The sequence below is a fragment of the Alnus glutinosa genome, chromosome 3, assembly GCF_958979055.1.
Source record: "Alnus glutinosa chromosome 3, dhAlnGlut1.1, whole genome shotgun sequence".
In the NCBI taxonomy this organism is placed as follows: Eukaryota; Viridiplantae; Streptophyta; class Magnoliopsida; order Fagales; family Betulaceae; genus Alnus; species Alnus glutinosa.
In genome coordinates this window covers 11,534,053-11,803,328 of record NC_084888.1, presented here as the reverse complement: position 1 = coordinate 11,803,328, position 269,276 = coordinate 11,534,053, and the positions used below count along the sequence as shown (strand labels likewise).

General features: G+C 36.2%; 15 protein-coding genes, 9 non-coding genes and 4 pseudogenes across 31 annotated transcripts; 17 read left to right on the top strand and 11 right to left on the bottom strand.

The window, feature by feature from the left end:
* Positions 1–1,777: 1,777 nt before the first annotated feature.
* On the bottom strand, positions 1,778–14,889 carry LOC133865033 (uncharacterized). Of its 3 annotated transcripts, none has more exons than XM_062301502.1 (11): positions 14,731–14,889; positions 14,469–14,534; positions 14,300–14,367; positions 9,570–9,600; positions 9,338–9,419; positions 7,664–7,721; positions 7,000–7,128; positions 4,222–4,313; positions 2,570–2,654; positions 2,271–2,349; positions 1,778–2,134 (listed from the first exon to the last, which is right to left on the bottom strand). In XM_062301502.1, the coding sequence occupies exons 1-11, from the start codon at positions 14,735–14,737 to the stop codon at positions 2,058–2,060; spliced, it is 774 nt and encodes a 257-aa protein (XP_062157486.1). In that variant the 5' UTR covers positions 14,738–14,889; the 3' UTR covers positions 1,778–2,057. The 3 variants fall into 3 exon arrangements, with proteins under 3 accessions (XP_062157486.1, XP_062157487.1, XP_062157488.1); XM_062301503.1 differs by having other exon boundaries at positions 9,338–9,407; XM_062301504.1 differs by having other exon boundaries at positions 14,469–14,523.
* A 15,938-nt stretch (positions 14,890–30,827) lies between these two features.
* On the top strand, positions 30,828–39,198 carry LOC133863464 (uncharacterized protein At1g51745-like). 3 transcript variants are annotated; one of them, XM_062299397.1, is made up of 5 exons: positions 30,959–31,276; positions 31,426–31,773; positions 35,099–36,153; positions 37,690–37,866; positions 37,984–39,198. In XM_062299397.1, the coding sequence occupies exons 2-5, from the start codon at positions 31,580–31,582 to the stop codon at positions 38,793–38,795; spliced, it is 2,238 nt and encodes a 745-aa protein (XP_062155381.1). In that variant the 5' UTR covers positions 30,959–31,276; positions 31,426–31,579; the 3' UTR covers positions 38,796–39,198. The 3 variants fall into 3 exon arrangements, with proteins under 3 accessions (XP_062155380.1, XP_062155381.1, XP_062155379.1); XM_062299396.1 differs by lacking the exon at positions 30,959–31,276 and adding an exon at positions 30,828–30,921 and having other exon boundaries at positions 37,690–39,198; XM_062299395.1 differs by having other exon boundaries at positions 30,960–31,276; positions 37,690–39,198.
* A 2,218-nt stretch (positions 39,199–41,416) lies between these two features.
* Positions 41,417–42,049, bottom strand: LOC133863175 (uncharacterized). The gene has a single exon (XM_062299150.1). The coding sequence runs from the start codon at positions 42,047–42,049 to the stop codon at positions 41,417–41,419; it is 633 nt and encodes a 210-aa protein (XP_062155134.1).
* Positions 42,050–77,661: 35,612 nt separating this feature from the next.
* Positions 77,662–83,201, top strand: LOC133864599 (large ribosomal subunit protein eL28y-like). 3 transcript variants are annotated; one of them, XM_062300980.1, is made up of 4 exons: positions 77,662–77,799; positions 77,910–78,068; positions 79,447–79,610; positions 82,886–83,201. In XM_062300980.1, the coding sequence occupies exons 2-4, from the start codon at positions 77,921–77,923 to the stop codon at positions 83,024–83,026; spliced, it is 453 nt and encodes a 150-aa protein (XP_062156964.1). In that variant the 5' UTR covers positions 77,662–77,799; positions 77,910–77,920; the 3' UTR covers positions 83,027–83,201. The 3 variants fall into 3 exon arrangements, with proteins under 3 accessions (XP_062156964.1, XP_062156965.1, XP_062156966.1); XM_062300981.1 differs by having other exon boundaries at positions 77,743–77,803; XM_062300982.1 differs by having other exon boundaries at positions 77,750–77,799; positions 77,904–78,068.
* LOC133865101 (small nucleolar RNA R24) lies at positions 79,773–79,863 on the top strand. The gene has a single exon (XR_009899633.1). It is a non-coding gene; the product is annotated as a small nucleolar RNA R24 (small nucleolar RNA).
* Positions 80,121–80,210, top strand: LOC133865096 (small nucleolar RNA R24). Its single transcript, XR_009899628.1, has one exon. It is a non-coding gene; the product is annotated as a small nucleolar RNA R24 (small nucleolar RNA).
* On the top strand, positions 80,468–80,558 carry LOC133865100 (small nucleolar RNA R24). Its single transcript, XR_009899632.1, has one exon. It is a non-coding gene; the product is annotated as a small nucleolar RNA R24 (small nucleolar RNA).
* Positions 80,817–80,907, top strand: LOC133865102 (small nucleolar RNA R24). The gene has a single exon (XR_009899634.1). It is a non-coding gene; the product is annotated as a small nucleolar RNA R24 (small nucleolar RNA).
* LOC133865095 (small nucleolar RNA R24) lies at positions 81,165–81,254 on the top strand. Its single transcript, XR_009899627.1, has one exon. It is a non-coding gene; the product is annotated as a small nucleolar RNA R24 (small nucleolar RNA).
* LOC133865099 (small nucleolar RNA R24) lies at positions 81,512–81,602 on the top strand. The gene has a single exon (XR_009899631.1). It is a non-coding gene; the product is annotated as a small nucleolar RNA R24 (small nucleolar RNA).
* On the top strand, positions 81,861–81,951 carry LOC133865097 (small nucleolar RNA R24). Its single transcript, XR_009899629.1, has one exon. It is a non-coding gene; the product is annotated as a small nucleolar RNA R24 (small nucleolar RNA).
* LOC133865098 (small nucleolar RNA R24) lies at positions 82,209–82,299 on the top strand. Its single transcript, XR_009899630.1, has one exon. It is a non-coding gene; the product is annotated as a small nucleolar RNA R24 (small nucleolar RNA).
* LOC133865094 (small nucleolar RNA R24) lies at positions 82,558–82,648 on the top strand. The gene has a single exon (XR_009899626.1). It is a non-coding gene; the product is annotated as a small nucleolar RNA R24 (small nucleolar RNA).
* A 4,660-nt stretch (positions 83,202–87,861) lies between the features above and the next one.
* Positions 87,862–90,963, top strand: LOC133862728 (eukaryotic peptide chain release factor subunit 1-3). Its single transcript, XM_062298580.1, has 2 exons — positions 87,862–87,980; positions 89,206–90,963. Exon 2 carries the CDS (start codon positions 89,243–89,245, stop codon positions 90,554–90,556), a length of 1,314 nt encoding a protein of 437 aa, XP_062154564.1. The 5' UTR covers positions 87,862–87,980; positions 89,206–89,242; the 3' UTR covers positions 90,557–90,963.
* Positions 90,964–91,202: 239 nt separating this feature from the next.
* On the bottom strand, positions 91,203–97,840 carry LOC133862727 (anoctamin-like protein At1g73020). Its single transcript, XM_062298579.1, has 16 exons — positions 97,034–97,840; positions 96,287–96,356; positions 96,041–96,156; positions 95,274–95,400; positions 95,097–95,197; positions 94,918–95,009; positions 94,700–94,804; positions 94,318–94,587; positions 93,541–93,673; positions 93,344–93,457; positions 93,186–93,253; positions 92,951–93,081; positions 92,457–92,539; positions 92,250–92,357; positions 91,865–92,023; positions 91,203–91,741 (listed from the first exon to the last, which is right to left on the bottom strand). Exons 1-16 carry the CDS (start codon positions 97,205–97,207, stop codon positions 91,616–91,618), a joined length of 1,977 nt encoding a protein of 658 aa, XP_062154563.1. The 5' UTR covers positions 97,208–97,840; the 3' UTR covers positions 91,203–91,615.
* A 2,173-nt stretch (positions 97,841–100,013) lies between these two features.
* LOC133863173 (jacalin-related lectin 19-like) lies at positions 100,014–106,248 on the bottom strand (annotated as a pseudogene).
* An 11,068-nt stretch (positions 106,249–117,316) lies between these two features.
* On the bottom strand, positions 117,317–119,557 carry LOC133863172 (protein LEAD-SENSITIVE 1-like). Its single transcript, XM_062299149.1, has 4 exons — positions 119,246–119,557; positions 118,041–118,421; positions 117,470–117,766; positions 117,317–117,327 (listed from the first exon to the last, which is right to left on the bottom strand). The coding sequence occupies exons 1-4, from the start codon at positions 119,337–119,339 to the stop codon at positions 117,317–117,319; spliced, it is 783 nt and encodes a 260-aa protein (XP_062155133.1). The 5' UTR covers positions 119,340–119,557.
* Positions 119,558–126,708: 7,151 nt separating this feature from the next.
* On the bottom strand, positions 126,709–128,638 carry LOC133863171 (protein LEAD-SENSITIVE 1-like; annotated as a pseudogene).
* Positions 128,639–155,360: 26,722 nt separating this feature from the next.
* LOC133864362 (jacalin-related lectin 19) lies at positions 155,361–157,322 on the bottom strand. 2 transcript variants are annotated; one of them, XM_062300666.1, is made up of 2 exons: positions 157,193–157,322; positions 155,361–156,127 (listed from the first exon to the last, which is right to left on the bottom strand). In XM_062300666.1, the coding sequence occupies exons 1-2, from the start codon at positions 157,193–157,195 to the stop codon at positions 155,561–155,563; spliced, it is 570 nt and encodes a 189-aa protein (XP_062156650.1). In that variant the 5' UTR covers positions 157,196–157,322; the 3' UTR covers positions 155,361–155,560. The 2 variants fall into 2 exon arrangements, with proteins under 2 accessions (XP_062156650.1, XP_062156649.1); XM_062300665.1 differs by lacking the exon at positions 157,193–157,322 and adding an exon at positions 156,843–156,928.
* LOC133864360 (putative F-box/FBD/LRR-repeat protein At1g78840) lies at positions 157,066–162,068 on the bottom strand. Its single transcript, XM_062300664.1, has 4 exons — positions 161,975–162,068; positions 157,920–159,360; positions 157,653–157,826; positions 157,066–157,487 (listed from the first exon to the last, which is right to left on the bottom strand). The coding sequence occupies exons 2-4, from the start codon at positions 159,330–159,332 to the stop codon at positions 157,260–157,262; spliced, it is 1,815 nt and encodes a 604-aa protein (XP_062156648.1). The 5' UTR covers positions 159,333–159,360; positions 161,975–162,068; the 3' UTR covers positions 157,066–157,259.
* A 9,185-nt stretch (positions 162,069–171,253) lies between these two features.
* On the bottom strand, positions 171,254–178,631 carry LOC133864066 (uncharacterized). Its single transcript, XM_062300262.1, has 10 exons — positions 178,218–178,631; positions 176,193–176,435; positions 175,382–175,543; positions 173,845–173,954; positions 173,010–173,118; positions 172,490–172,645; positions 172,245–172,360; positions 171,995–172,161; positions 171,560–171,690; positions 171,254–171,488 (listed from the first exon to the last, which is right to left on the bottom strand). The coding sequence occupies exons 1-10, from the start codon at positions 178,548–178,550 to the stop codon at positions 171,381–171,383; spliced, it is 1,635 nt and encodes a 544-aa protein (XP_062156246.1). The 5' UTR covers positions 178,551–178,631; the 3' UTR covers positions 171,254–171,380.
* Positions 178,632–183,596: 4,965 nt separating this feature from the next.
* Positions 183,597–186,842, top strand: LOC133864084 (small ribosomal subunit protein eS30z/eS30y/eS30x). Its single transcript, XM_062300291.1, has 3 exons — positions 183,597–183,747; positions 183,868–184,005; positions 186,623–186,842. The coding sequence occupies exons 1-3, from the start codon at positions 183,744–183,746 to the stop codon at positions 186,667–186,669; spliced, it is 189 nt and encodes a 62-aa protein (XP_062156275.1). The 5' UTR covers positions 183,597–183,743; the 3' UTR covers positions 186,670–186,842.
* Positions 186,843–193,934: 7,092 nt separating this feature from the next.
* Positions 193,935–198,011, top strand: LOC133864854 (glycosyltransferase BC10). The gene is made up of 2 exons (XM_062301284.1): positions 193,935–195,223; positions 197,087–198,011. Exons 1-2 carry the CDS (start codon positions 194,705–194,707, stop codon positions 197,723–197,725), a joined length of 1,158 nt encoding a protein of 385 aa, XP_062157268.1. The 5' UTR covers positions 193,935–194,704; the 3' UTR covers positions 197,726–198,011.
* Positions 198,012–201,204: 3,193 nt separating this feature from the next.
* Positions 201,205–204,901, bottom strand: LOC133863972 (IAA-amino acid hydrolase ILR1-like 4). The gene is made up of 5 exons (XM_062300147.1): positions 204,392–204,901; positions 204,115–204,240; positions 203,173–203,487; positions 201,925–202,053; positions 201,205–201,786 (listed from the first exon to the last, which is right to left on the bottom strand). The coding sequence occupies exons 1-5, from the start codon at positions 204,749–204,751 to the stop codon at positions 201,379–201,381; spliced, it is 1,338 nt and encodes a 445-aa protein (XP_062156131.1). The 5' UTR covers positions 204,752–204,901; the 3' UTR covers positions 201,205–201,378.
* A 15,483-nt stretch (positions 204,902–220,384) lies between these two features.
* On the bottom strand, positions 220,385–229,186 carry LOC133863170 (uncharacterized). The gene is made up of 7 exons (XM_062299147.1): positions 228,968–229,186; positions 227,510–227,704; positions 225,781–225,921; positions 222,580–223,298; positions 221,909–222,482; positions 220,946–221,824; positions 220,385–220,849 (listed from the first exon to the last, which is right to left on the bottom strand). The coding sequence occupies exons 1-7, from the start codon at positions 229,184–229,186 to the stop codon at positions 220,385–220,387; spliced, it is 3,192 nt and encodes a 1,063-aa protein (XP_062155131.1).
* A 931-nt stretch (positions 229,187–230,117) lies between these two features.
* On the top strand, positions 230,118–230,960 carry LOC133863169 (DNA-directed RNA polymerase V subunit 7-like; annotated as a pseudogene).
* A 7,388-nt stretch (positions 230,961–238,348) lies between these two features.
* Positions 238,349–241,097, top strand: LOC133863168 (protein neprosin-like; annotated as a pseudogene).
* A 5,931-nt stretch (positions 241,098–247,028) lies between these two features.
* LOC133863167 (protein neprosin-like) lies at positions 247,029–250,248 on the top strand. The gene is made up of 6 exons (XM_062299146.1): positions 247,029–247,079; positions 247,219–247,305; positions 248,686–248,895; positions 249,009–249,167; positions 249,618–249,764; positions 249,868–250,248. The coding sequence occupies exons 1-6, from the start codon at positions 247,029–247,031 to the stop codon at positions 250,246–250,248; spliced, it is 1,035 nt and encodes a 344-aa protein (XP_062155130.1).
* The last annotated feature ends 19,028 nt before the right edge of the window (positions 250,249–269,276 follow it).

The following is a 269,276-nucleotide window of genomic DNA, read 5'->3' as shown; positions in this document are numbered from 1 at the left end:
GAGAGGGCCGACTTAGATGGCGGTTTGAAAGGGTAGTAAAGTGGCAGAACTATATGATATGAGATAACACCTACTGTAGCCAAAAGGAACCTTGAAAATCACAACAGGAAAAAGACAAGAGAGGGGCCGACTTATATGATGGTTTGAAAGGATAGTCAAGCGGCGGAACTACAAAAAAAGCGAGAGAAAGAGAGAAAGAAAGCGATTGTCGTTTGCCGGAGAGGGAGGCCAGCCCCCCTCCCCTCCCTCCTGTTTTGTCCCTTAGTCTAAGTGGACTAAAGTTTTTGTTTCCTCTATAAATTTTTTTCAGTGGAGGCCAGATTTCTCTCAGCCTTTAGGGCTGTGAAGCTTTTGTTCCCTTAACTTTGTTAGGCTATGGAGGTTTGTATTTGTGTTTTTTTCTTTCTCTTTCTTTTGTTTTTGGCAGGAAAGCTCAAAACTAGGTGCTCCAGCTTGGGTTGTTCGTGTCGTTTTAACGATGGTTGTTTGGCCGGTTTTTTCAAAATTTCTTCTTCAACTTTGGAGCCAGATCTACACAACTCCGTTGTTTATTCCATGACACGCGCCCCTCAGTCGCGTTCCCCATCGTCGTCCGCTCCAGCCACCGGAAGCTCAAGCCATGTTGATTGTCGGTGTCCGGCGCGTGCCAGCCATGTTCCGCCTTATCTAGCCATGCACGGTGTTGGATGGGGGTCTACGGTGGTCGATCTACGGCTGGGTGGTACCGGTGACAGTGCGTGTCCTTCACGCACCGCCGTCTTCGGGGGAACCTGCTGCCCTCCTTTCTGCCGACAGTTATTTTTTGGGTTTTTTCTGCTTTGTATTGTGTATTCCTATTGTTTCTCCAGAATAGTCTATCTCTGTATTACTCAAATTTTATTGGAATTTCTGTTGGCTAAATGCTAGACCGACCCTCTTTTATTTGAAAGTGAGCGTTAATGTAATAGAAGCTCAAATGTAATTCTGATCAAATTTGGTATTTCTACTCCGACAGCTGTTTTTTAAGTCAGATCTTTCTGGCTTAGAGTACCGAGATCTTGTACCTCTGGCTCATAATGTAAGCCTTCGGGCCTTTTTTTAGCAATATATAGTAGCACATGCTACGTGTTCTAAAAAAAAAAAAAAAAAGCATTGACTATGGTTGAACTGAAATTCCAGAATAAAAGCATCATGGTGGCATTCATTGAGGGAGGTACCCGACAAAATAGGGTTGGTGGACACCACAACTGGACCTAGAGCACTCTATAGCCAATAGAATGGTACCATCTATGGAGATCCAGAGAGAAGAGAAGAAACCTAGGATCCGCTGTGTGAGCCAAAAAAGGGCAGTGATGGAGGCAGCACGTGCATCACACACATGCTGGAGTGGTGGATGATGATTATGCGCGGGAACATGGATGGTCACCGGAAGCGGAGGAGGCCGGTGAATCTTTAGGGGTTGCACGTGTGTGGTGGAATGGAGGGAGACGTAAATTTGGCTTCCAAGTTGCAGGGCAAAAAACAAAGAAAAAAAGGGGTGGGGGCGAGCGGAAATAATTAGCACAAGGTGATAAATATACCAAAGTAATTGAAAACGAAACATATAAATGCCTTAAAGTTGTTCATTAGAGGGCACAAACATGGGCAATTAGTTAAAGCTAATGAAATCGGGCCAAAAAAAAAAATAATAAAATTAAAGCTAATAAAGAACTAATCTTATTTTCAGAGAGTAAAGGAGTCGGTTTTTTGACCTGACCCGACCCATCCCTCCCTATTCTCTCCTCAAAGCACAACGTAGTTCAGAAAGAAGGAAGTGCATGGTAGCATATAGATATTTCCATGGATATATCACCCGCCCATTTGGGGCTTCATTTAAGGAGTACAAAGTTTTAAAATTACAAAACCTATTTCTTTGAATTCACTCCTTCTCACAATCTCACCACTTTACTAAAGATAATCATAATCGCTAAAACTATGTTTTCCTACTTCTCCCCCTCAAGACATAAACAAGGCAAAAATTCAAATGACAAAAATAATAACAGAAATTGATCCATGCCAAATACTGCCCCATATGCTCTTTAAGCTCTCCTTTCAGAATGAGTGGATGAGTCAGATTTCTCCGCCAGGTAGTGCTCCAGCATATCTTCTTCGTCATCTGCCACAACAAAGATATAAACCTTTGTCAGACTTGGCATACAGAGCTTACCAACATCATTCATATTCTCAAAGAAAAAGGACGTGGTCTTCAAATCATCAAATAGGAAATTATGGGAAGGGAGAGAGAGAATCACCTTCAAAATCATCATCATCAACATCAATATCTTCCTCAATTTCCTCATCAGATCCTTCAGTAACTGGAGCTGCACCTTTCTGCAGAAGAGAAAAAGGTCACTATAATTATTCATTCATCATAAATCAAGCCAAGTTTGTAAGGAGAGTCTCCATAGCTTTTTTTACAGCAATGCTACTGACTCCAGATTGTGAAGAATATAAATTCCATCCACAATGTGAGAGAAGGGGGCGGGGTACAATACGAATTTAAGGCATCCACAATGTGAGAGGGAGATAAGGTGAGATAAGAGTGACATACTGCAGAAGCTCTTCCACTTTCAAACCACTGTCTTCCTGAGACCCTCTTTTCCTTTGGTGCTGTAAGTGCCGACTCGGGCATTAGCCTGAAAATTGTTGTGCATTTGTTTGCATAGAGAAAAAGTAGTAAGCTAACATATATCCATATTGCTCATGATATATATATATATTGATAAGTAAGAGAATTTCATTAAAAAAGCGTAAGGCGCCCCTAAGTACACAGGATGTATACACATAAGCAACTCAGCTAGCCCACATAAAAAACCCAATAAAACCACAAGGAACCCACAAGAAAACCCCTAACAAGCATAATAAAAACCTTCACAAAACAAAAGAAACCCCCAATAGTAACCCCTCAATACAAAAAAAAAACCCTAAAAGCACCCAAACCAACCCCAAACCCCCCCCCCCCCCCCCCCCCCAACAAGACCCCCTAAACCCAAAAGAAAAAAGAAAAAAGAAAAAAAAAAAAAACCCTAGAACCTGAGAAAAACCCAAGAGAAACACCCCTCAAAATAATCCAAGCAAAAACCGAACCCGAGGAATGGCCCACAAACCCACCCAAGCACATAAAGGCACACAACTCTACAACATAAGGCCCTTTCCTTTCCTACGCCTAGCGGAAGATTTAGCGTCGCCATAGTTGATAGAGCTATGCAGGTTTAGAAGCTCCTTCTTGCCTTTGGACTTTTAGCGCGATATCATCTTGTCACGCTGAAATTCTTCTTCCATGGCACATCCCGAATGGCCAACGACTCGTCCCCAAAAGCGCCCTCTAACGCCCAATCCAAAGGCGAAACATTCCAAAGATCAACGTCCTCCTCCCAAACCACAATCTCCCTGTTATGATCAAAACCGATCGGCCAATTCCGAGATTGGGAGAAACTATTACCCTAAACAGGTGAAGAAATGGAACAACCTCTAGGAGGGGAGGAAGGCCCAACCATCCCAACATCGAAGACCTTCCGAGGCGAAGCGGGAGTAGCTGACATCTTTGGGCGAGGGTTAAGAAACCCCTTTCTAAGAATGCCCGTCTTCATTGGAGACTCTGCAACCTTCTTCGTTGGAGGCTCTGCAACCGCAACCTTATTAACAGCTAAGTTGGCAACCAACTTCGAGGCTTTCAGGGAATCTGATAGAAGCACATCGTTCCACTTCAACGAAACCCCTTCCCTAAGTATCCTCGCCTTCTTGATATAACTTTGAAATGGCTTCGAGACCACGGGGAAAGAAGAGCGCAACTTCTTTCCCAACTCAGTGGCTCCAATGGAAGGAGGGGTCGTGAGTTGAGAGACCGTCCGAGAAGCACCATCAGGATTGCACCGCAGAGGAGGGGACATATAATAACCTGGGAACCAATCTACTTGAACTTGAATGGCATCAATTGCTATAACAAAAGGCACGGGACATCAAATGCAAGGTTGGAATGTCCAAGAATATAGGTTCTTGTCATCTTGAGTTCCTACACATTTGTCCTTTTCCACATCCCTAAATGTCATTTGTCTATCATGCACAACCTCAAGGGAAATTTATCTAGGAAACACATGAAATGAAATCATTCTGTTCTATTCCTCTCATAATGAAAATGCCTGAGGCTGGAAAATGAACCCATATCCCAAAAAATTAAAATCAAAATCTACTAAGAGAACTTACTTGGCTCGTTCTAGTGCCAACTCTGCTTCAAACCTCTCTCTCCACACCAAAAAAGTATCAATAGTAACAGGTTCTCCATGTGGAATGACTATCTGAAAAAGCAAGGGGGGAACAAAAGTGAAGCAGCTCCGAGAAAAAATATGAAGGCAAACATATCTTAAACAAACACCCAATGCAAAAGTATGAAAATAAAATAAAAGCCCCGTCATGCAGCATTGACACAATCGACAACCATGATCTATTCTAATCCCAAAAGAAAAAATGTAACATGCAGAAAGGAAAGACATAACTTCTTTTATTGATTATGCAGTTGTCTACAAGCTTCATCTTAACAGATAGTGCAAGTATCACTCAACTGGAATAAGCTTTATCTTAATGGATAGTGCGAGACAGAAAAGGAATTCTTTTGTTCTTGGACATAGAGAAGTCCTAGTAATCCCATTGTAAATCAATATAAATTGTTAACATAACTTATTCAAGCTATTTCTAAACTGTTCATCTCGTGTCAATAAATTGGTCAAGTCCTCTTTGAAGCCTTACAAGTAAAGGGCTCGAACATGGAAAAAGAGAATCAGCCTGCTGATTGGTAAGCGCAGCCTTGCCAATAACTACTGACCACTCATATGATGATTGCTATAAGACAGATTTAATCTCAATGGCAGACAATTCAACACAATTAAAAATACAATTATTCCTCTCTCCAAATTGTATGCAAAGGCAAAAAGGAGCTGCACTTCAAATGAAGCTTCCACTCATGCCTTCCAAGTAACCATTCGCAATAAAGTACACATTGTTCACCTTCTTAGGCATCACTCATTGAAGTCCAACTGCAGTAAAAACAAAGTACCACAACTCTCGGACTAGAGCAACAGATGATCAACAGGTCTACCACTACATTTAAACATGCATACCATTCATTTTATAAGATTATCTGGCAGTTCAAGTTTTACCTAACACAACAGTCCAAGCGAAAAAAGCAACTTTTTTATGGTTTTTACTACCCAGATAATACTCTTCCAAGGAAAATGGGCCCCGCTGGATCCCCTTAATGCCTAAATTGTATCAGGTGATTCTGTAGACAACATACCCAAAGTCGTGTCCTCGACTTATTCCCAACCAGAAGAAAGGCCCTATTCTTGGGGCAGATCAAGTGATCTGATCATACCTAAGCTGATATTCCCTAATAGCAAGGATTCATGGAATTCTACAACCTTCTTTACAATAATATCATAGAATTATTTGCATATCCAAACACACAAGCATCCGTACATCATACTAAATATGAGAAAAATGTGCAAGCATAAAGCAATATAAGGAGATCAACAGGCAAGATATGCGAATCAATGCAACAAAGTCTTATCAAATTGAATAGGGGCAGCTTCATTAACTCTTTTTCACCAGCACATTAACCTTCTTCACAAAAGTTCTGCTTAAGACCAAGCATATGTTGTCGTTTTCCTTCTTTTTCTATTTTTTGATTGCCCTTGATAAGTAATATTTATTACATTATAAGGCATTATCATGTTTTACAACCTACATCAAATTCTTTTTGGCCTTCCCATCAACTTTGCGGCGCCTTCAACTTGAACCATAGAAAGTCTATTTAGTTGCCTTGTCGAAAGTTCTTGTAGCAAACAACTAAGCCATCTAGCCTAGATCTCTCCTCTTGTTTCCAGGAAATGAAAAAGAAAAGAAAATGATACCTCCAAGGCTCAAATTTCACACAGATGCACAATTTATTCTTTGTTGCCACCTGGCGTCTCAACATTCTCATTAAAATTACACCAATCTTATTGTCATCTTTGTTATGTAGTATTTCAATTCTATTATTAAGCATGAATCAATTCTATTATTAAGCATGAAGAAACCATTTTGCCAAATTTTCTAAAATATCCTTTTAGGATATTATACACAAACACACATGCATAGATGTGTATACATATATACACATCAATATATGTAAATACATATACATACACATACATACATACATACATACATACATTTATTTTTTTTGATAAGTAATCGAAAAATATCATTAAAAGCGTAAAGATGCCCTTAAGTACACAAGAAGTATACAAGAAGAAACACCTAACTAGAAGGAGCAAAAAGAACAAGGAAATCACTATAACTAATCAACAAAGAGAAACATAAGCAGAAGTCTAAAGATACAAAGTTTTGGAAAACAATGACGTAATCTCCTCCAGAGTTCTGCATATAGAAGCACTATTGTAGTGGTACCTATGCATATAGCGATATAGGTATCATTCCCTCTTTTTTATGCATTGGTAGTTTATAATAACTTCTCTGACTACAGTACTCTTTGTTTCTGGTATTGCCCAAATTATTTATGGTAACACCTCATCTTCAGCATAAGCCGTTTCCTTCCTTACTCTTACAAATATTTTTCAAACTCTGTCACTACAATTCCTTGCTTGGGCTTCACTAAACACTTTTTTTTCCACCTGTGATAACCTATCTTAATACAGAACAAAATAGTCGGTGCGCTAGCTGAAAGTCTAGCTTAAAAGGCATAATATGACTAAGAAGAATGACCAGTCAAACATTCTTTGTTTATGTACAGATAACAATATACGAACTACAAGTACAACTAAAATTTTGCAGTCAATGAGTTCATAAGCTTTTGAGATCTTGCCACATATATTTGGCTAAGGAATGTTCTGAAACAGAAACTACATATACGCATAATATATAGGAAACAAATGAAAAATAAAACAGTGGTGATAAGAAGGAGAAGAAATTAGAGAACGCCCATACATCATCTTTTGCTGCCACTTCTGCTTCGTCATTCTCAATATTAGCATCTTGACCAAATCGTTCAGAAAGCCACTCTTGAGCTGATGTAACTAGTGTGTAAATCATAGCCATACCAAGAATTTCAGACGCCTGTGGAATGCAAGTAACAGATCAAGATATGCTAAGCACAACTGTACAACTTTACAACACTTTTTGAGAATTTCAGCCATATTTTTTAGAATAAACATAAATGTTGACCTACTAAGCTAACATTTTAGATTATTAGATTGCTATAAATTGCAGTTACTACAAAGCACCTTTAGTCCTGGTGAGAAGATGAAATCATGCCATTTCCTATTTTGCAGCTCTCAGGATATCATCAGCACACCTAACATGCAATCTCAATTTTATAGGTTCCAACGAGATTGACAGCCCATAAAAATATACGTGGAATTTTCTAAAACAAAACTGATTTTTTTCCATTTCAAATGACTCTTTTATGGTATTTTTTTTTTCCCTTTTACCCATGTGTGGAGTGGATGGAAGGGGTGGGGTTGAATGGACTATTCAACTGTACTGCATTGCCAGGAAGCTACATCGCGAATGTAAACACACCCACTTGCACCTAAAAATGTGCTGAAAAAGTAAATTGCATACACAAGTACAAAATATATAAAAAAATTACCTCTTGATGAAGCTTTTCTTTCAGAATTCTAAGATCTTCTATGTGTATTCCTCGTAAACTGACAAAATGAAAATACCATCACTAGGGAACAGAAAACACGGGTTCACCTCATACAGAACCATATTCGTACAGTTATCACTCGACCTTAATCTAGCTGAACAAGGCAATATTGATAACAGACAGCTATTCATCTAAAAAACTTTGTATCATCTCAAATTTGCAATATGAATCCAAGTTAAATAATCTAAAAGAGAGCCCCTACCATTTCAATGAGCTCCCAAAAGCCCCCAGTTATAATTTGCACCATTAGCAGATGGGATAATAAACAAGGACATGCACACCAAACATTTGAATCCATAATAAATAAGTACAGCTAGCATTCAAACACAACCATCCAGAAAATAAATGATTGGTGATACTTGTCAAAATAAGTTAAATGAAATATCACTACATCAATTTATAACTTTTGAGAGCGGCATTCTTTGCTTGGTCGGCCACCCTAGGACAGATCATCAACATGGATAAGCTAAGGAAGCGTCATGTCGTTGTGGTTGGTGTTGTATATATCAGAAGAGTGGGGAGTTAGTGGATTATCTTCTTCCCCACTATGAAGTTGCTAGTGCCCTATGGAGCTATTTTCAGTCGTGCTAGGCTAACTTGGGTTATGCTTAGACGAGTAGTAGACCTTTTCACTTGTTGTAGAGGGTTGAGTAGCAGTCCTCAGAGAGTAGCAGTGTGGAAGATGGTACCGTCCTGCCTTGTGTAGTGTCTTTAGAGGAAAAAAAAATGATAGAAATTTTGAAGACTACGAGAGGACAGTGGTAGAACTGAAGTCTTTCTTCTTCAATACTCTACCACTAGACAGTTGCTTTAGACTATCCTAATTTGCTTGGTTTTCATGATTTTCTTGAAGAAAATTTCTCTTTCTTGCTAGGTGTATCTCTTATATACTTCATGTGTACCTGAGTTGCGTCTTTTGCACTTTTTAATGATATTTTGATTACTTATTAAACAAAAAAATTTACTTTTGAAAGCATTAGAAAATTCAAAAAATTCCTTCTCAATTTTACATTTTTTCTTTTTGAATTTCAGATATTCTAACCTTATAGTGCACGGGGTGCAGTTTAACTCTAGTTCGTATACACAATAGAGTGAATTCATATGATCTTTTTGTTTATGCAATCAACTGAAAGACTATTAAAAAAATTGGCCAAGGGAACCAAGCAGGGGAATGTCAGGTAAACAGAGAAGCAACACAGTAGCATACAAATTATAGGTAAGGTATATGGTGCAGATTACCAAGGTTAATATGATGGACAATTCACAACTTGTCTACACAACACAGGCATGGCAGTCGGGAAGTCAGCAAAGAGGAATATAGCAGAGAGGTGCAACCATATGATGCCACTTCAATTATGCATTCAAAACATGAAGGTAGTTACTTCAGAAAGTTTTTCGCTAATGTATACTGGTAAGTAGTAGAAGTGTGTTCAACAAGTTCAGGGCATAGCAAGTAAAAGTCACAGTTGGAGTAGAAAAGAGAAACTAAAAATGAACTAAAAAAAGAAAAAAGAAAGGGGAAATATAAGTTTGTGGATAAGTGGCAGAGTATAAGCGTGGGGAATGACAGAGAACTCTTTAGCACGGTACTGTCCACCAGAAGAATGTACTAACCTTTTCACATTTAAAAGTGGAGGTTCATCTGGATACTTTTCTGTGTGCGAGAAAATCAAAGCCAGCTGAACTGCAACAGAAGCTTCAGAAAAAGTTTATGTTCATAGGAAATCAAAAAAATCTTGAACTAGGAAACCCAGTAAACAAAGCTCCCAAAAGTGTGTTTTGTGTGTGTATTAGGAAAGAACCAAGAAGAAACTTATCAATATAAAAAGAAATGAACAAGAATAACCTGGAGTGGACAATTCATCTGTTTCATCGTCCTGTTGAACATAAAGCAAAATAACACATAAAGAAAATTCAAGCCTATATCACATAAACAAATTGATTGATATCTGTGCAGTTGAAAATATGCATTGACATAAAATAGCCATTGATTTTCAAGCCAGCTGACATAAAAGCACCACTGCACCATGCATTATTGGTTAGGTCGGGTAGGTCATAAAACGCATAATTGTTGGCTAATGGACACACGCACTAGCAAATGCACAACACCACATGGTAGTGATGATTAAAGCTCTTTTAGACATGCAAAATACGAGAATATCACTTATTTTTTATAAATAATCGAGATATCATTAAAAGCATAAGGTGCTCACAAGCACACAGTAAGTATACGAGAGAAGCCACCTAGCTAGTAGGAGCAAAAAAAAAAAAAAATCATGATTACTAATCACCAAAGGAAAAATAAAAGCAGTTGTTCAAAGATATATGGTGTTAAAAAATAAAGACTTAATCTCCTCCAAAGTCCTCTCATAGTCCTCAAAACTTCTATCATAAACTTCAATCTTTCTTTTCTCTCCATAGACACCACAAAAAAAAAAAGGCACCATCTTTCACACAGTAGCACTCCAAATGCTGCCTGCAGTCCACCAACAAGCATACAAGTCAATTACTTGTCCAGGCATAACCCAAGACAGCCCAAAACGACTAAAGAAAATATTTCATATGGCACAAGCAACCTCACAACGAAAAAAATGATTCACGGACTCCTCATTTCTTTTACGCATATAACACCTATAAACCACAATGACGCGCTGCTTCCAGAGGTTGTCCATGGTAAGGATCTTTCCTAGGGCTTCCGACCAAATAAAAAAAAAAAGGGGAAACAAAAAAATCATCATTATAACCCATGGCACTATAGAAGGATTTAACACCAAACAACCCTCTTTTGGATTGGACCCACCACTGCTTGTCCTCCCATTCCCGTCTCATTCTCACTAAATACAATGCCCTAAAGAACAAGGTAAAGGCATCTACCTCCCAATCATGAGCCGCTCTAGCAAAGCTCATATTCTGCTGAATAGCACATCCAAAAAATTCCACATAAGCCATAACAGAAGCATCATTTCCGCAAGCAATACCAAATAAAACTGGAAATGATTCCTTAAGGGCCATATCCCCACACCAAAGATCATGCCAAAATCTAACCTTAAGAGTCATCTCTCACCTCAAATCTGGTATGACTACTTCTCCCAACCTCTCCTAATATTCTTCCATACACCCACCCCAACAGGCTCACTAGAACACAACCCTCCCCATGAACTTCCAAATGTAGAGTCCACCACCAATTTCCATCAAGCCTCTCTCTCAAGCTCATAGCACTAGTCATTTACCTAAAAGAGCATGATTGAACCTCAGCAAGTTTCTAAACCTCAAACATCGGCGTACAAACATTCGACCAACTCACCAGGTGATATTTGAATTCTTCGTCTAGCCCATCCCATAAGAAATTACATTGAAGCTTCTAAATACGGTTTGCAACACTCGTAGGGAGAGAAAAGAGGGACATGAAGTACATAAGTAAGTCGGATAGGGTGCTCTTGATAAGGGTAATCCTACCACCCTTAGACAAATGCAACATTTTCCAACTAGCCAACCGACATTCTATCTTCTCAATAACACCGTCTCGTATATGCTTGGCCTAAGAGGCTCCTAACGGAAAACCAAGATACTTCATGGGCAGAGACATAACCCACAACCCAAAATCCCAGCCAACCCAGCCACATTATCAACATTTCCCACAAGAACCAATTCCGACTTTGCTAAGTTCATCTTCAAACCCGACACAGCTTCAAAACATAAGAAAAAACCCCGTAAATTGCGTAGATGATTTGGGTCAACCCCATAGAAAAGCAAAGTATCATCAACAAATAGAAGATGGGAAATATCAATCCCTGTCCCCACAAACAAGCCAGACAGCATACCTGCACCCACTTCAACTGAAATCATCCTACCCAACACCTTCATCACTATGACAAACAACAAATGAGTCAGAGGGTCTCCTTGCTCAAGCCACGAGAGCTGTTAAAGAAGCCTGTGGGAGAGTCCAAAACTAAGAAACGCACCGAGGAAATACAATGAGTTATCCATGAGCACTATTTCCCCCCAAACCCCACCTTAGCATGTACAACAAAAAATCCCAATTAACATGATCATGACCTTTTTCTAAGTCCATTTTACAAATAAACCCCGGCTCTCCAAATCTCATTCTACTATCAAGGCATTCATTGGCAATAAGAATAGGATTTAGGATCAGCCTACTACAGATGAACGCATTGTGACTTAGAAATCACCTACTCCAACACCATCTTAAGCTTGTTAGCTAGAATTTTAGCAGTAATCTTGTAAATGCTACCCACTAGACTGATCGGGTGAAAATCCTTGGGGTTGACAGCCCCTAGAATCTTCGAAATAAAGCTGAGGAACGTAGCATTAAGGCTTCTCTCAAACTTACCACTAGCATGCAAATCATGAAAGACCTTTATGATATCCTCATTCAGAACAACCCAACAAGCTTGGAAGAATGCCATGGAGTAACCGCCAAGGCCCGGCACCTTTTTTTCTTTTTTGACAAGTAAAATATATTCAAGAAACGCAAAGAGGCGCAACCCATAGTACATAGGACGTATACAAGAAACCCCTAATTCAAAGAAAAAAGAGAGCACCTATCTATAAATTCAAAATAAGAACACTCATGCATAAACTGAAATTTCTCTCTCTACATAAACAATGTTTGAAGCATCATTTTCTTCAAGTTTATCAAGTCAGTCTCACAATCTTCAAAACAGCGTGCATTTCGTTCCCTCCAAACACACCGCATCAAACACAATGGAACCATGCACCAAATCGGTATCAACGTCCGATTGCCCTTTTGCCCCCTCCAACTTTCCAACATATCTTTCACCGACCGCGGCATTACCCACTCCACCCCAAACATTTGCAATATCGTCCTCCACAATTCTGTAGCAACCATACAGTGCAGAAACAAATGGTCCATGGACTCTCCAGAAATCCTACACATGTAGCACCACTCTATCACAATAATGCTTCTCTTTCGTAAATTATCCAAAGTTAAGATTTTTCCCAAAGCCGCCATCCACACAAAGAAAGCCACTCTCGGGGGACCTTAACTTTCCAAATACTTCTCCACAGAAATGACGACGGCATAGGACTAGATAAAACCTTATTGTAAGACTTTACCTCAAATGATTTCTTACGCGTTGGAATCTAACACATTTTATCCTCTCCCTCACTTCTAACTTTAAGAGTGTACAACATCCCCAAAAATCTACTAACCGCTTCCACCTCCCAATCATAAACTGGGCGAGAAAACAAATATTCCACAAAATTGTCCCATTTTGTCTCTGTATATTGTCCTCCATCCATGCATCCTTGCCACTAGCAATGAGAAACAACTCTGCAAAAAGAGTCTTCAAAGAAATCTCCCCACACCACACATCATGCCAAAATAGAACTTTCGAACCGTTTCCGATCTCATATCTCACATGAGCAGCAAAATCATCCCATCCCCTCCTAATACACTTCCAAACTCCAACCCCAAAAGAACCCCCAACCTCCTTAGAGCACCAACTACCCCTCATACTTCCATATTTGAAATCCACCACCTTTCTCCAAAGAGCATCCATTTCCAAAGCATATCTCCATAACCATATACCCATCACCAAGGCCCGGCACCTTGTCACCATTCATAGCTTTCACAACTTCTCAAACCTTCATTTCCTCAAAATCTCTCTCCAAACAACTAGCCTTAGCCTCATCAATAGAATCAAAGAAAAGACCGTCTACAACAGGCCTCCAACTGAACTGCTCGGTGAACAACTTTTTATAAAACTGGAAAATGTGCTCCCCGATCTCCAACTGGCTGGTAGAAACTGTGCCATCAATCAACAAGGAGTCAATTCCATCTTCTGTTGGAGTTAGCCATTGTGCGAAAAAAAATTATGCGATTGTCACCCTCCCATAACAACACCACCCTAGATTTCTACCTCCAACTCACCTCTTCCATGAGAGTAGATCTTTCTAACTTGCTAACAATTTATACCTTCTTCATGTTCTCCTCAACGACAACGCCCAAGGCCCTTTCTTCTTCAAGGACTTCAAAAATATGTAACTCTTCTAAAAGAATCTTCTTCTTTTGTTCTACATTGCCAAACACCTCCTCGTTCCATCTCTTTATATCAAATTGCGAGGCTTGGAAATGATAAGAGTCCCACCACTATTTTACCTTGTCCACAAAACCTTCAGACTTAAGCCACATGTTTTCAAATTTGAAGGACCTATTGCCCCTTAGAAAGTCGCCAAAGTCATGGAGGAAGGGAAATGATCCAAACAAAGTCTAGGAAGCCTCCTTTGGGAAACAGGAAACTGGTGTTTCCCATGCTGGAGAGAAAAGGAATCTATCAATTCTAGACCAAGCGGGAGAATCCCGATTGTTCAACCAAGTAAAATTTCCGCCATGTAGTTCTTATGCTCTCTGATTTTAAGATTGTTGTAAGTTAAATAACTTAGATAAAAACTAATTCTACTATGACTTACCCAATGGTTTTTTAAGAGTCACCAGACAAAAAAAAAAAGAAGCTTAACATCAAGTCTGCAAATAACATGTGAAAGAAAAAAAAAAAAAATGGCAAACCACGCTAAGGGAATGAGAATATGAACCTGTGGGGATAGTTTTATTTGGAAGCACCGATTGGAAGTACCCAAACCACTCTCACCAGAGTGAATTTCTGCAACAAAACGATGCCGCATTACATGTCAAAATGGCAACACGAAAATATAAGAGAAAAAATTGCAATTCAGATTCATAGACAAAAAGGGCACCACAAACCTTTGAAATCATCCATAAGTATTGCTTCCAATGCCTCGATTTCCATCTCCTGCTCCTGAGCATAGTCTGTTCACATTATTGTTTAAGAAAAACAAAAATAACAACCGTAAATTAATCTTAACGCAGTTGGGTCATCTCTGAGCTAAAATTCAATGGAATCTAATAGATTTAATACGTTATCAGAAAACCCAGATCATGGTTGTCTATAAGGGTAATATAGTTATCAAGCAATAGACTGAGAGAGTGAAGGAAAATTAAATACCAGTCATGGTTGTGAAAATAGCTCTCGATAGTTCTTTCTGGCTTTCTGGCTTCTGATTCTCGAACTGAGAGTGCTTTCTCTTCTTCCAACGACGGCCACCGCCAACTATCGTCTATCACTACGCTCTAGTTTAATGTGGGTTTATTTCTGTATGCCAAAAAGAAAAATCGATTTTTGAGAAGTAGTTTATTTGTAAATTGATTATAATTTTGCAATTTTAAAAAGTATAATTTAAAAATAGCAATTTTAAAATGTGTGATTTGAAAATTAATTTTTAAAAATATAGTTAAGCATTTAACAAAATTTCAATTTAGCCTTTAAAATTACAGATTAACTTTTAAAATTCTGCGTTTTCAAAAACAATACCATATTGCCATTTGGAAAATTAGTTTTTTGCGTTTTCAAATTGTAATTTTTTCAAATCGCAATTCTCAAACAATTCATTTTTTGCAATTTGATTTAAAATCTCACTTCTTGTCTACGAAATCGAAATCACAAACGTACTCCTAGTCTTAAATCTAAAATTCAAAAGTATTTGGTATATCTAAAAGAGTAACGCTATAAACTATAATTTTATTTAACAATATTAATGTGGTAGTCCCAACCAACTCATATATCAGTTTTTATCACCAAAAAAAAGAAAAAAAAGAATTTGTTAAAATTGTCGCGTTAGTATTGTGTGATAAAAATATAATATATAACATTATTCGTTTTGAAATTTGTTCCTATATAAAAATAACTTTAAAAAAAGACTTCACGTAAAATGAAGGGTTGAAAATACAGTTTTAGTTCAAATTAAAATAGATTCTTAAATAATTTTAGGGACAAAAAATGGTCTTGGACTTGTACCGAATTGGTCCATGCAGTTTCAAAAGTATCTCGAAGGTCTCTAATTTTCAAACTATCCAAACTTGTCCCTACTCCTAATGGCTTGATGAAAACCATAAGACATTGATATGGCTCCGGGTCGTAGCCAATCAAATAATGACACGTGACATAATACCACATCAAGAGGTCCAAATATTTAAATACGACATGTCGTTGTCACATTAGCATTTTTTGGCCACATCAACTGTACGACCCCAAACTATTAAATAAGAATTAAGTAGGCCTTATTTGGATATTAAGACTTGTGGAACTTTTGACTTTCTGTTCTGGCTGTACATTCACAGTATAGCCAAACGATCGTTTACGAACGTTCGAGTAGCCATCCCTGAACATTCAAAGGATGTCGTGTACCGTGTCAGAAGGTACATCTCACACTTTTAGTGCGTACGTCATATCGTACGCAGAACAATCAAGTCATGCGCCGTACATTTGCTAAACCCTAATAGTACACAAACATTCAACAGGTGGCAGTATTGTAAAAATCAGATCATCCTTATCGTTAGCGTTTTCCTCCCCTATTAATACCCCACCCCCTTCATCCTTAATTCATTTCCACCCATTTCAACCAGAATTACCCTAAATTGAGTGTTTTGGTGGAGGAAATGTGTTATTGACTCTTTTGCTTCTAAGAAGATAGCATTCCTAACTTAACTTGTTTCATTTGTTGATGTTATGTTGTTAGTTTGTTTTTATATCATAAGCTTGTAGGCTTAATCCTCTAGAAGTTTTATTGGTTTTAATACTAGTTTAACGTTGGTTTAGCATTTTGATGATATTGGACGTAGTTTTTTTTTGCATGAATCTGTTGTTATGGCTTAGAACATGTTATGAGTCTTGTCTATACCTTAGAACCTGTTTATAAAGGGTTGGTTGGGTTTCTAGTTTGAAATTAAGTTTCTGCCCAAACTCTCCCTGATCGAACGATCGAAGTTGTGATTGAACGTTCGATCATCGTGGCCCGAACGTTCATTGGTTAGACAGGAGACATATTTTGAACCTATTAGAACATATAACCAGTTTTAGCTCAATATTAGGACTAATAATAGGTCTTTTCTCAAATTTTGAGGTTGTAAAGCTTCAATAAGACTTTACGTAAAAGCCTTACGATACAAGTGAGTAAATACTCACATGGATACTTGTTATTATTTTTCCCGCACAGCATGATTATTTTATGTATCAAACATGTACGTTTACAACTCATATGAAATATACTTTTGATTACTGTAAACCCTATTTTGTGAAAATGAGTGATAACAAGATAATGAAAATGATGTGTTTATAAAATCATGCATGTAAAAGATGGTGAATATTAAATTGCATCGTATGACATGGTACATAGGCACGTGCGGGATAGCGGCCATGTGCTTACTATTATATAGGTTAATCATATGGTCAATGAGATTTATGATTATGTTGTAATGGGCATTGAATCCACTGGTTGTTGTGCGACCAGTGCACCATTTACAAATGAGAGTCACAGTTATGGCTTTGATAGTAGCGTGGGCCACCAGAGGTCGAACTCAGTCAAACTGCCAATATATGACAGTATGCGTATAATATCCAAGGCACCGATATTGTATTATAGGTCCATCGGGACAACGTCAACTCTGCTGAATTGGTTAATATATGGGTAGACCATATGAAGTTGAACTATGACTTGATTCTCTTATTACGGCATATATTATATTAGATATTGCATTCATGACCATTTGTGAAATAAATAATTATAATTGTATATTGTTGCATGTAATTTATATCTTAAACATTTGAGCTCACCATACGATAACATGTACATCATGCGTATTATTACTCACTAAATCGTAAACTTACACTGTATCTTTTCTACCTATGAAATATATGTTGTTTAATAGATAACGGTTGTCGAGAGACGTTTGGTACTTTTGAAGAGTGTGCTCAGGATCATCTTTGATGAGCTAGATCTAGGGTTGACCGAGATGTGGAGCAGCAGTGGTGATACCCGTCGTGACATGATCAAAATTATATTTATGCTTTATTTTCTTAAGTGTAGGCTTTGAGATCGATGTTATGTTATGACTCTTATATTTGAGTTTGAAATCTTATATTATACTTTGATGACTGGTCAATTGACCATACTTTTGGACGTTGTGGCTATTTATGTTATAATACTTTAGTCTTGCTCTGATTGTTCATATTGTGATTGGAGATTTTAATTGCTATCTTTATATTATAAGTGAAAGTCTTATTGTGACATCCCACATCGCCTGGAAATGAGGATGTGCTTATATGTATAAATGTACCCTTTATGACACAACGCGTTTTAAAGCCGTGATGGCAATGAACCTATCAGAACTCCGCAGTTAAGCGTACTTCTGCGAGAGCAATCTTAGGATGGGTGACCTCCTGGAAAGTCTGATATGGGGAGCCAAACCTCCTGGGAAGTCTGGTATGGGGAGCCAAAAGCAGACAATATTGTGTCATTGGGGGTGGGTTGTTACAAATAGTATCAGAGCCATTGCCCAGCCTGAGATGGTGGGAGCGTGCACAAGCCCAATGAGGGACGTCAGCGGGGACGCTGGGTCCAAAGAGGGGGTGATTGTGACGTCTCACATTGCCTGGGAATGAGGATGTGCTTATATGTATAAATGTACCCTTTATGATACAACGCGTTTTAAAACCGTGATGGTTATGAACCTATCAGAACTCCGCAGTTAAGCGTACTTCTGCGAGAGCAATCTCAGGATGGGTGATTGATAATAGCTTAAAAGTGCTTATTTTTCCTATTAAAATAAGTATTATCATACTTTATTATAATTTAATTCTTGCATTTTATATTTAATTGTGGAATATTGATCAAATATTAATATTAACATTAAATAATATATTAATGCAATAAATTATGTTATGTAGGAATTACAAAAGAAATCAAAGAGTAAAAGCTAAGATATGGGTCAAAAGAAGAAGTCTATCCTATGCCCAAGATAGAGTCCAATGTGTAAAACAAGAAGAGGTGAAACCAAACTGCTGGACCCACGAATTGGATAAACATTCTAATACTACTACATGACAAAACCAAGAAGAAAAAGGTGTCTTTGGCTCTTATAAAAAGAAGAGGAGTTTTATTTCAAGTGTAAGAGAGAGACATGGAACAAAGAGAAGACTGAGATGCTTATAGTAGTACGAATCCCAAAAGAAGAATGATAACTTAAATGTGTAAACCCAAGTGCAGGTTGTCGCGAAGTAATAAATTTTAGATAAGTACGAGGTCGATCCACAGGGAATGGTAGATATTTAGTAAAATTCCTATTATTGTACAGAAAAGTAAATTGAGTCGTTTTCCCACTAAAAAGTGGAGCAAAGACGAGATTATAAACTAAAATTAAATCAACTAAACTAAATTAATAAAAAGTAAATAGGAGAAAATTAATGAAAACACTAAGGTTCAGAGATCCACCTAGTATTATATTACGTATTTCTGAGACATATATTTTTAATTCAACTTGATAAAAAATCAACTCTCCTAATCGAAAAATAAAATAATTAAGCACAAAGTAAATATAAAATAAATTAAACATGGATTTATTGAGAATTTGATTTCAAAAACATGTTACAATAAATTAAGCATTCAATATATTTTCGAATCATAACAAATCAAACAAAGTAAGTATTTGACATAAACAAAAATCATAATGAATCAAAATAAACTTGTCTCATTAAATTACTTTCAAATAAAAATCATCCCTAACATTTAATCATTAATCTATGAAGAACAAATAAAATAGTCTCAAAAACACATAATAAAAATACTAAGTTTCACCCATAACCTTAGCTAGAGATTTAAGTACTAAAAATCATAAATAGAAAATAAATAGAAAGAAAGGCTGCCGAAAATTCTTCTCTTGTGTCGTACGTCGTTTTTTTCTATAATTTTTGGCTTTCTTGTTTGTTGTCGTGTTGCTTCTCTTATAGAGATATGAGTCATTCTTCTTTTGGGATTCGTACTACTATAAGCATCTCAGTATTCTCTTTGTTCCATGTCTCTCTCTTACACTTGAAATAAAACTCATCTTCTTTTTATAAGAGCCAAAGACACATTTTTCTTCTTGGTTTTGTCATGTAGTAGTATTAGAATGTTTATCCAATTCGTGGGTCCAGCAGTTTGGTTTCACCTCTTCTTGTTTTACACATTGGACTCTATCTTGGGCATAGGATAGACTTCTTCTTTTGACCCACATCTTGGCTTTTACTCTTTGATTTCAAAAACTTGTTGACAACTTAAATGTGTAAACCCAAGTGCAGGTTGTCGCGAAGTAATAAATTTTAGATAAGTACGAGGTCGATCCACAGGGAATGGTAGATATTTAGTAAAATTCCTATTATTGTACAGAAAAGTAAATTGAGTCGTTTTTCCACTAAAAAGTGGAGCAAAGACGAGATTATAAACTAAAATTAAATCAACTAAACTAAATTAATAAAAAGTAAATAGGAGAAAATTAATGAAAACACTAAGGTTCAGAGATCCACCTAGTATTATATTACGTATTCCTGAGACATATATTTTTAATTCAACTTGATAAAAAATCAACTCTCCTAATTGAAAAATAAAATAATTAAGCACAAAGTAAATATAAAATAAATTAAACATGGATTGATTGAGAATTTGATTTCAAAAACATGTTACAATAAATTAAGCATTCAATATATTTTCGAATCATAACAAATCAAACAAAGTAAGTATTTGATTTAAACAAAAATCATAATGAATCAAAATAAACTTGTCTCATTAAATTACTTTCAAATAAAAATCATCCCCAACATTTAATCATTAATCTATAAAGAACAAATAAAATAGTCTCAAAAACACATAATAAAAATACTAAGTTTCAACCCTAACCTTAGCTAGAGATTTAAGTACTAAAAATCATAAATAGAAAATAAATAGAAAGAAAGGCTGCCGAAAATTCTTCTCTTGTGTCGTGCGTCGTTTTTTTCTATAATTTTTGGCTTTCTTGTTTGTTGTCGTGTTGCTTCTCTTATAGAGATATGAGTCATTCTTCTTTTGGGATTCGTACTACTATAAGCATCTCAGTCTTCTCTTTGTTCCATGTCTCTCTCTTACACTTGAAATAAAACTCCTCTTCTTTTTATAAGAGCCAAAGACACCTTTTTCTTCTTGGTTTTGTCATGTAGTAGTATTAGAATGTTTATCCAATTCGTGGATCCAGCAGTTTGGTTTCACCTCTTCTTGTTTTACACATTGGACTCTATCTTGGGCATAGGATAGACTTCTTCTTTTGACCCACATCTTGGCTTTTACTCTTTGATTTCTTTTGTAATTCCTATATAACATAATTTATTGCATTAATATATTATTTAATGTTAATATTAATATTTGATCAATATTCCACAATTAAATATAAAATGCAAGAATTAAATTATAATAAAGTATGATAATACTTATTTTAATAGGAAAAATAAGCACTTTTAAGCTATTATCAGTGACCTTCTGGGAAGTCTGATTTGGGGAGCCAAAAGCGGACAATATTGTGTCATTGAGGGTGGGTCGTTACACTTATGATGTAGACTCTCTTCGAAAATGATGAGATTCTTGTGGTCTATTTCTTATGGAACGAGACTGAAGGCGAACCATAAAATTAACTACCAGTTAATTAATTTAATTGCGGCGTTACATCGCCTTGTCAGCTTTAGAATCACAATGTTACATGACAAGACGATTTAATTATACAGGAATGACTATATGTTAGTTTTTACTCTTCACAAGGTGTAGAGTTATTTTCTAAATTGTTGAACATTTGAGTGAGTAAAACTCAATCAGTCCAAACTCAATTGTTTTGTCTGTTTAACTATCTCTTTCTCACACATGCATTTCACCGGCCCCACATCATGCTTTAAGCCACTATATTAATTCAAAAAATCCACACACTTTTGTCATCGCCCATGAGCTTCATGCCATGATTGTCACCCACGGAGTTCCCAGGCCACGAAGACTATTAGAGTGAGGATGCCATGCACATATTAGTCAAGTTGAGAGCCAATTGTCACATGGAGCTCAACTGCATCAATCTTCATTAAAGTCACTGGCAGGAGGTCGCCAGTTGTGTGATTATCAAGGATGACACTCCCCCTATACGGACTTTCAGCTCAATGCATCTGCCACCACATTCTCCTTGCCAGGGTGATAGTTGATGGTGCAATCATAATCTTTGATTCTTTCCAACCATCTCTTCTGCCTCATATTCATTTCCTTTTGTTTGAATAATAATAACATTCAAGACTCTTGGGGTTCATGGAAATCTCACATATTTCCCCATGCAAATAATGTCTCCAAATCTTGAAGGTCAAGACATCTGCTGCTAATTCCAAGTCATGTATGGGTTAACTATGTTCATAGTTCTTCAATGGTTGAGAGCCATACACCACTATCTTTCCATTTTGCATGAAAACACACCCCAATCTCTTATTTGATGTGTAACTATACACAACAAAGCCTTCTGACTCAGTGGGAAGAGTTAGAACTATAACGGTTACTAATCTTTGTTTTAACCCTTGGAAGATCTCCCCACACGTGTCGAACCATACAAAGTGGGCTTTTTTCCTAGTGAGGGCCGTCAAAGGCCAAATATCTTTGAAAATCCTTCTATTAAGCGCCTAGAATAACTGGCCAGGCCTAGAAAACCTATGACCTCTCGTACATTAGTCGGTCTCTCCCACTCACCTATCGCCTTAATCTTGCTCGGATCCACCGATATCCTTCCTTAGACACCGCGTGTCTGAGGAATGAAATCCTTTCCAACCAAATTTCTCATTTCTTGAGCTTGCCATATAGCATCTTCTCCCTAACTACGTGTAACACCGTATGTAGATGCCTCTCATGCTCTTGGCGACTTTTGGAGTATACCAAAATGTCATAAATGAATACTACAACAAATTTACCAAGAACTCCCAAAACACGCTATTCATCAAGTCCATAAATACTATAGAGCATTAGTTAACCCGAAAGGCATGACCAATAATTCATATGGCTATAGTGGATTCTAAACGCCGTCTTTAGTACATCTTCACTCTTTATCTTCAATTGATGATACCCCGACCAAAGATCTATTTTGGAGAAGACTTTAGCACCCTGTAGTTAGTTAAACAAGTCATCAATCCAAAGTAAAGGATACTTGTTATTCACCGACACCTAGTTAAACTATTGGTTATCAATACAAATTTGCATCATCCCATCCTTCTATTTCATGAATAAGATTAGTGCTCCCTACGAGGATACGATACACTGGGATGGATAAAGCCCATTATCCATTAGCTCTTGTAGTTGGACCTTATGTAACACTAAGGACAATTAAAGAATTAAAATAAGTTATAAATTCGAGGATAATAAAGTGAAGTAGTAAATTAAGGTGTGTCTTGACAATATTAGATCAAGCATGGTAAGGCTTATAAACGTTGAGTCAACTATGAATGTAAAAATCCGCATTTAGAACTTAGAAAATTTAAGAACTAGAACTTTTCGTTCGAACATTAATTAGTCTCGCTTGAACGAGATAGGGGCCATGTGTTTGTTGAGAGTGCATGAGGGAAAACAAACGGCAAGATCAAATATTGAATGATCGTGTTCGAATAGTGTAATGAGACATTCAAACGAAATGGCACCTCCACTTGTCGACAATTGTGCGGGTTAGATGAGACAATATGTAGACACAATGCATATTAAATGTGTCTGACGGGTTTCCGTTTGAAAGGAAATTAAGCATATTATATTCGAACGAGTGTACAATATGCGATTCTAAGTCTATTTAAACAACAAGAGCCGGATTTTGTCCTCTATTCGTTCGAGAGACAACATTATCCGTGTTCGGAATCAGTTTTAGTACTTGTCTTTTTTTTGAAAAAAAATAAATAAATCATCGTCTTCATTTGTAGACCTAAGCACACACAACTACACATGTCCCAAATAAATAAGACACAAGTTTTAGATATCGAATGAGCCAATATAAAATATAACAAACTTCCCATTTAGCTATTCGGTGACAAAACTTACATACAAGTATGAGTTACAATGTTTCCCCTGAGGATACAAATCATAATCTATCAAACCACGAGTAGACTAGTCTTTGTCTTAAATAAAACCTAAAACGCTTAACAAACTCATTACATGCATGGGGGTACAAGAAATATTGAAAAAGTTCAAGAATTTAAATTCATAACATCAAACATAAATTTCAATATCATCAAAAAATTGGCAGATAACATATATCATGCATAGATACACCAAAACATAAAATACATATATCCATCTTACCATCCAAAATAGATACATCAAATCAAATGCGTAACACAATATTAAAACATTCAACCACGATAGATATAACATACATAATAAAATATTCTAACATTAAATAATACAAAAAATAAATAAAAAAAAACCCCAAAATTCTCCCCATTTTTGACACCAAATGACAAAGGGAGAGAACACCCACAAAAACATCCAACTTTGTTAAATACAATAAGCACTCAGTAACTGAAGCATATCTTCACCCACTCTCTCCATTCTTTGATGGATCATAGCCATGCTCAATTACACACCCCCAATATAATCAACGATTTTCTGAAAATTATTCTTGATGAAATCATTGTAGAAGTTGATCTGATGACTGATTAGACCATACTCATTGAAGAATGACATTGCTACCTCCTTACAAAAACTTTTAATTCATCCAAATCACGTATGCTACTTGAGTCAAGGAATTTGTCATCATCTAAATCCATATTAACCTCATTAGAGATATCCATATTAAGCCTTACTACTCATTCATAAGAGATATCAACCATACCCACAATCATTTAAATAACATAGTTAAGTATAATGTTATATTTTGCCTACTAAAGACAATTTGATGAAATGAGGTTTTGTCAAGGAACCCTCTTGCCCTATATGTTGTATGGATAGAGAAACTATGGTGCATATCTTATGGAGCTGTCCATTAGCAATGAATGTTTGGAGTGTTTGTGGGAGAACATTTCAGAAAAAGCTCTAGCAGTGGATTTGATTTCGTACAGATTGTAGAGGAACTATCTACTAAGTGTACTTTAGAATAATTTGAGCTTTTTGTGGTAATTGCTAGAAGAATATGGTTCCGTTGAAAGACGGTCATTCATGGTGGAGATTTTATATATCCTAATCTATTGGCAAGAGGGATGATGGAATCATATGAAGAATATACAAAGATCATGGCACAGAGGGGGTTGCAAGGCAAATGAGTGTAGAGGTAGGACACATCAAATGGAAAGCCCCACCAAGGAATAAATATAAAGTTAATTGAGATATGTCAATTGATAAATCAAATGGGCTTTTGGGTCTGGGAGCTATAGTGAGGGACTAGAAGGACGATGTAGTAGCGGCTAAAATCCTGTCAAAATATGGAACCCTAGAACCAGTTGCTGCAGAAGCCTTGAGTGCCCTCCATCTAGTAGAATTTTGTAGAGATCTCAACCTTCAACACATCATAATGGAAGGGGACGCGCTTCAAGTAATGAATGTTATCAATTCTAATAGACATAATTTGGGTAGGTTGGCCTAAATTACAAATCACTCTCTCTGGTATCAACATTGTTAGTATTTTATATTGTCGACATTCTGGTTGGCAAAAACAATTTATGTAAAGGTTGCTTTTTAACATGAATATTGGTTCAATTCAGAGTCTCCAAGTAATATGGACAGTGCCTCAATTCATGCCATGTGTTTGTTCACAAGCTTTTAGAAGATGTCCATGAAGATTCCATGCTATTTCCAAGTTAGAAACAACTGGTTCCTATGCAACCTTCCAGACGGGCCTTTGAAGGCGTCTGGACGCCCTTCAGTGTCTAGAAGCTTCAGCCGTTGCAACTGTCCGGACAACAGAGCTACATCGTCCAGACGCTAGGTCAAGCTACTCCGAGATGAAAATGTCTCCGAGACAAAAAAAATTTCAAGACTAAAAAATGTCTCCGAGACGAAAAATTTTCCGAGACTAAAAAAGTCTCCAAGATGAAAAAATTTCCAAGTCTGAAAATGTCTCCAAGACAAAATTTCCGAGACTAAAAAAGTCTCCGAGATGAAAAATTTTCCAAGTCTGAAAATGTCTCCGAGACAAAAAATTTCCGAGACTAAAAAAGTCTCCGCGATGAAAAATTTTCCGAGACTAAAAAAGTCTCCGAGATAAAAAATTTTCCGAGACTAAAGAAGTCTCTGAGATGAAAAATTTTCCAAGTCTGAAAATGTCTCCGAGACAAAAAAAATAAATAAAACAAAAAAAAAAAAATTTCTGAGATTAAAAATGTCTCCGAGATGAAAAATTTTCCAAGTCTGAAAATGTCTCCGAGACAAAAAAAAAAAAAAAAATTCCGAGACTAAAAAAGTCTCCGAGATAAAAAATTTTCCGAGACTAAATAAGTCTTTGAGATGAAAAATTTTCCAAGACAAAAAGTCTTTAAGACGAAAAATTTTCTGAGACTGAAAAAGTCTCCGAGACAAAATTTTCCGAGACTAAAAAGGTTTCCGAGACAAATTTTTTTTCCAAATCTAAGCAAAACTCTGAGACAAAACAGGAAATTTCCCGAGATGGAAATAAAATTCCGAGACAAAAATATCCCGAGGCCGAGATAGCCTGTGTATCTCGAATAGAACATTGTCAAATGAAAAAGATTGCCATATTGACGCAGCTAGGAAATCTTCCGATTTGTCAACGGCGAGTGAAAGGCTTCAATTGCATACAGCTTCGAGCATTCAAAATTACTACCACATGCAAAAAGTCACAAGCACAAGGGGGTAAAAGTTATGCCGCTTACTAGACACTCCGACAACCATGGTCTCCACAAGCGTCTGACCATCAACATTGAATCCTCATTATCAACGGACAAAAATAGCCCCATCTGCAAGTACAAAAGAAGATTCCCAATGCCCGACCAGTTGGACGAATCAGTCAATGGGAATCGGGGGATATCTGTTAGGGAAATTATCATCCCCTAGGCAAATGAGCCTATACTCGAACTAGGGCCCAGTTGATATTGCTGGCTCAACTTGACCCGCTCAGTCACTAAAGCTTAACAGAGTCTTATAACACCTTGAAGGCTATATTTGGAACACATGGAATAAATACATTATCCCAGGAGGAGTAAGTGTCTCACTTTCCCACTCTCCTACTCAACCTCTATCTCATTCCACTAAGGGTTCCACTCAGCCATGACATGAAGGTGGAACAATGCGGTTGAAAATTATGTGCTTATAAATAGGCTGCTATCCCAGGTACAAAATACACTCTGAATATATACTAAACTCTCGATTCTCAATACTCTCCAAAATGGCCCACTGACTTAGGCATCGGAGAGGGGACGTCGGGAGACCCCCCTCTGACGCATATTTTGTTATTCCTTGTAGATTACGAAGAACACGGCGAATCAGAGATCTACACGTTACCAGACTGAAAACTGTTCTAACACGCTAGCTTTCTAGCCGTTGCCAGTGTGTGCTCAACTGTTTGTGTAAAGTCTATCTTAGGGAGGAACCCTAAAGTAAAGGATTTCATTAAAGACCCCTTCAAGTAGGAGATTTGATTGGAAAGCGTTCATGATGGGTTTTCTGTCAGAATAATAGGAACAATCGCTGCATCGGAGCATGTGAGCGTTACTTTCTATGTACTAGCTTTGTCTTCTGAATAGTGGAAATCCTGGGTTTGACTGCCCTGAAGTGATTTTTTTCTTAACTGAGTTTCCACTTCGTCAACAAAATATTTGTCTCTTTTAAATTCCGCAATTGAAATATTTTGTTGCACACTATCATACACTTGGTAAATTATAAGTCAATTTTATTTTTCAAATATGAATTCAGAGATCCATGTGGTTGGCTTAATTTATAAATCGATCCCTGGAGTCAAATTTTGTTAAATTTTTTGATAGATTCCATTAAACGCCGCTTAAGCGCCAATAAGATAGTAATATGTGTTCACCTTAATAAAAAATATAAATAAATAAGACTTTTTTTTTTAAAAAAAAAATCAAAATTAAAAAAAAAAAGTTTTGTTTATTTATTTTGTTTGTAAAAAAAATGAAAATTAAAAAACTCTTCTATGGCTGCTCATCGCTGTGTTGAGCTCTTGAAAGAAGGAAAGGAGTAATCTAATTAGAGCCGTCAATTAATTAGAGAAGATAATCTTTGTAACTGTACGGTGGACGTGGGACCCGTAGCATGCATATAGGACAAGCGTAGACAATTAATATATATACCTGTCCGTTCCAAATGAAAACACCTTTATCATGGATTTTACGTGCAGATTCCGTCCAAAACCGGGCTTACTTGGGTTCTCAAATATCATCCCGGCCACCTCATCACACCAAATCTTGTGAAAAATCAATAAATAAATAAATAACAAAAATCCAATTCGTCTTCTTCATGTCCAGAAAAAAGAAGAAGGAGGTTTATCTTCTACTTATATTATAATTTTTATTATTATCTTATTAAATAACATGTGTCCCATACAAACTAAATTCTTGTTTATATTTTATAAATTCAACTTGAAATGCATTGGATTTTACTTTTTGTTTTTTAATTTTTAGGATAAAGTCCACATAATTCCCTCAAACTCCCATTAATTGAAAGTGTCATCCCAAACTACCAAAAATTAACAATCTACATATAAGATTGACAAGTGTCTTTTGGCTTACATGCTTTTTTTAATAGCATTAATAAAAGGGATAATTGCACCGTTGGTCCCTGTGGTATGCCATAATTATTTTTCACTCCCTATGATTTAAAAAAAAAACAAAAACGGGAAGTAAGGGGTGGCTGGGCCACCCCTTGTTGCTTTTATTTTTTTATTTTTTAAAAAATAAGTATATTTATTTATTTATTAATAAATTTATATTTTTTATTAAGATGGACACGTGTCGCCATCTTATTGGCGACACGTGGCACTGACGTGCATTTGACGGAATCTGTTAAAAAATTTAACAGAATTTGACGCTAGGGATCGATTTGTAATTATTGCTTAGCACAGGGACCTCCCATTAAATTTTTAAACTATAGGGAGTAAAAAATAATTATGGCATACCACAGGGACTAACGGTGCAATTATTCCTTAATAAAAATACATGTACTTCTCTCATGTTTAAATGATACGTGTCCTTTTTTTATGTGAGTTGTAGAAACTTTTTTACAAACCAGTTTGTAGGAAATTTCTATCCCAAAAATTATTAAGGTTCCCCAAATGATGAAAAATACCCTTAATAAAATAAAATAAAATAAAATACTATAGTTTTGTTTTTTCAAAGAATTTTTTTTTTCTTTTTTTATAAAAAAATAATTTTTCTTTTTTAAAAAATAAATATTTTTTCCTTTTATTTTATTTTATTTTTATTATAGAAGTATTTTTGTCTCATTGAAAAAATTGTAAAGTAATTTTTGTCTTTTTGTTGGCCGTGAGAAGGACATCAACAACTTTTTGGTAATTGGATGAATATTTTCAATTGGGTGGTAGTTTGAGTTGAATACGTGAATTTTCCCCTAATTTTTATGATGATAAGAAATTCTATTGAGACACTTAATTACAAAATTCTATATACTAATAAATCCAGAGAAATGTTAGATATTATCTCTATTTTATTTGGTTGATGTAACAATGCCCATAAATCTTTATTTTTTATTTTTATTTTTAGGGTTAAATGCTCTACAGGTACCTGTGGTTTGGACCGGAATTAAATAGCCGCCTTGGTTTCAAAAAGTGTTATAGATGGTACCTATTTTTAATAATAAAAAAAAAACCTAGTTGATACATCCGTTTGGATTCCGTTCATTTTTTTAGCAACAATCTACGTCACCCCGCTTAAAATGCTAACACTTGTCTCGAATTTTACGTGGCGGTGTATCACAGGTGATAGTCATGCTTTTATTGCCACGTAGACAACAAAATTATTAAAAAATTACATTTTTTTTTATTAAAAAATAAATAAAAATAAAATTAAGAGGAAAATATTGGAGGTGGCCGAAACCAACCCCAAGTGCCTTGAGCCACCCCCATTTGGCTTGGGGGTGGGTTCGACAACCTGTAAGTTTTTAATAATTTTTTTGTCTGTGTGGTAGGTTTCGAAATAGGTGTCAGTATTTTAAACGGGGTGACGTGGACTGTCGTTAAAAAAAATGGATTGAATCTAGACAAAAGTATTAACTGGGTTTTTTCATTAAAAACAAGTACAATCCGTGACATTTTTTGAAACCGATGCAACTATTTGATTTCGAGCATAACCACATGCACTTGTGAAGCATTTAACCCTTATTTTTAAGAAACACGCTACATTTACATCTTTTGTACATTTCTCGTACATCTTTTTTTCTAAATCAACCATTGAATCTATAGAATTTTACAAGTGGATTCTTATGAGTCCTACAGATTTAATGGTTGATTTAGAAAAGAGATATAAAAAGATCATTTGTCTATTTTTAAATTAAAGTTTGATCCAAAAGCTTATGTGGCAGTGTCGCGTTAGCCTAATGAGATAAGAACGAAACATTCCTATAAACCCCAAAAACATAGTCAACAATGAAATTCAAATCTGGACCAACAATATTGGGTTTATGCTTTTACACCAATTGTATCAAATGTGCTCTCTTTTACTCCTTTTTATTTAAATTATTATTATTATTATTATTATTATTATTATTATTATTATTATTATTATTATTTTTTTTTTTTATCAAAAGCAGCTATTTGAGATTGACCAAAAATTTAATAATATCGTATTTATCATGAATTATAAAGATGATCATGCATTTTTTTTATTAGACATTTTAGTAAATAGATGCATTTAGATTGGATGGACAATTTCTTTTTAAACGACGATGCATGATAGAACGACGTCCTATCAATAGGATGTTCAAACCATATTGATTGACTTTTTTACTATTAATGGACATTAATAGGTTACGTGTTTTATAGAAAAATAATACATTTACACCTCATATATATATATATTTTTTTTATATATCGTTATATAATTAAATTCATAATTTAATTTGTAGGACTCATTGAATCTCAAAAAATTTAATTGATGATTTAAACAAAATGTAAAGGATATCCACTTTATAGTTAACAAGTTTATGCTTAGAAAAAGAAAAAAAAAACAAGTTTTTAATAAAATCGTAATTTTTATCTTCTTCTAAATTTAGGAAATTGGCAAACTGTAAACATAAAACTGTGTATAACCTAACTCTCTTGAGTTCTCTCTCTATCACTCTCTCTCTCTCTCTCTCCCCGGGCAAAAAGATACCAAAAGGTACGTTTGATCCAAACACTCAAGTCTCTCTCTCTTTGTTTGGCACTCTTCTCTCTCTCTCTCTCTCTCTCTCTCTCCGCACACTGTGTAAGCCGCTGAGGAGGGCTTCAAAAATCTCGAAAGCAAAACCTAACTGAAGAAGATCAGAGAAAATAGCAAAAATAAACGCAAAATATTAAATGGGTTTTCAAAAGAATTGAAAAATAAAAATAAAAATAAAAATACAAAGAACATAAATTTTAGATCCTCTCCTTCCAGCGCCACTCTCCTACGCGTTTTTGGTTCTTCCACTTCTGCCAGATCTCTGTCCTCCATAAACCGTCCAATCCAAGCTCTTCTTTATCTTTCTTCCTCTGTGGGTTTTTTTTCTTCTCTTTTTCTCTCTGTTTGTGTGTGTGTGTGTGTATATAGTTTTTGGATTATTTTCTGGGTTTAATGTTGCATGCAAGATTATGAGTTTTCTGATATTTATTTCTTATGGGTTTTGTTCCTTTTGGTTTTTAGGTTTAAAAAGGACAAGCATTTGTTCATGAAACCGAGGCTTTGGACAATTTTTTGCAACTTGAGAATGGACGGCCGAGATTGATTTTTTTGAGATCAGAGTGTTTTTGGTTTTTTTTTTTCTTTGGGTTCTTGTTTGTTGGTTGTTATTTCTGAGATGGGGAGTAGTTCTGGTGAGGCCAAATCCAACGGCATCGATGCATCGGTGGGCGGGTTGGTTTGGGTCCGCCGCCGAAACGGGTCGTGGTGGCCGGGCCGCATAATGGGCCTCGACGAGTTGTCGGAGGGATCCTTGGTTTCGCCGAGATCGGGGACTCCCGTTAAGCTTCTGGGCCGCGAGGACGCAAGCGTGTGAGTGCTCTTTCTTGTTTTATCACTTACTCTCCCTACATGTTACCTTGATTGTGCATTGGGTTTTATGATAATTTTGCGTTTATCTGGGTGGTTTCTTGGTTGGTTTGGTTTTAGATTTGAGCTTTTGGTAATGTTTCTGTTGAAGACTACATAGGAAAAAGCTTCTGTTTTTCTGTTATCTTTTTAAGTGTTTCAACAATTATTTTGAACTTCATTTTTCACTGGGATTCTTTTTTTTTTTTTTTTTTGGTTTTTTTGTATGATTGTGAGTCAGATTGTTAGAAAGGGGTGATGGACATTGTTGTTAACTTGCTTTACATGTGCTTGATGTCAATATGGGTATTTTTTTTTTTAATAGTATTTTCCTTACTATATGGTGGTAAAGAATAAAAAATATTGAAACTCTTTGCTCGAATCAATAGAGAGAACCTCCTCCTTCTATCACTCAAGATTGGAGGATTTTGTCACTCATCTTGAACACAATTGGCTCCATCTCAGCCACTTCCTCTTGGAAAACTCACAAAATCACTAGAAGTACAAACTTCTGTGCCCACCATGTGGAACATTGGGCCGCAACCAGATCTTTTTCTGGTAGCATTCCCAGTTATCCCCATCCATTACCTTCAGTTCTTATTGTAAGTGGTAAAGACCCCCCCTCCACCCTTGGTGATGGTAGGGGTTTTTCCACCTAGTTTCTAGTTTTTTCCCTGTTTGTTTGTTTCAGAGTATATATGTATATAAGTTTATGGTGGGTATGCATTATAAAAAAGTCATTCTAGTTGGCAATGGAAACCTTTGTTATGCTAGTAGGGTTGAGGATGCAGTCTTCTTAGATTTTTATTATTCCTAAGTTTCGTAGATTGTGATAATTTGCAGAAGTATGGGTTTTTTCCTTGGGGTAAATAGAAAGACTATGAAACTCATTTTTTATACATATAGACACTATCACCACTACGGCCATCTCCTACCCACCAGTTGGGTTTGGTAAACATTTTCCTGGTTCTCATCAATTATGACCCCCCTTTGTGAGGAAGCACCCCCTCTCCCCAAGTTATTTCATTGCTTTTATTAGATCTCCTTTTGTATCCCCTAGTTATCTTGTCTTCTGGGTAAAAAGGACTGATGAGGGGCTAGAACTATATGCTTTTTGAAATAAAATAGGCTAATTTTAGGAAAAGATCGAAGGAAGATATCAATTAATTATGATGGGGTTTATTCCATTCTACCTTGTTGTGGTAGCTAAACATGATCTGCTCTTTCTCAGCTTCTTTTTGACTATTTCTTGTACCAACACATACCTGATCCTTGAGTTGCCCGCTATTAGTAATTTGAGATCTGGAAATGCCACCTTTGTCTGGAAATTTTTATGGTTGCATGCTTCTTCATTTCACTCGTTTAAGGAAGCTAAAAACACGAACATTGGTGCAGTAACCTTTTCTTAGTCAGGAGATTTGACACCCCCATCTTTTTCATGGGCGATTGGGTCTAAGGCTTTGTGTGGTTAGATTGCTTGCCCAGAGACAGGCCCGTATGAATTTTTCTTTTCTACTGACTTTTTCAGTTAAGATTTGACAGGCTCTGTGTAGAACTGTTTTTGTGATAGTAGCTTTGTGTAGAACTGTTGCAATATAGTTAGATGTTTCCTTTTGTATACTTTTAGTATACTTAGGGGAGCCTTACGCTTTCAATAAGACTAAATTTACTGATAAAAAAATATATAGATATAGTTCACCAAAGTGGGTGAACTTTGTCTTCCTTCTCATTTGTCAAGTCCTTTATTTCTATACTGTCGATTGGATTTGGCTTTTGAGTTTTTTATGCTGTCATGAATCCATTTTCAAAGCTATGATATATGCTAAGCTTTTATTTTTGATGCTTATTTATTTGATTGTTATGTATTCTTTGATAAACTCGAAGAGATCCTGCCTTTTTATTTCTTTTTTTCTTTTGTCTGTAGTTCATCTACTTTGTTGCTTGGAAACTTTCGTGCCTCATCTACTTTATCTCTTGTTAGTCATGCAAGTAGTTGCTGATAGTATAGTGTTGGAGCAGATGAGAATTGGTAATGTCAACTAGAAGTGGAAGGATTGATGCCCTCCGTCCCAGAACACACACACAGGCACAATTACAAATGTTGAATATAGTCTTGGACACACACATACACATTGTATAATCCAGGGTGGGATATAAGCAGATATAAGAATAATGTCATGATCTCATTGTATAATCCAGGGTGGGATATAAGCAGATATAAGAATATTGTCATGATCTCATTGTATAATCCAGGGTGGGATATAAGTAAAATGTCAAAGGTATAAGATCTCATGTTTTAAGAGTCACTTTGAACCTGTCAGGGAATAAAGTATTTTTGTCATGGCTGTTGAAGAGATTCAGTCCACTGAAGTTATTGTGGGATTAAAATGTTCGAGAATGAAGATCATTTGTTTTTCAGGAACATTATCGGCACACTAATAGTAGAAGAGACCAATATTTTCAATTGAAGTTATTTATAACACCATTAAGTTGGTGCATCATGGTTTGCTGCTTTAATATTCAACCGGGTTACATGTCTTGAAGCGTCCTAAACATTTCTTTTCAATTGATTGTCATTCTTCTGAAATTTTTTGTTGTAAAAAACTTGAACTTAGACTGATGGATCAGGGATCTAATTTGGTCGAGCAGGAGAACATAGCCCATAAATTAGTCTGTGTCTTAGCAGGAAAAGAGGTACAAAAAGATGTACAGTATTCTTAGTTTTTGATGAGGACGTTCCATTTTCAATATCTTCTATGGAACAACACTGTAAATCAATTATGATTTTGTTTCATTGTATATCTCATTTTATTTATTATGCATTATAGCATTCTTATAGGGTAATGTATACCGGAATAGGGCACTGATGGCTCATTGATATATTGCATATGAGTTAGTGCAGCCAATATGCGGAGGTGAGACTCTGACTCAAATCTTAGATTGAGATATTCGTTAGGCATATGCTTAAGCTTGAGGCTTGCTTTTGTATGACTTGCGCTTCATTTGTCTGCGTATAATTTGCTTGAGAACGGTTTTTGTTGGTCGCCTAGGAGGCTTACTATACATAGGGTGCTGATGATATTCTAAGTTTGGTTGGTTTTTTTTTTTTTTTTTTTTTTTTTTTTTTTTTTTTTTTTTGGTTTAGAAGTTTAATTTACTCCCTAGAATTTGATACTTCATTTATACTCGGTCTTTGGATTCTCATATGTACAGTGCGGTGTTTATAGCTTTCTCTCGTTGTAAACATATGGTGACTTAATTGACAAAGTCTCTTTGTTTACTGGTACAGGGATTGGTATAATCTTGAAAAATCTAAGAGAGTGAAGTCATTTCGTTGTGGGGAGTATGATGAATGCATTGAAAAAGCGAAGGCTTCTGCAGCTAATTCCAATAAAAAAGCAGTTAAATATGCTCGAAGGGAAGATGCCATTCTCCACGCTCTTGAGATTGAGAGTGTTCGGCTTGGCAAGGATCGCGTGGACTTCTTCCAAAGGGATAATTCAGGTGTTGACCTTGGTAGTTCCGCCAGAGAGTCACCTAGCATGTCTCATTCTGGGGAAGAAAATGAGGATATGGCTGACGATGTGAGTGATTCTGAAGACAATTCAAATTCGGCACCAGAGTTATCTCAATCTGGTATATCTTTTGAAGATCCAAATCATAATAATTCTTCTAAGGTCCAACCTGTCCTAGGAAGAAGAAGAAGAACCCCAAATGATTCAGAGGATGATGGAACAGAAGGGGTTAAGCGTATGAGAGGACTTGAGGACCTGGGCATGGGTGTAGTGTCGAAAAGGAAGGCTGGAGGGGTGCTTGATCTGGTTCAACAAGATGGTGCTTCACTTTGTGATTCAAGTGCTGGGAATTGCACTTCTAATGGAAGTCCTGTCAATGGTAGCAAAGGTTATTCATCTTCACTCAGAAGAAAGAGATCTCAAGTGCCAAATGTTCACGAATTCTTGAAAAGAAAAAATCGTCGCCGACCATTGACGAAGGTTTTGGAGAGTACAGCCATGGTGTCTGTTCCAGTTATTTGTGATCAACTTCCCAGTTCAAGTGGCTCACCTCTTCAGGGTGTATCTGATAGCAGGGTTTCTGGATTAGAATCTAATGAGTCGAAGAAATCTGTGATTATTAGCAATAATTCAGACAGCACTGGAGTTTCATGTGAGAATGGAGTCCCTTTAAATGCTTCTGAACATGCTTGTGACGCTTCCCATATCGTTTACAAGACGAAGGAGAATGAAATTTCCAGCATAACCGGGTTAGCTGATCATGATTCTTCTGACAGGTTATTTGATGTGCCATTTGTTGGGGTCCTTGGGGAGGAAAAACACACAGCAGGTATGCTTGAGTTAAAATGAGAAAATTTATTGACATTAAGCGTACAAAGCCTTTTCTTTTTTGTCTTTATCTTTCTTACACAAATGCCATCCAAAATGGTGATAAATTTGCTTATCTGTAGTAGAATACAACTTGGTATGTTAGAAAGGTGTGCTGCGTATATACATCCAAATTCTTTAGGACTGCACAAGTTTTTCTACCATTTGTTATTAATACTTTTTTTTTTTTTTTGATAAGTTCCATTTGTTATTATTACTATTTTTGTCTTTGTTCTTACTTTTAGATTATTGCTGCTTAAATTGCTCACATTAGGGATGCTAACTGAAAGAAACTGCTCTCCAAGAGCTATGATTCGGCTAGCATTTCTTTTCTTTTCTCTCTTTTTTCATTTTTTTTGTTGGGGGGGGGGGGGTGGAGACAACTGATGTATCAAAAAGGGCTTTGGTGAACCTTTAGCATGTGGGTGTATGCTAGAAAAAAAAGTCTAAAAATGAGGGAAAGAAGGAAAACAAAAGCACTTTCTTGAAATTTAAGATATTCAACAAATCCTCTAAAGACAAAGATAGGAATGGTTCATTATGATGCTTGTTTGCATCTGTTTACCTACCAAATAGCTGGGCTTAAGCCTGGATTTTGGGGTTATTTTCTTTAATGGCCAAAATTGAAAATTTTAAGTCCTCTTCCTTTAGGCTGAGTAGCATCCATGCATACATATGATTTTTAGGTGTCTTTCATCCAATTATTTTACTTTTAGGCTGATAAGCAAACACAATTTCCATGAAGAGGTTAAGCTTGTCAGCGTGTTTGCTATGCCTTTGGCTTAAGTTTTGAGCATGCTTGCTGACTTGACCAAAGTTTGAGCTGCATAGCTACCTTTTTTGAAAAATGATGTGTTTGGGTTCACATGTAAATGTGTATGCGTGTTATGCACTTTTTTCCCTGGAAAAAAGTGGGGGGGGGGGGGGGGGGGGGGGGGGGTGGGTTCTTGTGGAGGAAGTACTGGGTGACGGGTAACGTACTTGGTAGAGATTACGGAATTAATATGCCAAACAGGGAAGTCACAGGGACAACGGGATTTATCTATCTAGTTATTAAGCTCCTGATACATCTGATTGGCTCCCTGGATTTTTTTGGACATCATTCTTGCATTTTTGCAGACACATTTGAATTTAGACCTTTCTCTTATGAATTTGAAATAGAAAGGTCTTAAAAATATACCCCTCATTTTTTTGAGAATAAATAATAGTTAACATGTGTACATTAATTTTCTTCTGGGATATATGTTTATCCAGTGATGAGTTTAAATGTGATAAGATTGAGATAATAGAGTTGACAAGAAATAAGCCATTCAACCATGAGTCAGCAAGTGTTTCAAGTTTTACTTTCATGGTAATTTCCTATAATTTCTTACATGTCATTTTCCTGCAAACTAGCTATTAATGTAATGTAATATTCTGTTTGTTCATTCAGCCGATTGTGAACTAATGAGGACGGTGGAAATATTTCCTTGTGCTGATATATAATATGTTCTGCCAGGTTTTTCGCCTATACCTGTGTCTTTGTCATCTGGAAGGCATCATGGTGGTGCATTGGGAAGACAATCTAGTCAAAGTTGTCAAGCTGAAGCTGTATCTTTGAGAAATGAGGGACTTAATGAATCTGTGTCTACCAGTTCAGCTGCTGTTAATAATATTAGCCCGAGGATAGAGAAAGGTACTTCAAAGTGGCAGTTAAAAGGAAAGAGGAATTCAAGACATTTAAGTAAAAATAGAAAACAGGACTCCAGAAAATATGTGGACATGGATGATGAATCCAATGCTTATTTGGCAGGTATAGAACACTCGGAGGGTTCAGATCAGAAAGTTGATTGCACCGGGATTGGTGGACACCCCACTTCATATAATTGTACCTTACGATCAAAGTGCAAACCAGATGCTGAGGGCCCAGTAGATGGGTTAAGGGATTGGAGCAAGCGTCTGTCTCAGAGGGATTCTCATATGAGAGTGCCAACAGCTGAGGCAAAGCTATCACCTGATGGCTCTTTGAGACCTCAAAGGTCACTTCCATATCGTCAGTCCCGCTTTACAGTTCACTCTAGATATCAGATACCAAATTTCCCTGTCAGAAATATTAGTGCTGATGCTTCATTATATGATGTTAAGCTTGAGGTGAAAGCCAGCTATCGGCCCCAGCATGTTCCGTTGGTTTCCCTAATGAGTAAGTTGAATGGAAAAGCCATTGTCGGTCACCCTCTCACAGTCGAGGTTTTGGATGACGGCCATGGTGATGATCTGTTGAGCGGCATGGAGTGCAATCTGGAAGTCGGTGAAATGCATAATGCTGCTAAGCCGAATTCAGTATCCGGTAGAGGTCCTACCAAGAACTTGGCATTGCAACCGCGTTTTTCACCAACCAAATCACAAAAAATGAAGAAATCTGGGTCATTGTCCAAAAAGATACGGAAACTGTCTTCATTGACTGGTCACAAGCACTCTGAAGAAGAGCGGAAACCAGTGGTAGATAAGCCTAAAGGTCCTGTTATAGCTTGTATCCCACTAAAACTAGTCTTCAGTAGAATAAATGAAGCAGTGAACGGATTGGCACGGCCAACACACCGTGTATTAGCATCAAGCAATCCATGAGTTTGGTTCCAAGGGAGAAGTTGCAGTTGCTGGATTCTACCTCTAAATTTGGTTCTTTGGTATTTATTAGGTATTTTGATTCGGTTCAGCAGCCAAGCGGCTGCCTTTATTTAACCGTGCTGGGTTTGCAGCACCATATATTCTGCCTTTCAAGGTGGAATCCTCCTCTACAATTTCATGACATTTCGTTAATGTACAACTGGTAGGAGTACGGCCAAAGGAGGCTGCTCTTGGCTCTGTATATATTGTAACATTATGTAAAGATGGTGATCTGGTATTAGGTATTGGTGACCTGATATTAGGTATTTAATTCAGGTTGATTCGGAGGCAATAACTTCAATCCCCATGCACTTGGGTGTTGGCCATGATTAGTAATTTACTCCAATCCACCTTTTCTTTATCACTTTTTGTTCCTTTGAATCCGATTACCTTCTTTCTTTCTTTTTTGTTTTTTAGTTTTGATGTGATGTAAAAGTGAATAGTGTTTTAAGTTTTGAGTTCTTTTGTTAATTCAAAAAACTATTCTAAAAAGTGTTTATCAAAATCTAGTCCTCATTTCACATGCTATATTCTTGAATTAGTGATGAGGGTGGCCTATATATATATATATATATATAAAAGTAATAAACCAATCTTATTAAAAGCGTAAGGCGTCTCTAAGTATATCGGTAGTATAAAAGAGGAGACACTTAACTAGAAAGAGAAAAGTGAACAAAAAAATCATCATAACTAATCGTTAGAGGGGGCACAAAGGGCACAATTCAAAGGTACAAAGTATAGAAGAAAGGAAGTAATATTTTCAAAGGTATAGAAGAAAGGAAGTAATATTTTCAAAGGATCTCTTCAAATTTTCAAAGTTCATATTATCCATCTCCCTTCAAATAGTCCAAAAAAAGCAAGTGGACACCATTTTCCACACTGCGGCACTCCTAGGCCTTCCAGCGGACCACCAACACGCAAACAAGTCGATAAACCGTCTAGACATAACTCAAGACATCCCAAAATGGATAAAGAGAAAACTCTACAAAGTAGAAGTCATATCACAATGAAGAAGAAGATGGTTCACAGACTCCCCGTCTCTCTTACACATGCAACATCTATCTATGACAATAACACGTCATTTCCTGAGATCATCAAAAGTAAGAATTTTGCCTAAAGTTGCCAACTATGCGAAAAAGGCTAGCTTCAAAGGAGCCTAGGTCTGCCACACGTGTGTGTGTATATATCCAGTACTTATTTGTTTTTTGTTTAGAATTTCGATAAATGTCGATCCTGACTATAGAAAACTGAATAGAGTTTACCTATCACAGATTTCTAACCGTAATGGGGTTACATGTCCACGTATTGTTACCTATCACAGACTTCAGACTTCTAACCTTAATGGGGTTACATGTTCACGTACTGTTTACTACATCCAGCTAGAACCCAATTCTTACACAACTAAGTTATACAAAGCCCAGTAACTTAATGATCACCCAATAACATTTGAGCTTATCATTATAGAGTACTGCAATTCCTTTATTCAAGGGGACTAAATAAATTGGGTTAAATACAATTCACTCCCCCAAATTGTCACCTATTTTCAATTTGGCTACCAAAGTTTAAAAAGTAATGCACCATTCCAAAGTTTCCAAAACTGCTAATGTAAGCATTCTGTCACCCTCACCCGTTAAACCAGAAGAAAATGTGAACACGTGCATGTCACGTGCACTGTTCAAGGCTAATGTCCCCTTTATACCCTTATTTTAGCTTGTTAAATTACCGGAATGCCATTTAAAACAACACATGCCTTTAGACAAAAAAAAAAAAAAAATACTAACTCTTGTGTTCTTCGACCAGTTCAAACCACTCTACTCCCTTGTTCTTCAACTAGTTCAAAAGTACTAACTTTGAACCAGAGCATCTCGTCTGTTGTCGACAACTACAAAACGTGACATTGCGACCATGTGTTATGGAAATTAGGGATTTCTCTCACGAAGCCACTGATTTCCATTTTCTGGTTGGAGGTTAGTTAAAAAATGAACATTCTAAAATTAGGGTTGTGTTGAAATTGAGGATTTTCGGGTTTATATTGTTCGGATATGAAATTCTTTTTAAATTCTTTCAATGAATGTTGGGATGTTGCGATGTTACGAAATTTATTATGTTGTGATGTTGCTTTCACACGTGAATTTTAGGTTTATCGGTTTGGTAAATTTTTATCAGCCTTTTGTTTTGGGTCGACTTTAGTTGGTGAGTTGTGATCATATGTTGCTTTCAAGTGTGCATAGATGTTGTCGATTGCTGCATTATCATTTTGTGAGGTTGGGTCCATAAATATAATGATAGTGGCAGGGGCGGAGCCAGGAATTAGTTGGTGGGGGGGCCGAACCTAAATAAATAAATATATATATATAGTCCTTCAATATGTGCACCCGCTTGTAAAATAAAAGAAAACAAGTCTTAAACAGTTAAACTTAACTTCATAATAAATCATAAGTTATAACTGTATACAAAAGTTACATGTCTATAAAATCATATTTAAAAATAACTTTTCTTCCGAATACAAAAGCGTTCTAGTTTGCTATAGACATGTACAAAAAAAATCCAAAAAAGAACTTCATATTTCCTTCGAATTGTGCTCAACGTCGACTATCTTTCATAGAATAAAACTCATCCATTATTATCTCTGTCGTGAAATCCTTAGCAATTTCTTTCTCAATATAAACTACCAAATTATTTGCTAGAAACTCATCTTCCATTCTACTACGCAATCTAGTTTTTACAAGTTTCATGGCAGAAAATGCTCGTTCAGTGGTAGCGGTAGAAACAGGGAGAGTCAGTACTAGACGAATCAACCTGTCAATCAAATTATAAATCTTCGATTTTCCTGAAATTGCTAATCCTCTGCATAACTCAGATAAAGTGGACATATTCTGAAAATCTGAATGTTTTGGCACATCAAGACTATAATGATCCAATTGAAATCTCAAAATGATTTTCTCTTGCTCAGTAAAATCTTGAGGATAAAACTTCTCAACTAAGCTGCATATATCATCGATCTTAAATGATTTGTATGCATCTTGAGGGCTTAAAGCGGCACTAAGACGAAGAAGTTCCACTGCATGCTCACTAAATTTATTATCCAATACTTGCAATTGAAAGTCTATTGCAGCAACAAATATATCAATTCTAAAATGATGCTCCATTGTCATGGAAGATTCTTCATTTTGGCGACATGATTTATCTCGAGCTCTAGTGTAACGAGCATTCATATCAGGAACATCAATTTCATTTTTTTTTCACAAAATGATTTAACAGTATCAAGGAAAGGCTCCCACTTTTCATTTCTCAAATTCTAAAGAAGTGATTTTGTAGTTGAAACCACTTTCATGGCATTTAAAATGTCTTGAGAATTTTGTTGCAAAGCTTGACAAAGACAATGAGTAAATCCCATAATCTCTTTCATCAAATGCAAGATCAAAACAAATTCAAAGGATGTTTATACCGTATAAGCCGCTTCAGCATCACCGGGTTGAGAATAGTTGGTTCCCTCCTTTGAGATTGTGTCGAAAACTGAACAACTTGCACGAAACATTTTTATCAAGCTACAAACAGAATTAAAATGAGAAGACCATCGAGTATCTCCAGGTCGTTGCAAAGTACCAATTTGGTTTGCCCCCCTTCCAGTCTCAATTTCATTAGAAGCAATCATACTTTCAATCTCAGCAACTTGAGCAGATTGCAATTCATCATTGCGTTTTGAAGAACCAACAATAATGTTGATAATAAAATTCAAATTCTCAAAGAACTGATGAACAAATTTTGCTTCTCTAGATGCTGCAACCAAAGCTAATTGTAGCTTATGAGCAAAGCAATGCACATAATATGCATATGGACATTCTCTAAGAAATAAAGCTTGCCATTTGCTCCCTTTTTGACTCATCCCGAGCTTCATCAACAAGAATGCAAAATTTAGCATCCCCAATTTTTTTGCGAATCACATCTCGCACTTTAGTTGCAAAGATATGCAAATTTTTTTTTTTGAATTTGAGGTGATGTATATTTGGCATTCCGAGGAGCATTTGTCAACACAACTCCATCAACTTTATCATTAAAAGTTGCTAAAAACTTTATCAATTAAATGAAGTTACCTTGATTTTTTGAGTCGGAGCTTTCATCATGACCTCTGAATGCACATGCTTGGAATGCTAGCTATCGAACACTATCTATTGAGGTTTTGAGCCGCAATCGATTATTCTCTATTTCTTGTGATGCCTGTTTTTCAATCAACGTGCCAATATGCCGTGAATAATTCTTCAAATCTTCACAACATTTCACAACAATTTTATATGGTGAATTTGGATTTGTCTCCACATGCCCCTGTAAAGGACAATTCATTCCATCGTTCACCTTTTTCCAATTCTTAAAACCTTTCACTGTAAATGCATCTGATCTCGGACGGCTTGTTGATTTCTTAGCAAAAATATAATATGGATGACAAAAGATAGCATCCTTTGATTCTGAATACTCCAACCAAGTTGAGTATGTCTGAAACCAAGAAGCTTGAAATCGACGACGACGATTCTCCGGTCCTGAAACTGGGTATTCTGTAGGTTTAAGAATAGGTTGACATGGGTCAGCTCTAAGATAAGCACGTCGCATTTCATCTTGTAAGTTTACAGGAAATTCCCATATTTGCGGACGTTTTCCTGGATCACGTTGCAAAGAGGTGGCATCAATTTCTTCAGGAAGGATTCTTGGACATTTGGAAGGCCGCTCATAAGTCACTGAAGCATTAAGATCCGTTGCTAACGGTCTATTTAAAGGTGTATCACTATTAACCTCTGAATGACTCGCATATTTTTTTTTAAAGAATAAATCGATTGTTTTTTGTCTGCTCATATTTTTCTAAGCTGTAAGAAAAATTTATAGATTAATTAATTAACCAAAAAGTACCTAGAAATATAAGATTTTTATTAGAATTTTTTTACTTATAATAGTTCTTATTAGCATTAACAATCAAAAAAGCAACACAAAATTAACTAAATCAAAAAACCCATCAAATTAGAAGAAAAAAAAAATTCAATAATCAAAGCAACTATTAAAAATCTTAATCTAGCCAAAATAGTAAACATAAAAAAATATAAACTACTTGACAAATAAACTAAGTACAATTAATAGAGTACGAGAAAAATGAGTACCTTTCAGTGAAGCAATGTTATCTTGAGCTTAAGGAGTTTCTTGAAAACAAATCAAAGATAATAATGTGCTGGTTGAATGCTGCAAACCAATAATAATAATAAAAAAAAATTAGAAAAAAAAATTATGGAACACAATAAAAGAAAAAAATGCATACTTAATTTTCTTTTCTTTTTTTTGTATTTATTTTGTAAGCTTCTTAAGAATTTTATCTAGACTAAATACTGAAAAAAAAAACAAATTTAAAAAATTTTTATCATTCAAAGATAAATATTAACAAAGCATTTTTGATTAATTGATTATTTTCTTACTTTAATCACATAATCATATTTGAAATTTTAATCATTTAATTCCTAAAAAAAAAAAAAAAAAAAAACTCAAATCTAAAATAAAAACGTTCTAGAACTTCTAACAAGTTCATTGGTCTCTTTTGAAAAGAAGTCTATTGGTCTCTTTTGAAAAGAATGAATCTTTTCATCAAAAAATAAAAAAAAAACTTCCACATGTCCACAACAAACAAAATACATTACCATTTGGCATTGACCACATTTCTCAATTCTCTCCCGGTCTCCCCAGTCCCCACGGTCCCACCCATGGTCTGATAGTCCCACATGGTCACACATCAAAACATTGAAGTCAAAGTGGGTTTTTAGCTTTTCTGATTCATACTTTCTAGGACCTTCTAAGTTCTATCCTGCTGGCTTCCACAAATGACAATATTCCTAATTTCATTATCCTCATTTCCTCAATTTCATTTCTCCCCTCACGCCTCCCTCAAAGTCTCAGACTCTCAGCCTCAGTGTCAATAAAAAAAATTCGTCATCTCACGCCTCTCTCAAACGCATGCTACACAACATAGAAAAAAAATGGCATAGAGCAGATAACTCACGTTCAGTGTCTCACGGTGACAGAAGCGAGTGTCTTGAGGCTAGATGGACAGCCTGGGCCCGACGCTGGTGGTGGTGCGACGCAGAATTGGGTGCGTGGAAGACGGTGGATGCATAGCCTCTCAAATCTCAGTTCTCTACCCTCTGACCTCTCGGTATTTTCAGGACTAAACTACAACATTTTTTCTTTTTCTTTTTCTTGGAGTTTGGGTGATACTTGACAGAGAGTTAGTGAGGAAAATTTGAGTGAGTTGAAAACTGAAAAGCAGATGAATTTGCCCCCTTTTTTGATTGACATTTCAGTGATTTCATTTGCCGTGTGGAGAGGATTTGATTGCTGTCTCATGTCTGCGGCGTCTGCTGATATTATTTTTTTTTCCTAGGACCTATCTGCTGCGCACTGCGTAGTTGTGGTTTTTTTTTTCCTTGTTTTTGGTATGGTTTGCTGCTGTTGTTGGGTTTTTTTTTTCTTTAATTATTATTATTATTATTTTTTTTTGTAAGATTTAAGTACCTGAAATACAACACTGAGGTTTGTGGATAATTTTTTTTTTTTTTTAAAGAAAAAAAATTAGGGGGGGTTGAATTATTTTTTGCAGGGGCCATTAGTGTATTAACCCAAAAAAAATAAAATAAAATTTAGAAGTCAATTTTTTTTTTTCCCCCCACCCTCCAACGTGCCTTCGCCTCTGGATAGTGGTATGAAAATCCGATTTATTTAGTTGCCTTCGTAGGGTCTTTGTCATTTTGTCTACTTTGGGGAAACATTTATATGCTTATTTAACAATAGTGGTCCCAAAATGTACCCGATTGCATTGTTTACCTGAGCTACTCGTGAGCTTACTCGAAATCGGCTCGAATAAACTCGACTCGTGCTCAAATTGATTATTAAATGAACTACTTGTGAACACGAAATCAAACTCGATTATTAAACGATGTAAACTTGTATAAACTCGGCTTGGCTCAATTAAGGCCCTATTTGTTTCCCCCCCTTCCCCTCCCCTCACCCCATTTCCCCTCAACAGTAGGTACTGGCCATATGTCATTTGCATTTATTTTGGCAGAAGCTTTAGTTTTTAATATTCTCAAGAAGCTTCACGTTTGATTAATTTTCCATTTTACCCAAACCATGAAAAACACCTTTCTGCAAATATTTTTCCCTGCACTTCACCATTTCCCAGTCGACCTCTCCCCGTGCTCTCCAGTCAACCTCTCCCCGTGCTCTCCAGTCGACCTCTCTTCGTGCTTTCCAGTCGACCTCTCTTCGTGCTTTCCAATTGGCATTCCAGTTGACCTCTCTCCGCTATCGGATCTCTCTCTGTACAGATCTCTCTCTAGTCGATCTGTCACCCAGTTTCAAATCTCTTTGTAGGTTTACAAGGTATGGTCGCTCCCTTCGACTCTCTCTATCTCGTCACACCTTTCTCTCCCTTTTGGCATTTTCCCCCTTTCCCTGCTCACTCTCTCATAGTCTATATGGGTATTTGACGACTTTGAGTTTTTCTAGTGTTGGGTACTCTCTTTTTTGATCTAAGTTATTAGTTTGGGAATATTTTATGTGGATTGCGGAACCTTGATTGTAAATTGAAAAACCCCATGTAAGATGACAGATTTTGTTTCAGAATGGAATGTTGAAGCTGGGTTTGGGTAAATCTCAGAAAGGGAAATAATTTTGTTTCATATTGCCTGAGTGGAGATTTAGTTTGTATGTCTAAGAAATTGGGAGATTTAGAATTAGAACCCGAAACGGGTATTCAATTTGGAAACAATAGACTATAAACAAAGATTTCCCTTTAATTCTTTACTTGCATTTGAAAAGGATCTTGATGTAAATGAATCTTTGAACGACAGTTGAGACCCATATTTACTGGGAAAGCTCTTTTTCTTATTTTTGAAGCCACACATAGTTTTTTCTATTTTCCTTTATTTCAATGTAAAGGGGGCTTTTAAGGCCAACTTTCGCAGATTTATTTTGTATGCCATATCATATTTTCATCCTATTATAAGATTAAAGCCTATATTTCTCTTGGTTTGGTGGTGAAGATCATTGCACTATGATTTGATCATTTTACAACCGTATGATTAGTATATGCAAGTTAGGAATATTGTAACCATTTTGGCATTCCATTATTCTATTGCTTGTTAGGAATATTGTAAGCTCTTTTTCTTATATTTGAAGCCACACATAATTTTTTCTCTTTTCCTTTATTTCCATTTAAAGAGGGTTCTTAAGGCCAGCCTCCGCAGATTTATTTTGTACGCTATATCAGATTATCATCCTATTAATAAGATTAAAGCTTATATTTCTCTTGGTTTGGTGGTGAAGATCATTGCACTATGATTTGATCATTGTACAACCGTATGATTAGTATGTGCAAGTTAGGACTATTGTAACCATTTTGGCATTTCATTATTCTATTGCTTGTTAGGATATCGATCCCTAAATTCAATTTGGGGAATTTATGTTGGCTTAAATTTATGCCTTTGCTTGAAAATTGAATAAGACTTTTCTGAGTAAGAAGTATTCTTTGTATTTTTCCTTTTCGAGTGCCGTTAGGGATACTACAACCTTTACTACAAAGTCATTTACAAACCGATATGTTAGTCCATAATTGGTCAATACTTATGGCTTTAGGCTTATCAAATGTCAAGGAATCTAAGTAGCATGTTCGAGCACACACATACAAAAAACATTGGCTTAGTTGGAAGGTGAAACTCAATGGTGAGCACATGAAAATCTTTGTAGGACTTACCAATCCAATCCAATCCATAAACCTTGTAGCCATTAGCATTCAGCTACTTTGCAAAATAATTGCATTTGCCACTGTAGCCAATAATTAAAAATATCATTGACAAATAAATCAACCTTTATAGTAAACCGAAAATTACTTTTAAATTGTGATGATGCACAAATTACAAACCTGTGTTCATTCAATCCATGCATAATAAGAACTAGTCCGCTGCAAAAAATAGAATTGAATTACCACTTTCATCCCATAAGAAAGTTGAAAACCTAAGTGAAACTGGTGTAGAACTTAAGGACATTTCTTAACAATTGAGGGACACAATAGCTTAGCACGAGCAAATATGTTATAAGATTCTCATGTCATGTGCTTCCCAATGTAGGCACGCGTAAATATGTCTACAACTAGTGATTTATCAAGTGGTCCTCCGTTATGTAAATGTGGAGTTCCTGCACGAGTAAGGTACTCTTGGACCCCGACCAATCCCGGTAAAAAGTGGTACGGATGTATTAACTACAAGGTAATTTATGAAATTAACTTTGTGTTATATTTCGTCGTTAGTAGTTTATGACATTTTTTTTTCATGTAGAAAGCCGGTGATTGTGATTTTTTTTATATGGGCTGATAAGGAAATGTCCCCTTACGAGGAGAGATTAGCGAAATATCTGAGAGAAATGGAGGAGAAAAGGATTGCTGATAATGACAGAGTCGATGCATTGATTGAAAAAAAAAATGCAAGAAATATTACGATAAACTACGACGGGAGTTAGGGTTGGGTCAAAATAATGGGAAGATGTTAAGGGCTGCATTGTTAGTTGTCCTTTTGCTTTTAGTGTTTTATTTTAGTGGTTATAGTGGACCTAGAAGTACTAAGTTGATGTTAAAATGACAATTATGGAAGCAGTTCAATTGAATGTTTTGATTTTGAATGTTATGTGTGTATATGTACCAAATTGAGCATCTCTTTATTTTGAATGTTATGTATATCTCTTTGTCATGGTGTTATTAAAAATAGAGTATTGGCCATATGTATTGACAATAACAGGATTTGTGTATTCAATATTGTGAAAAGTGCTCAATAAACAAAGCTTCATTTCTAAACATATCCATCACTTAAGTCAAATAACATTGGTCAAATAACATATCCATCTCTAATCCATTACAACCCAACATAACCATCACCTAAGTTATCAAAACAATTACAACCAAATTACTTGTTATCAAATTACAACCAAACATATCCATCACCTAATACCCAAACTACATCTTGTTGACATTTATGTGGCATTGACCCACTCCCGCATGCTATTACACATCTAACAGCTGTTTCATATCTGCATTGGTGTTCTAAAACATCTAACAGCTTTCACGTCTAGCTGTTAATGCCTTATAAAACAAGTGAATCCATTGAATTTAGTTGGTTGACAATAGCAACAACATAATGATCAGCCTATTGACTTTGATCCCAAAATATAGCTTAGAATATAAAAAGCTCCTCTATCTTTTTCTCCACACTAAGAGGAAAGGATCAATCACTTTAAGGGAGCTTGTTGACCCTTCTACTTAATCCATTACACTATCTTATAGGATCTTGAAGGCTCTCCCTTCTTAATTTATAAATCTTATTTTACAAGACAAGTCAAAATATTCTTATTAGATTCCTAAGCATCAATACAGTTCCAGAGTACAGCTCCACCTTTGCTCCAGCTATGGAAGAGAAAATGCTGAAAGTTTTCCAAGTTTGGATATGCCTCAGCCTATATAATTATTTCTTACAAATCAAACAACAGTTTACAGTATTAAGGCTTTTCTGCTTTCCCTATTCTAAAATTCAAACTTCCCAGCTAAAAATCTACTTCAAAACCCCAAACCTCATAGAAAGTCTGCTTCCTCTGAATTGCAGAAGAAATGATAGGGCAATGAGATCCATGTACAAAAATAAGTAAAACCAATTTGACCAACTCAATGGATTGAGTTCAGTTAGCAAATTCTAATCTAGTAGGAAGTGGGAGTCTCAGACAAATAATAACTAAACCTTCCTCTAATGTAAAGCCCCTCTCAAACTACTTGGCTATTTCAGCAATTGTTGGTCAGCTATTTACTAACAAATTCAAGACCAAACGATTTATTTACAACAGAAAATTCAATTAGTAGATCTTCGGTGAAAGGGAAGGACGTACAACCCAAACACAGAAATTTACCATTATAATATTTCAAAAAACTGAGATATGTCATTACACAAAGGAGGATACAACAAATACACACGGCTCGTAATCTCTAAAAGAGCCTGGGTGAGGTTAATATAAGAATACAGAAGATAAACACCTGTGAACGTGATCTGGTAGTTGGACTCGTGGTCGCAGAAGTCGTTGACCGTCGAGCCGGGCATGCACCATTGGAGGCAAAACGCCAACTTTCCCATTCAAACAAAAATCCCTTCAACCCACTATGCACCACCGGCCGTTGCTGCCTTATGGAAGAGCATAGATCCATTTATAGGCAGATGAAGCAAGATTGTGAAAATCAAAACATCAGGGTTGATTCGCACTGTTTGATGAGGGAGTAGATTGAAAGGATAGGTGATGAGAAAAATGGCTGGAGCGTATCATACGGTGACTGGTATGGAATCCTAGAGTAGTTGAGGGGTAAATGTAGGAGTCTTTGGGTAGTTGATGGACTTACCTGCATATTGATGGAGGTAGATGGATGCAGTGGCTTGTGAAAGGTAAAGGGGAGAGATGCTTCAGATGGAGGAGATGGATGCGGTCAATAGTTTCACGAGAGATTTCATAAATTTTAGGGGTAAGAGGGTCCAAACATTGTGTAGGGAAACATATTTCCAGGAAGGTGTTTTTCGGTTTGGGGTAAAATGGGAAATTACTCAAACATGAAGAAGAAGCTTCACGTTTGAATATTAAAAACTAAAGCCTCTACCAAAAGGTATGCGCATGACATAGTGATATTATAACTTATTTTTATAATATAATATATTAATAAACAATATACAATATGTAAGCATAAATTAAGTAACAAATAAAAATGGTCAGTAAATATTAATTGACTATAATTGTTTGGTTATATAAATATGTATATAAAATAATAAAAATGAATAATATCAATACTTAATTGTTAATCACTTAATCATATGATATAATGACAATTTAGATAATTAATCATATGATTCATAATATATTATTCATGTAATATAATAAGACTATATGATCATATAATAATATAACACTGTGACATATAACATGTATTCATTTATTTACTATATCCAATATTATAACTTATAAGTATTATTATTAATTACTTTTGAATCATTACATCACAGTCATCACGTGATCTAAGTTTTAAGATCATATGAATCATATGATTATACGATAATACTTAGATCATATGATTCATATGATATTACTATTATTTGTAAATAATTAGGAATTATGATAATTATGACTTATAATGATTATACTTATTAATGTTATCATAAATAATTATAATCATATAAGTCAAGTGATATGATATAATTCATGATTCAGAATCATAAATTTTTATTTTATATATATATATATATATTTATCAATCAAGCTATAAGTATAAATTATAGCACATAATGTTATATAAGTATACAAATACAATGATTATGTATTTAGATACTTAGATACATTGATTAAGTATGATGTAAATTTTTTTTTTAAGTATCTAATAATTATTAATAACAATTAGAGTCTTAGATATAATGATTAGGTATATAAATTACATACATAAATATGAATTCACATTAATCATATGGTATAATGACATTTTCGAAACTCAATCATATTATTCATACATAATGACATTGTAATTCATATAATCCCAACTAAAGTTATTAGGATTGGTTGTTTGGTCCGATTGGAATTACCAATATGTTAATTATAATCACAATTTAGATGTTATCATTAGAATTTAGATCATATGATCTAACATTGTGCATTTGTGCTATATAACCATTAGATATGAATCATATGATCTAAAAATTATCATTAGACTTAAAAAAAGAAAGTATTATTATCATTAGATATATAGAACCATATAAAAATATAATAAGTATCATTATTAATGTTTTAACTTAATATTAATATTGACTATTGCTACATTTTTTTTTTTTAATTAAATACTTATGAATCAATAGAATCGTTATGTTTACTTATGTATAATATACTTATAAGTTATATCACATGATTCACATGATTTAATATCAAAGATCAAATGATAATACTTTTTTCTTTGAGATTATATGATAATACTTAGATTATATGATACTATCATTATATTTATATCTATATTAACTTATTAAGTATATAATTATTAAGATTATGGATTGTTGTATCATAATTCATGAAGTATTAAGATTAAATATTAAATTAGAATCTTATAATTATAAAAGATCATGAAAAATGCAAATATTATATGAGAAATGAGAATGGACTTGAGTCACTTGACCAAATTTGCATAATAAACCAAGATTTCTTTTTTCCTCCTAGACTATTAGTTGCATGATTTCTTTAATACTCTAACTTTTGATTTTTAAAATTCCAAAACAAAACCAAAAGAGAAAGAAAATTTTCTTTAATGAAACAATTTTAGACTATAAAAGGTATTGTGCATACAATTTGTGTACAATATGTCAATATGTGTGCAAATAACATACCTCACTTTATTTTAAGTGTCTAATTATATATATATATATATATATATATATATATATATATATATATATATATATATATATATATATGTTAATTTTAATTTTTTTTTTAAAAAAAAATTGAAACAGTGCGTTTTAAAGTAATTTTCTTATTTTCCAGAAAGGTCTTCAAATTTTTTTATTAAATTATATATTTATTAAACGGCGCGTTTTGAAGACTTTTATTTGGGGAATTCTCAACCATTAGATTGTTTTATCTTCAATCACAGCCGTTTATTTTTCATTGTGGGTTACAGCTGTAACGTACGGTTTGTACAAGAAATTCTACGATGTTTCTCACACACGATCACTCATCTGATTCAATGACTTCAATTTAATCATCAAATATTGATATCAAGATCTGAAGGCTGATTCAGCTAGATTGCATCGTGACCGTGTAAAATAACGTGAATCGGTAAGCTACGCTTGCGTGTAGTGAAAAACAAAAGCCAAACGCTGACATCCCCTAGGTAATCGCATCCTCCTTGATGCCTGCCCAGTGCACGGGCTGCATCGCCTGACGCACGGTATGACTGAGTGATTACAGGCTCGGGCTTCTAAGCATCTAGGTTCAACTGCCGAGATCCAATCTCGGTCGTCCAATATTTTAAGGGTTCATCTGAGCCATTGATTAGGAGATAATACATACAGCTGTAATCAATCAAGTTTATTGAGAAAATATATGGTGTTACAATAATCACGTGCTCACTCGCATGAGATAAGATCCAACGACTCAAATTGACGCTTGAAATATTGGACGAACTAGATCAGAAGTAGCTCTGGTTTTATCTGTATTGGAGTGTAGGGAATAATTTTCAAAATTAAAGAAAAATTTGAAAATTAAAAGAGTTTAATATTTTGCTTTTCAACCTTTTCGACATCATAGCTTCAAGTCTTCAACCGGTTGGGTATTAGCAGACTAAGTTCATATATATATATATATATATATATATATATATATATATATATATATATATATATATATATATATATATATATATATATATAAAATTTAAAGAAAACCCCACGCCCCATTTTCTTCTTCGATCCTCAATAGTCAATTCTGAATCAGCAAATGAAGAACAATTCTGTGACTTTTGTCAATCTCTCACGCATGCAAGAATTTAATGATTTTTTGCTGATGGTTCAGAAAATTAATGCGTTGCTTTTAATGCAGAGTTCCCCTCAACTATCCGGTTTTCTTCTTTGTAATCTAGCCTTTCATTTATTTTTAAATTTTTGATCGAATGGCTTATATCTGTCCACATGATTTGGTTTTGAAATCTGTTAAGAGTTTCTTCATATTTGTCTTCGAAATCAAACCAAAAGAAACCGATCTGTCGAAATCATCTATATTCTATCTCTCCGCGGTGCAGCCAAATTCTAAATTTTGTGGGTTTTTTCTGTTCTTCTCACAAGCCTTGATGGCAGAGATCAAGATCACTCTTAATCTGACTGAAATGGATCGAATCGTAGTAGTTGAGTACTGATATTTTCGTGAGAGTAAGAGACTCTATTGTATCTTGCTCTCAAATCTCAATTATAAAATTGAGAGCAAGAGACTCAAACGCTCAAGACTCCAAAAGTCAAGAGTATTCATAGATTAGTTATTAGTTAAATATCATATATGTTCCCTTTCATCATTTCATGTTCTGATGTTCATTTTTTTTTTTTTTTTAGTAAGTTCTAAATTTCTAATGCTAATATTGATATATCATATGATTGTTCACGAATCACTGAATTAGGGATGTCCGTTCAGCCTTAGAGCCTTTACCACCTCACTGATTTTTTATTCGGAATTCAAATATTTGATTCTGCAAGTTATAAACGACTCAAGTTTTACCTTTTTTTTTTTTTTTTTTTTTTTTTTTTTTATAACATTTTTTGTTATTTTGATGTGCTGATTAATGATTATAATTAACAAACCCTTCAATGAATGTTCACAATGTTTAGAATTTTTTCACAATATTTAGAAATTTATGTTCTGATTATGTAATGCTGTGTTTTGTTTAAGATTAATAAACTCTTCAATGAATGTTGACAATGTTTAGAATTGTTCACAATGTTTAGAAATTTGTTCATAGTGTCTAGAAATTGTTCACAATGTTTAGAAATTTATGTTCTGATTATGTAATGTTGTGTTATGTTTTATTTATGTGTAATGAAATAAATTGTCAAAAAAACTAAGTAGATTTTAATATCCTTGAAAAACTATGATCAAAACTTAAATATAAAAAAACTGTGCACATATGAAATTCCTTAAGTAAGCAATTACCATAAAACTGTGAACAATCCATTTTTTAAGAAAACAAAAAATGGGCATAAAAGAATACCAACTAAAAAATTAAAAGTTGACAGTTTTTTAATTCACATGAATCATATGTGTTATGTTTTATTTTTTATTAATGAACAAAAAAAAAATTGTGAAAAAGCTAAGTAGATCTTAATAACCTTGAAAAAACATGATCAAAACTTAAATATAAAAAAACTGTGCAGATCTAAAATTTTTTAAGCAAGCAATTAACATAAAACTATGAACAATCCATTTTTTAAGAAAACAAAAAATGGGCAGAAATTAGAATGCTTAAAAGAATACCAACTGAAAATATTAAAAGTTTACAATTTTTTAATTCACATGAATCATATGTGTGTTCTTTTTTTCTTTTTCTTTTTTAATTAATGAACAAAAAAAAATTGTCAAAAAACTAGGTAGATCTTAATATCCTTGAAAAACTATGATCAAAACTTAAATATAAAAAATTGCACAAATCTGAAATTGCTTAAGTAAGCAATTAACTAAAAAACTATGAACAATCATTTTCTAAAAAAAAAAAAAAATGGTAGAAATTAGAATCCTAAAAGTTGACAGTTTTTTAATTCATATGAATCATATGATTTGCAAACTTAAATTCTACTATTGAATTTAAAAATTTAGATTACAACTGAAGCTTGAAGTTTCTAACACTTGTTTTTTCCTTTTTCATAACAATATCTAATATAATATTTAAAAATTAAAAGAAATGGAGAGTGATTTGCACTAACTTGAGCCAATTGAAGAGTATGGGAATGAAAATTCTCTTGAAATTAGTCATGGTGCTACTGTTGAAGTAACCATTGAGTTTATTCAAGATATTGCTACTAATGAGGATCCAAATGAAAAGAATGTATATAAGAGAAAGCTTATGAGGAAGACCTCTACTGTGTGGAATCATTTTGACAAGTTGAGGTGGGTGGTGTAAAAACGAATCAATGTAAATGGTGTAAAAGTAAATTCACCATATCAAAATCAAGTTGTACATCTACCTTGGGTAGACACTTGGAGTCGTGTTTCAAGTACATAGGTTCAAAGAAGAAGTAGAAGGTTTTGTCGGTTGAGGGTAGTGAGTCTGGTGGTGTGGGCAATATTTCAAATTTTTAGTTTGATGAAATTAAGGTAAGAGAACTTTTAGCTCACATGATCTTGTATCATGTATATCCTTTTAGAATTGTGGAGCATGTATTATTTAATAAGTTTATGAAAGCTTGTACACCGCATTGGAAAAAAAATTCTCGAGCGACCGCTAAGAGTCTTTGCTTTGCCAACTACGAATTTGAGAAGAAGAAGTTGAAAGCTTTATTGAATCGGGTTCCCAAAGTTAACATCACAACTGACATGTGGACTTCTTGTCGAAAAGATTCTTATATGGTTGTGACATGTCATTTCATAGATTCTGAATGACGATTAAATAGGCGTGTGTTGAACTTTTGTAACATTCTGCCTCCACACACTGAACTTCTTAATGCTGATGCACTTCATAAATGTTTTAGAGACTTGGGTATTGAGAGTAAAATTTGTTCAATTATTGTAAACAATGCCAAGGTAAATGATGTAGTAATGATGCACTTGAGAGATGTTTTTAACATGAGAAAATCCCTTGTTGTTGGGGGCAAGTTGTTTTGCGTGCATTGTTGTGCACGCATAACTAATTTGATGGTTCAGGATAGTCTTGGCGGGATTAGAGAGATTGTTGAGGGACCGAATTAAATTCTTGGTAGCATCATAGGAAAGGTTAATGCAATTTAGTGAAATTGCAAAGAACTTGCAATTGTCATCCAATAAGTTGTTTTTGGGTGAACCTACTTGTTGGAAAAGCACATATTTGATGTTAGCAACTGCATGAGTTTAAGGATGTATTTCCTATGTATGGATACAAAGATTGTCAATTTACTTGGGTGCCATCGCATGAAGATTGTGATAAAGTTAAATCTGTGTGTGAACTTTTGGGGGTCTTCAACCGAGTAACCAAGATTGTATTTGGTAGTGACTATACAACAGCAAACTTATTCCTTCCTGAAATTCGGCGAATGAAAGACGTTCTAACCAAGAAATTTGAGGATGAAAATGACTACATCAGATTTATGGCACACCGAATGAAGCCAAGTTTGATAAATATTGGGTGAGTGTAATCTGTTGATGGCAATTGCGGCAATTTTGGACCCAAGGTTTAAGATAGTGTTCACACAATTTTGCTTTCCGAAGATCTATCAAGAGGCTGAAATTATGAAAAATATTGAATATGTTCAAAGAATTTTGAAAGATATATATGATGTGTATGTTTATGAACATAATTCAAATCTTATGGAACAAAATCTTAGAAATAAAGTTCAAGAAAGCTCTTCAAGTAATCATGCAATCTGTGCAGTTGATGATCAGGAGGGTGCTTTGAAAATTTGGGAGTCATTCCTCAAAAGTTTTAAAACAGTGCTTCAACCTGTTAAATCAGAATTAGAAATATATCTTGAGGAGGGTGAATATATACTAACAAGAGCATTGAATTTAGTGCATTGGATTGGTGGAAAGCAAATACTCTTAAGAACTGTGTCTTGTTTAAAGTGGCCAAAGATATTTTGTCAACACCGATTACTACTGTAACTTCATAGTCTACATATAGTGTCGGAGGAAGGGTTATTGATCCCTACCAAGCTTCATTATCAACTGAGACAGTTCAGAAGTTGTTATGTAGGGCTGATTGGGTCAGATCATTGTATAGGCTTAAAAAGAAGTCTGAAGTGAGTTTTTGTTTTATTTTTATTTTTTCTAATGGTGTTTGTTAATTTAATTTTGCTTTTATATTGTACTAATTACTTCTTCTTCTTCTTTTTTATTATTATTATTATTATTATTATTATTATTATTATCTTAGGATGATCAAAATGAAGGGAAAGTTGAGATAACTTTGCCATAAGCAAATTAACTATTAGTGTTCTTTGCCTCTTTTTTTTTTTTTTTTTTTTTTTTTTTTAAGTGTTGTAATATAACTATTATTTTGGTTTGAGGACTATGTTGGATTGTTGGACAATGTTATTTGTTGAAGATCTTGTATAATATTATTTTGTTCAAGACATGAAGACTTAAGGTAATGTATGATTTATTATTTAATGATTTATGCACATTAGCTTGTGTTATTGTTTAACCTCTATTGACATTTTTACTAAGTATATAGAACTTGTGTAAGTAATGCAAGAGAGTTAAAATTAACTTAAGTTTTTTTTAGTGTGTTGCAGCCTACCTATTTTATTTGGGAGTAGATTTAAGGTATGTATGATTTCTTACTTAATGATTTATGCACATTAACATGTGTTATTATTTAACCTCTATTGACATTTTTACTAAATACATAGAACTTGTGTAACTAATGCAAGAGAGTTAAAATTAACTTAATTTTTTTTAGTTTGTTATAGGCTACAAGTTTTATTTAAGAGCATACAAAGGAATTAAACGTTATTATTATACATTTCCAATTACACTTGCCTTAGGAAATTGGAATTATAATTTTATTTTATTTGTGTTTGTATTTGTTTAAATGTAATTTTGTTTTATTTCTTTAATTGTAATTGTAATCCAGATTCTAGACTCATTGGCAATTGTCTTATTGTTTCCTTATTGCAAAATCATAATACGTGCATGGTGCACATCATTTGAAATTTCGGTTTATAAATGTGGTTTAATTATTTGTTATTGCTAAAATAAATAATTTGAATTGTATGATACAGGCCGAGCTTGAGCCGAGTACTCGAGCTTAGGATTGACCAAAATGACTGAGTTTGAGCTCGAGTTCGGTTAGTAAATTTTCCTAAGCGAGCCGAGCTCGCACACGAATTTTAGGCTCGTGTCGAGCTCGAGCTTCACTGTTACATAAACGAACCGAGCATGAACAACCAATACTCGTTCAGGATCAGCTCATTTACACCCATAGCCATTACATTGTGCATTTATACATTGTATTGTTTAGGGAAGGGAGATGTGATGAAGGTGATAATGAAGAAGATGATTATGAAGATGAAGATGACTATAGAACTAGGGTTGATCTGTATGATCCGTGGTGGGCAGATAAATTAAGTGATAATGAAAATCTGTTCGATGTTGATGTGGATGGAGGCGGTGCTGGGGCTGGACCCTCCACACAAGCTGGTGGTGGTGGTGGGGTTGGACCCTCCACAGAGTATGATGGTAATGGGGAAGGTGGTGAGGAGGGTGATGATGATAACAATACTGATGAGGGTGATAATGATGACAATAATGTTGAGGGTGATGATGATGACAATAATGTTGATATGTCTGAAGGTGGTGGCAGTTTCATGAGATCATTTGAGGCTGCTGATGTGATACGTTCAGATTTTCCTTGGGCTAGGTGGCACTACCGTAGCCACAAAGAAACCCCAAGCCGGTTGGAATAAGGAGTTTAATTCTCCATATATTATTTCCTTAAGTATTTAGTTTAATAAGGAATGTATTTTCTAGGGCTGCAATTTTGACACGACCCGACATGAACACGACACGAAATTAGCGGGTTTGGGTCATAAACGGGTCTACCCGTTTATCTCGGTCTGGTGGGTCGGGTCGCGGGTCACCCGCGGGTGACACGTTAGACACGATTAACTCTTTTTTTTTCTTTTTTTTAATTTATATATATATTAAAAAGAAAAAGAAAAAAATGTGGGGGGAATGAGCATATATAGGTCATTCAAGAAATCAAGACTCAAGGGTAGACAATTATGATGCAGTTTTTTGTATTTGTAAATTTGTAATGATGATGTAGTTTTTTTTTTTTTTTTTTTTTTTTGTTATTTGATTAGACAATTAATTAAACATATTAAGTGATTTGGTGCTAGCCTACTAGGAGAATATATGAATTGCTAAAATTATTATTATTTCATTTAAATACTCACAAAAAACCCCCCCAAAATAATAATAATAATAATTTTTTTATTATTATTATTTTTTAAAAAAAAACTTATAAGCTAAACGGGTTTCACAGGTCGTGTCGGGTGACCCGTGAAATTATCGTGTTCGTGTCGTGTCTGGAGCCCCGACCCGTTAACATAAATGGGTCGTGTTTGAGTCTAGGCTAAACGGGTCGCGGGTCTTAATGGGTCGTAAACGGGTCGTGTCGGGTGACCCGTTTTGCCAGCCCTAGTATTTTCCATTAGTTATTTCCTTCTTAGTTTATTTTCCTACATTGTGTTATGACGGCTAGACCTAATGGTTATGTCTTATGACCTAGCCGTCATCTATTTAAGTGTAATCCTACCCAAGGAATAAGCATGCTGAATATTATGAAAACCTAGACCTTTTTGTTGTTTTGGAGATCAAGGCTCTCTCGAAGTAGCCCATATCTTTTCTTTTGTTTCTTTTTATTTTTTGATTGCATAATGATGATGATGACAACGAAGTGGGAAGAAGTGATATACTAGAGTCACCATGTCCTATTGGGGAAGATGAAGAAGTTACATATGCACCCAATCATGATTTCCATACAGTGGACCTAGGTGATCCAGTCCTCAAACCGAAACAAAAATTTTCAGACATTAAGATGTTTAGAGAGTCTGTTAAGGTGTATAATGTGAGAAGGGGGAATGATGTCAGATTTAAAAGAAATGAAAGGAGAAAGTGTGTGGTGTACAGAGATCCCAAATGTCATTATCGTTTGTATGCCTGACAGATGGTAGATAAACAGTCATTCCAAATAAGGTTTATGCAACCAAAACATGTGTGTGGCAAGAAATATAAAAATTCGATTGTAAATGCAACTTGGATAACTGATAAGTTCATTGAGAAGTTCAAGGTTCTGCCCAACATGCCATTGGATGTGATATTGGATGAAGTGAAGGAGAGGTGGAAGTCGGAAGGTAGATGTAAATACAAGTTGTATGTATATGGCTAGGTGGAAGGCTGGTCAAAAAAATTTATGGCAGATTGGAGTGTCAATATGAGAGGTTGCGGGATTATTGAGAAACTGTGAGAAGGACCAATAGAGGAAGTGATGTGTTTGTGACGACCCATTTTTTTTTTTCTTATATACAAATCATTTGCTTAATCATTAATATCTTAAATACAAATGGATCTTCACAGTGGCACGACGATGTGTCGCAAAGCCAACATATGGTACATACCCCATTATATGTACCTGATAATCAGAGTTACATCTATTTAACTATGCAGCGGAAAACATAAACCTAATAGCGGAAATAACATCTTAAACATCTATCACAAATTAATAACAAGAAGAGCCATTTAACATCTATCTATTTAAGTCTTTCCCCAATATAAATACATAACAGAAATGGCTCAACAATACAAGTGTCACAGGCGACACGAGCCATAAATCCAAACCTATAAAACAGTGGACACCCGTGGTCCGACAATTACAAACGTCGCGGCAAGCTTTAGTCATAATATCTCAAGTACACTTCTACGACGACATCAACTACGACCAGAGTACCTGCAGCCAAAAGAACATCATCTATACGATTGTGGGGGTTTGTCACATCCGTATAGGTGAAATGATAAGTCCACCGCCCCAGTACATAGTACCGAAACCTCAGTGATATTAAACTAACTGAGTTTTTGTAAAGAACCAACTTTTTCCTTTTTAGTCTCGCGTACACTATAACAGCTACCAATTTATAAACTTTTGCTTGAAAACTCCCATAGCTGATATGGCGAACACCGGCTATCAGAAAATATTTAAAACATACTATGTAGTTGGACTCATACGTAGAAGTTCGAATGGCTTGGACGCAACCACGTATAAACCCACCTACAATAATACTTTTATGTTGGTAGTTCAAATGCACAGAGATCTAACGTTACTAACTGTGATATCAACATGCCTCAGGGCATTACAACTTCATGCCTATGGCACATAGTTGTCCATGCGGTTACTAGAGTAAAACTATGATATCCAAGCACTTCTTACTGATGTACCACGACAATCCATCTATCTACTCCCAAGTCACACTGATATCACAACCAATAGCGTCACAACCAAGTACACCAAGCTTAAAACATGCCATCTCACTCTTTAGTACGAGCTTACAATCATTTTCCGAATATGGTTAACACTGAATCTTAGGGCATTACAACTTCATGTCGAAGGCACATAGTTGTCCATGCGGTTACTAGAGTAAAACTCTGATATCCAAGCACTTTTTACTGATGTACCACGATAATTCATCTACCTACTCCTAGGACATTGTATTACTCATACCGAACAATGACAATACTCTTGTACCTCCAAGCTCAATGTTCTAAAATCATGCAACTAGACGATAAAAGTATACATAAGTTATTTGCTAGTAAAACTCTTAGGCATACAAATACATCTAGCATAGAAACTACAACATTTTATATCATGAAAACATTACACAATTTAAACAATGATATGCATGCTTATGATTGTCCTTTCATTCCTTGTGAGGCTTACCCTCCCTTTCATATTTATGCTCATGCTTTATGCTTTACAATTCAAACTCTATACTTCTATTCTTTACAAATCATGCTTTCTTCAAATACTATAAACCAATCAACATGTAATTTTAACATTCTACTTTGCATAGTTTAAATCTCAACCGCAGCTCACATTCAAACACTTTAAATCATTTCAACACATTTCATCCATACATCATTTTATGAGATCATTGATATTATTTGAACATAATTGAAATTACTCAAATCAACCAAAACAGATATATTCAACATACAGTTGGTTCGGATTTATAAAACACATATATCTTGTAATTCTAATATACATAAAAATAATAATTTCTCAGTGAGTAAAATATCACATGGGCTGCATTGGACTCCTGACTTGATCTCTACATTGGAAAACCCATTGAAGTCTCCAATTATGACACGGCCCTGCAAATACTAATAATGTCAGACTACGCTATGGACCTCATTCTAGGACACTTAAACTATCCGCGCGCACCTGTTGCCTTACCTGCTTCTAAGACTAGCTAGGTATCCTAAACTATTATTAGGTTAACACGTGGGGTCTAGGTTCATATTTTATTCTTTTTAGTATCCTTAAGTTATGTTAAATATTTCATTTGTCTACTTACTATTATTAAGTTACATTATTATTGTTAATCATTTTTATAACTTGTTATTCATTTACTAAGTTAACATATATATATTTAACCGATATACATGTATATGTATATATTTATGTATACATATTCATATACCATGTTCACACAGCTTAAGCTTAGTTCAGTGATATACCTAAGTATTTTACCTTAATGAATCCATTGGTTATTAATTAAACCGGGTTAAGTATAATTTCATTTATTTACTGTACTCTTACATCTACTCTATTTTCTTATTTCCTTAATTTATGTCGAGTTGGGTAAATATTCCAATAATTAACTCATAAAGCCTAACGTTTAACACTTCAAACCTCATAGTCACATTCACAAGTCAACACAAACCTATAAACAAGCCATTTACTAAATTAGAGCCTTAAAACACTCTCATAACATTCAAACAACTTCATCCCACTTAAACTTTTCTCAAACTAATAATTAACAACATCTCTATAAATCAACACCACAATCCATAAACTTTCTTCTCAAAAATTGAACCAAATCCATAAAACTCAAGAAACATCATCTATGAGTAATAAGCACTCAACATTCCACCCATTAAGTCAAACTTCTAAAAGCCACCAAAATTCCCCAACATCTATCATCAATAACTAACAATTACATTATCTAATATCACGATAAAGTCTCAACTCAAAATATATCAATAAATCCAACAAGTAGGGTTAATCTTTTAAATAAACAACTTAAAGTCAGTTACAACCTTGATCAATAAACCACAATTTACAAATCCAAAAATCAGATTTGAATCCCATCAAAATACTCATAAAAAATAGCCCGTACCTCCTCCAAAACTCAAATCATAATTTGTCAAGTCAAGCCTTAAAACACAACATCAAATATGGCTAGATTTTCCTTCACATCGAACCACTAAAATTTCAATAATCATAAGCCATAATCATCTAAGCCAACATCAATTTTATATCCTAGAGAAAATGAACACCTAACATGAATCAACCATAAACACATCCGAAAGCATAGCTCCTAATTTCGAATTCAATCAAAATACACTCAACTACCAACAACACCATGAACAACTAGAACTCTAATCAATCAACTCCCAAATTTGTATTCAACCACATACATCCCTCATCGGATAATATCCAACCATAATCATAATCCACATTTGGCTATAACAATCTCAAACATTTAATGAAAACAAAGAACTAAAATACCAAAAATTCTCAAACATAAACCATATTTTCGGACCTAAGTAGAATCCCCTCACAAATCAATATAATCTCAAGCAATAAATCCAATGGGTATGATGAAACTACAAAGAAAAGTTTCAAACCTAATCTTATAGCTTCGATGGGCGAAATCTGCACACAATCAACTCAAAATCACCTACAAACTCTCAAAACCGAAACCCACTTCACCACAACAATTCCCATTCGGTTATCCTAAAAAATCAATACTCAAATGAAAACCTAAAATCAATTTCTTAAACATTAACATGATTTTCATGCTTAATAATCAATGGGTAAATGAAAATATGAAGAAAAGCTAGGTATTGTACCTTCTTGATGTACATGGCCGAAGATCGCCATTTTCTTCACCAATGGTGGGGTCTCTCCTCACGGACAACCACTCACAATGTCAGTATTTCTCTCTTGGAATCTCTCTCTGCGTCGTGTGTGTGCTAGGTGAAGAGAAGAAAATGGAAGAGAGGGGAGAGAGAGATCGTGTGTGAAGAAGAGAGGGGAAGAGGGAGAGAAAAGAGGAAGAAAAGAAAAGAAAAGGGGGAGAGGGCTGCTGTCCACGAAAGGGAGGGGAGAAAAAAAGGAAAAGAAAAGAAAGAAAGAGGAAAGAGAAAGAGAAAATAAATGTGATAAGGTGAGGTGACATGTGGCACCTTGTGAGTGGTTGGAAGGAGATAATGAAATCCACCCCTACCAATTGGATTGTGACACGTGGTAAAGTGAGATTACCTTTTTTATTTAAATGCAGAAACTTTTATAAATTACACTTGGACCCCACTATATTAAAACTCTATCTTTTAATAATTAATATTTGACCCCATATTTATTTTAACTACACTTTTACTAATGCAATTAATTATTTATTTACTTAAACTCATTTTTACTCCGATTATATAAATTTATCTCCTCAGAAATTATTATTAGTCTCATCCTATTAAATAAATATAATTTATTAACACTAAATTTCCTATTTTTTTTTCTTGATCTATACAGTGTTGATGAAGGTCGAAAGACCATGCCCTAAAGTTCCACCAAAATTTCATAGGCTATACATGTCATAGGCATGCTAGGCCGATATTTATTTTGAGATTGATAGAAGGTGATATTTTTGCACACCATTACTTCAATTTTTTTTGCATACTATTAGTCATTTTATTTTGGGAAAATGTATAGCCACTCCCTGAGTAAGAGTGCCTTTTTCAAAAACATCCTCACTTTTTAATTTTGGAAATTTGGTGCTTAACTTTTTTCGTGTTTTTGAATTGGGTCCCTCTGTCTCATTTCCATTTAGTTTTACCCATTTCCGTTAGGCTAAGTCCCCATTTGGCCACGTCAGCACAGCCAACCAAGCCTAAAAACGTCGTTTCTTATTTTACCTTAAAAAAAAAAAAAATTCTTCTTCGACCTTTCTCCGGCCAGTTTCGTTGTCCGTATGTTTGCAGAAACCTTCTTCTTCTTCTTCAACCTTCTTCAACGTTTGCCGAAACCTTCGTATTTCCATATCAGAAAGAGTGCAAAAATCATGAAAATCCATACCTTTATGGAACAGAGCAACACCCCTCCAGTTCAGCCAAGAACTTGAAGTTGTTGTATCAAAAGTCATGAAACAATAATCAAATTGGAAAGCGAAATTCAGAAAAATGAAACCTAGAAGGTGTAATAATTCCTAAAGATTACACGTCTTGTAACATTTTGATCAATGGGTGTGTGCAAAGTGGTGATTTGGAGAGTGCCCAGAAGATGTTTGATGAAATGTCTGAGAGACTTAAATTAGGGGGCCGGTGATAATGACTTGAACCTGATTATCTTAGATGGTTTTCTTCTTCCTACAGACGGTGGTGGGTGTGGGTGATTAAGTGAAAGTGGGTTTTGATTTTGGTGGTGGGCGTGGAGGATAAAGGCTGATTGAGGGGTTGGTTTTTTGTTTGCTTTGAACTTACGATTTGGGTGTTAGAAAGGTTTTGGGTTTCCTTTAGTTGTTATTTGTTGTTGGGTATGGTGAGCTTGTTGATTTGGTTGCACTTATAAAAGAATTGAGCAAGCCTTCCCCCTTTCTAACTCACGGCAGCACTATCATCGGGCTTTAGTTGTTAATACTTGTTGTATGGTGCTGTATGATGGTTTTGTGAACAATTTACAAAGGCCTTTTGGTTTGGGTGAGTTTGATGGTGTCGTGAATTTGAGAGCAGTGAAAACGTTTATTCTGGTAAGCCACTGCGTATTTGGAGTGTATCAATGCCAACCCTATGTCCTAGTTCTGGGTTAAATGTCAACCCATTTAATCCATTCATCATTTCATCTTTTTTCTCTTGTTTTCTTACTAAACTTGTGGCTATCATGAATAGTTTCAAACTATGAAACCAATGTGAATAACAAAGATACTTTTTATTCGAATTGGACAAACGAAAACGAAAATGTTTTGGGTTTTGTTTTTAAGAGAAACAGTATCTCTCATATCCTCGAACAGTTCCATGCATCACAAAACCCAAAACAAACCAAGATCTACACTTTCATAGTAGAAAACCAAAACCCAGATGCAAAAAACCAAGAGGCATTTAAGCAATTAGCTCAATGGCATCTTCAATGCAATGTACATGACAATACTCCTTGATCAACACTTTGTGGCTTATGGCATCTTCAATGCGATTTACAGTGGACAATCACTGGCTTTGATTCAGACTTTGTGGCTTATGGCATCTTCAATCATTGGCTTTCATTTTTCCACTACGTTCTGAATTCCCATAGTTTGGATTGTGGCAGGAAAAGTAAGCTTCACTCATTTTTTAGGGTAAAATGGTTGAAGAAGAAAACTTCTTTTAATTTTTTTTTTTAAAGGTAAGATAAGAAACTATGTCGTTTTTAGGCTTAGTTGGTTGTGTTGACATTGCCAAACGGTGGCTCAGCCTAACGGAAAAGGGCAAAACTGGATGGAAATGAGACGGAGGGACCCTATTCAAAAATGCGAAAAGGTTAAGCACTCAATTTCCAAAATTAAAAAGTGAGGATGTTTTTGAAAAAACGCGCTCTTACTTAGGGAGTGGTTATACATTTTCCCTTTTATTTATTGCTAATTTTACTCTTATTTCATTTTGTAGGGTCTTATGCTTGCTTTTGAGGATGTGATTCCGATGGCGGATCATCGAGTTTGTGTTAGACATTTATGGGCAAACTTTAAAGATGAAGGGCATTGAGGGGTGGCACTGAAGGATAAGCTATGGGCTGCAGCATGTGCATATACTGAAGTTGGGTTCAATGCACATATGCAGGAGTTGAAAAGAATGAGCCCAGCTGCTTTTGAGTACCTGGACAAGATTGATCCAAGTGGGTGGTCTAGAGCATGGTTCCACGGCTACCTTAAGTGTGATCTTCTTGTGAACAACATATGCGAGTGTTTCAATGCCTACATTCTAAAAGCTCGTGACAAGCCTATCTTAATCATGTTGGAGATGATAAGAATAAAACTTATGAGGAGGTATCAGGCCAAAAGGGATGGCATTTCAAAATTGACTAGTAAGTTATGCCTTAAGGTGGCAAAGAAGCTGAAGTCAATTGGGCTAGATGCAATGGATTGTGTTCCCCATTTTGCTGGTGAGAAAATGTTTGAAGTGGAAGCTCCTTATGGCAAGCAGTTTGTTGTGGACTTGTGTAAAAAAAACTTGTGGTTGTAAACAATGGGAAATGAATGGTATCTCATGTGCGCATGCAGTTTGTGCTATACAGTTTGATTGTGGGGAACCTGAGGATTATGTCCATCAATACTACAGTTTAGAGATGTACAAAAAAGCATACGCCCCACTAATATTGTGACGACCCATTTTTTTTTTTTTCAAAACATTTGTATAAATATTAGTCTCTTAAAATATAAACGGATCTTCACAGTGGTACGACAATATGTCGTAAAGCCAACATATGGTACATTTCCCATAATATGAACCTGGTATATCAGAGTATAACATCTATTCATCTATCCAGCGGAAAACATAAACCTAAATAGCGAAAATCATAGCATAAACTTCTATTACAAATAATCATAAACAAAGAGCCTTATTACATCTATCTAATTAAGTCTTTCCTCAATATAATTACATAACAGAAATGGCTTTACAAGAACAAGTGACACAAAAGTCACAAACCATAAACTAAACCTATAAACAAGTGGACAACCCATGGTTCACTAATTACGACCGTTGCGGTGTGTTTCAGTCATAACATCCAAAGTACCCTTCTACAATGCTATCAACTACGACCGGAATACCTGCAGCCAAATGAACATCATCTATACGGTTGTGGGGGTTTGCCACATCCGTATAGGTGGAATTATGAGCCCACCGTCTTAGCATAAATAAATATACTAAGACCTCAGAGGTATATTATTCACTGAGTTTTCTCAAAGAACCAACTTCTCATTTTTAGTCATGCGTACACTATAACAGCTACCAATTTTATAAACTTCTGTTTTGAAAATCCCCATAGCTGATATAGCTCACACTGGCTAATAGAAAACATTTAAACATACTTGGCAGCTAAGATTATACGTAGAAGTTCTGTTGTAGAAACAACTACGTACGACCTCACCTACGATAATACTTTTTGATGCAGTGAGACTTAGAAAACAATGGCATTTAAATCATGCAACCATCCGATACCAATATACATAAGTTCTTTTTCTATCGAGACTCTTATGCATACTAATACGTCTAGCAAAACTACAATATACTTATCATGAAAACATCACACAATTTAAACAATGCTATGTATGCTCATGATAGTCTTCTTATTCATTGTGAGCCTTACGCTCTCTTCGTTATTATGAGCCTTACGCTCTCTTTCATTATTATGAGCCTTACGCTCTCTTTCATTATGTGTTCGTGCTTTATGCTTTACAATTCAAACTCTATACTCCTATTCTTTACAAATCATGCTTTCTTCAAATACAATAAACCAATCAACATGAAATTTTCATCATTTTTCTTTGCATAATTAAAATCCCAACTGCAGTACATATTCAGACACTTTAAATCAATTCAAAACCTTTCATTCATGCATCATTTCATAACATCATTGATATTTCAACATAATTGAAACTACTTAAAACATTCAAAGCATACATGTTAACATATCGTCGGTTCAGTAAGAAAATCATATATCATTTGCATTTCTATAAAATACGTAAAAAGTATCTTTTCTCAATGAGTAGAATACTCACCTTGGCTGCATTAGACTCACGACTCGAACTCTACATTGGAGAACCAATTGAAGTCTCCAGTTTGGACACTATCCTGCAAACATTGGTACCGTTAGACTATGCTATTGAACTCTATACTCTATGACACATAGACTACATGTGCGCTCACACATCACATTACCCGCTTCTAAGTCTAGTTAAGTATCCTAAACTATTATTAGGTTAACGTTTAGGTTTAGGTTCTAATGATATATTTGTTTATTAATACAAGGCTGTATTTACTATATTCATTAGTTTATCTATTATTGTTATTAACTATAAGTCTTATAGTTGTTTATTTACTATTATTAAGTCACATTATCATAAGGTTCCAATACTATTTGACTTTAAAGTCTTCATAGGTATTCCCATAATACCGCTATTTTATTTTTCTTGTCTTAAGGTTATTTAATTGGATAATTTACCGATCTACAGCATTCACATTTTAACCATTATCTTTAGTACTTAATATCTATCATTTACTAACCACCGAAGTAGTTTAGGTTTAGGACATAACCTTATTTTACATTTTATAATCTTTATATATTCTATCCATTAATTATATGCTTTTATTTACATTCCTCATTTTTTTTTTTTTACCAAGTACCAAGACTATGATCTATTTATCCCACTTATACCTACTGTCACTACCCGAGGATCTTATTAGGACTATAACATGAGACTAATCAAAACAATCCAACTCTATAGAGGGCATCATCTAAAATCTCATTACATAACCAAAATACCTAAATAAACTATAGCAAGGAATTCAATTATTTATCATTGTTAATCCTTTTATAGTTTGTCATTCATTTACTAAATTAGCAAAATATATATATTTAAGCCATATACATGTATATTTATATACGCATACAATATTTAAACCTAATTCATTTAATTACTTTACTATTTGGTTTAAGCCTTTACTTTCTATTACAACATATTTGCTATTGTTAGGTTCAAAATTTCATTTTAACTATCTTTTACAAACAACCTCAACTTAATCCCATTCACTAGAAATCAAACATCAAAGAAGACCAACACTTCTTACAAAAGTCACTCTATTTGGCACCTTCTTTACAATCACCATAAACCATAATTCAATCAACTCCTACAAGGTCTCTCAACTCCATAATTAGAAATCATCATTCTACAACACTTTAACCAATTATTAGTTATTAATATTACCAAGCAATAGGGCCAATAATCACCCATAATCATACCTACAACATTCATGGTTATTTATCAAACACAAGTGAAATCCATCCTTTACATAACAAGATCAATCTCCTTTAATTGGAATTTCCTTCTACCAATCTTCCACAACGACTACCATCAACCATTAACAATTACATTCTTCAATATCACATTAAAGTCTCAACCAATGGGTATCGATAAATCCAACATAGAGTTAATTTCTTAAACAAACAACTTAAAATCAATTACAACCTTCATCAATAAACCACAATTTACCAATCAAGAAAAACCAGATTTGAATCCCCTCACGATACCCATCAAAACTAGCCCATACCTTCTCCAAAACTCAATCCATAAATTACCAAGCCAAGTCTTAAAACACCAAATCAAATATGGCAAGATTTTCTTTCACATCACACATCTACAATTCCAATAATCGTAAGCCACAATCATCTAAGCCAACCTCAATTTTATATCCTAAAGAAAATCAACACTTAACATGAATCAACCATAAACACACCCAAAAACATAGCTCCTAATTTCGAATTCAATCAAAAAACACCCAACTACTAACAAAATGACCACCATTTCAATACAAACTTCAAGAACACTAACAACCCAATTCAGATTCCGCTAAAATACCCCCAAGTCAGTAGCTTTAAAGGCCCAAAAGAAAAACCTACCACTTCCAACTCAGAAATTACAAATCTACAATAACCCAAAGAGAAGACCCATTCGGCTACCACACCCATTAGAACCCTAGATTTCTTCTATCTCAACAAAACTCAAATCAAACTCCATTTTAATTACCATTACACCTAAAATTATAAATACAACTAATACCCATTTAAACCCTAGATTATTATCCAAATCAAACCCCCAAAATAACACCTATGGTTTGCAAAAAATTAGAGAATAAAACCGAAATCCAAAACCAAAGGAAGGGGAAATCTCACCATGACATTTTTCGCATTTTTCCTCTCAAATTTTCTGCAGAAAATCCTCTAACTCATCAGCTCCCTCACGGCTCAAGCCCTCTCACGAGTCAACAGGTGCGTGACAGGAGAGACTAAGGGAGAAGAAAAGGAAGAAATAGTGGTTTAGGTGCTGCAAGTTCAGGCGTGACAGAAGGAAGAAGAAGAGAAAAGAGAGGGAGAGGTGGTTCGGCTGAGTGGGAAGAAGAAGGAAAAGAAGAGGAAGAAAGGAAGTGTGCATGAGTGAGGGGGAGGGAAGAGAGAAAAGGAAAGAAAGAAAAAGGGAGCGGGGCTGTTGCTGTCTATCGAAAAAGGGAGAGAAAAAGAAAAGAAAATAAAGGAAAAAGGAAGAGAAAAGGAAGAGAGAGGGTGAGTGGGACATGTGTCCATGTGTGACTGGTTGGGAGAAGATAGTATTATCTTCTCATAGCCAACCAAATGTGGACACGTGGCAAAATGGATTACATTTTATTTAAATGCCCCAACTTATGTAAATTACATTAGGACCCCATTTTATATTATTTCTATCATTTTAGAATTAATATTTGACCCTATATTTATTTAAACCACACTATAATAATTATTATTCTTTCTATTATTTTACCTTAAGCTTAATTTATTTCGATTAACACCATTATTATTATCTAGAATATAACTATTAAGCCCATCTATTAATGAATACAATTTATTAATTGATAAATCTCCTATTTATTTTTCTTGGTCTTTACAAATATACCCTATGCTTAGTGAGGAACAATGGGTCTATACTGTCAGGCATGACATATTGGAATCCCCAAGACCAAGAGTCGCCCCAAGTAGACCTAGGAAGCTACGAAGGAGGGGTCCTGATGAGAGTAGAGACTCTAAAAATCCAGACAGAATGTGAAAATTTGGAGCAAGGATGAGATGCTCCAAATGTAGGATATTTGGGCACAATAAAAGGGCATGTCCACTAAATAGATATGGATCCTCCGCACAAGCTTCACAATCTGCAACAAAGGTCGAGTGTCCTACCCAGCCTGCAGTAAGTGTGAGTTGACTATATTGACTATCATTATTACTTATGTTATACCTTATTCATAAGTTGTATTATATATATTGGTTTTTTTTGGCTTTATTCAGTCACAAAGTGCTTGTTCTAGCAGAAGTAGAAGAACCAAAACTCCTATCAGAAGGGTTGTAATGAAGGTACTATAGTTAATTTTTGTCATGATACTTTTTATGGCTAACTTTATCACCATTAACACTTTGACAGAAGAATGCAAACCCAACTTCATCTATTGCTGCAAGAACTCTCCCAATCCATCTGTTGTTGCAAGAACTTTCCAAACAACATATGTTGCTGCAAGGACTTTCCAAACAACATTTGAGGCTGCAAGAACTATCCAAACTCCATCTGATGCTGCAACTCTCCCATCTTCAACTACTGCTGCAAGAAATATCCAAACTCCATCTGCTGCTGCAAGAACTCTGGGAAACACTTCATCTGTTGCTGCAAGAACTCTGGGAAACACTTATTTGTTGCTACAAGATTTCTCCCACCTCTTTCATGGGGCAGAGTGCCAACCCAAGCAACTGTCAAACCAGTAGATGTTGCTCCAAAAACTCGACAATCCACTAGGTTGAAGGGTATGTTCCGCAGTGGTCCCATTAAAAAAGGCCTCAGTATAACCATTGACCTTAAAAGTGATTGAAAACCTCATCGGGTTGTCTTGACATGAGAGGCTCCAACTAGTGGTGCAACCAAAGGTGTAGCATAAATTGGTGCATCACATGCCTCGACAATCCAAAGCAAAGGCAAAGTCAAACATCTTGTGACAACCGTTGAAAAAGGTATTCAAATTATGCAAGCTAAGAAAAAAAGGATGAAGCCAACGTGGAAGCACTATTTGTTGTTATTTTTAGAAGAACCAAAAAATTGTTGTTGTTTTCTTGTTAATGCTAGATACAAATATGTATTTTCTGTTTTGGTACAATATGTATATTGAATGTAATTTTGACTGCATGGTTTGTAAGACCATCACTTGATTTCAACCTAATGCATGGTTTGTAGAGATTATTGGATGGTTTATATGAAAAAAACTGCTTGTAGTGGGTGGCATAACAAAATTGCATGGTTTGAATGCATGGTCTAAATTGCTGCATAACGTTGTTTTTGTTGCAACTAGGAAAGTGCATGACATCACAAAAATGTCTTAGACATTTTTCCCATTCATTACAAACATTACTTTGAACACAAAATGTCTTTAACACCACATTAACAACAATATTAACAAAACATGGAGTACACATTCTCCCATTCATTACAATATATCACTTTGAACACATAATGTCTTTTACACCACAATAATAACAAAAACAACAAAACATGGGGTACACATGGTGGCTAACAAGTACATATATAGTTAAACATCATAGATTTCATTACAAACACAAAAGTACAAAAGTACTAAACAAGTACATATGGACAACTTAAGGCAATGTCATACGACAGATTTTGCCATTGTGCGTCCCTTTGTAAGTGTATTCAAACAAAACAGGGAAAGTGTACAAATGATCCATTAACAGACAAGGACTTTCTGGTACTTCTTCTTCATTGTGTGGACTTTGATCTCCCCAATCTCCACTTCTGACTTCAGTTGCTCAGACTGTTTCTCAATTAATGCCTTGAGCTGCCCAACCTCTGTCTCCATTTCATCTTTTACCTTCCCAACTTCATCTACAACCATGGTTTCACATTGCTTTGCTTCTGCTACCAAAACTCCGTGCCTTCTTCACAATTGTCTTGCCACCCTCATACCATATTGACACAACTCAGGATCAAGACATTCAAAGAACCCACAGTCACGGTTAATCTGTAAAACCAATAACAAGGATTAATCACCCACATTAGAATTGAAATACAGACAACCAAGAAAAGAGAAAAATGGATAAAAAAAATATTTACAAAAAAGAAAATAATAAGATAAGCAGTAAGAGCACATGTGCAGAATATAAGATTTGGACTTTAATAATCTTGGATGCAATTGAATGTCCAAGAATGTTAAATTCTTCATAATACCTAAACATTTGACAATTCTTTCAGCACTCTTAGATTCAAAGCCAATAAAATTGGCTACATCCATTTTTCCTAAACATTTCTCTTTTTTTTCTTTGGGACATAAACTTAAATGTGATTTGAAAAAAAGAGAAATAGGGGATAAATTAACCAAAAGATTAATTGGTAACTATCTTATAGAATCTAAAGTTGACTTCTGCTATGGGATTATGAGCATAGTATGATGAAAAACCTTATTTTTCTACAACCACACGAGATTGGAAGTATAAGAAACAATGCGATCAACTTTCAAGCCACTTGTAACTTCTTTTTTCCTATTATTTTCTTATTTATTCTCAGTATTTACCCAAGTCAATCTCAAGACCCACATTAGAATCGAACACAAACCACCAAGAATCATTATATACTCACCACAAAAATACAAGAACAGAAAAAATTCGAGTCACTAACTTACCTTCCAATTTTCGCAACTCATGAATCTCCTACTGAATTTTTCGGTGGTGTGGGCGATTTTCACTATCATCGGCTGCTCACAAAAACAAATGCGCTCAATTGAAGATGTGGCCCTGCTGCACTGCGTGGACCCGGAGGTGCCAATTTCAGTGGAAGATTCCATGGGTTGCTTCTCGAAGAAACCTTAAAAGCTCAAACCGTGACCTTGTCGGCTTGAAGACAACCAATGAAGGAAGGTTGTCCAGGGCTCTTATTTATACTTGTTTTGTTGTCATTGTAGCATGCTATCGATGCGATCAATGAGACACACATCAAAGCGCATGCTCATGCATCGAGGCAAACCTCTTTTAGGGGAAGGAAGGCGGTTATAACACAGAATGTAATGTGTTATTGTGACTTTGACATGAAATTCACCTTTGTGTATTCTGGGTGGGAAGGGATCGCGAACGACTCATGTGTTTCTTAACGCGCTTGGTAACGTGAAGAACAAATTCCCTGGGGCACCGAAAGGTATTTAAAATGATAAATTTGCATTAAATTTTTAGATATTTATCCACATACTTAGATGGTCATAAACGCTTATATATAATTCACCATCGTGCAGGTTATTACTATTTGATGGACTCAGGCTACCCACATGCCAAAGGTTTTATAAGACCATTTCGTGGAGAACGATATCACTTGGAAGAGTTTTGAGCAACCGGCAACCCTAGGGGTTATAAGTTGCTATTCAATCACAGGCACTCATCTCTACGAAATGTTATAGAGCGATGTTTCGGTGTACTAAAAGCCCATTTTAAAATATTGGTAGTTATGGTAGCATATAAAACAAGTAAGCAACGAACAATTGTTACAGCTTGTTGTGACGTGCATAACTTCATTCAAATGACTGCGGACGATGACCATTTATTTGCCCATTGGGAGAATGAAGATGTTCGCATGGGCAACTATGAAAGTGTCGGTGGGTCCAGTTCGAGGCATGGAAGAAACCTGCGGAACCTATCAGATTCAACTGGGTATGAGATGGCCGTCTTGAAGGAGAGCATTGCACAACAGATGTGACAGCATCGAAATGATTAGATGTGTATGACATTCGGAGTCGGTTATGTTTAACTAGTTTTTTTATCTATATTTTGTGTTATTTATAATCGTTATCCCCTTAACTTTTTTAGTATTTAAATAAATGGATTTATGCTATTATTGAAAGACATGAGTCTCCATATCAAACTTGGTTTGAGAAGTATATTTGATTGGGGATTTTTGTTTCAATTCTTTTACAATCTTGTATCTCTCATGACTATACGAGGAATTATTAATGTTATTATTCAAAGCAAGTGGGACAATGGGTCCTGGTTGATCAATTTAATTTTATTAGGCAGGTTTATCCAAAAATATGGGACACACATGACAGTAGGAATGGCTGTGGCCTGCGGATAAACTATTCTCATTTAGGCTATCAAGTCTAATGACATATAAATTTGACAAAATTCTATTTGTAAATCACCCAATAAATGGAAAAAACAAAAATATATTGAAACGCCAAACAGTTTTATATTTTCTTCTTAAGTGAAAACAATTTTGAAAACAATTGTCCAAACGTCTTAGGTATTGTTTTCTGTTTTCAAAAACTGTTTTCGAAAACAGTTTACGGGATGTAATCGAGCCGAGTTATAAAATGCATGTTCAAGCTCGGTTCATTTAAAACTCAGGCGAGTTCGAGCTCAAGCTCGAGCTCATTGAGAATGACATTCGAGTCGAGTCGAGCCGAGCCGAGCCGAGCCGAGCCGGGTTACTCGACAAGCTCAGCTCAACTAGAGCTCGAGGTAGGCTATTAAATTTTTCAAAGTATGATCAAAGCGGAGTTCAAGTCTGAGTTTGTAAACAACCTCCATACTAACTATTAAGAACTTAATATGTTAGTTTAATATACTAAATGCTATTATCAAAGTATTATAATTAATATGTAATACAATATTTACTTAGCTAGTATACTATATGCTTATATATATATATATAATTAATTAATTACATTTACTTAGTATATATATGTTAACATGTTACGTTAGTTTATGAATTAACTAGTTAGTATGTTAACTAATACACACACATATAAATATTAAATAACATATATAACATATATTACTTAATTACAAATATACATGCTTAAATTAATATAACTCATTTTTAGTAATATATAAGAGATACGAACGAGCTAAGTCAGACTAACGAGCCGGACGAGCGATCTGGCCGAGCTTTAAACGGGCTGAACTCGCGAGTCTCTACCGAGTTTTGTCGAGTGAATCGAATATGTATCTCTTACTAATCGAGCGGGTTTCTACAATAACGAGCAAGTTTTTATAGTATTGGGCTTGAGCTTGGATCGAACTAAACTAAGCAGGTATCGAGTGGGTTGTCGAACGAACTGATTTATTTACATCCCTAAGTTTACTAAACACTTTTTTAACGAAAAAACAACAAAAAGCTATTTTTTGTTTTTATTCTCGAAAACAATTCTCAAAAACAAAAACAAAAACTGATTTACCAAACGAGCTCAAACTCTCTAGAGTTCCTCGGGTTCGGACATTAGCCTTGAAGTTGATCAATACACTACCAATAACCACTTGACATTTCACATTAGAGACTAGAGAAAAAAAAAATAATAAAAATGGGACACAAAAATTAGTCGCCATTTGAACGACAAAGACTTTACCGTCGTTGTCGCTTTTGGCTTTACGTAACGTAAACAAAACAAAATAACACGAAAAAGGGTAGTACGGAGGACATAGGCGTAATACAGTGAAATGAACCGTACCCCTCCGGTCCGAAAAAAATAATACAGAAAATTAGGGTTTCAATATAAATAGCAACATAAACCCTACCTTCTCCTGAACTCTCCGAATCTCCATTGCAGCTTCAAAAATCAAACCCTAGTAGGTTCTCTCTCTCTCTCTCTCTCTCTCTCTCTCTGTGTGTTTGTGGATACGTGTTTTTCGTCACTGGTGAAACTAAGGGAGTTTGGATCTTGTGTGGTGAGGTGCAGGGAAGGAGGAGATGGCGGCAGTGCCAGGGCCGTTGATATGGGAGATGGTGAAGAAGAACAACTCCTTTCTGGTGAAGGAGTTCGGGAGAGGAACAGCGAGCGTGCAGTTCAGCAGGGAGAGCAACAATCTCTACAACCTCAACTCCTACAAGCACTCCGGTATGCTTATTAGCTGCCTTTCTGTCCGTTTTCCGGGAAATTTGGTGATAGACACTGAAAATGTTCATTTCATTTCTGTGTTTTTTTATTTACTTATTTTTGAAATGTTGAATCTCGTTGTCATTGTGATTAGAGTTACCAAGTTTGTTTTGTTCTCTGCTTGGTTTCAAAGACAATGAAGGAAAACAATGCGTTTTCGGGTTTTTATTTGGTTTGTGTGCCAGAACAAACGTTTTAATTTTAGGATTTTTATTTAATTTAGAGATGATTTTATCAGGACAGAGTAGAAAACAAAGGGTTGTACTTTTTGTTGTTTTGTATCTGAGAAAATTAGGTGTAGCAGAAGGATTAGAAAAGTTTTAGTTTTAGATTTTTCTTTGTAATGTTTTGTTTGGTTTCCAAGGAAATAAATTTAAATTCGTTCTACCAAATTTTTGTGGGCGCTGATTAAAACTGAGTGAAAGAACGCACTTTTTAATGGTAATTTTTAGTTTTTAAGAAAATGAATGTCTTACTAACATGAAGTTAATTCGTCCGAGAAGACGAACGAAAATGAATTATATGCTTATAATGTTGCTGAGGATATAGAGGGAAAATGATAGGAAATCAGAAGTCTTAAAGATTTTGTTTTGTTAAATGATTTAGGTTTTGTGGAAATAGGGCCACAAACAGAAGTCAGTGAATATGATTGTGTAAGATTAAATATGGTTGGTAAGTTCAAGCTTTATTGCATCAGTTTCTGTTTGTTAACATAGAGGAGTGATGTAAAGTGAGGGACGCTGCAGTTTCTACATCTTTCAAATTTACATTTTCTGGTGTCTATTATATGAAAAATGTTGTTTATTTTGATCAGGCGAGAACTTTGACAATACTTTTATGATTATTTCAATTTTGGCTTAGAAACTATGTTTTGCGCCTTAAATTGTATTAGGATAGAATATAAGGTGTTGCTAGTGTTGTGGGAAACTGTGGACCTTTTTGCTGCCCAATCTTTGAATAATTTTTGTTCCTGGAGACCAAAAACAGCACAAACTTTTTTTTTTCCTTGGACTGGAACCAAAGATACGCTAATTTTTTTTAGCATATTGTCTCTTTCAAGTTGTGTTATTGACAATGCAGTAAGGAATCTGGGCCTTTTCTTTTATTTATTTATTTTATTTTTTTTGGGTTGAAAGTATTAAATTATTAATGACTTCGTGAAAGTGGCTGAAGCTGTGGTTTTAAAACCCAAGTTAAAATTTCTTAAGGTTCTGATTTCCTTTTGTACTCTCTAGTTTTCCTAGCAGGACTTCATCGGTAAACTTTTTTGTTGGACTGCTAGTAATTGAGGGTCTTATGTATGTTTCATGAAATTCACCTTTTTCTTGGGATGCATCAGGTTTGGCAAACAAGAAAACAGTTATCATTCAACCTGAGGGCAAAGACCGATCTGTGTTGCTTGCCACAACCAAGACCAAGAAACAGAACAAGCCTGCGGCTTCACTCCACAAGTCTGTCATGAAAAAGGACTTCCGGAGGATGGCAAAGGCACTGGAAAACCAGGTAATTATAGAAGCCAGGTCCCGTTGGATATATGGGTCTTACATGTTTGAGTATTTTGTCTCTTCAGTAATGGGTTTGGTCATAAAAGGTCTAATCTCGTGAGTCACTGGAAGCTTACCTCTAATAAAATTCTGTCTATTTCACCCCAAATTTTAGTTTTATTCTGCAGTGATGAGCTACTAACATGTAAGAAGAAACCATAAATGTGGTTTCTTCAATGAAATACATTTGTTACGCTTGGCTTCTGAGCTCAAATGTTCAAGCAGTGCTTGATTGAACTGTTTCTAGACTATATGATGTAGGCAGGCCTCAATTGGTTATCATGTTCTAGTCTATATTCTTAAAATCTCTATTATTTTACCCATTACAGGGTCTTGAATGGGTCTTACATGTTTGAGTATTTTGTCTCTTCGTTGGTGTTGTTTGGTCGTAAAAGGTCTAATCTCGTGAGTCACTGGAAGCTTACCTCTAATAAAATTCTGTCTATTTCACCCCAAATTTTAGTTTTATTCTGCAGTGATGAGCTACTAACACGTAAGAAGAAACCATAATGTGGTTTCTTCAATGAAATACATTTGTTACGCTTGGCTTCTGAGCTCAAATGTTCAAGCAGTGTTTGATTGAACTGTTTCTAGACTATATGATGTAGGCAGGCCTCAATTGGTTATCATGTTCTAGTCTATATTCTTAAAATCTCTATTATTTTACCCATTACAGGGTCTTGAATGGGTCTTACATGTTTGAGTATTTTCTCTCTTCGTTGGTGTTGTTTGGTCGTAAAAGGTCTAATCTCGTGAGTCACTGGAAGCTTACCTCTAATAAAATTCTGTCTATTTCACCCCAAATTTTAGTTTTATTCTGCAGTGATGAGCTACTAACATGTAAGAAGAAACCATAAATGTGGTTTCTTCAATGAAATACATTTGTTACGCTTGGCTTCTGAGCTCAAATGTTCAAGCAGTGTTTGATTGAACTGTTTCTAGACTATATGATGTAGGCAGGCCTCAATTGGTTATCATGTTCTAGTCTATATTCTTAAAATCTCTATTATTTTACCCATTACATGGTTCTTAAATGGGTCTTACATGTTTGAGTATTTTCTCTCTTCGTTGATGTTGTTTGGTCGTAAAAGGTCTAATCTCGTGAGTCACTGGAAGCTTACCTCTAATAAAATTCTGTCTATTTCACCCCAAATTTTAGTTTTATTCTGCAGTGATGAGCTACTAACACGTAAGAAGAAACCATAAATGTGGTTTCTTCAATGAAATACATTTGTTACGCTTGTCTTCTGAGCTCAAATGTTCAAGCAGTGCTTGATTGAACTGTTTCTAGACTATATGATGTAGGCAGGCCTCAATTGGTTATCATGTTCTAGTCTATATTCTTAAAATCTCTATTATTTTACCCATTACAGGGTCTTGAATGGGTCTTACATGTTTGAGTATTTTGTCTCTTCGTTGGTGTTGTTTGGTCGTAAAAGGTCTAATCTCGTGAGTCACTGGAAGCTTACCTCTAATAAAATTCTGTCTATTTCACCCCAAATTTTAGTTTTATTCTGCAGTGATGAGCTACTAACACGTAAGAAGAAACCATAATGTGGTTTCTTCAATGAAATACATTTGTTACGCTTGGCTTCTGAGCTCAAATGTTCAAGCAGTGTTTGATTGAACTGTTTCTAGACTATATGATGTAGGCAGGCCTCAATTGGTTATCATGTTCTAGTCTATATTCTTAAAATCTCTATTATTTTACCCATTACAGGGTCTTGAATGGGTCTTACATGTTTGAGTATTTTCTCTCTTCGTTGATGTTGTTTGGTCGTAAAAGGTCTAATCTCGTGAGTCACTGGAAGCTTACCTCTAATAAAATTCTGTCTATTTCACCCCAAATTTTAGTTTTATTCTGCAGTGATGAGCTACTAACATGTAAGAAGAAACCATAAATGTGGTTTCTTCAATGAAATACATTTGTTACGCTTGGCTTCTGAGCTCAAATGTTCAAGCAGTGTTTGATTGAACTGTTTCTAGACTATATGATGTAGGCAGGCCTCAATTGGTTATCATGTTCTAGTCTATATTCTTAAAATCTCTATTATTTTACCCATTACATGGTTCTTAAATGGGTCTTACATGTTTGAGTATTTTCTCTCTTCGTTGATGTTGTTTGGTCGTAAAAGGTCTAATCTCGTGAGACACTGGAAGCTTACCTCTAATAAAATTCTGTCTATTTCACCCCAAATTTTAGTTTTATTCTGCAGTGATGAGCTACTAACACGTAAGAAGAAACCATAAATGTGGTTTCTTCAATGAAATACATTTGTTACGCTTGGCTTCTGAGCTCAAATGTTCAAGCAGTGCTTGATTGAACTGTTTCTAGACTATATGATGTAGGCAGGCCTCAATTGGTTATCATGTTCTAGTCTATATTCTTAAAATCTCTATTCTTTTACCCATTACAGGGTCTTGAATGGGTCTTACATGTTTGAGTATTTTCTCTCTTCGTTGATGTTGTTTGGTCGTAAAAGGTCTAATCTCGTGAGTCACTGGAAGCTTACCTCTAATAAAATTCTGTCTATTTCACCCCAAATTTTAGTTTTACTCTGCAGTGATGAGCTACTAACATGTAAGAAGAAACCATAAATGTGGTTTCTTCAATGAAATACATTTGTTACGCTTGGCTTCTGAGCTCAAATGTTCAAGCAGTGTTTGATTGAACTGTTTCTAGACTATATGATTTAGGCAGGCCTCAATTGGTTATCATGTTCTAGTCTATATTCTTAAAATCTCTATTCTTTTACCCATTACATGGTTCTTAAATGGGTCTTACATGTTTGAGTATTTTCTCTCTTCGTTGATGTTGTTTGGTCGTAAAAGGTCTAATCTCGTGAGTCACTGGAAGCTTACCTCTAATAAAATTCTGTCTATTTCACCCCAAATTTTAGTTTTATTCTGCAGTGATGAGCTACTAACACGTAAGAAGAAACCATAAATGTGGTTTCTTCAATGAAATACACTTGTTACGCTTGGCTTCTGAGCGTCCAATGTTCAAGCAGTGTTGCATCTAGTGTATATGATGTAGAGAGGCCTTAATTGGTTATAATCATGTTCTTTTTGGGGAAAGTCGGTGTGCCGACTATTAAAGTCATCCATCTGCACATGATTATCCTGGTTATAATGTTTCATTAAACTGTATCTAGTGTGTATGATGTTGGGAGGCGTATGGTTATCCAGTTGTAGTCTATATTCTTAAAATCGTTATTGTTTGACCCATTTCAGGTGGGAGACAACTACTACAGGCCAGATCTAAAGAAAGCCGCCCTTGCTAGGTTGAGTGCTGTGCACAGGAGCCTCAAAGTCGCCAAATCTGGTGTCAAGAAGAGGAATAGGCAGGCTGTGAGAATTCATGCTAGGAAGTGAGAGTTGGAGGTTGATAAAACTTGCATTGTGCTGCCGTTCAGTTTCTTTCATTCCCCCCTCCATAGCATTCCGGATTCCCTTTTTTTGTTTCAATCTCCATTTTTCTCCCTCGACTTTTTTGGTTTCTTGTTATACAGTTTGAATTTTCACTCGATTATTTTTGAATTTACCGCCAGTAGTCATTGGTCCAAGTAAATAACAAAATACCTGCCAAGAAATGAGTAAGTGATTTCTTTTGTGCCTACCTCCAAAGCCTTGAAATTATAACGAGTCCTGTTAGCCCAGGTGACTACGAATCTATGTGCAGTTGTGTGCAAGAAAATTGTGAGGAACTTCTATACTAATAAATAATCGTCTTTCCGCACGTTATCGATTTGTACTGCCAAACTTGCGTGTTCTATTTGGCCCCCACTGGGCCAGCCGCACGTGACTCAAGAATTAGCAATGGGGTACACGTAATCTCACAAGACAAGCATCGAAATACAGCATATGGTTTTAATTTGTAGAAATTGACTTCTCATTTAGTTTCTAGTTCTTTATGTTTGTCTTTGGGTTTGACTCTTATCAGATCGTTCCAAACTTAGCGCGCAAGTAAATACAAAAAAAAAAAAAAAAAGACAACACAAAAAACAAAAATACCCACCTAAATAATAGTATAAAAAATACCCATGGTTATGTACTTTTATAGTTTTATTGAGGGTTAAATATACTTTAGCCCCCTCAACTAACCTTTATTTTTTATAAAGTCCCACAAACTGACAAGTATAATATTTAGATCCATCAAACAACTATTTTGTTGCAATTAAGCAACTTTTCTGTTATTTTTTTAAAAATACCCTTATTTTCTTAAAAAAATCAAAATTTCATTTAAATTCTTTCTATACGTATCGAACCTTACTATATGTATTTTAGTATTTAATCAAAATTTATTTATTTTATATAAATATACTTATTTTTTAAAAGAAAATATGGATATTTTTGAAAAAAATGGCAAAAAAATAGCTTAACCGTAACAAATTAACAGTTTGATAAGTCTAAATTTTACTCCTATCAACACAATGAGACTTTATAAAATATAACCGTTAGTTGAGGGGTGAAAGTATATTTAACCATTTTATTTAGAAAGCTTCCGATGGGTTGGTGATAAATACGGCCTCCAATCGGGATAGTTATTCATTAAGAAAGCTTCTGAAGGGTTGGTGATTAATTAATAAAAAAATAAAAAATAAAAAAAAAGTCTAAAAGGAATCTGGGTGTGGAATGTTGAAAAGTCAAACCAATGGATGTAGTTGCCCAGAAAGAAAGTCAAATGTATGTTGCTTGCCCATGTTTAATTCGCTAAACCTTATAAATTCGTACGTACGTTGTTTCTGGATCAGAACTAGTGTTTCAGGCTTCTGGCGGCATAACCTCTGGGATTCAGGAAGCTCCAGAAGACATGTCGGTAAGGAAATCTCTGTCTCTGAACGACGGCGAAGCGGCCGGGGTTGCAAAGCGTGGACGCTTTGATCGCTGCTTCTCCTTCATGGAGATTTCGGTAGAACCAGAAAAGACGTTGAAGGACATGGAATCCAGCAAGTTGAAGGCTGAGATCAAGAGGTGGGCCAAGGCTGTCGTGGCGTATGCCCGGCAGGTTAGCGGTCGATTTGGAAGCTCTCGTGGCAGTTGATGAAGCTCATGCGACTCGGTTTTCAAGACTGGTAATATTTCACACACATTTGGATTGAAACTTGAAAGTGTCGAGAATTTGTGGCAAAAATGTGGAACATCTGTTTTGGGCAATTTCTGTTCAAGCAAGGCTCTGAAGGAGACGAAGGGAGCTGCCGCGCTAGCCCGAAATTATGTATATAATAATTCAATTTTGTCGTTGCCATCTGTAATTAATTTTATTTATTTATTTTTTTGGGTTTTCTTCTTTTTGCTTTCGGTATTTAGTAATGACGAATTATTGATGGTTATGGAGCTATAAAAGAGCGAGCTTCATAAAAAAGGCAATTTTTATGTCTTGTTTGGCTTGCGGAATGAATACTCTATTGAAAAACGAAATAATTATTACTAGGTTATTCATAATTTTTAGTTTGATAACAATTCTCTCTCACACACACATATATATAAAGCTTAAATTATCAAAATAATTTTTTATTTTTTTGAAAATTAGTGGGTGGCCGCAACCACCCCCGGAGTGGTCTTCGCTGGTGGCCGCGGCCACCCCTGAGGGACTCTAGGGTGGTTAAGGGAACCACCCATTGGGGTGGTCGGCCAGCTATTGTAAGGGGGGTTTTGGGGTTTCGTTTTTTCTTTTTTTTTTTTTTTTTTTTTTGAAAAAAAAAATTAAAGGAAAAAAAAAAAATAAGAGTTTTTTTTTTTTTTTTTGGAAAATCTAATCTATTCCCATTAGAATAGGTATTCCTCTCATTTTTTTAGAGGAATATGTATTCATTTTTATAAAAGAATAGTTATTCCATTGGAAATAAATATTCCAAGACATAGACCTCTACCAAACATAAGAATAATCTTTCTATTCCAAGGGTCTATTCCACGAACCAAGCAAGGCCTACGTATTCTTCTTCGTAAGGGAATAGTTATTCCAATGAGAATAACTATTTTAAGGCATAGACCCCTATCAAACATAGGAATGACTATTCCATAAGAAATTAGGAATAATCATTCCATTTCAGAGGTCTATTTCACGAACCAAATGAGGCCTTAGAATTTCCTTGCCGTAAGAGTTGGAAATTAAGGGCATGATTGGTGATACCTATTTTTCAAATATTGTTTTTAAAATTTTTAAATTTTACTTTGATTATATCCAACTTTTTCTAATTTTGTCTCAAATTTTTTAAACTATCCAAACATAATTTCAAAAAAATAACTTTTTTTCAATATTCGTAATTTTTTTTTTAAAAAAAAAATCACACGCTCAAACGAATCCTATAGGCCCAGGCCAAATGTGGGTTGAGGTTATTTATATATTTTTATCATGAATAAAATGTGATAAGTTCTGATTATGATTACACTCTCTCCTCGTTTTATATATATATATATATATATATATATATATATAGAAATGATTCTTTACCACCTAAATATACAACTTTTCACCACCTTGTCTATGTGGCAAGGTGGTCCCCCACTTTATTTTATTTTTTAAAAATAAAAAAACTCTAAAGTTAGTAGGGGACCACCTTGCCACATAGACAAGGTGGTGAAAAGTTGTATATTTAGGTGGTAGTGAATCATTACTCATATATATATATATATATATATATATATATATATATATATATATATATATATATATATATGAGCAATGATTCACTACCACATAAATATACAACTTTTCACCACCTTATCTATGTGGTAAGGTGGTCCCCCACTTTAATTTATTTTTAAAAAATAAAAAAACTCAAAAAGTAGTGGGGGACCACCTTGCCACATATGCAAGGTGGTGAAAAGTTGTATATTTAGGTGGCATTGAATCATTATTCTATATATATATATATATATATATCTTTTGGTTAGACTTTGCAGCACAAATAAGAAAAATATTATTTAAAAAAAAAATAAACAAGAATCAAAATTGACTACGTTTACATGCAAAAAAAGAAAAATGATGTTTCTTCTTCACTAATGTGAAGAAAGAAAAAAAAAACACAATATACCTCTTCCTCACTTTTCTTATCAAGTGCAAATTGTGCAATGTGGGTATGTAAGCCTATTGATAATTTGATATGAGCTTTATTTATAAGCATATATAGTTTATCTCATGAGGAAATTACTCACCTTTGAAAACCAGTTTATAAGAAAAGAGTGCTTATAAGCTTATATACAATTTGTAATTAATCATGAACACTTTGAAATTGTAATATTTTACTGTACTTTCAAATTTGGCGTTCACGATAACCCACTCTAATACGTGAAATATTTAATTAAAATGATAAGTGAATGATAGATACAAGATTTAAACTCAACTTTTGATCTGATATCATATTAAACTATTACTTATACTAAAAGCTTAACCTAATAATAAAAAAATAAATTTAATCATTTAATTTATATTTTAAAACTTATTCAATTTAGATCAACAGTATTGCTATGTTTTTGACAATTATCACCAATAAATCAAGGGTTAAATACCTCTTTGTCACCTGTGGTTTAAAAACTTTATTTTTTTCCCATTCAGTTTTTATTTTTTTTATACATGGTACCTGTAGTATGCTAAAAGATGAAGATGATACCTCCATCAATTTTTCCTCTCAAAACTAACAGGTTTTTATGTCAGCGACACGTGACATAATTAAAATTGTGACACGTGGTTACACATTTTTTTCATTTTTTTTTTTAAAAAATTTTAAGCCTTTTAAAAAATAAAAATAAAAACAATTTAGGGGTGGCTTTTGGCCCCAAATTTTTTTTTAATTTTTTTTTTTAAAAAGGTTTAAAATTTTTTTAAAAAAAAATTGAAAAAAATTGTGTAGCCACGTGTCGCAATTTCAATGGTGCCACGTGTCGTTAATGTGGAAATCCGTTAGTTTTGGACGGAAAAATTGACAGAGGTACCATCTTCGTCTTTTTGCATAGCACAGGTACCTCGTATGAAAAAAAAAAAAAAAAAAAGCTCAAGAGGCAAAAAAATAAAACTTTTAAACTATATGAGTGTATAAGGTATTTAACCTATAAATATTTGCAAATCATTGGAAAGAATATAGGCCCAGTTCTTATCTCAGTCGGCCCTTGTTTCTTCTTTTTTTTGGGCCAAGTCCAAAGCTTTAATTCTGGGCCACAATTTCATCAATAAGACCAAAAAAAAAAAAAAAAAAGAAAAAGAAAAAGAAAAAAAACGTTTCGAACGCGGAGATAGAAGCCCTAGGACTAGGAGCATCTGTGAGAAAGAGTGGGAGAGCTTCCACTGAACCTCGGACGGCTCTTCTTCCAATAGCTAGTAAACCTTGAGGTATAAATTTAATTTTTATTTATTTATTTTTATTTTTCAAATAACTCTTTCTTTGTAATTAGGCTGCTTTTAAGCTTAGATTCATTTTCTCATATGCATATATATATTTGTTCGATCTGGTTTGACTCTGTTTTATCAATCACCAACTTCCATTTCTGTATACTTTCAAAAAAAAAAAAAAAAATTAATAATCCGTACGATCGTACGGATTGTGTAATTTTCATGGAGAATTTTGGATTAGAATCTGGCGTTTTTTGAGAGGGAGGGGGGGAAAGGTTGGGCAGATCTTTCATTTTCTACACTCTAATAAGTTCTTAGTGTTACTCATAATTAGATGGGGTTTTATTAATGATGTAACCATGCAAATGATATAGATGCCCTTGTGATTCTTATTGTTTACGTGGAAAGTTCCGGTATTTACTTTTACAGTATGATTCACTGCTGATTTATGTGTCTCTTTTGGAGTTTTCATTGGAGAAGTAATTTTTAGTTCGTTACCGTTAAATTATGGTTTTGTTTGAAATTCTGGAGCTGTTGGAACTGGTGGGGTAACTGAAATGGTGTTATTATTTACTAGCACTGGTAAAACCAACCTGACTTTGACAGTGCAGTAGATTTAAAAAAGAGCACAACTATTCATTTTTCTGGATCTGTACGCTTGGTTGCAAAGTAATTACCAAAGGATAGTGTTGTTTGGGTCCTGGAAAATGACATATGAACTCTTGGCGTATTTCTTAGATGGGGTTTCGGTGTAGGGCTAGTTTTACTAATAATTTGCTGCTTGTGGCTTCTTGCTCAATCTGTGTAGCCATTGCATAAGATCTGTCCCTGCAAAGGTTACTTGTATAATGTATGCATGTATGGGAAAGTGTTATACATTGATAAGACAGCTCAATGGCTGATTCTCCCTGCTTCTTGCCCATCAATACCAAATGCACATAGTCCTGGTTTATCTAATTAGATGCATACATGTTATAGTAACATATAGATGCCTTTTTTTTTTTTCGGTGGGTGGTGGGAAATTCAGACACTGTTTGTTGTTGCAAGTACTACGGCACTCACAGTGAGTGAATTTATTATGACTGGTGAACCAAGTATGCTTCTGTGGTATTTCTCTTTTAGTGATTTTTGGGTTTTCTTTTCCCCTTTTTTTTAAGGTTTTTTTATACTATTATATTTTGTCAATTGAAATTAAGCAATTTCTCGCTTGTGCATATATTTCTAGGCTGGTTTAGCTGTTCTTGCTGTGTATCATAACAACAATGGCAGATGGTCATGAAACTGATAAAAATATTGAGATATGGAAAATCAAGAAATTGATCAAAGCATTGGAAACTGCTAGAGGCAATGGTACCAGCATGATATCTCTTATAATGCCTCCGCGGGATCAAATATCTAGGGTGACTAAGATGTTAGGTGATGAATTTGGAACTGCTTCAAACATCAAAAGCAGGGTCAACCGTCAGTCAGTGTTGGGTGCCATTACTTCTGCTCAACAGAGGCTGAAGCTTTATAATAAGGTTCCTCCCAATGGGCTGGTGCTTTATACTGGAACAATTGTTACTGAAGATGGCAAGGAAAAGAAGGTTACGATCGACTTCGAGCCTTTTAAGCCTATAAATGCATCACTCTACCTCTGTGATAATAAATTTCACACAGAAGCTCTAAACGAACTCTTAGAATCTGATGACAAGTTTGGTTTTATTGTCATGGATGGAAATGGTACCCTTTTTGGGACATTGAGTGGAAATACACGAGAGGTGCTTCATAAATTCACGGTTGATCTACCAAAGAAGCATGGAAGAGGAGGACAGTCAGCTCTGCGGTTTGCTCGTCTTCGGATGGAAAAGCGACACAACTACGTGAGAAAGACTGCAGAACTTGCCACACAGTTCTATATTAATCCTGCTACGAGTCAGCCTAATGTTGCTGGGCTAATACTTGCTGGTTCAGCCGACTTCAAGACTGAGCTAAGCCAGTCAGATATGTTTGATCCTCGATTACAAGCGAAGATATTGAATGTGGTTGACGTTTCTTATGGAGGGGAAAATGGTTTCAATCAAGCCATCGAGCTTTCCTCAGAAATTCTATCGAATGTAAAGTTTATACAAGAGAAACGGTTGATTGGGAAATACTTTGAGGAGATCAGCCAGGATACTGGGAAATATGTTTTTGGTGTAGATGACACCCTGAAGGCTCTAGAAATGGGTGCTGTTGAAACCCTTGTTGTGTGGGAAAATTTGGATATTAATAGGTATGTGCTGAAAAACAGTTCCACTGGTGAAATTAGCATAAAGCATTTAAACAAGGATCAACAGGCTGATCAGAGCAACTTCCGGGATCCAGCCACCTCTTCGGAGTTGGAGGTTCAGGAGAAGTTGTCCTTACTTGAGTGGTTTGCCAATGAGTACAAGCGATTTGGTTGCTCACTTGAATTTGTCACCAACAAATCCCAAGAGGGATCTCAATTTTGCAGAGGGTTCGGTGGGATTGGGGGTATCCTTCGCTACCAGCTTGACATGAGATCATTTGATGAGTTATCTGATGATGGAGAAGTGTATGAGGATATTGATTAAGACCCCTCAAACTGCGGTTCAGTGCGCTCGTTGGAGGATGTTGTGAAAGTTTGTACCAGGTACGATGGAGTCTTGGTTGCTGCTGCTAGCTCAGAGATTTGAAACTCCAATGTAAGATTTCGCTGCTTCAGAGTTTCTTTTGGCGCTCATACATTGGATAAGTAACGTTTGTAACCTATGTTTCTTTTTAACTTTTCTGGTATCCTGCTTTTTTTTCCCTCTTGATGTTTGGGAATTTTGGCATTATATCAAAACCAGTATGTGATTCCTCAAGGTAGAATAGACAGCTTTACCGACGGAAGTTGGTCATAAGTTTGATCCACAACCTGGTTGGTTTGTTTTATGGTTGCTTGAAACTCGCCATTCACCATTGTTGCGTGATGAAATATGAAAACTTGTTTCAGTTATCTTGTTAAGTCTGTTATGGTTTTGTTTTATGCTGCTATTTGCTGTGGTCTTCTCCTGCGGACTTAATGATATCTGGTTCTATTTTTCCCAAGGAACTTCATTGAAATGGTTTCTACATTGCAGACGAAAGAGTTATTCACTATCCGAAAAAGCTCTGAAAATTAAGCTTTCAAAATCAGCTACTCTGTCATACCCTTCTGAGCTCAGACAATGAGCAATTTGGTGAGACCAAAAAAAAAAAAAAAGTAACAATCTTGCTGTCATTACGTGCAAACATTGCAGTCATTTTGTCGTACAATTCCTTCAGGAAACGCAAAAAGAACAAGAAAAAGACGTAGCATAAGAAAAAAGGAAAACCATTTTGTACAACGAAATGATAATATACCTCCAAGACCAAAAACGTGTACCCAAAAATCCCTTTTTACCAAAACCTTAGAACCACTATAATTTAAGGGGGAAAGAAAAATCATATAGTAGACTATGCAAAATTTCCCTAAAAGAACACTAGCATCCAAGATCCACCGCTGACTGACCTAAATGCAGGCAAATTCGTTATCCACTGCTGCGATCAGCTTGAAGAAGTATTGGAGGACAAACCCATGGTTCTTTTGTTCTTCGGTCCAACAAAATACAGGCTCTAGGTCACTCTCATTATTCCTCCTTCACCGGGCCAAATGCCTTTTTGCCAACAGATATGGTCCTCAAGAGCTGTTTCGAACACATGTCCTGCGCCTGCGTCGCATTTTTCGCTCGACTGGCTCTTACCCAAGCCGGTTCCTGCCAGAATCAAAGTCCCATGCTCTTTGTTCGCTTATTTTAAATTGAACTGATTCGTATTCTACTCATATGAAGAAATGGATATGGACTAGGAGATTCTTCACAAAAGGGAAAGAAAATCACCTCGGGAACAAAGCGGGAGAATCCAAACTTAATCAACAGGAGGAGATGTTCCATGACCAGAATAGCCGCAAGTCCAGGTTCTATGCTCCAATTCCCCTCATGATCATATAACCATACTAGAATTGCACAGTTGGTGCATATTGACATCACTATCAGGAACTGAAATTTGGAAGAGACATCCCAAAATCAGTATGTCATTGATACAAAATGAGCAAGTTTTGGGAATAAAGAACAGAAAAAACAGTGATTTCTACTTTCTGTAAATGAAGACATTTGAATGAACAATTGTGATGGTGTTGATGTTTAAATGTAAAACTAAGGGCACACGTTCTTCATCCAAAAGTGTATGCATAATAGAATACTTTGTGTCCACAGATTTTAGTACCTGAAAAATGTTTAGCCAAGCTCCAATATTAGTGGCAGCACGAGGGATGGGTCGTTTAAACATGGTAAGCAGCTTTAATGCATCTGTTCTAATTTCTGTAATGTTGTTCTGCACAGCGTGGAACTTCTTTGTTACTTTACTAAGAATCAAAATGAAGTCAAAAAAGGAAAAAAAAAATGGTAGAAATACCACGAAAAGATTATATACCACAGCAGAGAAGGCAAATGCAAGGGGGAATGCACAAGCAAACATCATGATCATCCCAAACTGCAATGCCAACTCCAAAAAGTCTGCAGGTGGATTTGGATTTTAATCAGTCAAAGAAATGGAAATATTCTGAAAATCTCATGATTGCTTTGAAACAGCAAGAAAGTGAAGCTTCCAGTTCTAATTTCCATGTCTACAAAACGCACAAGCTGTTCATTTAAGATCAAATCAACAAGCAGCGTCATCATTGAGAAAATTTGAGACAAAAAGAAAGGCCAAATTCTCAAGTGCACCAAGCATATGTTTCATGTATCCTATCCAGCACTGCAATTCTAACTCAACTGAGACTCCTCTATACAAAACAAAAGGTCTTCTTTATGCAATTAAAATTATATTTATAATACTTTAAAAAACAAAACAAAATACTTTAGTTGCATATGATTCCACTATGTACAACGATCTTGTTATACAGTTAAATATGTTTGGCATATTACCATCAAATAGCCCATCCTCAAGCTCCTCGCCGATGCTTGCGGAATAAGAAGGCTTCAGGTACTCTTTCTCTACCCTAGAAGTAAACTGGATCTTCCCGATTGACGATCCTTTTTCACGTTTTTTCTTGTTTCTTGACACCAGAAGGATGCATCAGCCCAGGTTCAGGCAACATTCAAGGAAGGTAAAATTACCCAAAAAAGGGATCGAGAGATGACACAGATAGAAGAAACTTACCTAACTCTGTACTTTTTGTAGCTGTACTTTAGATAGGGTAAACTATTTTCCAACAAGTTCTCAAACACCTGGACAAGCATTTACAGTTCAAGAGCATAACCAATACAGGAAGTAGTGAAAATCTAAATAAAATAAACTAAAAAAAAAATCTATTTCACCTGATACACAAGCAGGCGCTGAGTCAAGACTTGGCGGAGAGTCAAAATATTCCGGTGCAGGAGGGCATGATAGAAAATTCCAATGTATGATTGCATGAAATAAAGACCGAAGACCTGCAAGAGGAGTGAAGGCCTTGAAGTGCAGTAAATATCCTCACAAAGGACAATAGGGGACTAGTTAAAATAATAGTCAATACCTTGTAGACCAAGCTGTCAGCCCTTTTTTCTGTGGTTTCATTGTTTTCATACTTAATGAGCTTGACCGATATCTTGCCCCCAACCCTTGTAAAATGCTGAATGACAAGAAGATAAACGGCTGTCAGCGTAAACCTGAAAAGCAAAAAATAAGAACGAGTGTCATCTTCATGCAACTAATCCATGAAGAACTAATACATCATATGGAAAAGGAAAAACAAAAGTATAGTATGAAAAGTTGGGGAAAATATATATCTCAACAGGAATTTACACATCCATCCCTTCATGTGGGGAGCCTAAACCTGTATTGAAATTGTTTTGACAAGGACATTTGTAGAGAACGGGAGAACAACACAAATGAATCTGCGTTAGTATGAAAAGGAGTTGACTGATGACTACAGTAGTAGACCTTGCCTAGATAAACCTTCTAAAACTTCATCTTTATTATCCCAACAGGAGGTTGTAAAAGAATTATGAAGGCTGGTAGTAAAGAAGATAATACTGTAGATAGAATCTAACACTTCTCAAAGTATGCTTCATGAAGGTGGTTTGCTTTAGCATCATCATCTTACTTGGATACCAGAAAAGAAGTTAGGAGAGGAATATGTTTGTATTTACTTATAGAGATGATTTTATATGATATTGACTTCAAGTAAACATATGAAGAAGGTATAAGAGAGCTGATTTACTGTACACTGGGGGTATGCAGGAAATGATTACATGATTTCTTTCCATAAGAAAACTAGAAAAAAAAAATGCAAAATGACTGAGATTCTTACTTCAAAAAGTCAGACCCGATAACCTCGTAGAGATGAGCATAGGCCAACTCAAATGGCAATTGAAGGCATATAATACTCAAGATAACTATAGCATCATTTCTGAATCTCATGAGACATCCAAACCACTCATTTCGTTGGTACACTTCTTTCTCGTTTGTTTTATCGGTCCCCCATTTTCTTAATAGTTCCACAGGTGACTGTAGCGAACTCCACTCCATGCCCAGAAGTTTATGTCCTAGGTCCACTCCAGCTGAATAACTGATCTGCCATCTATAAAAGTGAAACCCAAACAGACTCAAAAAAAGGGCACCAGCATATAATTTGACCCACCATAAATGGAAAATATACATAAAAGACTAATGCCAAAATATAATTGACCAACCTTGCTAAAAGGGCAGAGTTTTTACGTTTCCAGAACTGGGAAAACATTACAGCCCACAGTATTATGCCTACGAAGAAAATAGGGAGCACCAATAACTGCAACGACCTGAAAAAGACATTTAAGCAAGCACATTATTTATCTATAAACAATATTGTACCACATTCCCAAATATTATAAAATTAACAGCCTGCAGGGACTCTAAGAGTGGTGTAGCCAACCCAAAATCAATTAACTGCAAAGTGATAGCAAATGCAGCTGGGAAGAACATCCACCGCGTATACATTCCAAGGAAAGCAAAATAGATTGCAATCTGCAAAGTATTAATTCCTTGTTACATGTTTGCAAAATCATTATTAAAATAACTGACAAAAGAAACTAACATTATAGTTACACTTACCTTTGTCCCAAAATATGAATAAACCTCATCGATTGGCTGGTTCGTAAGTTCCCACCAGTTGAGCGCCCAAATTTTAAGGAGCTTCTTCCTCTTTATTTCATCTATCAACCAAAAGTTGTCTTAGTTTCGAATTCAGATGACACCAGAACTGCACAGTTTTGTGATAAGTTAACATACCATGCAAAGGAAAGACTTGTCTTACAAAATGCTCTGATTCCAATTTCCGAACTAAACATTCACCAACTTCCCAATGGAACTCTTGGCCATCAAATTTTAAAGTTACAGCAGACTGGCTCTTGTTCACCTGTAAAGTTCAGTCTGTATATGAGCTTACTATGAGATGCAATGTCCAAACTATATGCTGAGAAACAACTATCATTAAAAACAAAAAACAAAAAAAAAAAATGAAGTCAGAAAATTGGATATTAGAGCCTAATCACTGGAAATAGGAAAAATGACCATTTATAAAACTAAGGTTATGTTTGCAATGCAGAATGGCTATTCCATTAGAAAAAGGTAATAGATTTTATTAGGAAGTGAAGAAGGTGGAATAAAATAGCATTGGCATTAGAGTATGACAAGGATCTAAAAGTTGGAATAGTCATTCCCTCGTGGATCATGAGAATAACTATTCCAAGGTTATTTCATTCTATATTCTTCTATTTTCAATAAAAACTATTCATTTTCCTAATAGAATAGTTATTCCGGGTACCAAACATAACCTAAAGGATAAAGAAAAACATGAAAAACTCATATTTGAGTGGATGTAAGATAAAATTACAGAATAACTTATTAGAAAAATACATCTTTGCAATATTTGATTGCTTCAATATATAAAACCCTATCTGCTTATTCGTAGAAACAAGTACTTCAGGACACAAAATAATATAAAGAAAACACCAGAATATTGATAGATTGGTATTCGTAAATAAAGCTCGACTCACAATCCCATATATTAAGTGATGGTAACAATGAAAACGCTCACACCAACTGAACAATGAACCATCAGGCTGTCTCACAAAAGCTTCAACCTCCTCCCATTCAAATTGTAAATCCATCCCTGAAATACATTAGTTAAAGAAGCTGTATACTTCCTCAGGAAAATCAAAGAATTCTAGTACTTATAAGAGAGGACAACTCTGAACATGTCAAATAAGACAAGGATAAAATAGTAACCACATAATCATTACCAATGTGAGTCCTTTTCTTTAAGTGTAATTCTGCAGCAGCCCTTCCCAAAGTCTCCAAAGGTGCTGCCAGCTGAAACGGAGATTGCTAAAATCAGCAGCTCAACTTAGCAAAGAGTTCCACTTACTTTACTTCAGGTCAGGCAGGAGGATACAGTACAACAATATAAAATGAAATACAGCCCAATTGTATGAACTTTCTCAATTCGGCTAAGCCCATAACACACCATGAACGACTAAATTAAGGACTCGGAATAACATTTTCTGCCTCCCCACCTACCCATTCCCCCCAAAGGAAAGAGAGACGGGACAAAAAAAAAAAGACAAACGCGGCGGATCCTAAAATGCTTCTTTGCGCTTATAGAGCATGATAGTAAATCCCTTATAAGATAAATCAATAGAACAAAGTAATATCCCCAAAATTGATTCCACCGCAAGTACCTCTTAACTAATACATCACAGCACATTAAAAGAACACCTCAAAAGCATAGAGAAATTAGGCAATACCTATGCAGTACATATACATATATAAGCAAGTGCATAGAATCCAAATAATTTGTCTTCCTAATTAGGCACACCCATGAACCACAAAAGAAAGAAATTCTTAATCAATTCATAAATGAATCATAAGATTCAATAATATGAAATGTAAATGGCATAACAAAACAGTAATTAATAGGACTGAGTGAAACTTCACGGGGAAGAAAAAATGATTGTAGGAGTGGTAGGGAGACAAGGAGAACATCAAACCTTGATAAACTCATCAGCAATGCCTTGGACTCTTTCAACAATCAAACCCACCTTCCTGAACTCATCAACAAGAAACTCCACACAATCAAAACCCTCGTTTTCGTCCTTCAGATTCCTCTTTGGAACCACCACCCCAATCTCAAAAGCAGTTTCTTCCTCCTCAATCCCATTCATTTCCAATGCCACTCACCCAGTCCGCCCTCAAAACCACCGAAAAGGCGGAAAACCGAGTCTTCTTCAACAACTGAATTAGGCCAACGATTCTCTGAATTCAGTAGCCAATGGCGCTTGCATAAACCAAAGATAGAATTTTTCTTGTCGAACTGGCTCAAATACCAAAATGGGTCAACGTTTTTGGGATCAAAGGGGTATTTTACACAAGAAAATCCAAATGGGTATCAGTATTAAGGATAAAAGAAAAGCTGCTACCGACCTAATACATGAATTTCTGTCAAAAACAGCAATTTGGGTCCTTGAGAAGATGCCGCTTTCACAGCGAGAAAGAGACAGAGAGACAGAAGGAGAAAGAACACAGGTGTCTGAGAAATCGATAACAGCGGGGAGCAGCTGTCGCGAGGGGGAGACACATAGGAGGAAGTAGACACGTGGGTTAGGGGCTTGGCGGTTTGTTTTGCATTTTCGTAACGTTCGGTTCAATGTTACATTTGAGTGTGGAGTTGCGGGACACCCTACACCTCCTCCTCGGTCTCTGTCAAATTGGATTTTGAATCTTTGACTATATGTTTTGTTTATATTCCCCCTCTTTATGCAATTTAAAATGATGAATGATGGGGAGGTAAAGTTTGAGGAATCAAAAGCATTAGACAGGGGAGGGAATTGTTCGGTTTGTCCACAAGAAGTATACGAAGCCTATATTTGCGTTGAAATGGAGCAAAGGTGAATGGCATTATGCCATATGATATAATAAGCTCATCTTTCCTTCACATGGCGTTTGGTGATTGGATTCATTCATGCGATCCTCTTTGCCCTTTTGTCTTTTTGAAGTAACATTCCTTCTTCTTACAACAACACGTGCATTTTACATGTATTTTAAAAATTACGTAATCCATATGACAATCATACTCCTCTAAAGTAAGCGCAAAGCTACACGTTTGATCAAGATAAATGCCTCCCCCATCCGGATGAAAAAGGTGTGACGTAGCATTACTCAAAGATAAATACGAATTTAATATACGGAATTAGAGAAATTTTTCATTTTTTTGTAACTCTAGTTCCGTTTGTTTCTACGTAAAATGGTTTCTAAATAATATATATTTTTTTCAGTGTTTAGTGCGACAAAAAACAATAGTCAAACCGAAAACAATTTGGGTTTCACCAAAAAAGCTTGTTTAATTTTTGTAATATATATATATATATATATATATAACCATTTTTTCATATTTTTTCTTCTCATTCCTCAAATCACTGGACCTTTGCCAAAGGTTGCCAAAATTCGCTAGCTGTTTTTTGTGGTCGCTCATTTTATATACAAGTCAAACGCTAAAAAATAATTTCAAGAGGAAAATAATTTTTTTCTGAAAAATAATTTCTTTAAAAATATTCTCCAATGGAAAACATATTCCTTAATACATGGGAGATATTAACTGTGTAATGCCCCATATTTTAATTCTAGATTTAAGAGGTTTTAACTTGATTTTAAGACTAAGTTGATATATTGTCTAAATATATATATATATATATATATATATATATATATATATATATATATATTAAGTTGATATATATACACACACACAACAATAACTTTCAAGGAATTAAATAGATTATATGAATATTGATATAAATAAATTAAGGTTGGGGTGCAAACAAAATTAATAAAAGTTGTGTAGAGTGAAATCTAATTTTAGAACTTAAACTTGTGAGGCAAGTTTATAATTAAGATAAGTTTTTGGTCAAAATCAGAATTAAGAAAAAGAGCATAAAAAAAATCTTAGAACCCCCACCATTTGATAAAAAATGCATATGGTAAAAATTTGAAGTCAATTGGAGAACATTTAGGTCTCCAATTTGATTAGAAAAATTAAATAGACTTGAAACTTCGGTCAAACGAATTTCAAATGAGTCAAACAGTTATCTGTCTAACTTCAAAATTTGAAGTCAATTAGAATACGCTTGAGTATTGAAAAATGGCTCTAGTGGACTACATCTTATTTGGACGGAAATGCCAAGTGGTAGTCCAACACGTAGCTACCACATCACGCATGAGATGGACGGTTGAGATGAGGCCTGAATTAGCTTACTTTGTCCTTTAGTAAGATCAACACTTATCTTGCAAATTTGGTCCAAATTCAAATTCAAATTCAAAATTCAAATCCAAATACACTCTTTCCCCACTTAGAGAGAGAAGTGGTCCCAAGTTCTTTGATAAGTTTCTAAAATGTCTCTTGAATATTCTCTTTTATCAAAAGCTTTGAGTCACTTTCTACCCTTTTGAGTTCAAACTCACAAATGAATATAAAAGTGAGTTTTTGAGACAACATTATATTATCCATTTGGCATTTACCTTTGTTATTAAATTCAATCATTTATCATTGTTATATTGTTTAAAAGGCCCAAAATAGCTTAAGTTTTAAATAAGTGCTTTTCATACTTGTCTTTGCATTTGATTAACGTTTGAAAGTTTTGTCTCAATACTTTAATCTTCAGATCTACAGTCTACACCTGTGTCTTCTTCAACAACTGAAATAGGCCTAAGATTCTCTGAATTCAGTAGCCAATGGCGCTTGCATTTACCAAAGGTGGAGTTTTTCTTGTCGAATTGGCTCAAATACCGAAATGGGTCAACTTTTTTATTTATTTAATGTTTATCATTTAAATTATATTATAACAATTATATCCATTCATTTTAATACAAATAAAAGTAGTTGATATAATAAAATAAAACACATTAACTGGCTATTGTAAATTTGTACAATATAGATAGATAGAATTACATTAACTAGCATTGCCGACACTTTAATTAGGTGGAAACTTTATTTTCACCGTCCATGGAGGCGGGAGGTTTTGAAACAGTGCTGATGAGCTTATGAAGACCCTTTTGAAATCTTTGGCAGAGTTTTGTTGTTTGGACACCGGATAAACGGAATCCGATTGCATCCAGGTTCCTACCACTTTGTCCCGTTGAGGCCCACGATTATTTCCCCGTCCATTGAAAATGTGAACGGCGTCCCTCATTCGACTCCGTATGGCCCAAATGTTATTCTGTTGCTTTTGAGTGTAAGTGATCGGATCACCGTGCCATGCCCAAATCAACGATAGTGGCCGCTCACACTCATTAGGAACTCCTCTGGGCATTGCAGCTTAATCTCAACCGTTTCACTGTCTCAAGTTCCTCCATGCTTTTCTGCTGTGACGGGCTTCCCGTTCTTTTCATAGACTACACAGACTCACGATTGAGTCGATGCAAGCGCCATAAACAAGTGTGATTTCTCTCACCCCATCGTAGGCCCCATCGTCCCAGCTGGTCCCACCATTTCCACCCCATGGTCCCTGCAATATTATGCTCTTCTTTTTCTCACTTCCACGATCCTTTCCAATTTCCTAAAAAATATTCTTGTATGGAATGTCAATTTTATATACCCTAAATTTTTTAATTACATATAAATATAAAAATAAAATGAAAGATCAATGTCTGCTCCATCTTATTATGGGAGTAGAATTGCAGAAGTGACATTATCTTCTTGTTCTTCTTGTTCTTCTTCTTCTTCTTTTTTTTAATCCTCATGGAATTTAATCTTTTATTGTCATAAAAATATGAGATTGGGGTCATTGCCATTGTGAGCAAAAATATGATGAATTTCTTGTATAATTATGCTCATGTAACTTCACAAACTAACCTTACATATAACAAGATGAAGAGTGATTTAGATTACATTAAAAAAAAAAAAAAAAAAAAAAACCCTTCAGGAAAGAAAAAAAAAAAGATAAAAGTAAAAGAAGGTCCCAAAAACTAAAAAGAAAACATTCTTGGTTGCTTTGGCCAAGGGACTTCGGATGAGGATGTTTTCAAACAAGAGGCAGAGGAGGAGTCTTTATTTAAGAGTGAATGAAACTTATGTAAATCAATATTCATTAAAAAAGAAGAAGGAAAAAAAAAAAAAAAAATAGTCCCAGGACCCAGATAATAAGAAATTATTGAAAAATAAAAAAGATTTCTTACCATGTAAATTGATATGAGTGGGAAGAGGAGATGCTGGTCGTAGAGCTTAAGAGAAGGTATGGGGGAGAGTTGTGAAATGTGGTGGAAAAGTGAGATGCTATAAATATATAGAGGAGTGGGAGATCTCTAATCTCTTGCGGTATCGATCTGTTTCTATTTCCAGCACTATCTGAAGACTAGCTAGGAATTATGCTTTTGCTTTAAGCATATATAGATAAATCTTTTTGGTTCCAAGTTGATAATGCCAAAAACAAGTCCCTAATTCCACAATTTTCATCATTTTGGTGTTGAAACTTAGCGTTGGGTTGTGCAGTGGATGTTAGAACATAAATGGAGATCTGAGTTGAAGTGTAGCTAGATCAGAAATTTGATGTGACCCCACTTGGGACAAGAAAATAACAAGAAGGATAAAGGATACAGATCATTAGGGAAAAAGCTTTCTATAAGCAGACAGCAGCGGGATTTTCTTGTTTGTCCTTCCTCTGTGGAGCATAGGATAGTGCTCAAACTTCGGAAATGGGCATAAGATACCTAGCACCAAAACTTAAAATTTTAACCAAATAATAATAAAAAAAAGGGCTAAATATGTTTAAGCCTCCTATGGTTTAACACCCTTTTTTTTTTTTTTTTTTTTTTTTTTTTGCTTTTTGTTGTTCATTTCATATTGTAGATGGTACCTCGTTTATGATTAAAGACAGAAATGGTACTTTCGTTCAAAAATTAACAGAAGTCTACGTCAACCCCTCTCAGAAGTTGTCATGTGTCCTATGCATTAAGCAAAATTAAAAATAATAAAACATTTTTTTTTTTTTTAAAAAAAAAAAAACACTAAACAATAGAGACAAAAAATGAAAAAAAAAAAAAAAAGGCTATTGAAAAGCTCATATGCGATTCTTTTTAAAATCCATTGACTGTTGGAAAATTGTTGAAACTGGTTGGACTAAACCAGAGATTGCAACTCCCGAAACAGTCCCTAAGAAAAATGCACGACTTTTCAATGATAAAGCCTTTCATACTCTATGTTAAGCATTTTCACCATCTGAATTCGCAAGAATCTCAAATAGTGAATCTGCTAAAGAAGCATGAGAAATCTTAGAAACAACATATGAAGGCATAAAGATGATGGAGGATGAGACATTCAGAGAATTTTAATCCAAAATGAGCGACTTAAGAAACTCAATGGTGAGTCTTGGGAAAACCGTCTCGGATGTAAAACTTATCTGTAAAATTCTAAGATCTTTGCCTAATCGTTTCATAATTAAGGTAACTACAATTGAAGAAAGCAAAGACTTGGAAGAAATGAAAATTGAAGAGTTGGTGGGATCTCTTCAAAATTAAGAGCTATCCTTGCCCCCGATCAAAAAGGTGAAGACCATTGCCCAGAAAGCTTCCAAGAAGAAGGTTGAAGTCTCATCTAGAGACTGCACTGAGGATGAAGAGAAAGCTGTAGCTATGTTGGCCAAAAATTTCGGAAGATTAATGAGGAATGATCGGTTCAAGAAGAAGTTTTCCGAAAAACTGAAGAAGGCCCCCAGAGAATCTGAACCTGAGGAAGCTGAGAAGAAAGATCCCAGAGGCCCAAGATGTTTTGAATGCTTAGGGTTTGGGTATATACAGGCTGACTGTGGGAACCTCAAGCAAGGAAAAGGGAAGGCTTACAATGTGACTCTCAGTGATGAGTCCGAAAAAGAAAAAACTCTTGACTAAGAGAAATTTCTAGCCTTTGTGGCTCCACATGTGGAAGAGGAGAATTCTTATTACTCAGATCACAGTGATGAAGATGGGGAGAACTCAAGGAGGCTTATAAAACCCTCTATGTAAAGTTCGAGAAGTTGAGGGAAGCTTGCAAGCAGCACATTCATGAGTTGAATTGTTTACAGACAGAAAAAAGCTAACTGCTCAAGATACAAGGACTAGAAGAGAAGCTACTGGAGACACAACTATAGTTGGAGAGGGTCACTGATGAAAAGTTGACTCATATGCTGTCAATCCAAAAGAGCCCAATAGACAAGATTGGACTCGGGTATGTAGCTCCTCCCTTTCATATTCCCTCTACTTTTAGGACTGTCTTTGTTAAGCCCTGTGACAACCCTTTTATTTTTTTATTTTTTTTTATATGAAACACAAACGAGTCATCACAATGGCACAACTATGTGTCGCTCAGCCAACATAGGCACATGCCCCATAACAGGTACCTGATATACAGAGTTACATCTACAGCGGAATAAGTCATGATACCATTGCACATAGCGGAAAAGCATAACTTTAACTATAAATAAACCTGTTATCTATACAAACGTGAGCCATAACACAAGTTTATCTGTTTAAGGTTTAACTACACATAACTATTACAAAAGAATGGTTTATACAAAATAATATGTGACACATGCGCCACAAGCCATGTACAAAAGTACCCAAAAATAAGGACACCCTAGTCCTATCCCACTACGATTGTCGCTACAGGCTTCAATCGTAGTAACCCAAATAGTGTGCTACCGGATCATCGTCCGCCTCAAGAGTACCTGCAATCACAGGAATATCATCTACACGGTTGTGGTGGTATCCACATCCGCATAGGTGAAATGATGAGTTTGTCGCCTTAGTATAAAACATACTAAGACCTCAGTGGTATAGAACCAATCTTTCTTTTATTTTTAATCACGCGAGCACTATATTAGCCACAATTTACCAATAGCTAATGTAGTAACCACCGACTATTCAGAAAACATTTAAAACATACTATATAGCTATGAAAATATGTAGAAGTTCCAGTCATCCCTCCTTGGAAGTTTCTACATATAATCCCCTCTATAATAATACTTTTCATCGGTCGCTCAGACATATGTGCACACGATCACTCCATCACAGATATCACGTATACATGTAAGTCTTAAGCAAGGAACATGGCATCTTACTCTTTCATACTAGGATAACATCTTTCAACAAAACACTCGCAACACCATCTTTGATCGTATTTCAGTTTCGTGCCTTGAACGTTAGTAGATCATGAGAGCACTAGAGTTAAACTCAATTATGCTAACACGTCTTTCCTGAAGAATAAGAACAGTCAACTTTCCTACTCATAGACATGCCATTACTCGCACCTGGATAGTCATGTATCCATGTATTTTCAAGTTCAATGTATGACATCTTAACACATGCGACTATCTGATAGAAATATACATAAACTCTTTTCCATTAAAATTCTTATGCATACTAATACGTCTAGTAAAAGCTACTTATAACATAAAAATATCACTCATAAAACAATGCTATACGTGATACGCATGAACTGGGGCTAATAATGCTGTTGATACTGTTATGCTGCTGATACTGATATACTGATAGTGCTGTTACTGCTGGGGTATGTATGCTCTATACTACATGCTCTATGCTCTGTGCTTGACCAATATATGTTTCACTACTGTATCATGATATAAAATTATGCAATTGCTAAATCATGTTCTCTTAAAACTAAACAAATCCAACATTTTTTTAAATACTTTGAAATCATTCAAATCATAGTTTCTTCATAAAATCTAAACAGTTTCAACATGACAATGTCTTAAACTCAAACTTAGTTTCATAAAACATAAACAGTTTCAACATGACATGTTCTTAACAATTTGCATAATTTAAATCCCAACCACAGAACATACTCAAACACTTTAAATCAACTAACACCTTTCACTCATGCATCAATTCTTAAACATCATTGATATAATTTGAACATAATCGAAACTAATCAAATTTCTCAAAACATATAATTCATCATATGGTTGGTTCAGTTTCATAAACAATATATATATTTTTATCAATCTATTACATATAAAAATATATATTTTTCTCAGTGAGTAGAATACCCACCTCAAGTCGCTTGTACTCCCAAATATCCAAATGACTCTAAGCGCAACCATAAAATGCCGCTAAAATACAATACATTGCATTAATTAGCATTCTAACTAATAATCACATTAGGTAGCTTTTGAATCGCTCAAAAGCCACATTGCTAATTTACCCATATAACTCTAAAATTCCTAAACATTTATCTAAAATTTCTATTCACTTTATTAAACCCAATATTGCTAACCCATAAGCATTGCTCAGGGTTAATCACAATAAAATAGTATTTTAACACATACTCAAAAACTAACGTCTATGGAAAACTCACCAAAAATTCACCAAGCAAAGACCAAATGCTCGGGATGCTCTTGACAACTTCAAACCACACCAAACCTAGAGAAAATACCAAGTTAAACTCATTTCTACAAGATTTATTAAAAACCTCCGAAAATTGCGAGTTTAACTATTTACCTCTAAACGTTCGGTCAAAACGTAGATCAGACTTTGAGGATTATGTTATCGAAGTCGGATCTAAGATTGGATGGCTGGATTTCAAGATATCACGGTTTTTAGATGGAAAAACCCAGTGAAATTGAGAGGGAAACGGAGCTATCGAGAAGAAAAAAGGCGTTCTGCCTTCTTTAATTCGGACCCTGTCCAGACGGGCATCACAAACCGTCTGGACGTGTGTCATTTAGGCAGACCATGTGGACGGGTACTAACCACCGTCCTGACGCGGGCCGTTTAAGAAGACGTGCACCACATAGCAGGCCATTCGGACAGACACCGACTACCGTCCGGTCGTGCGTCGTTTAAGAAGGTCGTGCGCTGCTTGTTGCGAACCGTCCTGACGCTTTAAAGTAGGCGTCCGGACGCGCCGAATTTAATTCTTTATTTTTCTCATTTACTCGATTTCTAATTAATTTTCTCTTAATTCCTTTTACATAGCTTATTTCTTTGGCCCATAAAATATTCTCTGAGCGTCCCATTGTATTTTCTAGTCGCCTAATCAATTTTAGTTGTTTATCCCATTATATTTTATTCTCAAAATAGCAAATAATACTTAGGACATCACAAGCCCACAGTCCTCGAGCCTCCACCCACAGTCGTGTATAAAGGGAAGGACAAAATCAATGGAGATGTTCCGGTCACTCAAAAGCTCCCTACCATCAGAAGATCTCCTATATGCCATCATTGCAGATTAAGTGGGCATGTCTGACCCTAGTGCGGATAGGCTTGGCAATTTTTGACACGACCTGCGAACTCGGCATGAACACGACACGAAAAAACAAGGTTTGGGTTTGGAATTATAGGGTTCGGGTCATAATCGGGTTGACCCGATTATGACCCGTTTATAATCGTGTTTGGCGGGTCAACTCGCGGGTTAACCCGCAAACAAGATTATAACACAGTAAAAAAAAAAAAATTGAATTTAGTGATGCGGGTCGTCGGGTCGAGGAGGAGTTATGCTGCGCCTAAATCCGAGTTATGCTAAAGTCCTTAGGTCTTCTCTGCCGAAGATGGAAGAGCAGAGGAGCTTTTTGGTCCTTCCAAATTTCCAATTGCCAGTTAGCCAAGGTTCCAAGTTGGCTCTCTTCTCTTGTGTTAGCAGGAACATCGAAGACCAATTTGAAGACGATGTCGACCTCCTCTGCCACAGAGAAAGTCTTTTAGGCCCAGGCGACTCTTCCAGCAAAGGGTCTTTGTGCTCAGGCAAAAGTTATGGCCAAGACCACAATGGCGAAGACATATCCGGCGTTTCTCTCTGCTACGTTGAGAAGGGCGTCTGACTCAGGCTTAGGGGGAAGGGCGGCTGTCTCTAGCACCCCCTCGTTGTCCTCCGATACACACAAGTCCTATTTTCAAGCCTGTGTCTGAAACTCTGAAATCTAAATCTTGGATTCTTGATGGTAGCAGCGAGTCAGTGACGATTCGACGAAGACGGAAGACCTAGCAGCTGAATCAGTGAATCGTGTTATTCGGATCGAGTTCGTGTTACCCAGTTTACAATCGGGTTGTGTTCGGGTTATAGGTTCCAACCGGATTAATAATCGGGTTGGGTTCGTGTTAGACCTGATTATGTAATCGGGTCAGTCGGGTCGACATGAACCCAACTTGCCGACCCGAATTGCCAAGCCTACCCTTCTCAAAGCTCAGAGAGCAAAGGTTAAGAAAGAAGTGCCTAGACAAGCAAATTTTAGCACAAGACCTCTGGCCCAATATTAGACTCCATGGCATCAGGCTCCCCATCAGGCTCCATGGAATCAAGCTCCAAGGCATCAGGCTCCACAATATCAAGCCCTATGGCATCAAGCTCAAGGCATCATGCCACACAGCGCCAGGCTCCCCAGCATCAGTGGCCTCAGCAAAGATTTGTTCTTGCCAATCAAAGTGGCAGATCCAAGACTAACAAATTCAGGCACTTTAAAAAGCTGCAGAAGGTGGAGGATGATCAATACTGCAATGAGCTACTTATTTGGATGTAGAGCATGATACAATGGATGGATCATCAGATGAAATCTTGTCAACAACCACCTACAGGAAGGCAGGCATGGGTCAAGAAGAAGGAAGACATTCACTCCTTGAGGGGGAATGGACTCACCTAGTTGGTGAAGGTATTTATGCCTATGATTTGGTTCCTAATCCTAGAGTATCAGGTTTGTTTGCATTGCATAATATTCTATTATTATATTTTGTGTTGGCTTTACAATTAGGAACCATTATTATTTGCTTCTTATTTCTCTTGAGAGAATTTTGCAGATACTATTTGGGGAAGACAGAAATAACATGTTGGGCGACTATTTTTCTGTATTGGCAATTTTGTTCCTTCACAGGTGAAAAAATGAAAATTGATTTCTAAAAATAAAAGACAAGTGTGTGCTTGAAATGTTAACAAAAATAACAATGCGGAAAATAAACAACACAAGAATTTTTGTTAACGAAGTGGAAACTCAAGATGAGAAAAACCACTCTAGGGCAGCCAAACCTAGGATATCTACTATTCAGAAGACAAAGCAGTAACACTCACATACCCCAGATGCAGTGGTCGTACCTTGCTCTCTAACGTGTAACTCAACACGAATGCTTCTCAACCAGTCTCCAACCTGAAGGAGTCTTCAATGGAATTCTTTACCTTAGGGCCGACCCCTAAGATAGACTTCAGTTTATAGCACAGCAACAACACACTTGTAATGACTTAAAAGAGAACAAATCACCTTAATATCCTCACAATATAACTCTCTAAGCTCTAGTGGAATTCAATACTGAATTCTTGCAGTTCTCAAGCCCAAGGACCTCTATTTATAGGATGAGGGTTCAAATGGGCGACTGCTGAGATATATACGGACGCCGTCTAGACGGACAACTGTGCGACCAGAATTTCTAAGATTTTCGCTGAAAATCTTTCCTGTTTGAGGGCCACGTTCGGACGGTGAGGCATTGTCGTCCGGACGGTTGCATGTCTGCTGCAAGTAATTTTCATATAAGGTTTCGCGCGTCCGGACCAAGGGGGATGGCTGTCTGGATGGTTAATCTTCAACATGCAATTTCCATACCGGTCGAGCGCGCGTCCGGACCAAGGTACGCAGGCGTCCGAACGGTTGAATTCGAATACACAATTTCCATATTTGCTTGACGTGCGTCCGGACCATGCTAACAGATGTCCGGATGCTTGTATTTGAATTGCGATTATTGCCTTATGGATGAGCGCATCCAGATGGGAATCCACATCATCCGAACGGTTGTATCAATCTTTCCTTATTTTGAACTTGGAAAGAATCTAAAGCTGATCAATCATTAAGAGGCATTCGGACGGGCTGCTGAGTCGTCCGGACGAATGCAAGTTGGAATAGAAGCTTCTTGACACAGTGAAGGGTTTAGATGGAATTCCATGTTGTCTAAATGATGCTTGGTCTGTCAGGCATCCGAACGGTATGACACGTCGTCCGGACGGATGGAACAGTGGACAGATGATTGTCCGGATGAGATGACACGTCGCCCGGACGGCTGACAGGGAACTGAAAACTTCTGACTTATAAATAGTGCAGAATCGTCTGAAACACTTCTGAATAGTGGAATCTCTGTGAAAAAGCATCTTTACATACAAGTGATTTTGTCCAAACAGAATGAAGCCAATTATAACCTAACAACAGGTTTGATCTTGTTTTGCAAGCTAGTCCTATGATGTTGTTTCCATATAGCATGTCTTTATTGTTTATTGTTTAAAAAAAAGAAAAATTGGGGGAGAAAATGTAGAGAATTTTATTTGTTCATAGCATGTCAGATATTGCTTGTATTTTTGCTTGATATCTTAATTCATTGTACATTAATTGACTATGCTTAGATATGATTGAGAGTTTATGTCATTATATCTGCCAAGTTTTTCCTGTGCATGTAAAAGTTGGATAGTTACTTTCCTCATGCGATGAAAATGTGCACTGTCTAAGGCTCTCCTAAGGTACATTTTTTTCCTCTCTAACTTCTTGCATCTAGAAATTCTAGTGAGAGAGATGTTTTTAATAAGATGGTCAAATTGACCAATATGATAGTTGAACCTAGAGCCTAAAAATTCCAGCATTCTGTCTAGATTGCAGCATCAAAAAGAAGCAAGCAGTTATTATTCTGAATTACTTGTTATATGCTTATATTCACTGCTTTTGTGCTAAATTAGTTTTATATCTTGTCCTTTATAGTACAAGTAAAACAATTAGGTGCTGCATCTTAGGGGGAGTGTATTAGATAAGGGTGGCTAGGCCTTAGTAATTAATAAGGTTTGACTTTTGATTGATCTTTCTTTGATTTTCTCTCTTGTTTTAGAAATTCGGTTGCTTTTTGTCATATCAATGAATTTCATACCTTATTGAGAAAGTCTTCACCCACACACGCATTGCATGAGTTGAGTAATCTATTTGAAATTTCTGTCTACAGGATATTTTTGTGCTGATTGAACTCTAAAACTCTCTTTCATATCTCTGCATATTTTTGAGATGCTATCTGACTGCTGTACCAATTGATTATACATGCGTGTTCTAAAGCTGACATTAGGAAAAATAATTTTTCTACAAATTATCCCTCAGTTTCTATTTTTCAGTGTGAAGCGTTTGGATGGTCTCTCCTTGCATCCGGATGGGTGCAGCTCAGATAGAAGGACAGTCTCTCCTTGCGTTTGGGTGGGTGTGGCTCAGATGGGTGGATGGTCAGGTGACACGTCTGGACGCTTGTGGCCTGTTGCATGCTTATGTGGCAACGTGCGTTCGGACGAGTTAGTGATCCGTCCGGACAGGGACCCTATAGGTTATATGTCGCAGATCTAACCCTAGCCACCGCATCTCACCCTTTTTCTCTCTCATTTTTTTCTTGTCTTTTTGTGAGTTTTTCTCTGGAGTTGGTGCTTAATCTTGGCCTCTTTCGTCTTTTTGTGCTTATTTCTCTACATTCCAGGTTTTTTTTCAGTTCTCTTTATTCTTTTTAGTGTTTTGTTAAATTGTTAGAATATTGAATCTTTTGGGGAATATGATTGAGATTAAAATTGCACATTTGTGATATCTGCTGTGTTGGGATTATGTGTTTTGACATTTTTTTGGACTGTATTGGGTTATTTGCTGTTTGTAATTTTTGAAAAAAAATCCATTTTACTGCCGTTATAATGCCGGATTTTTTTTTTTTGGAACTAACAAGTATCTAATATTTTGGAGAATATTTTTTTGCATACCTTGTTAGTTTTTGCGAAATCATGTCTGCTGACAGTCCATAACGCAGAGTCCGATAGAGGGCAGAAGAAGATGTTGCAGCCCTTCAAGCCAAGATTATGAATAGGGCAGTCATTCCAGAGAGGAATTTAGTTCGTGCTGATATTATGGTTGTTTCCCTAGATGATATCCACGAGATTATCCAGACTTATCATTAGGGCTACCTCCACAACTGTACCTATGTTGTCCTCACCAGACTGGTTCGAGAATTTTATGCCGATCTAAAGGTGGTGCAAAATAATGACAATGGGATTGTTTTGCAGTCTGACATTGCAGGGCATATTGTTATGTTTGATCTTGAGACCATCAATAGGATTATTAATGTACTAGTGCTCCAGATCTTTGCCAGTCCCTTCAATGAGGTGGTGCTGCCTCTTCTCTGGATGAGCTTTGTGATTTCTTTCATGCTGTCCCTCAGGGTGAGGAGTGATCTTTGTCCATTAGGATCAGTGCTTTATCTCCAGCGCACCGCATGCTTGTCAAGATCATCCAGCACAATTTGTGGCCTATTGTTAGGTGGAGTGATCTAATACTGAAGAAGGTGTAGTTTGTGTATGCCATCTGTCTTCGCTTGCCTTTCTGTCATATTGCTGGTCTAATGAAGCTTTCCCTTTGGCCTTTGACTATGTAGAACCTACTAAGTAGTCATATTGCTGGTCTAATTTGCTTAGCTTCTTCGCCCACTCTTTTTCTCTCCTTTTCATTTTCTCTTATCAGGTTGGCAAGCTCAACATCCTCATCAACATTGCTTTCTCCATTTAATGTTTTTGTTCATTTCTCCATTAATTGCCTTCTCGCCCTTTGACTGGTCAATCAACACTAAATTCTTATTTATTAATTCTTTCCTTCTCTGTCTTTGAACAGTGTCTGTGAGAATTTCCTTAACACACAGATATCCCTAATGCCAAATCCTTCAGATAGAAAATGGAGTATAACTGTGTACAAAGAAACAAGAACTGAGTTGCTTGAAACTCCAGGAGGTGGTACATTACGATCTGCTCCTCCATTTTTTAATAAAATATTCTGTAAGAATGTCCTAAACACTGAACCTGCAGGTAATTGAGGAGGAGTTAGAGGTGGTATGAATTGAATGACCAAGCTACAGAGGTCCCTATGCTTCTCCTCTATTGTCGGTACCTTAACAGATCAAGGTAGCACTCCCCATTAATATATGGGAAATGCTCTACTTCCCAAATTTTTATCCCCAAAAGTGGTTCCCAAATGATGTGTCATCATCTCATGAAATGATGACACATTTCTCAAAATAATAAATCACATGAGATTGTGACACATCATTTGGGAACCAAATTTTGGAAAAAAAATTTGGGATGTGTAGCACTCCCCTATTAAGTCGTAACAAACAGTGACGCGTTAAAGAAAAAAAAGAAAAGAAAAGAAAAAGGAACGACATACTGGGCAGGCTTCAAACGCATCGTTTGGACCTTTGGTCAACTAACAACAAAGTTTATTTAAACGACTCGTTTTGGAGAATACTAAAAGACATTGTGTCATCTTCTTCTACCTTCATCCAACCCCCTGCCTGCAATTTCACAAATCCGTGGTTTGAAACTTTAATATGGACAACAATGGTGCTGCAATTTGCAGGGTAATTTTACCAAAGAACAGAGACAGTACTTCTAAGCCTCCTTTCCAAACAATCCCACGTAACACAACATTCTGTCTAATTACAGCCAAAGTAATAATGTTGATGGATGAACATTGACATGATCAAAAGAACAAAAGAGTAAAACAAATGCCATACAAAATTCTAGTCTTGATCTGGATCTTGAACAAATGCCCGTGACGGTGAGGGGCAGGCTGCTCGTGAGTAACTATGGCCCACAGGTGATATTGGGTTCTTCACTCCTCCGCGTAGAATAGCTCGAGTGGAAGCCAGTATAACAGGTCCTTGAGAACTTGCCTAAAGGTCTCTCTTTTCGTTCCTCTGTTTTGTTCATAGAGGCTATTATTGCTATAAATTAACTTCAATTGTACGGATTGATCAAGATTGAGGCTCTTTGAGAACCGTGGTACCTCGTCGTTTGTTTCGTCCCTCGGTTTTCCAATTCGCTTTCTTTTTGTTTCTTTAGGTTGCTATGAAGTGTCGGAATTTGTCGCATGAGATAGTGAAGGAAGAGGTGGAAGGCGCAGTAGAGGTTGTGGAATGGAAGGCCACGATGGAGGGGAGCTTTGAGCGGATGGACAGAAGGTGAACATGGTTGATCGAGTTGACTAGGTTGGGAGGTGAGAATGAGTTCAAGTTGGGTCTTTGAAACTGAGGGTAAAAGAGGAAGAAAAATAATTAAAACAACACGTGATGTGCGCATGAGGCGTTGACCGTTTGAGTTAACGGGTCTGACTGACTGAAAGGGGGAAAATGAGCAAAAATGATAGTTAAATGCTCTCTTATGGTTGAAGTGGTTGTTCATGGGACATGTTAACAGATGGTGGTAGTTCATAAGGCAAAAGGTAATTTTTCCTTATATTTTTCATTAAATCAATTAATCCTTTAAAAAAATCCGTAATATTGACTTTTGCTTTCTTAATGAAACTTTCCAAAAAATAATTAAAGTCAATAATAATGTCACCTTAATTCTCTATATCTATATCTTTGAGTAACTGATTTTATATATTATTCTCATACTTGTGAAAAACTCTTTTCACCATGTACATAAGTATTTTAATAACTCTTACCAAAAAATGTCTTGGCCAGAAATTGAGAATAATTCTATCTCAAAAAGAAACTTTTTATTTCAAAAAAATGACTTGGATTCCTTCTTGAGAAATGTGTTCCCTTAATGATACATGTGATCACCCAATGTACCGAGAATTTTAACCCTAGTAAATGTCTCACTCCTAATTGTATCAAAATGATCTACACTTGACATCTAATTCCACAATCCTCTAAGGATTTAGAATGAATATCATAAGAAGTCTTTTCTGAGTTAATTTATTCATATTGACAGTGTTTCATAAGAATGATAACTCATATAGTCACATGGTTCGTTCAGTGTATTACACATAAACATCAACCTGAAGTCTCTACTTCACTCTATCAAAATAGATTATCATGATTGATGCGTAATAATCTTCGCAAATGGAATGCCCAATTCCATGACCAATTGCGAACAATAGGGTTTTATACTACAAGGTTTATAGTTTAAGATCTTATGTTATAATCTCATTCCTCACACTATAGTCTATATTCAATGTAATTAAATGACCATTTATATGCACAATATAAATAATACAATAAGCATATAAAAGGATCATATGTCATATGCTAAACTAAGTAGATCAGTGAATAATAACTTTATTTATTACAAACTGAAATATCATTCAAAAATAAAATATCCCCAAAACACGATATATTAATTCAACATGGGCTGCATGAGCTCCCAATAATTTACCAAATGATACCTTTATTTTCATGCCTCCCATCTTCTTCATCACCTGCTTTGATATCACCTTTTTGGGATTTAGGGTATAATCCCCGATATGAAACCATCAGATAGCCATCAAGATCAACTTTAGGCAAAGAAACCAAATTTTAAGAAATAGAAGAAACGTAAAATGTCTAAAACAAATCTAGGTAACAACCTATATCTAGAAACAAACGAAAGTCCCGATGGCAACAACTAGAACTTTGATTCCATTGTCCATGAATATGAAATTTTTATTTGGGTTTATGGTTTGGATTGTAAGGAATCCCTGCATCGAATTAGAAACATGAACAATAAAACATGAGTCAATTTACCAAGTACTTTAAGGAACTTCAATAAGATTTTATTCGAAACATACGCAAGTTAAAAACTTACCCCTTTTTTCAAACCATGCCCTGCGTTTGTGGCAATTTTTCTTTATATGCCCAATCTTATTGCAGAAATAGCATGTGACATTGTTTTGTCTCCTCTCATGAATCTCAATTGCTTAAGGATGTTCATTAAATTCAGGTGGCTCTATGACATTGTTTTGTCTCTTCTCATGAACCTCAATTACTTGAGAATGCCTATTCACTTCAGGTGGCTCAATCTTTTTGACTCCTTGACTTATAGGGTGAACTGAATAATGTCCTTGTTCCTCAAGCCTTGTCTCTTCTTGAACTCCATACTGAGGAGGCAAGGAGCCCAAAATCAATTGTACGAGAAATGACTCATCCACATTCATCCCAAGAGCCCTTAATTTGGTAACTAAATTTGTCATTTTAAGGATATGCTCATGTATTTCACATGTACCATCAAATTTCATAGTGGTAAGTTCATCCATCAATGTTCCCGTAAGAGACTCGTCAATTGATTGGAAACGTTCTTCCATGCTTTTAAATAATTCTTTAGCATTGTCACATTTAGAAAGAGTTGATTTAATATCGTCTACCATGTTCATTTGCATAAACATAATGCTCAATCTATTTGATCGCTCCCAAAACTTGTATCTAGCCTTTTCTTTTGCATTGCTTGACTTTGTAATAGTAGGCGGTTTCTCAGTCCAGAGTGCCAAATTAAGATCCCAAAGACCAAGGTAAAACTGAACTTGTTCAGACCATTCTGAGAAATTCGTTTCATCAAGAATTGGAATTGACACTGTAATCAAATAAATGCTCCCTATATTAATTCTTTGAGTTATCAAACATAAAATAATAAGTTAATAAATAGTAAGTAGTACTACCACAATTCACATTTGGGCTGACATTATAATATACAGAAAAAAAAAAGAAAAAATTAATCATTATGGTGATTCCCTTTCACCTATTAAAATAATTAATGCATTCATAATTCGATAGGTCTGTTACTTTTGGGTATTCGGTTCTAACTTTCAATTAAAGATACACATTAATTATCGTATCTCAATTTATCAATAACTTGAAAGGTGGTGCATCTTTGGAACAATCCAAAATATTACGTTTGTGTACTAGTAGCAACTTCCCTTAGATGTTTTTTTAAAATTTAGGGAACCAAACTATTTTTTACTTCTCTATTAAAATAAACTTCATAATTGCTTCCTTTATCATTTCCATATATCATTTCCATATTTTTTCAAATAAATGATAGGGGAAAGAGAGAAAAAATAAAGCTATTTAAATATTCTTTCAAATAAATGTTAAAAGAAAGAGAAAATATTTTTATATTAAAATAATATTAATGGTAACAAATGTGCTACCCAAATTTAGGGTAGAACATTTGTTTTCTTTAGTGTTTCCTTGGTTTAGAATACTCGCAACAACTTTTCTATAGTCTATTTCCTTTCTTAAATGTGAGAAAAATCTTAAAAAAAAAAAAAAAAAAAAAAAAAAAAAAATCTACAAAAAGTCACATGCAACTTCTCAATTTTTTTTTTTTTAATATTTTTTTTGGGTAAAACTCACATACCCCCTCTCATAACTTTCAATTTAGACAATGTCACCACTCCCCCTTCCCCCCAAATTACCAAAAATTGTCAATATTCTCCAAATGACGAAAATACCCTAAATAAACAAAAATTCAAAAAAGAAAAACTCAAACTAAAAAAAAAATAAATTAAAAGAATAAATACATAAAAACCACGGGCGGCCAAATTTATAAATTAAAAGAAAATTTTAAAAAGTTTTCATTTTTTAAATTAATTTTTTTTCAAAGAAATTAAAACCTTTCGTCTTTTCAAAAAAAAATAATAATAAATAAAATTAAAACTTTCCCTTTTTTTTTTTAAAAAAAAAATTTTAATTTAATTTAATTTAATTAATTAATTAATTAATTTTTTTTATGAATTTGTAGGAGTATTTTTATTTAATTGAAAATTTTGTAAGGTCATTTTAATCTTTTTGCTGTCCTTGGGGGACTTGACAACTTTTTGGTAGTTTGGAGGTGGAGACATTGTCCAAATTGAAAGTTTGGGAGGACATTGTCGATTGGGTGGTAATTTGAGATCGAGGGGTATGTGGGCTTTTCTCTTTTTCTCTTATTTTTATTTTATTTTATTTTATTTTATTTTTTTATTTTTTCGTTTTTTTAATATAATTTTCAGAAAATATAAAAATTCCCCATAAACTAATAATCGATTTTAAAATAGCCCAATGAATTTCTAAATGTGCTAAAGTGACTAATCAAACTACCAAGGTATGCTAAAAAAGTCAATTTTTTCGATAATACTCTTATTCTCTTAAAAACTAATTTTTTTTTTTAAAAAAAAATAAAAACTATTTCTTGAACAAAAAGAAAGAAAAAAAAAAACCAAGGGGTGGAATAATTAAAAAAAAAAAAAAAACTTTTTTTTTTTCCTGAATAAATGCAAAATCAGTCCATGTAATTGGTTTAAATTACAAATCGTTCACCGCGGTATAAAAATAATTTAGAGGTCATCAAGGTAGGACAAAATAACAATTTAGTCATTGCAATCAAAATACTTGACAGATTTCATTAATGTCCATATCAGCACCAATAAAGTGATGACATGTATCACTTAGCTTCTCACATGCTAAGAGACACATATCACTTAATTAGACTGGTTTGTAACTAACTATTACAAACCAATTTGTAGCTAATTTCTCTCTGTAGGGTTACACAATTAATACTTAAGGAGCATATTGACAATTGGGTAATGGATGTGTACTTTTTTAAAAAATTAAATAATTAATATATACAACATTAAATAATTTATATTCACAATAAACTAACAAAAGAACATATATACCTGAATTCATTGCAACAAAGTCTCGCTTTGAAGCGTCAGTGTCATCAGCTACTTCCTTATGATGGCGGCCATCCAAACCCAGTTTCACAGCCAAGTCCTCCACTGCCACCTTCATCACATCATCTCGAACGCCAATATCAGCTTCATACCTGTCCAAAGAGTATTTCACTGCAGCCTTTATCACAGCCCGGCTAACAGGAGATGGCATCCATAAATTCGGACAAGAAGAAAAAATGGCCTCCAATGGGGCACCAAAGACAGAAGAGACTTGACCACTTGCTCCAACCCCCAGTTTGTTTGTTTGTTTGTTTGTTTTTTTTTGTGGCTACCCCGATCTTCTCCAAGAACAGTTTTTATTTTGTCTAATGCCAGAAGACCAATTTTACAATAAAGCGCAAAATCTTTACAGTTGTTTTGAAGCAAATCATTATTGCCAAATCCACAAATGGCCTCCAATAGGGCATCAAAGACAGAAGAGACGGAAGAGACTTGACCACTTGCTCCAAACCCCAGTTTGTTTACTTGTTTTTGGTGGCTACCCCAGTTTTTCCAATATCAGTTTTTATTTTGTCTAATGTCAAAAGACCAGTTTTGCAATAAAGTGCAGAATCTTCGCAGTTGTTTTGAATCAAATGATAATTGCCAAATCCACTTTCAAGAAGATACGATGCTCTTCGGATAACTTCTGCTGGTGGGTCAGACTTTGCAGTGGTGCATGTGCCACCCCGCACATGAGCAAAGAAAACTGATGGGGAAACTCCATATTTGTAACGATACAGAGATTCATTTCGAAGGAAACAATCCAGACAAGAACGGACTACACCACTTTTGGGTTTCCTAAATCCACAATCGGGATAGGAAGAACAGATCAAGCTTGAATTATAAAAGCTAGAATCAGAAGATATCCAACTGCTTGTAAAATGGACTACCGTGTTTTCCCCAACAAAGATACCTGCAAATTAAATATGGCTCATGATTAGGCATGACCCAATAACAAAAGGAGCCATTGAGATTATTGTCAACTGTTTGAAATTTCGTCGAGGTAAAGTTATATCCTTGACATAATACAATGTGACCTACATTGTCAACCACTACAGCTTTATGAGGCAGTGAAGGAGGAGCACAGAATACACAATGGGAAATTTGAAAGATGATATATATATATATATATATATATATATATATAAATTTTGTTTTAAACTCCTACATCTACTAGAGAGCAATAGACAGCTCACCGCCATATTAAGCCATGCAAAGCTGATCAATATTTCAATAGCATGTCGTCCAATGGTTCAACCCCAAATGCATAGATAGTGCAAATGCAACCACTCAATAATGAAGCACAAGCCAACTGAACTAGAATTTTACACTACAATTTGTTGGGGAGATAAACGTACGGTTAGAGAGTTTTACCAAGAATATATTAATATGCATATTTGGACACCACTCTAGCCCAAAAGCCTAGGCTAATGGCTTGAATCCACTTAAATACATATTTCTTTCACAGAAATATGTTAAAGGTCATTCTGATGAAGCTCTCCAAATGAGTGCCATGTTGCAAGAAATCACAATTCATGTGTACATTAAGATATTGACACAAACAAAACTCTGGGGGGAGAAAAAGAAACTCGGAGACCCCCACCCCCCCAAAAAATAAAATAAAAAAGAAATGCAAAGACAGACCCAGCATCATGAATCGGATAATTAAGGAACAATGTTGCAAACATGTTGATGATCGGCATTAAGAAAATCATAGAAACACACACACACACAAACCGTGGTGGGAGTAGATGAAGGCAGCTCTGTAAGTGTAGATGTGGTCTCCGGGCTTGATCTCTCTTCTCTCCACTCTGTTGATGAGCAGATCCATCTCCCCTTTTCTCTCTCGATCTCTCTCTGCTATGCTCTACTCTCGATAGAAATCCACAACATGTAAGCTAAAGGAGTAAATTTGTTGTTATTTTATTTTATTTTTTTCTCGGGCTTGACTGACTTTTTGGTTCAATGCTCTGTTGTTCAGGGACGATCCTACATGTTTTCTTTCCCTTTTCCTCTTAAATTATCTGTGGTTCCCTTACATGAAATTTTCTGGACCTCGGACCTTTAATTGCTTCGTGTCTAAGCTGCTGCAAATGTACCTTTATCTCACACCCTTTTTGCTTCTTTATTTCTTTAAGGATCTTTTTTGTACCTAATGCTTTATCTAATTGAGGAATAAGGAGCATCTTTTTTATTTTATTTTTTGGTTAGAAGCATCAATTTATTTTGAAAACATTATAAAAACATTTCTTTAGTTAGGCGCTGGACTTGTCCACGGGGAATTGGGAATGAATCAGAATTATAAACCCAACTTTTAGGAATATTTAAGTGGCCTCATAATTAATCCGAATTATAAACCCAACATGAACATGAAAACATAAGGAATATTTGTTTGGTCTGAATGTTTTTCTTCAGATCTTACAAACCAAGATTTTTGTTAAGTGTTTTACACTGCTTAAAGATGCCTCTCACGTTCAAGATGTTGAAAAAAGAACTCAAACAACAGTGTTTAATTTCAAGAACAAAACATACAAACATGTCCACAACCTAAATTTTATAAAGAGAAAATGATCATAAGAGAGAGGTTTTTTATGTCCTGGATGATGCACTAGGTAGCACACATTCTCATTAGTTATTTATAACCAATTACAACGAGACACAACTCTTGGTAATGGATAAGTTAAACATCCAAGTGATACAACTCTTAGTAATTAATACCTGGGTATATTATGGTTCACCTACGTGCTAACAGTTGGTGATAGAGATTGTTACAGTGCTATTTTAGTCAATGTATTGACTTTTACAATATATATATATATATATAATAAAAAGGTGAGAAAGGCTAGTAAGACTTGCTAGCTAGCCTTCTCTTTCTTTTGAAGTAATTTCGTGAAAAATTCTATAATACAGTGTTAGAGTCTAAGGTATAATCCTTTTGTATGCGATTCTTCTCATTTGTCTTCTTCTGTTTTCTCTTTCTATTTCCTTTTTCTTCTCTCCCCACTCTCTAAGTTATTAGTATTGACCCAAGACAAGAGTTATAAGAACTCAAAAAACAAGATCATAAGAGTTATAAGCACTCAAGAGACGAGTTATAAGATGATAAATTAAATTTATTATTGTTAATATAGAAATAGAAGAGACACGTTTAGATTATTTCTCTATAAAGAGGGTCTTGTATACAATCAAACGAATTAAAGAAATATGTCGCTAAAGAAAAGGTTTTGATATATGGATATAGGCCAAAGGCCGAACTACCTAAAGTCTATGTTTCCTTTCTTTCCTTTATCTCTCTTTAAATTTTTGTTAGTTCTTACTTGGTATTAGAGCTATTGGCTAATGCCAAATATATATATATATATATATATATTGGATTTTGTTCACTCATTTTTTTTTTGCATCTTATAAAGTCTTGTATATGTATAATCAAATTAATCAAAGAAAGATATTATAGCTAACAAAAGGTTTTGACGTGTGAATATAGGTTATAGGCTGAACCACCTAAAATCTGTGTTTCCTCTATTTCTTTTATCTCTTTTAAATTATTGTTAGTTCTTACACCGAGCAATGGGCTTAATAGTTCTTGCGTTGAGACCACCATTATTAGCGGTGTGATGTCATTGATGCCGCTGCCATATTTTCCGTCGTCGTCTATTGTTTTTGTGTAATTAGCAGAACCACAATGGTGGCCTTATTTTATTTTATTTATATAGAAAACTCACTCTCTGTTATGCTTATTATTGTCTTTGGTGGCCAGAGATGATTGTGTTAGTGGTTTGAGGATTTCAGTAACAGTGGTGTTGCAATAGATTCTTGTGTGGTTGTGGTTATCAATTGATTTTGTCACCATGCACCATCGTATTGGTCGTTGGCACCTTCTAAGTGTCATTGGCGAATTTCCGATGAGGTTTAGAGAAGAAGAAGGTTGTTTGGTCACACTGTTCTTTATTTGGGACATTTTACCTATACTCCATATGATTTAACCCCAAACCTTAACAAGAGAGGTGACATTACAAACTTTTTAAAGTTTGATGCATGGGCATAGTTATATATGTATGTATATATACACACACATATATAATAACCGCATCTATATACTCTGAAACTGATATCCGCATCCGCATATGTGAATATTGACTTTTGCTAACTGGATCAGTATATGCAGATAGCAGATAGTTGCGGTTAATATCCAACCCTATGTACAACCCTATCTAAAACCATCACTTAACTATAAAGATCAAGTTTAGACAAAAAAAAAAAAAAAAAAAAATTCAAGAAACAGAAGAGACATAAAGTGTTTGAAACAAACATAGGTAACAACTAGTACTTAGAAACAAACGAAAGGTATGTCAACAATTGCAACTTTGACTCCATTTTCTATGAAGATGAAATTTTCATCTCGATCTAAGGTCTGGATGGTAAGGAAGCCCTACAGTGAATTAGAAACATGAACAGTTTAACATGAGTCAATCCCCTAAGTATTGGAAGGAACCTCAATAAGGTTTAATTCGAAACATATAGAAGTAAGCTAAAAGCTTACGTCACTTTTCAAACCATGCCCTTCGTTTGTGGCAATTTATCTTTTTATGCCCATTCTTACCGCAGAAATAGCACTCGCCATTGTTTTGTCTCCTCCTATGAACCTCAATTACTTGAGGACAATTTATCATTTTATGCCCATTCTCACCGCAGAAAAAGCACTCGCCATTGTTTTGTCTCCTCCTATGAACCTTAATTACTTGAGGACAATTTATCTTTTTATGCCCATTCTCACCGTAGAAATAGCACTTGCCATTTTTTTTGTCTCCTCCTATGAACCTCAATTACTTGAGGATGTTTATTAACTTCAAGTGGCTCTATGACATTGTTTTGTCTCTTCTCATGAACCTCAATTACTTGAGGAGGTCCATTAACTTCAAGTAGCTCTATCCTTTTGTCACTTCGACTTACAAGGTGAACTGAATGATGTCTTTGTTGCTCAAGCCTTGCCTCTTCTTGAACAAGCATACTGATCAATTCATTTACATTCCAATTATCTTTAATAGTATTGTAATGAATTTGAAATGACCCATACTGAGGACGTAAAGAGTTCAAAATCAATTGTACAAGAAATAACTCATCCACATTCATCCTAAGAGCCTTTACTTTAGCAGCTAAATTTGTCATTTCAATGATATGCTCATACATCTCACGTGTACCATCAAATTTAATGGTGGCAAGTTCATCCATCAATTTCCCCGTAAGAGAGTTGATTTAATATTATATGCTATTTTCATTCGCATAAACATAATGATCAATCTATTTGATCCCTCCCAAGTCTGGTATATAGCCTTTTCTTCCATACTACTTGAATCAGTAATAGTAGGCGGTCTCTCAATCCGGAGTGCCAAATCAAGATCCCAAAGACCAAGGTAAAACTAAACTTGTTCAGACCAATCAAAGAAATTCATTCCATCAAGAATTGAAACTAACACTGCAGTCAAATAAATGCTTACCATATTAATGATTTTGAGTTATCAAACATAAAATAATAATTTAATAAATAGTAAATAGTAAATGGTACTACTGCACACAATTCACATTTTGGTGAAAATTGCAATATACTAAAAAGTTTAATTTATGGTTACTAGCATATAACCCGCGTCATGCGCGGGTTTTTACGAATTAAAACTCTATCATGTTGTTATGTTTAAAGAGTAATAGGTTATGTACAAAGTAATTTTAACAAAAGTTATGAGTTATTCTATTTAAATGCTACATTTAATTTAAGAAACATAAAATTTAGGAATAAGGATGAAAATATGTAAACATATATTGTAAATTATCTCATAAGGAAGCAAAATAAATCACATGTATTCAATTTTTATAGATGTTAATTCAATAAACCTTTTACATAATATAGAAATTCACAAATGAAAGAACAAAATAGTTCACTCACATCATTGCAATAACTTGTTTTTAATATTTACAAAAAGGATATATAACCTGTATTAAAATGTTACATAAAATTTATCAAAGTCTATAAAACATGAACCATTTTTTTTTTCTATTGCCAAATTTAATTTGTAGGAAAAAAAAAATTAAACCACATATAATAATAAAAGAATTCAATGGGAAAAAGTATATAACAATTCAATTTATGAATTACAATATTGATGTAGCAAGAAGTATATATTGGGAACATACCTCCATGTCTATTGCAATTTATTTACAAAAGTAAAAGTAATGTTACAAAACAAATTGTGGGAACTTACTTTAATTTGAAGAAGAAGAATGGGATTAGCTTTATGTGTCTTGCAAACAATTTTGAGAGAGAATTGGAGAGATTACCTATATTATGTCATTGTACATAATATGGTGATTCGACTAAAAATGAATATTAGGAGAAGGTCAAAATAGCACTTAAGTGAAAATTTAAAAGTGAAGGCTACAAATCAAAGTAATATAACTTAAACTAAGAATATAGTAGCATTTTTTGCTGTTTATTTCTAGGAAGATAAGTTTTGAAAACATATTAAAGAAGCTGTTTATTGTAATTCTAAAGAACAAAAGATTAAAAAAAGTTAAAACTACTTTTTGTATCTTTATGAGTGTTTGAAGAATATTAGATTTCTAACATTCAAACAGAAGAACATAACTTGAGAATACAAAAGCACTCATAGAAATACTTTTCATCAAACGTTTCCTTTGGCATTATTAGAGAGAAGTTCTATGCCTAACAGAATGAAAGTGTTTTCTTTAAAGAAATTTGTGTAGGGTCTAATATTTAATTAATATGAAATAGTATTATAGTAGAAAATAACTATCTTTTTTTGTGTACTTTTTCCGGTTACAATGAAATTCATATGTATAAGAAAAAGTCTCATCAAATAGAAATTTTTATTCTTTTGACCTTTCTTCGCATGCATATAACGTAAAAGAAACTACATCTAGAAGAAAAGAAAAAATATGAAAAAAAAAATTGGAAACATAATAATTGTATTTTTTGTATACTTTTCCCAATTTCAATGAGATTGATAGGTATACGAAGAAGAACCGTAAAAATGAGATTTTTTTTTTCTTTTGATTGTCCTTCACATATATATCATAAAAGAAAATACTTTTAGAACAAAAATAAACAATAATATATAAATTAGAACATATAATAAGGACAAAAAATTAAAACAGATGACAAACGAAAAAAATAAAAATACTCATATAATATAAAAATAATTGTCTTTTTATATTTTGTATATTTTCTTTCTGATTTCAATGAATTTATAGACTCATAGGTTTAGGAAGAAGTTACGTCTAGAGTTTTTTTTTTTTTTTTCCCAACCATCCTTTGCATATATAACGTTTGAAGAAAAAAAAAACTATTTTTAAAACAGAAATAAAAATAATATATAAATTAGAATAGAAAATAAGGACAAAATATGAAAACGAACAACAAATAGAAATTGGAAAATACGCCTATAATAGGAAAAGAACTATACTTTTTTGTGTATAAATTAGAACATAAAATAAGGTTAAAAAATGAAAACAAACAACCAACAAAAAATACTCATATAATAGAAAAAGAATTGTTTTTTTTTTTTGTATACTTTCATTGGTTCGTTGGTATAGGAATAAGTTCTTTTAAATATAGTTTTTTTTTTTTTAATGATCATCCTTTGCATATACAATGTTTTGAAAATAATAATAATAAATATATATAAATGAATTTTAGAACAGAAATAAAAATAATATATAAATTAGAACAGAAAATAAGGACAAAATATGAAAACGAACAATAAACAGAAACTCAAAAATACTCCTATAATAGAAAAAGAACTACATTTTTTTTGTATATAAATTAGAACATAAAATAAGGTAGAAAAATGAAAAATATTCATATAATAGGTTTTTTTTTTTTTTTTCTTTTGTATATTTTCTTTGGTTCCAATGAAATTCGTAGGTATAAGAATATATAAGTTCTTTTAAATATAGATTTTTTTTTTTATTTTTTTTTTTACGATCATCCTTGCATATATAATGTTTTAAAAATAAAAATATAATCTAATCTAATTTTAAAACAGAAATAAAAATAATTATAAAAAATTATAACAAAATAACATGACCATAAAAATTAAAGATAACAAAAGGGGAAAGAAAGAGAAATTACTCAAATAATATTTGCTGTATATATTTCTGGTTCCAAGAAGCAAAGGAAAAAATATGGAGCGTAAAGGTGCATAAGTTTGGCAACGTTTTTTGTCACTCTATCGTCTATGAATTTGCATTTGTACTAAGATATATATAGAGTTTGAGAAAATGATGTTCATGGCAAAGATTGTTGGTCGTACATGTATGTAGTTTGGTTTTTTTTTTTTTTTTTTTTTTTTTTTTTTTTTTGCAGTCAGAGTTTTATGTGTGTTTGAACAATATCAGTATTCTCACAACGAAACATAATAAACATAATCAGAGAAAAAAAAAAAAAAACTATTTAGAAAACTTACTTGATCAGGGTAAGGGGTTGGGAATTTGATAGGTCGGTGAATTCTTTAGAGTATGAAAAATAGTAGGAAAGGAGAAAGGAATAGACAAATAATATTTGATACAGTTTTTTATGACTCGGTTTTTTGATACCGTTTCGTGATTGAGAGAGGGAGTGGAAAAAGTGTAATTTTTTTTTTTTTTTTTTTTTTTGAGGGTGTAAACGTGGGGCTATGGGTTATGTGCAGCAGTTTAGAGCCACAGTTTCGTGATTTTGAGGGAGTGGCAAAAGTGTAAATTTGATAATCTTTGATTGTGTGGAATCATGTATATTGGCTTATGTCCAGTCCCGCATTTTCGTGATTGAGTGGGAGTTGCAAAAGTGTAAATTTGACATATATATATATATATATATATATATATATATATATATATATATATATATATATATATATATATATATATGATTCCCTTTTGCCTATTAAAAATAATTAATAATGCATTTGTGATTTGTTAAGTCTTTACTTTTGGGTCTCCAGTTCTAGCTCTCAATACATTAATTATCCTATCTCAGTTTATCAACTACTTGAAAGGTGTTGTACCTTTGGGCCAATCCAAAATATTCTTATGATTAAAAAAAAAAAAATTCCAAAAATCCTGCAATGTCATAATTGTCTTAATATTTGGGATATGGATATTAAGAATCTTAATTTCTAGTTGCATAAATTCAGTGATACAAAACTATTTCATAATATAATATAGTCGTCAAATCGACGCAATAATGCAAGACACAAATTTAACTCTGAACATTAACAAAGAGCAAAAGATTCATATATATTACGGCAGATATCCATGGTACTTCACGGATCAAGATTATATATATCCATGCGAAGTGGATAAAGAGACTAAAATAGAATAAAACTAGAAACTAATAATATAATGGAAAATCATGAAAGTTATTAATTACTCAGACTCTTACAAGTTATGATACGGCATATAAAATAAATCCAAGTAATTAATACTCAATAAAGTCTAAAGATCTTAACTATCATGATTTTCACAATAAACAAATAAAAAGAACATACCTGTAGAATCAACAATATCTTGCTCTGAAGCCTCACTGTCATCAGCTACTTCCTCATGAGCGCTGCCCAACCCAGGTTCACAGCCAGGTCCTCCACTCGCACCCTGATCACATCATCTCGAATGCCAATGTCATTTGCATACCGGCCTGTTCATACAGTACTTCCCAACCGTTAAAGTAGCCGCGCGAACAGGAGTAGCTGGATTCAGATAAGAGAAAATAAGGCCACGCAATGAGGCACCGACGACAGAAGAGACAGAAGAGGGTTGACCACTTGTTCCAATATCAGCGTTTTTTTTGCCTACTACCAGAAGACCAGTTTTGCAATAAAGCGCAAAGTCTTCGCAGTTGTTTTGAAACACATGATAATTGCCAAATCCACTTTGAAGAAGATACAATGCTCCGTGGAGAGCTGCCCCTGGTGGGTCAGATTTTGCAGTGGAGCATGTGCCATACCGCACATGAGCAAAGAAAACTGATCGAGAAACTCCATATTTGAAACGATACAGAGATCGATTTCCAAGGAAACAATCCAGGCAAGAGCGGACTACACCATTGTTGGATTGCCTAAATCCACCGTCTGGAAAGGAAGAACATGTCAACGTTGACTTATAAAAGCTAGAATCAGAAGATACCCAAATGTTTGAATTCGAATCTCTATCAGGTGTGAAATGGACCACCTTGTTTTCCCCAACAAAGATACCTGCAAATTCAATATGGCTAATGATTAAGGAGTCAACTAAAAGTCATTGAGATTATTGTAAAGTTATATTCGCTAACATATATAATAAAATGAGATCGCATTAGTAGATAGCTGATACTACATTGTCAACCACTGCAGCTTTATGAGGCAGCCTCATAAGCCATGCAAAGCTGATCAAATACTTCAGTATTATGTGGATGTGGTCCAATGGTTCAACCCCAAATGCATACAAATCCATCCATTACCGGCCATAAAAATGCAGATTAGTGTTGTAACGACCCACCCTCAATGACACAATATTGTTTGCTTTTGGCTCCCCAAGCTAGACTTCCCAAGAGGTCACCCATCCAGGTACTGTTTTCGCAGAAGCACACTTAACTTCGGAGTTCTGATAGGTTCATTGTCATCACAGCTTTAAAACGCATTGTGTCAAGAAGGGTACGTTTATACATATAAGCACATCCCCATTCTCAGGCGATGTGGGATGTCACAATCACCCTCTCTTGGGATCCAGCATCCTCGCTGGCGACCCTCATGGGATCACCCCATTCTTGGTGTCCTAGCGAGTGCCCGCTGACAACCTTTATGGGCTTGTGCACGCTCTCATCATCTCAGGCTGGGCAATGGCTCTGATACCATTTGTAACGACCTATCTTCAATAACGCAATCTTGTCCGCTTTTGGTTCCCCCAAACCAAACTTCCTAGGAGGTCACCCACCCTAATACTACTCTCGCAGAAGCACGCTTAACTGCAGAGTTCTGATAGGTTCATGGCCATCACGGCTTTAAAACGCATTGTGTCAAGAAGGATACGTTTATACATGTAAGCACATCCCCATTCCCAGGCGATGTGAGATGTCACAAATGTTGAGGATGATAACCTCCACATTTAGATATACCCTCTTAACTTGTTTGAATTATATAAATCAAGTATTCTAAGAAATTGGACAATTTCTTTCACAGTGATATGTTAAATAACTCTGATGAATCTCTGCCAAAGCTCTGCAAATGAATGGCATGTTGCAAGAAATCACATTCATGGGTTAAGATGATTTTTTTTTTCCTGGGCTAATAACCAACCTTAGAAGTTGTCATAATTGCGATATTTTGTGAATTTAATGATGAACACGTTAATAACATTTAACAATAAATGTGGAATGGATGATGCATACCAGAAACCACGTTAAAAGAAAGAAATAAATCAAGGGGAGAAAAAAAGAAACTAAAACTAAAATGAAAACCCCCGAAAGCAAATTGACACAAACAAAACTCTGTGACACAAATTAAAATGGATGAATAATAAGGAACAACTTTGCTAACATGTTGATGATCGTCATTTCTTTTAATCATTCATATATATATATATATATATATATATATATATATAGAGAGAGAGAGAGAGAGAGAGAGAGAGAGAGAGAGAGAGAGAGAGAGAGGTGACGACAGCTCTGTAGGTAAGGAACTATTTTCACATATTGCAATCTCTTTATATTGTCTTGTTATTCTCTTCTGGGTTGTATTATACAACAATAAAAACAATTGAATCACATGTTGTGATGTACTAGAAGTGCTCTAATCCAAAAATGTTTATGCTTTGGCATGATCATCTTGGACATCTAGGAACAATTATGATACGTCGAATAATTGAGAACTTTCATGGGCATTCCTTAAAGAACCAAAAGATTCTTGTACCAAGTGATTGTCCTTATACTACATGTTCTCAAGGTAAATTTGTAATAAAGTCATCCCCTTCTAAGGTAATTGTTGAATCTCCATCATTTTTACAAAGAATTTAAGAGGATATATGTGGGTCAATTCACCTTTCATGTGGGTCATTTAGATATTTTATAGTTTTAATAGATACATCAACTAGATGGTCACATGTTTGTCTATTTTCTACTCGTAATGTTGCGTTTGCTAGACTTCTTGCCCAAATAATTAGATTACGGGCAAAATTTTCTGATTATCCTATTCAATCTATTCGGATGGATAATGTGGTGAATTTACATCCCAAGCATTTTATGACTATTACATGTCAATTGGTATTAATGTTGAACATCCTGTTGCTCATACCCATACCTAAAATGGTTTATCCGAATCATTTGTTAAATGACTTCAGTTAATTGCTCGACCTTTGCTTATGAAATCAAAATTACCTTTTTCTGCTTGGGGACATGCAATATTACATGCCGCAACATTAGTTCGGATCGGACTAACATCTTATCAAAAATATTCTCCTTTGCAACTTGCATTTGGTCAACCACCAAATATTTTTCATTTTCGCATTTTTTGTTGTGTTGTATATGTTCCAATTGCTCCACCTCAGTGCACTAAGAGGGACCTCAGTATAAACTTGGGATTTATATTAGTTTTGATTCTCCTTCTATTATTAGATACCTTGATCCTTTAACTAGTAATATTTTTAAAGTACGTTTTGAATATTGTCATTTTGATGAAAATATATTCCCATCACTAGGGAAAGAAAAGTCGTTGTCAGAAGCATGACAAGAAATCACTTGGAATAATTTGACGTTATCTCATTTTGATCCTCATACAAATCAATGTGACCTAGAAGTTCAGAGAATCATTCATTTGCAGAGTATTGCAAATCAATTGTCAGATGCATTTACTGACAACAAGAAAATAGTTAAATCTCACATTCCAGCTGCTAATACTCCAACAAAGATAGAAGTCCATGTAGGACAATCAATTAATACAACAGCAAATGAATCTAAGGCACGCCTGAAGCGTGAAAGTCCTATTGGTGCAAAAGATAAGATTCCCCGGAAGAGAAAAGCATAAGGAAATGAAATCGGCACTCCTGAAGAGGCCTTACCCACAAAACATGCAACGAAAATTGATCCATCCAAACTTTCTATACAAAATTCTCCTGGAAATGAATCCCCTGAAGAGGAATCTCCTGAAGAGTTACCTCCTGAAGAGGAACAAGTACCTGAAAATAATGAGATCTCAATAAATTATATAAGTACAGGAGAAATATTGGATAGAAACAAAATTGTTGTCGACAACATATTTTCATTTAAAGTTGCATTTGACATTACCAGAAGTAATGATGATATTGAACCACAATCCGTCGAAAAATGTCGACGTAGAAATGGTTAGCCAATGTGGAAGGAAGCAATTCAGGCAGAATTGAGCTCACTAGCAAAAAGTGAAGTATTTGGACCTATAGTCCAAACACCTAAAGGTGTATCGCTTGTTAGATACAAGTGGATATTTGTACGAAAACGTAATGAGAAAAATAAAATTGTGAGATATAAAGTAAGACTTGTTGCACAAGGTTTCCTGCAGAAACCTGGTATTGATTATGAAGAAACATATTCCCTTATAGTAAATGCAATTACATTTAGATTTTTGATTAGTTTGGTAGTTACAGAAAGTTTGGATGTGCGTTTAATAGATGTGGTTACAACATATTTATATGGATCACTTGATAATGATATATACATGAAAATCCTTGAATGATACAAAATGTCTGAAGCATATAATTCCAAATCCCGAAGTATTTATTCTAGCAAGCTACAAAGATCTATATACGGGTCAAAGCAATCTGGACGCATATGGTACAATTGTCTTAATGAGTATCTATTGAAATAAGGATTTGAGAATAATCCAATTTGTCCATGCGTTTTTATTAAGAAATCAGAATCTGGATTTGCTATCATTGCAGTTTATGTAAATGATTTAAATCTTGTTGGGACTCCAGAAGAGCTCACAAAAACTGCCACTTATTTAAAAAATGAGTTTGAGATGAAAGATCTTGTAAAGACAAAATTTTGTCTTGCTTACAAATTGAACGTTTTTCAAATGGAATTCTCATTCATCAACCAACATACAAAAAAAAAAGAAGAAGAGAAAGTCTTGAAGCACTTTTACATAGAGAAAGCTCATCCTTTAGGCACTCCAATGGTTGTTCAATTACTTGATGTAAAAAAAGACCATTTTTGGCCCTCGAGAAGATGACAAAGAAATTCTTGGTCCTGAAGTACCATATCTTAGTGCAATTGGTGCTCTAATGTATCTTGCAAATTACACACGACCTGATATAGTATTTTCAGTTAATTTACTATCAAAATATAGTTCTATACCAACTCGAAGGCATTGGAATGGGGTCAAACATGTTTTACTTTATCTTCATGGAACAAGTGACATGGGATTATTTTATCCAAAGGTTCAAATTCACAATTAGTTGGATATGCAAATATGGGTTTTCTTTCTAATCCACATAAAGGTAGATCTCATACAGAATATCTATTTACATGTGGAAGTACTGCTATTTCATGAAGATTTGTCAAACAAACACTTGTTGCTACTTCTACAAATCACTCAGAGATTATTGCAATTCATAAAGCAAATCGGGAATGCATATGGCTAAGATCAGTAATTCAACACATTCGAGAAAAGTGTGGTTTATCCACAATATTATATGAAGATAATGCTGCTTGTATCACACAGATCAGAGGATGATATATTAAAGGTGATAAAACAAAACACATTTCATCAAAATTCTTTTATACACATGAGCTCCAGAAGAATGGTAATATTGATGTGAAGCAGATACGATCAAGTGACAATTTGGCATATTTATTTATCAAAACATACCAACTGCAACATTTAAGAAGTTGGTGAATAACATTGGAATGCATCGGCTCAAGGATCTTTCATCATAAGCAATTGAAGTTCTTCATGCTAATGAGGGGGAGTAAAATGATTATGTTGATTGTACTCTTTTTCCTTTGCTAAGGTTTTTCCCATTGGGTTTTCCTTTGAAAGGTTTTAATGAGGCAGTCCTAAAGCATACGATGACACAAAATAATAATGTACTCTTTTTCATTCGCCACAAGTTTTTTCCCACTGAGTTTTTCCTTGGCAATGTTTTAACAAGGCATATTCTTAATGTATGTTCATCCAAGGGGGAGTGTTATGAATGCATTCATGCATTTGGTGGATGACCATTTAGTTCCATCTTTTGGAATTCTACATATTCATGTCATCTTTTAGAATTTCATAACATTCATGTACTACATTGATATACCCTTTTAATTCATGTACTATTCTTTCATATTCCTTAACCTCCCATTATGATTCCATATCTATAAAAGGGAGTATTGAGTTGTATGTAATAACACACAATAATAGAAAAGAATCATACATAGTTCCTAAAGAACTAGTTTTACATATTGCAATCTCCTTATATTGTCTTGTTATTTTCTTTGATTTTACAACATACTCTATATTCTTTCACAATTTAAGTTTGTTATGGGTCAGAATATAAGACTGGAATTTTTTGATGGTTAACATGCAACTCTGGTTGGGATCATAATCACACATACGTACAGTCTACATGCTACCCTGAGTTTTCTTTTTTATCAAATGTGGTACCTGTTGTATGGAAAAAGATGAAAATGGTACCTCCGTCCAATTTCTAGTCCAAAACTAATGCCCAACCATGTTATCCTATAGGTATTAGCGTCATGTACGACACATGTCCCCATGCACAACTCAGCGTGAGAGAGACATCCACGTTAGCCTCTCTCCACTGCCACATCACTTAAAAGGGAATTTTCAAAAAAAAAAAAAATGGTGAATTTTCAAAAAAAAGCAAAGAGTAAAAATATTTTTTTTCGATGCAGACAATACCATTTTTCTTAACTTCTGATAATTTGTAGCCCTAAATCCTCAAAGTTCGTCTTTCTCCCCAAAATCTCTTTCGTTCCTTCTTGCCCCATTCAATCTCCTTCCAAAGCTAGTTATAGCATTTAGGCCGGATTTGTTGTCGGAGGTAACTGAAGTATATTTGCAGTTAGATTTTTCCGAAACCCACTCGGCCAACGTTCTCGGAACCCACTCACGACAGAGTACCAGCAAAAAAACAAAAGGTATTTCTGAGACCCGAATGTGATATTTCACGATGCTTTGTGTAAGCTTTCTTTGTGCTATGCGGAAACCCAAGAAACTTTATATACATCTTTCATGTTGGGGTTAGTTGTTAGGTAAAGTAATTTATATATATATATATGAGTTTGGTTTTGTGGGCAAAGCATAAAGTGCCGAGCTTTATGTAGGGTCCCCAATGCACAGTATTTTGTGTGTTTTTGTCGGTTGTAGCTTTTGGCATTTTCTGTCATATTCTTGTCTGAAGGTTGTTGGGAACGATGTGTAAAGAATTGGTTCTGAACTTCAAATTTTTAGGTCTTCCAACTTCAAAAAAGTTGAATGTAATTGAGTGAGAGACTCTAAAAGGTCCCCACCCATTGATGCTAGTTCTGACAATATGGGTATGGTAGGTTTAACATTATGTTTCTTAAAATGTCTTGAATAAAAGGGAATAAAAGGTCTTAAATTCATATGTCATATGGTCTCCAATGCACTGTGTTAGATTAGAATAAAATGTAATAAAAGGTCTTGAATTCGTATGTCATATGGTCCCTAATGCACTATGTTAGATTAGCATCTCAATCTTACCATTACTTTACACTTGAGATTAAAATAAAGAGAGTATATATATATCACATGTTATTATTGGTTGACAAAGGCTATTTAGGACAATTCTCATCCCAATCTGGCATTTTTTTTCTTTTGGAACAAATGAAGCACTCTGTTGTTTTTGTGAGTGAAAATGATTGCAAGTTTATGCTTTATTACTCTTAGTTTAGTTATTTAATTTTATCAATATTTCTGAAAGTGAAGTAAATAATGAGAAGTGACTAGTAAGGAATGACTAATCTTTTGGTTAATAGGTCCAATTTGTTAGAGTTGAGTGCCCAAGAATACAAATTCTATTAAGTGGATGCTCATCCACACATTCAATACTAAATAGCACCTGTTAAATAATGGATACCAGATGTAATGTGTAATATGGTGTGCTAATTTGTTGCTTGGTATTGCAATTGGAATATACTCATTAACTTTCAACTTTTTGATAATTGGTAGACTACAATTTTTCAAAACATTGAAACTTGTTAGGACATTGTTAAATTACTGCCGAATGAACTGTTTATGTGTTTCTCTCCTTGTCCTTGTCCTAGATTGTATTTACTGTATAAAAGTGTGCTACTTACTTCTTAACTTAGTGCTGCTTCAATTCTTCATAACATAATTTTTGTACTTTGTGCAGAAATAGATCCAGTGTTTGATCTAACCATTTACCATCATGGGTCCTTGTCCGAACACGGGATGGAGTATATAAGAGGAGACATTATGGAAATTCAACAACTGGATGCAGACAACTTTGCCAGTTGGGACATTACAAATGTACTAGAAGAGTACTTAGGGTACCGATACAATGACATACAGGCAATGTACTACAAGAACGACGATCAAAGCAACGAAGATATACACGGTCTGAATTCAAACAAAGATTTTGAGAATATGATAAATGGGATCATAAATGGTCGCAAGAAGAGGTTGCATGTGTTTGTAGATTATGAAGAGGAGGAACCAGTTGAACCAATCCCGATTGAAACAGTGGCCCCAATGTTGCTTCTCCCTCAGACTCCTTCTGAGGTAAAGATTCAATATTCCGAGGATGATGTGCCAAATCATAGTTCACAGCCAGCGAAGCAACCTGTTGTACAACCAGCACAGCAGCCAATACAGCAGCCTGCTATGCAGCCAACACAGTAACTTGCTGTACAGCCAGCATAGCAACCAACACAGCAGCCTGCCCGGAAGTCCACCTGGGAACCTCGGAGGCAATCAGTCTGATAGCCTCGATAGCAGCCACAACAGCAGCCTCAAGATGAGGATGATGATGAGTACCTTGACTTGAGTGACTTTGAAGTCGCTGATGGAGTAGAAGAAGACATCTTCATTGAAAGTGAATAAAATGTTTTAGCCAAGCGAGGGAAAAACCTAGCAAATGATATTAGTCATGGGATAAAGCATCTACATCAAAGGAGGGATGTGATGCAATAAATGACTCAGATGACATGTCCTCAAATAGTGAGACATTTGACAGTATGGGCAGTGAGGAAGATGATGAAGGTGAACATCATCCGAAAAGAGTGAGGAGGTATCCCGAGTGGAAGCCGAAGCAAGACCTTAAAGAAATAGTGCAATTTTCAATAAGTTTGAAGTTTAGCAACCCTACTGAGTTCAAGAAAACCTTACTAGTGTTTGCGGTGCAAAATTCATTTGACTACAAATACTAGTACAATGATAAGACATGGGTCTCTATAGTCTGCAAGAAAAATTGTCCATGGAGTATACACACAAGCTGGTCCAACTGCAAATCATTCTTCTAGATCAAAACCTTCCACTCAAATCATAATTTTAGCAGCCATTACCATAACAAACGGGCAACAATACATTGGGCTGCTAATAAATATATAGACAGTTTTCGAGACCATAGAGCTTGAAACTGAAAACTCTGAGAGAGATGATCAGGAGGGATTACCATGTTAAGTTGCCACCGTGCAAAAAGAATGGCACTAAAGCTCTTGGATGGTATAGATGGTGAGCAGTATAGGCACACCATGGAGTACGACAATGCATTACTGCATTGGAATTAGGGTTTCTCAGCGTACATTCAGCGAGATGGAGTGTTCTTCCAGCAGATGTGTGTCTTGTTGGCTGCCTGCAAGCAAGGCTTCTTGGCAGGATGTAGGCCAATGATCTGTGTAGATGCTTGTTTCTTAAAGGGGAAGTGGGGAGGTCAGCTACATGCAGCAGTTGCAAGGGATGAAAATGATGACATCTTTTCGATAGCATATGCGATATATGAGTCTGAAACCAAGGACACATGGACTTGGTTCTTGCAGGCACTGTTAGAAGATATTAGGTACCCTCGTAAGCATATGTGGTCATTCATGTCCAACCGTCAAAAGGTAATATTTAGTGTAATTGTCTTGTGCTCCTACAAAACGCACTCAAAAATATTTTAACATGTCTCTACTGAATATTATCAAACAAGGGTTAATTCAAGCTTTAGAGGAACTGATGCCTAGCTTAGAGCATAGATACTATGTCAAGCACTTGCATGCCAACCTGAAGAGGAAAGGCTTTAAGAGGAAAGAGTACAAGGATGCTCTTTGGGGTGCAGCCAGGGCACCCAAGGAGATACAATTCAAGTATTACCTTGAGGTAATCAAAGGAATGGACTAGGGTGCATACAACTACCTTGAGAAGGTTAACCCCAAGATGTGGTCACGCCATGCTTTCAGAACGAGCAGCTGCAGTGACATATTGCTGAACAACATTGCGAAGAGCTTCAATGCATGGGTGATGGAAGTGAGGGACCAACCGATTCTATCTTGTTTGGAGACAATATGGAGGTAGCTGATGAATCGGTTTGATAAGAAAAAGGCTGGAGCAACAAATGCAACTAATATAATGTGCCCTAAGATCATGAAAAAGCTGGAGCGAAATAAGAAGGCTGATGATTACATATGTCACTGGAGTAATAACCTCCAGTTTGAGATTGACCACAGCCATGAGCCCAAAAGGGTCGTTGACCTTAAAGCAAAAACTTGTGGATGTGGCTGTTGGCGGCTAAACGGTATTCCTTGCCCTTATGCAATTTGTGTAATATACAGAAACATGCGATACCCTAAAGAGTACATCAGCAAATGGTACTTAATGGACACATATAGACTGTCATATGCCCCTAGTATTTGTAACAACCCACTTTTTACAAAAAGGCGTAAGTGGAAATTTTGAATTTCCACGTATCGTTATGACATCAACAATGACGTCATCAGAGTATAAATTGATAGCGGAAGACATTTTTCTTTTACAATAACATATCAGAGCTGACTAAATAAACTCAATATATAAAATAATAACTATTTGTTCTGATATAATAAAATACACCAAATAACAACATACGTACCACATACGGCACAAACTTACATAGCCATTGTATATAACATTTACATACTAAAGGTCTCGTCCATAACCTAGCAGCTCCTACCTCGAATCCTGCAAAACTTGCATGTGATTGTGGTTCATACCACAATCCCATATTGTGGTTCATACCACCTCAACCATATAGTGACACACTAATTTATTTAATAATATACAATGCAACCAAATGATGCCATATATATATATATCATATGCACAATCTCTCTAGCAAAGATAGCTCTTTACTATACTAACATATATACTCTATCTTGAATAGCGCCCACTATTATAGTTGACTGTGCCCACGCGCCAACCATGTACACCTACCATTAACAACGTCCACCATTATAGTTGACTGCACCCACACGCCAACCATGCACACCTACCGTGAACAGCACCCACCATCCTAATTCTATTAATAATGCCTACTATCCAACAATATTAACAACCAACTTACTAACCTATTACATAAGCTTAGTATAAACATATACTTACCTACTTGTAATCATACAACTATCATACATGTAATTCCAATCAAAACATGTTAATTATATGTCAAACAACTCACATACAATCAAATAAAGCAGCAATCACCATATTGCTAAAGACTAAATGACTCGTATCACCTCTAGTGAGTAAGAAATACTCACAGTAGTTCTTTTGGCTTCAGGAAAGCGTTCAGAGATAAAACCACTGCAATAAACAGATATAATCCAAACAAATAGTGAATCAGTACAATTTACTAAACATAGATTTAACCCTATACTCGTTTCTGACTTCTTGATCCTATTATTGTTTTAACATAATAACGGCATATAAAATTCTTCTATTATAATGCCACATATTTCATGTGTGCATTAAAACTTCATTTATTATTAAATTACTAAAATAACCTTAACCATAACAATTACCAAAATACCATTTTTCATAAAGATTACCAAAATACCCTTTTTTACCGAAAATGATTCTTTTTTACTTGGGCATCACAATGACATGATTTGTACTTCAATCATTTCGCTTCGAAAACCTTATTTTAAAAACATAACTTGAATCATTAAAGGATAGGAATCTTATCCAAAATATCTACTGTAAATATCTCTAAATATCTTCTGGGATATTTTGTAAAACATCTCAAAATATCTTTTGAGATATTTTGTAACATACATAATTTTAAAACATGTTGTTCTTTTCTTTTCTTAATCCATTCTACCTCTTATCTTTTAAAACCTTCTTTCTTTTTCTTATCTAACATTCGAGAGATAAAGTAGAGAGGATCTTAAAGATTCTTACCTCAATTAAAACCCAAGAGAGAGATCCTTCCTTCCTCTATGTTGCAAGGTTCTCGAAAGGAAGAGAAAGAGAGAAATGGAGAGAACCTCTCCTAGTGTTGGTCGAGTGAGGGAAATAGAAGAGGATCTTCGACTCTCCTTTGATGTAATCCAAAAACATGATCAAATGAAGTTAATGAAAGAAGTTTATATATATATATATATATATATATATATATATATATATATATATATATATATATATATATATATATATATATACATGAGAAAGAAGAGAGAAGAAAAGTTCTTTTCTTGCTTGAACCATGAAGTAGTGAAGGAGATAGAATCAAGTATCACTTACCAAAATGGAGAGGATGAAAGCTATTGATGCACCTCCAAACCAGGGACTAAGAGCTTTTGATTTCAGTGCATGCAACTCAAGAAAAACGTGCTGGATAGGAGAGGAAATCAAAGAGTTTCATGCTTTGATTTTCGATACAAAAACAAGAAGAGAATTGCCTTTGCTGTCCAAACCAAAACCAGCAACTAATCCAAAGAAAAGAGGGACTAAAAGAGCTCTATTACAGGGCTTCTTCTTCCTATAATCTAAGAGAAACAACAAAGAGTTACTTGCCGCAGTAAAAACAGAGAAAGAAGAGAAGTCATCGAGAAAGAAATTTGAGAGAGTTTTGAGACTTCTTGAAGAAGAATGAAAGAAAATGTGCTACTCTATTTATACTGATTTGAACGGCCAAGATCAATCCATTTTGATCTGATCCAATGGCTTAGGAAACAACTTGGAGAACAAGTTTGGTGACTCATCAAAAATAATCATTACACTTCAAAAATATCCATTATCTTCAATTCAATCCTATCTTATCTAAGCAAGATGATATGGTTTGGTTGGCTAAGATTGATCACAAACTCATCTAAGGTCAAGAACATGTCGAGCTAGGTCATAACTCATCAAAAGAAATAATGAGAATTAGATAAAAATCAAAAAACAGCTATTTCGGGTGAGATTCTGCATTTCTGCAGAAAGTCGATGATCTATTTTTTACACTGAAGAATAATCGATCGATCGCATTTCGATTGATCCATTTTATAATTGATCGATCGCATTTCAATCGATCCATTTTTACACTATGAAATAATCGATCAATCTATTATACTTAATCAAATTTTCATTCGCTTCAGCACCTATATAACTAAATCACCTAATTGATTATTTAATCGATCGATCGATTTCTAGTTCTATCAATTGGTCAAAACTAACCTCGCACGATCGATTCTAAGTTAATATATAATTGCACGATCGATCAATTATACTTAGGTAGAATCCCAATCCGTTTTAAACTCTAAATATATTGTCACTAAGTATTTGATTCCTTTAAACCTAAATTGATGAATATTTATGAATAAATATTCATATTTAGTTTATTACGCCTTAAATCCTATTTTAAGATATTTTATTCAATATCTTAAAATACGGGGTATTAAAGTATTCATCCAATGCCTGGACCCAGTGACTAGCCCATTGACCACGATGTAGACCCTATAGAGCCACCGATTCCAAAGCCACAATGCAGTAGGCCAAAAAAGATTAAAAGAAGAGGCATTGATGAGACGGAGTCAGATGAAAGTGTTAAGGTCACTCGAAAGGGCTACGATGTATGTTGTGGAAATTGTGGTCAAAAAGGCCATAATGCTAGATGCTGCAGCCAACCTGAAAATTCAAACAGGAAAAAGTATTCCAAAAGGGTTAAGAAGCCGAAGCTGAAGCCAACAACTGTGAGTTATAATATAATTTTTTAAAAAAAAACTTTACAAAATAACCATAAATTGTTTTATAATTGAATGTTATGTGTTTTCTATGTCTCAAGGACGACCCTCGAAAACAGTATATACCCCTGGAAACACTGCCCCTAGAAACACTGTTGGTCAACCATCTACAAGTCAACCATCAGGCAACCCTCAAACTACAGGTCAACCATCAGGCAACCTTCAGACTACATCTCAATCCATCAAGAATAGAGAAAGGTGGGTCTCTGACCTATACCGGAGGTTGGCACAGGTGAGCTTCTCATAAAGTTTGTGTGAATTTTTCTTTAGGGACAAAATATTAATTTGTTACTTATTACTTACAACTTCGAGAACAAAATTGAAATCCAGTGCATCAGCTACAAGGAGGATCTTAGCAAGATTAGAAAACTAATTGTCTTTGACATTGGGTCCATTAGTGGTGTATGTAAATTTTGAGATCTAGACATTGAATGTGAATGATTGTGAAGTTGTGAAAGATGTGGATATATAAAGTAGTGCACAAGTTGGTCATTTTCTGAACAGGTTTAAGTGTAATAGGTTGAGTATGTGCAACAAGTTGGTCATTTTTTGAACAGTTTTAACTGTAACAGGTTATTATTGGTTTTGGTCATTCAAAGTGGTGAATGTAAATTTTGTGAATCTAGAGATTGAATGTGAATGAGTGTGAAGTTATGAACCAGTTGGGCATGTTATTATTGGTTTTGGTCATTCAAAGTAGTGTATGTACATTTTGAGATCTAGACATTGAATGTGAATGAATGTGAAGTTGTGAAATATGTGGACATGTTATTATTGTTTTTAGTCATTTTTTAATCAGGATTGATTGTGTTTTTTTTTTTTTTTTTTTTTTTTTTTTTTTACAGAATGGATTGTTTCATCAAGTTGGTTTTTGAATAGGTTATTTTGTGTAAATAGGTACCATTTATGATAAAAGTAAAAAACCAAGGTGCCATTTGTGATAAATTTGCAAAACCCAGGTACCATCTGTGTCACTATGAAGTTTTGTTTCAAAATACTACTTTGTTACACAACATGTTGCAAAACATGCAATACCAAACTTAAGCAAATAATTTTATGTAAATAGGTACCATTTATAATAAAAGTAAAAAACTGAGGTATCATTTGTGATACATTTGCAAAACCCAGGTACCATTTGTGTCACTGTCATATTTTGTTTCAAAATGCTACTTTGATACATGTTTTGTTTCAAAATGTTACTTTGTGTTACACAACATGTTGCAAAACGCACATACCAAACGTATGCAAATAATTTTGTGTAAAAAGATACCATTTATGGTAAATGTACCAAAACTAAGGTACCATTTATTATAACTTTTAAAAACCAAGGTACCTATTTTGTTACATTTGAAAACTCTGGGGGCCATTTGTGATACAACTTGAAATACATTTGAACAATTTTATTTTTTATTTTTTATTTATTTATTTTTTTTGTATAGAAATTTTATAGAAATACAATTAAGTGGTCAAACATATTACATTGTGTTCACAATTGTTGCATATGACTGATTGTGTCTTGTTCATTTTTTGCTTACAAATGGATGAATTGTTTTGTTTCAAAATGTTAGTTTGATACCGGACAATTCAAAAATTACATAATTCACATACATGTGTCAAACTACCAAGTCACTCTAGAAGTGCAACACAAGCAACTAACAACATTGTAAACCATGACAACAATAAAGCATACATAAAAATTTTCTCTCTTGTCCTATATATGTGATTTTCCTTCTCTAGACACTTGATGATTTCCATGTGTTTATCATCCCCCATCTCCAAGCCATTTCCATGCAACTTTCCATTTCATTCTCCAAGTCTTTCATCCTTGTCACCAATGTACCATTTTCATCTATCAAGTCATTAACCTTCTTCATAATCCGTTTTAAAACCTCCACATCCCTTGCACAAGTTGGTTTATCCAGCCATTTGAAAATTTTGCATGCAGATTTTGTCTACATGTTGAAGTATAGGAAGTCAGTAAGAACTCACTCAAATTATTTTATGGAAGTTCTTCAATCATAACAACAACAAAGCATAAATGAAATTGCTTGGAACTACTTACTCTTGAGTTGTAAGTGGCGTAATCCCAAAATTTTCTTTTAGGGTTTTCCTCAACCAAGAGGTCTTTAATGATGCTGGTAAATCGCAATAACATATGTACGACATCCCAGCACGCAGAAGATTCAGTTGATAACTACGTTTGATTCAAATGTCAAAACAACAAAACAAAAGATAAATTTTTTTTAAGAGCCTGATACAAAAATAAATAAATTAAAAAAATTAAAAAAAATCCTAACTTAAAAACAAACTAATGGGTTAAGAACACACCATGTCTGAAGAACGGAAACTTCTTTCCCGCCCGAATCTCGTAGGCGACTTGATGATGTCATTCATCCGATTGTTCAGTAGTTGCTCGGGAGAAACGATCGTGCAAGACCTGTGGGACACCACAGAAATATATGTCGGCCTTCCTATATGATTCGCCAGAACCAAAAAGAAAGATCAAAATTTTGACTGTCATTTTAAGTTGAATTTAATTAATCTTAATCTTAAACAACTACCATAATATAATAATTACTTCATTCCTTTAATTAGTCCGATGACAATTATGTGCTGCACCTGCACGACGAGATATTAGTAAGCAATCTTGCTGGAGGTAGTTTTTTATTTACTTTTGATCTATTGAGAACAGAAATTATTCGTTTATTTATTTATTTATTTTTATTTTTTTCTAGCTTCTTCTTTAGCATCCTAATAAGTACACCAATAGACCATTAATTCAGGATGCAGGTTAGGCTTTTGCATGTTAACAAAATATATATCTGCCTAGCTTGTTAATTTAAGCCATAGTGATCTTATTGCGTCAATTGATTTGGTTAGTTTGATTGATTGTTGTCGGTCTCTATTTTGTTCATTCTTTGAAGATGGCGAACCGTACATACTTAAAGAATGATATTGGACCTCTCAAAAAAACAAAAAAGAATGAATGACGTATAAGTTGAGTCCACCATAAAAAAAAATAATAATAATAATAAAAAAAATAAAAAAAAAAAAACCTTTATAACAAGAATATATAGCACCTCCGCTGGTTCGATCAAATTTGGGCAATATACGGCGACTTTAATTCCAGTGGGAAGCGGTATAAAGTCAACCTCAAGTTATACACAACGTGTTCTTTGAAAATGATATTCAGAAAAACGTTATTCGTAATTCTATATATTAGAAATTAATCATCGATCGCCCAATTAAGTCCATTGCAAGCATCAATTTTCTAAAATAAAAAGTCTTCGCCCAATTAAATGTAATATATTTTATGATTTTGATTTTACATCATGGAAGCATGTGAAAAAGAAAACGAGTGAAAAAAAGGAAACAAAGGATCATGAATACATCAATGGAAAAATTTATAGAGTTGACCGCACACCGATAATTCACTCAATGAACTTGTAAAATGACAAAAAGTGAGTGGAAGAAACCGCCTAGTTATAACACTTCTAAATTAATTAACTTGTAATTAACTAGAAGTACTCTTATTATTTTTTTTTTATTTTTTTTTTAACATGTCCACACAAGAGGGGGAAGGGGGATTCGAACTAACAACTCCCGCTTCATGAGGCGTAGTCCCCAGCCGATTGAGCTACCTCTTGAGGACAAGTACTCCTATTATTACCGCATTATCAAAATACATCTAGTAGAATTGTACAACTGATTTGAGCTTAATTAATTACCTCTATTTTATCCTTTGTGTCCTTTATATATATTCCTTCTTCTTTTGCTCTTCCTTTTTCAATTATCAACATACATTAATAATGCCACAGCTCCTATGATACATGATCCTTTGTAATTTGCCCTCATATCCAAAAAAATTACAAGAATTACATTAATAAACATGTAACTGCAACTACGAGGCCCCGCTCTGCAACCTTGAAATTCCGTGAATAGCTTTACCCAATTTTGTGAATACTTTTACCCACTCTCTTGGCCGGCTGGTACTATGGCCATCTAATATGTAAAATGTTAAAGTGTCCTACATCGCTAAGATTTTTTTCACCTGGGCACTTTATAAGTCATAGTGTTCTCTCCTCTCTCAAGGCGTCTTTTGAGGGTGAGTAAGGCCCATGGACTTTTTACATAGTATCAGAGCTACAGACCTGTGGCCTATAGGATCTTTCCGGTGTCCTTTTGACGACCTTCCGACGAATTTCCGGTGTTCTTCAAGTGATTTTCCGGCGCTCTTTCTTGTGACGGTGCTCTTTCTTGTGACAGTAACCGCTGTTTGGGGATCTTTGTAGCCTTTTGGCAGTCCAATCTGGAACAATAAGTCCAGAAAAAGATTCTCAAGGTACGGGACTTCCCTCCTGTGAAAGAAACTCCGCCGTTCCCTACCTCACGCGCCGTCACGCGCCGCCACCCCTCTTTTTGATTTTATTTTTTGCCTATTTTATTGTGATCTGCGGCTTAATTCATTGGCAAAATTTTGGGACAATGTGGTTTGGCCCTTCACAGGATTAACAGCTAATTTATGTTCTCCGACCATCATTGTAAGTTGCCGCTTGGCCCCTCATGGGATTAACAGATATTTTCCGTTCTCCGACCGTCACTTTCAGCCTTTCTCACTGGCACCGTTTTGATCCAACCATCGGCTGCATTTAAATCTTGCTTCTAATTTCAAACTCAATATTTCAGAATCTTTCACCTTGAGTTTGAGGGGGGATGTTAGAATATATTATTGTCTTTCCTATTATGATTTATTTACTACCTTAATTAGTCTTCTTTCCTACCTTAAATTCTCTAGGGTTTCTTGGTCACTACTCATAGCCTCTCTATATATAGAGTTCTCTTGTAATATGTTAGAATATCAATACTCAATACTATGTAGTCATTAATATATTTTCGCTCTCTCTTACACTCTCTCTCTCTTTCACATATCTTTATTTATTTCATATATACTCAACTTTCTTTCATATATAATGAAAAACATGTAAATCCACGACTTAATAAGGGAATCATTAACGAAACTTAGCCCATGAGATTGTGCGTGCCTGATCAATTGCATATATATCGAGTTTAATTATTTTCGTAAGTGTAATTATTATGGAAAATAAATTTAAATTCAATTGTTTTCTTCATGGACAAAATACATTCAGAAAGAACAATATTAGTGGTCATTTTGAGTTACTGACAATGTCTTTCTCCAATTAAAAGGAAGAAAAAAAAATGAAAATAATAAATATAAATAAATAAAAAAATCCATGAAGAACAAGCACTACATAAAGGAGCAGCTAAGTCCTTCAATTCCAATAATCCTTCCATGCATCACGTTTCACAAACAGATTAAATTAACCCCTGCTTTTATTCACAAGGTTTAGCTTTGCTCTCTTTTAAAAAATTTATTAAGGAAGCAAAAGTTAATATTTTTTCCTTTTTCTTTTCTTTGCACGTAGGCTTATTCTTTGTTACTTTATTTTGAAAATAGTCAAATTCTTTTTAGAGTACAGAGTCAATGGACATAAAAAATGAGTCTGCTATGGAAGGTGACTCAAGCAAAGGAATGAATGAGCACATGGTTCCCGTTCGTGTAAGTAATATAAAGCTCTTTCAAGTCAGGTTATTGCAGGCTATAAGATAAAAATTTATATATTTTAAATTAATTATATTATCTGAATTTCTTGTGGAATATATATATAGAGGTGCTAGAAAATTTCATTATATGCATAATTCTGAACAATATAATGGCAATAAGGGGTCGTTTTGTAAAACTTTTTTTATGGTTTTATTTGCTTTTTCGTAATGATGTGAAATAAAGATGAGAGTAAACAGCACTGTAATCTCTCTCCCCACTCCCCCCACCCCCCCCCCCCCCCCCCCCCCCCCCCCCGCTTTTTGCTTTTTTTCTTTTCATTTTGCAGTACTGTACGTTCCTAAAATCAATGAACAAACACCCTCAGCTGAGGAAGTGATATCCGATTATCAAAGGCTACTAGAAAGGTGTTGTGTTATTTTCCCCCCTTGTTCAGCTGTACTTTCATATTTTTGGGTGTCTGATAACTTTTTTTTATGAGGTAATTTAAAAATAAATAAATAAAAAATAAAAAAATGTTTATTTTAGGTGGTTTGTATTGAAAAGTTGTTTATTAATGTTTTCACTTAAAATATATATATATATATATATATATATATATATATATATATATATATATATATATATATATAGAGAGAGAGAGAGAGAGAGAGAGAGAGAGAGAGAGTGCAAACACACCTGTAGATATCTGCTTAATTGGGTACGTAATTCCGGTCGTATAATGAGGTTGAAATGTTGTATATCTGATGTTAAACATGTTTGGTATTTTTCAGACTGGAATTATATGATCTAGAAGAGAAAAAGGTGAAAGGAGATGGCAATTGTCAGGTAAGTTTCAACTTCAAAGAATGCTTGGGTATATATATATGGGCCATAGGCTTCAGGTTCCTCCATATATATAAGTCAATTTAAAAATGCCGACTACAACAATTGCGGTGCCATTTTTTGAGCTAAGGTCAAAATAGTTCGAAACACTTCCATGCAGGCTATGGGTGTGAAAATTTCATGAGAAATCCACCCCGGATTGTTTGTGCATATGCTTTTTCAACAAATCCGGTTTTGTCCCTTTGAATTGAGTCATTTTCTCTGAATAGAGAAATTATAGAGGCTCTGATCATATCTGTAGAAGTGAAAGTGACGCCACATGGGCAGTTATTCAACATGCTGGTTGCCAAACGGTATAGACTCAAGACTTGTAACTGTTTGGACGGCTACATGTTATTGTGTATAAAATGTCTCATACAATTTCTGACAAAACATCAACAAGAGAGACTATCAAACTTTACAGAAATGTAAAGTGAAGAATAGAGAAAAGACAGAGACGTGCTCAACAAGCTAATGAAGAAGATAATCTTGATCTTCTGTATTGAGTGAATGAACAATATTACATAGAAGAGTATATATATGTACAATCAATTAAGCACGTGTGCTTTAACTAACAGACTAACTTGCAAAGTAATTGCCTTACTGTACTACTTAGAAACTAACTACCAACTCTAGAGTAAAACAGAAACTGTACAGCCTAGCGTCTAAACTCTAATACTCCCCCTCAAGATGAATGGTGGATATCCATAACAGACATCTTGGACAAAAGGCGAGGGAAGATAACACTGCCAAGTGCCTTGGTGAAAATATCTGCAAGTTGATGTTGAGAGGGAACGTGCAATATCTTAATAAGACCAAGTTGAATCTTCTCTCTAATAAAATGACAATCAACATCAATGTGTTTTGTCCTCTCATGAAAAACAGGATTGGAGGCAATATGTAAGGCAATCTGACTATCACAAAACAAAGTAGCAGCTTGAGGATGGGCAATTTGAAGATCATGAAGCAAAGTAAAGAGCCAAAGCAACTCACAAGCAATGGATGCCATCGACCTATACTCAGATTATGCAGAAGATCTAGAAATAGTAAGCTATTTCTTAGACTTCCAAGAAATTAAGGAAGAGCCAAGAAAGACACAAAAACTAGTGATAGATCGGCGAGTATCCAAGCAGCCCGCCCAATCGGCATCACAGAATGCCTTGAGTTTAAAATCAGAATCTGTAGGGAAAAAGAGACCTTGGCCGGGTGCAGCTTTGACATAACGTAAGACACGGTAGGCAGCATCAAGATGGGGCTGCCGAGGAGAGTCCATGACCTGGCTAAGAGTTTGGATTGAATAAGCCCAGTCAGGTCGTGTAATAGTTAAGTATAAGAACCTGCCAATTAAGCGCCTGTATGAACTAGGATCAGATAACAATGAACCAACATCATGAGAGAGCTTCAAATTCTATTCCATGGGAAAAGAAACTAGTTTAGATGCCCGTAAACCAAAATCTTACAGAATTCCCAATAAATATTTTCTTTGAGAAACAAAGATGCCCTTAGTAGAACGAGCAATCTCAAGACCTAAAAAATACCTCAAAGTTCCAAGATCCTTGAGACGAAATCTGTCATTAAGAGTACTAATGAGAGACTTGACAGCAACCAAATCATTGCAAGCAATAGCAATGTCATCAACATAGACCAATAGGACAATAAAAGAAGAGCCCTGAGTTCGGGTGAACAAAGAATAGTCGGCCTTTGACTGGAGAAAACCAAGATCAAGCAAAAAATTAGAAAACTTGGAGAACCATTTTCTAGAAGCCTGCTTTAATCCATAGAGAGACTTGGTTAATCGGCAAACTTTGGACTCCCCCTTAGTCTTAAACCCGGGAGGTAACTCCATATAAACTTCTTCATCTAAGTCACCATGTAAAAATGCAATGTTGACATCTAGTTGATGTAAAAACCAACCCTTAGCTGCATCAATGGCTAGTAATGTCCGAACGGTTGTCATTTTTGCAACAGGAGAAAATGTTTTATAATAGTCTAGCCCTTCACTTTGAGTATACCCTTTTGCAACTAAACAGGCCTTGTACTGTTCTATGCTACCATCAACCTTATACTTAACTTTATACACTCATTTACAACCAATGGGATGTTTGCCAGGAGGCAAATCAGTAACAATCCAAGTATTATTTTCTTCAAGGGTTGCAATCTCTTGAGCCATGGCATCACGCCAATGACTATGTTTAACTGCCTGATGGTAGATCTGAGGTTCAACATCAGAAGAGATGAAAAGACAGAAGTGCTTAAAAGAAGGAGAAAGAGCATCATATGAAACAAAATTAGAAAGGGAAAAAAGAATACCTGAATTATCAGAAGTGAAGTCCTTAGAAACTGATCCGGGTAAGGTAAAAGCCAAGTGGCAGTGATACTGTTGTTTGCTTCTTCCTACTTGTTAATTATGGTTGGTTTATGCACTATGGATTATGCATGATTAATTTTGGGGCACATTGGTTCACCACATGATATTGTTTTTTATTCAAAAAATTCGTGCATATCATTTGTTTGATAAAATGCCTAAGAGAGTTTTTGTTCTTGGTTTGGCATTATTTGTTGTTCTAATTGTTTCATCACCCTCTTGTGAGACTAACTTGTGTTTTTCTTTATAATCTTGCTGGGATAACTTCACAAAAGAATATTGAATTATCGACCATTTTGACGAAAGTATATCAAATTATCAAAACTGTTGAACCGGGGTATTCATGTAGCAAAAACCATCACTTAAGAGTATTCTGTCTAATTTTGACGTTAAAACGTGATAGAACTCAACTCATGTGCAATGCACATGTGTTTTTTAACTCGTTTTACCCCTTTGCCCCTCAATCTCTTAACTTGGACTTGCTCCATCCATGTCCACCATCTGTCTCATCCAAGCAAGATGAAATCTCATCTGACCAGGATCATCACGACGGGATGGCCGATGGGTTTCAGGGGCACCAAACGAGGAGTCGACCACGACTGTGCCGGTTCTGCCAGACTAGACAGCGTGGAGGGTGGTGACAGACTGGTAATTGAGGAGGCAGTGGTCCCAACCGATGACATTGAAGCTGATTGCATGGCGATGCAATCTATTTTTCAATCTATTTTTCACCGCGATGTGACTCACCAACCCTGCAATCTATTTTTCACTCATTACAGGAGATCTCCAAGTTGAAAGTTGTGTTTTACCGAGAAAGAACTGTTGCAAAGAATGGTTCTTGTTGGTTGCTTGTTGTTTGTTGTCCCCTTCCTTTCGGTGAAGGAAGCGGTTGAGAAAAATGGGCTCTGTTCAACTCTTCTACCAACCAAACCAGGGATCCTGATGCAGAGCGAGAAAGACATTGTTATGCGCATGCACTTGTGTCTTGATTGTCTAGAGTGTTCAGGGTGTTCAACACCGAACATGTGAGTGATTGGGTTCATCATGGAACACGTGGTTGGCTCTCATACGGACAGCTGGGGAGTTAAAGACAGTTGAGTGTCATTTTCTGGTTCGCACCTGTAACGTCCCACATCGCCTGGGAATGAGGATGTGCTTATATGTATAAATGCACCATTTATGACACAACGTGTTTTAAAGCCGTGATGGTTATGAACCTATCAGAACTCCGCAGTTAAGTGTGCTTCTGCGAGAGCAATCCCAAGATGGATGACCTCCTAGGAAGTCTGATTTGGGGAGCCAAAAGCGGACAATATTGTGTTATTGGGGGTGGGTCGTTATAAATAGTATCAGAGCCATTGCCCAGCCTGAGATGGTGGGAGCGTGCACAAGCCCAATGAGGGATGCTAGCGGGGACACTCGGTCCAAAGAGAGGGTGATTGTGACGTCCCACATCACCTGGGAATGAGGATGTGCTTATATGTATAAATGCACCATTTATGACACAACGTGTTTTAAAGCTGTGATGGTCATGAACCTATCAGAACTCCGCAGTTAAGCGTGCTTCTGCAAGAGCAATCTCAGGATGGGTGACCTCCTGGGAAGTCTGGTTTGGGGAGCCAAAAGCGGACAATATTATATTATTGCGGGTGGGTCATTACAGCACATGGTGTAGGTTTAGTCCGACAACAAAATAAACAAAAAAAACATAGGAGTCGCTGCGTACTTCAATGGAAGCTATAGCTTTTCCTTTGAAAATTCATATCAGCTCAAGCCTGAGTCCACCATAAAAGGTGTGATATCCAAAGACAGGATCAAGAATTTGAAGGGTGTGAGTGTCAAGGTGCTTTTGTTGTGGCTCGACATTGTGGAAGTGGTTCACAACGATGACGAGCTCCAGTTCTCTGTGGGAATTGTTTCGGCTGACTTTTCGGTGGAGAATTTTGTGGAGGGTCCGCACTATGGGTATGGATTGGACTCTATCAAATCCAATGATTTTCTGTCTTCTTTTTAGGTTTGAAAATACATTGAGGAGAGGCCAGGTTCACATCAACAGCTTGCATGTGTGCAACTAATGTACTTCGACTCGTCTCCAACTAATGATTCGAGAAGCTGCTCAGTGGATTGATTTGGCTGTGTTGTCTCCAACGGCTAGTAGCCGTTAGGCACTTGTGTGGTCTCCAACGGCTACAGGCGCCTATGGTGTCTCCAACGGGTTGGACATTAGAAAGACCATCGGAGTCTTTGAGAGAGGTGTTGGGTCGTGGACTGCTGGCCAAGGTGTAACGACGGTGGACCGGTAATGGCAGGAGGAAGGTCACTGGAGGCGGCATAAGGTTGTACGTGACTTTTGGTCATGGAATTTGGCGTGAACGGGTGCAATTATATTGTCTCTGCGCATTAGTTTCACCTTCCAATCCTCTCCCTATGTGGAGGCACGCGCCATGTCCGCGATCCTCCTCCGCAAGGAGCTCACGCTCGACGAGTCCTATCTCTGGCCACAACTCAGCGCTACCACTTAACCCTCGATCAAGTCTATCCTCCTCTCCTCTATCCAGTGCGAGGACTCCAAGTACATCTCCAAGAAGCTTTGCGACACCATTTCGGAGCTTGCCTCTGGGATTTGGCCAAATAATTGCTGGCCGAGTTGCTTCCGTTCATGTTCCAATGCGTCTCATCTGATTCCCCAAAGATGCAGAAATTGGCGTTCCTGATCTTCGCACAGCTCTCGCAATACATAGGTGACACGCTGACACACATCAAGCCCCTCGAAGCCGTGTTTTTGTAGTGCTTGACGGCATCGCCGAGTTCGGATGTCAAGATCGCGACGCTCAACGCTGCGATCAATTTTCAGGTTTACGGGCGATCTTGTCTCTTATTCGGAAAATGCGCCGAAGCTCCAACAAGACCGGGGGAACTACAAAAATGGTTGTTAACTTCAAGAGCCGACGAGGATGGCGCTACCTCCACACGGGCGGAAAGGCGGTCATCTTAGCTCTCGTTTAAAAAATATTTGGAATATTATGAGAGTGACACACGTGAGGGGCATAATAGGAAGTTTAAAAAATAAATATCACGTGCATCACACGTGAGTTGGGTTCCGTCACATTTTAACGCCAATACCAGACGGAATGCCCTTAAGTGATGATTTTTGATACATGAATACCTCGGTTTGACAGTTTGATAATTTGGTATCCTTCAGTCAAAACGGCCGATAATTCGATACCATTTTGTAAAGTTATCCCTAATCTTGCGTGTTTTAGGGTTTTTTTTTTTTTTTTGGTGGGATGTTTTCAAATATGTCTACTCTCCACACCGACTCTCAAGGTCGCATCCACAAGAGGTCAAGGGAAGAAGTTGGTGTTGCTATTGAACGTATCAATTCTAGAACCATTGTCATTGAGCGTGGAGTTTTAAGGCCGGACATCAAAGTGGCTCCATTTGATTTTATCTACCATACCTTTCATGAGAATGGTTAGATGAGCCTGTTCGATGCTGGGAATATCTATCCAAGGCTCGTGTATGAGTTTTACAAAAATTTGAAGGTTGACAACATGCACCAGATGTTCCCTCGTTTGGAAATAAAAGTTTGTGGCATTTCACTGCACATCAATGCCAAGTCAATCAGCGAAGTCACCGGCATCTCGATCTCTCATGCTCTTGGTATACCTTTTCCTGAGTCAATGACTCTGCCTTCAAGGGAGGAACTTATGAGCTGCTTTACTCCCAAATGAGCAACTGTTTGGGAAGAAAGCAAGAACAATATTCCCATTGGCTGGCTTCAGTCTCCTCAGCAATTACTGGCTCAGATAGTCATGCAAAACATCTGGCCTATTTCCCGCCACAGTGATGTTTCACTAAATAGGGCACGATTGATCTATGCCATAATCAACAGGGTTCCTTTCTGCATGTGCAAACACGTCATCATGACTATGATAGAGATGCAGGTGGATAATCAGATTGACCTGCCTTTTGGAGGACTTGTCATGAAGATCTTCAAAAATAAGCTGACCAACATCCCTGCAAATGAGCCTGTGGATATGCTTAACTGACCTTTTGGGAAACAAACTGTGATGAAGTCTAATGCTCAGCTTAATCAGTTACAGGCACAGGATGATCCAGATCCTCCAACTCCAGCAGCTCCTTCAGTTGCCTCTTTTCTCACATGTTGAGCCTTCAAGTGATGCAGTTTTGAGTATGCTGACTCAAATCATCGATCGGCTGCAATCGATGGATACCCAGATGACTGATCAGTTTCAATCCGTGGATAACCGGATGATCTCCTTTGATGATCGATTTCAATCTCTAGATCAGTGCTTTTAGATCATGGAGGTAGACGTGGCACAAATTAAGATTAATGTACGGAACACTCTCCGTGAAATACTTCCAGAAGATCAGCGAGATCAAGTGCAATGACACTTGTTTTTATTTTGTAATAGTTGATAAACTAATTTTATACTGTTGAATTGTTTCAATTATTTGGGACTTAATTATTCTATTTACCTTTTGTCCTTTTGTAACAAAAATGAGGAGTAATTTTAATTTGGGTCATAATCGTTTTTGTCTTAGAATGGCCAAAGAGAGAGTTTGTTGGTTTTTATTTATTGGCTATATTTTGTCGACCAAAATGTTACCATATCAGGGACTCCGTATTTCCAGAAGACTTCAAAAATAATATTGCAAGAATATTAATCAAGATAGGAAAGGGATGAATAAGGCAAGATGTACAATGTATTTCTCAAAGAAGGAAAAAATTTGGTAAAGGAAATATTCTTAAGACTTTACAAAATCAAAAAAGTTGATTTCCCTACAACCCGTTGGACAGCCAAAAGCAACGTCCGGATGCCAGTCACAGAAAGTCAATGTTCAATACCTGTCCAAATGGCCCAGCGATCACGAGCCATAGAGAGCTCCTGTTTACAAGGATGTCTGAACGCAAAAGTGAAGATTGCTAACAGATGAGCCTTTTTATGCAACTGTCCAAACGCTAGGGTAAGCCGTTCGGACGCCCTTAGCAAAATATGAAGTTGTTGTTTCCTGTCCGAACACCCGATGTCCTGTCCGAACGCCGCCGCCTAGAAATCTGTTCCTAACTTGTTTTAAGATTTCCAGGGCCTATTTAAAGGGGTTTATAGGCAGTGTTATTGTAATAATTCTAGTAGAGAATTCCAGTGTGCTAAGAGAAGAGTATTTAGGCATAAACGTTCATATATATTTCTCTTAGAGTTTTATTTGTGTTGTAACCGTTCAATCGTTGAGGCCTAACTAGAGTAGAGTTCTAGTTAAAGAAGTCAATTGAAAAACTTTCCAGACAGGTCTGGGAGAGAAGCAAACAAGTAGACACTAGTTAAAATTCAAGATATGACTACTGCATAAGGTTGTGAGTACAAACTTCTTGTAACTAGTTATTTCTTTTGTTAATTGATTTTTTGAATTTGACTATCCAGAGTGATTTTTCTCTTTAGTGCAAAGAGTTTTCACTTCGTAACCAAATATCTGTGTTTTGTCTCTTTACTACTTTTATATTTGGTTATCTGTTTGGTTGCGGTTATCTAGGAGTCTAGATTTATTTTCAAGATTAATAGTAAAAAGAGATTTAGTTAATTAGAAGAAAAAAAAAATAGATTTAGTTAATTAGGAAAAAAAAAAAAAAAAGAATTCGTTAGATCCTTTCTTTACAAAAATTAAAAAAATTTCAAATATTTTTTTAACAATATGTAATCCTCACCTCCAATTGTGTAACTATCATCACTTCCAACTTCTAGTGAATTCCCGACTATAGATGAAAGGGCAAGAAAGAATAAGAGAGAATAGGACACAATTAAAACAGGAAAACATCGCAAAATGCAAAAATATGATTGATTTAATCATTTAAATTATATTATAACAATTATATCCATTCATTTTAATACAAATAAAAGTAGTTGATATAATAAAACACATTAAGTAGCTAGTGTACAAGATAGAATTATATTATAATTTATTTATTTTAAGCATGAGCTAGCATTGCCGGCACTTTAATTAGGTGTTAGCTTTATTTTCACCGTCCACGGAGGCATAAGGTTTTGAAACAGTGCTTGTGAGCTTTTTAAGACCCTTTTGAAACCTTTGAAAGAGTTTTGTTGTTTGGACACGGGATAAACGGAATCCGATTGCGTCCAGGTGCCAACCGCTTCTTCCGTTGAGGCCCACGATTATTCCTCCGTCCATTGAAAATGTGAACGGCGTCCCTTCTTCGACTCCGTAAGGCCCAAATGTTCTTCTGTTGCTCTTGAGTGTGAGTGATCGGATCACCGGGCCGCCGCCATGCACCACTGGACAATAGTGGCCACTCACACTCGTTAGGAACTCCTCTGGGCACTGCAGCTTAATCTCAGCCGTTTGATTGCCTCCAATTCCTCCATGCTTTTCCGCTGTGACGGGCTTCCCATTCTTATCATAGACCACACGGATTGAGTCGATGCAACGGTCATAAACAAGCGTGATTTCTCTCACCCCATCGTCCCAGCTGGTCCCACCATTTCCACCCCATGGTCCCAGCAATATTATGCTCTTCTTTTTCCCATTTCCACGATCCTTTCCACTTTCCTAAAAAAACATTCTCGTATGGAATGTTAATTTTATGTACTCCAAATTTTTTTAATTACATATAAATATAAAAATAAACTGAAAGATCAAAATGCCTACTCCATCTTATAAAATGGGAGTAGAACTGCAGAAGTGACATTATATATATATATATATATATATATATATATATATTAATCCTCATGGAATTTTATCTTTTATTGTCATAAAAAGATGAGATTGGGGTCATTGCCATTGTGAGCAAAAATATAATGAATTTTTTTTATATAATTATGCTCATGTAACTTCACAAACGAATCTTACATATAACAAGATGAAGAGTGATTTAGATGACATAAAAGAAGCACAATAAAATATAAAAAATAAAAATAAAAAGAAAGAAAAGGATGTAGCTTATCCAAAATTTCTTTAGCTATGGACTTAAAATTCTTGTATAGTATGGATTCAAGCTCAACTAAAGATAACATCAGGAAAGAAAAAAATAAGAGAAGAGTAAAAGGATGTCCCAAAAAGAAAACATTCTTGGTTGCTTTGGCCAAAGGGACATCGGATGAGGATGGTTTCAAAGAAGAGGCAGAAGAGGAGTCTTTAAGAGTGAATGAAACTTATGTAAAACAATATTCATAAAAAATAAATAAATAAATAAAGATGAAAAAATAGGCAAAAATAGTCCAAGATATTAAGAAATTATAGAAAAATAAAAATGATTTCTTACCATATAAATTGGTATGAGTGGGAAGAGGAGATGCTGGTCGTAGAGCTTAACAGAAGGTATGGGAGAGAGTTGTGAAATGTGGTGGAAAAGTGAGATGCTATAAATACAGAGGAGGAGTGGGAGAACTCTTGCGGTATCTGATTCTATTTCCAGCACTATCTAAAGACTGGCTAGGAATTATGCTTTTGCTTTAAACATATATAATATTTTGGTTCCAAGTTGATAATGCCAATAACCGCTTACCTTTTTCTAAAATAACAATCCAATTAAATTACTCAAACCCCATGAGTTCAAAAAATCCACCCAAAAAAAAAAAAAAAGAGTTTAAACGTTTGAGTCTGGCTTCGTACCATTTCTTCTGTTCTAGGTAAAAACAACTCAGCCACGACTGAACCAACAACCTCTCCCTCCACCCCTTTAACTATGGCGGGAGCCCCAGCATAATCTATAGCTAGTTGTCTGGGACAGCATACTTGGAGATGATTTCAACCAAGCAATACAGTCAGATGGCCTTTTATCGGCAGCTGCTTCAAAGTTCTTAAGCTTGACGTCCTTCAGAAAGTGCCTCCAACATTTATTATTTCGAGTGTTGTATGAGCAGCATCTTGGATTTTCTTCTCTGTCCATTATCTTTCGATATACCAACTGCATTATCAGATGAACAACAACAGGGAACACAGTTAAACAATATGCCTCCAGAAGGAACAATTTCTACGTTCATTCTTTCACAGTACATGTTCAGTCAAGTCGAAGGCGGGTAACAATGTCATCATGTTACAAGAAGTGTAGCTCTGTAAGACACTATCATACCTTGTTGAATTCACTGCTAGAAGATGACACTATTGATAGGGTCTCTGGGTGCCATGTCCTCAACAAATTATCTAATAAATCTTCAAAGCTCATTGATGGTCTGATTATTTCAATCTTAAGACCACGAAATGGAGGGAGCAAGATTTCTCTCAATTCTTCATATATAATGATATTCTACATTGACAATGGCAAACAGGAATTTTCTTAGGGTCAGAAGTAGTAAGTTCACAAAGAATCATATTTTTTCGTAAGTTAAGAGGAAAATACCTTTTTGGAGCGGACAACCAATTTTAAGCCATTGCAATTGTTGAACTTTGCAAGAAATTCTCTCAATCTAGCAAACCATAGAACATCAGCATTTACAAGGCGCAATTCATTGCTAGCTCTGTATACTGGGTCAAAAGAAAGTTTGGCCTCCTTTAGACATGAAGGATTCGGTAAAAAAATAGGCATCCTATTACCCTTATACTCGAATGAAGAAAGATTTGGAGTATCTATGTCTGCCTCTATTAGATTTCTGCACCCTCTCAAGGCAAGTCTTTCAAGCCGTATACTCGAAATTGTTATATTCTTCAATTTATTGCATTTGCTGAGGTCCAATTTCTCAAGGAGAGGAAAACTAGCACACAGATCTTGAAACATTTTGTCTGTCATGTTGGCATCCTCCAATGTCAGTCTTTTTAGAGATACACAAGCAGCCAAGTCAATTTTGCAGGGCATGGATTTTTCCATGAAATACCAAAATGTTTGAAGATTTGGAACTTTAATTTCGATATTTTTTAGTCCATGGCAGTGGTGCACCTCAAACCTATCAAGTTTTAGAAGACCTGAAACCCGCAGATCTTTCAACCCTGTGCAACGTATGAATCTCAAATCCTCAATTAAAGGGCAGCTGGAGATCAGATCCTCGATTGTCTGTTGATCAGCAAAGAGGTCTCGTAGATACAGTTTTTGAAGCTGTGGAAGCTTTATATCACCAAGAGATAACAAACTACATCCGCATAACCTTAATCCAGTTAATGTTGTTGTAGCAAAAACGGTGTGGGGTAATCTATAATATACAACTTTCCCGACAACATGGAGATCTAGCTCTTTCATGTTGTTTTCAATTGCAACATTAATCCACCGATCCAGATGCCGGCCTAGTTCAAAATCACAAGAGGTAATATATAGCACCAATTTATGTATACTTAATTTTCGCTGCAGGTGGCTCTTCACAGAGTTGTCAACAAAGTCCTTGAAGGCCTTCCTCGTGTTCCTCGTATCCAGATATCCCTCCTGTTCTTGGATCTTCCGCTGGTCAAATTTCAAAATGGAGAATGAAATCCATATATCTCTCCACCTTTTGGACAAGACACTTGTTCGAGCTGCATCTTTTGCATTACGAAGGAGAGAGAGGATGTAATGGATGATGTGTTCAGGCAACTGGCTGATCCGATCCATGGATTCAACTCTTTGGTCCATGATGTTTAAATCTTCTCTGCTTTGCTTCTTTCTGAGCGCAACACTCTCATCAATTGTGTTGAAACCTTTTCTCTTTCGCTTTCTTCGAACACTAGGTGCTTGTGAGACCAAATCCATAGGGATGGTTCTCTGATTGACAGTGATGGTATCTCTTTTCTCTTCCCCACTAGACAGTTTCTTCTTCATACTTTTCTGGAGGACTCTCTTCAGCATCATTTCTATTCCACTTCTAGGATCCTGCTTGCTGTAGTGTTATGTTACATTAGGCTAAAATTTCCCCCTCATGAAAATAATATTTATGAAAAGAAAAAAGAAATAACTGAAAACAATTACCATAAATACTATCATCACAAACTTTTACCCATTCTGTTTTAAAGAAAGACTCCAGTATAAACAAACTAATATGATCGCAACTCTGAACCTTGTGATTCACACGTTCAAGATTATCAAAATTTAATAATAACATTGTGGTGAAGCTTGTGACATAAAAATTATTTGGAAAGATTTATTCAAGGTCTATATAAGGATTTTTAACACATAATGCTTAATTAATCAATCCACCTAAATATATCACAAGATAGATAACTACATTTTATAACCCTCAATCCAGAAAAGAAATATATACGTGTCACCTTATTACTAATTGTAAATAATGATAGAGTTGAGGGCCGCTTGCCCAAAAGATTTAAAAAACAATTGAAGCAGGTTTCAATGTATTCTACTTTTCCATGCTTCTTGCAACTAAGTCAGATACAACCATTTATCTGTACAGGAAAATACATGCAATAACACCCTCTATCACTATTCTCAATAAATACCAATAATATGCATGGTCCTTAGAATTTGGGGGGGGGGGGGGGGGGGGGGGGGAGACAAAGCCTCCCCAGATTCATAGAATCACAGACTACATGTGGTATACTTTAAAGACAGCAACAAGTGTCCTCGAATATGTAAAAACACATTGAAATTAACTCCTCAGAATGAGCCAATAACTGATGTTAGTCTTAAAAATTATGAGTCCCATAGCAGAATCAAAACACCAATAAACAATTTAAGGTCTCTAATACAAGTACATAATAAATCAGACTTAAGTTTCAAAAACACAGTAGACAAGAAACCCAGTGATGCCAATTAGGCAACAGAACAAAGAGTTCCGCCAAAATATAAAAGGAGATTAACATGGAGGGATGATTGTTTTCTTATGGGTTTACAACAAAATTGATTGTGAAATCTACAAGAAAAATACTTCTGCAATCACACTTGCTAGCAACGAAACTAAGGTTAGCTGCATGGTTCAAGCTCAGCATATTACTCTATTTTCTTTGTAGCATAACCTTTGCAAAAGTTTTCGTACAGAACCCATGTTATAGGTCTTCCTGAAGTCTTTAACATCTGGAATTTCAAATGCAAGCTAAAGACAAGAAATATACCTACCAATCCTAGATTGCATTATGAGTTGATAAAGCAAGACTAGAATTTCTTTTCAGAAAGAAGTCTGAAAAGAAATTACCGCACTATTAGGTAAAAATAGTGCACATGGGTTGGACAAAACTAAAATATTTCTTGGGTTAACCTTCTGTGCCCCTTTTGGGGTTCTTTCAGTAGTAGCTTTTATTACTTATAAAAATCTATTTGGTAAGAAAACTTTTCCAAAAACTGGATTTAGTAAGATACAGTACATCACTTTGAACTGGTGAAGCTACTCTACTGGAAAGTAACAAAATGTCCATGCTAAAAAGCACTACTATAATGAATAAGATGGTTTTACAGTTTAAAAAACTCAACTACCATATATGCCTTGCTAACTTGCCCAAAAATCATACACGCACACTCGATACAAATTATTGGAAAAAGCCCCATTAAGAAATAGATGTTGGACGTCTAATGTCAGAATCCTCTGCTGCTAGAGCAATTGGGCTTACGCCAATTTCCCCAAATATAACCAATGCTGGAAAATCCATTGAAAATGCAACATCCTATAATCTCAAACTAGAAATTTTGCTGAAATAACGTTCTTCTAAAAAAAAAGTATAATTTCAAAAGCAGAAAAATAAAAAATTAACATATATGAATTTCCTAAAATATATTTCTTATTTACATTAACTCTCCTTTCAGTCCCTTCAAATATTTTAATGTTCTCCACGCCTCCTACAAACATAAAACCTCAACTCAGACAAGCTAAGACTATGTTTGAACCACTGTATCTTTGAGGACCGTGAAAGGACTTTAGAGGAGATTAAGTCTCGATTAATTTTTTTTAAAAAAAAAAAAAGACTCAACCAACCAATGTATTTCTAGAAAATAAAAAAATAATAATCTCAAGACTCCCAATTTTCCCAAGGAAAACTAGACTGAGAGGCTTCAAGTTAAATTTATTACCTTGACTTTTTTGGACGACGAGTAGAAATTTGATATACGTACAGTTAACTACAGATTATACAGTGTTAACGCCAGGGTAAATCCCGAACACTCGAACTGCCAAATACCGAAACACTAGGTCAATCAGGACTTGAATCTAGACCAACAATGTGGGAGCACACCCATTTCGCAATTGAGACGATCCTAGGAACAAATTTATTGCCTTTGACGTGAATTTCATTAAAAAAATAAAATAAAAAAAATAAAATCTATAAGCAATCGCATGAAATTCAAATGGGCAGGCGTCAATTTTGTCAATGGGGTCCCGAACAACTAAGAAACAAAATTTTCACTTTCACTTTCTTTTCTTTACCTATAGTTTCTAGGGAACCAAACAAAGCATCATCAACCATCAAAAGATAAAATGAAACCTTTTTAGAATTGCAAATTCAAATAAATACATGCATACATGCATACGAGCACCAACCGAGGAAAGTTACCTCGCGGAAAAGGGACGGCCTCTGCCGCGGAGAGATCAGCGAGAGCGAGAGAGAGAGGGATGAGCAAAGTATCTGTGTTCACATGTATTGACGCGGACAAGCGTACGGTTATTGGATTGTTTGGAGTCTTTGGACGATGTAATTGGGCCTAACTTTTGAAGCCCATTATGAACTTTTGGGGCCTCACGCTCATAATAATTAGGAAGAGAGCTGCTTCTGCGGGGTTGTGGTACAAATCCACACTTCAACACCATAAGCTTATCCCACCAAACTAAAAGAAGATGAAAACAGTGAATTGTTTTACATTGTTCTTGTCCTCACAATCAGTAGACAAAGACCATTTCCCATTCAAGAGATGTTGTTACCATGTAAAATATTGGTGAATAATACGGAATTGAAAAGATAGAGTTTTAAAAAATTAAGACACAGATTTATGTGGTTCACTAATGTGTTTACGTCCACAGGAATGCAGTTATATCTCAATATACGATTTATGGTTACAGCATAACATATTTATAACAAAACTCTATGTTCAGTTCACTCCGCTATGCTCTGACAACTTGGTCTTTATACTAGCATCTCGCATTACCTCAATGCCTAAGAAAATATGAGACATTTGTTCCAACAAGAGAAAACCACCCCACTGAGCCACCAGCCCACTGGCCATCAGAAGGTTCTTTGCGTAAGAGTAGCAGCTCTGTAAGACAAAACTCTTGTCTTTCCCATTCAGACAAAAACTCTTCTTTGAATGAGAAGGAGAAGAGTTTTGTGATACCTTGAGGAGTAATCGTGTGTTTATCTGTTTATTTGATTTGATCTAATATGCTGATGTGTTTAAAAGTTATTCTTAATTAGAAAATAATAGGTGTATGAGAGTACATGATTCGAAAGATAAACACTGAAAAGTTAGATCTCAAACTCAAAATTTAGTAGGCAAAAATGGATTTGGCTTACGTGTCATATATGGGTGTAATTCCAAACCAGTTATAACCGGTCGGGAAATCGGTTTGGTACGCGGTTATTTATAACCGGGTAACCGAGTACCAGGAGCCGAAGTCGAAGCCAGTTATTAATTTCCTAGACACCTGATTATAACCAGATAACCAGCTCCGAGTGTATAATATATTTAAAAAAAAAAAAAAAAAAAATTCCCCCTACCCTTTACTCTAATACTACACCATTTTCCTATTTCCGCCTTTTCTTTCTAACTTTCTATTCCCACTTCTCACCCTTATGCCGCACGCCCTGCCCCCTCCTTCTTCCTCTTCACAGTTCTTCACTCTTCAACTCAAGCCCTTCACTTCAAGCTTCTTCTTCTTCTTCGGCCTTACACGGTATACACCCCTTGTAACACCCCAGTCCTATATTGGGAAGAGATAAATAACTCACATAGAGTGAGTGATTTATAAAAGATAGATGAGTACTAAGTCCCACATTGCCTAATTACTAGGTGAAACTGGGCTTTATAAGCGATTCTAGGGAAAGCTTCAAATCGACTAGTCATTTTGGGGTGATAGCGCAGATGTGGCTAGCGTTTTTCCTTCGGTCGTTTCACCCCTTCACCCAGAATCACTCAATCACCCTTCGGCCAAATCAATCTTCATCTTTGATCTTTCTCACCCTTACTGACTTCATCTTTCTCTATTTCTCAACAAATCTGTTGATTTCTGAAGCAGACGGTTAGGTTTGATCTGGTTCATTTTTTTTTGTAGATTTGTTTTTTAAATCTGGTTCATTTTTAAAAGCTATTCAGATCACAAGCATGCGGTGTCCAACTTTTCAAAGCACAAAGTGTTACAACACAATGAGGTCTTGGATGTCGACAAAAAGAACAAAGACGACTTGCATTGGTTGGATGAAAAATTCAAATTCAGCGAAAGGTTTTTAGAAAAATGCAAGAATTCTGTTATGAGCCTAATTGATAGAACTGAGAATTTAGGAAATACTTAGATAATTGACACTTCGAGGGGTCAAGGCCTCCTGTTTTAACTTGGATAAATTTCTGATACCTTCATTCATGAATGGAACTAGTTTAAATACAAGAAATTAGAACTGAAAACAACCATTATCTGGTCGTGCATGCCTACTGCAACGCACCACTAACAAACTGCTCTACATGCAGTAACTAAGTTCCTACTTCTGAGGAGAAGTGGAATGTTTTTAAGGAAAGATAAAAACACACGACATACTCTAACTTCTACTAAGTAGTCGGCCACTAACAGCACAACCAACAAAACTACTAACACGTGTAAAATCAGTAACATGGATAATTGCCAGCTATCTGCCCCCTGCCTTGCTGTCAACGTGAGTTTGCTGCACATGTCCCATGAAAATAGCTGGGTCACGATTACATTAACTTGCTGAGACTTCAAGGTAACTAGACATCTAGGCTCATAACAAATTCCTGCAGCAACGTGTGCTTAGAGAATGATAGGATTTGGGTGGATAGATCCATCTGAGGAGAAGGATCAATTCGTGAAGTTCAGTGAGGTGGATGATGGTGGGGAAAGCGATTCAAGCTCTAATCTGTTTGAGTTGCAAAACTATGACTTGGGTTACTGCTCAAGCGGTCTTCCTGTATTTGACTCCCTTGTTAGAAGACCTTGCCCACAAGGTCGGGGAAGTACTTCTACAGTTCCTCCAAATCCTCCCATGTAGCATCACTCTCAGTCATTCCCTTCCATTTCACTAACACTTCTGCTCCAGCTCGATTGCCTTTCTTCTTTAGGTGGCGTTCCAGAATAGCTTCTGGTTCAGGGGTAAGAGTGCCATCTGGGGTAAGAAAAGGCAAGTCTGGCAACGGGGTGATTTGATCTCCTAGCTTCTTTTTGAGGTGGAAAACATGGAAGATAGGATAAATTCTGGAAGATGTCGGCAGTTCCAATTTGAAAGCAACAGCTCCAATCCTCTGGACAATCTAAAATGGACCATAATACCTTGGAGAAAGTTTGAGGTTCCTACGTAAGGATACTAACATCTGGCGATATGGCCTTAGCCTCAAGAAAACCCATTCGCCCTCTGAGAACTCCTTGAATGTTCTGCTCCGGTCAACAAAGTGTTTCATTTTTGCTTGCGCATCACGCAAATTTTCTTGTAGAAGCTTCAAGATAAAATCTTTGCTTTTTAGTTCATTCTCCACAGCTTGCACCTTGGTTGTTCCCATCTCAAATGGTAGCTGACAAGGAGGTAGATGGCCATACACAGCTTCAAAGGGACTTAGTTTGGTGGATGAATGCACTGAGGTGTTGTATGCCCATTCTGCCAAGGACAGCCAACGCCTCCAGTCTTGAGGTCGATCACCCGTGAAGCTCCTCAAATATCCTTCCAACCCTTTATTCATCACTTCAGTTTGCCCATCAGTTTGGGGATGATAAGCTGAGCTCATGAGCAGCTCAGTTCCAGTTGCTTTGAACAGCTCCTTCCAAAATAGACTCGTGAACAAGGGATCTCGATCACTAACAATAGACTTAGGGAGTCTGTGGAGCTTGAAAATGTGGTCAACAAAAACTTGAGCTACTGTTGTTGCTATGTAAGGATGACTCAGAGGCATGAAATGAGCATACTTGCTCAACCTGTCAATTACAACTAAAACCACATCTTTCCCTTGTGAATTAGGCAATCCTTCAATAAAGTCCATCCTCACCTCTGTCCAATTCTGTTCTGGTATGGGCAAGGGTTGGAGCAACCCTACTGGATGGATGTTTTCAACCTTGTTGCGTTGACAAACTTCACATTCCTTGATGAATTTCCTGACTCCCTTCCACATTCCTGACCAGTAGAATTCTTTCTTAAGTCTTGAGTAGCTTTTCATTGCCCCCATGTGTCCAGCCAACGGATGATTATGGAAATGCTGCAAAACATGCTGCTGAAATTCTTCTAAGCCGCCCAAATGAATGCGCCCCTTATAGAAAAGAAGTCCCTGATGAAATTGATACTTCCCAATGTCCAGTGCTCCTTGCTGGAATTGTTTGATCAATTCCTGCAAATGAGGATCATCTGCATAATTCCGGTTGAGCTCTCTGGTCCAAGAGGGTTGCATAGTGCTAATAGCTTGAATGGTGAGGACGGCTTGCTCCCCAATTGTTCGTTGCTCCTGTTGGTTGTTTTCTGGTGTCTCTCTTGGTTCATCTTCTGGCCATTCTTTTATGGAAAATGCATCAGCAACTTTATTCTCTCTTCTTCTTCTTTTTTGTATTCAATTATAAAGCCGACTCCCAACAGCTTAGACACCCATTTCTGTTGAGCTAGAGTCCCTACTCTTTGCTCCAACAAATACTTCAATGCTTGTTGATCTGTTCTGACTTTGAAGCTATAGCCTAGGAGATAATGCCTTCATTTCCTCACAGCCATCACCAAGGCTAGTAGTTCTTTTGCATAGGTAGACAAATCCAAGCTTCTTCCTTTCAATCCTTGGCTGAGATAAGCCAATGGTTGCCCTGCCTGCATCAATACTGCTTCAATTCCTTCACTTGAGGCATCACACTCTATGATAAATGTTTTAGTGAAATCTGGCATTCCCAAAACTGGGGTGTGGTCATGGCCTGTTTTAGGGAAATGAAAGCCAGTTCAGCCTTCTCACCCCACCTGAAAGCATCTGCTGGAGTACCCCTAACACTGCCCTTAAGTGTTTTAGATGCTCTTGTAGACTCCTACTATAAACTAGGATATCATCAAAAAATACTACCACAAACTTCCTCAAATAAGGTCTAAAGATTTCATTCATGAGGTCTTGAAAAGTTGAGGGAGCATTAGTCAGCCCAAAGGGCATGACCAGGAATTCATAGTGCCCCTCATGAGTTATAAAGGCAGTTTTAGAGATATCATGTATACATTCTAATTTTGTGGTATCCAGACCTAAGATCAAGCTTAGAAAAGATAACAGATCCATGCAGCTCATCTAAAAGTTCATCTATGTTAGGTATTGGATGCTTATCTTTGATTGTGTTTCTATTGAGTGCTCTGTAATCAATACAAAGTCTCCAGTTACCATCTGCCTTCCTCACTAGTAGCACAGGGGATGAGTAAAGTCTCTGACTTGGTCGGATAACTCCTGTTGTAAGCATTTCTTTCACTAGCTTTTCTATTTCTTCCTTCTGGTAGTATGGATACTTGTAAGGTCGGATACAAGTGGGTTGGACTCCTTCTTGTAACTAGATCCTATGATCAAAGGTCCTAGAAGGTGGTAATCCAGTAGGCTCCCGAAAAACTTCATGATATCCCTAAGGTGGTAATCCAGTAGGCTCCCGAAAAACTTCATGATATCCCTCAAGCAACTCTGCTATTGCTGGATGCTGCAATCTTTGGATTTATGGAACTCCAACCCCCATAAGTTGCAGCCAGATTCCCTTGTGCTTTACCCCTGCCTTGGTTGGTAGGCCATCTTCTACTTCCCAGTTGGATGTAGCCGGTATTAGGCCTTGTAGCAGCACCTCCTTGTGGTGATACTAAAATTTCATGGTGAGTTTGGCAAAATCCCACAAGATTGGGCCTAAGGTACTCAACCAATCCACCCCAAGTACCATGTCACATCCCCCTAAGGTTAGGAGGTGTAAGTTGGCCTAGAAATCCATCCTTTGTAGTGTAAAAGCTACTGCCATACAGCAGCCAGTACAAGGGATCTTCTCACCATTAGCTACCATCACCGACAGTTGACTCCTTGTTTCAGCTGGCATCTCCATCTTCTTAGCAAGTAGTTGATCAACGAAACTGTGGGTGCTGCCAGTATCAATAAGCACCTGTTGCCCTCCAATCTTCCCCAGCACCCTCATTGTATTTGGTGATATAGCCTCAGCCAAAGCATGCAGGGATATGCCTAGCAATTCAGCTTCCTGACTGCCAGCTTCAATTTCCTCTTCTTGAATTATTTCTTCTACCCTTATCTCCTCTAGTTCTTCTAGTTCCACCCCTTCCAACAAGAACAACCTTGGTTGGCTGCACCTGTGGCCGAGCTGGAACTTTTCATCACACTTGTAACATAGACCTTTCTCCCTCCTTTCCTGCATTTGGGCTGGGGTTAAACGTTTGATAGGAATGCTTGGCCTTCGATTAAGGCTAGGATTGAATGCAGATGTGAAGCTTCGGTTATCAAAGGTAGGGCGGTGATTCTAGGTTGTGTTGAAGTGGAAGGTAGTTTGGAATAATATTGGGAGCCTGGCGCCCAAGGAGTATACTTCTAACTTTTCCCCCTCAGCTTTACTTCTTCTTCCTGCAGCCTAGCTAAGCCAAAAGCAGTAGTGAGGTTCCTAGGTTTAAGCATTGTGACAGTAATGCGAACCTCTTCTCTCAGACCACTTAGAAAGGTGCAGGCTTTGAATTCCTCGCTCAACCCTTGGATCTTGTTGGACAGAATCTCAAATTGAGTCTAGTAATCTTCCACAGTTGAGGTTTGCTTGAGCTTGGTGAATGCTCCTACTGGATCATTAAAGGCTGAGGGTGCAAAACGAGTCTTGAGTGCACTCACAAAGTCCTCCCATCCTCCTGCATACCCTGAGTCCATTAACCAATTATACCAAATTAAAGCCCTTCTTTCCATGTGGAATGTAGCAAGGGATACCTTTTGCTGATCTGGAGTTTGATTGTAATCATAGAACTACTGGGACTTTAGGATCCAATTTATAAGTTCATTCCCATCGAACCTAGGAAAATCCAACTTCAAGTTTTTGGTGAAGACTCCTCCTCCTCTGCCAGTATGATTCTCCGACTCGTTGTCTCTTCCTTCAGTACTCCTTTCATTCATGCCACCAACATTCTCCCCACTGGAACTTCCATGTCCTCCTCCATTTCTGTTTGGATTAGGATTTAAAGCAGCAACACTATCAGTTAGTTTGCTTACTTGTTCCATCAAGACTTTCAACAGCTCCGAGTTGGCTGCTGTCTCCTGTCTATTAGCCGTTGTCCCCTGCCTGTTAGCTGCTGTCTCTTGTCGATTTGCTGCTACTGCTTCGGATAATTGTGCATAACGAGTCCCATCCGCCATGGTCGCAAGAACACGGCTATGATACCACTTGTTATGAGCCTAATCGATAGAACTGAGAATTTAGGAAATACTTAGATAATTGACACTTCGAGGGGTCAAAGCCTCTTGTTTTAACTTGGATAAATTTATGATACCTTCAATCATGAATGGAACTAGTTTAAATACAAGAAATTAGAACTGAAAACAACCACTATCTGGTCGTGCATGCCTACTGCAACGCACCACTAACAAACTGCTCTACATGCAGTAACTGAGTTCCTACTTCTGAGGAGAAGTGGAATGTTTTTAAGGAAAGATAAAAACACATGACATACTCTAACTCCTACTAAGTAGTCGGCCACTAACAGCACAACCAACAAAACTACTAACACGTGTAAAATCAGTAACATGGATAATTGCCAGCTATTTGCCCTTGCCTTGTTGTCAACGTGAGTTTGCTGCACATGTCCCATGAAAACAGCTGAGTCACGATTACACTAACTTGCTGAGACTTCAAGGTAACTAGACATCTAGGCTCATAACAAATTCCTGTAGCAACGTGTTCTTAGAGAATGATATGATTTGGGTGGATAGATCCATCGCGAGGAGAATGATCAATTCGTGAAGTTCAGTGAGGTGGATGATGGTGGGGAAAGCAATTCAAGCTCTAATCTATTTGAGTTGCAAAACTATGACTTGGGTTACTACTCAAGCGGTCTTCCTGTCTATGAAACCACCGACATGGATAGCATCAAGAGAGGAGCACCAACTTTCAATGGCGCTCTATGATACTGTATATTATTCCTGTATTGATTTATTCTTCTTATTGATGTTAGCATTTGTGAGAAATTTTTTTGCTTTTATTCTTCTTCTCCTCTTGTCCTCTTTGAAAGTTCTTCCAGTTATTTTCTCTGTATGTACAATTCCGAATGTTTCTTTTCTCTGTATCCCTAAACCCAAAAAGTTTTTTTTAAAAAAAATAAAATAAAATAAAATACTATCTGGTCCGAATAACCAGTTTCACTCGGGGTAACCAGGTAACCCCCGGTTAACCGGGGTCCCCGATTCCAGAGCCAGTTATTGAAATTCAATAACCGGGGACTCCGAAGCCAGTTTTCGGTTATTACCCAATAACCAGAAATTGGCACTGGGTTTACACCCTTAGTACTGTGTAAGAAAATTATAGTATATAGTATGTGTTATAATTTTTTTAACAATTCAGATTTAATTTCAAATTTTTTATGAGAAAGAGAGTGAAAATAAAATTATTTATGGGCGTTGAAAAAATTATAACACATAATTCGAAGAAAATACAAATTGGTTTTGGTAGTTTTTGATGAAAAAAAAAAAAAATTGTACTAAACTTCTCGACTTGTTGCAACTACCTTTATAGCCCTCTAATGATATTATGACATCGCTTGCTAACACCTTCTCTCATTTCTTTTTCCTTTCTACCAAAAAAATAAAGTCATTAACAAATAAGTTTCAACAAATACTAAAAAAAAAACTTAAAATTAGGATTAAACATTATTTAGCTCCCTCAACTAACATCCATATTTTATAAGGTTCTACGAATTGACAAGTGTCATAAATTTGACCTTCGAACTGCCAATTTCGTATAATAATTAGCATTTCAACTATTCATCTCAATATGTTGATGTGTCAGTGCTAATTCACCATTAGGTCAACCCTTATTAAAAGAAAAAACAAAACTTCAATAGCAGATTGACAACGTCAGGTCATTGGATAGCAGTTTAGTATATAGGATATTAGGATGTTGGCATCTAAATGAAACACCATCTAATACTACTCTAGAGAATGTTTATTTCTTATACAAGTATTGTAAGAATTGAAAATTTCATAGATGTTTCTCTAGAGTATTTGTGTAACTGATACAAAAATAAAACTGAACTCGAAGATAATGTTATGAAAAAGAAAAAAATTAAAAATAATGGGAAAGAGGTAAGTAAAGGGAACATGAAATGAGTAATTATATGAAATATGGTAATCATTTTTACTATATACTTTAATATGTATATGGTTAATACAATTATGAAATTATAACTTTTATTTTGCAAGATGCCTATATACATCATCATGATTTAATAACTTCATAATAGCTGACATTTTCTGAACCAGAAGTTTGATCAACCTTTGACTGCCATATGAGGTCACAAAATTGAAGTTCACATCCTCGGAGAGACAAATTTCAAATATGATAGTAAAGAAAATCTAGGAATTTCAACCTCAACATTTGTTCCTAGATTTAGGACAGTACCTGAACCAATTAACCCAGAAAAAAAAAAAAAAAAAAAAAAAAAAAAAAAAAAAGTGTGTGCGGGAACATAAGCCAATTTAATCTGAATAACAGAGTAGTAAACAAAGAATCAAATATCATAGAGGGCAACTGAATGCCTACAAACTACTGAAAACCAGGGTTACAACTGGGGATCAGCAAAGCTCCAGCAGGCAAATGCATTCAATATGAGGAGTGTGCGGGAACATGTCTACAGGTTGTAGTCTCTTTAGCGTGTAACAACCTTTTATATTTTGCTCTCTCTGCAAAAGAATTTCAAAACATCATATGACTAGAGAGAGAGAGAGACGGGGGGTAAAAAACTGAGACATACCGCGCCGTGACATAGATAATCAAGGTCACGCGCACATGTGGCAGGATTACATGATACATAAACTATGCGCGGTGCCTTGAGCTTTAGCAGAAATTTAATCAACTTCATGTGCATGCCTGGACGGTTTGGATCTGCACGATTAAATACATTAAAACAAAGTGAGACGATGCTGTGCATACTCATGAAAATGAGGACCAGAAAATAGAGCTGAAGACATCAAAGGTGCACCAAGCAAGTAGACAAGAAGAGTAGAGGACATAATGGAGCAATATGTTTCAGTTCAGACATGAAAGGCACGGTGTTTTGACTCTTAATGCTGGATGGAAACTGGCTTCAAATGTTAAATGAAAAATGGGTCAAATAAATGTTTTGTTTTTTTCGTCTGAAGTTATGCAAAAGGAGGTGAAGCTACATAAAAGAAGACATCACAATAACCTGTTATGACAATGTCAGGCTTAGGAAAATTGTTGCCGAAACTTTCATCAATTTTATTAAGATCCCCTTGGACAAATGTTGCATTGTTGATACCATTCAGCTTGGCATTCAAGCAAGCATCTGCAATGGCTTGAGCAACTACTTCAAATCCGTAAACGTGTCTGACCCTGACAAAGTCTCAACAAAGGCAGATTGATTCATATTCACAATCCTTCAAGCGAAATGGAGAGAGAGAGAGAGAGAGAGTTACTTTTTGGCAAGAGTCAGACCAATGGTGCCAGTCCCACAAAACAGGTCGAGGACAATTTCTGATCCATCCCCTCTTAGACCAGCACAATCTTCTATGAGTCTATACAAAACCTCTGCCTAGACAGTGAAATTGATTTTAGTCATGGAGTATCCACAAACTGGGAAACTTAACCAAGAATTTGAAGTAAAATAGTATGAAAGCAAGCATGGGCTGGTAGTGAATAAAACTTCAGTTGCAAAGCATACCTGCTGAGTGTTTGTCTGGAAGAAAGAGTTGGCTGATATTTGAAACGTAAGGCCCCTTAAGATCTCTGTGATGGTAGGTTTCCCATACAGAGTGTATTCCTTCTCCCCAACTGATGTGTTACCAATAGAGGTATTTACATTATTCATCACACTTACCTATTGGCCATTAAGAAAATAATAAAATAAATAAATAAATAAAAGTATGAATTCATAACTCAAATGAATTCAGTGACAATGTGCACTGAAAAATGAGAAAATGAAAATAAAACTAATCAAGATTGCTAATCTGAAAAAAAGAGATCTCCAAACCCCCACCCTCTCCCACTGAAAAAGAGAAAAGCAATAAATCATGGCTAAGGAATCACTGTGGGATGGATCACCTAACCAGCATGTTTGAATTTTGTTTTACTAAGAAAAAAACATTTAAGGAATTTAAGTAGACCAGAAGCTGGCTTGGTCTAAACTAAAACACAAAAGTTATATCAGAGCATAAATGAAGTTAGAAATATTTCATACAAACCACTTCAGGAATGGATAAAATTTTCTCAACTAGAGGCTTCATCAGCCCTGGCTTGTAAGACGAGGTCACAAAATTAACCATAAGTTCAGGCAGACCAGTCTTCACATCCCTGGAACACATAATAAATATAAGTACTGAGCTGAAAACATTATATGATTGAATAATCACCATAATAGAAAGGGAAGACAAGGTTTGCAATGATAATATAGAGATCCATGGGCATATGAATAACAAAATATACTGTGAAACCATTTTATGATTCAAGAATTACCCAGAGGATAAAAGCTTCAATCGTCAAAATTCTAATGGTACACTCACCTCTATCATTTTGATCAAACATTCAACAATCTCATCATTTAACTACAAAAATATAAATATATTGCACAATCCATAACAAGCTCAAGTAAGTGATACTGAAATTTCAAGTTTCTTGTCTGACAATTAGTTAGGAAAACATTTTAAATTGATACACCTATGATTCCTTTAAGCCAATTCAATGCCTGATCAAATTCCAAATAATTAGTTTCACCAATTTATTATTTATATCCGCATAAGAATATCAACCACTTGTATCTCTGTTCCAACAAATTTTTGCTTCAGTAAACAGTTCTTTATTCTTCATACGTCCCATGTCAACTAAGATTTTACTATTCCATTGTTGAAAAGAGTCCATATGTTGTACTTATCAAAAAAAAAAGAGTCCATATGTTGTAAGTACATGCATCTTCCAATGCACACGTGCAAGTACAAAGAAAAAAGTTACATCAAGTTAATACTGGAAATAAACAAGACCTGATTATACAAGTTATAACAGAAGTTACAGAAAACACAGTACCTTCCAGATCTTAGTACTAGATGCTTAAGAAATCCAGCATGAGAATGAACATCATAAGCAGAAAGTCCTAGTTGCGGATCTCTCCAACAATCTTGGATAGCTGCAAGAACCTATATATCAGAATGCAAGTCAAAAAGGCCCGAGAGAACAAATTTCCATAAACTAATTAGTCAAATAACAAATAAAGGTGCAATTTTTTAGCTAAAAACAAGTAGATGAAGAAGATAAATCCTGAAAACCATTGCACAGGAAGTGATAGAATGGTTGTGAAAAAAACATTGTACAGGAAGTAGAGAGCACTCAGAATTCATTAGAAATTGAGGAACACAACCCGTATACATGTGGACAACAAACTCGGTACTATAGAGCAATTGACTAGGGAAGTCATATTTTTAACAACCCAAGACAAAGATGCATAGGTTTGCATTGCATTCATACTGTGAACTTGAGTTGGATTGAGCTTAGTTGTATTCATTCAGTCATTCACACTGTTAAAAGAAAGAAAAAAATCACAGCTCTTGCACTTCAACTTTTAAATCATTATTATCATCATCATCTTTGCCGCCCTACTATGATCTTGCTTTCCTCCCTCACGGATAATGGCAAGGGCATCACTCCCAAGGACTCTTTAGCAAAGTGCAATGCCTCAATGTACTCTACTGCAGTGTTTGGTGTTATAGTCGACACCTCTTAGTAAGTAGATGTCATGGACAGTAGATTTCTAAAACTTTCCTCAAAGTAGACAACTCTGTACAGCCACTTATATTCCTATATTGACTCTCACCTATGTATAATGGATGTTGGGTGCATTGCAACATTGGAATGCCATGCCAATATCAATACAAAGAAAAAGATCAATATGGGGAATCCTCGAATTGAGTGGCATGACAATGGAAGATTTCATACCATTATATTTGAATTTGGGGTGGCACAAGCATACCCAAATAGTAAATTGAAAAGCATTCACACAAGACAAGATTTACTTTTTTTTTTTTATAGGTAAGAGATCAATTTTATATAAAAAAACGTAAGGCGCCCCTTAGTACACTGGTAGTATCTAGGGAAAACACCTATCTAGAGATAGAAAAGCGAGTGAGGAAGTCAGAAAAAGAAATATACAAAAGATGGACATAAGCCGAAGACCAACAAAATAACTTTCTTGTTCTTTTGAAATGCATTACATTACTTATCAAAAAAAAAAAAAGATTTAATGTAGCTTCTCTATGCCTATATCCATGGGCAGCACCAACCAAAATCTACCATCAGCGATATTAGTTACAAAGCCTAACTCTTGGAAACAACACCTATAACCAAATCCTTAGAAGCATGTTTATTTATAGACTCTAAATCCTATTCATTGATGGACAAGGAATACAAAATTACTTCTTTGACAAAGAAAACGCTTTCCTTCCACACCAATAAAACTCAAATATGTGACGAAGTCAAAATAGTTTTAGAAATAAATCACACATCCAAGTTGAAGGGTCCACAGGAAGGACAAGCATCAATTTCATAACATAAAGAAAAGACAACACACCATATTCGCTGGCTCACTTTGCAGTAAGCACTTGTTGACATTCAGAACCTTATCAAAAAAGCCAGGAGCATGCAGTCCAAGTGCAGAGCTCCCATTACTATCTTGTTTCTCTGATAAGGATCCTCTAGGTAACCATTCTTGAGATCCAAAGGAGAATTCCATCTGCAGCAGCAGGAAAGTAGCAGCTAAGTAGTTTTAGAATCTTCAGCCAACCTATTCATAGACCAAGTACATAGCAAGAGCATTTTGGTAGAAATGGCAATTTGGAGTGAGTTATATAGTCAAATAAGAAGATTATAAGACAATTATGCATTACATGTTAAAAAATGATGACATTGAAATAGGAAAGACCGACATAACATGGTTGGGAGTTAGCCTGCCTAAGACACTGGCTGTTAATAGATGAATAGCTCTCATTATAGAAAAGCAATTGTTTAATATGGTTTTCACTTATAAAACCATTTCAGTATCTAGCTTAAGAATCTCCACATTTCATCCTTCAACACTGATTATTTTATCTACTTGATTTCCACAAATGAACTAGTGACCAATTAACGAGCCAACATACAATTTAACAATTTAGAGCATTCTTCCTAAAATCAAATAACAATATTGGAGCATGGTTGTAGCGAAACAATTTTTCCAGTACAATCTTAGTTGCAATCTGGCGAGATTCTAGGACCAACTGCTGGTCTCGCTATCAAATATGAGTTATTTTTAATCTGCTAAAAAGAGAAGAGAACTACTAGAATTATTGCATGCGACCAAATTTGAAACAACCAAATTGACAAGTTGTACATTCCGTGCTAACCTTGTTCCTATAATGGAACTGGATATCACAGGGAACAATTGGCTTCATGACATTAAGAGATTCCAATTCCTTACTTGAAAACTTGCCAACATGTATCACCAACTCACAGACTTGTTGTTCCTTGGCTCTAACCTGAGCCTCATAAGAGAGGTTTTGCGTTTTACATCCTCCACAATAAGAAGCATACTCGCAAGGGGCATCCACAAAGTCCCAGTGTGGAGATATTGTCTTTACCTTACTCACCTGCACTTTTACAAAAATTGAAAAGAAAGAAAAAAATGAGGAGTCACTGTAAGTTTTCAAAAGCAAAAGAATGACAAAGAGAGAATGAAGGAAGGATACACAAGTCCCTAGCCTGTGAATTATAAGTGCAATCACAAAAAAATAAAATAAAATAAAATAAAATAAAATCCAGAACTGATACAAGTGGAATCACTATAAAAAGTTGTATATTTCGATCAACAGCAACTTCCAGTGAAGAACGACAACATGACATTGTTACTAGTACTTTTGTTTCCACTGCCATGTTGGTTTTTCTAAACATTGAGCTGTTTGCACATAAGTCAAAACACACACATATATGTAAAAAGCAATGGTTTAATACTAAACTTAGAGCCTATGGCAATTTATAATAAATAAAATTTGCCCAGATTATTAAAGTATTCTAAGCATAATGACAAAACCATTACGGATACTCAATAAAGTGTAATTACTACCATAGATCAAAGTGATTTTTTATTAACAGTTGGCTCTCAAAACAATTTAAAAAAACCAAAAGAAAAAAGAAAAAAAATCATACTTTGATGGCTCCTACAGCTCATCAATGCAGTTTCGTCACCAGTCTTTGATACTAACTAAATAAATTAATATACTTCAATAACATATTAAATACTGCTCAATCAGGACAGTCATACTTGTGGAGTGCTATTTTCTTTCGTCACCAGTCTTTGATACTAACTAAATAAATTAATATACTTCAATAACATATTAAATACTGCTCAATCAGGACAATCATACTTGTGGAGTGCTATTTTCAGTCTGTGTTGGGTTAGCTTGGGTCATGCTTAAAAGAGTAGTAGATCTCTTAGAGCGCAAAAGTTTGGAAGATGGTTCAGGACTTTTGTGGTGTTTTTGGAGGAAAAGAAATTATAGAAATTTTGAAGACAATGGCGGAGCTTTAGGTCTTAATTTACTTATCATGCTTTTTTCGACGTGTTTTCTCTTTTTAGATAGATGTTTATCTTGTATACTCTCTATGTACTTGTGAGTTGCGCCTTTTGCACTTTTAATGACATTTTGTTTCCTTACTATTAAAATAAAAAAATAAAAAAAAATCGCATCTTACAAATTTTAAAGGGCAATCCATATCAAGCGGTCGAGAAAGTAAGCATGTCTAACCTGGAAGAATTTTGGGTTTCAACAAGTTTTGTAAAAGCCTCCTTGTTTTGCCATTACTATAAGAGATGGAAATAACTTACAGCTCTAAGTCATAAAAATTGCACCATGTAAGACCTAAGGAAGCAAAAGAGTTCATGCAACAGAACCTTATATAAATACTTGGCTTTGTTGAGCAAATGCGTACAACTTTTGAAACGAATTCAATATAAAGTATAGAAATCCACGAACAATAATCAAAACAAAAGAGAATTCTTAATCTAGTATTGCACAGCATCCCAATTTAACTTCCCAGTTTTGAAACCAAAAACAGCAAAAGAGTGAGAAAAAAAAAATCTCATTTTAATTTCCTTTTGATTTAACTCAATTTTGCATAATAAGTACAATCTCATTTCCACCCCTCGATCTCGTCCGCACGCATACAACCCCTAGAAACAGGTACTAAACTCAACCTAAATTTAACCGTTTCACCCACCTGAGCTTAGTCTCCAATTCAACCACACGTGTTCTCCCTGTGGTCAGTGGCTCCAAATTTGAAACTAAAACAGAACAGGAAATAGAATAAGACCCAAGGAGTATTTTTTTTTTCCCCTACATTTTCTCAGCTACCAAACAGAGCCCAAACAATACCTCAGCATAGTTCCCCTTCTTGCGAGTGATGCGCCCAATGAATCGCTCACCGGGGAGTGCACGGTCGCACATGACAACGAACCCGGTGTCCGCCACCTTGCACAGACCCTTCCCCTTGAAAGCCAGGGACTCGCACACCAGCTCCAAGGTCTGCCCTCGCTTCGGGAAGTATGACTTGTTGGGCTGACTGGGCTCTGTGGCGCTGGGCTGTTGCGAGTCATCAGCGAGAGACGAAGAGGATAAAGAGGCCAGGGTTGATGAGGTGCGAAGAGCTCCGAGCCATGGGCGGGTGGTGGTCAAGTGCCAGAAGCTATGGCTCGGCATGGTCGCCATTTTGGGCTTGGTAAGCCTCCCGAGTCGGCGGGAAAGGAAGAAGACGGTGCTTTTGGTTTGTGGTTTGGGATAGAGGGTAAGTTGGTGATTATAGAAACTGACATAATTTGGAATTCAATTTCAAAATCAACTATTTAAAAATAACAATTTTAAAACGTTCAAAAACGCTTTAAAATTGCTATTTTTAAAATGTAGTAAAGTATTTGTTGAATTATAATTTGGCATTTAAAATCATAAATTAATTTTTAAAATTATACATTTTTTTAAAAAAAAAATTATGTAATTTGAAATCACATTTTTTTTAACGTCTTCAAATAGTAATTTTTTAAAAATAACTTTCAAAATCATTTTGCGCCAAATGTACTCTTTATTCATTTTTTTATTTTTATTTTTTATTTTTAGTGTATGCAACATATACTAAAGGATATATATTCCATTCTCAAATTTTTATTTTTATTTTTTAAAAAAAAAAGTCAAATTTCTTTCTTTACATTAACAAATGTCTTTCTTTACTTTTCTATTAAAAGAAATTTTAATTTTTTTTTGACCTTTATATCCAATCAATCAAACCTTACTGCTATTCCCAAAAAAAAAATAAATAAAAAATAAGAAAAATCTTACACAAACACAGCCATTAATTTCCTAAGTAGGCGAAATTCCAATCTTACAAAAAAAAAAAAAAAAAAAAAAAAAAAAAAAAAAAAAAACTCCACTTATAACCAATAATCTTTTATTACTTTTGAAAAAATGTATTCAAACTTTAAAAAGTATCAAGTTATGGTATTTATCTTTTAATTTTTTCAATTTCAACTTTTCGTTAGAATTTTTCGTAAAATCTTATCAAAATTCTCAAAATACCAATTTCTTATTTTTTTAAAAAAAAAATTATAACATTTTTTAAAGATTCAGACATGGGTATTTTTGCAAACTCCTTTAAATTCTAACCATTACCTAAATCCTAGTAATTTTTTTTCTTTAAAAAAAAAAAAAAAAAAAAATATCGGCATTTTGAAAATTTTGACAGGATTTAACGTGAAATTCTAACGGAATGTTGACATTGAAAAAAATTGAAAGATTAATACCCTAAATTGATATTTTTTAAAGTTTTGATATCTTTTTCAAAAGTGGTGAAAAATCAAATGTTATAAGTGAAGTTCTTCCAAAATAAAATAAAAACATGTGTTATTAAAAAAAAAAAATTATGTGCTTTGTGCTAAAAAGACATTATGGACATATAACACTTTTAAATATCAATTTTAAGAAAATTTATTTCAATTTTTCTTTGTCTAAAAGAAAATAGTAAATGTTTGATAATTCTCTGAGTCAAAGCGCCATTTGATGTCACGCCCTCATTTTGAGATATAAGGAAAACGCGAATTAGAGCTTATAAAATATCCATATAATTAAAAGCATACATGTATTTTCCAAAAATAGCATGAGGCTACGTTTCTTCTTTTTTATATATATATGTATAGTAGTTGTTTAGTTATTACAACATATTTTTAGGAATTTCAAAAAAAATAATGTACAATATAAAAGTTAGGTCGGTCCACAATGATCTATTACTCTTAGCGAGGCCTACGCCATTATAAATAAATGACTCTAGCTTATTGTGCCATCTGAAAAGATTTGGAGAAAAATTGGTGAGTTCGACAACTTAATAAGGAAAACACATCAAACAAAAGTGAGATTTTTCTTTTCAGAAGTTCTGACTAGAGTTCAAATACTTCTACAAATAAAGAAATAGTTAAATAAAATACAATTAGATCAAATGCAAGTATCATTTATATAGAGTGTAAGTTTTAACCTCCTTTGGCCCAATTCCACTTTTAACCATGAGGATCGCATGTTTGACTCGTCCCAATGGACGACTATGGGCTCATCCTGTCATCACAAGGGAGAGTTGTACCGGGTTGAGAACTTTCCTAGTTAAAGGACACCCGGCCGATAATCCACACTTTCGTCATTCTGTGTGGTTGTCATGCTACCCACGTAACACATAACACATAAAACATAACATATATATGATCCGAATCGTTTATGACATTGTGCCACGGGAGTAAAACTGTGTGCACATATAAAATATACTATGATATCATTAATCTTTGCTCATTTAATATAACATGTACTATGATCATATCATTAATCTATGCTCATATGATGCACATGTAACATATCAACTTACTCATGTGGCGCATATGTATAAATTATGCATGATCTCATGAAATCGCAATCATATTATGTAATAATAGTAATATCATGACGGAATTCAAAAAGGCAAGTAAAATAAAGAAATAAAAGAGTTTAGGAAAATCCTCGACTTTTTCTTTTGAAATTTTGGGAAAAATATAATTTAACCCCCCAAACTACCACAATTTCTCTGGATGACCCCACAAACTACCAATGCTTGCACTCTGGCCCCCAAACTACCAAAACCTTTGAAAAATGTCAATTTTAGCGAAATATTCCCATAATACCCCTGCCACATGTCATTTTTCAATTAAAAAAATTTTAAAATTCAAAATATATATATTTTTTTAAAATAAAAATAAAAAAAACTAAAATTTATTTCTTTTATTTATTTATTTTAGTTTTAGAAAGATAGGTGTTTGGAGTGACGTTATTTCCCAACCACAATCAGATCTTCCTGACACCCCTCTGGTCATCGTTTGTTTGCAACATCGTGATGACCGATTTTATAGCCCGGCTCGGCGAGTTCCGATTACTAATCAACAACTAGTTTATCTCGGCCAAGTTCAAGCTCGTCCCGCTTTGAAAATATCCTCCACCTAAGAGAAAAGATTTTGATCATTAAGCCCCAGGTAGCTATTGGCCAACGTTTTGAATGCCAAAAAATCATAGAGAGAAAAATGAATATGAACATCAACGGACAAGCTCATGATCGTCGATTTATCCATCAGAAACCGATAGAGGTCTTCCACAACGATGATAAACTTGCTTGTCGTTTGTAACAAAACAAAATTCATATTGGAATCATTCATAATCTTCGAAAGATCAATATCATAAATATCGAAATATAGGAAATTTGCCATGTCCGTGTTCGGAGAGGCGGGGATGAGTTCGCCGAGCTACAGGGGTGCATCGTGCCCAACAACGATGCTGGAAAGAAGAAGTACGTCCTCCGGTCGATCCCAATATTTTTTTAAAAATAAAAAATAAAATTTTAGTTTTTTTTAATTTTTTTTTATTGTTTTATTTTTTTTTAATTGAAAAATGACATGCGACAATGTATTGTGGGGATATTTCGCCAAAAGTAACATTTTTCAAAAGTTTGGGTAGTTTTGAGGGTCAAAATGCAAGTATTAGTAGTTTGAGGAGCCTTCCAGTGAAATTATGGTAGTTTGGGAGGCTAAATTGTATTTTTCCCAAAAATTTTATTAAAACTTCGCTGGAGTTTTGAAGTAGTGTTCCCTTACTTGGATTCTGAGCGAAATCTTAGTTACTTCTACCTAAAAACAAATTTCTCCTTGTTTGGGTATAAAGAAAATCAAGTTCTCTAATCTCCTTGTCCATTTCGGTCTCTCTAATCTCTCACTCTCCTCTATCTCTTATTTCTTCTTTCCTCTTGGTCTCTCTGATCTCCCTCTCGGCTGTTGGTTGTCTTTAGAAGAGGTCAAGAGAAGAAGGTGTTCATTTGGGTTTTATAGGAAGATGGAGGTAGAAGGCATAGCTGCACGTCTTCAACGTGTTATGTGAGAAATTGCAATGCGGCGTGAGCTTTGGCAAAGTGGCGATGGGGCTTAACAACGTGTAGGGGGAGGAGCTGAAATAATAAATGGTTTATTATTATTATTTTTAAATTTTTAACTTATGATCCTTTTTATGGCATTGACCAAATTGGGCCAGCAGAATAAAATGAGGCCAAATAATTGGTTTAGATGAGAAGGTCATTACAACTCATGGCCCACAATAATTATGAGGAATCCTATTTTATTTTTTTATTAGTGTCGTTTTAATTTCCAAAAATATTTCTTTGAGTTCTCATATAATAATAAAAATATTTTAAATTTTTCGGGGGTATTATATTTGAATTCAATTCCCCACTTTTTGAAAGTTAATATTGGGCACTTAACTTTTTCGTGAATTTTAAGCAGGTCTTTTCGTGATTTTTTTGTCCATTTTTGCAACCACTGTTAATGCCATGTCAACATTTTCGCCACATCATATTAAAACATATATATATATATTTATTTATTTATTTAAAAACTTTAAATATAATTTTAAAAAAAGAAAAAAGAAAATAGGGGTTTTTTTTGGGGGGGAGGGGGGGGGGGGGTCGCGAGCAACTCTAGAGGTGGTTGACCTGGGGTGGATCTAGGGGTGACTCGAAAGCCGCCCCCAGGGACTAGGGGTAACCGCGCTACCACTCCCCAGTGGTTGGGGGTGGCTGCGCGCTTGGAATGGCCCGAAAGCTACCTCTTAGATCTAGGGGTGGCGCGCGACCCACCCCCCCAGGGACCGGGGGTAGCTGCGCGGCCACACCCAAGTGGTCGGGCCCGAAAGCCACCCCTTGGATATAGGGGTGGTGCGCGGCTGCCCCAGGGACCGATGGTAGACGTACGGCCACCTGCCAGTGGTCGGGAGTGGTCGCGCGGCCACCCCAAAGGTGGAGCTGACCACCTCGGGGGTGGCTCGCAAGCCACCCTTTCCCCAAAATCCCTTACTTTTTTTTTTTTTTTTTTTTAACAAATAAAATAAAATTTTAAGTTTTTAAATTAATAATTAAATAAAATAATAGTATTTTGAGATGATGTAGCGAAAATACTGATGTGGTACTAACAAAGGTTAAAAGGACAGAAAAAAATCACGGAATGACCTGTTTTAAATTCGCAAAAAAATTAAGTACCGAATACTAACTTTAAAAAAGTGAGAGATCGAATTCAAATAATACTTCGATTCAGAGATTTATTAGACATTTACCCGAAAGAAAAAGAAAAAGAAAAAGAAAAAGACGACAACAATTTTCCTCATTAAAATGCAAACGACGGCGTATAAGGTCAGCCATCTCATTTCTCTTCGAGTAAACCATCCTCAGCCGTTTGATCTTCACGGACCCCCACTTTATATGCTCCCACGAAACACTAACCCTAAAAGAGCAACGGAGGAACACTCGGTCGCCTTTTCTGTGTTTGCCGGCGCGTCCATCAGAGAAAGAAGTACCAAGAGTAAATCATGGGTAATCTGAGCCTCTCTTCCCTGAGTTATTTATTAATGCATACCTTCAAAACATGGTTATGATTATAAATTGAAAATATTGCTATGGAGGATTTTGATTCGGGGTGTGAACTGTGAGCAGGTAAGGTTCACGGATCACTGGCACGTGCCGGGAAGGTGAGGGGTCAGACCCCAAAGGTGGCCAAGCAGGACAAGAAGAAGAAGCCGCGAGGCCGCGCCCACAAGCGCATGCAGTACAATCGCCGCTTCGTCACCGCCGGTCAGTTTATCACTCTATTCCTCTCTCCCATCTTTCTCATTTTTATATGCCTAAAATTTCCATTGATTTTTGAAAGTTTGGAATTAAAAAAAAAATAATTGGGAAAATTTGTATGTGATTATTTATCAGGAAAAAAAAGGGGCAATTAATGAAACCATTTCTGGAAAGACTGAAGTGTCGTTATTACAGTATTTACCTATTTTATTTGTTGTATGGATTGAAAAATGATGTGTTGTAAATAAATTTAGCCGCATCACACAGATCTTAATAAACACTGGAGCTCAACATTTTACACTAGAAAAAACAGAAACATAACAAAAAAGAAGAAGAAGAATATCTGCCTGACCATTTGTATATACATCTATTTTGACATAAATTATAGTCCTATTCTTAATCTTATTGAATTACTCAACAGTATCACGGTCTGCACATTGTTGAAAGAGTAATCTTATGTAGTAGACTGCTATATAATTGGGATGATGCACCAGTGAAACTAAGTTTTTTTCTTTTGCGAGTGCAATGACTGATTTTTACTGTCGCATTATCAAGTTGTCAAGTTGTATGACAACATTATGACAGGTACCCGATATTGGGTAGTGATGTGAGATGAGATTTGATAGCTCTTTTTAGGTTGGAGAGACCACAATGATAGATAATGAATCCAATTAGGGCTGGATACAAACCATAATGACAAATTTCAATACATTATTCAATACCGAACCTTACTCCTAGTCCTAGTCTTATACTAACTTACGAAATAACTACCCATGCAATAAGGAAACTACTTATATCATGGTTCTACCCACGTTGACTAGTCGTGTATAACAAGGATACACAAGGATAACTATTAACAACATACTAACTCTTAACCAAAGTAAATAACCCACAACCCACGTCATAATTGCATGCAGCATCCCACTACCCACATCTAGAGTCCTTCATGTGGCCACGATCTTCATGTGTCCAACTCCCCATGTCTAGCACCTCTAAGTCCTCCACGTTCCCATGTGCTTCATTTATGCTCTCACCTTCCATGACCAAGTAACGTGGCCTAGCATGGTGTGCTGTCCTTTGGGGATTCCTACATGGGTTACCATCACATTACTCTTGTTGAAAGTTCTTTACCTAACAATTCTGTTACTGATTTTGCTGGGTTTAGAATTCTAGGCTGCCTGTGATTAACATGTAGGTTGTGGGTGTGAATTATGGATGGCTAAGGATGGCTAAGGATGGTTTGCTTTAATCTTATTGAATTACTTAACAATATCACGGCCTGCTCATTGTTGAAATTTCTTTACCTAACAAGTTTGTTACTGATTTTTCTGGATTTAGAATTCTAGGGTGCCAGTGATAGCATGTAGGTTGTAGGTGGGTCGATGTATGTGAATTATGGATAGCTAAGGATGGTTTGCTTTATTCTTATTGAACTACTTAACAGTATCACAGCCTGCTCATTGAAGAAATTTCTTTACCTAGCAAGTAGGACTGTACAGACTGGCGTTATTAATCGTTAATAACTACTAACCGCCACAACCCCTAACCGTGTAAACTCATGGTAGGTGGTTGGCTTTTTCCAACTAACTGCCTAGGGCGGTGCAGTTATTGGTAGTAGGGTAGGCAGATGTGGTTTTATATATATACACGACGTTGTAGTGGTGTTTAATACCAAAACAACGTCACAGTCCCAAAACCGTCTAAAACAGGGGGTTCTATTGGGTTTTATTTTATTATGGGGGTTACTTTGTATCTTGGGTGTTTGTTGGAGGGTTTCTATTGTATCTTAGGTTTCATGTGGGTTTTGGGTGTTGTGGGTATGTAGTTTCTTATGGGTTTTTCATGTGGGCTAGCTGAGTTGCTCCTGTGTATACTTCCTGTGTACTTAGGGGCGCCTTATGCTTTTTTTAATGAAATTTTCTTATTTATAAAAAAAAACAGGTCCAAAACACCAAAATATGCCCAAAAGGCTAATACGTGACAGGCGGTTACCTCGATGTAGTTTGGGCATAAATAACCGCTAACCGGCGGTAAAGACGGTTAGTAACAGCCCGCCCTAGACGAGCAGTGCAGTCATTTAAAATTGCTAACCGCCTAAGGCGATGCGGCTGGAGACAATAACCGCTAATCACTACCGCTTGTACAGCCCTATTAACAAGTCTGTTATTGATTTTGCTGGATTTAAAATTCTAGGCTGCCGGTGATAGAGTATAGGTTGTTGGTGTGAATCATGGTTAGCTAAGGATGTTTTGCTATACATGTGAAATTAAGAGTTTTTCTAGTCATGTGAAATGTTCCAGTGGCCGTTGGATCAAATGGGCCATCTCTTTCCTCACACAAAAAGGGGAAAAGGGGCCAAGGGTCGATGTTACGGGTTCAATCTCTCAGTTTTTTTTTTTTTTCGTTTATATATATATATATATATATATAGAGGTAATAGAGATAAGTTGCCCTAAGCACACAAAAAGTAAATATGTGAAAACACTCTCATATGTTAGTCGTATATATCTATCAACCAAAATAAATGACCCTAAATCTATTACTATCGATTGACTGATTTTATATGAGTTGTATTTAGCTATCAAGCAACTGACTAATGAGTCTTTGTTGGTTTCTCCTACAGTCGTTGGATTCGGGAAGAAGCGGGGACCCAATTCTTCAGAGAAGTAAGCGGCTTCCTGTGTTAAGGAGTTTTGTTAGTGGATGCAGTGGTTAATTATGAAACACTAGCTTTATAATTTTTATATTTCAGTACTGCATATTTTCCAGAATTTGTTTTATTTGAGAGACTTTTGTGAGGTTTAAGCTTGGAAGTTATATAGCATGCGTTGATTTCGAGCTTATTATGAGCTTTGTTGTTTGCTTTTTGTTTATTTCTATCTTTTTCCTGGGTGATTCTTACCGATTCTTATCGCTAGGAGGAAAATATATATTGGCTGGGATCCTGTTTTCTTTCGTCAGAAAGAGTAGGAAAAATTCAAATTTAATCCTTGTAATTTCACCCAATCTGAATCTAAAATGGTTTTTGTCGTAAAATAGTTTTAGAGAAGTCATTTTTCAGGAAAATGTGTTTGCTGAAAAAATTTTAGGGTGTTTGTCGCTTGTGAAAAATCTCAAATAATATTTTCATTAAATCATATTAACTTATAAAAATTAATTTTTATTCACAACATAGAAATATTAATGTAAAATAATATAAAAATCATTGGTGACGAGATTTGTCACTAACCGGCAAGATTCCGGCCACTTTCACTGAATTTCGGCTACTATTGTTGGATTTTGGGATAAAGGTCGAGATCCGGACAGTTTCGTCGAAATTTGGGTTGGCCGGATTTCGGCAAAGGTGGTCGAAATTTGGCCATTTGTGTTGGAATTCAGCTAGTAGGCCTGAAGTTGACTGTTTTGGCCAGAATCCGACCAGAGCGGCTAGATTCTGGCAAGATTCTGACAAGATGGTCGGAATTCGACCATTCTGTTCGCTGGAATCTGGGCTAACCGAATTCCAACGAAGGTGGCTGAAATCCGGGGGCAGTAACCGAATATTGTCGGATTCTGACCCTGGCCAGATTTCAGTGGTGGTCGACTGCTTGAACGTGAAGGTCGACTGCGTTGTTTAAAAGAGACTCGAATGCGTTTGCTGTCTGGGAGAAATGATTTACGCTTTTAAAAAGCTTAAATTATTTTCTGAAATTTACTAAGCATTTTTTGTCAAATGGAAATCATTTTTCGGTTAACTACTATTTTTTCTCCCACCAAATACTGAAAAATGTCAAAATTATTTTTCAGAAATCATTTTATACTAAAACAAACAGAGCTAAGAGGAAAGGAAAATGCTACGTGGTCTTTAAGAGTTCATCATTTATCAAATTGCTTTTTAGAATTTAAAATTTAGAAAAAAAATTTACTAATCATTTTTTATTTTTCTTCACTTTTGCAATTGTACTCTTAAACTTTAAAATTTGTTAATTTAATGATTTTATCTTTCAAATTTTTTGTCTTATTTTTTATTTTTATTTTAACCCATTCATTATGATTTTTTGTTGAATTGTGTCAAAATTTTCAAAATACTCATTTTTTTTAAAAAAATATATATATGTGGAAAAAAAAAAAAAACAATTTAGCCCCCTCAAATTACCACCATTTATTCGGAATTTTTTGTCTTTTATTTTAACCCATCCGTTATGATTTTCTGTTGAATTATGTTAAAATTTTCAAAATACTCATTGTGGTGAAATATCTCCATATTACCCTTGACACGTGTCATTTTTCAATTAAAAATTCAAAAAATTCAAAAAAAAAAAAAATTAATTAATTTTTTTTAAAAAATAAAAACTAAAAAAAACATATATTTTTATTTTTCAAAAAATATTGTGATCGACCGAAGGATGTACTGCTTCTATCCATTTTCCTCTCTGTGAACCTGTGGCTCAAGGATCACATGATTTTCTCTCAAATAGAGGATATTTTTAATAGCGGAGCGAGTTTGAACTTGGCTGAGATCAACGAGCTGATTATTGTGAATTGGAACTTGCCGAGCCCAGCTATAAAATTGGTCATCACGGCATTGCAAACAGATGGTGACTGGAGGGGTGTCGGGAAGATTGGGTCACGATTGGGAAATAACGCTACCCCAAGCACAATTTTTTTTAAAAAAATAAAAATAAGAAATAAAATTTTAATTTTTTTTTTTTTTAATTTGTTTGAATTTTTTTTTATATAATTTTTTTTATTTTTTAATTGAAAAATGACACGTGGCAGGGATATTATGGGGATATTTTGTCAAAAGAGGCCATTTTCAAAGGTTTTTGATAGTTTAGGGGCCAGAATGCAAACCTTTGTAGTTTGAGAGGCCATTCAGATAAAATATGGTAGTTTGGGATGGGAGGCTAAATTCCAAGATTCATGCATTAGTATTTTTGCAAAAAAAAAAAAAAGGGTATTTTATGGATTTTGACACTACTCCACTAGAATTTAATGGAAAATTCTAAGAGATAGGTAAAATTGAAAAAATTGAAAGATAAATATATTAAATTAATAGTTTTTAAAGTTTATAAGTATGATCGTAAAAGTGATGAAAAATCAAGTGTTGTAAATGCATTTTTTCCTAAAATCTATCACATCACATTTGCAATGATATCAAATGACTTATTTTGTACTCTTTTCCTTAACTTCTTAATGTTGATGAGTGACAACATATAGCCATCAAACCATGTCATATCCAATAAAAACAAAACATGTGTCTAAATGATGAAGTTAGTTTACATTAGACACACACCATGTTGGATGTGCCGTGTTATTGACATGTCAGCCACAACTGAAAAAAAATAAAAAAGTTAAACCCTTTACTATGGGAGGGATATTGCGTGGCCACTTCTTTCCTGTGGGAGGAGATGATTGCATAGCCATCTCCTTCATTGTAGGAGGGGGTTGGTTGCGCGACAAACTCATTTATTGTGAAGAGGAGGGTAGTCATGCAACCATTCCATCTATTACGGGAGGACTGGTTGTGTGGCCACATATTTGTTATACGAGAGTATGGTTGTGTGATTACTGACTACCAATCCCACAATAAGTTGGGTGATTGTGTGACCACTCCCTTCCTACAACGGTGGAGATGATTGTGTGACTGGCCCTTCTCAAAGGGGTGGGTGCAACCACCATCCTGGTGATTGTGTGACCACTCCCTTAACTAGATTGTTTGATGGTCACATGTCACTCATCACCCTTAAAACGTTAAGGAAATAGGTACCGAAGAAGTTATTTGATAACAGTGCCAGCCTTAGAGAGTAATTTGATAAATTTTAAATTTTAAGGAGCGATTTGATAAAAGAAAAAACCTAAAGGAATACTAGAGCATTATTTCGACAACTAGAACTCCACCTTATTGCCACGTGGTCAATCAATATAGTTAAGGTTAAATATGTTAAAAATAAATAAACAAATAGTTTCTAAAAAAAAAAAAAAAAAGAGCACCGAAGGTGATTGGACAACACTTCGTTAGGTTTCGAAGGTGAATGTACACCACCCTTTAATAGGATTTAAGGATAGTTTGTTTGGGTTTCAAGTTGATTGAACCACCACCTTTTGTAAGATTTTAAGGGTGGCCTGTCCACCTTCTCATGGAGTTTCAGGTTTGTTGGACCCCATGATCACCACCTTGGATAGTGGTAGGCCACTTTAATATATATATATATATATATAATAATAAAAAAATTAATCCTTTTTAACATATATGATTCTTATATATCACTTATTGTCACTTATGACTTGGCACACTGATTATGGTGTAGTACTATTAAAATTAACCCTTAAAAAAAAGAGTATCATTAAAATTAATCTTTTTTGACATTATTTGATTCTTATACATCACTTATAACTTGGCACGCTGATGAGTAATTTTAAGAGTATATTAAGTGTTCATAAAAAATAAAGTAGCTTTTAAAATCACCATTGAACATATGATTAATCAAATGATAATTTTGATCAAATAATGATTTTAAAAGCTACATAATTTTTTGATAGACACTTGATGGACACTTAATGTACCCTTAACTCTACGCTGATTATGGAGTAATTCTAATAGTATATTAAGTATCCATCAAATAATGAGGTGACTTTTAAAATCACCATTTGATCAATTATATGCCCAATGGTGATTTTAAATGTTACCTTATTTTTTTATGGACACTCGATGAACACTTAATGTACATGTAGAGTTACTCCTGATTATAGAGTAAATTTAAATGTCATATAAATGTCTATCAAATAATAAGGTGACTTTGATCAAATGGTGATTTTAAAAGCCACCTTATTAATTATTTGATAGACACTTAATAAACATTTATTGATACGTAGAATTACTTATGAGTATGAGTTATTAATCCCGTGCTCTATTTGGATGAAATAATGATAAAATGAGTAATTTGGAAACTCGAATTTCCCAGGGAGGTAATTGCTGAAATTGAAAATTTATAACTAAAATTAAAATTTTCATGGGTTCTTAGTTCTTACACTCCCTAATTCCACAATTTTCATCATTTTGGATTGTGCATTAGACCATAAATTGAGAGTTGATGTGACCCCCCTTGGCACAAGAAAATAACAAGAAGAATAAAGGATACAGATCATTAGGGCAAAAGCTTTCTTTATATAAGCAGACGGCAGCTGGATTTTCTTGTTTGTCCTTTCTCTGTAGAGCATAGGATAATGCTCAAACTTCGGAAATGAGCATAAGATACCTAGCAGCATAACTTACATTTTAACCAAATAATAATAATAATAATAATAAACAAAGAATTGTTTTGTTTTTCTTGTTGAGTACATCAAAGAAGAACTACAACTAGACACGATAAAGAAGGTTCGATAACTCAACAATAAACCCTAAAACAAACAGAATAAACAAAAATTAAAAAGGAATGTATTAGATGAATAATGCGGTCTTATGGATTCTTGGCACGAACACCAAAAAAGTGTCTACCATTTAAGATGGTTAGACAAGGCGCGAGTAAAGGTATGACCGTTGCGAGATCCTTTCATTGCTACCCAAAGCCCCATACCAAGGGACGCAGATAGAAGCATGACCATCGAATTACCTTTTATCTCTACTTGAACACCGGTTGGGAAACAATAACAAAAATAGAAAAACATAGGAAAGAGTAGAAATAAATCACCAAACTTAAAAACGTAGTAGAAGAGATGGAGAGAACACGGGGGAGCGTGGATTCCACACGTAGGCGCACGTGATCAACTTGCCCACGCGTGAAGATCAGATGGAGGTGTGTGAATCAGCGATGAGAATGCGGGAGGCTACAACAAGGAGCAGAGACGCTAGAGATGATGGTGTTGAAGCGTGTTTGTAGGTGGAGCTAATGATGAAAGACAAATTTAACTCAACAAAAGCCAAATTTGAAACCCAAAGCAGATCTAGCGGGAGGAGACGTCACTACGGAGATTGAGACTGCGATTTTAAAAGGATTAGAGATAGATCTTCAGAAATGATGGATAAAACCTCATAAAAAGAGAGAGAATTTAGAGAAAACTCGTGCAAAGCAAGTTGCTCTGCCATGGATTTTTATGGTTGCACAAAGAAGAAGAAAAGAAGTTAGTGATCGAAAAATATGCATACCTTAAACCTAACATTAGAATGCGGTATTTAGATTCGAAATACATAAATTTCTACTCATGTGATTTTTCTTTTGGCTAAATGAACTAACATCTATACTTGCATAATTTTTTAATTACTCCATTTTTGTGTTAATATTAAATGACCAAATAAAGTACTTTCACAGCGCCCATCATCACTCTAAAATAATAATAATAATAATAACAATTAGAAAAGTAAAATATAAATTTTTAGAATTAAAAATGTCGACAGAAAAGAAAACCAAGTTTTGCTTGAGATGTCTTTTTTTTTTTTTTGCTTTATCTTTCAATTTTTCATCTCAAATAATATTTAGGAATAACTTCACAAAGGGTATCAAATTATACGTCATTTTCAGATAAGGATATTGAACTAGCAAACGTTTCACTTAAGGGTACTCTGTTAGGTTCTGCTGTTAAATCCTAAACCCTAAACAGCAGAACCTAACGGAGTACCCAAAATACCCATAATTTTTGTAGAAAAAAAAAATGCTAAGATCTAGGTGTTGGTAAGAATTTAACGGAATTTACAAAAAAATCCATGCTTGAATCTTAGTACCCTTAAGTGAGACGTTTGAAAACTTGAATATCCCAGTTTGAAACGTTTGCTAGTTCAGTACCCTTATCTCAAAACGACATATAATTCGATACTATTTTGTGAAGTTATCCCTAATATTTATTGATCAATTTTTGTTGACAAAAAAATCTTCTTAATTTATGGAATGCTCCCACCATTATCACCATCTTGCTATTATGGGATCACTATCATTAATTTTATAATTTACTTTTATTATCATTATCATGCTTTTAATTATCAAACATTAAACGATACGACAGCATGCTCCTCTCTAGTGATTGAAAAACAACTATATATGGTTGGAAATACAACTAATCATAACCTAAAATATTAACGTTGTGGGAAAATCGTGCTCTTGTGAGTGAATTTAAACAAATAAAATCAAGAATAATAGCAGGAGGTAGGATTGAAGTTGGAGCAATAAAGTTGGAAACTCAAATCGAGATAGTTCGTAATATTAGACTAATTTAGAGCATTTCTAGTAGCCTCATCAAAATAGCTATTTGGTGAGATAATTTGATAAAAAACATTAAAAAATCACTTCCAGCAATCTCACCACTTTAATCAAAAAGTTTTGGTGAGTAAAAATATTCACCAATTTTGATGAGCAGTATTCACTGACCAACCCTCTCATCAATTTTGTTTCTCTTTCCTCTCTCACATGATCACAACACGTTTTTTTTTTCCTTTCTTCTCTCATCTCCCATCTTTCTCACACGATGATGTCCCTATTTCATGGACATGATGGTTTCTTTATCCCTGACATAAACTTTGTGGTTTTTTCATTTATCTTTTCTTTCTTGAATTGGTTGAGAAGCAAATGAAAACTTCTGTGAATTTCTTAGCAATGATATAATCTCAAGATGAAGATGTATGGTAGCTGGATGTATAAAAAAATTAAATAGAGAAAGAATAAAGAAATCTTAAAAAATATTATTTAAATGAAATAGTGATAGTGAATAGTTAAAATAGTGAGGCTGTAGGGGAACTTTAAAAAAGTGGCTCACCAGAATACAGAAAAATGATTTTTAGTTACTTAAATGTATAAAATTTGATGAGACTATTAAGAATGAATAAAATAATACGTGAGATTTTATATGAAATAATTTAAAATTGTCCGGCTTTTTAGCCAAATAAATTGTTAATAATTCCGACAATTAACAAACTATTCGAACATATAATTATCGTGTGGATCCCGATCCGAGCTAAAAGCCTAGAATCCGCAGATGTGGACGCGCAAGAACTCACGAAATGCACACATCAATGGGCAGAATCGAAGTAAACAACCGACCTTGTAAGAGCTCCACAAGGAACGGGCAAAATCCATAAACCACAATTCTTGGTTTTCCCATCCCCAACCCTACTTCTTGTCACCCTCTCTGTCTCACTCTTTTCTTGATGCTTCAGTTTGAACAAACACCCACCACAAACGTAGATATCGAAGTCCATAAAAACCTCTCTAATCACACCCGCACAATAATTCCACATTCAGTGAAAGCTGGCGCAAGTAGAGTAAGTGTGAACTGATCCCCCACATTGTTTCTCAAACGCCTATATGTAGTACATACCGTTTAAGTACCCACACGGTAATATCACTTCCACCCTTTTCTCTTTTTCCTCTTTTATCCCCATTTTACATGTTGTTTCCATATTTGCCAAGGAATTGGAACATCAAGTTTTGATTTTGTTCAAGGGTTTTCTGTTCCTGAGAGGAACTGCTTTTTTGGGAAGTACCAATTTGGTGAGGGGTTGAGTTTGGTGGGTCTGGAATCTGGCTACTATATGCATGTGTGTTGTGATTCTTGATGAAAATCAATTACCCATATGGCAAAACCAAACTTCCTTCGCGTCATCATTGCCGTTATGAGACGCAATTTCTGTGTTATGGTTTTGCCACTGGGAGAAGTATTGATATGAGGTGCTACGGGGACTTGATGTTATGAAAACATAATGCCCAGAAGCCGAATTTGATTGAAAGTTTAGGTAAAGATGCAATCGAGGTTGATGGCATTGGAGGAAGGCAAGAACCCTACCACTACACTGAGAACAAATCAATCCAGGACTTTACCTTTGAGACTCCTCCAATGGTTCTTGTTATTTTTGGTTCTGGGTTTTGGAGTTCCGATTGTTAGCATGTATATGATTCGATATTTTAAGGCTGCGAATGTTTCTTGGATAGCACCGTCCACTCTTAGGCCTTGCTTTGAAGAGCCAAGTACAATAGAGAGTTGGATTAGGCCTCCATCAAATCCCTTGCACATCATGAATGACACTGAACTGTTGTGGCAGGCTTCCTTTGTTCCTCGAATAAAATCTTATCCGTTCGTGAGAGCTCCCAAGATTGCCTTCATGTTCTTGGCAAAGGGGCCATTGCCAATGGCACCTCTCTGGGAGCGGTTCTTTAAGGGGCATGAAGGGCTTTATTCAATCTATGCTCATACACTGCCATCTTACAATGACAGCTTTTCAACGGCATCAGTTTTTTACGGGAGACAAATCCCAAGCCAGGTATCAGCAACCTTTAATTTTTTAATATATTTGGTGCCGTGAGTTGCTATATTCTTTTATCGAAAAACAATTTATTTTATTTCTATCAACATTATTGGTGTCTCCTCAATATGCGTTAAAAAATTTCTATAGAGTTCTTAAATATAATTTGTGAATTGACATGGCTGATGCTGCTGAAAAATTGCCCTTTTGAGGTGCATAGGGAGCAATCAGCTATAGGATTTTGGAAGGAAGCAATGCATGTAATTGGTTGTAAACTTGTAAAATGGCCCTTTTCTACATGAATGCTAATGGGGTTTTTAATCTTGATAAATTGGTAATTATGTGCTTAATGTTCTATCAAATGGCTAGATGTTGGTCTCTCTCTAATTTGGTCAACAGTAAAATAATTTTGTTATTGGTTATTTCAGAGGTGACATTGATCCATGATAAAGAACATATAGAGTTATTTTGAGATGTTTAAGCGTTTATGTTGGAAACTATTAACTGCATTGGTGAGGAATGACACGTTTTAAGTTGAAAGGTAGGAAATGTGAGAGAGTTTAGTGCCAAGTGGAAATTCATTGATGGCATATGGCTTTAAAAAAATTCTGCTCCCGTTGAACATCAAACGGTCATTCATTTGGCTGGCTCAAATGGAAAAAGGACCCTTTTAATTGGCCTGCCCAAATATTTGGGACAAGGCTTTTTTGGGTCTTGACTCAGTTTGCTAAGGAGGTATCATAAAACCATATTTGGTTTTATATCAAAGATTTTTGGCTCCTTCCATCTCATGGCAAGACAATGTGGAGAAAGCACAATGAAACTGAGTCATTGTCAAGTGTGCTTCATCGTTATCTTTTGAGCAAAACAATGGAAAGGGTGTAAGCTACATGTACTTAGCACCATGAAACTAATAATTATATGCTGTTAAATTAACTGTTGTTTAATCCCAAAACCTCTCCGGGAAAAAGTAGAAGCCAAGCTGTGACCAGGAAGTGCATGTGGCAAGTTTTTAAAGTAAATATTTTATAGGTTCTTTGGGACCATTTCATGCTGCCTGTCATCACTCATTTTGAGCATAACGCAGGGACTCCACTCTTTAGGGTAACTGCCTTTCAACCATGGTTTTGTGCCTAGATGGAGTAAAATGTTAGCATGTTTTGCCAATACAACCTTGAATTGAGTGTGGACATTATTTGAGTTGTTTGAGTTGCATCTCACAATAATATGTTGAGGTTCTAGCATTTGGAGTAGGAAATAATTGGTGACCTTGATAGAAATTGTGGACCATGCAACCATTCGACATACTTGTAGGATTTGGCCATTCATCCTTAACCCACTGCTTTTCTTAATTTTCACTATAGTAGTCTCCGGTGATGCATTATCATGGAGCTACTTATGCTTTACATGCTCCTATTATTATTCTTAAGCATTTTTCATAGGTTGTTGCTTCTCCTTTAATGTATGCCGCTTTTTTTCTTTCTTTGGATCGTGTACTGAATTTGAATTCTGTATTGATATTTATTTTCTATACAAAGAGTCTCTTCGAGGTTCAAAGGGGGCAGCATTTTGAATTTTCAATGAGAAATATAGATGCATTTTTTGTTGCCATAGAATTAACCAAGCCAGTTTCTTGATAGCTTCTGGACCCTGTATGCTCTTTGTGTCTTGAGGATATGATCATGTATGTGGGGAAATGATGAAAAATTTCTAGCTGGATTTCACTGTTTCTAAACAGCTACTCGATCACATTTTTGTTTCAGCATTTCTCTCTTTCATAAAAAAAAAAATAATAATATGAATAAAGAAATAAAGAAATCATCATGTTTTTGCTTGTTGGAAACTCGAACCACTCATATTCCTGTGGTGTTTCCCAAGCAGGTAGCAGAGTGGGGAAGAATGAGTATGTGTGATGCTGAGAGGAGACTCCTAGCTAATGCATTGCTTGATATCTCAAATGAATGGTTTATCCTCCTGTCTGAGTCATGCATTCCTCTCCACAACTTCAGCATTGTTTTTCGCTACATATCAAGATCCAGATACAGCTTTATGGGTTCATTTGATGAACTTGGACCCTATGGGAGAGGGCGCTACAATCAAAACATGGCGCCCGAGGTCAACCTCACGGACTGGCGTAAAGGGTCTCAGTGGTTTGAAATTAATCGGGAACTTGCAGTTAAGATAGTTGAAGACACCACTTACTATCCCTTGTTCAAAGAGTTCTGCCAACCAGCATGTTATGTAGATGAGCACTACTTCCAGACAATGCTGAGCATCCAAACTCCACATCTTTTGGCAAACAGGACCCTTACGTATGTGGACTGGTCAAGAGGTGGTGCTCACCCTGCTACATTTGGGAAGGCTGATATTAAAGAGGATTTTTTCAAGAAGATATTTGAAAGTAAGACCTGCCTATACAATGATCAGCCATCTTCACTTTGTTTCCTTTTTGCAAGAAAGTTGGCTCCAAGTGCTTTGGATCCTCTGTTGGAATTATCATCCAAAGTTCTAGGCTTTTGACATAATGCTATTTGGGGCATGTCAGTTTAGTAATGAGGTAAATCCACTTGGTCTGATGTGATTGATCTCTAGTTACTCCTTCACAAGATTTTGAAACTTCAATATTACTGTATTCAGATATATAGAGAATTAGAACCTGAAATTAGCATCTAATTCGAGCTCAGGCAGAGTACTGAATATTATATTTTATTGGTTGTCAGCCGATTAATAATAATGCTATACATTGTAGCAGTATTAAATAAATCTTGCAACCTCCTTTCTGGTAGGATGCCTTTTCATCTTTCCACTGAAATTCTCTATATTCTTGTAGCATGATGATTGCACGGCTACCTTTATAAAAATTTGAGGCAACTGGATTAAGTTAGGTGGCCTTTTGGATATTAGATCTACTTATTTGATTTTTTACTTAAAATCACTCCTCATATTTCACTGTTACTTGCTTTGATTGGTAGCAATCTAGCCAGAGTTTGGAAGCATGCCAAATCCTACTGTCCTTTTATCTATTCTTGAAGGTAAAGGACCATGAACGTGCTATCTTTAATGATATATCATTGACCATTACATTTTTAAAGTGGTAGTTCCAACTAACAATTTTTATTTTTATTTTTATTTAATAATATGACTAATTTAAGGGTTGATTGGTACCAACCTATCAACATTGTGGAAATAATGGGATAGTTGTAGTTTCTAGTATTCCTCTGTATCATTCTCTTCAATTTCTTGATCTTAATTTGACAACCGCATCCATTTTATTTGGATTGAGATTGTTATTGTGTCGGCCGCATTACATTTTATCATAATAACAAATTAAAAAAGAAGAGTGCTACACGTACTTTCAAGTGTTCATTCTATGACGTAGCAGTGTAAATCATCATTAGATGAAATAACAAATGAAATTACATAAAACCATTTTAGATATTAAATTTTGGTTCTTTTCCAACTTACTTTTTATAAAACCATTGTTAGTGAAATTTTTGCACAGCTATTGAACGTATATGTGCTCAAGTATGAAACTATTGGAAAGTTTTGGCCTATTTAGCAATTTTAGTCACCATAAAATATTCAAAATGTTAAATTTTGATTATGGGGGAGGTGATATTTTTTATTTTTTATTTTATTTTTAGTGCACTATTTAACAATTTATTCTTTAGTGTTAAATGTTTATTATTTTCGTTGGAATATTTGGGTTTAAGAAGGTTCATCAAACTTTTAGTTTAACCGTTTCTCTTCCAATTGTCGTAATTATTTTTAAAGACTACATTATAATTTAAATTCAAAAATCTTTTTGCGAAAACGTCTTAGAAAAGAATAGCCAAAAATATAAATAAATAATAATGAGGAAGAAAAAAGAATGAAAGAAAATAAAGGTTTTAAAGGAATTCATTAAATTTAAATAACTATTGATTTATGCCCTATAATGATGGTTGGGTGGATCAAATTAAATCAACATTAAACAAAAAAAAAATAAAAAAATGCTACTTATCACAGATTTAGCAACCCTAAAACCATTTAATATATTAAATTTTGGTTAACCATGGTTAGGGAAATTTTTACATAACTATTGAACGTACATGCACTCAAGTATCAAACTGCTAGAAAGTTTTGGCTATTTAACAATTTTAGCCACCCAAAAACTATTTAAAATGTTAAATTTTGGTTATTGGGAAAGTAATATTATTATGAGAAAAGTACACATACACTCCTCAAACTATCATTTCATTGTCAATTTCTATTTAATATTAAATATTAATATTAATAGAAAAACTATTTAATATTAAATTTAGTCCTTTTTTTTTTTTAATCCATATTCAAAGCTTAAACTACAGATCTACTGGCAACAAATTATCTTAATTTATCTATTTGTTTTCCTGATTCCCCAGTTTAAATGTTTTTGGCTAATATGTCATGTATATCGTTTTTGATCCTTGGTGGATTGAATTAAAGTAACACTAAATCACAAAATAAACGTTTCAGTTGTCACAATTTTAATACTCCAAAAATATCATTTGTGAAGATTTTAGGCACCCTATTTCATTTCTCAAGGTTATATTATAAATATGTTTATAAGGCCTAATTCAATTTTAAATACATGTGACACACGTTAAAAGACTCAATTCAATTTGAAATGTGCCACTTGTCACATTCTAAGCTATATTATTGAACTTTTATGCTATTATATATAAATACATGATATAATATGATATATTGTTTAAAAATTTGAGGCATATCATAATTTTAAGCTTCCACTTGTCAAATTTTTAAAAAGTCTAGGCTAGTGATTCTGATAATATATACATGATGATACCATATATTAATGGCTGCTTGAAAATTTCACACATTTCGTAATTTTAGTATATTTGATTTATATTTATTTGATTTGGACAATAATAACAGTTGACCTATTAATATTATGATACAAAGAAATCCTATTTAATTTAGATGTCTAATGTATTTTGATTTATGCTTATGTATATTATATAGTATATAAGCTAATAAGCATTCTAGGAATACATTAAATGGACACTTGTCAACACTTTAGATTAATTCTAAACTATTTTTTTTTGAAGGCTTATGCTTTTATATATATATGTGAAGGGTTTTTTATTTTTATTTTTATTGAAAACATATATATGAAGAGTTAATCAGAAGAAAGTGTTGTCCTCAAGAGGTAGTTCAATTGGCACGCCTCATGAAACTGAGGTCACTAGTTCGAATCCCCCCTCCTTTTTGTGTGGATATGTCAAAAAAAAGAAGAAAAAAAAGAGAAGAAAGTGCTTAGCGAAAGGAAACTCTTCCCCCTTCACTCCTAAAAAAAAAGAAAAAAGAAGAAGAAGAGCATAAGCCTTTATTCCTTTACACACTCCCGAACTCGAAAAAAAAAAGAAAAAGAAAAAGAAAAAGGGTAAAAAAGGGAGAATTTCATTAAAAGATATCGAACTATCGGCTTATTTAATTTAAGGGTACTGAATTCTAAAAAAAAAAAAAAAATTGCCTAAATGCACTCTTTGGGGGGGAAAGAGGTGAAATGCCGAAAGTTGACAATTCTTACCTAAACGTAACGTGATAGCACCTGTCTCTGTTTTTAGTTACCAACTTGCAAGCTGTGAAAAACATTAATATAGAGAGCAACAATTCTAACAGACTTAAATCTTATAAAATTCTGACTTTGTAGCACCTTAATACATGCATTTATTCATCATCAATTTGCAAAAGTTGACGACATAACTGCCTTCAATTGGTTGACCATAATCATATTTGAATTTCAAACGCATTCCCTGACGTCAGGTAGTTGGTATATTCATGTGAAAAATTGATTAACTAAGACTTTGTCTTTTAAGCACGCTTTTATGGCGCTGCATTAGTGTGCAAAAGAATGCTTTTATCTATGAATCGTCTGCAATTGAATTATTCAAAGTTTTCAACTTCAAACAAACGGTACAAAGTCAAAAGAATGCTTGTAGAATGTGAAATGCACAGGATTGAAGATGTGGAAACTGACAACTTTATCGCTAAACATAATAAATCAACAGAGCTTACACTAACGAACCTAAAGTATTTGACACTAATTAATGACTTCAACAAGTCATCTACAGCTGAAGCATTTTTGAATTTAAGGCTGATGCCTGATGAAAATTTGGTCGTGCCAAAAGCATTTACAATTCATCATGATGTTTTCTGTCTGAGAAAGAAACTTCCGGTTGGAGTTCAAGGAGATATGTAGCAGCCAACGACGCATGAAGTGCGGCACCATAAGGAAATGCATCTTCATTAATTTGGAAGTACGGCGAATGCAATGACTCGAGCCGTCCACGAGTCTCATTCGCCATTCCAAGTAAGAAGAAGTATCCAGGTACTACCTCTTGGTAAAACGCAAAATCCTCTGATCCTGTCAATGGTTTCAAGTCCTTGACTTTATCTATGCCAAGCATATCTCCTGTGACATTAAGGAAATGCTCATGCAAGCCTTCATGGTTTATGGTTGGAGGGAAGAAGGGTTTGTCTGCTGTAAAAAAATTCACAGTTGCATTGCACCTCTGCACAGCAGCCTGCCCTGTGATGACCTGTTATGGTGAAAAGAGGGGTGATTGAAAGGGAAATGACTATTGAAGAAAAGCTGCCTCTTGCCAATTTATTAGTTCCCAATATGTGATATTCATATATGGCCAAGTATACTGCTATCATAATTTTAAGTGCTGTACCTCCTCAATCCGCTGTCGCAGTTGCATAAAACTTTCCCTTGAAAATGCACGAAAGGTGCCACCAATCGTTACCGAATCTGGAATGACATTGAATGCACCACCTCCCTGGAATTTTGCAACAGTAACTACCTGCAAGGGCATTGAGCAGATTTACTGGATTATCGCAATGAGGATATGTTCCACAGATTCATAGTCTGGCTTGCATGAAAACATGGTAATAATGTCATGGATTATTCACAAAATAGGGCTCTCAGAGCTTATTGAAGGGGGGGGGGGGGGGGGAACAAATTAGTTAAATGGCAAGAATTTCATAAGGAGTTCAGGAGATCAGAAGAGAAGTTTTCATTGAAAGCTTCATCAAAGTCACGTTTTACATAAAGCCATTACCTACTGTTCGTCTCTTGAAAGCAAGAGTTCAAAACTTGAGATCTAGATAGCTAGGGTCCTAACTAACCTTCAGCACTTTATATGAACGGCTGAAACTTGACAGCCTGAAAGTTTTATCACTGCTTCAGCTAAGGCCCCTATCAATATCATTTGTCTCTTACTTAAAAGAGTGTACGGGATCTTCAATTTTTTTTTTCGTGAGAATTTCAACAATTTTATTATAATAGACCAACATCATTGGTTTCTGGCCACCATCTCTCATCTTTGGAAGTAACAATGTTTCCTCAATTCCTCATAAGTCTTGTCGTTATTTCCTGTTCAACAATTGTCGTAAGCATGACAAGGTCTTGGTACAAATCTATGTTCTACTTTAAAAGGGTTCTTAAACTTTAGTGATTAAACCTTAATTTATTGCATTCAGCAACAATCTTAATTTTTCAATAAGAACGATAACTTCTTCCACAAGCTATGTAGTTACTATTGTTTTTGTTTATCATGATTCTTTCCTGTACAATTAATAAATGCAGATGATGATTTTCGGGTTGGTTTCTCAACAATCACACCTGTTACCTACCAAGCAGGTCACGCCACATCACATTAGAGAAAGTGTTGGGAGTCACTTCACCATGAGGCACAAATCCCTGTTACATGCCTACATAGGATGCCTTACTTTTTCCCCGCCAAATGCAATAAAGAACTTGAAAAAGGAGTTATTGAGGCTCTATCGAATATAACAGGTTCTGTAGATAGTGGCGCACTAGAAGTTAAACAGCTCTAAAAATTTGCTAAATCATTTTATAATCTTGGATAGAAGGAAAGGGGGAAAATAACCAAAAATAAATGTGAAAAAATGAAATATACCTGTGGGTCCAGTGGATCGGCTTCCCGTGAAACAAGATGTTGTAAGCTAACAATCACATTAGAAGCTGCCAATATTGGATCTACTGAGTGCTGAGGAATGGCTGCATGACCTCCTTTTCCACTTATTACAGCTTCGAAGAAGCCGCTCCCAGCCCCTATGGGACCAGCTCTGGAGTGAACTTCACCTACAGGGAAGTTAGGTGCAACATGCAAGCCAAAGATAGCATTTACATTTTCTAACACTCCATCATCAATCATCTTCATAGCCCCTCCACGACCTTCCTCAGCTGGTTGGAAAACAAGCACAACTGTGCCCTGGCAAAAGTTCAATAATATCAGTAACCATAAGTGGGGGAAGAAGAAACCTTGAAGACACTCTTAATGAGAAGTACTAACTGTCTGGGGCTATTAGTTATGCTGTCAATCTTTACTATGTAATGAATAATCAGATGTTCTTTTCTATTAACTAGTAACTGTTTTTAGCACTTTTGAACCCCTTTCAAAAGGGGTCTCACTGTAGCAAATTGTCTCCTTTGCAACAATAATGGATCCTGATCCCAAAGCCAAATTGGTCATGTGCTCTATACATATTGCAAAAAGGATATATATAGTTGGTATGATTGGACTGCTCATTGAATAATCACCATAGCTAGACTATCCACAGAACCTACAACCACATGGCAAGATACTAGGACGGCAAGATATTTGTTTGATACTCAAAACTATGCATGGACACCAACACGCAAGCCATATTATTTAGACACATAAATAAACCCGTGAAGAACCGTTTGAGTGAACAGGAGATTAGTAGCCCTTTCATTTTTATTTTATTTTTTAGTTTTAGGTAAGGAGAGTAGTTATCCAGTCATGTGAGAACCATATTACGTACCAATTTTGTCTGGACAGGTTTTGAAATTAACAAGCAAAAATGAATCAACATACCTTTAACTCCTCGCGATGCTCTTGAAGGATCTTTGCAGCTCCAAGAAGCATTGAAACATGGGCATCATGCCCACAAGCATGCATCTTCCCAGGATTTCTACTCTTGTGCTCCCACTCCACCAGTTCCTGTATCCAAGACCGCGTCAACACTGTCCATAGAAGCACTCTTTTCCCAATCAACGTATTCAAATCATCAAAATTACTCAATTTTACAAACAACTAAACTCTAACAATACAATGCATATGTCAAACATATAATTTCAAAATTTGACCGAACCTGCATAGAAAGTGCATCCATATCAGCCCTTACGGCCACAAAAGGCGGTCCACCGGTCCCAACGTAGCCGATAACACCAGTAACTGCAACCGGGTACTTATAGCGAATACCCATCTTATCCAATTCTGCTCTGATAAGCTCACTGGTCTCAAATTCCTCAAAACCCAATTCTGGGTTTTCATGTATCTTCCTTCTGATTCCCACCATCCAATCAAACAGTTCTGGCTTCTTGGCAAATTGGAGAAACCTTTTGGGGATTCCCGAGAGCCCATTTGAGCTTGAGGAAGAACCTGAGAAAGCGGGTTTTGAGCAGAAAAAGTTAAGGACAAAAATAAAAAAGACCCACTTGAAGACACCCATTGATTTCTCTGCAACCGAGCTCGGGATTGAAAATACCAGGAAGAAAGGCTAAGCTTGGGAGAAAGTAACATGGGGTTCAAGCATTTTTTATACAAGAACTAGCATGAAAGTGACGCACAGTTTTAAAATGAGGAAAATGCCGAATTGCAGAATTAGAATACAAGACTCGTGCTTTTGTAATAAGACGGGTTCCGTCTGCCCATGAATGTGAGTTTGAAAGTGGTGGCTGCAACTATCGGTCACAGCTAGTCCGACCCACGTGCTAAATTCTAATGCCCACATGTTGTTTTTAAGGTTTTCTCTTTTTTTAAATATTCCTTTGATTTTTCTGGGAAAGAGAGGAGAAGGAGAAGGGGAACAAATTCTAATTTGCTTGTCCTCTTCCTTTTTTTAGTCTTTATTTTGCCACCTCTCGTTGTGCCAATCTATAATTATCTGACAATGATAAACGCTGACGCAATAATTCTAATTAATTTTAAATAAATTTTTGTTAAAAAAAAAAAAATCTAAGAGTTGGTAAAGATTACCACGTGATCGCTGCAAAAAAAGTACATGGTATATGAAATTACTCTTTTAAGTTTATTTGTTCTGTTGTTATCATGCTGGGCACTCTATTCTTTATAATAAAAGCCCCTCAGTTATTGATCCTCGAAAGTCTATACCTTTAGTCAAAGAATAATTGGAGGTCCTATTGAGTTAGGTAAAAAATTAATTTATTCTTTACGGTCAAATTTTATTCATTAATTTACTAAATTTCGTTAGTGTATTACTAACTTAATAGAACACGTGTCATAATTTTATCCCTTCGAAAATAATATAGTTTTTAAAATTATAATTAAATCAAAATTTAATAGTGATTATTCCAAATCTAATGGTGATGATATTTGCATCTTTCTTTCTATTTTTGTGGAGAATAACACAGTGAATAGAACCCCTAGTGGAATTAGTTATTTCAAAAGTAATATGAAACTCTTTTGACAATTAACTCCACAAGACTTGTGCTGTTGGGCTAGCACAAGACTAACCTTCATGAGTGACAGATGTAGGCCCATTAGAAGGCCACGTGCCTCTTTTACTCAGCTCAGTTGTCATCCAACACTACCTAACACTCACAAATCACAAATTACACTTGGTGACAGTTTTCGGTATGATGTAAACACAGCATGTCCTTCTAGATTCTTCAAGCTTTCCCAAGAATCTTGCAAAACAGTTAAAGTTAGGAGACCCTTCTGGAGGTCTCACTCCGATGCTTAAATTAGTTTCTGAGAGAAAGAGTCTCCCTAATTCTCAAAAATTCATTCCGTCTTTTATACTTGGGGTATGGAGACCCTTACTGCCAGGTTTTCGTGTTCTTTTGCTTAGGAGCACCATCAGAGTTTGACTTAGACTCAAATTCTTCTATTCTCTAATCTTGAGATTCTTTCCTTATCAACCTCTAAGCGAGATTCTCGGCAACGAATCCGGGATTAGCTTTAATCCCCGATTTCAAGGAACTGGGCGCGATCCCAAGAGATTCGGACCGTGGCTCCTATCTCAATTCAACTTGAAATAGGATTTTAATGCGGATTTCCTGGGATGTAGTTGATACCTAAGTTCCCAGGACATGCTTGTCCCGGGCCTTGGATTATTAAATTGAATCTCATTCCTAGGATGTTTGCATTCTCGGGACTTAATTAGGATGCACCTCCTGTTGTGTATAGCTTTCCTAAGGATAATAACTCCGTGTCTACCTCCTAGGATAGGACTACTTGGGAGTCTTACTGTCTTGGCTCTATGGCCGCCAATTCTCCTTGGGCCGATACGAACCTGAAGGCTCATGATTCTTTAGATGGGCCGGTTTGAGTGGGATTATTCCCAACAATTACCCCCCAAATTCCCTTGTCCGAGTCATACTTGGACAATGGGAAATTTGTGTTTTGGCAAATCTGAGCCTTGGCTCCTTCCCTTGTGATTTTCGAAAATCTTCTAACCTATAAAACCTGAGGGTGGAATTTGACTCCCCATACCTTCTTGTTTTTCATTAGGGTTCTTTCCCTATCTCCCAGGATTTGCCTTAGGGTTTTCTCCTATCCTTGTTTTCTCTGCAGGGTTGTCTTCTTGGATTTGCCTTATGGTTTTCTCCCATCCTTGTTTTCTCTATAGGATTGCCTCCCTGGACTTGCCTTAGGGTTTTCTCCTATCCTTGTTTTCTTTGTAGGGTTGTCTAGGGCTGGCAAAACGGGTCACCCGAGTCACCCGACACAACCCGTTAAGACCCGTGACCCGTTTAGCTTAGACCCAGACACGACCCGTTTATGTTAACGGGTCGGGGCTCCAGACACGACACGACACGAACACGGTAATTTCACGGGTTACCCGACACGACCTGTGAAACCCGTTTAACATAATGGGTCGAATCGGGTCGACACGACCCATTTAAAAGAAAAAATATATATCTGCAAACATATATAATATATTACGGAAAAGAAAAAAAAAAAAAATCACCCCACTTAATCTCAGCCTCTTCCAAAATCAAGAAAATCAATACAAAATCAATACAACAATCGAATGAAAATCAGCTATATAACTTTATCATTGAAGTTAAAGGACCATGTCATCCAAATTATCCAATTACTCAGAAAAATTGCAGGCAGAGGATTCCCGTAAGTCAAAAGCCCATAAATAAATTAATAAGTAATAACACATTAACACAACCCAGAATCACATTTAAAAACACAAATTATTAGCAACCAAGATTTAAATTCCTTCAATTTCCTATAATTTATCATCAATCAAGCACACTTGTTTACCTTCAAACTCAACTCCACTGCTGTGATTTTCTCTCAGGTCCAAACTCATTGGATCAATCCCTGAAACGTCTAGATTCGCACCACTAACGTCCCCGAACTGCGCGCTTGACGCTCCCCAGCTCCAATCCCCGTCCAAACTCCCCCACGCCCCCGCTACCATTCATCGAGAACTGAAGAAGAAAGGGTGGCATTGAAGAAGACCAAAGAGAGAGAGCGTCGCTGCATCGAGCGGGTCTAGCGAGAGGAAGAAGAAGAAGAGGGGGTGGCGGCGGCGGCGGTGCGACGCTGAAGAAGAAGAAAATGGAAGAAAAGGGAGCGGGACGGTGCGGTGTGAAGGAGAAAGAAAAGAAAATTGAAGAAATGAACTTAGGGCAACCGGTCCTAAATGGCTAAATTACAAAAATACCTAATAATCCTGAAATTCTAAATCAGATCTAATCTCATTTCCTTTTTCTTTTTTTAATAATATATATATATATATATATAAAAGAAAGCTAATCGTGTCTGGCGGGTCACTCGCAGGTGACCCGCGACCCGACCCGCCAAACTAAGATAAACGGGTAGACCCGTTTATGGCCCAAACCCGTTTAAGGTAGACCCAAACCTGCTAATTTCGTGTCGTGTTCGTGTCGGGTTGTCGTGTCGTGTCAAAATTGCCGGCCCTAGGGTTGTCTCCCTGGATTTGCCTTAGGGTTTTCACCCATCCTTGTTTTCTTTGCAAGGTTGGCTCCTTGGATTTGCCTTAGGATTTTCTCCCATCCCTGTTTTCTCTTTAGGGTTATCTCCCTGGATTTGCCTTAGGGTTTTCTCTCATTCTTGGCTAGGCTTTTGTCTTCTTGTTTTGTAATGGGGTTTTCTCACTGCCTCCTTCTTGTGAAAGAAGTGATATCAATGAGTTTTCAGTCTCTAGACTGAGAATACTCCAATGCTTTAATCAGCTTTATGCTTTTATCCTGAATATACTTATTCCCAAAATCTTGGGAATCTTTTGTCTTTATTATAATTAAAATGATAACATAGTTATTTGAAACATAACTGTAAATCAATAAGAGTCTTGCCCGGGACTCTCGACTAGCCTTACTACCTGATCTCGGCTATAATCAGCTGTTGTCTCGGCTCTCCGCGTCACGGGCTCCTGGTTTTTCGGCTCTCTCTTCTTTCTTCATCCTCCCAGACATCATTCTCCTAATCCCTTTCTTCTCGTTGACGGCCTCAGGGATAATAATCCCGAGGCTACTGGTCCCGGGATTGATGGTCCCGGGGTGGATAATCCCGATGATTCTAAGGCATGTTATTCCCTAGCTGGTTTCTTTGCTCTCCCAAAAACTGAGCCAACTTGCCATTTTTTATAAGCTCCTCAATTAACGATCTTAGGGTTATGCACCCCTCGGTGTGATGATCTGTCTGTTCATGGAAATTACAATACTTGCCTTCATTCTTTTGAAGGGGATTACCTGGTATCTTTGGTGGTCAACGGAACTCTAGATCTCTTTTGATCTCCATGAGGACTTCTGATATCACGACATTGAGAGGTGTAAAGTTATAATCTTTGAACTTCTTTACCGGCCTCTGCCCTTCCCCATTAGCTTTCTTAAACTCTTTCCTTTTTCTTTCTGGGGACCTATCTCAGGACGGCCTTTAATTGGCCATAACCTTTAGTGTCTCCTCCTGATTGATGTATTCCTGTACTTTATCCATCTAGCCTTGCAAGGTGCTTGGTTTCTTTTGAGCCAACTTCTTCGTCAGAGGCTCTTCGGGTGAAATGCCCTGATAGAGGGCAGCATAAACCATGTCCTCGGTCGAATCTTCAACCGCTATCTTCTCCAGATTGAACCAGGTCACAAACTCCTTAAGAGTTTCGTCGCTGCGTTGGTGTAATCTTAACAAATATCCGGATGGCTTATTTTGTGTCTGGAAAGCTGATGTGTTTTAATTAAGTATTCGCAAGTGCACGAATCGTTATGCAATATAGCGTATTGCAAGTGCGAGGTCGATCCCACAGGGAATTGTGTTGCGAAAATTAATCTCTATTCAAACTAATCCTATTTTAACCTAGTTCCAAATTTAGGGTTTTTGTTAAAAGATAATATAAACAAAAATAATGAAAATAAAGGGGTCTAGGGTTTTGGAATCCACACTCACCAAATCATATCAACCTAATCTCATGCTCATCACACTTATTCGAGGTTGTCACGTATAAATCTTAGGTATGCTCTACATTGCTTCAAAAATCATTTAGATCATTCAATGATTTCGTTCATAGCACAAATCACAAAGAGTACCAATTGAAATCCAAACATCCAATGTATCATTCAATCACAATGGATATCTTCATTCGAACCGATAAAACAATGTATTAGTCAAACGACGCACAATGAATGTCCAATGTTTTGATAGATGAAAAACCAAGCAACCGATTTAATGAAACTTATTCCACATCATCACTTGTATCCGGAAACCACAAGAGATATCAAAACATCATTTCAAGAAAACCGAAGTAGAGCAATGAGAAATCAAAACCATAAACTCAAATAGCATGAACAAGCACAAAACTCGGTTTCTCTTCAATGGTGAGGTTTCATCCTCAACCCCAAACGAAAATATTAGCTACCCATAACAAAAGGAAACATAAATAAACAAGAAGAATGCATTAAAATTAAAGAAACTTACAAAGATTTGAAGTTCTAAGACAAAATCTACATTTAGAAGCCCTAAACTACAGAGAGAACGGCCCCTAGGGCGTTCTCAAGCGGCCTCCTCCGTAAGAAATGAGAATAGAATGTATTTATAGAGTTAGCTAGGGTTTCTAGAATTCCAGCTCCGCATAAGTTCGATCGATCGATTTTTATTTCGATCGATCGACTTTTAGATCGATCGACTTTATGTTAGATCGATCGACTTTTTCAGCACTTCAGAAAATCCAGCTTTCTATGTATTTTGCCTTGAAAATCATCATTCTACTCTTATTGCCCTGCAAAAACACAAAAACACTAAAACTAACCAAAACATTAGAAAATAACGAAACTAAAGGTTTAACTAATGTAAATTAAGGGGTCCAAATATACACTTTTTGGCACTCATCAAATACCCCCAAACTTACATTTTGCTAGTCCCTTAGCAAAACAAAATGAAAAACAAAAGTAAAGCATGAAACATAAATCCTTTTTTCGTGGGAGATACGATTGCATTTGGCATATGCAACAAGCCTTTTAAACCCCTAGGACTTCCTAGTGGACGAGTGAAGTCTCGTGAGGGTTTGCCAGAAATGATACCCACAAACATTCAAACATTATGCCGTCAACAAGAAAGAGTTTTGCCCAAACTATGGTTCATACGTCATTGGCATGCTTAAAAAGACAAACCCCATCATAAACATCAACAGGGGATCCAATCATCAAATCACTCATAAATGGGCAGTTAAAACATCACATTTCCTCAAGAGTGTAGAGTGAAATCAACATGCAATTATGAGGTTTCATTTTAATCTCAAGATAAGTACTTCAAAAATCATTGGAATCCCTATCAAATGAAACAACCAGGGCAAGATATGCAAATTATTTTATTTTATTTTATATATATATATATATATATATATATATATATATATATATATATATATATATATATATATATATATATATATATATATATATATTTTTTTTTTTTGTTTTGTTTTGTTTTTTTTTTTTTATATGTGATGGCTGTGCAATGCTCGGCTCCCTTAAGCTTTCTAGTTGACCCATGTAACGAGTGTTGGGCCAGTAGCTCCCAAACCAATTGGTCTTAGGGCACTAGATGTAGAAACATCCCTAAGGGCTTAATTACTCGAGTCAAAAAGGCTACGAAACCAAACTAGCCATACAATTAACCAAAATGAAATTCTCACCTTTTGACGCGAACACTCAATGCTTAGTGAGGCAAGAGGCCCGGTTACTCAGTGAAAACTCAAAATGATCTTTTTTTTTTTTTTTTTTTTTTTTTTTTTTTTTATATATTATATATATATATATATATATACATAAATATCTTGCAAGCCAAGGTTATTTATCAATAAGTCATCCAACAATCCTCAAAATACACAATTAAGCACAAATTCATACCCCACGGATTACATGCTAATGTGCTCGTGATAATTCAATTCAAACAAGTGAAGTCTCACCAGCCCAAAAATAAGTCAAAAGATTCAGATTCCCAAAGACATGATGTGTTCAAAACTTTAAGCAAGTCGATGAAATGCAAACCACAGCTATGGCTTAACTCAGACTTGACAACATAATTTTTTTTTTTTTTTTTTTTTTAATAACAAAAAGACAACTAAAAATAACTAAACAAACAGAAAAATCAAATAAACAAACAAATAGACAGGATGTTTTTCCATACCCCCAAACTTGAATTACACATTGTCCGCAATGTGTAGTTTAGAAATACATTACCAGAAGTAAGGAAACATCGAGGTGTGAAAGGTCAAGGCGTCCTCCAAACTTAAACACCAAAACACCTGTTAACAAAAACTAACATCAATATTTTCTCACAAGAAACAAACATCAAAAGGTTAATTGCTGTTAGAAATAAAAGTAAAATGAAAAGAAATAAAAATGAAAGAAATCAACTATACAAAAAGGTAAAAGAAAATTTACAGCGCCTTCCCCGATCATGCGGATGTCCAACCAATCCCTTCCACCCTTTCTTTTTTAAAGGTTGATGTCCCTCGGGTGGAATGTTCCGCCATCTTATGTAGCCAACTTGCTTGATTCGAAGGATCTTCTTAGGACGATGATTCCTAGATTTGCGCGGTTGTGTGCATAGATCCTTGACAGTTTTTGCATAAGATGGATCTTTGAGACATTTAAGAATTAAGGCTTGGGGCTCATGAAATGTCTCAAGCGGGATGGTGATGAAGGAATGAGCTTCAGTACTCATTTCCTTGTCAGATGAATTTGGATTGGGCGGGGGCGCTGCTTGCTCCAGGTGCTCCTCCTTTTCTTCCTCTTCATTGCCATCCACCATTTCCTCACTCTCAATTGTTGATGTGTCTTGGACATGCTCATGATGAAGATTGCTGGAATCATCCTCATCAATCATGTAGTGCCCTTCAGCCATCAACTGACCTTGAAACTTTTCTTCCTCCAGTCTGTTATACTCAGCAATCAGATGATTAAGTTGTCCTTCCAACCTTTGAATTGCTGAAGTATGGGCCATAGTGACATCTTTGATTTCTTGAATGGCTGAGTTATCAACCATGATGACATTCTTTAAGTCACTAATAGCCTGAGTAGTTTCCAAGGTGGCATTCTGCATTTCATTAATGGTTTGACTTGAAAACTGCATGAATGCCTTGAGAGTGTCTTCCAATGACAGCTCTGGTTGTGGAACTTGAATGGTGGATTGGCCAGTCATCTCTATGAATTCCTTCAATGTATCGTCTAATGATTTTTGAGGAAGGGGATCATATGATGAGCTTTCGAACTGCAGATATTCAGGATGATGCAGTTCCTGAAATTGGGGAGCATAACTTCCCATGGCTTGAGCTTGCCATGAGAAATCAGAATGGTTGCTCCAGTCCGGGTCGTAAAAATTTGGATTTGAATCGAATCCCGGGCTGGAGGAGTTTGTGTTCATTTGCTCATGTGAATAATGATAGAATTGTCCCCAGGAGGGACAATTACTAGCACTATGATAAGGATCAGAGCAATATGAACATGGTTCATGTGGGTTGAAATTGTAAGGGTAGTTGGTTGGAGCAAGTGTCCTACCACTAGGTGAAGCATATTGTGCAGAAAAATCACAATGATTATCAAAATAAGAATCCATGCTTCACTTACACCCTATAGCAAGAAAATATCCCACCAAAGATATGAACCAATTTTTTTTTTTTTTTTTTTTTTTTATTTTTTTTTTTTAAATAAACAAAAAAAAGAAAAATTAATCAAAGAAAAACAAACAAGAAAATAATGTAAAACAGAAACAGAATATTAACAAAATAAACTAAAAACAACAAGCTAATTTTTTTTTTTTTTTTTGGTTTTCTGCTGCTTAGAAAATTCGCTCGATCGAAGTAAATTTCGATCGATCTAGTTTTCGATCGATCGAATTACTTCTGGATCGATCGACTTTATGTAAGGCAAATTTTTTTCTCGATCGATCGAATTGAAACTCGATCGATCGACTTCCCAGGGCACTCAGAAAGTGCAGAAACAGTAGAAACAGAACCGGGAGCACAAAAATTTTTCTCTTTTTTTTTTTTTTTTTTTTTTTTTTTTTTTTTTATAACAGAATGTAAAACAGAAACAAAACAACAAATTTACAAAACAAAAATCTATCTAAACTAGTAGAAAAACAGAATCAATCCAAACAAAAATCAATCTTCACAAACGAAACAATTCCCCGGCAACGGCGCCAAAAACTTGATGTGTTTTAATTAAGTACTCGCAAGTGCACGAATCGTTATGCAATATAGCGTATTGCAAGTGCGAGGTCGATCCCACAGGGAATTGTGTTGCGAAAATTAATTTCTATTCAAACTAATCCTATTTTAACCTAGTTCCAAATTTAGGGTTTTTGTTAAAAGATAATATAAACAAAAATAATGAAAATAAAGGGGTCTAGGGTTTTGGAATCCACACTCACCAAATCATATCAACCTACTCTCATGCTCATCACACTTATTCGAGGTTGTCACGTATAAATCTTAGGTATGCTCTACATTGCTTCAAAAATCATTTAGATCATTCAATGATTTCGTTCATAGCACAAATCACAAAGAGTACCAATTGAAATCCAAACATCCAATGTATCATTCAATCACAATGGATATCTTCATTCGAACCGATAAAACAATGTATTAGTCAAACGACGCACAATGAATGTCCAATGTTTTGATAGATGAAAAACCAAGCAACCGATTTAATGAAACTTATTCCACATCATCACTTGTATCCGGAAACCACAAGAGATATCAAAACATCATTTCAAGAAAACCGAAGTAGAGCAATGAGAAATCAAAACCATAAACTCAAATAGCATGAACAAGCACAAAACTCGGTTTCTCTTCAATGGTGAGGTTTCATCCTCAACCCCAAACGAAAATATTAGCTACCCATAACAAAAGGAAACATAAATAAACAAGAAGAATGCATTAAAATTAAAGAAACTTACAAAGATTTGAAGTTCTAAGACAAAATCTACATTTAGAAGCCCTAAACTACAGAGAGAACGGCCCCTAGGGCGTTCTCAAGCGGCCTCCTCCGTAAGAAATGAGAATAGAATGTATTTATAGAGTTAGCTAGGGTTTCTGGAATTCCAGCTCCGCATAAGTTCGATCGATCGATTTTTATTTCGATCGATCGACTTTTAGATCGATCGACTTTATGTTAGATCGATCGACTTTTTCAGCACTTCAGAAAATCCAGCTTTCTATGTATTTTGCCTTGAAAATCATCATTCTACTCTTATTGCCCTGCAAAAACACAAAAACACTAAAACTAACCAAAACATTAGAAAATAACGAAACTAAAGGTTTAACTAATGTAAATTAAGGGGTCCAAATATACACTTTTTGGCACTCATCAAAAGCCAGGAATTCCGTCAAGAATATCTTGCTCAACTCCTTAAATTCATTAACAAAGTTTGGGGACAGTTTCCTGAACCAATCCCGCGCATTCACTGAGAGAGTCAAAGGGAAGGCCCAGCATGCCACTTCATTGGATGTCCCGTAAAGGTCAAGGTGAGCTCGAAAATTCTCCAAGTGGTCAAAAGGATCCCCGTCTCCAGCGTAACTCATGATCTGAGGGACCTTGAACTTATCGGGTAGTCGGTAATTTGCTACCTGTCTAGTGAAGGTGAGTTGGTACCCGATAATAGCTTGTCCACAACTATGGATTTATTTTTATCCTTCATTTCCATCTCTATATTCGTGCACCTTCTCTCTAAATCCGCAACAATTCTACTGATATCTGGTGCATCTTGCCGTCGATTTCCTTGACGGTTGGCCCTTCCATTCCCTTGTTCTCGGTGATCATGCTCTCGGAAGTTGTCTTCTTGGTGATTGTCTTCCCGACGATCGCGGATGTTAGTACGGCTATTGTGCTCTTCTTCTTCAGAGAGCTGCTACAGATACAAAGGCAAGCTTACAAAAAAGGCTTACAAATTGACGTTGTATATGATTTGGCGTATTTTTAATTTGAAAACTTAATAAGCCTCATTTATAAACTTGACGTTAGGATTTACTAGTGAAGGAAAGAGAGATTCGGCAAGTTCACAGGGTGGTCGGCAACATGGTTGTTGAGACAGTTTCCGGTAGGTGACGTGTCGATCAGTAATTCGCTTTTTCTCTTTCTTCTTTCCCTGCAAGTAAAAATTGCGTTGGTGGGGGGAGGGGGGTGCCGACAAACCCGCTCCGATGCTTAAGTAAGTGTACTGTTCTGAGAGTAAATGTGCAGAGTAATGTTAGGGATTAATCAACGTACCTCAATAACTGATGGGTCTCTGGTATTTATAGAGTTTTTTGGAGCAGTTAATTGATTCCCTGCACATGAGGGAATTGGCAGTTGATGAAGACGTGGCATCAGGCGCACGGATATTTCGGGTCCACGGCCACTTATCCCTGGTGCACGATCCTTGGTGGGTGATGTGGCATCGATGAGGCTTCGGATGCACAATCTAGTTTGATATCGTGCGTCGTGTCCCTTAGAACTTGGATAATCCCGCGATGTGCATGGACACAGGTGTTACAAAGCACCCGGGTCGGGTCGGTTGAATCGATTTGGGCCCAAATGACAGGATTGGGCCTGGTGGATTAATCTCTCTTGAACGTTTGGACCTAGTCGGGTGGACCAAGTGGCTTAGTTCTCGGGTTGGGCCCGGTACCCTAGAAGGCCAATATCCTTTCCAACAGCTACCCCTCAATTCTCTTACACAAATTTTGTGCTTAAGAGAATTTAAGAACAGTCAACCGTTGTTAACTTGCTTCATGTTTTACCACGGAATCGGATGCGTATAGTCGGGAGCAATCAATTGGCCTTGGCTTTGTATCCCAAAATTGAGTCGGTGGCATACCTGAAGGTTTCACCTTATTTGCTGCTTCAACCGAAAGCCTTTGTTGTTTATTTTTGATAATCCCGCTCTTTTCCTTTTATTTGAAATTCGAAATTCAAATTTCAGATTTTCAAATTTTCTTCTCTCATTGAAATCTGCGAACCTCGGGATTTGCTGACGTGCGTAGGCCACGCATTAAATTCGATTGGACGTCGGTTCGTCTTTTGAGGTGTGTTGCGGTTGTCAAGCGTGAAACCGAGAGCTCTTCTGCTGCCGGTTTGGAGGGATGGATTTTAGACGAGACCCTTCGACTACTGGTGACCGGAGACCGGCTAACCCGGGTCACCTGCTAGTATAAATAGTCTTTCCACACTTCGTCCATTCTTACCTCGAATTTTCTTTGAACTTCCAAACCTTTCTTGTCTTCCTCCGAAATTCTACCGCACATCATTTTCTCATTTTCTCTTACCAAATGTCTAACGTGGAAGAATTTGAAGCAGTCGACGTCCTGGAGCTTGAAGAAGAAGAAGAAGAAGCTCTGTCCGACGATGAGGTGATGCCCGAGTTAGGTGACAATCCGGTTTAGGGAGAGATGGTCCTCCGACCTCTTGTGCCCCTCGACCGCTAAGGGGCTTCGAGGATTCATGTCAGGGACAAGTTCCGTCTTCGGAACAACTACGACATTCTTCCGACAGTTCTTCTCCACTTTCAGAAGCCAGTCACTCTGGAGATCCAAAGGGGTGACATCGTTATTTATGAGCGGATGCTTCTGGTCGGGCTTCGGTTCCTTTTTTCGAAAATAGCTCGGGTGCTGGTGTTGTATCTCGGGGTTTCCCCGAGTCAGATTGTGCCGAACGCGTGGAGATATCTCTTTGCGTCTTTTATCTTGTGGCGTATGGTGCTGGAGGCCTAGATGACGATTCCGGAGTTCTTTAATCTATACAGGGTCAACTACAAAAGGGAAGGTGTTGTAGAGTTCACCGTCCGGGAGAACTCGATTTTCATTTTCCTCCCCCAGAGTTACTCAAACAACCAGGGGTGGAGATCTGACTTCTTTAGGGTCTTGGGTGAATGGGAGTCGGCTACATCCTTGGCAGAGGACCAGAGGATGTCCCGGGAGTGGAGACCCCTTCAAGTCGATTTGAGGGAAGCCCTGGCCCTAAATGCAACCGGGATAAGAAGGGTTGCCATCATGTTAACCTTCTCCCAGACCTTGGCCAACGTCCTAAAGATCGATTATGACAACATTGTTATTGACGAGAGCATGCAGAGCGTTCTCAAATATCAAATTCCTTTCGGCAAGGTTTGCTACGATCGAAAAGGGAAAGCAATGGCGAGAAAAACCGGTGGTCAAGTTGCTGCTACCCCTTAGGCCAAATCGTCGGAAACTGCTATTGGGCCGAAGAAGACCGTTAAGCCGAAGGTGGACGCTTCTCAGTCGAAGAAGGTCGCCAAGTTGACCACTAACCCGAGACAAGGTGACCGAACCCTGCCTGTCTCAGCCCAATTGCCCATACCCAGGAGTAGATCATCTGATACTTCCGACAAGGAGGTTCCTACTACCTCTGCGCTGACCGCCCCACCCGAGTCTGCCAAACTTGCGGAGGACTCGGCGGGAGCGTCTATGACGAAGGTTCTACCCACCTTGCCCGAGTATCACCCAGCTGGAGTCACCCCTGCTCTCGACTCCAATGTGATCGAAATTGAGGACGAACCTGAAGAACCGGAGAAGAAAGATCCCTTAGCTCGGAGTGCGAGAGAGCGCAAAGGAAAGGAGAAAGTGCAAGGGTCACCGAAGAGGGCCCGTTTTGCCACGGATCCTATAGAGTACACCCTCACTCGGGCGAGTGAAGCCTAGCTTCTCTTCGGCAGTCCGCGTTTCATTTTGCCAGCAATGCCGGTTACACAGGTGGTTTCGGCAAAATCTTCTCTTCCAGACTCCTCTACTTTAGTGGCGCCAGTCACTGTGGAGCCTTTAAATCGATCCCCGACTGGAGACGCCGAGACTATTTTGGAGCCTGAGGCTGGATTGGTATTCGGGGACAAACCGCAAGCGGAGACTGGGACCTCTATAGAACTTGGGGATGATTTGGGAGCCGGGGACCGCGTAGAAATGGAACCCCCAAGTGCCAAGGGACTTGAGGAGCCCCAACCCGAGGTACAAAACCCTCGGCCCAGCCTTGGGGAAGCCAGTACGTCCCGACCGGGAGCATTGATAACCTCCCTGAAGAAGGGTTTATTGGCCTGCCCCCTAGAGGCCTTGCTGCAGATACTCCCGGTGGAGTCTTCGTCTATGGCCGGGACCGAGTCTTTAAGGGAACTCGCGGAGGCACTTCTGCATACCCAACTTCAAGTAAGCTTCATGAGGTGAAAGTAACTTTACCCTAATTATTTCTCTTCTTACAAAACCCTTTTTTATTTATTTTTTTTTTTTTTAGGGCATAATAAGGTCGGTCGCTTTGTGGCGAGGAGCTATCGCGAGTGAACCTTCTCTGCAGGCCAAAGTTGCTGAGATGCAGTTCCGTATTTAGGAGCTAGAATTTGATGTGTCTCGGACCGAGGATTTGGAATCTTAGATTGAAGTCTTAAAAAAGGACATTCAAATCCGAGATCGAACCATAGAGGCTCGGGACAAGGATGTGGCCTTAGCTCGGAAGAAGGCGGAAGAGGCTTGTGCACAAGCACTTGAAAGTGAGAAGACCCTTGATCGGGTCTTGACGAATTTATCCGAGGCTAACGAAGCCAAGGCAACTCTGACTGCCCAAGTAGCGAAGGTACAAACGGAGAGGGACTCGCTAGCAACTGATAAGCAGGCCCTTTCTGAGAAGCAAAAGGGGGCCCATGCCCGGTGTAAAAAGCTTCGGAAGAAGAGCCATCATTATAAGTCCAAGTCCAAGCGCCTGATGAAGCAACTCGCTTTGGTCCCCTGGCTCCGAGGCCTTAGTTGGGGCTGGGGATCGAATTGGGGATTTGAGAGCTTGAGGACTATGCTTTCGCATCCGGAAGTTTTCACTGTTGATCCGGAGACCGTGACTCCAGAATTTATCGGGATGCCGGAGACTGCCACCGACGAACTTCAAACCTTGGGTGTAGAGTTTTTTCCGGACGTGACAGATTGGACCAAGGATGCTCCAAATCTATATCGTGACGATTTGACATCCGGGCCTTCTGTTTCGGAATGCACTCCCGGAAATGAAGATGTCGAGGAGGTTGAAGCTGGTGACGAAGTTGACACGGCAGGCAGTCCAAATTTGTAAATAACTATTTTGTTTTTTTTATACACCCGATTGTATTTTGACTTGAAGTTTTAAGTTCTACAACCATGTTGATATGTAAACAAGAGTACTACTTTGTAATTAAAATTAAAATTACCGTTTTAATTTGAATATGTTTTGCTTGTGTTACCGAGTCACCCCCCAATGACTTAGACAAATTTGGGAATTTGTATGAGTCATTGCCGAGGACCATGACTGGTGTGTGTTCCGAGTCGGTTATGTTTCAAACCGAGGGAGATAACACGTTGATTTGAGTTGGATTGATTTGAACCAAGTAGAAATAGTGCTTTGATTTGATCTGGTTTGATTTGAGCCGAGTCACCCCCCAATGACTTAGACAAATTTTGGCTTTGTCTGAGTCATTACCAAGGATTATGACTGGTGCGAATGTTCCGAGTCGGTTATGTTTCAAACCGAGTGGAAATAGTGCTTTGATTTGATCTGGTTTGTTTGATCTGAGAAATAAGTTGGATAAAATTTTAGTTGTACAAACTCCAAATTTGAACTTACTGAAATCATAATTGGTTACATGTGATTCACATAAAGTACTTCTTCAAATGCTCGGCATTCCACGCTCTCGGTAGTTCCATGCCCGTTGTATCACTCAGATGATGTGCCCCCTTGTCGTGACATCGTATCACTTTGTATGGGCCTTCCCATTGGGGTCCGAGTTTTCCTTCAGTTGGATCTTTAGTAATCGGGTTTACTTTCCTCAAGACCCAATCTCCGAGTTGAAACTTCCTTGGGTTTACTGTCTTATTGAAGTAGCGGGCCGCTCGGGCCGCTCGGTCCTGGTATGCTGCCCATGTGACTTGTGTTTCATTTCTTCTTTCTTGTAACAAGTCCAAATTGAGCTTGATTCCTTCGTCATTGAGTCCCGGATTGTAGTGCGACACCCAGAAGATCGGTGATCCGACTTCTGCAGGGATGACTGCCTCGGAACCGTATGTTAAAGAGAATGGAGTAGCACCAGTGGGAGTACGTGTTGTGGTATAGTAGGCCTAGAGTACCTCAGGGACATACTCGGCCCAAGCTCTCTTATTCCTACCGAGCTTCTTCTTTAGCGTTTTGAGCGGTGTTTTGTTCGTGGCTTCTACCTGCCCATTTGCTGGTGGGTGAATCGGAATGGAATAATAATTTCGAATCCGAAGTTCGGCACACCATTTTCGAAACGGTCTGCAGTCAAACTGCTTTCCGTTGTCCGTAACAAAAGCATGTGGGATTTCGAATCGGCATATGACCGAGCTCCAAAGAAATTTTATCACATTGACGGTGGTGATTGTTGAGAATGCCTCAGCTTCCGCCCACTTTGTAAAATAGTCTATTGCGACGAGAAGGAATTTTTGACTTCCTTTTCCCGGTGGCATGGGTCCGACTATGTTGACCCCCCATTTCGCAAATGGCCAGCGCGAGCTGATCGGACTGAGTTTTTCAGGGGGGTTCTTCATCACCCGAGCAAACCTTTGACACTTGTCGCATTGTCGTACCAGCTTGACCGAGTCCTTGTTCATTGTTGGCCAGTAATATCTGGCTCTTATCGCCTTGTGTGCTAGCATCCGAGAGCCTGAATGATTCTCGCAGACTCCTTCGTGTATTTCCTTAAGCACATACGCTACCTCCGAGTTTGTGAGACACTTGAAAAGTGGCTTGGTGTATCCTCTTCGGTAAAGTACTCCTCCAATAAGCACGTGCTGGGCTGAGTGCATTTTCACCTTGCTAGATAGCAGCTTGTCCCTGGGTAAAGATCCGTCTCGGAGGTACTGAACTACATCAGTGGTCGACTCGGGGCCGGTTGATTTTTCTTCGGTTTCCATCACGCGTAACTTTGGAGTAATTGATGGTTTGGTTTGTATCACCACCTCGTAGGCTGATGTTTGGACATCTGGTCCAGTACCCGAGCCCATTTTGGAGAGGGCGTCTGCCTGGACATTTTCCTCCTGGGAAATTTTTGTCATGGCGGTCCTGTCAAAGTTAGACTGATATTTGCGTACCTTGTTGAGGTATTGGATCATTTTTTCTCCTTGAGCCTCGACAACTCCCTACACGTGGCTTACTATTACCTGGGAATCGCTTCGGATTTCTACGTTCTTTGCTCCCATCTCCTGGGCTATGAAAAGCCCGGCCAACATGGCCTCATACTCCACTTCATTGTTGGTGGTCACGAAATCCAACTTGATTGCGTATCGAAAACTTTCTCCATCCGAGCTTGCAAGAGTGACACCGACTCCACTCTTCCGGTTTGCTGAGGAACTGTCTACATATGCTACCCAGGTCTCCTTCTTGGGCAGTTCTTCACTCTCAGGTGTATTACTGAATTCCAGGAGGAAGTCAGCTAGGACCTGACCCTTGATAGAAGTTCGAGGATGGAACTCTATGTCGAATTGCCCCAGCTCTACCGACCAGTTTACCAACCTGCCAGAAAGGTTTGGTTTTTGCAATATCTTCTTCAACGGATACTCGGTCAATACCCGTATAGCATGTGCTTGAAAGTATGGCCTGAGTCTTCGTGCCGAGACAATTAAGGCGAATGCTAACTTTTCGATCTGGGGGTACCTCTCCTCGTCTCCATGAAGTGCTTTGCTGGTGAAATACACCGGTTTTTGGATTCCTGAATCCTCACGAACGAAAGCCGAGCTAACAGCCGAGGGAGATACTGTTAGGTAGAGTTAGAGTATTTCGCCTTCATCCGGGCGGCTTAGGAGCGGGGGATTGGTTAGGTATTGTTTTTAACTTCCCAAAGGCCTCATCGCACTCGCTATTCCATTCGAATGCTTTCTTCAATATCTTAAAAAACGGGAGACATTTATCTGTGGATCGGGAGATGAACCGGTTTAAGGCTACTATTCTCCAGGTCAATTGCTGCAATTGCTTTGTGGTCTGAGGCAATTGCATACTGAGGACCGCATTAACCTTCTCGGAATTTGCCTTGATTCCTCTTTGCGAGACCATGAACCCCAAGAACTTTCCGGAGGAGACGGCGAAAGCGCACTTTGCTAGATTGAGCTTCATCTTGTGACTCCTCAGTGTCTCGAAGGTCTCCCTCAGATCTGCTATATGACCGGCAGCTCGGATGCTCTTGACAAGCATATCGTCGACATAAACTTCTACGTTCCGTCTGATCTGATCTCGAAACATCTTATTCACCAGCCACTGGTACGTGGCCCCAACATTTTTTAGACCGAACGACATTATCTTATAGCAATAAAGGCCTCGGTCGATGATGAAAAATGTTTTTTCTTGGTCGATCTCATCCATATGAATTTGATTGTACCACGAAAAAGTGTCCATGAACATGAGGAGTTCATGCCCGGCTGTAGAGTCTACCAGTAGGTCGATCCGAGGCAAGGGGAAGCTATCTTTGGGACATGCTCTGTTGAGGTCGGTGAAATCAACGCACATTCTCCATTTTCCAGTAGCTTTTCTGACTAACATCACATTGGCCAGCCACACCTAAGTTTTGATCATCAAATGAGGCCAACATCTTAGACCTAAGATGAGTTTCTCGTCCGGATAGACTACTGAACATGACATCAAATGAGTCATTCTGTCTCATTTATAAAATATCTTGTCTGGACGAAATACCGAACGAGGCTATCTGTTCTCTATTTATCATGTAGCTTGTTCACATTGACTTTGAACAGTGTTTGGACGTGAATTGTGCAGTGTTCATTCTTTTCTTTTTTTTTTTTTTTTTAAAAAAAATCATTTTTAACTCCATTTTTAACACTTTTAGAATTCCTTCTTAGTTTCATCCAGTGTTTAAACATCATAGATGCAAGTAAAAAAATCAACTTTTATGTGTAACTTCTCAATTTTTAGAGAAAAGCTGAGTTTTCTCTTTTAACAACCAAAATGAAAATACCTCAAACGCTTTAGTACACTATTATTTCAACACTTCAATAATAACTACATTACTAGACAATGGTGTTCAAAGAGACTGTAGTTATTACCTTCAACTCCTCCAAGAATGTTTCTAGTTTCTACTATGTAGAAGAGTAAATCTTTAACTTATAAATATGTTGTTGTATAGATGCTTGAAACTTTGAGATGTTGATAGAAGAAAGTTTTGGATTTTATATAAAATGTTTGAGTTTTGGGTTAAAGTTTGAAACTTTAATGAGCTTTATTTTAGGGTGTGTTTAGTGTCTAGGTTAGTGAAAGAAAGCCTTAGAATGTGTTAGATAGGTTAAATGTATGATTTTTTTGGAATTAAAAGCTTCTTTCTAGAAACCATCCTAATGGTCAAAGAACCGTCTTGACGGTGAAACAGTCCCAATGGTGGATGATCGTCCCGACGGTGAGATTGTCCCAATGATCCCTGTATAGTCCCAACGATTTAACAATCAAATCTAGTTCTTCCTTATCAATTAATCCTACACCCATACTGTTATGTTGAGTACCACTTTTATCCGACTTACCACCTCTCTTGCCAAACCCTCGGTTAGCTAGTTAGCCCTACCAGTCTTACTAGTAGACTTAGCACCTCATTGTTTAGTGCAAGTAACTCTTTTCTTTCTATGATGCCCATCATTTGTCAATGGTACAGAACTAGCGACCTTCATTTTTCTTCTAACAGCCTTAACTCTTGTACCCTTTTCACCATTAGTAGTCCTTGTGTTTTCATGACTTTTACCATATACAGGAATGTTATCTTCATCTCCAACATTACCCTTAGCATTCATTACAAAAATTTTAAGAATTTTGGACGGTTTGAAACCATCCAGAAATTATAAAAAATCGTCTAAAACAAAGTCCAAACGGTTTTAAAACCGTCCATAAATATGGGTTGCGAATTTGGATTATAGACAATTTGGGCCAAATCGTCCGGAATTCTAGACGGTTTGGCACAAACTGTTCAAAATTAATTCCAGACGGTTTGGGTAAAACCGTATAGAATTAATTCTAGACAGTTTTGATAAAACCATCCACAATTATTTCTGGACAGTTTGAGCCAAACCATCCAAAAATACAATGAATAGTTATATATATATATATATATATATATATATATATATATATATATATATATATATATATATATATATATATATATATATATGATATTAATATAATTTTTTTTACATTAATTATTATTTTTATATTCATTAGTTTTTATTTTTTTATTTTTTTATTTTGTTTTTTATTTTTTTTAAAACTAAATTAACTGATCTGATCAGAATCAAAACTAAAACCCCAAAAAAATCGAGGGATCCCGTGAAGAGAGATTTAGCCGGCGACAAAGAAGCTCTGTGACTTTGTCTCTCTGTGTGGTTTGCTGAGATGAGCTCGATTTGGGATTTCATGGCAACTTGGTTAACTTGCACCTAGCTTTTCCTCTTCATAAACCTCACCATCCTCACCCTCCTCCTCCCCTCGCATTTTAGCTCTCACAAAAAACCACCACCACCACAACAACAACAACTCGCTCGAGCCCCGTCTCTGCTCGACTGAGTTAGGTCCTTCGACCTCTTTCTCTACAAGTTCAAGCAACCCAACACAACCCTAGCCAGAGAGTTTCTACAACCCCATCACGCCAACCCGGATAATCCTCCGACCCAACTCGTTCGATCCCCTTCTCTTTTGGACCGGCTCAGTGCCTCAACCTCCCCACTCTCTGCAGATCTGACTCATCCGTCTCGGAAGTGGAACCCGAACCCGAAAATGAAACACAGAGAGATCTGGCCGAGCGTGGGTTTCGGCCGGATCCTGCCGAAAGCCCACGCCGACCGTCCAGATCCCGTCGTAGGTTTGACTGATCCGACCGTACCATTTCGTTCTGATCCAACTGACCATCCCGTTCCAGTCGTCCCGATCTCGCCGACCGTCCAGATCCCAATTGCTCGTCTTCAGTTGCCGGCCGGAGGTGACAATAACAAATGTTGGTCCATTAGGATGCGGACTAGGAGGTGACAATAACAAATGTTGGTCAAACCATTATAGCCTCATCAACCTTATGTTTAACATAAATGTGAACACTACTCTTATTCCCCACTTCTAATCTATGCAGTAATCCCACAACATCTGCATCATTTCTCAAAGGCTTTCCTACTACCTCCATATTATCGTCATCCATCTTATACCGTAAGTTCATTCATTTAGATAACCAAGATCCTTAACCATATCCTCTACTTCCCAAACCGAAAAGTAGTCTTATGTCATATTCTCTAACCAAATCAGTCCCCCCCCCCCCCTCAACATACTCAATTGGATTGTGTTGCACTCTTCCACCATGATGAATAATCACGTTGACCAGCATATCTATAATGACAAATATAATTTTTGTGATACACCACACGTTGCATGTGTTCACAGCATGCAGCAACACGTGTTAAAATGCTCAAAAACCCTAAAACCACATTCCATGCCAGGGGACGATAATGTTGCATAAGAGTTCAAAAGTGACATGCAACAACATCACGTGACCCAAATTTACGCGACTAACTTTATTCACATGACTCACATGTTCACTCAACTATCTAAAAAGACAAACATAGAGTCGTAATAAAGTATTCACCAACATCAATTTTCGAAGCGATCTGACCATCCACATATACAACCCACAAATCAAAATCTTAACTTTCATACCAAACAAAATTGGTTATCCATACTGATGTACATAAGTTGCAACAACACACACACACACACACACCAATTTACAAACAAAACCATGACAGAAGTAAGATAACTCATCAAATTTACAATAGCCCACACTAAATCTTAAATGATAATATAACAAAATATTTTGGGGAATACAATATATTATCTTCAAGTGGAGTTCGATGATCCAAAACAGGGGCAATGACAGTTGAGATTCCCGATTCCAGCAAAACTCCTAGCGATCCAAAGTTACCACTCGAGCTCAGGTTTCAAATCAGGTTTTCTAGTAAAGTGAAGAGATACATGGTGTTAGGGATTGTTCTAGAATCCCTCCTTGATTTTGTGATATGTCCTCTGAAGTGATGCTTGGAGTATAACATCTGATTTCGCACGCTTGGGAGGCTGACGTGTTATGTTTGCCACATGGATAATATTTACAATGTGGAACGATGTCGTTTTAGTTGGTGTTTAAATGCCTATGGCGATTGAGTGACTCTGACTAACGGTGTAACAACAGATTTGGACATAAATATCATGGAGGGACTGATTTGGTATTCACGAACACTCAAGCATTTAAAATCCAAAATTAAAAATTTAAGGATTGATTTCAAATTGTGAGTTTACCTAAGGATTTAATAGGGCTGGCAATTTTGACACGACCCGATAATCCGATACGAACACGACACGAAATTAGCGGGTTTGGGTTTACCTTAAACGGGTTTGGGTCTTAAACGGGTCGACCTGTTTATGACCCGTTTATCTTGGCTTGACGGGTCGTGTTGCGGGTCACCCGCGGGTGACCCGCCAAACACGATTATGGTTTTTTTTTTTTAATATATATTTAAATTATTATTTAATTATTTATTAATTTATTATTATTAGCTAAAATAAGAAAACAAAAACAAAAAACAAAAGAACCCTAACTTCTTCTTTTCTTTTTCATTCAACGCCGTCCCCCCCCCCCCCCCCCTCTCTTCTTCTTCTTCTTCTTCTCCCAGTCTCTCTGCTGCGCCGTCGTCCTCGTCTGGTTCTTCGTCCTCGAAGCCCCAGTGCCCTTTGCTAACTCCCTTCGCCGAGTCGCCGGTCATGGACTCGTGGTCTCGTTCAAGCTCGGGCCTTGGTCTGCAGTCCCCGACTCCCCACGCCTGAGTCCGATTGCGCCATGAAATTGAAGAGCTTGGAGGCTGGAACTCAGGGCACTGTTTGGGCTCTAGTACGGGTACCTTTAGGTCCTCTTCAATATCTACTGATTCTAATTTCTACTTCAATATTTACAAGTAGGCAAAGTTTTAATTTTTGATGGATTTTGCGATCTGAATATTTGATTGTTGATTTGAATCATTTGATTTTGTTTTGATTGCTGCAAGTGAAACATTTAGTTGAAATTTGAGGTTCTGATTGTGGATTTTGATTTGGTTTTGAGATAATTGCTTGCCTTAGCTTTGAGTGTTCAAACGGGTCGTGCCGACCCGATACGACCCATTATGTTAAACGGGTTTCACGAGTCGTGTCGGGTGACCCATGAAATAATCGTGTTCGTGTCGTGTCTGGAGCCCCGACCCGTTAACATAAACGGGTCGTGTTTGGGTTTAGCTTAAACGGGTCGCGGGTTTTAACGGGTCGTGTCGGATACCCGTTTTGCCAGCCCTAGGATTTATCATAGATTTACCCCCCTCCTCTTTTTCCCAAACCATAAACAAGAATCTTAATTATTAAGACAAAATAATGATTTTTTTTTTTTTTTAAAATTTTTAAATTTAATTTATATATATATATATATATATATATATATATATATATATATATATATATATATATATATAAATTTATTGAAAAGAAACTCAACAAAACAAAATCCCCACCCCCCCCCCCCAAAAAAAAAAGAGGCCAAAAAACAAGTCTTTTACTTCGGTCGAATGTTATGGTTGGTTTTTTAAAATTTTAGCTTTTTTGTCCTTTGTTTTTGTTTTGTTTTGTTTTGTCTTCTTCTTCTTCTTCTTCTTCTTTTTTTTTTTTTTTTTTTTTTTTTTTTTTTTGTTTTTAAATAAAAGCATTAAGAAACAATAAAGATAGTAAAGTTTTAAAAATACAAAAATAATTTTTATTTTTATGTCGTATTAAAACACCTTTTGTAAAGAAAAAAGGAAAAAGAAAGCACTCCTAAAACGCATTCATAAATAAAGCTTAATTATCTCTACACCACTTTCTAAGTGAGATAAAATCAATGCTGTATTTAGTAAAATTTCAAACTCCTGCAAACTCATATATTTGAATTAAAGACTTAATCTATAACTGTTTCAAAATTCCCTCTATTTCCACTGAGTTCGTCTATACGGCTCACTCCTATCCCACTTTCATCCGACTTTCATAAACACGTGGCACTTCCTTTTTTTTTTTTAAAAAAAAAATCATGAAATGGGCGGTCCTCTCAGAACAAAACAGACCAAAGGTAAAAAACAAAATTCAAAACTTTCTCTCTCTCTCTCTCGTCTTCTCGCCGGATCTCTCCCTTCTCGACGGACCTCGCGTTCTTCCGCCGTATCTTGCTTTCTCTCACCAGGAACCCTCGGAACTCGCCGGAACTCCCTCTCTTCTCGCCGGGTCTTTCCGTAAACTCTTTCTCTCGACGGATCTCGCCGGACGTCGCATTCTCCCGCCGTATCTAGCTTGCTCTCGTCGAGAATCCTCGGATCTCGCTGAATCTCGCCGGAAATCCCTCTCTTCTCACTGGGTCTTGCCATAAACTCTCATTCTCCCACAGGATCTCGCTTGCCCTCGCCGGGAACCTACGGATCTCTCCAAAACTCTCTCGTCGGATCTATCTCGCCGGAACTCTTTTTTCTCAGATAAGATTTTAACAGGAATTTTTTCTTTCATGAATTTTCTTAGAATAGTTTTCTTTCATGAATATTGCATTTGACTCTCGATAGCTCTTGATAGTTCGAATTTTGTGATTACTTATCTAATTGTAATTTACACGATGAAATTATAACATAATTCAATTGATTTGGGACACCTTGAAATATCAATTAGATGTCGTTTAGATATGATTTGTGCGTTTGTGTGTGTGTAGGTTCACAAATTGCGAAAGATTATGAATGATTTATCTCAAGTAAACTGCATGACCGAGAATACTGATTCAAAAGCTATACAATAAAGTTACAATTTAGACTGAAACCTTCCCTTGCTGGCTTTATTTTCTGCAATTCTGAGTCTTTTGTTTTGAGAAACAAAGTTTTGTACTTCTGGGAGTTTTTTTATACAGTTAAAAATGGAAGCTTTGTTCGAGATATTAAATGTGAGTTATGAGTAGTAGCTCTCAATCCTTACACCAGATTTTAGAAAAATTCTTGGTAGTTTTTCCTTTACCTCTATCACCTGGCTACCATTTCCGCTGCATTTTGGTATTAATACCGTAGGTACTGTGCTACTTATAAAAAAAAAAATACCATAGGTACTGTTCTGTTTGTGTTGTCATTAGAATCAGTAAATCACCAGCATCAACCCAAACTACAATTATGACCATAATTGTTATTTCTTACTAGTTGTCCCCTGCTCCACCTTATTTACACTACCATCTCCACCATGTTGGCCTATGTTGTGTGGTGTGGCACATTTGTGGGGCCATGCTTCTGCTTCTACAATGCTGAAAATTTTATATGATGGTAATTGATGTCAGATGTCATGATGGAGAAATGGTTAAATGATGCATAAGGTTCACAATTATTTGCAAAACTTTGTTCTTAATATTGTTTGTTTGTTTGTTTGTTTATAACCTTGTGGTGTTTTTCTATACAATTATTCAGAATCTTGAATATGATGGTTTCTTTCAACTGAGTGTATGGTCCATCATCTGAACTTTTTCATATGGATGACTAACGTCTCACAAGATGAGAACACTAAGAGAAATTTAGAAAATTAAGTTAGCATACTCATGGTTGCTGTCTTATTCTTTTGGTTTACGACAGGTGGAGGAAAAACAAAATATTTCTCAAAGTACAGTTGCCCTGGAATGTCATAATCGCTGTTGAAAACCTGGATGCAAAATGATTGATGCTTCAATGGGCAATTATTATTCGCTTGTTGGCGACTTTGCTGCTAGAAAGGCCACTAAGGTCTAAGGATCTTGGATATTATCAGGCCGTCACTACTCTGGATAGCATAGGAGAGAGGGGAGAGTGAGACAGCAAACGGGAGATGTTGTCTTCCTAGTTTATTTTAGCGCCATCACCTTCAAGCTGTACAAAGGAGAGATTTCAGAGGAGGTTGTCCACAAGGTTCTGAAGCATGGGGTCCTCTTGAAATGTGGGCCAGGTTATTGCTATGAGGGTGGCGAGAGTCCACTGTTCCGGGACAACCTGTCGAAGATTGAAAAGGATGTTGTGGTTCGTTTCATTGTGATTGGAACAATATGGTTGGAGGCGGAAAGGGAATTTCAAGCACTGGTCAGTTTGGAGGGCAATTATCTAGGACCAATTTCTCAGTGTTAGGAAATGCTCCCTTTGTATATGTGTAGACCCTTTTTTTTTTTTTTTTTCTTTTTTGATTCATTGTATATGTGTAGACCTGCAAACATGTTAATGCTCATGCTGCCCTTCTACTTCAAGTCCTCCAATCAACTTCTTGTAAATTGCATGTTGGCATATTTGTAGCAGCTTCTAGTTTTCATCCATTAGAAGTTGTCCAAATGTGGTGCTATTTTGTCATCCGGGGCAAATTACATAATTTCTTTGTTGTTCCATTTCCCCGTATTTCATGTTTTGCTTACCATTTTGATAAGAGAAATGCTACTATCCAATAGTAATCCATGGTTATTTTCAATTAGGGGTGAAACTGCAACTAACCATAAAATATTTACATTTGCAACACCATACAACTTTTAGCAAACAACATCACGAAAAAAGGTTTATTCATAATCAAATTTTGTTGCTTCCACACAGCTACCAAGCCTTCAAGCAGTAGATAATAAGCTTAAAACTGCAACTAACCACAAGGTCTACAAACGCTAGCAATTCATTCATCATCCTGGAATGCTCAGGAAATTGATTGTAGAGTACTATAAAATTGAAAGACATCTTAATGTAAAATTTTCATGAAATTGACATGAGATTTACTTCTAAAAATACAAAATATCTTCAGCTGATAATTAAACTCAGGACATAGGCAAAAAAGACTACATCTTGTAATTGAGATAGCACATCAATTCTCCTAGACCTTCACTGCATGTTCTGGAAGCGTTTCATGATAATGACCCTCATATCCATTTAATGCCGAGCACACTTTGAAAGGCAACTAGACTCACTGGAACTGAACTTGCTCCCGGGTGTACCAGTGATGCACTTGTCCCAGCAGACATTTGTGAGCTTTCCTACCATCTCAATAACCATGGCTCTTTCCTTCTCTTGCTGCATAGCCACCATAAGTTACTCAAAAGAATCAAATAAATTGTAAATGCAACTTGGTACTAACAAGGCTAACTAATAGTGATAACAATAATAACCATCATTACAATCGCCACCACTACTATGTGTCATTGATCTCAAAACATACCTTCTTACTACAGTTGAGTCTATGAAGGGCTAAATCAGTGTCCAAAACTTGTAAAGATTAGAGTCAGTTCCACCATGAGCTTACTCGGAAAAGAATCACATAATTGATATGCACAACTTGGTACTAGTATGACTTACTGTCAACTATAACAATAATAATAATCATCACCACTACCACCACCATTATCTATTCTTGATCCCAAAATGTGTTGTTCCTAGAATAGTCAAATCCTAAATGGACTAATTTAGGCTATTAATTAAGAAAACTAAGTAGACTACACATGTCATGGCAGGGATGAGCTTCCAGGACATCAAATAACCACGTTGCAATAGAACTTTACAAGAATGAGTTTTGGCATCAAATATGTGATTAATATCCAAGCATATTCTATACAGAAGCATAAGTTCATGGAAAGAAAATGGTTTTCTTTTTTCACTCTTTATTTTTCAAAACCAATGACGTTGGATCAATTTTCAAGATTCAATTGGTACCGAAGCTGCTTCAACTAACTGATAGAACTTCTAATTATGACTTCCAACTAGCCTGATAGTCCAAGTTAATGATTATCATCCACATTCGCAAACAGTTATAATTTAATCGGTTCCAATTCAGTAGATGCCCAAACATACACCAAGTTCAAGCAGGTGAATATTGACTACAAAAAATTTATGGCACAAAACAAAGGTCCGAAAGTAGTATACATTAATGTCTTCAAGATAATACCGTGTAAATGAGGGACTACATAGACACATGCTTAAGCACACAAAGCTCTCTAGTACCCATCAAAAATCGACAATGATGTGAAAGAAATACGCAATAAAAAATTATGCAAGGGAACTATAACTAAACAAACAACTCTACATAGACAAACTGTAAAAACACCAGGTGAGAGGCATGTGTAAGAGCAATAATAAAAAGAAAACCCCCTAAAATCTGATACACAACCATTACCCCACCAACACAATTAAACTCGAGAGAGAGAGAGAGAGAGAGAGAGAGAGAAGAGAGAGAGAGAGAGAGAGAGAGAGAGAGAGAGAGGGGTTGGTCTAGAACCGACGGTGAAGAACGAACAAGAGAGATGTGGGCCGGCGCCGGTAAAGGACGGCCGGGTGGAAAACGAGAAAAAACGCCGGAGAAAGGGAGAGAACACTGGAAAATGGGAAAAAAAAATGCCAGATGCAGGGGGAGAGAGAGATCGATGGGGGGAGCAGAAATCGCCGGAGAGAGAGAGAGAGATCGGGACGGCGGTGGTCGGCTAGTCTCCGGCCGAAAGCCCCAAAATCACACAATCAAACACCCTCCTTCAGCCATCAACAGTGACCGCCGTAGAGAGAGAGAGAAAAAAAAAAAAAAAAAACACAACAAAAATCCAGTGGCCGACCGTGGAGAGAGAGAGAGAGAGAGAGAGATACCGTAGAGAGGGAATAAGGTGGTCGGCGCTCCTGGTCGGCGGTGGGAAGGCGATCTGCGTGGGCAGTGCTTCGATGGGTGGCGGGAGATGGCTGTCGGTGGGATGAGGGAGGAGGGAAAAAATTGGGGGAAAGCTTTTTGGGGGAAGAAAACTGTTTTGAAAATTTTGGGGAAATCGTGTGTTTAACAAACACTGGTATTTTTTTTTTTTTTTTTGTTAAAAAAGAAATGCCACGTGGCAAAAAAGTCGGACTCTAGTGTGATAAGGTGAGCCGGATAGACGAACTCATTTCCACTAGTCCGATCGATCGACAATCAGTTATTGGATTTGAGTTGGACCTTTCCATCAAGTTTCAACGGTCTGTAAGAATTCTCCTCTAAAAAATACATTAACAACAATATTACAATTTGAATATTATTGATCGAATTGAATTCATGATAAAAGCACATCAGATTAGACCTCGATCAGGTGGATAAGTTATAACTTATTAAACTAAATATTAACAATTAGAAATTGACTGAAATTACCTAATTAATGGTAAAATATATTTTTGCGTAAAAAGAATAATAGTTTGTAAATTAAGAAATCATTCTAAAATCACACTTAACCAATAAATGATTGTTTATCATTTTTGTTAAAGCATCCAAAGTGACTGAACCCAATAATTGAGTACTGCAGAAATCATTTAGCCAGAAGTACGTAGTTGAATTCCAGTTGTGAATACCAAAGAGAAATTCTTTCCGAAATTAATTGGCACTAATTGTTCTTTACCCTTTCTGGATATTAGTTTCCAATCAAAAGGGGCTGAAAATAGGGTACATATCTTAGCTGGGTTTCTCTTCATTTCTTGGTTGAGGGGGGAGGGGGCTTGCCCCTTGACCCTATACTTTGCTTTTTCGGTTTAATTTTATTCTTTGCTTTCTATCATTGTTTTGTTTTCGGCCCGAAACTGAGCCATGGGCTGTTGGTTTTCTTCCCTCTCGGTGGCTCTCTGTGAAACTAAGAGGTGAAGGTGATTTGCTTTAATCCTTATGAGGATTTGGAGTTTGTGGGCTTCAAATCTACTGTTGGGTCGTTGATCTAGGTAAGGTGCCAAGATCGGTTTTCAGGCAATTTTTTGAAGCTAGATCTATGATTCCCTGTCATTCTATAAATGTCATACGTTAGCAAGTGCTCATCTCTTACCGGACTGTGTTGGCTCTTCATCTCCTTCAGTTTGCGGTCGGTGGATCCCAAGAAATTTGGTTGTTCATCTGAAGGTGAAGGGTCCTTTGGTGAGGCCGGGTGGTATACACGCGCTGTCACCGGCAACTCCCAGTGCTCTTTGCCGGCTAGTGTTGTTTTAGTTTGTATTTTTGGTTTTTAATTTATGTTTTGTTGTTAACCCATACAGTCTGCTATGGTAGATCTTAGATTTAAACTGTAATAGTTGTTTTTAGATAAGATCTTGCTCTTTTATCTCCTCATATAGTGGAACTCCTTGTAAAGAGAGGTGTTATTGTGTGTCCATCTCCTATGACAGTTTTTCTCCAAGTCAAGAATTAGTACTGTATTTTGTTTTTAGAAGTCTTTGTACCCCTAATTATAACGTTTGGCCCTTAGGGTCTCAGATTATAATGAAGGTTCTTCCCTTGTTCAACAAAAAAAAAAAAAAAAAAAAAAAAAAAAAAAAAAAAAAAAAAAAATTCTGATTTTCCAATCAAAAGGGCTGATGGAATTGACCAACTAAATGATATTATTTTGGCATTGACCATCATTTTCGGTTTATAATTTGATAAAAAAAGAAAAGAAAATAAGATTAAAATAGCTTGTTTAGTCTAATCGAAAATATTAACCATTATTTTTGGTAATTTAAACACTAGAAAGTACCAAAAACATATTTTAAAAAATATTTTATATCGAAACAAGCGAACCTAAATGATCGGTGGTATCAAGGATCAATGAAATAGTTTTAATAAGGTGTCAATTATTAGTGTATTACGCCAGAACCAATAAAAACAAGACATTTGTCACTTATAATAAATAAATTAAATTAAAGGTAAGCTAATTATGTAAAGAGAATACCTTTTTTTTTTATAAAAGGATGAATTGTAAATTCCTCATTTTACAGCATTCAAGAAAAATTTGACACATTAACTTATTTCACCAAATATAATATACACGAAAATACCCGATCAACCCACCCAATTGTTTGTCATGGACAAAAAGGCACTACTGTTGCCCACTCAAACAAAACCACCGGATCCACTTATGATCCTACACCCTCCTCTTCCGCCGGACGCCAAAACCAGAACGTTAAGGACAGCAGAGTACCGATCTTGTTATGAGCCTGGTAACAAGATCGGGTGTCCAAACTTCTAGGCTGTTAGGGATAAAATCAACCCTAGAGACACGTGGACTCAGAAACATCTCGGAGCTATGTCTCGGACAATTATTACGGCCAACAAAGAAAAGACTGCCTAGGTGTAAATACATCTCGGAGGTATAACGATGTCTCGGTGCAAATACATCTCGGAGGCATAACAACGTCTCGGTCATAACACTCCAGGTTACGGTATGAAGAACATCCCGAGATCTCCTAATCTGAATGGAGTGAGCATATCTCGGGTATTTGAGTCTCGGAGTAACCTCGCCTCGGAGATGACATCAAGTCGGTACAATAAACATCTCGGCCTTTTATAACTTCGTTATGGTGCGACGATATCCCGAGAAGTTATTACGTCTCGGACATCATCATCTCGGGGTCTGATTGAAAGTCTGCCGCGGATGTCTCAGAGTACAATAAGGATAGAATTCCATGATTAATGGGATAAGATAGTCACTTAACGATTGAAGTGGGGTTCAGCATTAAATAACTAAACAAATGCTAGTGGGGAAACTCTGCTGGACAGCAATATCAAGACAGCATGGGCAGCACCTTCCTCCACGCCTGGCAGCACTTCTTCCAAGCTTGGACAGCGCATGCACTCAATAAAATAATCCCACCCAATCATAAAATAACCATCCATTCACTCCTTCCAAAGAACCATGCACTTTTCGACCAACACAATCCCACTCATCATCATCTCCACTCGGCATTATATAATCTCCAGTCCCTCCTTCCACTCGAAGGCATAACCAAAACAAATGTTAAAGAACTAGAAGGTGGCAGACATGGAGAGATGGGTGTTCCAGCAGATTAAACTAAGCGAGGAATCAAACTCCTAAGGAAACGGGGCATGAAGAATTTAAAGAAGGCAGCAAGTATGGTAAGGCCAGGGGCCTGGCCTATAAATAAAGATCATTACACTAGGTACAAGGGACAAAAAAAATATAGGAAGAACGATACAGAAATACAGAGGCACAAAGAGAGAGATAAAGAGAGAAAGAAAGGGGTTTATCCTTCTTGGTGTACGGTACAGAGGCAAAGAAAGGGAGGTTTTCTCTTCTCGATTTGTCGTACAACAAGACATAAGTAAGGGAAATCAGGGTGTATCGGGGCTTTGGGCTACGAGTGATTTCCCCCTTGTAACTACTTAATAGTAAATTTTCTCTACGTCTCCTACAGTGGATGTACCTCGGATTGAGGGAACCACTTAAATCTTTGTGTCATCTTCTCCCCTATCTTCTCAATTTTTTCATTTCTAACAGGTCTTGGAAAGTAAGACTTATTTCTTAATAGAGCGAATCAACAGGCGACACGTCACCATACCGGAAACTGTACCAACATAGGCTTTGATTTCACAGTAAAATACAAGAGAGGAAGGGAGAATAGGGTTAATGCATTGTCCTGGATGGATGCATGGCAAGACACCCTTGAAGACTTCCCATCAACTGATTCGGACCAAGCAGGCAAGGAAACTCCCACTCAACCCACTACATGTAAATAGCCCATGATAGGCTAGACATTTCTTGACTGACCCATTACCCATCACAGTTTCTAACCACGTACGAACCCACGTTGCCACTACTCAGAAGAATTTGGAAGTTGCAGGGGATGACACCGTTTTGGAGGAATTGAATTAACAGAATTTGAAAGACATAAGAATAACATATATTCCAGCTGTGCTTTGATCATCCAACCGGGCGCGCATAACAGATCCTCCCATAGCCTCTCTTGGGGTACACAGAATACGCATCTCCCTCTTCATCTACCACCTCCCTTGCCCGCCGCGGACTGCGTCACCGGAGCAACGGAACCCAAGGACGCCACCGGAATAGTACACCTCGCCAAAGGAGAAGACAAACCAAAGAAACAGAATCATTGATTGCATGATTGATGTGTATTTGGCTGAGCTGTTGGATCATAAGTATCTTGATTGTGATCTGTGATGGTAGCAACACTGTCATAACTAACAAATACTATTGTGGTAGACGTATAGTGATAAAAAGAAGGAAGAAGGGTTCTGATGATGCTTGAGAGAATAGAAATTTAAAGTTAGTTAAAAAGAAAGAAATTTTTCTCACTCTAGTGTCTGTTTGTGATAAAGACGGTGGTTTTGACGTCCGTCGGAGGTGAAGAAATTTTTGAGAGAATGGTTTCTGTCAACTTAACAGAAAACCAATAGGATGATTCTTATTTATATTGATACACATAGACTAGTTACATGGTAAGAATAAGAATAAAATCTGTGCCTAGTTTATAGGGATACAAAATAATTACAAAAGAAGGAAGTAATGAATACAAGAAATACAATATCTTTAAAGTCAAGTCTTGGACTGCACGTGTAGGTATGTAAGGAAAGTCTTGAGCTGCTCACATAGGTCTTGTACAGCACGCATAGTGATTAAGGAAAGGTCCTGTGAGTAGCTCCAATATGGCAGCATATCAGTAATATTCCTTGCTGAATTGGGATCCTTGATTGTGGGGAAAGATGCTGAATTAGACTCTGTAGTCTCAGTATAATCCGGATGCTTATGAGTCAAGGCAAAGGCTCCAATTAGGTTAGAATCTGCTGCTGATATGGGAGAAGGATCCTCTGATATTATGGAAGGATCCTCGGCTGCTGATGTGGAGATTGAGGCAGCAAGTGCTGATGTGGATGGACAAGTTCTTGCTGAGCTAGTTGCTGAGGTGGAGGCAGCATGTACACTAACAGGAGGAGTGTAGGTGGATCCGTGGTTTTGTTGAATGGGAAACGATGAGTTGACTGATCCAGTGTTTTTGAGTTTATTTCATTTTGTGTTTCAAGCTTATGTGTCCAAATTTTATTGGATGTTGTAAATAAGAGTGTTTACACAACATCCATATAGAAGGGGCTCTCTTATGTAAATGGTTCTAGACTAAGCTAATATAGGCACATATTTTTTTTAGGACTCTGTCCAGGGTTCTCCATGCACAACTTCTAAATTTTGTGGTTCTTTTTTATCACTTCCAAATTCGTACAAGCTAATTATGTAAAGTTTTGAATTAAAATTGAATGGTTTGTAACTGTCTTACCTTAACTTAGGTAAAGGATTTGTATTTATAGAACATTCAGTTACAGAGGATAATTATGTTGTACTCACGAGTATGTATATATATTTGTGAAAGCTGCTTACAAATCATGATAAACTATACAACAAACTCATATTAATTTGGCGTGTTGAGCACAGTGCTTACCTTGTTCTGGATCCTGGGTTTATTGGATCCTGGGTTTGTTCTGTGCGACAAAATAGCCTTTGTTGTATAGTTTATTAAAAAAAATAAGAGAAGTTTGAAATTAAACTTTGGTTTTCAATGGCCAATACAAAACTAATTAGAAGATGCATATTTTTCTTGCTAGCCGTATCGTTTGTGCTGAGTGATAGATTTGTTGATGGAGGAAGGATTGGCAACATGGAAAGCAAAGAGTTAATTAGGCATAAAGGAACTGTCAAAACTATTGAGGTCATAATGAATATTATATCTTTCTTAATTTTAATTTTATTTTTCTTTTCCTTGGCTATATATTTTTTGGAAAAATTTCTGGCTTGCTTATATATCCATGGTCTAGTAATTAAAATCTTTAATTGCAGGGTAAGAATGGTGACATAATAGACTGTGTGGATATCTATCAACAACCTGCTTTTGACCATCCATTACTCAAAGATCATATTATACAGGTTAATTTCTTTATTGTTTTTCCTAACTCGGTTGATGTTTTACGGTGTGGTCATTTCATATGTATGATGGGTGCGTACGTGAATTGTAATTTTGTTTGTGGTTAATCAGATGAAACCTAGTTCGATTCCAAAGGTAACAAACCGAGACCTGTACGATGTGGAGCTGCTTCATGGTTGTTGGCTTGAGAATGGACAATGCCCTGAAGGAACAATACCAATTCGACATGCCCGAGAGGGTGAATATTATGCACACCGTACTGTACCCCCAGTTGCACTTGCTCGTCGGAAAGAGCTTAATGTCCGCGTTAATGTGGATACTACAGGTCACGAGGTATATATATATATATATCATATTATAAAACGACGAGTATATACTGTTGTTTTCACATGTATTAATTAATTAACGTGACAATTAAACTAATTAAAATTCCTTATTTTTTCGATCTCTTTTTTAATTAACATATGAATTCTGTTTGAAATTAGTACGCTACAGCTGATCTGGGTCCTGGCAATTACTATGGAGCACATGCAACAATTAACTTATGGAGACCCAAGACAATGGATGGAGACTTTAGCCTTGCTCAAATATGGGTTGTAGCAGGTCCTGCAGAAAAATTAAATAGCATTGAAGCTGGATGGCAAGTAAGTTTAACAATTAAATATTAGAAACTTTTGGATTTTAATTAGATGCGGGAGAAAATTGATCGATGCCATAATAATTAATTTCATGGTTAATTCCAGGTTAATACGCTTAACGGTGAACCCCAGTTTTTCGTATACTGGACTGTAAGTTTTGTCATTTCCTTGCATGCATGATGATATAACTTTAAATTGGCATTAGGAATCTCCATCAAAGCATTAATCCTTACCATGCATGCACGTATCAAATCGCTAATCAATATTAATGCATGCATATATTGTTAAATTTTTTTTTTTTTTTTCTGACTGACTAGCTATATATATATATATATATATGCTTGCATGCTTGTGGTTGTAAAGAGTGATGGCTACGACAAAACTGGGTGCTATAATCTTGACTGTCCTGGTTTCGTGCAAGTAAACAATAATTTTGTATTCGGTTCTTCCCTAACGCCTGTTTCAAGCTACGGGGCGACACAAAGGGATGTAGGGGTGACCGTACACAAGGTAATTAATTATATATATATATATATATAATTTCTTAAACATTTATTCTCTTTACATGCATGTTTTATATATATATATATATGCATGAATATATGATTCAGGATAAGGGAAAGTGGTGGCTACAAGTGCAAGATCAGGTGCTTGGATACTGGCCTGAGTCCATCTTCACAGATTTAGCAAGCACGGCTACTGAAGTCACCTGGGGTGGAGAGATTTTCGACGCAGGCAACGAGGGTCATCACACATCAACTCAGATGGGGAGCGGACATTTTGCGAGTGAAGGCTATGGAAAAGCAAGTTATTTTCGCAATATTCAATACATTGATGACAGTGGCAAATTAATCGACCCTGGTCTGCAATTAGTACCATCTGCAACTAAATCTTCGTGCTATAGTATAAGTGTCGTTGCCTTCGATAAGAATGGAGGCAATGGAACTGTTTTCTATTTTGGGGGTCCTGGGTATTCGGCAGCATGTCCTTAATTAATTAGAAAGGGAAGAAGCTAGAAAAATGTCAAATCATGAAGATGATCAAATTAATTAAGGACAAAAACATGTTTGAGATCAACTAGCTCAAGATTAATTATGCAAATGTTGGACCAAAAATTAATGTAACCATTAATTATTATTTTTGTTTTAAAATTATATCATACTTTAAAAAGGAAAGTTTAATTTCTATGTTATGAACACCGCTTTATACGTGGCGCACTAGATGTTCGAACGCCCATCAAACAAAACTCTCTGAAATTGATACAATGAGGTGTGCGTTCCTTATGAATTGATTTGAAAAAGTTAATGAAATGGTTCGAGGAAAATGCTAATAACATATGTGCTAAAGTTACAATTGGAGCTCATTGAAATCAGTTATAAAGTCCATTCTCATGACTTATTAAGAAATTAATGTAGGACTTAGCGTCCACACACATAAGTTGAATTTGTTAAGAGAATAGCATAATTGTGACAAGTGGTAATCTAAAATACTGACAAATATCCATTTAAATATAATATATAAGCATAAATCAAATAGGATTTTTTGGTATCCTAATATTAATAAGTCGAGAGTTATCAATGTTCAAATTAAATAAAGAAACAAAAAAATACAAATTGAATCATATTGAGGAGTGTAGAACAAACAAAAAATTTAGTCACCAGATCCATGAATGGGTCTATTGTGGCCCAAGCTGGGTCATCTCACCACCCCTGTTCCGGCAAGATGGGATCGGCCTTGTCCTTGGCCAAGGGGGGGTGGCACGGATTTGGGGTGGTTTCAACCACCCCCATTTGGCCTTTTCGGCCACCCCATTCTAATCAGATGGGGGTGGCTTGTGGCCTAGCCACCCCTTTGTGGCCAAGGCCACCCCTTTTGGCCCATAAATATGGGCATTTAGGTGTTCTCAATAATTTCTATTAAAGAAGACAGAAATAAATAACAAAGTGCTTACATTGAAAAATTCGAAAACTTTGTTTGGGTATATTACCACTTCGTAAACATCGAAAGTAAAAGTGAAAATGGTCAAACTTTGATGGGGTAAAGTGTATTTTTCTCATTACAATTGTTTTTAAAAAAATTGAAAAGGAAAAAGAAAAAGGAAATTATTAGGCGTGTGGACGCGGATCACAAGGTGATCCAAGGCGGGTCACCACCAGTGTAACGACCAATCCCCATTGACACAACAATATTGTTTGCTTTTGACTCCTTAGAACTAGATTTTTCAGGAGGTCACAAGCGGGGACCCGTTGTGTCAATAAGGGTGCGAATATATATATATGATCACATCCACATTCCTATATCTAAGCAATGTGAGACGTCGCAATCATCTATTCTTGGAACCCAGTGTCCCCGTTGGAGACCCACATGGTATCACCCCATTCTTAGCGTCCCAACGAGTGTCCACTAGAGACTCTCATGAGCTTATGCACCCTCCCCCATCTCAGGCTGGATAATGACTCTAATACCATTTGTAACGACTCGCAACAACACAATATTGTCCGCTTTTGGCAACCCCGAACCAAACTTCTTAGGAGGTAACCCATTCTGGTACTACTTTCGCAAAAGCATGCTTAATTACAGAGTTCTCATAGGCGCTATTCCTAAATGAAATCTACAACGGTAATAGTGTCAACATCCACTAGGAGGTAACCCATTCTGGTACTACTCTCGTAGAAGCGTGCATATCATGTCTAAATCAAAAAGACAGAACTTAGTTCTAGAATTTGGAGAATACATCAAAACACATAGTGAAATCATGGAACCATTCAAAACACATGGTCACACGTGAAAGTTGTTGATAAGTAGTGAACTCGTTCAACACCATGCAATAGAATTTTTGACTAGTAAGGTAGAAATTAATGCTGATGCAATTTATTAATAACAGATAATATCACATATGTTTTAAAGTCATAACTATCCTCCATATGGCTTAAGCCAGAGGAATGAGATGAAGATAAAGTTGAATACCTGAGAGAGCGATGCGCTAGTTAAAGTATGAAATCTCTTTGGGAAAAACAAGAACCCCAATGTCGACGGCAAAGGGAAAATCAGAAGCCGAATTTGAAAAGAGACTAGAGTACCTGAGAAAGAGAGTGTACAAGAATCTGAAGCCGAGGGAGCTATGTGGAGCAGAGAGAGAGTGAGAGAGAGAGAGAGTGCACAGGGAGGAGAAAAGGTTGGGCGTGGGAGGGGGGAAATGGTTTATGTAAATGGGAAACCATTTTAAGCCCCCTAAATGATGTTTTTCTTGTCAAATGAAAATGTTTTCGGTATTGATCAAGATTTTGATAAAGAATCTCATACAGTTCGAGCTTCATCAATCGTGGGAGAAGATATGCCTTTGGTTTAGGAAGATATAAAATTTAGAATATTACCGTTGCAGACTTCATTTAGGAATAGCGCCTGTTTTGGTCCTCTTCATTTAGGAAGGTACCATTGTGAACCCTGGTGATGGACTTTTGTATCATTATAGACTTTTCCATATAGGTGAAAACTCACCCGTTGTAGGCTAATAATCATTGCAGACTCCCTTGATAGAATAACACATGCCGTATAGTGACATGCCTTCCTTTTGTATTATTATTCAATAAATAGAAGAACTACACGGCTAGAGCACTCATGTTTTTGGGAAGCTCTTTGTCATTCTTAAACCAATTGCCCTTATTTTCTTCATGGTATCAGAGCCAAGCTAAGTTCTCTCACCGACATCTTTGCGTCTTAGCCTATAGACAACACTGATTCCTCATCCCCTTCCTCTGCAGCAGACACTCCATCAAACAGTCCTCACCTTCCTGCCACTAAAGTGCTCCTTTCACCCATCCAGGTTCATCTAGGAGAGTTATACATTGATTTGCCTCCACTTCCTGTGGCAGCACGAATTGGTGACCCTTCCTCTCTTAATGTTCATCCAATAATCACTTGGCGTAAAGCTCGTGCACATCTTGGCCTTGTCAGTCCCGATCACCAACTCCAATGGAACCTTGTAATCTATCTTTAGCTCTCCAAAGTCCTCATTGGCTCCGAGCTATGCAAGACGAGCTCGCGGCTCTGCATCAGCAACACACATGGGACCTTGTTCCTCGTCACAACTCAATGAATGTCATAGGCGCCCGATGGGTTTTCAAAACTAAACTAAAATCTGATGGCTCCATTGAGCGCTTTAAAGCAAGGTTAGTTACCAAAGGGTACAATCAACTGGAAGGTATAGATTTTACTGAAACTTTTAGTTCTATGATTAAACCTCTACATACGACTTGTTCTCTCTTTGGCTATTATTCATGGATGGCCCATTCGACAACTCGATGTTAAAAATGCATTCTTGCATGGCCACCTTAAAGAGGTTGTCTAAATGGAGCAACCCCCTGGTTTCCCCAATCCTACTTCCCCTACTCATGTTTGTCGCCTTCGCAAGGCCATTTATGGGCTCAAACATGCACCTCGTGCCTGGTTTGATCGATTTAGCTCATTTTTGTTACATCTTGGCTTCACCAGTAGTAGAGCCAACTCATCTATCTTTATATTTAGGTCTCATACTGCTCTTGTTCTACTTTTAGTTTATGTAGATGATATTATTGTTACTAGCAATCAAGCTTCCCTTTTGGCAAACCTCATTTCGCAGCTCAATTCTGAATTCTACATGAAAGATTGGGACCTCTCCATTTTTTCTTAGGGATTGAAGTAATTCCTTTTTCGGGTGGACTATTTCTCTCCCAACAAAAATATGCCAGAGATATTCTTTCCAAAGCATCCATGTCAAGTTGCAATCCTACTGGTACCCCTCTTGCACAAAAGGTCAAGATACATAGTAAGGATGGCTCTCTGTCGATGCCACCAATTATCGTAGTCTTGTTGGTGCCTTACAATATCTCACCTTGACATGCCCTGATCTCATACACTGTTAACCTTGTTAGTCAATTTATGCATTAACCCGGACAATCTCATCTTCAAGCTGTCAAACGCATATTGCGTTACTTATAGGGTACATTACATTATGGGATATGACTACTCTCTCGTTCATCCCTTAATCTTTATGATTTTTCTGATGCTGATTGGGTTGGATGCCCTAACACACGACGCTCCACAACTGGATACTCCATCTATTTAGGTGCTAATTGTCTTTCATGGACCTCCAAGAAGCAGCTCATAGTCTCCTGTTCTAGTGCTGAAGCTGAATATCGGGCTCTAGCCTCTACTATTGCTAAACTTACTTGGATAACGTATTTGCTTTCCGACATTTGTCTTTCCTTGCATCACCCTCATACATTATTTTGGGACAACAACAGTGCATTTCATATGACAGTCAATCCCGTTTTCCATGCTTGTACCAAATATATCGAACTTGATGTTCACTATGTTTGGGAAAAAGTCGCTGCCGGTCTCCTCATTACTCGCTATATTCCTTTTGCGTTACAAGTGGCCAATATTTTTACCAAGGCACTTCCTAAAGACCTCTTTCAGACTGATCTTCGAATCAAGCTTGGAGTTCTGCCTCCGCCACCCTCCAGCTTGAGGGGGAGTGATAAAGAATCTCATAAAGATTGAGCTTCATCAACCGTGGGAGAAAATATGTCTTTCGTTTAGGAAGATATAAAATCTGGTATATTACCGTTGCAGATTTCATTTAGGAATAGCGGCTGTTGCGGTCCTCGATTATCATTTAGGAAGGTACCGTTGTGGACCCTGGTGATGGACTTTTGTATCATTATAGACTTTTCCATATAGGTGAAAACTCACCCGTTGTAGGCTAATAATCATTGCAGACTTCCCTTGATAGAATAGCACATGCCATATAGTGACATGCCTTCCTTTTGTATTATTATTCAATAAATAGAAGAACTACACGGCTAGAGCACTCACGTTTTTGAGAAACTCTTTGTCGTTCCTAAACCAATTGCCTTTATTTTCTTCAGATATTTTACCATACCAAATAACAAAAACTAGAAAGAAGAAAAAAAAAAAAAAAAAAACAACAAAAAAATCAGAAAAGATCTTACACCGAATAAAACGAAGCCTAACTATTAGGACAAAAAAAAAAAAAAAAAAAAAACTGGATAATTTGATTAAGTTGCCTAATCGGATTTGAACACATTCTCATTCAATTTATTTTAGTTACCAACTCATGGGTCATGGGTCTTCATACAGGCTATTTGTACTAAAAAATGAATTAGCCAACATGCCAGAAAAATTGTGTTTTTAGGCTGCTTTTATATTACAGCTGTTTCTTTACATCTATATCATGTGAAAATACCAGAGTTATGAGACTTGTCAAAGTGGTTTTGTCCTAATTAAATAAAAACTACATAACAATACAATTTAAATAGAATTTTATTATAAATCTTTCTATTAAATTCTAATAAATTATGAAGATATCAAATTAGTTATGCCCAACCGTACATAAAAACTAAGCCAATTATGTAAATAGCTCTCGATTGACTAAGCTTATAATATAGACACATATTTCCATTAATTAGTAATCTGTCCAGGGTTCTCCATAAACTACTTCCTTAAGATTCTTTAATAACTTCCTCACTTTTTTGATTACCTGTACATGACCTTTTCGTAGCCGATACTGAATTTCTGTTTAAATATATATAAAGTTTTGCAATAAGGATGAATGGTTTGTGACTGCCTTACCTTAACTTAGGTAAAGGCTTTGTATTTATAGAATATTCAGTTACAAAGGACAATGTTGCACTGAGTATTTATCTTTGTGAAAGCTGTGGATTTGATTCAGCTGGCCTGCTAGGATGAGATGATATAGCAGACATATCCTTGACAAAATAAGCATTAATTATTCAAAAGAAGAGGAAGTTTGCAACTTTTGTTTTTTAATGGCCAATACCAAACTAAGATGCATATTTTTCTTGCTAGCCATATCTCATGTGCTAAGTGATAGATTTGTTGGCGGAAGAAGGATTGGTAACATGGAAAGCAAAGAGTTAATTAAGCCTAAAGGAACTGTCAAAACTATTGAGGTCATTATGGATATATATTATATCTTAGTTTTATTTTTCCTTTGATTCTAGATAATCTGTTTCTTCTCTCTTCATTTTCTCTATATATTTTTTTTTGAAAATTTTCATGCTTATCCATGGTATAGTAAAATCTTTGCAGGGTAAGGAGGGTGACGTAATAGATTGTGTAGATATCTATCAACAACCTGCTTTCGACAGTCCATTACTTAAGAATCATACGATACAGGTGTCTTAATTGTATTTCATATTATACAAGCTTCTTAATTATTTTTCCTAACTGATCAGTTAATGTTTTACAATATGTAGGTACTTTATTATTGTATCAGTCGTTTCATGTTTAAACGATTCTTATAATTGAAGACAAAACTAAAATGTTCGAGAAGACAAACGTAACACAGCTTAAATAGTGATCGATGCAATTTTTTTATTTTTTATTTTTTTTTTAATTTTTAAATATAAATCCTATTTTAAAATTTGCAAAGTTAATAAATTTTACAGTTTTTCTTCTTTTGGGGTACTGGTGGGCTGTCATTTCATATGATGGTGTTATATCCATGAATAAATAAATAAATAAATAAAAGCCTTTTTTTTTTTTTTTTTTTTTTTTTGAAAAAGAGAAAAAATTTGCCCATGGATGTCAGCTAACTCAATAAGTAAGATCTTTTTTTTTTTTTTTTTTTTTTTTTTTTTTTTTTTTTTTTTTTTTTTTTTCATTGCACAAGAGACCTATGATTGAATCTTGCTTAATAGTAATGTTAGAAACCACATTTTTATTCTACTACTATGTACAATGCTGATTTGGCAAGACCAACCAATCCTTGTTAAAAAAAAAAATTCAACGGTTGATTGGTATTAACACATCAATATTGTGAGGATAGTTGCAGGATTAAAATGTAGTTTTTAAAATCACTCCTTGCTTATATATACTAAAGGAAAGATAGAAGATTTAAGCTTAAGTGAAAGAAGAAGCTTACGTACCTCTAGTGACTTCAAACTCTTCCTTAATAGGCAATCCCATCATGTTAAATATTTAATTAAAATTGAAACTTAGTCATAGAATCAGAGTTTAAATTTGAGATCTCTACTTCGATACATATTAAATTATCAGTTGTTCAAAGATAAAATAAAATAAATTTAATTATGCTACCATGGATCTTGGGAAAGTTGTGAAAGGAAACTAAGTACTAATTAAAAAACTTAATAATTTGCCTATCCTTTGAAACACTTCATTTTCAAGATATATATGGATCATTAGTATGAAATCTGAAAGAAATTTTGGTTTTGGCTTTTTAATCTGGCAAATGAGGACTAAGGGTACGTTTAACACTGCAATTTTGTAGCAAAAAAATACAATTTTAAACTAAATCGCAGAAAATGAATCACTTGGGATTGTGTACATATTTTTAAAAATTGCGATTTGAAAACGCATATAATTTGTGTTTTCAAATCGCAAGAAATAAGATGCTTTTTTAAAAACATATAATATTAAAGGCCAAAATGCGATTTTGTTCAAACACTTAACTGCGTTTTCAAAGCGCACTTATTAAAATCACAAACCTAAACGAAACCTGAGACTAACTATTTTAATTTGTTTATGGTTAATCAGATGGAACCCAGCTCAATTCCAAATGTAACAAACAGAGAATTCTCCAATGCTGAGTTGTTTCAAGGTTGGCTTGAGGATGGACAATGCCCTAAAGGAACAATCCCAATTAGACGTGCACGAGAATTTGATGCACACCATGGTATACCCCCAATTGCGCATCGGAAAAAGCTTAATATTAGCCTTGATTATGATTATAATCGTGGTCATGAGGTATATCATGATATTTTAAAAATTTCTTAAACTAATTTCAAATTAGGTTTCTTTGAATTTATTGATCATTTTTTTTTCTTCTCTTTTTTACATATGAATTATATTTGAAATAGTATGCCGTAGTTGATCTGCGTGGTGGCAACTACTATGGAGCACATGCATCAATTAACGTATGGAACCCTGCGACATATAATGGGGAAATTAGCATTGCTCAAATATGGCTTGCATCAGGTCCTAGAGACCTACTAAACACCATTGAAGCTGGATGGAAGGTGTGTTTTTGATCAAATATAGTCCTTAATTCTCACAAAGAAAACTAAACATCGATCAATTAAGATTAACATTTGCTTTTGATTTTGAGTGTAAATCTAAATGTTGAAACATTATTTAGAAACTTCTGGATTTCAGACATATAAGCATTTGGAGGATATATATATATATATATATATATATATATATATTTATTTATTTATTTATTTATTTTTTTTCTCATCAATAATTTCATGGTTCAGGTTAATTCGCAAGACAAGCAAACCAGGTTTTTCATATACTGGACTGTAAGTCGGCTCATTTCCTTCCAGGCATGCATGATATATATAATTAACTTAAATTGGCATTAGTAATAATCCCCATCAAAGCAATGTTATATATTGCATGAATGCATGCATGCACGTGTCAAATTGCTGATTAATCAAGCTATTAATTTATGTGGTTGTAATTAGCGTGATGGGTACCAAAGAACTGGGTGTTACAATCTTGACTGTCCTGGTTTCGTGCAAGTAAACCGTAGATTTGTAATTGGTTCTCCCATAAAGCCTTTTTCAAGCTACAAAGCGAAGCAATACGAGATAGGAATAACCATATACAAGGTAACATATATATGCACATGCATGTCTATTTCATGTCTATTTTTGCTGTAATTAAATTCATTTTCTAGTTTACTAAATTCTCCAACTTATATGATTAATTCAGAATAAAGGAAATTGGTGGCTACAAGTGCAAGATCAAGTACTTGGATACTGGCCTCACTTAATCTTCACAAGATTAGCAACCAGTGCTACCGGAGTTAGCTGGGGAGGAGAGATTTACAACAAAGGCCAAGGGGGTCATCACACATCAACTCAAATGGGGAGTGGACATTTTCCGACTGAAGGATATGGAAAAGCAAGTTATTTTCGCAATATTCAATATATGGATTATACAGGCAGATTCAATGACCCTGATCAGGGATTGGTAGCATATGCAACGAAACCTTCGTGCTATAGTATAAGTGTTGCCAACAATAAGAATGGAGGCTATGGAACCCATTTCTTTTTTGGAGGTCCTGGGTATTCGGCAATATGTCCGTCTTAGAAAGGAAAGCAAAAAAAATAATAAAAAATGATAGTATATATTGAGAGTAAAAAATCACATACATATTGGAGAAATCAAAATGTCTTGAGAAGTGAAAACAATATCACTACAACCTGTACCCTCCAATTGTATTTTCAATAATATCTTTAGTAAGTTGAAATTCGGTCATTAATTGGATAAGTTTTTGTGCTTATATTAAAGCTTGATCTGTTTGTTACTGTTATTTTGAAAAGAAAAAAAAAAAAATCTTATTTTTGAGTGTTTGGCGCCGCATAAAATATTGATCAACCTGAAAATATTTTCGGTTAACTATGAAAAATAACATTCATGAGGCGTAAAATGATTTACGCATGAGGCGTAAAATGATTTATGCTTCTCATTTGTGTAAACCATTTTCCGTCACACTCTCACACGCCTAGGCAACAATTTGTGAGAGGGCTCCATATGGGGCCAACCTGCCTGAGCAGGCACTACAAGAATCTGCTTCATTAGTGTCCAACTTTTTAGCGGCGATACCAAAGTGGCCGCTAATAGTTGATTTCTAGCAGCGACTTTTAAATGTCGCTGCTAATAATCAACTATTGGCGGCGACATTTGTATCGCTGCTAATAGTGGACAGTAATAAAAAAAGACATTAATATTAGCATCGACTTTTGGGTCAACGCTAATATGTTGTCACTAATAACTTGGCGGGAATTTTTTACCATGTGCAGGCTATTGTGGGAAAATATTAGCGGCAACATTGGTCGCTAATAATGTCTCATTAGCGGCGACCGCTAAAGGTCGCCGCTAATAGTATCTCATTAGCGGCGACCACTAAAGGTTGCCGCTAATAATATCTCATTAGTGGCGACTTCTAAAAGTCACCGCTAATAACATACTCGAGCTTCCCAAACACCTGCCTGGTAGCAAAATGGTCAAGCAATTGCACTAGATTATCTCAATCCTACCTCCAAATGCCTTCTATTCTCACATACTCTTTTCCTACCCAACCCTTCTTCGTAATGAAGATAGAAGGATATGTCAAAGTTATGGTTAATTGCATTTTCATTTGACCACTTGATGTACGATGAGAAGGCCACAAGAGCATTTTTGGCAACCAATACTAGACTTAGAAAGATTTGGTTGAAAAAATTCTTCAAAAACTATGGAGATTAGAATTTATGTATTAACGATATGTAATAGAATACTAACTTAATTGTAATAACATACATGATTGAACTTGAATGGAAGTACTTTGTGCAAAACTTGATAGCTATATTTGTGGTTGAACTTGAATGGTAATATTTACGATTGAATTTTTGTCGGAAGTTTAAATGTATTGTTGAATGTTATTTATGGCTCTCCTAACTTGAAAATATATGATCATTGTTAGTCGATATGTGTATATATTTTTTTAATTAAGCATAAGTTTTAGGTTAATTTTTTTAGTTGTTTTATATTAATATATTTTTATATTGTGAATGAAAGTTGATATTTATAGGTTAATATGATTAAATGAAAATATAAAAAAATATTTTGTTGATTTTCCTTACGAGCCAAATGTTGGAAAAATGTTTTCAGTTGAAATTGTTTTCCTAAAAATGATTTCAACTTAAAACATTTTCAAACAGAAAATGCTTTACGCTGAAACAAACGGGGCTTAAATGTCAAATGAAAATGATCAAAGGTTAGAAGCATGTAAAAAAAAAGGACAAAAATAAAAACAAAACAACTACCCAATCTACATGCTATAATGACACCAAAGTGGTTGAGATCAACTAGTTGAAGATTATGTAAATATCAAACGAAAAATTAATGTGTCCATTAATTTTAATTTTTTTTTTTTTTTTTCAAAATGTGATTGTTGAATATTAACCTCCTTTTCGTTACAACTGTTCGTGCCATAGTGACATTGGCCAAAGTGGTTGAAATCAACTAGTTGAAGATTATGTAAATGTCGGATAAAAACTTTATGTGTCCATTAATTTTTTTTTTCTCAAATTGTGATTGTTAATTAAATTCCTTTTCATTACAACTAATTTTATTTCATACTCTAACAAGAGAAGATTCTCGTACAAATTAATACTACTTTAAACGTGACACTCTAGAAGTTTGAACACTCATCAAACGAGACTCTGAAATTGATACAAGGAAGCATGGCTCTGATACCAACTAATGCAGAAAAATATGGCTCTTGCAAAATCCCAAAAAGTTAATTAATGTCTCGATCCAAGGAAAATGGTAACAACATCTGCACCAAAGTTACAAATGAAGCTCCTTGAAATCATTTATAAAGTTCATTGTCACCTATTACAAAATTATTATAGGACTTAGCACCCATTCAATATCTTTGTAATCCACCTACCTAATAGGCGACTAATCTATGGGTATCACAATCTCCCCCACTAAAATCCTTGACATCATTTTCAGGATTCACGTCATGAAACAGTCCCCCAAATGATGTTACTAGGTTGCTCTGATACCATTTATCATGACCCAAGTAAAATGCCTACCACATTTACAAAATTACTCTAAAAGGACTATTTTAAAGTTAGATTGAAACTTCTTGAAATCATCTATAAAGTTCAATCACACCTAATAATGAACCAATATGGAATTAGTTCTCATGCAACACCTTCATAATCTACCAACCAATGTGTGACTAATTTCTTGGGTATCATAGTTTAGTCACACACATATAGATGTTGAATCCCATATTGACTCCTTACTAGGTGAGACTAGGTTTTATAAGTGATTTCAGAGAATTTCAATTGTAATAGGGATTTAGTTTATCTCCATAGAAATTCCTTGCAAAACGGTTCTTAAGGTGGCAAGATAGCAAAGGGTGGATTATGTTGCCTTAGGTACCCACGGTCAGTTGACCGCATATGTTGAAGGAATGGATATGGTGTGTTTCACTCATGTGATATTCTATAAGCCCCCTCCCCTTTGGAATGTCGATGGGCTAAAAGTCTAGGCCTTCTTTTGGGCCTTAGTGGCCAAAAGATCCTAAGCAAGGTCTAGGGCCCCAGGCTCCCAAGTCGCCTTTGAATGAGGGGAGCTGTCCTGGGTGGTAAGGTTTCATGGTAATGTAGTGTGATGTAGTGTATCACATAAATAACAAACATAAAACTCACAACTATTTCCAAAACAAACAACAAAATCAATAATTTAAGGTAAAATATGAGAAAAAAGTGTTTCTTATTAAAAAGTTGAGAAAATATATCATAAATTGCGACCTAAGCCATCCTAAGTGATTTTATATAGAAAAACAAATCCAAACCTTACTAGGAAAGCGAAATAAGACGAAATTGATGGATCGAGTCTCTAGAGAAGTCACCAAGGTCGATGGACGATATCTCGAAGTTCTAGAATGGTGACCCCAATGAAAATTATCCAAATAAATCATCACGATAGTGATGTCTCAAATTCAAGCATGCCTTTCAACATTGTATAAAGTAGGGCCCTAGATTTTTGGAGTTGGTTGGCCTAATTTATGTTTCAAATGTGGAGATGAACCACAGATTTCACAAATTTGGTTAAAATTCATTTTAAAATGCATAACAAAATGCCACAAATTTCAGAACCTACGACAGTTGCCTAAAAGAATCTTCAAAGAGTAATGCTAGAAACCACATTGTATGATCACATTCATGGATACGTTGAATTTCTAGATTCTCGAAACTATCTCTTCTCTGTAACACCTAGCCTAAACACATGGCAATTGTCTTATTAATAATATAAAAAGGAATTACAAAACCTAGATCTTTTAAATAGTCTAAAAATATATATTATATACGAAAAGCCTTATTAAAATATTTTTAATATCCATGCATGAACAAGTTTTCCATAAAGTGTATTTAAAAGTATGTTAAAATAAAAATTTAAAATGAATTTCAAGATTCAAACGATCAATCCCATGACAAACGATCGATGTGCAGTTGCCTCAAACGATCAATCCCACATTGAATGATCGTTGCACAACTGTCCACAAACCACGACCCTCGATGTTCGAACGATCGAGCATAGCCATCATGCAATTAAATTTTTAAACCTCAGCCTTTTGGAACGTGCATGGGAGACTTTTATATTCATCTTTATGCCCCTTACATCCATTTTGTCATCCCCTTGCCTAAAGAAAAAATTTATAAAAAAAAAAAATAAGACTTAGAGAGAGAGAGAGAGAGAGAGAGAGAGAGAGAGAGAATGAGGATTCTTAAAGTTCTAACTTCAAAAGAGATAACCCCTTGCCTTAATCTCATATTTATTTTTTGTTATAAGTATATTAGCATGATGTTTCGTTACTTCTTAGGTTGCCTTTCCTTAATTTATTAATTTGGGTTATTGATTTGAGTTTCTAGGTTGAATATGATAGATTTAATGATAAGTTAGATATTTTTTGGAAATGGATGATGCTTACTAGGCTTTCGAGGACTGTTAGGAACCATGGTTGAACTTGGAATTAGGTTTTGATAGGAGTTTTAGGCAACTTTTGGTTTATGGTCAGCATTGAACGATTAACTCCCAAGGGTTGAACCATCAATGCAGCCATAAAAGGATAATACTAAGCTTTTTAATGCATGATTAAGGTTTCACTTATAAGAACAGGATTTCTAGTACGGAATATGTGATGATTTTTTTTTTTTTTTTTTTTTTTTTTTTTTTTTTTATAAAAAAATAAAACGAGTCATCGCAGTGTTACGACTACGTGTTGCTCAGCCAACATATGACACCTGATATACAGAGTTACATCTATAGCAGAATGCATCATGATACCATCAAACATAGCGGAAAAGCATGACTATAGATAAAACTGTTATCTATACAAAAGTGAGCCATAACACAAGTCTATATGTTTAAGACTTAACTACATATAACTATTACAAAAGAATGACTGATACAAAATAATACATGACACATGCGCCATAAGCCATATACAAAAGTACTCAAAATAAGGACACCATAGTTCATCCCACTACGACTGTCGCCACGGGCTTCAATCATAGTAACCCAAATAGAAAGCTACTGAATCATCATCCGCATCAGGAGTACCTGCAATCATAGGAATATCATCTACATGGTTGTGGTGGTATCCACATCCGCATAGGTGAAAGAATGAGTCCACCATCTCAATATAAAACATACTAAGACCTCAGTGATATTAAACAAACTAAGTTTTTCAAAGAACCAACATTTCTTTTATTTTTAGTCATGCGAGCACTATATCAGCCACAATTTACCAATAGCTATTACAGTAAACACTGACTATCCGGAAAACATTTAAAACATACTTTATACTTGTAAACACATGTAGAAGTTCCAGTTATCCCTCCTTGGAAGTTTTTACTTATAGACCCCTCTATAATAATACTTTTCAATGGTGACTTAGACATATGTGCACACGATCGCTCCATTACAGATATCACGCCTACACATAGGTCCTAAGCAAGAAAACATGGCATCTTACTCTTCCATACTAGGATAACATCCTTCAACAAAATACTCGCAATACCATCTCTAATCGTATTTTAGCTTCGTGCCTTGAACGTCAGTGGATCATGTAAGCACTAGAGTTAAACTCAATTATGCTAACACGTCTTTCTTGAAGAACAATAACAGTCAACCTTCTTACTCATAGGTATGCTATTACTCGTACCTGGGTAGTCATGAATCTATGTACATTCAAGTTCAATAATTCTTAAACACATGCGACTATCCGATAGAAATATACATAAGCGCTTTTCATTTAAGACACTTATGCATATCAACACGTCTAGTACATGCTACTCATAACATAAAAACAAATATCACTCATAAAACAATGCTATATATGATATACATGAAACTGGGTCAATTGGGGCTTGGGTCCCCCACGATGCTGATAACTGCTGTTTAACTGTGTTTACTGTTGTTTTACTGCGTTCTGTTACTGTTGTATTTATGCTCTATACTATATACTCTGTGCTTGACCAGTATATGTTTTATTACTGTATCATGCTGTTACAAAATCATGTTCTCTAAAATCTAAACAAATCCAACATTTCATCAAACGCTTTGAAATCATTCAAAACATAGTTTCTTCATAAAACATAAACAGTTTCAACATGACATGTTCTCAAACAATTTGCATAATTTAAATCCCAACCGCAGTACACACTCAAACACTTTAAATCGATTCAACACGCTTCACTCATGCATCAGTTCTTAAACATCATTAATATAATTCAATATAATCAAACTATTCAAATTATCCAAACATATAATTCATTATATGGTCGGTTCGGATTCATAAAACAATATACATTTTTACAAATCCATAATATACAAAAATATATTTTCTCAGTGAGTAGAATACTCACTTCAGATCACTTGTACTCTCAAATTCCAAACGACTCTAAGCTCAACTGTAAAGTGCCGACAAAAATACAATACATTGCACTATTTAGTATTCTAATCAATAAACAAACTAGGTAGCATTTTGAATCACTCAAAAGCCACATTGCTAATTTACCCATAAAACCCTAAAATTCCTAAATATTTATACACAATTTCTAATCACTTTAATAAACCCAATATTGCTAACTCATAAGCATTACTTAGAGTTAATCTCAATAAAATGGCATTTAACAAAATACCCAAAAACTAAGGTCTATGAAAAACTTACCAAAAATTCGCCAAGCAAAGACCAAATGCTCGGGAAGTTCCTAGCAACTCTAAACCACACAAAATCTAGAGAAAATGCCAAGTTAAACTAATTTCTATAAGATTTATCAAAAATCTCCAAAAATGCGAGTTTAGTGATTTACCTCAAAACGTTCGGTCAAAACGTAGATCGAGCTTCGAGGATTACGTTACCAAAGTCAGATCTAAGATTGGACCGTTGGATATTTGTAGATCATGATTTTTCAATGAAAATCCAAAAGAAGAAAAAAAATGTAAGAGAAGCCTCTATTCTAAAAAAGAAAATGAAGAGGTGTTGCCTCTTTTATTGACCTCTCGGCCTCATACTAAAAATGGCCACTTGGCCATATGTGAAGACCATTAGCCCTTCACTTAATTTTTTTGGACGTGGGGCGCAAGTTTGTGCCCCATATATATATATATATATATATGGTGTATACTATTAGTCTTTCTCCACTGATTAGCCCAAGAATGGAAACATTTCGTGTTCCGATCCCCACTTTTGTACCAACTTTGTTTGGCCCTTTGCTTCCACTTAACATCTTCAATTTTCAAAAGCTCATCAATATCACCTTGGAGTGATTTGATGTCAGGGTGGAGAGTTGGACTTGCCCAGTGTTGAATCTCCCCCAAACGCTTATTCTTCCACTTAAGTTGTTGAGCCACATTTCCAAACTTCCTCCCACTCCACCGACGGAGAGCCTTTTGACAAAATAGTAGTCTTCATTGGACTTCCATCATTGGATCATCCCGTAACCCCACATCATGCTAAGCAGTGTCAATGACATCCATACATTTCACATCAGTTGTCCAGCAATCCTCAAACTTAAATCCCCTGTGAAAAGAGACCAGATCGGAAGACTCCTTTGCAAACTGAATCTGAACAGGGTTGTGGCTTGAAGTGCTGGCTGCCAGGTTATACACAGAAACCTCCTTAAACAGCGAGCACCATTCTAAATTTGCCACTGCACGATCTAGCCTTTTGGTTGTGAACATATCATCATCCCTCCGGTTACTCCATGTGAACTTAGGCCCTTGGAACCCCAACTCACTCAACTGACACTCTCCCAATGCTTCCTGAAAGCCATCCATTTGACTCTCATTACGAACGGCTGCACCCCTCTTCTCCGTGGGCTCCAAAATCTCATTAAAATCCCCCACACACAGCCACAGTACGGGGATATGAGTTTTTAGATGTTTCAAAAGGTCCCAAGATTCCACCCTTCTTGAACTCACCGGAAGGCCGTAAAAGCTCGTGAACTTCCAGCAACTACTGCCAACTCCATCCTTAACAATTGAATTAATATGTCTATATGAGTAATTGTAAATTTCAACCTCCCTTTCCTCCTTCCAAAGCAGGGCCAAACCCCCACTTCTCCCAATCGGCTCCACCACAAAACAGCCAGCAAAACCAAGCTTTACACATAGCCATTCCATACGAAATTTCGAACTTAGAGTTTCCACTAAAAACACAAACCAGGGATGCATCTCCTTCACCATCTGGTGAAGGTCACGAACTGATCGAGGTGTCCCAAGCCCTCAGCAGTTCCAGCTTAGCATATTCATTACGACGGGCGGGGCTGTACACCAGCCACCACCATTGCCTTATCAACATTGCCCTTTCCCACCACATGTGATTTCTTGGCCCGGGTCCCATGGCCAAGGGTGGTTGCATCCAAAGCTTCCTGTCTACACTTCCTTGAGGGTGAAAGGTCCACATGAAAGATTGTAGCTGCATTTGAAGAACTCTACACTTGTTTTTTCCATGCACGGAAAGAATACCAAACAGTAGCCCCCGACTCACTCCCTACCAGAGGATCTCGTGGAGGAGACGGACTCGTCTGTAAGGTAGGAGAACCAAGCACAGAAGAAGATCCATCCAGAGGAACTCCGGAAGATAAAAGGGAGGCAGAGCAATCATCACTCCTCTATAAACCAGTAGAAACTGGACAACCCAGTCCCTACTGCAGAAGCACCTATGAATCTCCCACAACAGCCACTACCTCACGTGGCTCCCCACTCCATTCCGCAAGAAGAGAAGGAGCAGACACGTGGTCCACACTGATAGTTGGAAGCCCATCAAAATCCACCTCTACACCAACCTGTCCAAAACCAGAAATAACTGCTCCCTTAATAGAGGAAACATGGTGCAGTTGTAACCCATTAAGAGGACACCCTGGTCCTGCATGGGCATGTCCACATGATATAATCCTAAAACAGCCGGCGGGGAGACCAACTTCGCTAACTGCCTGCAACTCCCACTTGCACTACCTTCCCGCTTCATTGGGCCTACCCTACCACCACCACGCTTTGCCACCATGTGTGGAGGAACGACAGGAGGATCAGAACTACCTTCAACAACCCAGGGAAGAGCGGCCAAAACATTACCACCCACTGAGTTGCTACCAAGTACTGTCGCTGGGGCAGAAAAGGGAACAAAAGCAACAGAAACCCCACTTGACATCTCTCTACCAATCCTAGACCTTTTAAAAGCCGTTGAAGCCTGGTGCCAAGATCCTAACTGCTGCTAATGATGAACACCCGCCATAAGACCGCCCCCCGGGACAAGACAACCACCGGGTTTGTAACGAATGGTACCACACTGAAAACAAAAACGAGGAAGGCCTTCGTATTGGAAAGCAACCCAAGTTGTCAACTCTTTCAAATTGAGGACACGACCCCTCGCGAGGGGCTTAGAAATGTCAAGACAAATCTTAACACAAAGGTATTCCCCCTAACCAATCCCAAACTCATATGATTCCACCTCTTCAACAACCCCCATAGAGTTGCCCAGACTGACCCCCATAGTCTTGCTCATAAAAGCAAGCGGGAGATTAAACATCCGGACCTAAAAATAGACCTTTTCAAATATCATTTCTGCCAGGGGAATAGTACCACTGAAATCCATCACAGCAAATAGGCTACCTTCAAACACCCAAGGCCGGCCTTCAAGAACCCGTGACTTATCCCGTAAGTACTCTCTTGGTTGCATTTGATTGACAGTTGGGGAAGTCTATAGGTGGTAGACGTGCTAGGCAAGGTGAACCGAGGGTTGAAAAGTCGTCGAGATTCTCAGAATATCACGATTAGTTTCTATCTCTAAGAGGAGCACGCTGTACGGAGGACGAGGGTCCGTGGCAAGTTTATACTTTTTTATTTATTTATTTTAAAAAAAAAAAGAAAAACTGATGCATCATTTATCTTTTTGAATATTTTTCATCCCCAAAATTTTTTCCCCCTCCTCATCTCCTCTCCCGTGCTCCTCCATCTTCCCTCTCTCTCCCACCTCCTACCAAAAGCCACCTACCGGCGACCATCAAAACCCAACCTCCGAGCACCGGTGACCACGCCGCCCAACCTCCGGCGACCTCAGATCTAGTTTTCACCCAAAAATTCATCCCTCCATCTCCATCTTCCCTCTCATCCTCCCAACGCCGCCCATCGACGACCACACCGACCTAACCCCCGAGCACCGGTGATCACGTCGACCCAACCTCCGGCGACCTCAGATCTGGTACTAGAGTTTTGGCTATTTGGGTCCTTTTGATTGTATTTTGGGTAGAGTTTTGGAGTTTTGCTTATGGGTCCTTCTTTTTTTTTTTTTTTTTTTTTTTTTTTTTTTTTTTTTTTGCGATAAATTAAAGACGGATTTTCACTTTATTTAGATCAATTAAAGAATGTATGTATGCTTTCTCTGCAGATATCTATCGTGATTCAACCTCTATAATGGCTTTTGGTTTTACGAGAAAGAGTGTGTCTGATGATTTTCTTGTTATTGCTTCTCTCTGTTCTTGTTGTTACCAGTACATGAACTCTATGTTAATTAAAAGAGTTTTAACAAATGGGTCTTGCACTTCAAAAAATAAAAAATAAAAACAAATGGGTCTTGCTGGGTTAGCCTCTGGATTATCATTTCAGAATTTTAGTCTAATAAATACCATCTGTTGCTTTTGAAGAGAGGCATTGCATTGTTGGTTACCATGAGTATTAGATTTCTGGACTAGTGCTTTTGTTCCTCGAAAGTTGTTTTCTCTTCTTTTTCCGGAAAGTTTAGTTCTGTTATATTAATATGTATCACATCTAATTGTTATATCTACAAAGCTTTAGGAGAAAGAAACAGCCTACTAATTTTTCCACTGTGGTTGATGACAAAAGCCATATAACTGTGGTTATGTTTTTGTTAATGTATGCTTGTTTGCTCCTGCAATGTATTTTGTTATTGCTTGAGTAAGAAAGACAGAATTTTATGTGTTTGATTATTTTACGAAATGTTCATCCTTGAAGTAGAAACTAGAAATAATCTAGATTTCATGATCAGTTATTAAGATTATGCTAACAATTGGAGAAGTGAGTGGTTAAGATGATGTTGATTTCTAACTTAAATGAGCTGCCCAATTTTTTTTACAGACTATATATCTCTAATTGGTTTTGCTGGTTTTTGCTATTGTGGCAAATATGACATGCTTGGAGTTTTTTGGTAGGGTGTTTTAAGGTCAATAACATCATTTGCATTCTGAATGATTATAAGTATGATTTGATGCACTCATCTGAATGGTTGATTAAGCGATTTGAGGACACTCACTTGATGAAAAATTTTAGTGTTATGCTAAGTTTCTCTCAAATGTTGATTTTTTCTGTAGGTGTAAAATTGAAGTGTAGAGTTTCAGGAATAGATTTTGATGATTCAATTGATCGCATGATCAAACTCAGACAACAAAGGCCTACAAGAAGTAAAAATATGTGTTCTTTTTCAGTTTCCTTTAAGCTTGATAACAACACTACAAAAAAAAAGCAAATTCTGGACGGTTTTAAACCGTCCAGAAATGCAAAAAAATCGTCTGGAATCAATTCCAGACGGTTTTTTTCAGACGGTTTTAAACCGTCTAGGATATATCGTCGCTAATTGAATTTCTAGACGGTTTGGACAAAACCGTCCGTAATTCTAGACGGTTTTGGCGAAACCGTCCAGAATCAGTTCTAGACGGTTTGGGCAAAACCGTCCAGAAAAATTATGGACGGTTTTGCCCAAAACCGTCCACAATTTGTTATTTTTTTATAAAAAAAAAAAAATAATTTTTTATTTGTTATTTTTTTATTTTTTCCAGTGGTCTCTTAAGTTTCTACGTACGCGCGTTCTACCGGAAAATCCACCGGAGAATCAACCAAAATATATACCCACAAAACAACCCAAAGCCGTTTCGGCCGGATCTGCTCCCTCATTGCACAACCCAACAACCACAGCCACGGCTAAACACCCCCCTTTCACAAATCAACCAAAAAATATACCAACCCAAAACAAGCCAAAGCCGGTTTCGGCCGGAAACCCCAAATCGTTCGACCATTTCGCCATGGACCCAGAGATCGCGAAGACCCAGGAAGAGCGGAGGCGTATGGAGCAGCAACTGGCTTCCTTGACCTCCGTCACCTTCGACACCGACCTATACGGCGGCAACGACCGCGACGCCTACGTCACGTCCATCCCCGTCAACGAGGATGACGAGAACATCGATACCATGGACAACGAGGTTGCCAGCGATTTCGGAGAGCACTGCTCCACTACAATGCAGAGAGTCGCCAAGACCGTGGATGCGTATCTGGGTCGGGCGAGATCGCCACCTAGTGAGAAGGATCAGAGAGACGAGAGAGAGAAGAGAGATTTGGGGAGAAGAGAGTTTTCTGGGGAGAAGAGAGTTTTGGGGGAAGAAGAAGACTGAGAGATCAGAGAGAGCAAGAGAGAGAGAGAGAGAGATTGATGGTTCTGATTTTGTTTGGGAAATAAATCTGACGGACGTGGTGAAATAAGAGGTATTACACGGATTGATGACATGGCGTGGGGGAAAAAAATTCCAGACGGTTTGGTAAAAACCGTCTATAAATTCCAGACGGTTTTAACTAAACCGTCTGGAAATAAAATTTAACGACGGTTTTAAAAAAAACCGTCTATAAATTTATAGACGGTTTTTATAAAACCGTCTGGAAATGAAAATTTTTAGACGGTTTTAACTAAACAGTCTCTAATTTTATAGACGGTTTAATCAAACCGTCCATAATTAATTTTTTCTAGACGGTTTCAAAAAAACCGTCTGCAAATTTTATTTTCTAGACGGTTTTAGAAACCGTCTAGAAAAAAACCGTCCATAAATGTCTTTTTTTTAGTAGTGCAAGTAGCATATACTTTGCATTCTTGCTGCATAACACTGAAATAAATTAGATTTTAAAATTGGCCTTTTAATTTTTTTTCGACTTTGGTGGCATGTTTGGCATCATGTCTTCAATATATAGTTATTATCTATTTCTAATTGCATCTCTGGTTGAAGTGAATTTATAGTATAGGTGCACCTACAAATTGTCAGCTGCAGAACGTGTTGAGTGTTGACTATTGAGAAGCCAGCTCAAGAAGAGTACATTCCTTTCTTATAACAAGCAACATCTACATTTGCCTCATGGTGAAGATGAACAAGAAACGTCCACATTTAAAAATATGTAGTACATTTTTTTTTGGTATGATATTGTATTGTGATTCTTTTTATGGGTATTGATAAGATGCCAAGGTCCAAGCATGAGCTCTGTGCTATTGGTTATTGTTTCTTATACATCAAGGGTCTCAAATCTGTATGTTGGTTGTTATGTACGCGTCAAATTTGTATGTTGGTTGCTATTGGTTATTGTTTTTTGAGAATTGCATGATTGGTGAGACAGAGTGGATCGACTTTTTCTAGATTTTTATGCATTAGGTTAATGCAAAAGCATGATTCTTTTTCAAGTTAATATGAATGTACATTGAAATTTCAACCAGCAAAGTAGTCCATTTGGCAAATTGCAAACCCTACAAGAAAAATAGGAAAATGATGAAATTGAACTATTTTACATGTCTATCTGCGAGAACCATAACCTTGAAACAATCTAATCAAATGAATTTCTAAACAATTATTTAGTTTGAACCGTAGTTTCTTGCTAAACCCACGTACAATCAAATAGCAAGTGTTCTATATATGGGGATGCTCCCCATACAACCCCTATAAAGAACACATTGAACCTCGGTCTTTAAAAATCCAACCTGTCAATTTACCTCCAGTTGTATTCGCCTCATATAATTTGAGAATTCTCTATTTTTTGTCACATCAAACAATTTTTCATAAACCTAAATCCATCAACACCACTTTAACACTCAAGTTTGAGCCTTTTAATACATTAGACAATTTTAGATAATCACATCCTGTAAAAAAAGAAAAGAAAAGATGTTGTACATACACACTTAAAAAGAGATTACATAATGTTTGAAAATACAATCTATATCTTGAGTACATGAAGTTCATCTTATTCTAACTCCTCTTGCATCCTTCTCTTCATCAGTTTTTTATCGTCAAGAGTTTTAGCAGCTTCCATGATCTTATTGTCAACAGTTTCAAAAGCTTCCATGACCTTCGGGTGCTTTGTTTTGGTTTGGTGAGAATCAATTGTTGCCTCACTCATGCACTTAAAAAACAAGATAAGCTTCAAACCTTCTAAGTGACCTTGATAGATAAAATCAACAAGCTTCCAGCCCATCCAAATCAGTCTACAAAGTGCACAAAATAGAACCACAACAATTAGTCTACAAAGTGACCTTGTACAAATACTCCAGCATATAAAATGCTAGAACCATAAATTACAATCTTTAGAAGGAAATCAAACTAGACAACTACACAAAAGTAGAGATATAATACAACCAAACAAAACCTGTACTAGAGTGCAAACAGAGCACTAAACACTGCAAATAAAGAAGCAAAACAAAATCACATCTAACAAGTGCTGCAGAAAGAAAGAAAAAAAAAAAAAAAAAACACTAGCAGCTACTGCTTATTTAGAAATGTCATTTCTTCCATCATCTCTCATTCTATTTCTATCTTTATCTCTTTTCTGCTACCCCTTTTCTTCTCTTTTTCCTGTGATTGTATATTCTTTTCTTTTTGGTAGAAACCCAAGGCACCCACTAATGAATGATGACCATAAAAGAAGCTTAGCTGAAATGACAAAGGTGAATTGGACGACCAGTAAAGCAGGCAAGAAAAATTTATAAATAGTTGCAGTGATGAAACTAAAAAGGACTTAAAATTTTGAAAACAAGATGAACGCACACATAGAGATGGCTTTTCATGCACAACCAAAAAACCAAAACCATTACTGGACTCATTAGAAGAAAGGCATGGTTATGGCTGAGGGCATGAAAATAAAATATAAGACATGAAGACATAAGTTGAGAGCCTTGAGACTAATTAAAAAGAGATGGCATCCAACAAATTTGGTTTAAATAGATAATTTGATCTATATATTTCCAAGAAAGAAAAATATACATAAATCAGCAAAATAAGTTTTTAAGACTTGTTTCTTCACATCATAGAAACTTAAAAAGAGGTTCTACAATTGGGATTAAAGCCTTCAAAATATTTCTTCACTGTTTTAAAAAGTTAACGCTGAGGTAAATTGGAGTCATATTCAGGCCAACAAAAAGAAATTGACCCTTTTCATGATTAGTAATGCCACTCTTTCCAAAGTGTGACCACTTGTTGTTGGTCGTTGGAAGGATTGGCAGGAAAGTTTTGGAGGCTGGGAACTTTGCAGATTTGGTGGAGCAGTTGTCTTTGCTATTGGGGGTGCTATGAGAAGGATGCAGGTTTTTATTCTTGTGGTATTTTAGCTGGTTTGTTTTCTTTTGTCACTTGGGTTTGTAGTTTGTTGATATATAAAATTTTAATCTCAGGAGATTGAGATTTTTATCTGTATAGGTTGTATAGATTGTTTGGAGGGGTGTTGGTTGTAACAAGATACATGTTTTGCATCTGGAATTCGAGCAGGTTTCTGCTAGAGAGATATTGTATTCTTTGTGTTGTTATAAAAAAATTTCATTCATCCAAAAAAAAAAAAAAAAAGAATATAGATTGAGTAGCAATCAGATTTTTATTTTATTTTTGGATGAATGAAAATTTTATAACAATCAACCAAAGAATTACACACTCCATCATTCAAGCTAGAACTCAAGCCATCAGGCTACAAAGGTAAAAGCCATAACAACAATCTCTCAAAACAAAGCACGCAGAAAAGAAAAACTACTTCTGGCTATGCAACAACAAAACTATACAACACAAAGAAAACGGCTCCAAAAAGAACCACATACCAGCAGAACACCTGGACCCGAAAACAGCAAACAAGTATCCCCAGAAAACTCCTCAATTCCAACCGCACACCTAGAACTAAGAACAACTCAAAACCAGACCTGCTTGGTAAACTTCAACCAGCCATCAAAAATCTGAACGCCTGAATTCAACTATCCCTTAAAGAAAAACAAATCCAAAATCAAAACAAAAACCATAACACAAATCAAACCAATATGTAAACATGTATACACACCTTCTTCTTACCGGTACATGACGTAATGTCAGTGAGACTCTGAGTTGGTGTCGTGGGTAGCGTTCGGCCGGTCGATTTTTGGATTGTGGGCGTGGCCTATGTCGATGTGGGTGGCGGTGCGCAGGTGGCGTTTGATGGGCGTTGCTGGATTTCGAGCTGGTGCCGTGGGTGGGCGTCGCCGGTGTGTTCAATGGGGAAAGGGTAGGTGGTGGACGAAGGAGGAAGGTGGGAGGGGGAGACAGAACAGCAGCGTGGGAGATTTTGAAAAAAGGATAATTGCACCATTGGTCCCTGTGGTATACCATAATTATTTTTCACTCCCTATGGTTCAAAAAATTCATGGGAAGTCCTTGTAATTAGCAATAATTACAAATCGATCATTGGAATCAAATTCCGTTAAAATTTTAACAGATTTTGTTAAATGCTACGTTAACACCACATTTCGCCAATAAAATGGCGACACGTGTCCATCTTAATAAAAAAAAAATTTCATTAATAAATAAATAAATAAACTTTAAAAAAAAAAGAAAAAAAGAAAAAAAAGGAAGGCAAATGAGTGGCCTGGCCACTCCTAGCCAATGGGGGTGCCCGCGCGCCACCCCCAGCCTCTGGGGAGGCCACGGCCACCCCCAGAGGTGGCCGAGGGTGGCCATCGGGCCACCCCTAGTAGATCCAAGGGTGGCCCGAAGGCCACCCCCAACCATTGTGGAGGCCGCGGCCACCCCTTTGCCTTCCCTTTTTTTCTTTTTTTCTTTTTTCTTTTTTTTTTTTTTTTTAAAAAAAATAAGTATATTTATTTATTTATTAATAAATTTATATTTTTTTTATTAATATGGACACGTGTTGTGATGCTGACGTGGCATGTGACAGAATCTGTTAAAATTTTTAACGGAATTTGATTCCATGAATCGATTTGTAATTATTACTAATCACAAGGACCTCCCATGAACTTTTTGAATCATAGGGAGTGAAAAATAATTATGTCATACCACAGGGACCAATGGTGCAATTATCCCTTTGAAAAATTTAGGGGAACTTGGGGAAAAAATGGGGGGAAAGGGGAAGGCTTTCATCCTGGGAGGCGCTCGGTCGATGGGGGACGGTGGTCGGTGGGGAAATGGGGGGAGATTTGGGAAACTCAAAAACTGAAATATGTTTAGAAGCCTTGTCAACCCACATTTTCATCTTGAATTTTTTTTTTTTTTTTTAAATAAATAATAATAATAATAAACCAAAAGACTAGCCATGTAGGACGAGCGTCTGACCCTCGTCCTCCGTATAGATGAGCTCCTCTAAGAGACGAGTAGTTTGGTTCTAACTAATTGCCTTGATTCTCTTTGTAATTAAACTAGGCAGTAAACTAGGCAATATCAATGTGTATGGAGGCTGGGCTGGGTTTTTATATAAATAAAATAGGCCCATAAATGTTTTATTTTCGTCCAAATCAGAGGTAAAATTTTTCGCTCATGTTTTTGTACCCAAAACAAAGTCCAAAAATTATCAAATTTGGAGGGTAGCTAGAGGACTTTGAAACGAACGTTCTGGCTTTTAATTCGACCAAAACAGAGTTCGTTTGACTCTATTTTTGTTATTTCAAAGTTTAAAGTCCGTTTGAACTTTTATTAAACTAAAACTATAAATGCTTCTTAATAAATGAATATTTATTCTCATAAATATTCATATTTATTCTCATAAATATTCATATTTATTCTTTTGTCTTATTATTAGGGCTTAAATCATATTTTAAGATATTTTATTTAATATCTTAAAATACGGGATATTACAATTACTAAGGTTTAAGGAATGTATTTTGTTAGAAAAAAATATGAAATAAAAAACCTTAGACAAACAATCGTTTTTAAAATAGCCCCATAAAGTGACATGTGTGTTAAAGTGATACATCAAACTATCAAGGTGTGCCAAAAATGCCACTTTATATTATATTCCTATAATACCCTTATTCTCTTAAAAATAACAAAACAAAAAAAGTAAATTAAATAATTTTTTTAAACAAAGAAAGAAAAAATGGACAAATGAAAAACTAGTCCATGTGATTGGCTAATTAAATTATAAATCGCTCCCTGTAAAATAAAAAATAGGGATGCATGCAAAATTAGTTGATGCGATTAGTCTAAATTACAAATCGCTTCATGCGGTATAAAAAGTAATTTAGAGGTCCTTAGTTATTTTGGCCAACCCCAAAGACCTCTAAATTATTTTTTATACCGCAGAGAGTGATTTGTAATTTAGGTCAACCACATAGGCTGATTTGCATTTTATTGGTTCTATCAGCCTGTTATGGCACACTAACGGAATATGTCAACTGTTTTGACATAATTTAACTGCAAAGAGTAAATTGTTATTTTGTCCTACTCCGAGCACATTTAAATTATTTTTTACACTATAGGAAGTAAATTCTAATTTAGGCCAACTATATGGACTGGTTTTGCATTTATCAAAAAAAAAATTGTTTTTTTTTTAATTAATCCACCCCTTTGGGGGTTTTTTTTTTTCCTTATTTTTTGTTGTTTAAAAAAATAGTTTAGTTCATTTTTTTATTTTATTAATTTTTTATTCTAGTTTTTAAGAGAATAAGGGTATTATAGAAATATAATTAAAAAAAAAATGCTATTTTTGACACACCTTAGAGTTTGATGTATCATTTTAGCACACTTGTCACTTCATTGGGCTATTTTCAAAGGGGTGTCACTTAATGGGGCCATTTTGTTACTTAAGGCTCATTGTATAACAAGTTTTGTGATTATTTACTTACCAAGTTGTGCATTTACGCACTTAGTTTTTCATCTGTGAAACATCTTGGTGTTTTATAGGAATATTTCGACAAAAAATGGTCTTTTTGGTACTATTTAGTAGTTTAGGAGGCCATAGTGCAAGGATTGATAGTTTCGGGAGCTACTTAAAAATCGGCTGGTAATTTAGAGGATTAGATGCATGTAGTTTTCCCTTAATTAATTTTG

Coding starts and splice junctions, on each gene's coding strand:
- LOC133863172 (XM_062299149.1), bottom strand. CDS start 119,339: ATGGATCTGCTCATCAACAGAGTGGAGAGAAGAGAGATCAAGCCCGGA. Junction 118,422..119,245: donor CTTCATCTACTCCCACCACG/GTTTGTGTGTGT, acceptor TTTAATTTGCAG/GTATCTTTGTTGGGGAAAAC. Junction 117,767..118,040: donor AACTGGTCTTTTGACATTAG/ACAAAATAAAAA, acceptor ACAAACAAACAA/ACAAACTGGGGGTTGGAGCA.
- LOC133864854 (XM_062301284.1), top strand. CDS start 194,705: ATGCAATCGAGGTTGATGGCATTGGAGGAAGGCAAGAACCCTACCACT. Junction 195,224..197,086: donor GGAGACAAATCCCAAGCCAG/GTATCAGCAACC, acceptor TTTCCCAAGCAG/GTAGCAGAGTGGGGAAGAAT.
- LOC133863167 (XM_062299146.1), top strand. CDS start 247,029: ATGGAAAGCAAAGAGTTAATTAAGCCTAAAGGAACTGTCAAAACTATT. Junction 248,896..249,008: donor ATTATAATCGTGGTCATGAG/GTATATCATGAT, acceptor TATTTGAAATAG/TATGCCGTAGTTGATCTGCG. Junction 249,765..249,867: donor TAGGAATAACCATATACAAG/GTAACATATATA, acceptor TGATTAATTCAG/AATAAAGGAAATTGGTGGCT.
- LOC133864066 (XM_062300262.1), bottom strand. CDS start 178,550: ATGGCGACCATGCCGAGCCATAGCTTCTGGCACTTGACCACCACCCGC. Junction 173,955..175,381: donor AAAGTGAGCCAGCGAATATG/GTGTGTTGTCTT, acceptor TCTGATATATAG/GTTCTTGCAGCTATCCAAGA. Junction 173,119..173,844: donor CTAGTACTAAGATCTGGAAG/GTACTGTGTTTT, acceptor TATGTGTTCCAG/GGATGTGAAGACTGGTCTGC.
- LOC133865033 (XM_062301502.1), bottom strand. Junction 7,129..7,663: donor AAGAAAAGCTTCATCAAGAG/GTAATTTTTTTA, acceptor TGCATTCCACAG/GCGTCTGAAATTCTTGGTAT. Junction 4,314..6,999: donor AAGTGGCAGCAAAAGATGAT/GTATGGGCGTTC, acceptor TTGCTTTTTCAG/ATAGTCATTCCACATGGAGA.
- LOC133863464 (XM_062299396.1), top strand. CDS start 31,580: ATGGGGAGTAGTTCTGGTGAGGCCAAATCCAACGGCATCGATGCATCG. Junction 31,774..35,098: donor GGCCGCGAGGACGCAAGCGT/GTGAGTGCTCTT, acceptor TTACTGGTACAG/GGATTGGTATAATCTTGAAA. Junction 36,154..37,689: donor GGAGGAAAAACACACAGCAG/GTATGCTTGAGT, acceptor ATGTTCTGCCAG/GTTTTTCGCCTATACCTGTG.
- LOC133864084 (XM_062300291.1), top strand. Junction 184,006..186,622: donor TCGCCGCTTCGTCACCGCCG/GTCAGTTTATCA, acceptor TTTCTCCTACAG/TCGTTGGATTCGGGAAGAAG.
- LOC133863972 (XM_062300147.1), bottom strand. CDS start 204,751: ATGGGTGTCTTCAAGTGGGTCTTTTTTATTTTTGTCCTTAACTTTTTC. Junction 203,488..204,114: donor AGCATCGCGAGGAGTTAAAG/GTATGTTGATTC, acceptor AACTTTTGCCAG/GGCACAGTTGTGCTTGTTTT. Junction 202,054..203,172: donor CCGATCCACTGGACCCACAG/GTATATTTCATT, acceptor ATGCCCTTGCAG/GTAGTTACTGTTGCAAAATT.
- LOC133863170 (XM_062299147.1), bottom strand. CDS start 229,186: ATGGCAAGACCCAGTGAGAAGAGAGGGATTTCCGGCGAGATTCAGCGA. Junction 225,922..227,509: donor CCGGCGACTCGGCGAAGGGA/GTTAGCAAAGGG, acceptor TTACGGTATAAG/ATGGATGACGATAATATGGA. Junction 222,483..222,579: donor TGCGATGAGGCCTTTGGGAA/GTTAAAAACAAT, acceptor CTCGGCTGTTAG/CTCGGCTTTCGTTCGTGAGG.
- LOC133862727 (XM_062298579.1), bottom strand. CDS start 97,207: ATGAATGGGATTGAGGAGGAAGAAACTGCTTTTGAGATTGGGGTGGTG. Junction 96,157..96,286: donor AAAGAAAAGGACTCACATTG/GTAATGATTATG, acceptor AATGTATTTCAG/GGATGGATTTACAATTTGAA. Junction 94,588..94,699: donor AACTCTGCCCTTTTAGCAAG/GTTGGTCAATTA, acceptor TCACTTTTATAG/ATGGCAGATCAGTTATTCAG.
- LOC133864599 (XM_062300980.1), top strand. CDS start 77,921: ATGGCGGCAGTGCCAGGGCCGTTGATATGGGAGATGGTGAAGAAGAAC. Junction 78,069..79,446: donor CAACTCCTACAAGCACTCCG/GTATGCTTATTA, acceptor GGGATGCATCAG/GTTTGGCAAACAAGAAAACA. Junction 79,611..82,885: donor CAAAGGCACTGGAAAACCAG/GTAATTATAGAA, acceptor GACCCATTTCAG/GTGGGAGACAACTACTACAG.
- LOC133863175 (XM_062299150.1), bottom strand. CDS start 42,049: ATGAATGCTCGTTACACTAGAGCTCGAGATAAATCATGTCGCCAAAAT.
- LOC133862728 (XM_062298580.1), top strand. CDS start 89,243: ATGGCAGATGGTCATGAAACTGATAAAAATATTGAGATATGGAAAATC.
- LOC133864360 (XM_062300664.1), bottom strand. CDS start 159,332: ATGATGCTGAAGAGAGTCCTCCAGAAAAGTATGAAGAAGAAACTGTCT. Junction 157,827..157,919: donor TGGTTGTCCGCTCCAAAAAG/GTATTTTCCTCT, acceptor TTGTCAATGTAG/AATATCATTATATATGAAGA. Junction 157,488..157,652: donor CTAGCAGTGAATTCAACAAG/GTATGATAGTGT, acceptor CTGATAATGCAG/TTGGTATATCGAAAGATAAT.